The sequence below is a fragment of the Lissotriton helveticus genome, chromosome 4_1 (assembly GCF_964261635.1).
Source record: "Lissotriton helveticus chromosome 4_1, aLisHel1.1, whole genome shotgun sequence".
Taxonomy (NCBI): domain Eukaryota; kingdom Metazoa; phylum Chordata; class Amphibia; order Caudata; family Salamandridae; genus Lissotriton; species Lissotriton helveticus.
This window is the reverse complement of record NC_136063.1, coordinates 167,298,343-167,572,151: the sequence shown is the minus strand read 5'-3', so window position 1 is coordinate 167,572,151 and position 273,809 is coordinate 167,298,343. Positions and strand designations below refer to the sequence as shown.

The following is a 273,809-nucleotide window of genomic DNA, read 5'->3' as shown; positions in this document are numbered from 1 at the left end:
AGTGGCTGGAACATCAGGGCCTGACCCTGGTGGTTCAACACCTGGCAGGTTCCCAGAACGCCAGGGCGGACAAACTCAGCCGTCGTTGCATGATGGATCACGAATGGCATCTGAACTCGGACGTGACGCAAGGCCTCTTTCAGCAGTGGGGAGAGCCTTTGGTTAGATCTATTCGCCACAGAAGAGAACGCGCAATGTCATCAGTTCTGCGCGTTGGAATTTCCAAGGCGGCACTCGCTCGGAGACGCTTTTCGTCGCGAGTGGAGTTGCGGTCTATTGTACACCTTTCCGCATATACCACTTCTGCCCAGAGTGCTGAAGAAGATCAGGCGCGACCGGGCCCAAGGTATCCTTGTGGCTCCGGACTGGCCACGAAGATACTGGTATCTAGAGCTACTCAGCATGTCTGTCGATTCCCCTGATTCGTCTGCCTCTTCAGGAGGACCTTCTGTCGCAGCAGCAGGGGACTGTCCTCCACCCGAGCCTGTCCAGTCTCCACCACCATGCTTGGAGATTGAGCGGCGACAGTTGAGGCCATTTGACTTGCCTCCTGAAGTTTGTAATGTGATTCTGGCAGCTAGGCGTCCCTCCACAAAGTCGGTATACGCCTGCAGGTGGAACAAATTTGTGGCATGGTGCACAGCAAAGGCTGTGGATCCACTCTCTGCCCCCCTTTCTGAGGTTCTCCTCTTCCTTCTTTCTCTTGCCCAGCAGGGCTCTGCTCTGGGCACTATCGAGGGTTACCTTTCTGCCCTTTCCGCCTTCTTGAGGCTACCTGATCAGCCTTCTTTGTTCATGTCCCCGATTGTTAACAGATTCTTTAAGGGCATCACTCATAAGTTCCCCCTGTTCCTTTTGTGATGCCCCAGTGGGGCTTCAACCTGGTTCTAACTTACCTGATGTGCGCTCCCTTTGAGCCGCTACATAACTGTCCTCTCCGTCTTCTTACGCTTAGGACTGCTTTCCTGGTTGCCATCATCTCTGCCAAGAGAGTGAGTGAGCTCCAGGCTCTTTCCTCTAAACCTCCTTTCCTTTCTGTCTATCCGGACAAGGTTGTGTTGCGGACAAGACCCTCTTTCCTGCCCAAGGTAGTCACAGTCTTCCACATCGGGCAGTCCATCACCTTGCCCACCTTCTTTCCGCCTCCGCATCCCTCTAAAGAGGAAGAGTAGCTCCACCGCCTGGACCCAAAACGTGCGCTGTCATACTATCTGGATCGCACACGCCAGTTCCGGGTGGATGACCAACTCTTTGTTGGTTACATGGGCGCTAAGAAGGGGCGGGCGGTGCACAAACGGACCATCTCTTGATGGGTTGTGTTGTGCATCAAGGCATGCTATTCTTTTGACTAAGAAGGAGCCTCCTGTTGGGCTGAGGGCCCATTCCACTCGGGCCACGGCAGCTACTACTGCCCTGGGCCGGGGTTGTCCCCTTGCAGGACATCTGTCAGGCAGCTACATGGGCCTCGCTGCACACGTTCGCAAGACACTACTGCCTGGACAGCCAAGTCCGGAGGGATGGCTTCTTTGGCCGTTCCGTCCTCCAGGACTTTCTGGTGTGATTATTGGTTCGCAGACCCACCACCGGGGTTGGTATTGCTGGGGTATCTATTCTAAGGTGAGGAATCTAATACTAACCTGTTTCTTTCAGATGCACAAGTTACTTACCTTCGGTAACGATATATCTGTAAGAAACAGTAGTTAGTATTAGATTCCTTACCGCCCCACCCATCCTCCCCGTTCTGCGACCCGATATCTAGGGTTAAGGTCATCCCCTTTCAGGGCCCTAGTTTCGTGGCACCAGTGTTGGTTTTTATCATGGCTCTGCGTTTCTGGCGCTGAAAAGCTGTGTATAAGAACTGATGTCAGCACGCGAGGGCGGCGTCTAAGTACTCCGGCGACGTCATCCCGGCGCTGACGACGGACGCGGAAACGCAGACGACGCCTACCGACGTGCAAGTGTACTGCTACGCAAAAGTTTCCAGATCCAGTCTGACGTCTGGGGATAATCTAAGGTAAGGAATCTAATACTAACTACTGTTTCTTACAGATATATCGTTACCGAAGGTAAGTAACTTGTGCATCAACCTCAACAATTTTCCTTAAAGCAGCAGCTGTCTTCACCTCCCCTGACCACTTGTCACTTGTTGTGAGACGCTTATGTTTTTTGTCTCGGAAATAACCTTAGATCAGTGGATACTTTCACTCATCACAAAAGTTTATATCATTGAGTTCAACTATTTGCAAGAGAAGACCAACAAGGTGCATTTAACACTTCAGCTGGAGCAAGTGGCATCCTCGCAAGAGCCTTATTTAATTAATTTTAAAACCTCTAAGAAGGCAAGTAGTTGTGGCCAATCCTACACCTAAGATTTTTAAACATTTATGTTCCTAACAGTTCATTTTAAAAAGCCTTCTAGTTTGAGCTGGCAGGTAGGATCCTACCATTCTAAATCCTAATACTTCCAGCACCGGTATATGAGACCAAACATCTGGCAGTTGTAGTCCCACAACTGCATTGTCAATGCATTTCTAATGCTTCCTCAATTTGATGATTGATTGGCGAAAGGAAATAAGCTCAAGAGCAAACAGAACAAACTATTTGGTTGTTCCACAAGTTCTTTTTTTGCAGGTTAATATAGCACTAACATGGCCTGAGAACGTAATAGCTTTTTACAGCACAATCAGTTAACACCCTTTTTGGACATGGGTAGATTAATTGATTTGCCCAGAATCACACAATGTTGAGCCTATGCCAGGATTCGAACTTGGTTTCCTAGTTCCAGTGTCGGCAGCTTTAGTGGCTGGGCCAATTCTGGTTGCTCCACAAACTGGGACTCAAAATCACTGCCAAAAGAAAAAAAAACAACCTCATCTTCACCCATTTCTGGTGCTTAATTTCATGGAACTAATCCTCAGTTTGCTTTATAATAAGCGCATATCCAACAACAGATATGTTTCTTGAAATTAGTCACCCGTTACCAGATGTAGCTGTCTCTAATAATGAGGAACTTGATGATGCTATCATACACAATAGCTTCCTATATTGTATTTCTTCTCATTCTTAGATTGCAGACACCAGACATCGATCTGTTCGCAAAAAGTAACAAGCATCGGAAATGCAATAGGTCTCGCAATTGTTTGAGTTGGAGGTATTGGCGTTGTAGATGTTAATATATTTGGAATAAAATTATTGAAGGAAAAAGGTAATTTTATTTACCATTAAAAGGTTTTCCAAAACCAAATAAATATCTTACCCAAGAACAGCAAGTGACAGACAACTTACTTTGTAACTTAGTCGATGTTATTCATGTTTTTTAGTTCCCTGATTATTCGAAAATCCTTCTAGACCGAAATGCATAGATGACAATAGCAAGGCCTTTGTTTTTGTTATCAAAATGCATTAACAAGAGGCAACTTTATAAAACAGCTCATATATATTTTTGCACATCAGAAAAAACTGGTAAATCAAATTGCACAGAAGGTGTTTTGCAAATAAAAATAAATCCTTTGAGACAAAATTAGGTATTTCAATTAAAAAAGACACTGCTTTTTAGAAGTTAACAAAATATGTTTTAATTGCTACAGACATACATAGAAAAGGAAACGGAAGGAACGTTATTTCTTATATGGCAGTAAAACATTGTCATAGTAGAAGGAGGGGGTACTGGCGTCGGCCCTGGCCCGACGACTGGCAACACTGGTGCCCTCCCTGGTACACAGCGACCAGAACGGCTTCGTGCCCGCCAGATGCACCTCCCAGAACATTAGAAGGCTGTTTCGGGTACAGGAATATGCGGTGCAGGGATGGCCGAGATCGGGCTGCTTAATTTTAGAACTCGAAAAAGCGTTTGATTCGGTCGAGTGGCCCTATTTGCTGGCAGTGTTGCGTAAATTCGACCTAGGAGACGAATACATCGAATTGGTCGGGTTGCTGTACAGGAACCCCGAGGTACGAGTCCGCACGGGTAAGCTACTGTCCAACGCCATTAAGGTTCGACGTGGCACCAGGCAGGGCTGTCCGCTATCCCCACTACTCTTCTCGTTGGCAATAGAACCCCTCGCTGAGATATTGCGCAGCAGAGGTGCGCACTGGGGCATCCCACTGGCAGACGGCACGCACGTTGTCTCGCTATACGCGGATGACCTGCTCCTGTATATCAGAGACCTTGCCCGCTTGCCACCGGAGTTATCGGACATCTTCCGATCCTTCGAGACCATGTCGGGCCTCAAAGTAAACTGGGCCAAATCGGGGGCGTATTCATTCGCTCCCGACACTCCAGATCCCGGAATCAGAATCAATGGCGAGCAGCTGCCATGGCACCACACCACATTCAAATATCTAGGAATATACATATACAGGACACTCCCGGATATCCTAGATGGAAACCTGACGCGCGCTGTCACGTCCATTAGGTCACAGATCGCCTTTTGGAAGTCTCTCCCACTCAATGTGCCGAGTAGAGTGACATTAACGAAAATGATCGTTCTACCCAGACTCCTAAATTACTACGCCAACATCCCAGTGTACGTCCCGGCCCGCACTTTTAAAGAATTGGAAACAATGATCAGAGATCTGATCTGGAACACTGGAAGGCCTAGAGTGGCGCTGAAAAAATTATACACACCTGTCGGTGAAGGTGGCCTAGCAGTACCAAACTTAGAGCTTTATTACCTGGCGGCACAACTACAGTGGGTAGCGGCCTGGCTCTCAGGCAGGAACCTGGAGGACACAGCCACAACCGCGGACACACTGTCCCTCCTATAGATAAACTCACTATTCCACCCGCTGGCACACGCGAAGAAACGGTCACAACTACATGTAGACGAGGCCATTAAGTGCTACACCAGGAGCCTACGACTCACAAAAACTATCAAACCATATGCCCCAGCGCTCCCGCTCCTAGGCACCCCCAAGGCTACAACCGTCGTCACGGAAGCCACACTGGAGCACTGGACACGCTCGGGAGTAGACACCATGGCGGACTTGTACGCCGACGGAGCCCTGATCCCCTTTGCGACACTGGTTAGCGACACGGGCATCCCAGCGGGACAGTTCTTGCAACGCGCTTCCATAGTGACGGCATACACACGACGTGTGGGAAGCTCCTCAGTGATGTTTCCCCACCATCAACTGATACAATACCTGCACGTCATGGGGAATGGCTCGCACGTGGTACACTGGCTGACTCAAGCGCTATTGTCACACACACAACATGCTTTACAACCTCTGCGTGACAAGTGGGCGACTGACAGGGGGAGGAACTGGACGGACAAGGAATGGGCAATGGTGCTAGCAGGCCCCAAAAACATCCCCCGCAATGCACGCTTTAAACTGATTCAGTTTTACATATTGCATAGAGCGTACCTCTCACCAGACAAAATTAACCAGTACTTCCCAGGCGCCGCGGCAAGCTGCCCGAGATGTGCGCTGGATGGGGCGGACCTGCTGCATGTGCTGTGGCGATGCCCACGGATTCAAGCATACTGGCGGTCAGTGTTGCTGATACTCGAGCGCTGCACGACCATGCCGATACCGCACACATGGGAGTCGTGCCTACTGGGCCTATACAAGAGGACCAAACATAATAAAGTCCCCTCCCGTTTCTGGGACCTTGGCCTCCTCTCGGCCAAGAGACTGATCACCAAACACTGGAAACGAGCAACCCCGCCCCTAGCGGAACACTGGCGCGCCTCCTTGGACAACTGGGCAAGAGCAGAAAGCATTATCCTCCATAACGAGGAGACAGCAGGTTTGCGACAATCCCCAATTGCGACTTTATGGGACGACACGCTCAACTCCTTCCATAGAGAATGCCAGTCACTGGGAGACCCCTCACCCGACACTTCCCCTAGGAGAGACGGAGATGCAATAGAAGGAGCAGAAGCTATGGGCCACAGCCCTGACGTCCCTGACAGGGGTATACATGACCCACCGGATAGGGACATTGTTGCACCTACAGATGACACCTCACTCTGACCGACGAGGCGACACCCTCCAAGCCTTACCCACACTTCAAGCCTCCCGCTGGCGTTCCACTGCCCTCCCAGAACTGGACAAGCAGCAACAGGCATAATTTGATGACTTCCCTGAGACCCTCCTATATCGAGGCGCTCCCATCACGACACACGCACCATACCACCAAGTTTGATAACCACACCCCCCCCCTTTTTCATTCTCTTCACGGTGCCAATACGGCTGGAATGACAGTGGTGAGATCCTACTATGACACATTAAGTGATTTAGTATTGTATTAAGTGCTACGTCCCGCGACCATGACATACATCCTCGAGATGTAGAAACATGTATGATGTACTATTCACTTTTTCTTTCCTCCTGTGTACTCAATAAAAGATATATACAAACAAAGTGAACGGCACCACACTTACAACAGATCCAAACGACGACCTGCCCTTATGACACCCCACTGGGCACACACTTGCTGCACGCGATGAGCCACAACCACGTGACATGTACCATCGACTCAGTTACCAAGCGCCATCCCCATTCTAGCTGATGGTCCGTGGCTCTGTGGATACAGATACCACTCTTCAGTAGGAAGTACCACGAGGAACAGTTATTTGATTCATGTATTGTTTCCTTTTTCAGCAATGACAGCTAAGACATGAAAAGATAGTAATGTATAATACTGTTGCTGTACATGTTCATTGCTAAGCATCGCAAAGATAACCTTTACTTTACCCTCCTCAAACTACTGCTCTGTATTGTTACTATACGTTGAAATCTCAATAAAAATATTCAAACAAAAAAAAATAGTAGAAGGAGGGGTAGCAAGCAGATTGAATTAAATGCACACTTTTTTATTTTTAAAAAAATAGAGAAAATGGGGTGCCACAAAGTCTGGAGTGGCCTAACAGTTTTCAATGTTTCACAATCTGCTGTGAAAAGAAACAGCAATCCTATAATAAACTGAACTGAAGCTTTGCAGTTACAATCATTATCAGTGTTGCTGTGGCATATGGAACCTTTTCACTTCAATCTCTTTGAAAAACGTTCCCACCTTGTTCTCGAAGGAAGAGACAATGGTGCACGCGCCATGAAGTCGGGAGTGGTGTGAACTCTTTGAATAGTTTCTAGATGTGTTTAAATTGGAGACTGCAATGGTATAGTAAAGAGAACTGTAACCCAGTGCTTAAGATCGTTATCATTGTTGTAAGCTGTAGGAGTTTCTTTTAATACCATGTATGCACTGATGGATGTTATATAACAGGATGGGGACTTTTCAACTTAGACAGCAATGTTGATTTGAAGTTTACATAAATACAGCCAACAGTCCGGTCCATGATGGGGAGGTGTTTGCGATGTTAGAAATAAAGTTGCAAAGCAGAATGCTTTTGCATTTTGTATACGTTTGCAGGGGTAGTGTGGCACGCTATATAAACTTATTCGTGAAGTAGTGCACACGTGTACCTCTGCATCTGTGTGTGCATGTGAACATGTGTGCGTGTGAGTATGTGCTACGGGACATCTCTACATGACATGCGGCTTAAATAAAGTGTAACCATTTTAATTTATTCAAACAGAATCGCAAAACAAACAGAAACAAAACCCAACTGCAAAACAAATGGCAAGCAGCATATGAATGGTTTTGGAAGTATAAAAGGTGCTCTAAAAGGAAACACAGAAATGCTTTTTATAATAACTTTTGAAGCCCCGGAAAAAATAAAACGTGACCAGGAACGAACGTCGTTTGCAGGTTATATACATTACATTCTGCTGATGTAATAGGTACACTGGCATCTTCCAAGCCTGGCTTTGTAAAAGGCAGGGCTGGTCTGTGTGCTCTGCGGTGTGTGCAGGGGTAGTGGAAGAAAGTACCGCATACAAACCCTTATCTGTACCTTCCGGTGCCCGTGGTGTTTGTGTGGATTTTTAAAGGCTCCCGTAGGTGAACTGAACATTTACCCTGTCACAAAAGCAGCGCAGCCTCGTTGTGTAATTTTGTAAATGGTGAAAAATATAAAGTACAGCCTTTAACTAAACGCGTCAGCTAATATTGGGGCGCATTATAGAAGCAGCAGTTATATTACAGAAGGATTTTCTTTACTGTTAGTCAAGGGAAAATTGAATGAATGATATATATTTTTGGGGTACAAAGAGGGAGATTTAGTGATTTACTGTGTGGTGTGAGTGGGCATTGCAAAACAACTGTAAACAAAACAATCACAAAAAAAACAAAAGTTTAACTTCTAAACCGCGGCGCAAATTCCACCGCGGTGCAGGAGTTCTAAAGAGTGGGCGGGCTGCGTCGGCCAACAGACATGTGCAGCACTAGCCAGGTAGTGCTCGTGACGGCCGTTGGCCGATGCGCACATGGAACGGGTTAAATGCCTTTCCAAAGTCATCTTTTTTGCGTGGTCTAGAAATAAACACACATTTTAAAGGCTACAAAAAAGGACTCTAAATCAAAACTATTTAAAACACAAATAAAAACACGGTGCCACCACAAACATAAAGGATGGAATCATGCTTTTTTAAACCAAAATAACAAAAAAAGAAGTTCGGCAAACAGAGCCTATAAAACTAGCTGTGGGAGTGAGATTGTTCTCACTGCAAGCACACTGAGTGATTACAGCAGGTCTCGAAGAGACCGTGCAAGCACTGGCTAGCTCGACCTAAAAACACAGAATGCCAGCGCTTCACCTCCAGGTACCCGCATCACCTACCTCTATCTGTTGTATGGACAGATAGGGAAGGGACATTGGCTTAGGCCTTTTACCACTTCATATATAATTGCAAGATATGTCTGTATCCTCATTGTACCAGCATGGGCTCGTCACCAATGATTCTCACTTCTGTTGCAGGACTCTACATCCATTGAGCAAGCTGCCACATGCGTCAGATATAGTCAATGAGCAAGGAGGCAAACACTTGCATCCAAATTCACAGCCAGTGAACCTGGACATTTGATACTTTAGAGTTTGGTTACTTGCAGATGCAGCAAAAACATATGGACTTTCTTCAGCAGTCCTATAAGAAATTGGATTATTAGTTGATAGGGGGGAGAGCCCCACTCAACTAATAAACACAATCATTGTCAGGGTGAACCAAAAAAGCCACTAAATAAACTTGTGCTTAAGCCTCTGGTAACTTGTGCTTAAGCTTCTGGTAGCTTGGCACAAAATCACTCAGGCTTGACTTAGAGGCAAGGGGTAAAGTATTTATACAGCACACAGTTATAAGATAAACACAACACTCAAACAATGTTAAACCAACTTAGGAAAATAGATTAAATGAGTAGAACCACAGTTCTGAGTTTTAAAAGTTTCAGGTAGAAATAGCACCAAAAAGCACAAAGTATGAACTGAGGGTATCTGGTCGCGCTGGATAAGAACAAAGTCTCATGTACAGGCCGACTATGATGGAGCATGGGCCAGGTACAGGGCTGAGGTACTGGGTTTTTAAGAACCGGCACAGAACCGGTAACCCAGCGGTGTCAGGGAATCAACACCCAGAGACCTCGGGTTCTTCCTGATCCAGACCACAGAAACTCAGAGTCTTCTAGGTGAAGTCAAAGATTAGTTTATTGGCTGCAACCAAGGTAACAAGTGTCCTAGAAGTACAATACGGGTATGTTCTCAGGAGACTGCACACATTTACAAAATCAGGCTTCTCTCTTTATACAGAATATTCAGCTTCAGGCAAACATTCTTCAAATTCGTAGTATGTCATTTATAGTTACTGGTTACAAAAGAAAAGCAGAGTCATGATGACATGTACATATTTCACGTCGTGCTGCCCATAACAAATCATTTGGCAAGGCCCAGCATTTCAACAGATATCGCTGGACCCCTAATAAAAACGGGCACCTCCCCACCATAAAGTAAGTGAAGCAAAAGAGTGGAGATAGATATGAGTCGAGATATGGCAGGTGTGCGCGCTGAAATGGTTTTATGGCTTGTTGAGCCTAGATGCTATCTTGCTCGGCCACTGGGAGGGGAACTGACCTAACGAGTTCGGCCTGGGGCAATGGTTCCAACTTGTACAGGTCATGGAAAAGTCGATTAAGGAGTATGTGTCCTTGTGGAATCGAATTCAGCTGGATTAAGGCCTATGTAAAGGGCAACACATAAATGGGAGCCAAGGGTTTAGAAAAATTACGATTTCGAGGTGAAATCGTTACTCGAATATGCTGAAAATATAGGTACATGATGTGCTCGTCATTCTCGGTCTTTTGATACCAAATTCGTCATGTTTCGACGAAGTTTTAATTCTCGAGTCCAGAACTATTATATGAATCCAGATTTTCAGAACCACAAACCCTCCTTTTGCCCTTACATAGGCAATTAATCTATCCTCATGTTAGTCTGAGTCCAGATCTATATCCCTAAAGTCATTGAGATGTTGCTGTAGCATCATTCTAGTACTTAGTTCATTTCTTGACACAGGCTTCCTTACACATGATGTAACACAGAGGCCACATATTGCAGGAGCACACTGTATGCATAGACAGAACAGGAAAAGAATGGCTAAGACCATCCCAATGACCATTAGAATTTTCCATCCCCAGGCGGACATCAGTTCCCAAAACCATCCCATTAGCGACCAATCTCCTTTATCCACATGAATAGATTCGGAAATCTTGTGTAGTTTGGAGATGGCCTGGTACACTGTTGGAGCGTTATCAGGGATGAAAATGCAGCAACTAGATTGGATTAATCTGCATACCCCACCTCGGTCTGCAAGGATTACATCTAAAGCGGCCCTGTTTTGAAGGGTCATCAGTCGATCCGACTGGAGCTCAGCAGTCAGGTTACTAAGGGCACCAGCAGTTTCAATCACGGTGGACTCAACTACCCTTGTCAATTGCCTTATGTTCCTGCTGTTAGCCATGGCTCCCCAGAACGGCAGAAAACCCATTGCAAAGTCACCAAATTCTTGACCTGCAGTGTCCTCTTCACTAAGACACCTCTAACTATCCTTGTCCTGTGGTAGTCTGCCGCTGCTGTGTAGGTGGGAGGCAACAGGAATGAAACAAAACATGAGCCAGAGAAGTCAGGGGGCAACCATGTATAGGCTCTATCATGGCAGATGAAATAAGTACCCTTAGCGGCCAAAAACGCAGGGGAAGTCTGAGATCCAAAAACATACGTTTCTGTACAGATGCTTTTCCCTAGCTGAGCTCTGGGATTCCTGCCAATACCTTGCAGACATAGATGACCCTGATGGGGTACGATCCAGATTGGGGAGGATCTTTAAGCTTGCTGTTTCTCAGTTAAAGTAGTTCCATATCCGCTCACGTTCCAACCTACATATGCAAGTATCTCATCATCCGGAGTATCTTCATAAGAAGTTACTTCCCTAATCATGTCAACTATGCCTTTTACTAGGGCGCTAGTCTTGAGGTTGTCCTTTACAGAACGCAGGGGTTGGACTTCTCGTGCGTATATGAACATTGTTCTGTATGCCCACACAGAACCATTGCGGCTGAAAGGCAGAACCAGATAAGGGATACCTTTATCCGTAGTGTGAGGCATAAGGCCACACACCCAACAGTTAGTCGTGTTCATTACTAGTTGGTGTTGGTGCAAAAGCTGAACGAAGGAGTTATTAATGAACTCTAACCTTCTACTGGATTCGTGGTCAGGCAGAGGGTGGAAAGAATGAGAGGAAACAGTAGGAGGAGGTATGGGTGATGCAGTGGGTGCAAATGTTACATGGAAAGAGAATAAAACATAACTTATCAAAAAGATCATTACGCTGGATAGCATAAAAATACACAATATTATAAAACTTTTCTTTGTCATCGTGTTACACAGTCTCTGCTTAAAGTTCATGTGTTTGGCAGGTCTCTCCACATCAGGAAACTCCATCCTCTCTAAAGTGCTGCCCGCGGTGGGAGGTTGCCTCTGCTAAAGGATGCTTCCGTCAGTCTAGGGCAACTCCCTTGGACCAACCAGAACTACCGACCTAACGTCGTCAGCTGCACCCAAAAGACTTTAATCAACCGCGGCCCTAGCAGCGGAACCCGGATGGCGGTTCGTAAAACAAAAATAAGCAAGTTTCCTAAATGGGAGAGCTGCACTTTCAAAAAGAGTATTTGGGAGAAAAAATGTTATTTGTCCATGGGTCTTGGTAACTTATAAAAAGGAATCACTCTTATCAGTTCGTTTTCCTCGGTCTCAGATTGTAACGTCTTTTTCCTGGTACTGTCTGGTCCTGAAACAGGAGTTCAGGCTCCAAAGAGTTCAATCGTTCTGATGGTGGCACAGTCTCTTGAAAAATGTTCTCGCTTTCACATTCAGGGTTAGTTTCTTTTACACGGTCATCGCTGAAAGGTATGACACGTGGCACAGTTGTAAGTTCTGGGTCAGTGACACCCTTCTGGACCCACTGGTCATGTGGCGGAGGTGAAGGGATTCTTTTGCAATGGACCCCGTGGATCCAGTTGGCCTTCCCCTCCACACGAACGGCTGACCTCGTGGAAAGAAGGACGAGGTGTGGCCCGGTCCACCTGGGCTGGTCGTTCTTGGTTCTCTGGAAGTTCTTCACGAGTATCCAAGAGCCAGGGAGGATGGAATGGCCTGGAGTCTCAGAGACCGGAAGCAGGGTGTTGTGGACCTGTTGATGCAAAACACGCAATTTAGCCGTCAATTCATACAGGTAATCAAGTAAAATAGGGTGTTGCAGCTCACTGAACTTCATGGGCCTAGGCACTCCCCGTTGGCTGGCCGGCCAAAGACAATTTCGTAAGGGCTGAGTTTCACTCGCGAATGCACAGTCATTCTGGTGGATAGGAGTGCTAAGGGTAGAGCGTCAGGCCATTTAAGACCTGTGCTCGCTTGGATTTTGGCCAATTTAAGTTTTAACGTGCCATTGTAACATTCTACTAATCCAGCTGATTGGGGGTGATTTGCAGCGTGGAACTTCTGCCTAATGCCTAGCCCTTCACACACTCTTCATCACACGACCCACAAATTCACTTCCGTTGTCAGACAGACCATTCTAGGCATTCCGAACCTGGGGAAGTACTCTTTTACAAGGGCTTTTGCTGTGGACAAGGCAGTATTGTCTTTTAGGGGATAGGCTTCTATCCATCTTGAGAAGGCACAAACAACAACGAGCACGTATTTTAAGTTGTTGCATCTCTCCATGTGTATGAAATCTAGCTGCAAAACCTCGAACGGATACGTAGGAGGTGCAAAATGACCAGCTGGAGTTGGGGTTCCCCTACCAGGATTGTGTTTCAGACATACCATGCAATTCTTGACAACATTCTCTGCACACTTGGGAATCCCTGAATTCTTCCACACTGGGGCCAACAACTCGCAAATCCCTTTCACGCTGATCTGAGCCATTCCATGAGCCATTGTAACCACTGCAAGCACATATGCATCGGGTAACAACCATCTCTGATGCTCTGCCAATTCAATCCAACAACCATTTGCATCCATTCTACCTGCACTCTCTCTCCACGTGCTCAACTCTTCCTCTGTGGCCTCAGCTTGGATGGATTTCACACTCTCTATCGTGTCCTCACATATTCCAACATCACCATTCCATCTTTCAGGGCCTGCAACATACATTCGGCTCATCACATTCTTTGCCGTTTCTCTCGCAATCTCATCAGCAAATGCATTTCCACGACCTACATCATCAGTCACCTTCTTGTGAGCACTACATTTCACAATCGCCATTTGCAGAGGCAAGGTCAGTGATTCAAGAAGCTCATTCACCAACTGACCATGCTGAATCTTAGCTCCATGCAAAGTCAGGAACCCACGTTCTCTCCACAATCGTCCAAAACTGTGAGCCACGCCAAAAGCATACTGGCTGTCGGTGTAGACATTCACTCTCATTCCTTTAGACAATACACATGCTCTCGTGAGTGAGACTAGTTCTGCAGCTTGAGCTGAACCATGTGGTACTCGTGCAGTTTCGACAACTGTGTGCAAAGTTGTGACAGCATATGCTGCAGTCACGTTCCCATTTGGGAGCTTAAAGCATGCACCATCCACCCATAATGTACCATCACATTCAGCAAGAGGGGTGTCAAAAAGATCAACTCTCCCTTTCGTCTCTTCCTCTGTTCTAAGAAAACAATCGTGCTGTTCTGAAGCATCTGATTCCTCTGCAATTGGCAACAATGTAGCTAGATTTAAGGAACTGCACCTTTTTATGTGTACATGACTTGCTAACCGCGTTAATTCGTAACTTGACAGTCGAGCACTAGTTAAGTGCTGTGTCTTGGTTCTATTTAACAACGTGTCTACTGCATGTGGGACCATCACGATTAGTGTATTATTCATCACTAGACCAGCAGACTGTCGAATAGAAACAGCTGCTGCTGTAGCTCTTAAACAACTTGGCAATGCTTTAGCTACCAGATCCAAAGTGGACGAAAAATAGGCGCATGGCCGCTGTCTACCTCCAAATAACTGAGTCAACACAGACAATGCACAGCCCTCCTTCTCGTGGACATACAATGTGAAAGGCTTACTGTAGTTGGGGGTACCTAACACAGGAGCTGAACATAATGCTGTTCGTAATTCGAGAAAACTTTTCTGACACTCATCAGACCAAGGAATGGGATTGGGTGTACTCTTACACGTTAATGCCACCAAGGGTTTGGCCAATAACGAAAAATTTGGGATCCACTGTCTACAGTACGATGTAATGCCCAAGAAAGCACGCACTTCTCTCTGTGTTCTTGGCACATTCAATTTCGCTATTGCCTGAATTCTTTCTGGGGTCAGTTTCCTTCCCTCCTTCGATAAGAGGTGACCTAGGTAGGTCACTTCTTGTCGGCAATATTGAAGCTTGGAAAGTGACACCTTGTGATGTAAATCATACAGATGACGCAATAATGACAAAGTTCCCTTTTTACAAATTTCCTCAGTATCTGCAGCGATGAGCAAATCATCCACATACTGCACAAGAGTAGCACCTGTAGGTAAAATAATCGTATCAAGCTGTGTTTTTAGAGCTTGACTGTATATTGATGGACTTTCACAGTAGCCCCGAGGAGCGTGTTTAAAGCGGAAGCTTCGACCTCCTAAACTGAAGGAAAAAATATCCCTGCTTTCCTCAGCAATCGGGATACTGAAGAAAGCATTCTTCAGGTCAATCACCGAAAACCAGGAGGCAGAGGCTGGAATCATAGTTAACAATGTGGTAATGTCGGGGACAACTGGGAATTGTGGCACAACTATTTTATTCACCTCTCTAAGGTCAATCACGAATCTGTACACAGGTGGCTGAGAAGGGTCAGTTCGTTTTAAAGCAGGCAGAACAGGACTATTGCAAACATTGCCTCGTGTTTCTTCAATTACATCTTTTTTAATCAATTCGTAAACGATCGCTAGCAAAGCTTTTTCACCCTCATTAGATATTTTGTATTGGGGAATTCGTGGCATTTTGACATTGGACTTTAATGTTACAACATATGGTGGAATTTCTAGAAGACTTACATCATTAGGACCAGTGGCCCAAAGAATATCTGGGAGAAGTGACAATTCTGCTGGAAGTGCATCTCTCGACAAATACATGGGAGAAACTACTTTCTTACCTAAAGTAAGTTGTACTCCTGAAGGAGAACAGTACAAAGTCGCATACAATCTTTTTAGCAAATCCAAACCTAACAAATTTTCACTACAACCCGTTGTCAGAATAAGGGGTGCTTCGAATTCGCAGGGACCGACGGAAAGAGACAAAGGGTCAGAAATTGGATTTCTAACTGGGGCACCAGAAAAACCTACAGAAATGTTCATTTCGCCAGACAAAGGTGCGCCAGGGAGTTTGGAGTGCATAATAGAACTCTTTGTAGCACCAGTATCCAACAGAAAAGGCTCTGACACACCTGATGTAATCACCTCAACATAAGGTCCACTCTGATCTACTAGAACTGAAACAACTCCCTCTCTTTGTCTATGGCTGTCCTAGCAATCATTACCTTCCCAATGCTCATCTTCTGTGTAATAATCATCAACGTAGTATTGAGCTGTCCTATCAGATACGTTATTTTGCTGATCAAATCTGTTCATAGAGTTTTGTGGTGGAAGGGGACGTGCATTCTGAGGGGCGTTTCCACGCCCTCTACCTCTAGGTGCTTGCTGACTGCCACGACCTCTGACATCAGAAACTCCATTTGCACGTTGTAATAGAATAGGACAATTATACTTGTAATGACCTTCTTGTTTGCAATATAAACACTGGTTGGGGCCTACGGATACACAGGGTTGGGTATACTCGACTCTCTGCGAGTTCCTCTGATACTGTTTAGGCTGCTGAAAAGTATTTTGGTAGTGATTCTGACCATTATTATTTTGATTACCACCACCACGTGGCGGATAGGCTTGCTGTAGCAAAACCTTCGTTTTCAGTTCTTTAGTTTTCTTTTCTACTCTATCTTTCTCGTCTTTGTCTCTATTTTCATAATATTGGGCAGTAGCCAATATCTGGGCTGAAGATGAGACTGCCCAAGAACTTTCTGAATCTTTTAATTTTTTACACAATTCTGGAAGCAGATTGTGCACGAATTTATCGACAAACAACCTCTGACCACCTTCTGTGGTCATATCTTGACCGCTGTGGTCGACAAACGTTTCTTCAAATCTGGTGAAGAAATCTGAGACTGTTTCTTCTTTCTTCTGCTTACATGCAGACAACTTATCCCAATTTACGCGTATTGCAGGCATTATCGTTTTCATGTAATCTACTATTTTACCAGGGAGTTCTGCTATCAAAGGCTCAGGCTTGGCACCACCAACTTGTCGGGCATCTGCAGCAGTAATATTAGCCCATGTGTCCCCTAATTCCTGGTCATGATCTATATGACGAATTTTACCCCATAAAGGCTGTGGAACAACATTTCCAAATAACATATCGATGTCGGCTAAATTCATTATACAGGACCCAGCAGTTTGCGACAACTCTTTATAGTATCCTGCAGGATTTTTACGCGGATCGGGTAATGTTTGTTTGAGTGCTAAGACTTCAGCTCGCTTCCATGGGACATGTACCCATACACGTTGGAAATGTGGCAGAATAGGTGGGACAGCAGTTGTGTCACCCTCTCTCCATTGTGGGGGAACTTCTCTCATAGGGTATTGTCGCGCCTTTTTCCTACTGGATGTATTAGATTCAGATGGTGACCCAGAACTGCTTCCCTTACTCCGATATGATAACAACATTTCAACTGCTTTCTCCACATCTGGACCTACAATCATACCCTCTCCGAACTTAAACCGCACACGACACATCTCTTGTGGGATGCATTCCTGATCATTGTCTTCTAAATCCTCGCAAAGGAAAACACACATCTGTTCGAAAACATATCTCTGGGTCGCTGCTTCCCATTGATGGAAGACTTCCATGACAGACTCTACATCATATTTTACCGTGTCCATGACCCATTTCCGTGCTAAACTATTCAATGAATCTCTCTCTTGATAATCAGGCAGTCGACTTCGCAACTGTCTTCTTCCCATGTTAGGGGTCGTAGTAGGCGACCCGAAAAGAGGTAAAAGAAGGTTAGTAACAGTGCTGGCCATTTTCTGCCGAATGGAAGGTGAAACTGAAGGAAGAACGGATGGAAAAACGGGGTGAGATAAGGCAGGGGCAGAGATAGCAGAAGAGGTATCAGGGGAAATAGAGGGGGCGCCAGGCAAAATCGTAGAAGGAGCATTAGGCGACGTGGAAAATACAGTAGGCAAAATCGTAGAAAACACAGGTGAAACAGAGGTGGTCGGTGGGCCTGGAGAAGGCTGCACCGAAGAAGTAGGAGCCAGCTGGTGGGTGCTGTGGAGGAGCAGGAGGCGTAGTTTGCGCAACTAAAGGTTGCGGGGGTGCTGTGGCATTCTACGCATAGGGGGGTGGTGAATTTAGTAAATGCGACATTAATGGGTCTTTTTCACGCTCTTTTGCTGCCTCTTGCTGAAGAGACGGCAAAACTGGATAACACTTATCTATTAACATTTTACGTTGCCTGTGCAACTGCTCATTCATCTGCTCTTCTTCATTGTCTTTAAACTGCACAGCAGCTTGCATTACTGAAAGTCCCCCTTCTCTCTTATTTTTCTTAGCTAATTTGATTTCTTTTTGTTTGGCTTCTTTACGCCATAGGCGGAAAGAGTCAAACATCGCCGGCCGGGCTTTCTTTTTAAAGAGTTTTACTTCAAGGTTGTCTAAGATTTCGGAATCAAAGCTACCATATTGGGGCCATTTTAGAACACCATCTTTTCTGGTGTATTTAATCCATACTTCATTGTAGGTGATGGGGCCTACCCCGTGTTTTACATATAGCTCGTAAGTTGGAGTTCCAACTGGAGGAACCGGACATGAGTCCTCCAATCGGGAGTCCCTATTATTACCACCAAGACAAAACAAATTCCCAAGTCTAAGACCAGGCATCTTCGCTCTCTAGTCTAGTTCCAAACTTCAAAGGATTATCGATTACGATATTTCTCGTGAATACACGAGTCCTTCGGTTTTGGTGCTTGCAAGTACCAACACAAAACTTTTTTATCCCAAGGATACCAAAAGTAAGACCAACTAAGGTCTGGGAGACGCTCCACTTATACTTAACTGAAATATCGATGACGTCACCAGAAGACTCGTCTTAGTGTTTCGCTCTACCAAACTTCAAGGGTCCAAATCAGGGCGATAGCCAGGGCAGCAGTCCTTGTAGCCGTCGGGAAGCGGGAACCTCGCAGCAAAGACATTCGGACCACGTCGACATGCAGGGGTCGATGAGGTGGTTGGCCGTCCTCCGGAATTTTCACACGAAGCTCCTCACGATCTTCAGGCTGACTGGTACCACTGGAATCGCCCCAAACGTTGGGCGCCAGCTGAGGTACTGGGTTTTTAAGAACCGGCACAGAACCGGTAACCCAGCGGTGTTAGGGAATCAACACCCAGAGACCTCGGGTTCTTCCTGATCCAGACCACAGAAACTCAGAGTCTTCTAGGTGAAGTCAAAGATTAGTTTATTGGCTGCAACCAAGGTAACAAGTGTCCTAGAAGTACAATACGGGTATGTTCTCAGGAGACTGCACACATTTACAAAGTCAGGCTTCTCTCTTTATACAGAATATTCAGCTTCAGGCAAACATTCTTCGAATTCGTAGTATGTCATTTATAGTTACTGGTTACAAAAGAAAAGCAGAGTCATGATGACATGTACATATTTCACGTCGTGCTGCCCATAACAAATCATTTGGCAAGGCCCAGCATTTCATCAGATATCGCTGGACCCCTAATAAAAACGGGCACCTCCCCACCATAAAGTAAGTGAAGCAAAAGAGTGGAGATAGATATGAGTCGAGATATGGCAGGTGTGCGCGCTGAAATGGTTTTATGGCTTGTTGAGCCTAGATGCTATCTTGCTCGGCCACTGGGAGGGGAACTGACCTAACGAGTTCGGCCTGGGGCAATGGTTCCAACTTGTACAGGTCATGGAAAAGTCGATTAAGGAGTATGTGTCCTTGTGGAATCGAATTCAGCTGGATTAAGGCCTATGTAAAGGGCAACACATAAATGGGAGCCAAGGGTTTAGAGAAATGACGATTTCGAGGTGAAATCGTTACTCGAATATGCTGAAAATATAGGTACATGATGTGCTCGTCATTCTCGGTCTTTTGATACCAAATTCATCATTTCGACGAAGTTTTAATTCTCGAGTCCAGAACTATTATATGAATCCAGATTTTCAGAACCACAGGACAAAGTGCGGCCCGATGGGAGTTGTACCATTTTGTCCATGGAGCAGGAGCTGCATGATTCTGCGATGCAAAGCTCGATGTTGTCCTGCATTGGGTCCATCAATTCACCAATCAAAAGATATGTAGTGCTGCCTTGAAAAAGAAACTGCAAGAGGGAGATAAAGAGGCAAGGAGTCAGTGGCGCCCCACAGAAAAAATAAAATAATGTTATTTTATTTTTCACTATTGGCTGGTGTTGTGAAGGTGTGGGCGGGGCTGTGCTGGCCGCAGAATAGGGGGAGAAGCAGCGGCACTCTGTAAAGAGTGCATGCCGGTTTGGCCGGCAGTCTTGGGCCTGCCAAAAAGTCATGCGCACTTTGGATGGTATCCACCCATGCTGCATTACAGCCTGGGTGCAGAACATGCCCAGGTTCCCAGTCTGAGCGCCAAATCACGGCACTCAGACCAATCACAACGCTGCTGTAATCAAGCATTTTGGTTAGCGAGGGGAGCCTGGGTGCTTCCTGTTCCTGCATCGTGGACGAAGAAGACAGAGAGCCTGCCTCCGAGAAAGTAAGTGCATTTTTCTTTATTTCCCCTTTTGTTCTGCAAGGCTTCTTGTGTTTACTCCGTGTGGGTCTGACTCCTCCCACACGTAGGATTGGTTTTTGCGTGTCTTTGAAAAATGAAATGAAAAATTACAACTTTGGGAAGAAAATCTACGTACAGCCTCTAACAACATGCTAAGACAACTAATAGACACAGCGCAAGAAGAATTCGAAAAAAAATAAACTGGAAGTTGATACTCTATCCAAACAAATTGAGGAAGCAAATTGGGGCGACATCACGCCCTGGCGCTACTCGCCACATAGGGTGAAACACGTGTCGGCTGTTTGTTCCTTGTTCAATAAAAAAAGAAATTTCTTGGATAACCTCAACGAAAATTAAATGAATTTCTTACGAGTTAAACGGTCATTGTAACGGCGCTAGCCAAGATTAAACGAAGACAAGAAGGATTTATCTTTACCATGTGATTAATTCATCTACTTACAGAAAAGGAACGCATACTCATACCTAACCTTAACGTGTAACTTTGAAGCTCTTAAGGTCCAGAGCTTTGAGTATGGTTCCCTCGCTCCTTCAATAATCACAAAGAAAGATTTGGAGCCTGGGATCCCTGGACCTTCTACCCTTGTTGGAACTCTAATTTAAGGATCATCCAGGACCATATCACTTGATATCAAATACTTGCTAGCTATAATATATTGATACCTGTTAGAGAACACAGCACTAGTGCCTTGAAATATCATAACTGAAAATGTCCACTTATATTAGTCAACGAGAAAGAAGAAACAATCGATTAGAAGAAGCATTTGACCCCATGTGTGCTGCCATTAGTAAGACATCAAGTACAACTAATTTACCATCAGCAAAAAGTACATTCCAGGCTTTGGAGAAAGCTGCCAAAAAAGAAACCTCCAAATGGTGGCAAGGAGCATCACTCAAAAAATACCTGGAACACAACCATATCCCTCGTGGATTACGGATTCTGATTTTTTCTCCGATGGAGACCACGGCACCTGAAAAATTACAACTTTGGGAAGAAAATCTACATACGGCCTCTAACAACATGCTGAGACAACTAAAATATAGCGCAAGAAGAATTCGAAAAAAATAAACTGAACCTCAGCAAAAATTAAATGAATTTCTTACGAGTTGAACGGTCATTGAAACGGCTCCAGCCAAGATAAAACGAAGACAAGAAGGATTTATTCTTACCATGTGATTAATTCATCTACTTACAGAAAAGGAACGCATACTCATACCTAACCTTAACTTGTAACTTTGAAGCTCTTGGGGTCCAGAGCTTTGAGTATGGTTCCCTCGCTCCTTCAATAATCACGAAGAAAGATATAGGCCCGAGATCCCTGGACCTTCTACCTTTGTTGGAACGTTGATAGGAATCGTATTGATCTCGGGGTTTCCTTTCTTTGTATATGACTGCAGTGTTCGCCAGACGTTGTGTCTTGGGAAAACTCCCAAGCTCTACGCTTTCATCATACATTCGTATTAAATATGGAGCCAGAACCGTTGAGACCGTTTTGTAGAGCTCAATTAGAAGGCCACACGGCCCCATGGTCCTCTCAGAACGCAATGCCCCAATAGCTTTAGACCCCTCCTCCGAATCCAGAGGAGCGTCAAGATCTGCCACATCTAGTGGGTCTAACCTTGGTAGGGGGAGGGTAGAAGGTAGGTTGGCGGCCTCCTCCTGCGTAGAAGTAGACATAAGGACATAAAGACACTCAAAATGGTTGGCAAAGAACATGGGAACTGACTCCTCACTTCCTAGTGGACAGGGGCGTACGGCAGAAGTGTGTTCTGGCCCCCACACTGTTCTGTCTTTACATCAATGCTTTCATGGAACAACTAAATAAAGTCGCCAATATCGATGCCCCAAAGCTTGCCTGTGACATGGTGCCAGCAATGATGTTTGCGGACGACACCTTGTTACTTTCTAAATCGCCGATGGGCATCCAAAGGTCTCTTGACTCCTTCTCTCTATTCTGTAAAAACAGAGGGGTAGACATTAATACATCAAAAAACAAGTATATGGCATTTAATCCTAGCAAAACTTCTCGCCCTAATCCTACTCTAAATGGCGTCAAGTTGGAGCGGGTGGCAATCTTTGACTATTTGGTTGTTACCCTGACGGAAACTTTTGGCTGGGGCCCACAGCAAGAAAAGGCAGGCTTGAGGCTAGCACAGACGACTGGGGGCTTAGTAAAACTATATAGGAGCTTAACCTCTAGACAACCAGGCTCATTGATAGAGATCTATAGAGTTCAAATCAGGAGCTCCATAATGTATGGGGCTGAACTTTGGGGACACCGCCCTATAGGTGCACTGGTTAGCTCTGAGAACAAAGTCACGAGACTGCCTCTGCACGAGACAGCTCTTGGGCCTACCACCTAGTACCCCTCTTGTCCCCCTATGAATGGATCTGGGGTTTAGACCCATAAATGAGGAGATTGGACTACGACCCTTGACCTTTTGGCGCAGATTATGGGCAACTCCAGAACTAGCAGCTTTTCAGTTGGAAGTAAAGGCGATTCTTGGGCTCCCCGGGGTGGGAAAACTACCCTGGTTTGCACATATAAAGGGTCTGTGCTCTAGACTAGGATGGACAAATTTATGGACCCATCCCGAAGAAGCATCCTTGACAATCTCACGCCTTGACCTAGTTAATTCCTACAGATATTTTAGACTGCCAGATTTTGTGCCCACTTGGAGTTCAGCCAGTCTAATATCGGAGTTTTTTAATTTTAAAGACCAGTTTCTATTTGAGGCTTTTCTTGATGAGGTCTCCCCGCACATGGCAAGGAAACTTTATGCCCAGTTTAGGTGGGGCTGTTTGCCAGTACATACATCTACAAACAAATGGACTAAAGCCACCCCAATGGACGGTCCTGTTTGTGAGAGTCAGGAAGAAACCCTTATGCATGTCTTTTTTTTCTGCCCAGGCTACAACGCACCCAGGAGGTACTGGCTTTTACCACTATGCAGGAACATGGGGTTTAGAAAGATTCGGGTGGCCATTAGAGTTATGCGAACTGCAACTCACCCCTGATTGTTTTCGCTGTGTCCCGCTTCCTAAACTCTATGTGGCTTAGGTGTCGCAAATTTTTAAACTCACCAAGAACATGCTAAATATTCAGTCCGTTTTCCATTGCTCTGATCTTTTTAATAATGAATTCCATTTTTTAAATGTTTTTAAACCTTATTTAAAAAAAAAAAAATTATAAATTTGTATAACCTAAGGGTAATGGTAATATTTTGTAATGTCTAAAATTTTGTGATTGTATTTTATCTCGGGTTTTATGATCGAAATAAAGCTTCATAATGGAAATGGTTGGCGAAAATCTTTGCAATTCCGTCCCGATCACTTCGTCTCTCCCCGTCTGGAGCCCTAATTTCAGCAAGCCATCTATTAGCAGTTTCTCGTTTATCTGACCATGGCAATAGTTTACTGGCCTTCTCTGTGGGAAGAGTCTGGGGAGGCAGTCGCGATGAGATCGCATTCAAGATTGGCCACCTCAAGTTCAATATCATCTAGTCGCTTACATTTCTCCTTTCGATGACTTGCAACTACTGCCACTCCACACCCTCGAATCACCGTCTTATAAACCTCCCATAACGTTACATCCGAGTCGACAGAACCCTCATTTTCTGGAAAATAATCTGACGTGGCCTTTATCACCTTGTCCGGGACTCGGAGGTACCATGGGTTAAGGGCCATATCTCGATGAGAGCGGGCAGGAATACCACCATAATGGACCAGGATCGGGGAAAGGTCAGATATGCACCTGGGTAAAAAGGTTATGTCACTGATCACAGGAAGCTGAGCGGCTTGGCAGAAAAGATAATCAGTACGAGACAGGCTCCAATGAACTCCTGAAAGGAAGGTGTAGTGCCGATCTGAAGGGTGGAGTGTGCGCCACGTGTCAATCAGTCCCAGGGCCGTTAGAAAGTCGGACAATAATTTCCCCTGTGGTTCAGTTTGTCGGGATGGCCAACGGTCCAGTTCTCCGACCAGGGCGGCGTTACAGTCACCCCCCTAATAAAATGTCCCCATCTGGGAAATTCAGCATGTGTGGGCCTAGAGCGGTCAGAGTGGAGGAATGGAGTTTGGGGGGTATGTATAGTGAGGTCACATTGAGAGAGCGGCCTTCCCAATCCCCAGACACAGTGACAAATCGCCCATCTGGATCGTGTTTAATTGTCCTAACTTGAAAGGGAAGGGAGCATCGTGCAACGACACAAACCCCTCTGGACCTCCTGGACAGAGACAGAGTAGAAAGCAAAGAGATGTGAAATATTTGAAAAGTCAGAGGGCGAGTGGGTATATAAAGATTTAACACTAATGCAAGAAGCAGATTTTCTGTATAAGTGAAACTAATTCAAGTAATCAAAGCAGCCTACGTGCGTTCGTATTCCCAGATGCCGTGTCCATCAGAGAACGTGAAATGAGAGCCCAAGAGCAGAATTAGCAAGGGCTGAGAATGAGCTTAAAAAGAACAAGCGATGCGCGCACTGTGCTGGGGGAGGGCCATTAAAGGAAGAGGACGGAGAGGAACCTGTGAGAACTTGCGGCGGAGATAGAAGGAAGGGTGTGAGGGACATTGGCGAGCGAGGGGTGAGGGGGTGTGCAGCCTGGTGAGCTGAATGTGTGTAGCAGCAGAGGCGGAGCGCAGCACGCGCACGAAGTGTCTGGTGGCAAATGGAAGCTGTGCACAATGCGCGTGCTTGTGCTCACATGCACTGTACTCGATCCGCACTTTGGGTGCACTTTTGAAAGCCCTTACTTTAATCTCGCCAAAGCATCCCTAACAGGATGGCTTAAGCAAGACCTAAAAAGGCACGGGAGGCAGAAGCCACAAAGACTCGACTCAGAAGCCATACAGGAGTTCGGGTCGAGCCAGAGCCAGGCATCTGACTCAAGCCAGGCTTGAGCCTTTAGGAGCTTGCCCACCTCTAGAGCGCAGAGCCACGGTTCAAGCTTGTCACTAAGAGTCAAGCCAGGGGCCAAGCCACTGAAGGATTTGGTATGTAACATACACAACAAACGTCAAGTAAAACTATGTTTTTTTTAATATAAATCTTTTTATTAAAGTGAAAAACACAAAAACCAATTACAGGTACCTTACTTCATGGAACATAATACAATTATACCATCATAGAATAAATCAATGGGCGTTCCCCAGGGCAAAGATGATGTTATGAAAAGTTGCTGTTGTGCGGTCGCGTTAAAAACAGGAGAAACGTTCTTTTCAGTTCAGTCAGCAATGACCACAGACCCCACCACCCCTGGAGACCGAAGCGTTACAGACAGGATATTTCCAAGTGGCAGGAGTATGTAAGGCAGGAGAACTGAAAATGAAACTACGACCGCAACAATCATGCAAAAATAACACACGATACATTCTACAAGTCAATGCGAGCAATATCACCCCGGGGACCCATCCACCCATCGAGCAGGATAACACCAGAGGAAGGCACCCAAGTCAGGATATTATAGGAGATTGAACGCAAAGACAAACAAAACAATACAGAACCCCCCAACCCCCCACCCTGCACCCCTGCATATGGCTTCCGCCTAACCCCAACTAGCAGTGTGCCTGTCGCCCCATCTAACTAAGTTCTAAAAGTAGAAAAAAGGAAATGTGGAGGAGGATATCTTCATATAGGCTCCCAGTCTCCCCTCCCCTCCGCCAGAAACAAGCGACCCCCGTGAAGTAGCTAAAAATTTGTTTAAAGAACCTCAACAAAAAAGACAGGGGAAGCCGTAAACATCGCCCAGCTTTCCTTGATCATAATGATGGCTAATCCCGCATTTATTAATGCCACAGTCTTAAACAGAGTCCGTAGATCTCATCCCTGGCCCTTCCGATCCTTCATGCGAACCCCTTCCATACGAACCACCGCATTAACAGGAGAGGCAAGGAGCACCAAGAGTTCGGGAAAGTTCAGTCTGGAAAGAGTCAGAAGTATTAAGCCCCTGTGGGTTCCTCCATCCCTGACGATCATCCTCACCCAGTTTGATTCCCGACGTCGTTTCCTTCTCGACTCCAGTAAATCAGCCAGGGAGGGGAAAAATGGCGCTGTGATACGGAAAAAAGTATCAACTGTATTCAGGGACGGAGAACCAACAGGTCCTCCCTCGATCGGCAGCGATGTTAAAGATGACGATTTTCCCAATGCCACGGGCTCATTTTCAGTCATAGACACACTGACCAGGGACTTCATTATTTCATTCTGCACGGGGCCCATATTCGTTGGCAGGATGGTCACCGTGGAGATCATAGCTACGCTGTTGATCTCACAATGGGGTTAAGTCCGGTCTCTTACTTCTCGTCACTAATGGACTGGCAATCATTTTGTGGACTATAAGTTCCACTTGTTGATGTAGTGCCCCGATGGCGGCCAATACAGTCTTCAGCGACGGCTCGGACTCCGTCCGAATCCTCCCCTCTCGATCATCTTCGAACATGGTCACGTTCCCCAGAGAGCCGGGTCTCTCTGGGGGAACCGACAAGAACGAATCGGACGGCTACAGAGGGTGACTTGGCAGCACTCCGGTAGACAGCCACTGCGAGCGAGGATCCTAACCCAGCAGCGGCAGACCGGGACTCCGGGACAGAGACCCCCGCCCAGAGCCCCAGACGTGCTTTGTCACCACTCCCGCGGTGGTATATCTAGCAGGTGACCGCCATCGAAATCGGGCAAAAACAAGTTTCACAGCGAGAGACCGGACCCCACCAGTGTCCCACGGCCGATGTTTATCAACTGAGACCCAGCTGGGTCAGTACTCGAGGCCCCAGCTCACGAACTGGGTTAGGCCGCAAATTAGAGCACGACGTATCTCCGTCATTCAGGCCGGTAAAATTCTACAGAGTTCACCATCAGAGCCTGCACAGGTTCATACACACGAAAGGTGGGCGGAAATTCAGGATATTAGACAGGATCGTCCGGAGAAGGAGGTCGGCGGAGCCGGGAGCCTACGCGGCCATCTTGGTTGCTAGCGTAGCTCCTCCAAGTAAAACTATGTTAATGATTATGTGAAATTCTTCTGGTTGAGAAGGCTACTTCAACATGTGTGTTTATTTTATTTCATTCCATTATGTGTTTGTATTTACACAAATTGCCAGAAATAGTTTCTAAAGAAAACTAAGTAAGAGTGAAAGAGGCAATGCCTGGCCCATAAGACAAGAGCCGAACCAGATGTTTGGCCCAAGTCAAGTAAATCACCCTGTCACACGGAGTGACAGGACAGGGTGGGCCACCTGAATGCCAGGAGCAGCAGGGAGTAGCGTGGGCTGCCTTTGCACTGGTTTAAAGTGCGCATGTCTCTTTGGTGCTGCTTAGCGCCGATACAGGCCGCTCCCTCCAATCAGGGCACTGCTCTCGTGCTGGTTAACAGTAGAGCAGGCCAGGATTAGCTTGGGAGCCTGCCTCAAAGAGAGAAAGAAGACAATTGCTGATGCCACGCTTGCTGGAAGGATAAGTGTGTTTTATTAATTTAATGTATATATTTTTTTGTGTGTCATCCGCCTCACCACCCTCGGAACATGCCAGCCGCCACTGAATTATGACCGCTTCTTGAGGATAAGTCTGGAAATATGAATTCGCTGAGCCAGACAAGGCCATGTCCCACCGAGGACCTGCTTGAAAGGCTTGTCGCTTCTGGCTAGAACAGGAGTGGAGCTAAGAGGCCAGGCCCCAGAGATGCCGGCACGTGCGCTGTATGCCACATTGCACGCTCGCAACAACCTTAACGCCTTAACCTCGCCGGTTTTTCCGCCACGGTGCGGGCGTTCTAAAGGGTGGGCGGGGCCGCGTCGGCCGTTGGACGTGCGGAGCACCAGGGAGGTAGCTTGCGCAACGGCCGACGGTAGCAGGGAAGGGGTTAAGAGTTAATGCTACAGAAGCGCACTAATTAGAGATTGCCCGGAGTTCACGGCGAGTCTTTCAAATCTCGGTTAAGTTGCCTCGCGATGCTGTTGTGAGCTGCATGTAAAACCACTCGCGCTAATTAGTGTGTTTTAGTTTAATTAGGTATTCTCCAGATTCTACACACGTCATTGAAATGCCTCTGGGACTTGGTTTTAAAATTGAAAAGCCTGAAGTTTGATTTCACTCTCGGGAAACTGAACGAGACGAGTTCAACACGTGGCCCCTTTGTGTTTGATAAAAACCCTGCCCGCACCTCCACAAACAATAGGTCTCGCTTTTGGGACCTTATAAGTGAATAGCCATGCAACAATTGTTGTTGTTTAATGTAGGATATTGTGCTGGATAAGCAAACATTAATAATGTTCCAAAGGAGACACCTGTTGGATATGCATTGGTGGGCCTTATAAGTGTTAAGGTAGAGCTATTGACTTTGACAATGTGTCTAATGTGTTCTGTAGATAAGTGTGGCTGCTGTGCAGCATGCTGAGAAGTTGTAATTTAAAAGTGTAAGAAGCACTGAGTGATGCTGTGGTGTTGTTGAGTGATGTTGTGCTGCCCTGAGTTATGCTGTGGTGGCGTTGAGTGATGCTGTGCTGGCCCTGAGTGAAGGTGTGCTGGCCCTGAGTGATGCTGTAGTGGTGCCGTCTGATGCTGTTGTGATACTGGTTGATGCTGTTGCGCTGCAGAGTGATGCTGTGGTAGTGCTTTGTGATGCGGTTGTGGTACTGAGTGATGCTGTTGTGTTCCTGAGAGATGCTGTGGTAGTGCTGAGTGATGCTGTGGTAGTGCTGAGTGATGCTGTGGTGGTGCTGAGTGATGCTGTGGTAGTGCTGAGTGATGATGTGGTAGTGCGGAGTGATGATGTGGTAGTGCTGAGTGATGATGTGGTAGTGCTGACGTGATGCTGTGGTGGTGCTGACGTGATGCTGACGTGATGCTGTGGTGGTCCTGAGTGATGCTGTGGTGCTGCTGACGTGATGCCGTGGTGGCGGTGAGTGATCCTGTGCTTGCCCTGAGTGATGCTCTTGTGGCCCTGAGCGATATTGTTGTGTGTTTGAGTGACGCTATGGTGGTGCTGAGTGATGCTGTAATTGGGCTGAGTGATGTTGTGGTGCCCCTGAGCGATGTTGTCATGGTGCTTTCCCAATCAGCTGAAGAGCCTGTTAGCTTGGGCTTGTGGTTGACCAGTGTTATGAACTCTCCAGATCCCCAGCATAAAACATGTCCCAGTATTTATGCAGCAAGCATCCAGGATGAAGATAATTAATCTGTAACAAACAAAAAGTAGTTGAGAAATACGCAGATTTGTCGTCTTAGTAGTTAGCGTTTCACCTGAGCGGAGTTTTTGCTCGAGACAGGTGCATAACACCAGCTTCAAAGAAGCTCTAAATTTTTTGGCATTTTCATTTACAATACACCACTTCAAAAATACTTTTTTAGCGGTCATAAAAAGGGTTGCGGAAAAATCCGTCTTTATTTGCCCATATTGCAGTAAAGAGATTCACTATATAGAACGCGTATCTTTACAGTTGTAATCCCTTTACGTTTTGCATTCTGTCTAAAAGGTAACTTGTGTTGCGCTCATTTATGACAGATCCGGAACATGCGACCCCGTCTTACTGTATTTTTCGGGCATCTTGTTTTAAGTTGTTGCCCATTTACACTAAAAAGATTCTGGCAGTTGAAAGGGCACACTTTACTCTGAATATACGCCTAGCCTGAGTCTGAGTCTTCGTATGACTGACTTCTAGAGCTAAGTTGCAAAAACAGAAAAAAAAGCCATTCATATTCGCACTTGTTCCGAGCAGTCCATAAATTGAGGCAAAATATGATTTTGTGCTACCGGACTGTGCAGATTCTGGCTTTTTTTCTCACTGTTTTGTTAGTCCTTTATGGAGATCTTTAGAGTTGCAAGAACCACCCGGGTACATATAGGTGGGACTACATGCTTACTCCACGGTTTTATTACTCTTTAATTAACTTGATTTATGTAGCTAAATGAAATTATTTGCAGGATCCGATTTTACGAATGTTCGATTTTCTCGTCTCCAGTCAAATTAAATCTTTAATGCAGGACACAATTTACCCCCGGCTATCCTATTTGTTTTTCAAGTACATGCTGGTACTAGAACTGTGCATGGCTAAACAGGTGCTTATTGTCCCTGTTTTATAAAGTGTTCCCTCAAGGTGCACTGATTAAGAGGTGCCTTGTGCACAGCAGATACACTTTGAAAGGCCGGTTACCGATGCGGTAGATGGATTCACCTGCGGTAGATGGATTCACCTGCGGTAGATGGATTCACCTACGGTAGATGGATTCACCTACGGTAGATGGATTCACCTACTGCACAAAGAAGGGACTGCACCTCTTGGTAGATTAAGGAGGTGGCTGAAGAATAAGCTTTAAGGGTGCTTAGGGTATATCCGAATGTGCAGGGAAGCAAGAATGCACCCAGTCCTGCCACGGGATCCAAAATGGGACTGGACAACAGGTCAACCAGTGCCGCAGACATTTGGCGGGGAATAAGATTTGTCCAGGCAACAAACTTTGTATTCCGAGGCAGGGCACAGCCCACCTTGGCTGTTTTTTTTTTTTATCTTTATCTTTCTCCAAAATAACAAAAAGGAATAAAAAATGATGTATTGTTATGTTACATATTGTCACATAAGCAAGTCAGCAGAAGAAAGAGCATACGCATATAATAAAGCTCAAAATATCTTAGGGTGTTCAGGTGACCGAAACAATGCAATTATTACCAATAAGACACAAATTCCCAAATATATAAAAACACAATAAATAAAACTAAGAATAAACATAGGAAGAGAGAAAACTTCAAAAATAATACATCGATCACTTACATAAACATATCAAATGATATTCCCATCTATGCACTTATACCCAAATACTGAAACGATAAAAATTATTCATTACACCGATAAATAAGAATTCAAAGATGTTATATAATACACAAATCCTCAAACCACTACCACGGGTACTACGTGGTTTTCCAGCTGAGACTGGTGGTCGGCAGCGACCTTGGCAATGTATGTGCGATATGGGCCCCAAATGTCAATTGGACGGGATGGGCTGGGGACCAGAGATGAGTACTCCTCGCTATTGATATTACAAAAGGCCAGACTCCTAAGCCAGGACCCCAGTCGTGGAGGACGTTTGTCACTCCATAATAGCGCCACCTCACGTTTAGCCAACAAGAATCCCAGCGCTGCGAGTCTGCGAACAGTAAGTGGAAAGTTGGCAACGTAGCCCAGCAGAGCGATTTCAGGGGTGGGGACGAGGTCTAAATGTAGCATGTCGCTAAGTGTGCGGTGTATGTGGGACCAATATTCCTGCACAAGTGGGGACGACCAGGAGAGGTGGGCGAAATCAGCAGACGGGGCTTAGCACTTGGGGCAGTGATGGGGCCGATCAGGATCAATTTTGTGTGAACGCGCCGGGGTGTGATACAATCTATGTAAAAATTTAAAATGGATAAGCTTATGCCTGCTGTTTAGTGAAACTTCCCTAGTGGCTCCGCAGCACCACTCCCATTGTTCATCTGATATGGGATAACCCAGATCCTTTTCCCACACGTCACGTACCTTAGCATCAAGGGACGGAGTGAAGCGCATTGGGCAAAGGAAGGGCCAGAGAATACAATTGGTAGAGACCAATAAGTCTGCGCAATCTATCCCATGCCCAGCAGGTTGACGAAACGGTTTGAATATCACGTGGGTCTCGAGGGAAACCCTTAGGGAGGACAGAGGATAATAGTCCAGGAAGGACCAGGTCGGCTTCAGGCTTCAGATACAGAATGCAGGCATCCGGGTGGAACCAAGAGTAAGCATATGAACATTGAGCAATTAAAAAAATAAAGATAAAAATCTGGTACAACAAAGCCGCCATGCTCGTATGGAAGCGTCAATACCCCCCCCCCCCCCCCCCCAAGTCACGCACGGGTTTTTATCGCCCCACACCAATTGCAGGAGTAAGGCGCACAATTGAGAAAAGAATACTTTAGTGAGGGGGATAGGAATATTATTAAAAAGATACAAAAACCGCGGAACAACAATCATCTTGATTATGGCAATACGCCCGGCCATCGACAGGGGGAGGCAAATCCATCTCTCAATCTGGCTTACTAGGACAGCAACCGCACTACCGTAATTTAATCTAATGATGGAGGCTGTGTCTAAGTGAACATGAATCCCTAAATATTTAACTGAGTCCATTCAAGGGGAAAGGTGCAAGTCCATGCCGTAGTGCATGGGGTGAACGGGAAGATGACTGATTTGTGCCAGTTAATGCGTAGACCCGAGAACTTGCCAAAACGAATTATCTCTAAAATCAAAGGTTTAAGGTTAATGTGAGGCATCCTGACGTATAAGATGGTATCATCCGCGTAAAGCGATATTAAAAGCGGTCCAGTACGAAACTGGAGACCACAATGTAAATGTTTCTCCTGAAAATGACAGACCAAAGGGTCCATTGCTAGGATGTACAATAACGGGGATAAGGGACATCCCTGACGCATGCCGCGCGATAAAGAGAATTGCTCCGTGATGGTGCCGTTAAGCCGCAGTCTGGCAGTTGGTAAAGTGTATAATAGTGCCACTGTGGAGACAAAACATTCAGGCATACCCATGCGCCTCATGATGGACAAGAAGAAGGGCCACTCCAATGAGTCAAATGCCTTCTCAGCGTCAAGAAGGATCGCAGCGGCCGGAGTGGAAGAATCTATGCGGTGTAATACAGAGAAAAGAGTTCTGAGATTAAGTGAAGTCGAACGATGCGGAACAAAGCCAGACTGAGCCGGGGATATAATAGACTCCATCAACAACGACAGCAGGATGGCCATGACCTTTGCCATGATCTTATAATCAAGATTTAATAATGATAGAGGTCTGTATGAACTGCACAAGGTAACGTCTTTGCCCGGTTTTGGGAGTAGGACGATGACCGCCTCTCTGAATGTGGGGGGCAAACAACCCGTTTTGAGCGCCTCAGCATATACCTCCACCAATCGGGGGACCAAAACCTCTTTAGAGGCCTTGTAGAAGTCCGCAGAGAAGCAGTCAAGGCCAGGCGCCAAGGAACCTATCAAGGAATCAATAGCCTCTACTATGCTATCATGAGTGATGGGAGTAGCTAGGAAGTCTTGCATGTATTTTTCAAGGTACACCATAGCAATCTCGCTAAGGTAGTTACCCCGATCCTCCCGGTCGTTAGTCAGCGTGGATGTATATAGGGTTTTATAGAAGGATAGAAAAGCGCTACAAATCTCTGGTGTGGTACGAAGTGTGTCACCCATAGGCCCCACAATTTCCGTGATATAAGCCGAATTATTAGGGGGCGAAGCAATTGTGCCAAAAGTTTGATTGGCCTGTCACCCTCACCATACTGCCGTGCTGTGTGTTGCTTGGACAGAAATCTCAGCTCTCTTTCGGCCTCATCCCTAAATTCAACCATCAACTGCAGCCGCTTGCCTTCATCAAGGGCAGCAATGTCCCTTTCTATGCGGGACAGCGTAGATCGAACGTCCCTTAACACGCCAACATGCTTAGCAATGCAGACACCACGAATGGTAGCCTTGAAACCCTCCCAGAGAACTGCCCATGTATCCACTGTACCAGTGTTAGGTCAAAGTAGTCCACTATGGCCTGCCTAACATCTTCAGTGAAAATGGGGTCAGTCAGAGCTCTCCCAGGAAACCGCCATTGCCCCTCGTATCCACCCAATCTAGGGATTTTCAATCTAAGAACTATGGGAGAATGTCTGACAGCGTGCGTGGGAGAAGATCATCCACCCAACCAACAACCCCAGGGGAGAGGAGCCAATAAGCAATCCTAGTCCAGGTATTGTGATATCCGGAATAGTGGGTGTAAGCAGGCGACAACGAGTGTAGGATTGCTTCAATGTCAATCAGGGAGAAATGTGAATATATATGTCAAGCAGCACCGGGCGTGAACGAGCTTTAGCATCTGGGGAAGAGGACGTGATGTCCCTAGTGGGATTCAATAACAAATTAAAGTCCCCTCCGACAATTAACAAGCCTGGTTCAAGATGGAGAAGATGCACCTGCAAATCCTGGAAGAAGGGGAATCTACATTAAGGCCATAAATCCCAACTAATGTGACCTTGAGCCCCATAAGTGTCCCTGCGACTATGATATATCTGCCCTCCTTGTCCATGATGCTATTGGAAAGGGCAAACGGTACACGTTTGTGAATAAGTACGGCCACCCCTCTAGAGTACCTGCTGTAATGGGAGAAAAACCCCGAGAGCGCCCCAGCTCCTGGCAATATGTGAGGAGTCCATGGGGGACAAATGCGTCTCTTGCAGAAAAGCAATGTCTATTTTGTACCTAGTTACATAGTGGAGGACTTGTTTACTCTTTTTAGAATTATTCAGCCCCCGAACATTCCAGGACATCAACGAAAGCTCGGAGGGGCCGAGCTGAAGACCTAACTTGGCCATTTTGACGTCCATGACAAAAATAATCTGAACAGTGCGCAGCTCTCTTCCCGCACAACTACACGACAAATGATGCAACAATCAAGAGTGAAACACCGCAAAACAAAACCCACCCCCCACCTACCACCCATCCTCTTGTAAACCCCCAAGAGGCAAACCCATTGCAATCTTGTAGTGGAACGTGACAAGATACATGGCTTGGAAACGTTGCAAACACAATCCACTATATCAAAAAATCCTGTAAGAAACAAGAAAACGGAGGCATCCGCCATGGGGGGCAGCAACGCCTAGACAATCTGGTAAACCAATATGAATACACATGAATAAAGAAATACTGTACTAAATCCAGCAACACCACAGTAGAAACAGCATACGACATGTTGGTCCGTAAGCCAGTTCCCGGGTCCGTGAATAGTTCTACGCTGTTTTGTGAGTCACTCTGTTCCGGGGAAGGCAATCTGGAAACGGTGTTAGGAGAACCCTGCTTTTTATAGTTCGGGGGGGGGGCAAGGGGGGCTGGGGGTGTTTGGGGGGGGGGGTGGGTAAGAGTAAAAAATGTGGAACCTGCCGGCAACTTCAACCCTAAGACGTGCTGGGTGAAGCATACCGTATTTGAGGCCCAGGATCCTCAGGGTGGCCTTGACACCGTTATATTTACGTCGTGCCTCCTGGACCATGAGGGTGAAGTCAGGATAGAAGGACAATGCACTACCCTGCCACTGGACCTCTCCTTTTTCACGCGCAGCCCGAAGAGCAGCGTCGCCGAAGTTCATAAGCCTCGCAATTATGGGGCATGGAGGAAGGCCCGGCCAGAGACGGGGGCCCAAGGATCTATGGGCGCGCTCCACCACAAAACTCTGTGTGAATAGCTCTCTGCCGAATAGCTCAATGAGGAGATTTTCAACTAAAACATCCATGCGTCCAGTTTGTGTCGTCTCCACCACGCCTATAATACGGATGTTGTTGCGTCTACCAAGCACCTCAAGGTCCTCATTTTTGATGGCCACTTCTTTGAGGAATTATTCGGCACGCTCTAGACGTTTCAATGATTTGTCTGCGTTATCCTCTATGTCAGAAACTCGGGACTCCACAACGTCCAAACGCCGGTCGTGGGCCTGCACCTTAGACCCCATGTCGGCCAGTTTTTGCTCGAGACTATCAAATCGGCTGTCTAGCGATTTGAAGCCTGCCCTCATCTCACTCATCATGGCGGTAACCAGGGAGGTAGTATCTTCACGAACTGAGGACTCCATCGCTCCCGAGGAGGAAGCAGGTGGGGCATCAGTAGTCAGCAAGGAGGTCTTGTCAAAACTTAGCTTATGCTGATTCGGGTCTCTTTTCCCCATGGTAGCAGCTGGAAGGCAATGAGCAGCAGCACACCAGCGATGAAGCGAGGGACGACGATAGCTTACAGCAGAAGGAAGGTCGGGGCCAGAGAGGCATCCACTACTCCTATGATCGAGATGGCAGGGGCACGGGTGGAGGCGTATGCAAGCAGCACGGCGTCAAGGGGCAGCCGTGTCAGAGCGCGCCAAAGCTGCGCCAGAATCTGTGATCCCACCTCTATGTAGACTGGAAAGCTCTACGGCGTAGGGCCCAGGGTCAGAGGGCCAGGGGGGGCAGTCTATGCACGTGGCGGTACCAGCGGTGAAATAGCCCACCCCTTAACACATGGCACACCGGCGGGGAGAGGGGTACTTACACGACCCGACTCAAGCGCCACAGCCGAGCCAGAGGCCGAGCAGAGGCCCCGCAGCCGCAGCCGCAGCACTCACCAGCCGGCCGGGCGCAGTTAGGGATCACAATGAGGAGGGAGGCCCTCAATCCCCTCTGCCGATCTCTTCACTCGAGCCTTCCCCAAGCACAATTCGGGCAGCGGACTGCTGCAGCATGGAGGTGTGCTGGTCGCTGAAAAGTCGCGTTAGGTCATGGAGAAAGGATTTTCGGCCGCCCAATCGGTGGAGCGTCAACAGGAGGCAGCCATCGTGGTCGCCTCCGTGGCCAAGCCCCCCGCCCACCTTGGCTGTTAGTGGACACCTCAATTGTGGCGCTGAGCTCAGTTGGTCACAATAATGTTGCTCAAAAAAAGTAAGAGCAGCAACTGTTCACATAGATTCACAGTCCTTTGTCTGCACTATAAATCGTATCTGCATAAAATAAGAAGGCGTAAAGTGTTCCAGAGTAGTTGCACTGGTAGTATCGATTTTGAAATTGCATTACCGAGCCACTTGAAATGAAAAGTGAAGTGGTTGCTGAAAGACTGAAGTGCGGTCACACATTCTTCCCCAAAATATCAGGCGCCCCCACATTGCACACAGCTTAGTATTTACTGCACCCACTGGAAAGACATCTCCAAGACCAGGAGTTGGCGTAACCTAGAAAATTACACCTGCACCGTGAAAACTAATTAAATTTACAGATTATTTAGTGAATCTTTCAGCAATCGCAGTTTGTAACAAGCAACATCAACAAATATATGGAGGCAAGAACTACTAGAGCAAATACAGTGAACAGGTTAGGCTGACTAGACAGTCGCTCCTCGGGTGGTGCAGATGCTCCAAGCCATAAACTAATGCTCTTCTGTGATCACCGCCGTCTATTTGGAAAGTTTTGGGGTAATTAGTAAAGCGGGGGCTGGGAAAAAACGGAGGCCCCCCCCCCCAAAAACAAATTCTATAGGGGATTTAGATACTACTACAGCCCAAAATGGTGAACTGAAATAACCAAATTTGGCAGAAAGCTAGATCTTGATCCCAAAAGAGTGCTTTTAGTGATTTGGTGTATATTTGTTCAGTAGTTTTTGAGTAACAAAAATAAGATTTATGTGCATCTACGTGCCTATGACAATGCCACGATTGGCTGCTACCACTTCAACCAGGAAATGGTGGCAGCCATCTTGGACCTTGGCCCGAGCACTACGAAAAAACAAAACATAGCCACAAAGAGGCAGGGTAGGGTAGGAATACCCTGAGCCCCTAGCCCTGGTAGGGTACCACAGGGCTGCCTATGGCCCAAACAAATTTTTTTTTATGTTGCAGTAAATTTGCAGGGAATCCACTGCAAAATGTAAAAAAAAACAAAAAAATACAGTGCAGTCTCCCTTTCTTGTTTTTTTCATGACACCTTGGTGGGCCAGGTCCCATGGAGGAAACTGCTTGGGCCAAATTCAGCCCTGGGAACCCCATCCTTCGGGCCCGTCTGTAGTCAAAAAAGGAGAGGGGGCAAACAGCCCCCTCCCAGAGGGGATTTCAGCATGGGGGCCCTGGCTGCAATTACAAAAGGGGAAAGGGGTTCTGTGCCCCCCCTCCCTGAACCATTAATGTCCCCGGGGGCCCTATCCCAAAACTGTCTAAAGCTCAACTCGTGCAGAACTGAGGTCATCCTGTTGGGGAACGATGCCAACTTTTGCACCCCCAAGTTGGTGGCCAGATACTATGGGGTCCCTCCCGACACCCACTAGGAAAGCGAAAAATCTGGGAGTGTTAATAGACAGTCTCGATTTGGGCAGTCAAGTCAATGCAGTAGTTTCAGCCACAACATACACTCTTAAAACAATGAAGAAAAGTATACCTTTTTTGCCGAAAGATAGCCAGCGAACAGTGGTTACAGTTAACCATGTCAAGGCTGGACTATTGCAACAGTTTATACCTGAATATGCAGGAGCGTTTTCTTCATGTTGCAGAATGCGGCCGCTAGATTGCTGACGGCACATCTAAGTTTGCACCAATCTTAAGTGAAATCAAAAGATTTCACTGGTTGTCCATTAAGAAGCGGGTGCATACAGACCAGGAAGCAAGATGGAGGCCGCTTAGGAGGCCAGCAGAAGCACTAGTGATACATGGCTGTATAGTTTAGGCAAACCCCATATGAGTATAGGGAATTTCGCTTACCAATTCAGAGGTAATAAGATGGTAAATGACTGTGTGGAAACTCAACAGAGGATAGAAAATTTAGCTCATACACCAATATAGTGGCTGGGGGAAGTGACTTGAACTTGGTAACAGACCTGGTAGTAGCGGATAAAAATAAAGGAGAAATGGATAAAGAGCCAAGTGACTTTTTTCGGTTTCAGAGGGGGCAGAATGGTCGGAGGATAGGTTAAGCACATCATCGGGGGCAAGTAATTTAGACACTGATCTGGAGGATAGTGACAAAGCACAACCTACAACAGCGAAAAAAATTCATCAACGCCTTGGTACACAAAGACATGAAAGGAAGGATTTAAAGTGGGATTATTCATCTGTGACTCAGCTGTCTTGTTCTGTGCATGGCACAACCCCTATAGAGGCTAGCTTGGCTCCTCCTACATTGGAAGTAATACATCAGGCTATTCTATTGCATAGGGAAGAAACGCGCCAAGACAGCCGGAAAGCGCAGGCTGCTATGAGGAAAATGCAAGGAGTTGTCAGGAAGCTCTCCAAATCTTGTGTTAATATAGGGGAAAGGGTGACTAACCTCGAAGCAAGAATTGTTTCTACGGAATCAGAGGCGGCAGGTGCTTCGTCCCAGGCGGAAGCTCAAGGCTCACAAATCAAAGATATTCAATGGAAACTCGAGGAGTTTGAGATCAGACAGAGGAGGAATAATCTCAGGGTGCTGGGGATTCCAGAGGGGGTGGAAGGGTCAGACACCAGGACATACATAATCAAGTTATTCAAATCCTCGTTCCCCAAGCTATCAGACTGGAACTGGGCAGCAGAAGTCCAGAGAGCACACCGCACTCCTTTTAAACCAAGGATTCAAGTAAGAGAAGGGTCCATGCCACGCGCAATACTTGAGTTTTTTGGTAATTTCCTCCTTTGCCAGGCAATCTCAGATAAGGCAAGACCCAAGTCTAAGAGAATAAGCAGGGAGGTCTTGTTCTTTGTGCGCCCCAATTTCTGCCACACTACGGTGGAGAGACGTTGGAGGTCAAGGCAGCTTATAAAACCCTTTCAGGAGAAAAACATCCAGATCTATTTGATAAATCCAGCTCAGCTTTAAGTGATCCATGATGGGCAGACACGCTACTTCACGTCACAAATAAAAGCAAAGGAATATTTGGACTATGGACAAATGAAATAATGATGGGGAAAAAAAAAAGGAAATGAGAGGGGAGTAAATTTACGATACATTAGTTTTTCAAGTTGAAAGCGATATACGTTATTACTCAAAAGTGTAAGATGTCTAAAAAAAATAAATAATAATAATAATATATATGGCAAGAATGGAGTAGGGGAAATAAAGGGAAGAAGGGTAACTCCATGAATCAGTAGAAGTTGATGCTTGGTAGAGAGGCCAAAGGGCTTTTGCTCTATAAAACAGACAGGCGATATTATAAAAAAAATGCGGTATAAGGTAATGGCCAGCGCCTGGGAGGTTTGGAAGGAGCTACAAAGAACTCTGGTAATCCCCCAAAAAAATTACTATACTCCTCTGTGATAGTCAAGTGTATTCCCGCAATTGATATATGATAGGATGGGTAGAATCTGGGATCAACAAGGAATTAGAAAAATTGGGGATATATTTGAAGGGGATCAAATGTTGGGATTCAGCTCCATACAGTAGAAATTCGGAGTTCAGGTAAGTCAAGGCTTCAAATATGTACAAATTCATAACATTCTATCGGGTATTATTCCACTGTTTTCACCGGGGGGCAGAAGTAACTTGATTGAGTACTTAGTAGGGGGTGGAACTAAAATAAAAATTATATATAGCTCCTTACTACTGAGTGTACAAGATGATCGGGAAAAATTTGAGGCCTCTTGGGTAAATAAATTAAACGATCCTGATATAGATTTGTATAAGGCGCTGCATTTAGCAGAAAATCTATTTTGCTTTACCAATTTAAGAGCCCAACATTATAAAACCCTCTTCAATCTCTATTTTACTCCAGCCAAATTGTATGATGGCGAAGGACAGAGGATAATAAATGTCCAAGGTGTGTAGAAGGGCATGCCGATCTGATACATATGTTTCATCAATGTGAGAAATTGAGGGTAATTCAGGGAGAGACTGGGGTCTTTTGGGAGGGGTTGCTAGGAGTTAAGATCGATCTATCCCCTACCCTAATGTTAATGGGGCAGGATAGTAGTCTGGGCTTCAGCAAGGTTGAGGAAGCTTTTGTCTTTATATGTGTGGCAGTCCTCCGATTCTTTTAGCTGCAGGATGGAAGGACCCCATGACCTCCACCTTTCAAATGTGGCTTGCTCGCCTCCTAGGGATACACAACGTAGAATTCTCCTTATACACAAGGAGAGGTGGGAAGATGAGGGAGCTGGGGCGGAGTATTTGGGCCCCCATTAAGGGAAGGAGGGATGCTGCCCAGCGCCCTCTCACTATTGAAAATGCGGGAGTGGGGTAGGAGGCCGGCTAGATATGGTGCGATTGGCTTCAAAGTTAAGGGGGATAGGCCGAGCCTTTTAAAGTACCGAATGTCTAAGTGTGTATATGTCTCCGTTTGAAGGAAGCCTCCCCTTTGTTGACAGGCTGTTTTCATTGATGGAATTGCAAGACTAATTAACTGTTTTTATGGTCTCTCACTATGTCTTATCCCCTATTAATCATTTTTAACTGTCTGGAGAACTTTTTGTCTTTTATGTATTCGCTGGATTCTATACTTTATATCTTTTTTTTGTTTCTGGTCTTTTATAGAATGAATTGTAAAATGTATTCATAAATGTTATGCCGGATATTTAATAAAAAAATTAATTTAAAAATAAAAAGAACCAGGTGCAATTTGAATCCCTGTGTTTGGTCTTTAGGGCCCTACAAGGAACAGGTCCTGATTACTTTTAACAACAATTTCAGTGGTACGTGCCCAAAAGATCACTTCGCTCCCTAGGAGCAAAACTAGTGATAGTACCACCTATAAAAAAGCAATCTGGGGAGGCAGAAGTTTTGTGGCTGGTGCGGCAAAGCCTTGGAATAAACTCCCTTTTCATCTGAGGAATGCAACTGATTTATTGGCTTTCAGGAAGGCCCAAAAAACTTGGCTGTTTGATTTATAAACTGGTTGTAAGTTATGTATCAGTGGGAGGAAAGTAGCTAGCGCCAGGACACCCTAGGGTAACCGTTGCGCTTTACAAATTTCTCTAATCTAACATAGCATATCCCTGAGGGCTAGTTCATATGCTATGTCCCAGTGTGCCTCGTGCATTCACCATGCACTAATTACCTCACGTATTACATCAGTCATAACATCTTCTATAATATATTGATAGATCACTACAGCATTTGCAAACAAATAATTGATGAGAAAACAGTGCATGGCGGGGTGAAGGTTACAGTTACCTCAGGGCACAAGTTGTCGTTTGAGATAACTAACTGCTGAATTTCTATGGTTGTGTGTGTAAAATCTGAACACAACTAGAACGTCCATGTAACCTTTGTTGATCTATCTCTAGCTACATTATATATATATATATATATATATCCAAAACTAATGTATACATAGACTGTGCACAATAAGAAAGTAGTTCTTGGAAGCTCCAACTTGTATTCCAAAATTCCTTTATTTCATGCTCTTAAAACCTCTTCAGCCAACGCGTTTCATTCACATTGAACTTCGTCAGGGCTTTCAAATATCCAATTTTCGTAGTCCAGAGATATATGGGTCAATATGATAGTTGCCCACCATTCGAGAAAAATAAATGTATATACTCGATAATTTGATGAACAGGTCCCCACCGTGTGGTAGCGTTGGAACAGTCGGACCTAGTTCTTTGTGTATATATTTGTGTGTAGAAAGCTACAAGTCGATAGGGTAGTCTATCGACTTGTTTCTTTCTACACACGAATATATACACAAAGAACTAGGTCCGACTGTTCCAACGCTACCACACGGTGGGGACCTGTTCATCAAATTATCGAGTATATACATTTATTTTTCTCGAATGGTGGGCAACTATCATATTGACCCATATATCTCTGGACTACGAAAATTGGATATTTGAAAGCCCTGACGAAGTTCAATGTGGACGAAACGCGTTGGCTGAAGAGGTTTTAAGAGAATGAAATAAAGGAATTTTGGAATACAAGTTGGAGCTTCCAAGAACTACTTTCTTATTGTGCACCGTCTATGTATAAATGAATTTTTGGATCTGCTTGACAGAAGAGTATTAGTGCGGCATACTCTAGACGTACCGTGCACAACAGTTGTACTTAGACCTCATACTTAGAAATATTTGTGCATAACCTTGGTCAGCCGCTTTTTTCTTTTCTATTAGATTGAATATCCAAAACTAAGTTTGCCTGGAAGAAAGAGGGGCCCACGAGCAATGTAAAGGTTTCAGCTTTTAATTCTTTGTCAGGAGCGCAGCTTGCGAAATGGATGCAAAAACAGCAAATTCAATGAAAAGTCAGCCTGACGCATTTCGTATTGCTACTTCTTCAGAGGCACTGACTTGAGCTTCAAGGCAGGCATTATTTAGGCACAACCACGGCACAAGTACCCGCCCAGGTGGGCGTTGCCGGTCGCAGGGCTTCATGGTACCTGTAGTGTAATGTCCTGTCCTCCTTCAGCGGTTGGTCTGCCTTGGAGCACACTGTTGATGAAGAGGTGAGACCACAGTGGGGTATGCAGAGTCACATCACAACTCCGCAGCTGTCCATTATCCCCAACAAACGCTCCTTGCAACAGTTAACAGTTGAGGATCTGCTCAGGGTGAATTTTTTCCACTATGTAATATTTTGTTTTAATGCAATTTATTTTTTGAACTTTGTGTATTTCATTACATGCGTGTCGTTAAATAGAAATAAAGACAAAATACACAGATACGAGCATTTATCAAAAAGAAATGATGGAATATTTTTATATAATTAATAGGCAAATTAAAAAAATAAAAATGTTTAAAATAAAAGGTAATGGGCAGGTTGGAGGTTTTCTAAATTCAATTTAAGGCTACTCATCGTCCATATTCTAGTCTGTTTGATGCTCATGCACTGCTCCCACTAATCAATCTGATAATACCAACTTAATGTGTAACCTCCAAATTCAAACTTCTTCACATTTACAGAGTATTTTAAAATTAGGAATTAGTTTTTTTCTTCCTTATATACAGTTTACATTAATCTGTTACTATTTAATTGTCTAAACTGATGCAGATAACGTAGAAGGTGTTGTGGTCCCCAAGCTATAGGTTAAGAACAGCTTATTGGTGTCAGAAGGAACTGAATTAGATGTAGCCTAGAAGAGATGTTTATACTTCAGATTCTGGATGGACTTAATTCAGTCTTTAAAGTTGCATGCGCCCACGCCAATGATATGGCACGGGCGCAGAGGCGAAGGGATTCCCTCATTAGCATGGGGCATGCCCCCATGCAAATAAGATAACGCCCCCTTGAAGATAGCGCTGGCGCGTTGTGTGCCAGCGCTATTGGTATTACAGACGGGGCTGCTCAAGCGTCTGCAGCCCCTTCTGTAATACCAAAGTACCACGGGCGCACAAAGCGGATGCAAGCACCTGTTAGGGCCCCAGATCTCTTAATTTTCACTGCGTATTGAGCTACATCTTATAAGGGAGATAATGGCCAAACAGGGGGTATTAAACCCTTTCACGAATTATCCCCTGGGGTTAGTCCACATTTAGGTTTACCGGATAGGCAAATTAAACCAACAATAGGACTGAAGAAAGGTATGGATGTGATAATGGAAGCGTACCCCATTTTTCTGTAAATCTATAGCTCTAAATAATCTGAAAGATTAGTCTTCAGATTCTATTCTAAACTAGGATATGAGAAGCCAACATTTATTTAGGGCCTGGCTGAAGTAAGTAAAATATGGAAACTTCACAAATCTCATGGGATGATGCAATTTCTTGGAATAATGTTGCATTTTCAATAGTTAAGTTTAGGAGTTTGTTCTTTAGAAGAATCCATGATTCTTATATTGACTCCACTCAAGATTAAGGGAATATTCAAATGAAATGACAACCATTGTCCCAAGTGCGGCTTAATACAGGCCGACCAGCTATGCGTTTTTACAAAGTGCAACAATTTGAAATGAACTTTAAAAATTGTCAGATTCAACAGGATCATTGCAGAGAATTATATAGCCCTGCTATTTGGTGTGAATGTCTATCTCAATGACTATTCACTAGTTTTCTGCGTGTTCACAATGTTGGTGACCACCGTGTTCAAGCTCATTATTGCTAGACACTGGTGGTCAACCAATCTCAATACTTCATTGGGTTGCATTAATGAGATTAAACATTTAGTTTGGGCTCAGATGATATTAACTAAACCCTGTAACAGTCATGGTAAAATAACCTTGTGGCAGCATATTAAGCAACTACATGAATAGATGGTTAATTTTTTTAACCTATTAACACAATAAACTGGTTTTATGGAAACAAACGTGTGGTGCAGCTACCTGAAAATTTGAGGGAGTCTAGTAAGATGTCCCAACCGCCACACACATTTTATTTCAATTTTATTTACTCCTTTTGGAGACGGCAGAAATCTCACTATCCAATGCTCTAAATGTATGGGATTTTTTGTACCCTTACTTTTCCAAAAAAAGAATATTAAAATTGCACAACAGACAAATGTGTGTTATGGTGTAAGTCACAGGTGCAAATACTGTAGCTCTCACTTCCAGGTAAGCAAAGAGCAGACATTCTGTCTATGCCAAATGTTTGCTAGAAGTGCTAGGTGGTCTTAAAATGAAGTGAAAAACACAGATGTATCAAAACTGAATAGTTTATTCACAACAACTATTTAGTATTAATGTACAAGAACATAAAAAGTCACATTCAGAATAAAAGGTGCTATTAAAAAGTGCAAAGTGGAGAAACTGCTATAATCCAACATCATCAATGAACCACAAGTCACACCCTCCTCTGTACAACAGAGGTCACTTTCCTCAAGATAAGATCCACTTAGAAGTAAGAGCTTTAAAAAGTTCAGAAAGACCATAGCTTAGAAAAGGATAGCTTAAGTCCATGGCTCAAGAGACTGTGTGGTGAAGTAGGCACATGAAGCTCTACACCTTCAAGGAGAAGCATAGGACACCTGCCCTGATGCATGGACGTGGCAGAACACCTGCCCAGTGACTGCCTTCTTTCGACATGGCTGCCCTGCCTTAGTTGTTGACTGGCACAGTTGGCGCGGAGACATGGAAGAATGTGACCTGGATTAGAGGAAAAGGTACCAAAGTACAACTTAATTGAGCACTTTTCAACATCATCCCTACACAATGCAACACCCTCATGGATGCTGGCATGTTGGATTGGTAACTAAAAAGAAAATAAAAGGAACAAAAACTATTTAAAAAATAATAATTTAAGTGGGCAGGAGGAGTAGAAGCAATAGGGGCAGTAGCAACACAGGGGAGGATAAGTGGACGCAGAAGCTACAATGGGTAAGGTGCGGGGTAAGGAAGAAACACAGAAGCGTAAGCAACACAAGGGAGGGCAGGGGATGCGGAACATGGAGATGAGGAAAGCAAAATGGAGTGCGAAAGTGAGGAGGAAACAATAACAGGAATAGAGGGTACGGTTTGTGGGGAGCACTAGGGAGAGGCACTCTGGCGACATAGCAACAGTGAGTGCAGGTGGAGACAAGAACACGAGGGAGACAGCTCAAAAACACATGCACTCTGATGGACTGCTTTAACACAAGAAAAAAGTAGTGCTTGAAAAGCAAACAGTGGAAGCAGAGATGCCAGCTATTCATAGAGATGGTAAAGAGGAAATGCTTCATGGGAGGGAGAAACAAGACTGACAAGCTGGGACATGAATATGAAGCAGGCAAATGCATGTGACAGGAAAGTCAACCAAAGGGCTGTCTTCCAAGCTCCTCTGTTCTTGGAAAGCCTCAATATGTCTTGCAAAAGTGACAGCATGCAGCATCTAGTGGCCTCAACTTGAAAAGAAATGTGTTTAAGAGCATGCAACACTCCTATGGGTATACAACAGTGTCACTTCCTGATGACATCAGACCTCAGGAAGCAATGACATATCGCATGATGGTCTTAAGCCCAATAGGTTCATGTAAGCTCAAAGCACCAAATGCAGCAAAATTCCACACATGGCTCGCCCCACTGTGTGGTAGCTATGGGAACAATTTTATTCAGTGAGACCTTGCTTGAAGTTCGCTCGTGCTAACCAACCGGCTTCTTTGTTGAATACTTTGCTGCTCCTTGCTTTGGTAAGGAGAGCACCAGACCCTGCTCTAGACCAAACGGGAAGGGGTTGAGGAAGCCAACCACCACCTTGGGTGAGGCAAACTTGGGAGCACGTGTATGGGGGTGGAGAAGTAGCACAAGATGGAGCGAGCTGGAAAATATGCACACTCTCATGGAGTCTTATAGTCATGCAGTTCCCTAAAAGTGAGCAGTAGAAGGACACAAGTAAAGAGGTTATGCTCCAAGGGAGGGATAAACAAGATGGACAAGGCAACAAATAATAAGCAAGTAAATGGGAGTGAAAATAACGTCAACCAATGAGCATACTCAAAGGGCGTGTAAGTTCTTTGTAAGCCGGCAACAGGTCTTTTGCAACCAAACAGCTCACACTATCTGGTAGGGTCGACTGAAAAAGAGGAACTTAGCCAAGGTATTCCTATCTGGAGCGTTTGGAAAGCGCTGCATGGACAAACATATGGCTAGGCAGAGGCAGGCACCACAGTAGCGCTTCATACTTACATGTTGCTGGTGAGAGACATGTTGGACATGAAAGCTTTAGATTCTGAAAGAGCATCAAACACTGTGCCCAAGTGACGCGGAGTGACACCGAGTATTGCCTGCGATATGAAAACATGAAGTAAAAAGCAGTTTATATTTGTCCGGACATCTAACAAGGACACTATAAAAACAAATCTCAGTAATAGAGCCTACTATGGTTATCCCTTAAAATCATGTGCATGTCTTGGTACAGATTCTCTATAAAAGGAAGCATTCAACCCAAAGCTGTGGAAGAGTTTTCAACACCTCTACAGGAGCTCAGGAATTAAGTGACGACAACAGTAGACTTCTCTTCAAGGAGCACCAACAGTAATCAAAAAGAACCACGAAGCGCCTCGAGGATATAGTCTCCTCCTCTGCCTTCTCTACCTCCATCTGTGAGATAGATAGAGAGCATGCAATAGAAAGATTAACCTCACCCTTATTATACTTACCTGTTCAATTTGTAGACATCCCAAACAATGGGTATTCTAAATTTGTGTAAATCGGAATTTTGGGATCCAAAATAACAGTAGGGTGACATTGTATACTTGAATTTTTTTACTGTGCCCCAGCCTATGCACCCTAATGTTAGTAGGATCCAGACAGGCATTGTCATTCAGTGCTCACTCATTCTAAAACACCAAAGCACAAATCGCAAACCACGTCGAATGGCAAAGCGTGAACTCTACTCAGTGCGTTCTGGTGTTGGAATGTCAATTCTCAGAGGTAATTTTATTAAAGACAAGGAGGCTAGCATTATGCAAAAGCTTTTATTAACCACTTCTGAGCAGCACCTTAAAAGCTTTCTAGAACATACATGAAGTCACAATAACTAGAACTCCAAACACTATTTAAGTCAATAACATTCCAGGCTCATCCTCTTTTTTTTCTGTTTCTTCCTTGATGTCTTCTTTCTTCATTCCACTCCTACTGATCTTCTCTTAAACTCATTGTCCATCTAAATCAAAGATATATTATCAGATTTGAAACCAATAAACTAATCAAAGCACAAATGCTAGACTTATACACATGAATCGAGAGGAAGTCTTTGAATATTCAATCTTTTATTTCAATCTTATACTGGACAGCCAATACAGCCAACGAGTTTCACCCGTGGCGGGCTTCTTCAGGGCATCCAAAAGGAGAAGAGCTCCTCTAGAAAGTGTTTTCGGTTTTGGTTTAAATAGTGAGAAAAGAGAACCACAAGCTGTGTCTGTCAAATTTATTTTATATGCTCCAGGGGTAACAAAAGATTTTTAGAAAATATTCTTCCTCCAAAGCTTGAATGTTGTGCAGCACCAACTACAACTGTTTGGCAAGAGTAAGGCACAAACTGCGCTAGTGATGTGAAACAGTCACTACAGATACAATTGGAAAGCGTTGTTCCAAGTGTATCCAAAGATTTCCTCTCGACTCATGTGTACAAGTCTAGCATTTGTGCTTTCAGCACTTTAAGAGTTTATGTTGCCTCTCAGAGCTTTTTCTTTCGCATTCGCAAACTGTGTGGATCACAAAATTCGCTCATTTGTGGATGTATGAAAGGCTTTGTAGTTGCAATTTTAAGTAATAGCAAAAATTGCTATTACCTAACATTGGGACCACATATAGGGAATCGCAGCACATGTACCCAGCATTTTCTAAATGCAAATCGTGCATTTAGGAAATTGCTACTCCATCAACTTCAAGTCAATGGTAACCATGTGCAAATTTTGAAAACGCATTTTTCAAAGTGCCATGTAGCTCACGCATGCGCCTAGGGCATGTGTGCGCTTTATATGTACACATCATTTTTGTGGAGTGCTTTGGGGGGCTTAGGCCACAGGCACTCTTAGCTTTGCATTTGCTAATTTGCGATTACCAATTAGGTAATCGCAAATTAGCTATTGCAAAACCATTCGCACAAATGGGCCTTTATGCCCATAGGAACGAGTGAAGTAGTATTACCTAATCGCTATTACCTATTTAGTGAATCGCTATTTGGTAATATTAAGTAATTGCTAAATCTTTTATGATTCCTTACAGGCATTGCATTTTGCGATTATCAAATTGCAATATGGTAAAATTAGCTATTTGGTAATCGCAAAATGCTTTTTTGGGTTTCACCTTCACAGCGCTTGCGCTGTGCTTATAAAATCTATTGTTTGTAATATAAATTTAAAAGGGGCTTACATCTCGCCTCCTCGCTTTCCTGGCTTTTCATTGGTTCCTGTGCTTGCCACTTACTTTTCCATCATTCCTATTGGCTGTAGCATATTTCCCTGCATTTACCAATGCTTGTTCCTTCTGGGCTTCTCTTATCAGGTTCCTTTAGCTGAAATACTGTTAACATCCGCTCTGATGAAACTATTTTTTTTCCATAAAGTTTTGTCTCTTTCTCTTACAGCAGATTTATATAGCGCAACTTATCACCCGGAGAGATTAAGTGATTTGCCCAGAGTCACTGGTTGTTGCGGCGCAGAGACTTGAACCGGGATCCCCAACTTTCGAGTCAGGAGCTCTGGCCACTGCTCCACATTCTCTTCACTTCCGTGATACTTATTTATTGTTGTCAAACTGACAGACTTTAAATCTAGTAGTTATTTTGAACCGGCTAACAAATTTAATCCAACACAAACATTGACGTCAGGCGGAAAAATACTGCTATTTAGGTGAGTGTGCGAGGGCGCAAAGCTGCTTATCTCCTTCATTCCACAACACACAAAAGGAAAACTCCACTCTCGCTATGACGTCACTTTAATTGCGCATTGTATAAAGGACAGGTGTAACACGTGTTAGTTTCCACAGGTAAGACGGGCACAAAATAGGATCTTCTTTCTCCCAGTCGTCATAGGAAATATTAATTTTAAACAGTTGGTAGCATATCATCATCAGCAATTACATAGAAATGTTCTACCACACTCACATTTAGTGGCCCATGAAGTTAGAACGGAGGCCAATCGCGCAGAGTTCACTCATAGCTGAAATGCCAGTTTGGCTAGAACAAACTGCTCACCATGTGTTGTGGTTTAGCCACCAGAACAAGGTATCAAAGAAAAAAATCATAATTGATCTTTCATGAAATACCAGAACTAGATAACTTTAGTTATCTGTAACTGATTTGGAACAGCATAGAGTTCAGAAATTAAATAAAAGTTTTTAGCTCTTGCTTTACAATGCACCTGTCTACATTACCTTTTGGTACCAATTCTGTACAACATACATCTAGTGGGCTTGACTCAGCCCCCAAGAGCAGCATTTCGCTCTCAATCCATGCTTTGTCTGTTTGGTGCAGTTAGCTTGCGGACAACAGGGTCATGATTTGACTGGTGCAGTAGCACCGGGGCCAAAAGTTGTCATAACGCCACTAAACATTTTTTTGTTTGTTTTCAAAAACCTTTATTGAAAAAAATCAAGGCAGACAGTACATCGTGCAATATACAAACAGAAAGCAGGTCAAGCGCTCCATTATACATAAGTGTCTACTGTCAACACAGTAGATTAACATGAAGAGAATGTCACAACTCCATCACAGCAAGGACCCTCCCTCATGGGAAAACACAGATTGAGCGTTGTCAGTAATGAAGAGCGAAGGAGAAGGGGGCGGAAGAACACAGAGCAGGGGGGTGAGGCAGTCACTGACCTGCACTGGCGGCCGCAGCGGACCCAGGGCCGGCGGGGGGCGCAGGAGAGGCAGCGCCACTAGGGTGAGAACGGGAAAGGAGGTAGGCAATCAAAGGGCCCCAGATGTCAACAGGTCGGGACCTAGCAGGCATCAGATCCCAGAATTCCAACAAGAGAGTCTGACACCGAGATGCATCCTCCAGCCAACTCTCAACCTTGGGAGCCGGCCTACGACCCTAACACATGGCCACCCTACGCCTAGCAAGGACCAACAGCATCACGATCAGGTGGTGGGAGGCGTCAGGGCAGAACTTGACAAACCAGAGAAGGCACATAGGTGGATCGGGGTGCACTATCGCGCCAGTAATATCAGAAATGGTAGAACACACCGCCCTCCAAAAATCTGAGACCCTCAGGCAAAGCCAAGCAAGATGAGCAAAATCTGCCGCAGGAGCGGCACAACGCACACTATCTCCGGGAGTGAGCCAGAGCATATGAAGCTGCACCGGGGTGCGGTAGAGCCTATGCAAGTACTTGAAATGGATCAAACGAAGCCAGTAATTTGGTGACAACCTCTTCATCTGATTACAGCAATAGAGCCAGTCCGCTGGCGAGATGTCGGTGCCAAGGTCAGCAACCCATGCCTCCCGAGCACGATCAGAGGAGACGGAGCGGACGCCAGAGTGAGGGCATATAGTTTGGTGACTAATTTGTGTGGGGACGAGGAGTTATAAATGAGATACAGAGCCGGCATGTTGGCTGGGGGTTGAGGGAAAGTGGAGTGCAGCTTCCAGCACATAGCGTGCAGCTGGTAAAATAGGAGCGTGTCCTGTGGCCCCAATGCGTCAGGGAGTGTAAAGAAGATGTTCTCTGGATAGAGGTAAGCCACCCCCGTCAGGCACAAGTGCGCCGCACTCCTGGACATGCAGGAGGCCTGGAGTGAGTGAAAATCCGGGTGGTTAACTATGGGCACGGAGTTAGCAGAGAGCAAGGGGATGCCAGACAGCAGACGCAGGCTAGACCAGGCCAGGCCCATCGAAGCGTCCCAACCGTTTCGACCTCAGACCGAGGGCGTACTGCGGGCGCAAACAAAGCTGTGGACAGAGGCCAGTGCGCAGCTATATCCGTCTCAACGGCAACGTGATAAGGAGAGGGATGGATCCAAAAATGCAGGAAGCTGGCCTGAGCGCACAAAGCACACAGCTTGAAGTCAGGCGTGCCCATTCCGCCGGCAGACATGGGTAAAGTAAGGATATCGTAAGGTACTCTTGGTTGTTTACCGCCCAGACCAATGAAATAATTAGGGAGCGTAATTTGTGGGAAAAAATGAGGGGTGAGGGGGATAGGGATATTTAAAAACAAGTAGAGAAATGTTGGAAGGACAACCATTTTGGCGATTGCGACGCGGCCCGCCAATGACAGTGGGAGGCGGCTCCACGATGGGATCCTGGATTCCAGCCAGTCTACCGCACAGCCAAAATTTGATCTCCACAGTTCATCCAGATCCCTACTAAGCCAGATGCCCAAATAGCGCGTGGGGCAGGAAGCCCATACAAATGGAAAGTCGAGTGAGAATGGCACAGTGGCGTCAGTCAGTGGTAAAAGGACCGACTTACTCCAGTTTACTTGGATGCCCGACAGCCCACCAAACCGAATGATCTCGCGGACAAGAGGGCTAAGGTTCTCTTGGGGATGACAAACAAAGCATAATGTCATCCACACACATTGAGACGAGCAAGGAACGGGACGAGAAACCAATACCCCTGTGGGTATGGTGCTGTCGCAACCTGGCGGCCAGGGGCTCCATCACTATAGCAAAAAGCATAGGCAATAGCGGACACCCTTTACGCGTGCCACGAGTGACAGCGATCGGGTCTGAGACTTGGCCGTTGATATGGAGGCGTGTCGAGGGGTTGGTATAAAGCAGCCTGACGTTGCGCAGGAAGTGGTCACTGAAGCCCATACGAGGCAAGATGTAAAATAAGAAAGGCCACTCCAGCGTGTCAAACGCCTTTGTGGCGTCCAGCAGGGCAGCCACAGCCAGTAGGTCAGGATTAATTTGATGCAATACCGAGAAAATCGTGCGAAGGTTGTGGGAAGTCGCCCTTCCGGGGATAAAACCCGATTGATTGGGAAGGGCAATGGTGGGCATAAGTTAAAGAAGGCGGGAGGCGATCAACTTGGCAAAGATTTTGACAGGGGGCGGGAGGAGTTGCGACGGTCGAATGGCTTATCGGTTTAAGAAGAAGGGTTAACAGCGCCTCGAACAGGGAAGGCAGGAAGGAGCCGGTGTCAAACGAGTCGTTATACATTGCAGCTAGGTGTGGTTCCAGGAGATCGGCAAATGTTTTGTAGAAAGAGGCAGGCAGGCCATCCAATCAAGGGGCCTTGTCTCCGGGTAAACTATTAATGGCTGCCAATATTTCTTCTCTGGAGAAAGGTTCATCCAGGAATTTACAATGGTAGTCTTCCAACCAAACCAATGCGATGGAATCGAAATATTGATCAAAGTCCACCCGTGGCAGGGGAGTGCCAGCGGAGTAGAGCTGAGAGTAAAAGTCGAGAAAGCGGGACTGAATGCCATCCGGGGAGGTAGTCCTGTCCGGACCACCGTCACTCAAGCCTGTGACATAGGAAGCGGCGCGCGGCGGGTGAAGAAGGTTGGCGAGGGTGCGCCCGGGGCGGCCCCCCTCACCAAAATGGCGCGCCCAGCCCTCCCTGCCCAGAAAGGACAGTTTGTGGCCAGCCTCGTCGGAGACTTCATTGTGTTTCTAACGCAATTGCGCCAGTGTCTCTGGACTGGGATTCGCAGCCTGGGCAGCGTCTAGGTCCCTGATCTCCTCCTCCAGCTTCGCCAAAGTAGCCCGGATAGAGCGAGGGACGCCTGCCTGCTTAGAAATACACTCGCCACGAATGACTACCTTAAAACCCTCCCATAGGGTGGAGGCAGACTTCACCAAGCCCACATTGAGATCAAAGTAATTAGAGATCGCGGTCTGAATGTCGCACAGAAGACGGAGTCCCGGAGGGCGTTAGGGGGAAGGTGCCAAGTAAAGGCCCGCCGCGGGGCATGGGGAGGGCGAAGACGGATCTGGACAGGCGCATGGTCAGAAAAGGTGAGAGCCATGTGCCTCACTTCGGAAAGCCAGGACAGAACGTCCGGGGAGGTCAGCCAAAAATCTATCCACGACCAACAGCCCCGCGTGCAAGTGAAGCAGGGGCCCTTCCGCACATCAGGATAGGAATGGCGCCAAACGTCATATAGAGCATTATCGGTTAGAATAGATGAGAGCTGTGGCAGTGCGTGCATGGGACGAATGGGAACCTGACCGATCCAGAGTCGCAGATAGGGTAACATTGAAGTCCCCGCCCCAAATGATCGCCGCAAGAGGAGATGAGTTGCCAAACATAGTTGAAGTCAGCGTTGTCACAATTGGGGCCATAGACCGCTGCAATCATAACAGGTTGTGCCAGCAGTAAACCTTGAAGAATCACATCTGCCCTCAGGGTCGAGGATCACCCAGTCAGTCTGCCAGGGATGACCCCGCCTTATCAGAATAGAGACGCCCCTGGCATACGAGGAGTAAGTGGCACAATAAAACGTAACATACGGAGTTAAGTGCAAGTGACCATAGCAGCAAGCACGGTACAGTGTCAATGGTGAAACATTGAAGTACAGTATGAAGCAGCAACACTGCGGCAAAATGAAGCCACCACCTCAGTAGAGGAGGAAAACATCCCTCAACCCCCCCCCCCACCACCCCCACCCCATTCCTGCACAAAAACCACAGACCAAAAAACCCCAAGAAACCCATACACCCCACTCCAACCCCCCAATCAGGCTGAGAATACCACCCACCCCACCCCAGGGACCCAGAACTTGGAGTGGGTAACAAAACATCATAAGTGGGAATCATCCCAGTGGGTGCATGGCAGGACTCAGCGGACACCCCTGCAAGAAAGCAGGGTGGCCAAGCTCAGGTTAGATAGTGGCATCAAATACAGATAACATGCTGATCAAAAGACAGTCTGCACAGTCCGTCAGTGTCACTGAGGCGGCTAGCACCATCCTGTGGGGACTTAGAAGAGGGGGAACGAGATTCTCTACCATTCTCTTAGCAGAAGCCAGGGCCTCCCTTAGGTCGGGAAAGATGGAGATGCCAAGCTAGAATAGAATGGCGACGTCAACGACAGATCTCATGAGAAGCAAAAAAAAAAAACCCATGTTGGTCATTGTCACTTAAGCGGTCTGCAGGCTTGTGCGAAGACCGAAAGGGGGGTAAAAGAATAACAATAGTGTCTGCACAGTTAGTCGTCACTGAGGCGGCATCCCTGTCCAGCTGAGACGTAGAAGGTAAGGAGCGAGCGCCTTTGTCCAGTTTTTTGGCACATGCCAGGGCCTCTCTAGGATCGGGGAAGACCAGTGTTTTTGTGCCCTGCCGAACTCGGAGTTTCGCCGGGTAGGCCAGGGAGTAAGAGACCTCGTGCTTCTGAATAATGTGCTTTGCAGGGAGGAATTCTCGCCCGGCAGCTTGGACTGTAAGGGTGTAGTCCAGATAAAAGGAGCGTACGTTACCCTGATGGTTGATAGTGCCCCTGTCGTGAGCAGCTCAAAGAATAGCATCACGGTCCCGGTAATTTAAGATCTTGGCAATGATAGGGTGTGGAGGCAGCCCGGGGCCTGTGCGAGGACCAAGGGAACGATGGGCACAACCCACAATAAAGACAGGGGAAAGGACATCTCCGAAAAGTTCCCTGATCAGTTGCTCCACAAATTCCTCCATCTTTGAAATATTGGTGGATTCTGGAAGTCCTGTGATGCGGAGGTTACTTCGACGGGAGCGGGCCTCCAAGTCCTCATTCTTATCCCGTATAAGCGCCAAGACGTTGTCCATTTGGAGGAACTTATGCCGGTCCTGAGTGGCAGCATCTTCAACGCCCGACACTCTGGATTCGACGTGGAGAATCCAGTTGTCATGGGAATCGACGCGGGCCTTCACCGTGTCCAGACGCGCTGAGAGTTGGTCAAGCTGGGCAGCTATGCCCGTCACAGTAGATTTGATGTCCAACATGATAGCCTTGAGGTCGTCCTCACGGTTAGAGGGGGCATCCATGGTAGCGGCGGAGTCAGCACACTCGGGGCCCGCACCCTCCTGAAGCACGGATTTTCGGAGCTCAAAGGCTATCTTAGGCTGTTTCGAGTCGTTTTCCCCATGATGAGTCCTCGGCAGCGGGGGGGGGGGGGTGGGGGGGGGCTGGGAGCAGGGGGGGTGGACACGAGGCTTGCAGCGATCCAGAAGGAGGTAGGTTCACACAGACCCCAGCAGCTGGCAGCGAAGAGCAAGAAGAGGCAGGGGGTCCAACCAGTGGGACCACCAGGAGATGAGGGGGGGAGACCCCCCGGAGCGTGTGAGGAACTCGAAGCACCCAGAAGCTGGAGAGGGCGTGGAGCCACAGGGACACAATCAGAACAGGCTCCCTCCGCAGCACCCTGTTCCGGAGGAAGGCATGCAGGAGACAAGATGATGTCAGATTAGGTAAATGGAGGCAGGGGACCCATTTCGCTAGGCCCGCAGTCTATGTCCCCTTAGGAGGTGAAGGAGCAGCAGAGCAAGCCTATAGCACAGAGCAAGATGTAGCATGCGTAGTCAGATTAGCGAGAGTGATCGTGATCCAAAGACTAGGCTCCTGGGGAGGCGCGAAAGGTCAGGGCCGCCAAGACATTAATTATGACAGTCCAATGGAGCAGCGAGGCTGTGACCGCAGGCCCCCGCAGACACCGCCAGCAGTGTGATGAAGACAGCAGCCCAGATGGTGGCCTCAGTCGCCTCCGCAAGGCGCCAGGGATGAAGGAGGTCAAGACCAGGGGGGGGATAACACGAGTGGACAGCTGGAGACTAGGCACAGACGGGACGACCCCAGGAAGGCAGCTGACGGCAGCACCCACAGCTCCCCCACACCCACACCAGCACCAGCACCAGAAACAGTAGAAGAAGAGAGGACCAGCGGCGGACCCAGCGTGCCGCAGGAGTCGGGAGGAGACCGATGTAGAGCCCAACACAAGGCCGGCACCGGGACCCCACAAGGAAAAAAGGCCCCTGCAGGTGTGTACTCAGGGCTGCAAATAACAGTCGTAGAAGCCAGGCGCCAAGGCACAGAGGTAGGACCAGCTCGGGCCCCGGGTATAGGGAGTTCAACAGGAGAGTCCAGGTAGAAATCACGGCCCTGCAACGGAGGCAAAGCAAATCCCAGGTCCAGCCAGGTCCCTGCGGGAGACGAACAGGGGGATGGGGGGGCACTCAGCTTCCCAGGGGCAATGCAGGCAGGGAAGCACAGGGGACCGCTGCCCCGCCACCGGGACCAGGAGGAGACGGCCCAGGAAGTGATAGCTGGTAGAATCCACAACCAGCCGGGCACAAACAGGGGGGACAGTCAGTCAGGAGGCAAAGCACAGTTGGGTCCCCCCAAAGAGGAGGCGTCCGGGGGCACCCGCAGCCGCAAACACCTCATCAGGTGAAAGGAGGGACCACCACACCAGAGGGCCACAACAGAGGCCAGAATGACAAGCAGGAGCCAGACGGAGATGAGGTCAAACTCGAGGCCGGCGCTGGAAAGTCAGAAGGCCCCACAGCAGATGTCCACAAACGCCCCCCGCAGGCGCCAGGCGATGGGGCACGGTAGCAGCGGAGATCCAGGCCCAGACGGCAGGCAAGCCGCAAGCATGATCCAGATGGGCCAGCAGGGAGGCGCCGCAGCTCAACAGCAGGGGCAATGAGGGTCCAAGGCCCAGCCGGGCCGCAGCAGCAGACAGGCGGGGGGCACAGCACCCGGAGGGGGGTAAGGCAGGGGGGGGGGTAAGGCGGGTGGGGATGCACGGGGGGTCTGCGGCCCGTGTCACCGGGTCTTGACTCGATAGGCCGCCATTAACGACGGTCAGAGGGGGCAGAGTAACACAGCGGCAAGGCCGCAATACACCTGACCTGGCGGTACGGCCAGCGAGCCCCCAACCACGCCAGCACAAGCCCCCCTGATGCGGCGCCATTCACCCGGGACACCCTGCACAGGATCTCGGGCTTCAGGGCCACAGCAGGAGGCACCAAAGGATCGAACGTCCTCAGAGGGAGTCACCGCAGCCCACATAGGAGCCAGAGCAGAGACCGGCCGCCGCCTCAGCGCGATGTTTCTCATCCGCCAGGCCAAGCAGTAGGACAGAAACAGCACCAGTCGATCGCCCGTGTCGTGGAGAGTCAGATATCAGCGCAGAAAAGCAGGTAGGATATGAAAGCCTGCAGGATGATGCCGGATATTGAAGCTTGGCCGGCAGAGCCCACTAAAGTACAGCCATTTTGCAGCCGGCCAAGCCACGCCCCCACGCCACTAAACATTGATTATTTCTATATTTCACAACTAAACAGGCAGTCGCAAGTGTAGTTATCTTTCAGGCACTAGGGTCATGATTTGAATGGTGCAATAGGTGCAGTGGTACTGGGCACACAAGTTGTCAAAACTCCTCTAAATACCTAATATTCCTATAGTTTACTACTAAACAGGCAGTCACAATTGCAGTTATCTTGCCGTTAAAAGGGGCATAGTATGAATGGCGCAGCAGGTACAGTGGCACTGGGGCCAAAAGTTCTAGGGCCCCCACTAAACACAGATTATTGCTCAATTGTACTATTAAACAAGACAGTCACAAACACATTTATCTAGCAGGGACTATGGTCATTATTTAACTTGTGCAGCAGATGCAGTAGCACCAGGACCAAAAGCTCTATTCACCACCCCACTGAACACAGATTGCTGCTATATTTTACTACTAAAGAGGCAGCCACAAGTGCAGTTATTCAGCAGGCTTTTGGGGCATGATTTCAATGGTGCTGCATGTGCAGTGGCACAGGAGCCAAAGCTCTAAGCTTATCAGTAAACACTCATCATTGCTATATTTTACAACTACACAAGCAGACCAGTGCAGTTATCTTCCAGGCAACAGGGTCATTATTTGAGTGGTGCAGTGGCATCGGGCCCAAAAGTTGTCAGAATGCCTCTAATCACCTAATAGTGCTATATTGTACAACTAAATAGGCACTCAAATAGTGCAGTTACCTTGCAGTTAAAAAGGGCTGGATTTGAATGTTGCAGCAGGTGCAGTGGTCAAATTCTCTAGGGACCAACTTGGTGCAGAATATTGCTTAATATTACTACTAAACAGTGCAGTCACAAGTGCAGTACTTTAGCTGGGACTGGGGTTATGATTTCAATAGTGCAGCAGGTGCAGTGACACTGGGGCCCAAAGCTTTAGGAACCCCTCTAAATGCCAAATATTGCAATATTTCACTACTAAAAAGGCAATCACAAATGCAGTTATCTTGCAGACCCCAGGGCATGATTTGAATGGTGCAACAAGTGCAGTGGCAGAGAGTCCAAAAAATATCAGAGCTTCTCTAAACACAATATTGCATCAATTAATTCCATTATTTCCATCATATATATATATATATATATATTTTAATTTAGCTGTTACTTACCGGCACTATACCACTAGTAACAGCACAATATATTGTCTTTTTGTACATAAACAAATTAGAACACTGACAGACTTTCTGTAACTTACGTTGTAGAACGACTCCACAAGCCACAACTTATAATAAAAACAGCTTATTAACCATATAGGCGAAACCTAATGCATTTACCAATGCTTGTTTGATATATGTATCTGAAACAAGAGTTACCCTTCTCACATGGAACCAGGATACTATCATATAGCAGGGGACAGTGGTTTCTGTGGAGTATGTGTTTGATGCTTAATAAATGGAACGCCCAATGGCATATTCTTGTGTGGGAGGTGAATGTCAGGAAAAGAATCAAAACTATACACTGACGGGTCGATTCCAATCTCGGTCGGTCAGCCCTCCGAGACGTGTCAGTAGCCTTCCCTTACGGCCGAATCGTATCAGAAGCAGAACCGTCCAGGCGATGAAGTACGATGTGGAAATGTGCCAAATTCCCGACTGACACGTACGCTATGAATCCATTCACATTTTCCATCCGAGCTTGACCCGGAAACACAATTCGCGTTGCACGGCTCCACAAACACTGCTACTTCCGGCCGGTCAAGTACGATGCGTAGTTCCTACGTTCCGGACGGGTCGCCACGTCACAGCACCCGGAAGAGCTGTATATCAGCTACAAATAGCGCCAGTAACACAATCCACGGTTTCGAAACAGAGCAGCTAGCAACGGTTCGAGACGGAGCAACATGAATCCAATCATGCAGGTCATACCAGTCATGCACATATATGACCAGATCAGGAACAGACGCGGCCGTCGCAGACGGTAAGTCGGACACCCACCAAACAAACGACACGTACTCGCCAAATGTCACACATCCAGGGGGTCCAGACCCTGTCCACCAGCAACAGGCCTCCTTAGGGTACCCATGGCCACCACCACTGCCACCCCACCCATATGTGTCATGTTGTCTATCACTACTGCTACACCACCCATAGGGGTATGTTGCCTATCATTAATGCCACACCACCCATAGGGGCATGTTGTCCACCCATACTGCCACTCCCCCATATGTGTCATGTTGCCCATCACTAATGCCACCCCACCCATAGGGGCATGTTGTCCACCCATACTGCCACTCCCCCATATGTGTCATGTTGCCCATCACTAATGCCACCCCACCCATATGTGTCATGTTGCCCATCACTAATGCCACCCCACCCATATGTGTCATGTTGCCCATCACTAATGCCATACCAGCCATAGGGGCATGTTGCCCACCCATACTGCCACCCCACCCATATGTGTCATGTTTCCGATCACTAATGGCACCCCACACATAGGGGCATGTTGCCTATCACTAATGCCACCCCACCCATATGTGCCATGTTGCCTATCACTACTGCCACCCCACCCATAGGGGCATGGTGCCCACCCATACTGCCACCCCACCCATATGTGTCATAATCCCCATCACTAATGCCACCCCACCCATGTGTCATGTTGTCTATCACTACTGCCATCCCACCCATAGGGACATGTTGCCCACCACCACTGCCACTCCACCCATATGGGTCATGTTGCCTATCACTAATGCCACCCCACCCATATGGGCATGTTGACCACCCATACTGCCACCCCACCCATATGTGTCATGTTGCCCATCACTAAGGCCACCCTACCCATATGTGTCATGTTGCCCACCACCACTGCCACCCCACCCATATGTGTCATGTTGCCCACTACCACCCCACCCATATGTGTCATGTTGCCCACCACCACTGCCACCCCACCCATATGTGTCATGTTGCCCACTACCACCCCACCCATATGTGTCATGTTGCCTATCACTACTGCCACCCCACCCATAGGGGCATGGTGCCCACCCATACTGCCACCCCACCCATATGTGTCATAATCCCCATCACTAATGCCACCCCACCCATGTGTCATGTTGTCTATCACTACTGCCACCCCACCCATAGGGACATGTTGCCCACCACCACTGCCACTCCACCCATATGGGTCATGTTGCCTATCACTAATGCCACCCCACCCATATGGGCATGTTGACCACCCATACTGCCACCCCACCCATATGAGTCATGTTGCCCATCACTAAGGCCACCCTACCCATATGTGTCATGCTGCCCACCACCACTGCCACCCCACCCATATGTGTCATGTTGCCCACTACCACCCCACCCATATGTGTCATGTTGCCTATCACTAATGCCACCCCACCCATATGTGTCATGTTGCCTATCACTACTGTGATAGGCAACATGGGCATAGGGGCATGTTGCCCACCCATACTGCCACCCCGCCCATATGTGTCATGTTGCCTATCACTAATGCCACCCCATCCAAATGTGTCATGTTGCCTATCACTGTCACCCCACCCATATGTGTCATGTTGCCTATCACTACTGCCACCCCACCCATAGGGGCATGTTGCCTATCACTAATGCCACCCCACCCATAGGGGCATGTTGCCCACCACCACTGCCACCCCACCCATATGTGTCATGTTGCCCATCACTAATGCCACCCCACCCAAATGTGTCATGTTGCCCATCACTAATGCCACCCCACCCAAATGTGTCATGTTACCTATCACTAATGCCACCCCACCCATATGTGTCATGTTACCTATCACTAATGCCACCCCACCCATAGGGGCATGTTGCCCACCACCACTGCCACCCCACCCATGTGTGTCATGTTGCCTATCACCAATGCCACCCCACCCATGTGTGTCATGTTGCCTAATGCCACCCCACCCATATGTGTCATGTTGCCTATCACTAATGCCACCCCACCCATATGTGTCATGTTGCCCATCACTAATGCCACCCCACCCATATGTGTCATGTTGCCCATCACTAATGCCACCCCACCCATATGTGTCATGTTGCCCATCACTAATGCCACCCCACCCATAAGGGCATGTTGTCCACCCATACTGCCACCCAACCCATATGTGTCATGTTGCCTATCACTAATGCCACCCCACCCATAGGGGCATGTTGCCTATCACTAATGCCAACCCACCCATAGGGGCATGTTGCCCACCAACACTGCCACCCCACCCATATGTGTCATGTTGCCTATCACTAATGCCACCCCACCCATGTGTGTCATGTTGCCTATCACTAATGCCACCCCACCCATATGTGTCATGTTGCCCATCACTAATGCCACCCCACCCATAAGGGCATGTTGTCCACCCATACTGCCACCCAACCCATATGTGTCATGTTGCCTATCACTAATGCCACCCCACCCATAGGAACTAAACCGGGTCTTGGTTCCTCAGCAGTAAGGCTAAACCAAACTTATTTTAACAAACAAAACACCTGCCAGTACTGGAATCAGTTTTCTATTCAACTTTGGAGGAACTAAGAGTTAATCATAGCACTCTCTTCATATTTATGAACTCATTTTTTATTATATGTTTTTTCTTTAAAGTTCAGAAAGCTTTTTCATTTTTTTCAAAAGACATTTCTGTGCCTCATCACATTTAAATATACAAAATGTACAGCTTTATACAAAATCTACAAAGTCACATAAACAGACAAATTTACACTTTTAGAACACAGCCACAAACACCTTTCGTCCTACAATCATACAATTCAAACTTACAAAACACCAAAGAAAATAAATTAAACGTAAACGAAAACAATGAATACAATTATACACACAAAATATAGGTCAATGTCAACAAGAAATTATTTACATTTGAAGTATTTCTTTTGAAACACAAAAAAAATCGATCGAATCCTGATTTAACACAAGTTCAAATAATTAGAATATTTAAATTCCGTATTAATCCATTATTAGACCTCTAATATTTTGGTTGACATTTGGCCTTGAGTGATCTACGCGTTTCGAACTCCCTAACTTTTGGGGTTCTCCTCAGGATCAAAGCGGATTCTTGAGTAAAAAATCAGACAATCGTCATAAAGGACTGCTGCAATTCCAGACAGATAGACTCTCATCTGCTGTGCAGACAGATAGACTCTCATCTGCTGGCCAGACAGATAGACTCTCATCTGCTGGAACTAAACCGGGTCTTGGTTCCTCAGCAGTAAGGCTAAACCAAACTTATTTTAACAAACAAAACACCTGCCAGTACTGGAATCAGTTTTCTATTCAACTTTGGAGGAACTAAGAGTTAATCATAGCACTCTCTTCATATTTATGAACTCATTTTTTATTATACGTTTTTTCTTTAAAGTTCAGAAAGCTTTTTCATTTTTTTCAAAAGACATTTCTGTGCCTCATCACATTTAAATATACAAAATGTACAGCTTTATACAAAATCTACAAAGTCACATAAACAGACAAATTTACACTTATAGAACACAGCCACAAACACCTTTCGTTCTACAATCATACAATTCAAACTTACAAAACACCAAAGAAAATAAATTAAACGTAAACGAAAACAATGAATACAATTATACACACAAAATATAGGTCAATGTCAACAAGAAATTATTTACATTTGAAGTATTTCTTTTGAAGGGGCATGTTGCCTATCACTAATGCCAACCCACCCATAGGGGCATGTTGCCCACCACCACTGCCACCCCACCCATATGTGTCATGTTGCCTATCACTAATGCCACCCCACCCATGTGTGTCATGTTGCCTATCACTAATGCCACCCCACCCATATGTGTCATGTTGCCTATCACTAATGTCATCCCACCCATAGTGGCATGTTGCCCACCCATACTGCCACCCACCCACATGTGTCATGTTGCCCACCACCACTGCCACCCCACCCATATGTGTCATGTTGCCCATCACTAATGCCACCCCACCCAAATGTGTCATGTTGCCCATCACTAATGCCACCCCACCCATATGTGTCATGTTACCTATCACTAATGCCACCCCACCCATAGGGGCATGTTGCCCACCACCACTGCCACCCCACCCATGTGTGTCATGTTGCCTAATGCCACCCCACCCATATGTGTCATGTTGCCTAATGCCACCCCACCCATATGTGTCATGTTGCCTAATGCCACCCCACCCATATGTGTCATGTTGCCTAATGCCACCCCACCCATATGTGTCATGTTGCCTATCACTAATGCCACCCCACCCATATGTGTCATGTTGCCCATCACTAATGCCACCCCACCCATGTGTGTCATGTTGCCCATCACTAATGCCACCCCACCCATAAGGGCATTGTTGTGGTTACTATTCTTTTGTTACTGTCCCTTTAATGGAACTTTACTAGCTCTGCCTTCTTGACATCATTGACAGAATGTTATGTTTTCTCCTGAAGAATCAGTTGCTGTCTTTCCTGGTTGATGGTTACATCAATAAAGCTCTTCCTACAACTTTACCTGCTTCAGAGCTTTTATCACTGGCGACGAGGGTCAAGGCTTGATTGGGGACAAGCACTTGTAACCATCAACTCCCCTACTCTTGAAATTGGACTTGGACTTGTAAAATTTTCCCATTTTTTCGTTTTTTGAACATTGGACATTGGATTACATGGGACACTGGACAATTGTTCTGAACCTGCCTTCTAACATTGAGATTTTCACTCTCACTTTCATGTGTTTTTTGGATTGGATTCCCTAACTGTTTAGCTTCCTAACTACTTGGCTGAATGACAGTTGGATTCCCTTGTTGTTTTGGACCACGATTTATACTTCATGTACTACATTGAGAAGTCTGCTGTGCCTTCATGCTGACTTTGGATTCGGGAGAAAACTCAGGATTTCAGGATTACTCGACGGATATCTTTTAAGGTAGTTTCCTCTTCCTGAGGCTTACCGTTACTCTGTTATCATTTGAACAGCATCGCGGGTGTCCTCGAGTGTGACATCGCGTGCGCCATCGCGTGTCACTCCTGAGTTCCGTGGGTGCTTTCCTCGCCTGGCAACCAGCTTGTTCTTGCCTTGCGCGAGTGCACCCTGCGCAAATCTTCCCAGCAGCTTGACTCCTGACCCGGACGTCTAACATCTGACGTCCTACGCGTGACGACATCACGCAGTGGCCATTTTGGATTTTCCCCATGTGGGATTTTCCCCGTCAACCACGCCGATATGCACGGCAGTACATATTGTTTACCTTCACAACTGGGTTGACAACGCCGATGCGCACGGGAGCGCATCTCATTTTATCCTTCATTTATCTACGCTGATGCGCACAGCGGTGAATTTCTTCGGAAAGATCTACATTTTGCCTACTTTCTTCGTTGATGTGCACAACTACACGTTTCTTAGTCTGATTAAGAAGAAGAAGAACAAAACTTTCTTCCCTTCGTTGATGTGCACAACAATCTCTACTAATTGGTGATATTTTATTGTTTTCTTTCATATACAATTGTAGTTTTGACTGCTTTCACCAAAGGTTTGTACAAATATTACTAATTCTACATTAGTTTATTGATATTTATCAATCATCACTAATATTCTGGACGCTTTGAAAACTTACACATTTTCCTCACTCATTGTCATATTTTGTTTTACTTACATTCTTTCATTTTAGGTTTGTTTTTACAATGGCTACTACATCTAGCATGTCACAGCCACCTCCATTCCTTTCAGAGGAGGGTGAACCCATTCTCCCTTGGAAGAGATGGAGGAACTTGTTTGACTCGTATTTGGTTGCTATTGGGGGAGAGAAGTTTTCAGCTTTCAGAAAACAAGCTATCTTATTGCACAATTTGGGTGTTGAGGGTAGGCACACATATGATAGTATGGACACTAAACCTATAGGTGGAGCTGATGGTGAACCTACAGATGTCTTCGAAATGTCTATGACTATGTTGGAACAATATTTTGGTCCAAGGATTAACGTTGTTTTAGAGCGACATAGATTTTTTACTCGAGTTCAAGGTGCTCGTGAGCGTGTGGGAACATATGTTGCTGCCTTAAAAACTCTCTCACGCACTTGTGATTTTGGTGATCTTTCTGAATCTCTTGTCAGAGATCAACTAGTTCGATGCACGAACAGTTCTAGAGTGCAAGAAAAATGATTGGCAAGAAATCCTACACTAAAAGATGCACTGGACATTGTAGAAGGTATGGAGAACACCTCTACATGGGTCAAAGAAATAAGAAAAAATAAAGAGGATGAGAGCCAAACTGTTAGCGATCATAAGAAGAAAACTCCTGACTCTGTGCATATGCTAGGAGAAGATGAATTCACTGAATGTCATCAAGATGTTGCCAAAATTAGTGTTGGACCTAAGGGTAAATCTTTACAAAAAAGTTTTTCTGAAACACGCCCTTCTTCTTTTAGAGAATCCACTATTTCTAAGGAACAAGATTCTCGTCAACAACGTTCTTTCACCAATCAAAAAATGCGTTGTTTTAGATGTGGAAGTTTCTTTCACACTTCCAATTTTCCTCAATGTTTTGCTAAAGACAGCATTTGTAATAATTGTGGTATCAAAGGACATTATGCACGTGTGTGCAGGTCTGGTAAAAAGAAAGAGGGCAATGAACCAAGTTCTGATATTATACGTACAGTTGTGGTTTCTAGTGTTAGCAAAGGTATGGTTGATGTTGAACACATTCATGCCATTTTGTGATATTGCCATTGACAAATTTGTGTTCAAACTTATGGCTGACTCAGGTTCTCCTTTTACCTTAATCGGAAACAAGATTTGGGATGAGGCGGTTGGGTTAGAGAATGTTAAACTTTTGCCTTCTGATATCTCTCCTTTGAGTTACAACAAGTCAAGGATAGAGATACTGGGTTATACTATAGCTAACATTTCCTTCAGAGGAAGATGCATCTCTGGCGAGGTTTATGTTGCGGTCAGAGGTGATAATCTTCTGGGATGGCGACATCAGCATGATTTGGGGATAATCCTTGATCCAGGAGCGAAGAATCCAAAAAATCAGGTTATGTTGAAGGAAGATTTTCTTGCTGCACACTTTCATGTTGCTACTTCTCCCCAAGTAGATTATGTGTCTAGTTCTGAAACATGCTTTGCTGATTATCCAAAAGTCTTTACAGATACCTTGGGGTGTTTGAAAGGTTTTGTGCATAGAATTATTCTCAAGAAATCTGCCAAACCATGTGTATACAAGGTGAGAAAGGTCCCAACATGATGCTTGAGCCACTTAAGTGTGAGATTGAGAGATTGTTGAATGTAGGAGTGATCGAAGAAATAGAATCTTCTGAATGGTTAAGTCCAGTGGTTCTAGCACCCAAGGATGGTGGAAAGTCAATTAGGATGTGTGTGGATTTACGCGGATTGAATGAATGGATCTGGGTGGATCGACAACCATTACCCAATATAGCTGAGAGCATTAGTACCTTGAAAGGTGCGAAGGTATTTAGTGTACTTGATCTCTCTTCAGCTTACCATAAAGTTGTATTACATAAGGATTGCAGGCATCTTACATCTTTTGTCACACCATTAGGTGCTTACCAATTTTTACGAATGCCATTTGATTTAGCTTCAGCTGCTGCATGTTTTCAGAGAGTAATGAAAATGGTCTTGGGTTGTCTTCCAAATGTCATGTTCTTTCAGGACGATATCTTGTTGTATGGAGTAGATGAGGGTGAACATGACAAAGTATTGAGATCGGTTTTGAGCAAGTTGGAAGAAAGTGGACTTACTATAAAGAAAGAAAAGTGTCGTATTGGTTTAAAGTCGGTTACATATTTAGGACATGTCATTTCTGGGAATGGTATTCAACCTAAACTGGAGTTAGCTGAAAGCATTGTTGGAGCACCGACTCCCATAGACAAAGATCAGGTCAAGTCGTTTTTAGGGATGGCAGAATTTTATTCGAAGTTTGTCAAAGGTTTTGCCAGTCTTGTCGAACCTATTAGATCTCTTTTAAAGAAGGGTGTACATTTTTCTTGGTCTGCTGATTGTGAGAAGGCGTTTGAGTTGGTAAAAAAGGAAATTGGTAAAATGCCAACTTTGGGTCATTTTGACTCAAAACTCAAAATTATTCTCACAACTGACGCCAGTCTTAAGGGTTTGGGTGCTGTGCTTTCACAAGTGGTGAATGGTGAAGAAGTTGTTGTTGCTTTCGCTTCAAGGGCCTTGAGAGAGGCTGAACTAAATTATTCTTGTATCGAGAGAGAAGCGTTAGCGGTATATTGGTCAGTACTCCACTTCAAATTTTATTTGTGGGGAATTCCTTTTGTTGTAAAATCTGATCATCGTCCCCTGGTACAAATCTTTTCATGTCATCAAAGTGATCATATGACGCCTAGGTTGAAAAGATGGAGTGAGGGATTGCAAGAGTTCAACCTTAAGGTACAATACATTCCTGGATCGAACAATAAACCTGCCGATTGTCTTTCTCGTCTTCCTATAGTAAGAGATTGTATCACTGAGAATGTTTGTGTGAATTGGGTTTTGGAGTCTAGTATTTCCAAGGAAGAATGGTCACGGAGCGTGGCTGATGACGTTAGTTTTCAACTACTTAAGGGTGTGATTAGAGATGGTTGGCCTAATTATGATGCCCTTGAAGGTGTTTTGAAGCCTTTTTGGTCAGTGAGGGATGATTTAACTTTCATTAAGGACAACTTGATGAGGTGACAGGGTGGTACCTCCAGACAATTTGAGAGAGAGAATCATTAACATAGCTCATGAAGGGCATTTGGGTAGGAACCTCACAAAAGCTCCTACTAGGGAAAGATACTGGTGGCCCGGTATGGATAGCATGGTGGAGGCTGTTGTCAAGGATTGTCATTTGAGTGCTGTCAATGACAAATCACGCACCACTAGTCAATCTCCTTTATCACCAATTGAGGTTCCTGTTGCTGTGTGGACTAAATTGGGCCTGGACATTGCGGGTCCGTTTGAACTTATGCCTGCGCATTAAAGATTTGTTGTTTTGTTAGTTGATTTTACTTCTAAATGGGTTGTTTCTAAATGCATGAGTGTTGTCAACTCTAGAACAGTAATTGGGTTTCTGAAGGAAGTATTTGGGTCAGAGGGTATTCCTAAATTCCTGCTCACTGACAATGGGGTGCAGTTCACCCCCAGAGAGATGGATGAATTCTTGAAAGACCTTGGCATTATTCATCAGAAGACAGCTCTTTACTCTCCACAAGCTAATGGTCTCACGGAGAGAATGAATAGAGTTGTGAAGAGTTGTGCACAGAGGGCTTTGGAATCCAGAGCTTCTTTTAGCAGTGTCTTGAGGGAGACGTGGTGGGCACATCGCACGACTCCCAATGCTATCATGCAGAGATCCCCTTTTGAAGCCTTGAGGGGAAGGTTGGCTTGTTCCAAACTCAATCCTACCTGGCTTCCCGAGACAGGTCGGGGTGACAGTGTGGAAAGAGGTGAGAAGGAGGAAAGCGTTGACAAATTACCAGCAGAAATATAAACAACGTTATGATAATAACATGCATGTCAAACTCAGAAAATGGAATGTAGGTGATCGTGTTCTAGTGAAGAAATCCAAGTGTGGTCATAAGGGTGTTTCAAATTTCACTGGTCCTTTCACTATTGTTTCCATCAGGAAGAATGTTGTCACTTTAGACAATAATTGCACTTGGAACATGTCTAAATTGGCCAAATGTGATGCTGTTAAGTTCTATCCCAACAGCAGTTCCAGTTCTTCCTGTAATCCTAATGTTACTTCTTCTCCTCGTTATCAAAGAACTGTTTCTGGGAGGGCTTCTCACCTTCCTCGGAAATTCAATGATTATATAATGACCTAAGCTTTAATTTTTCCTGTTTTTATTCTTATGAAGATTTATACATTTTCTTTCCGGTTTCATTTATTGGAAAGGGGATGTGTTGTGGTTACTATTCTTTTGTTACTGTCCCTTTAATGAAACTTTACTAGCTCTGCCTTCTTGACATCATTGACAGAATGTTATGTTTTCTCCTGAAGAATCAGTTGCTGTCTTTCCTGGTTGATGGTTACATCAATAAAGCTCTTCCTACAACTTTACCTGCTTCAGAGCTTTTATCAGGCATGTTGTCCACCCATACTGCCACCCAACCCATATGTGTCATGTTGCCTATCACTAATGCCACCCCACCCATAGGGGCATGTTGCCTATCACTAATGCCAACCCACCCATAGGGGCATGTTGCCCACCAACACTGCCACCCCACCCATATGTGTCATGTTGCCTATCACTAATGCCACCCCACCCATGTGTGTCATGTTGCCTATCACTAATGCCACCCCACCCATGTGTGTCATGTTGCCTATCACTAATGCCACCCCACCCATATGTGTCATGTTGCCCATCACTAATGCCACCCCACCCATAAGGGCATGTTGTCCACCCATACTGCCACCCAACCCATATGTGTCATGTTGCCTATCACTAATGCCACCCCACCCATAGGGGCATGTTGCCTATCACTAATGCCAACCCACCCATAGGGGCATGTTGCCCACCAACACTGCCACCCCACCCATATGTGTCATGTTGCCTATCACTAATGCCACCCCACCCATGTGTGTCATGTTGCCTATCACTAATGCCACCCCACCCATGTGTGTCATGTTGCCTATCACTAATGCCACCCCACCCATATGTGTCATGTTGCCCATCACTAATGCCACCCCACCCATAAGGGCATGTTGTCCACCCATACTGCCACCCAACCCATATGTGTCATGTTGCCTATCACTAATGCCACCCCACCCATAGGGGCATGTTGCCTATCACTAATGCCAACCCACCCATAGGGGCATGTTGCCCATCACCACTGCCACCCCACCCATATGTGTCATGTTGCCTATCACTAATGCCAACCCACCCATAGGGGCATGTTGCCTATCACTAAAGCCACCCCACCCATAGGGGCATGTTGCCCATCACTAATGCCACCCCACCCATAGGGGCATGTTGCCCACCGCCACTGCCACCCCACCCATATGTGTCATGTTGCCTATCACTAAGGCCACCCCACCCATAGGGGCATGTTGCCTATCACTAAAGCCACCCCACCCATAGGGGCATGTTGCCCACCCATACTGCCACCCACCCACATGTGTCATGTTGCCCACCACCACTGCCACCCCACCCACATGTGTCATGTTGCGCATCACTAAGGCCACCCCACCCACATGTGTCATGTTGCGTATCACTAATGCCATCCCACCCATAGGGGCATGTTGCTCACCCATACTGCCACCCCACCCATATGTGTCATGTTGCCCATCACTAATGCCACCCCACCCATATGTGTCATGTTGCCCATCACTAATGCCACCCCACCCATATGTGGCATGTTGCCCATCACTAATGCCACCCCACCCATATGTGGCATGTTGTCTATCACTATGCCAGCCCACTCAGTGGCATGTTGCCCACCACCACTGCCACCCCACCCATATGTGTCATGGTGCCTATCACTACTGCCACCCCACCCATAGGGGCATGTTGCCCACTGCCACCCCACCTATATGTGCCATTTTGTGCATCACTACTGCCTCCTTCACCCATAAGGGTCTGTGTGTCTGACAATATTGACCCCCCCCCCCCCCCCAAAGGATGGGTGATGCGCAATAGATCAATCAAATATCAACCTCAGGTATGTCAGCCAAATACATTTCCCCACACCTTCATCACAACAGTGTGTAGTGTCTGACAAATACCCCCAACAGTGAATTTGATTTACGACACACAATGTAACTACCATCACATGTGTGACCAACACCAGAGTGTGGGCTACACAAGTCAAGCTTCGCAATAGCACTGTGCCAATGTGTTCAAAACCCCCATCAATGTGTTCATCCAATGTAGAATGTGTGGACACAAACTGCAGCAAAAGTTGAGCATTGTGGCAAAGGGTCTAAATCCCCCACCATCACAGTGACCTCAAGGTAAGTGTCATCATGGAAATAGCTACAACAAGGGGTGGTGAGGGACAGAGTCTCTGAATTAAGCAGAATACTCTCACCCTGTCAAGAGATCAGGGCTAGATTCAGAGACTCTGTCCATCACCACCCCTTGTTGTAAATAATTTTGTCCACCCTAAGCGTGGAAGGGTATACTCAGATGTGAGTCCCTTGCTCATTGCACCATCAGGATTCAAGCAAGCCGGGCCGAAGACGCCTGAAATGGCAGAAACCGGTCCCCGGAAGCTTGTTTCCTTCCCAGTGTAAGAATTGGCTTTTGTAGTCTGGTCTGCCCTGTTCCCATGATGCACTGGGCCAGGGACAGACTAATTTGCATACAGCCAGGTTCTGAAACTGGGATGGTGCAATGAGCTAAAAAACGGTGTTGGATCTAGCCCTGATCTCTTGACTGGGTGAGAGTACTCTGCTTAATTCAGAGACTCTGTCCATCACCACCCCTTGTTGTAAATAATCATGGAAATAGCAGCACATGCCAAACAGTATGTACGATTCCTGGTCATGTCAGCACAACACTTGTTCAGTCAACCATCATTTACCACCCAATGTAGGCACTGGTCACATCCGCCTGGGTACGGTAGTGTCCCTTAAGTCACCTGCACATACACAATACATATGTCTAGCAAGTGCACAGAGGACACAGTTGACTACACCAATGATGCCCACACCTACATGTACAGAGGAGATGGGCCAACAGTCAGGGAAAGTGACAAATTGTACAATGTGAAGCGAATCATGTGCGCATGGGTGCAAGCACAGATGTGGCCATGCAAATTAAATGTTATCATCCCTGTGCTAAATTAGTTAATCATGACACACCCAGTTAGCTGCAAAGGATGACATGGATACCAACCTGAACAGGATACATATCTCATGGACCACATGGAGTACATCACATCAACACCTCAGTATCAGACATTGAAAATCCTGCATCATCACAGCAAGGTCAGGGTAAACAGCATCAACATAATGTACAGCTAAATCAAATGCACAAGGATAACAAAAAATGCTTTATTCAGCAAATTCAAAGCTGAAAGGGAAAGTCCCAAACAAAATTAAGTCCAATGTCTTCTCAAAATACAAAGTCCAAATAGGGTGTGAGTGACACCTGTCACCTGTTGCTTGCCTGCACTGCTAAGGGCTGGGGAAATCCACTCTGAGGGGCACACATGAGGGCAGACCAGGCACCGCAGGGACAGGGTCAGGGCTCAACAGAAGGAGGCTGTGAAGGGGTGGTGGGTGCAGGAGAGTCACTGGCAACTGCAGTGGAGGTGTCTGACATGGTGTGTGCCGTCACAACTGTGGGGCCCAAGTCTGATGGGGTGGGTGCCGGAACAACTGCTTGGGCAGATCAGGTGTAGCGGACATGGTCCCCACTGCAGTGCCCATGTCATACTGGGTGGTTGTGGACTACACTGCAGTACCTAACCCCATGTGAGCAGAAAGAGGTGCAGGTGAGGTTGGCAGGATAGCCGGGGGGGGGGGCACGGTCCCCACACTAGTTGCACTTACAGACAGACTGGTGGTGGTGTCAGTGGAAGAGCAAGTGGGAGTTGAGGAGGGCCTGAGCATTTTGGGGATGATGTATCTGTGGGTAGGGGAACCAGGTACAAGGAGTGGCGGGGGAACCTGTGGTGTGCTGACCTGGGGGATGGAGGAAGGAGACTGTGCAGTGGAGCTGTGGGGAGGGGGTGGGGCCTTGCTCTTCCAGGTACGGGGTGACTTGCGGGTGGGGGCCTCAGTCTGCCTGCCCCTGGGGGACGGTGTCCAGGTGTGAGGGGCACTCGTCTGTGTGAGGCCTAGGTCACACAGGAAGAGATTCTTAGGAGATGGGGTTGCAGGTGAGGCAAGGGAAGGTATCTTGGAGGGAGAGGGATCGGGGGACTGTGGAGTGGTTGTGGATGCCTGTGTGTGTGTTTGCAACCCATCCTCTGTGTGTGTGTGGCATCAGTCCCCTGACTTTGCTTGCGTGCACGTTTTGACTTTGGTTTGGGTGATTGTGTGCGGTCTGTGTGTTTGGGTGACTGTGCTGGTGTGTGTGTGTGTGCTGGGGACAGGTAGGGTGCTAGGAATTGTTGATGGGGCAGAGGCTGAAGGGGTGAGGGACCGTTGGAGGAGGGATACTGCTGCCGTCAGGGAGGCGGCCATGGGCTGATTGGTCCTCTGTAGGGCAGCCATGCCCGATGAGATGCCCTCAATGAACGACAACAGTTGTGTCAACAGACTGGTGTGTGCATGGAGGACACTCAGCATTGATGTCTGCCCTACATTGATCTGTTTAAGCAAGTCCACAGACTCCACACTCAGGGCAGCAGGGGACACAGGGGCAGGGGGTGCGGTGCCTGGCATGAAGGAGACATGCTCCCGAACACAGGAGCTGCCACGGACCTCTGGGATGGGAGCCGAGGGGAGGGTGGTGGTGGTGGGACCAGCATCACTATCTGTGGTTTGCTGGCTGCTGACACCAGCCCCCACAAGGAAGCCATCCTCTGAGCTGCTGCGGTCCTCAGCTGAGGTGGTTGGTGCTGAGGACTCCTCGGTGTGGCTCCCGTCACCCTCTGTGCCACTGGGTCCCTCTGACTCCTCGGTCGCTGACCCAGGCTGGCTCTGCGTCTCCTCCAGTTCCGTGGCGCTGTCTCCTGTGCCTGTGGATGTATCTGCATAGAAGTAGGAAAACAAGGCCCACATTAGTCGCCTGCACTGACTGCACACAACACTGTAAATACAGCACATTACAGGCCATGCACTGGCATCCTCAGCTCATAATTGCTCAAAGTGCCCACACTGGTGTACATAGGGCAATAGCCAGTCTGAACATCAACCAAGGCACCCATCTCTCTCCTGGACCTGTACCCATATGTCTGTTGCATGCTGGCTGTTAATACCCCAAAGTGCACACATGTACCACCTACACAGTTATTGTACATGCAAATGACCATGTAGAAGTTCATTAATATACACACATCACATGCCAATCACTCAGTACAGGTGTCAGGATAAATTGATGCCCAGAGTCACATTTCACAATCTTGTGATGCCTAGCAGCACCACACACATGTCCTGAATGTCAATGACACAATGGGATGCATGGAGCACCTTTGACTCAAATGCAGGATCCCTCTTATCAAGTCAATGCCCTGGCACAGAAATGCATGATAAGTCAGTCTTCACTGCCACATGTCATGGGGCAATGCATTTGGACAACATCAGTCTGCACTGTGTCACAATCATAGGTCATGCCCATACCAAACTCTGCAGCTGACAGGTGCACTGGTCAGTCCCCTGCCAAACACTGCTCTTGGGCAATGATGAACCCACATCACTAAAATCAGACATATGAGTGACTGCAAACAACTACCTGAACATGAGCACCTCACAGTCTACTGCTAATGACACATCTGCGTGAAAGTCACTGTTGCATACAGCATTGTGCACAGTCAAGTGGACACCCCTATATTTTGCATAGTCACAACTCAGATGCCCTGCTGACACTAAAATCCTTGACACACCAGTTGTCACAAAAAGGAAGCCACACCACAATGACATTGTGTCAGACACCGGATGGCACATTTCAGGAAGCACAATCAGTAGGTCCATACACGTGAGTGTGAGTACAGAGTCTCCCAATGCCGTGGAGTGGGCATGACAGACCAGGTAAACCTGAAACGTGTATAGGCCTGGACAGTAGGCAGGTGTCTGGGCTAGTGTGACATACTGGATATACATACTCATGAGGACACTACATGGACTCACCTGCTGCATGGGTGCGTTTTAAAAACCCCACACACGTGAGCCAGGCCAGCAATTGGAACACATATGAAAGGCACACACAGAACACATGTCAGAGACCAGGCATAGTGCAAACAATAGACCCACACACAAAGCACACATCAGAGTCACAGTAACATATGCTGGACAGGACCTTCAGCATGACAGACTGCGGGGACACAGTGCCCAAGTGAAAAAAGTCAGACTGTAGGGGCCACAACTGTGGATCACATGAGGAGTGTGACTTACACGATTGAGGGACATGAGTCCATGACTTTTTGGTTCTGAAAAGCCGCTTCCGCTGCCTGGACAAGACCGGAGGGGCCCTCCCATATGAGCCTGCAAAGGTGTGCAAGATCGTCTGCTGCATGCTCCACAACATGGCAGTGCGGAAGAAGGTGCCTCTCATACAGGATGACGATGATCAACATTCACCACCTGTGGAGGATCCTGGCCTGGGCCACGAGGCCAATGATGATGAGGGTGACGTCCGGACACAGCTCATCAACAACTTCTTCAGCTGAATGTGAGTTCACAGGGTTGTCATGTCAATGTCCTGAGTTAGCCTGTGATGTGTTTGTGCAGCTCAGTTGCTGTTTGAGTTTCTCAGTGTGGTACTTGACTGGATGCATGCAGTGATGTGTCCTGTCAGATGGTCTGTAGTCCACAATAGTGTTGACATGCTATGTTGTTACTGTGTAGGTTTCTTGCGACATGTTTTGTACATGTGTATTGCATTTCCACCCTGTTCTGGTGTGCTTCTGACTGTCTCGCATGTCTGTCCTTCCCAAGGTACTTTGCCTGTTGCTTGGTCAAGTCTGACACGCAACAACCAGAATCCAATGCCTGGGTGGAACTTCTAGTATCCTATCATGTGATGTCCCACACACCCCTGAATCTCAATTTGAGGACACTTGGTGACTGTGTGCCTACTGTCATGTGGATTCACCTTGCTACTGTTGTGCAATAAACTTGTTTCTGATGTGTAATGAACCTGTGCTTCACTTAGTTATGTGCGTTGTCTGTCTTCACACATCTGACTGACATTTGGTTACCTCACCTGTGGGCTTGTTAGCAGTGACTGTGGAAAGGTGTGGTGTCTGTGCATTCCACCGTATATCTGGCAAACATCTTTGTAGGCAAAGTGTCATATGTCCATGGTGAGTATGTGTTGTGGTGCCCTATTGGTGAGTCTCCCTCATATGTGTCACATCAACATGAGTCACATAACGGTAATTACATTGCTGTAGTAGTTTGCATGCACTGTGTACTTCGGCATTTCATCAGCTCCATGACACATACCAAGTTTTAATCACAACATAGGCAAGTATAGTATAATAGTGAGTTTATTTACATACATGTGTGGAGATAGTGCTGTACATGAGGTTTAGAATCCAAAGTTCACAGATGAGTTTGAAGTATTGGTAGATGGAATGTCCAGAGTGAAGTCCATATTCATCTCCTACATTAGTACAACCTGGACCCTCCAAGTCATGTTGGGGAGTTGTGTCATGTGCAACAAGGTGAACGCTTTGCACACAAAGACCAATATCCAAAACAGGTTCTGGGTTCCTGGGGGATATGCATGGACAACTGTGGCTCACTTGTCCTTCTTCGGACGACCCCTCTTCTTCTGGGGGGATCCTCAGGTGCAGGAGTTGGTATTTCATCGGACTCTCCACCAGATTCATCCTCCCTCCCTGTGGCATTTGCAGATGTTGGAGCAACAGATGTTGTGGGCACACAGGCAGGTGGGGACATGTGTGTGCTGATCTGACGGAGACAAGTAAATATGTCGCTATGCACCGCAGTAAGTTTGTCCCACTTGGCCTCCATGCGTGCATGATGGCCAGCCTGCTCCTGTTGCATGTCCTTGAGGATCCCCACTACCTGGCTGAATCCTCCGGTGCTAACCTGGTACGCATCCATGATGCGTACCAGCTGGGGGTCATCATACAGTCCAGTCCCCTCTGCAGGCCGTGACCCCTGCCTAACACCACTCCCACCACCCCTAGACACACGGGCAGGACCTGTGGTTGCATGCGCAGTTAACCCTGGGCCCCCTTGGGTGTTGCTACTGGTGTCATTGTTCGTAGCTTGCTGGGTGGCTGGTGTCCCTGTGCTGTTTGAATTTGGTGTCCTAGGTCTGTCCGTGTTGGCGGGGGTGTTAGGTCTGTGGCCAGATGTTGGCATGGCTGCAGGGGGTGCAGATGTTTCTAATGGTAGGGCTGCATGATGACTCACTCCGGAGGTGCCAGGTAGTTCGTCATCCGAAGAGGACAGAGCCAGATCCACACCAGAGCTCATCCTCCACCAGAGTCTGGGACAGGGACTCCTCTTCACTTGCTGCGGTTTCCACTGTTCCACCTGTGTTTGGAAGAGACAGACATTGTCAGTTATATTACTACAGGCATCAATGGTTAACCTATGTATTTTGCAACAGGGAGGGAGGAAGAGGTACTGATACATTTATCTTGCAATGGGTAGTACTAACAATGAAGGAGGGGGGAATGGATCACTCAACCTGTGCAGCCATGGTATTTACATATTTTCATTCCTTACTAGATACCCTCATATGCGTAAACAGGAATGGGGCGGTGCATCTTGATTTGCCGCCTCAGTGTACTGTAGCAGCATTTATTTTGGGTCACCATTGTTGCAAATATGATGTGCCTCCACCTGGAGGTAGCCTGGCTGCTTTCACAGTAGTGTCCAGAGGAGAAATAAGCTGTAGGATCACACGGACTGCAACATGTTGCCCAACAGTGAACGACCCTGGTGCGATGGATCAGTAGCTGGATCCACACACGCAACACCTTTATAACTTCATACATCACAATGTTCACGATTTGTCCTTTGCCTTTGGGTGTTGTGAGTGATTTAGACTCACAGTACTTGAGCACAGACACTCAGTTTTAATCTCTGGGCACTACTGGGAAACCAGCCAGTTTACCTCCAGGGGGAGACACAGCATATTTGCAACAATGGGGAGCCAATGATGATGCTGCTACAGTACAACGATGCGGAAACGCAGGATATCACGCACTTCGCATGTGTACGTATGTGAGGTTATCACTGCTGGCAACACAATACGTAATGACCCAGGTCGCACAGGAAGAGTGAACCATTCCCCTCTCCTTGATTTGTTACAATGGTTCATATACATGACATTTGCAACGGGACATCAGTATGCATGTGTGAACACTGCATTGTCTTCAATCGTCAGAGACAAAGATTGATATTGTTGTAGCCAACATTAAGCCTTTCAATGTGCAGGTTGATGTGTGTGCATACCCAGCTCATGTATGGATTTCAATGGACATGGTCATTGGTACTCAAGGGCCATCAGGTGGCTGACATGAGTGTAATCCCGGTTAACATTTGACTCTGCTTCCCTTTGAGGGTGTGTGCCTGTGCTGACAAGATGTGTGACAGTGGAGTTCTGATGTTCGGTGGTGGCCAATTCCCAACAGGTACTCCCCACAACAGAGCCCAGTCCCAGAGTTCTTGCCAGCCCATTTCCAACCCCTCTGATGTGAGCATGGTGCAGTGTGGGCATGCTGGGCCATGTAGGTGTCTGAGGATTGTGAGTGACTGCAACTACCACCATGCTCTGGCCTACACCCCCCTTCCCAGCATGCCCTCACTTCCCTCCTTTGGGCTCTGCTTCCCTGTGAGGGTGTGTGCCTGTGCTGACAAGATGGCTGACAGTGGAGTTCTGGTGTTTGGTGGTGGCCAATTCCCAGCAGGGTCTTGTGCTCCCCACAACAGAGCCCAGTCCCAAAGTTCTTGCCAGCCCATTTCCAACCCCTCTGAGGTGAGCATTTTTCAGAGAGGTGTTGATGGTCCAATTGGGAGGGGGGCATTATCTGTGACAACAACCCCATCATGGTTTGTATACACTCACTTCACCAGCATACCCACTATTCCTTCCCGTCAGTCAGCTTCACTGTGAGATAGTGGTTGTGGTGGCAGGAATGTCTGACGGTGTTTACTTCGATTCATGCCAATGCCTTGCTGTATTTGCTGGTAGGTTTGTACTTGTCATGACAGTTACAAATCATTATAAGGGGCCATTATTGTGTTTGTCGGACTAGCATACACTTCTTGGGCTGATTAACTTTTGTTTACTTTGCCTTTGCTATTAGTGCATGGTTTTACTGTCTCCTTAATGGTGATGCGTGTGTATTGCGACACTATACGGAGTATACTGTTTGTGTACTCACCAGGCTCTGGTATGTCTGTTAGGCCATGTATGCTCTCTGGTGGTAGGATGTCCCGCACCTTCTCCTCCCAGGACCTGAAGTAGACTGGTTTGACAGGAGGGCCACCGCCAGTGCGCCGACTCATGACGTGATCCTTCTGGAGGAGCTTCTTGACCCTCCTGCACACGTCATACCACCTGTTCTGGATGTCGGTCTTTGTGCAATACATTGGTGCTTGTGCGTTCACCTGGTCCACGATCCTATCCCACATCTTGGTTTTCTGCGATATGAGGGTCCTTTGTACCAATGTGCCAAACAAATGTGGCTCAATTTTGAGGATCTCATCTACCAATATTTCTAACTCAATATCTGTGAACTGTGGATTATTCTTAGGCGGCATGGTGATGGGTGGTGGTGAGGAGTGATATGGGTGGGTGGGTGCGTGTCTGTTTTGGTAGGTGTATGTGTGAGAGCTTTTGGAGGGGTGCTGATAGTGTGTAGGTTGTGTGATGGGTGAGTTGTGTGTGTGTGTGTGTGTGTGTGTGTGTCTGTGGTTGGTGTCTCAAGTTGTTCTGTGCTGGCTGCTCGGTTGTATTAGCAAAGGATCATGGTAGTCAATTTTTGCCTTTTTATAGGTTGGGGGTGTGTCTGACTTATTTTTTTTATTTATTGACTGTCATTGCTTGTTTGGTCCTTTTTTTGTGTTTTCCCCATTGTTTTTTGTGGGCTTGTAGGAGACGTTCTTCTGACCAAGTCGGACGCTCATGTTGGCTTGTGCGGGCTGCTCCGTGTCTTTCATGCTGACTTTGTTTTGTGTTGCATGCGAGTCGGTCGCGGTGGTCTCTCTCGCTTCAGGTACGTTCTCTGGCCGTGTCGGTCTTGCGGCTTGGGCTCCATGCAAATCGGTCGGGTTTCATACGTATTGCATCGTACTGTGCGTGTCGGACGTCGCGGGTACGTATCGGTCGGGTTCATTCCTGGTTCGTGTCGGTCGGTGCGGGTCGTGTCCAATTTACGGACGAATTACTGATTTGTGTACGGCTCAGTCGTACAGCTTGTTTTCCGTACGGCTCGGTTGTAGGTCACAGGCTTTACATCGTACTGCACGGGTCGTACGTGCCTGTAGGTGTTGGTCAGACTCCTTTCCCGGTACGAGTCGGTCGGGCCGATTTCCGACCAGAATCGGACCCTTAGTAAAATTGTCAAAATACACTTTTACTGAATTGATGACACTTAACAGAAAATGCGAACAAAAAAGTGCTTGGTGTACCAAGTGAAAGAGAACCTTAAAAAAGAGGGGGGAGTGCTAGTGAGTGGTAAAAAAGGTTTCTTTATAGATCAAATGACCACAATTCAATATGTTATATGGGGAATTTGGCCCCAAGTACAATGCTGAAAGGCTGAAAAGGTGGTTCATTTGTAGTATGTGGCGACGATGTTTTGACCCCCCGGGGAATGGGAGGGGTTCTCATCAGGACCTTATGATGTGGAAAACCTGAAATAAAGTGATAAGGAAAAATGGCTTGAATGCCAAAACAGAAAAAAGGACTTTTACATGGCTGAGTTGGTGCCTGATTGAAAAATACCTCGATAGGGTCAATGGGCTGCCAATGTGGCTCAAGACTGGGTTAAGAAAAAGAAAAGGTACTCCCAGTAGGGCCCAGCCAGGCACTATTAGTGAGAGAGAAAAAAAGGGGGACTTGTCAGATGAAATGTTTTATCTCAACTGCTTCACATAGATTATTGTGGTCTCAAAAGGTACTCATCCGACGATGAGGTGGAAGCAAAACTGGACCTTCGTATGTGGTATAATCATGCGGTCCCATTCAGTCGTGGTAAGGGATCAGTTACTTCCCATCTGGTTGCAATAAAACAATTGTTAGTGAGGCAGGCTGGGGTACTTGGATCTACACAGAAAGAACACCAGGATCTTTAAATTACTCACCCAAAGAAGTCAAGTTGAAACCTCGGTCTAGTGGCACGAGAAAGGATCGAAGATCACAGGCAGAAGTCGGGGGAGCCTGATCCACCGCGGTTTAACTCCTCAGTTGCAATTTAAGTGGCCCCACGAGGTTGCTACACATTAGTGGCGCATGTAGAGGTTGGCACTTAATTTCCACCATACCTCTAATATAACTTAGGTTTTTGCAGCCTCATGTTATTAAGTACTTGTGTAATTGTACACGCCACATGGGGGAGCCTGACTAACTCTTCTGAACGAAATTGAGGGGCCCAACGTACGAGTTACTTACCTTCGGTAATGATGCATCTAGTAGAGACGATTTTAGCCGCAGAGTCCTTAACGTAGAATTATTCACAGGCGTGAGACTGGATCCAGAAACTTTTTGCCACAGCATCCCTGCGCGCCGGGGGGGGGGGGGGGGGGGGGGGGGGGGGACAGCATCACGCGACTCTGCCCAGGCGTCGTCTGCGTACGTGATGTCAGCGAGGTCACATAAGTCCCACCCCGGCACTCCTACGTCAGTTTTCTTCAGAGAACTTTTCCGCGCCACAACGCGGAGCCACCAGACAAACTGTGGGACATAGGAACAGTGTGCGAATAGCAGAACATTGGGAAAAAGGGATGGTGAGGAACAACACCACCAGGAGCAGTGTGGGACACTGCAGTACCCAAAGGCAGGGAAAGAATAAAGAATGAAACTAAGCACAGCCCTGAACCGCCACCCTGCCACCATATAAACAGTCCCCCCCCCCCCTTAAACAGGGAACATAGGCTAAATGTCATGACAACCTGTAGTAGGATGATAACCCAAACCAAGAACAGCGAAGGGGAACCAGTTACAAGACAAACAGGGAACGACAACCCCCCAAGGCAACCCTAACAGGGTACAAAAATCCCCCTAGGAATGAAGGCAAGGCACAGCCAGGTAACCCCAACCCAAGTGCAGCAGAGGGGCCAGGACCTCAGAACAAAGAGGGAGGGAGGGGAGGAATGAGGGGAAGGCAAGCCCCAATCCCAGAACAACCAGGGCAGAGGGGCATAGGAATACCCTAAGACCCATCCTCTAATATCAAAGAGGGGGAAAGGAACAGGGCAATCAACCTGTCAAAATAGTAAAGAATGCATCCACAGAAGAAATAGCTACCCCCTGGGAGGCAAGTGCAGAAGACCAAGCCAAAGGTCCTCACAGAACGGGGAGGAAGGGCGGGCCGTGAAGGAATCTGCGGCTAGATTCGTCTCTACCAGATACATGTTATGTTATGTTAAAACGGGTCTTTTATAGCGCACGGCTACTTCTAGGAGTGTCCCGGCGCTTTGGCAAAAACCCGAAAAAGAAAGGAAAGCGGGGCAGATGCAGGGCAAATCAGAAGAAATCAGTGGGTAAAAAGCCAAGTCTTCAGCTCCTTCCTAAAAACCAGTAAATTAGTGATTTTCCTGAGGGAGACGGGCAGTGCATTCCAGCAGCGAGGCGCCAAACATCGGAAGGAACGTCCTCCAATTTTAGCACGCCTGATGGAAGGAACAGAGGCTATAGCCAAAGAGGCTGATCTCAGAGTTCTAGAAGGCACGTAAAAAGTTATGCGCCTCCTAATATATCTGGCTCCTACATGGTGTAGTGCCTTAAAGGCAAGAGTCAGTGCTTTAAAAATAATCCTTTTAGAGACAGGAAGCCAGTGGAGCTTTTTAAGCAGCTCTACGGCACTCACTCTTCGCTGAAGGCCATAAATGGCCCTTGCGGCGGAATTCTGCACCACCTGGAGGCGCGCCAGGAGAAACTTTGGCAGACCCAGGTAGAGCACAATCGCATAGTCTAAGCGAGAGCCTATCAATGCCTGCACTGTAATCTTTCTATGCTCCAGAGATAAAATTGGGAAGAATTTCCTTAGCATTTTCAAAATGCCAAAGCATTTCCCTGAGAGTTCCCGAATCTGAGGCCCAAAAGAAAGGCCATCATCGATCTGGAAGCCGAGGTTCTTTGCTTTGGATGAAGCGTCAGCTGGAGGATACATGTCCGGAGGCCACCAGGCCTTCCATCTAGGATCAGGAGAGCAGCCAAAGAAAAGCAGTTCCGATTTATCGGAATTACATTTCAGACTGTGCTGTTTAAACCAGTCAAAGACCGCCCCCAGACAGCTTCTGATCTGCATACCATCAAAGTCAGAATCCTTTGCGCAGGTGAAAAGAAGCTGGGTGTCATCAGCATAGGATACGATCTGGGCACCAAACGACTCCGCCACCGCCGCCAGAGGGGCCATATAGATATTAAAAAGGGTGAGGCTCAAAATAGAGCCCTGCGGCACCCCCACCTCCAATGGCGGCACAGCGGCGGAGAAAGGTGGCGCCCAGACCGTTTGTCGGCGGTCGGCCAGAAATGACTCAAACCACTTCAACACCGTTCCACGTAGTCCGATCTCCCAGAGCCTTAAAAGGAGGCTGTCATGTGGAACGGTGTCGAAAGCCGCCGACAAGTCCAGCATAACTAATATGGCCTTTCCTCCAGTGTCCAATACTTCCCTGATGGCATCGGTAACTTCAAGAAGAGGGGTCTCTGTGCTCATATTGGCACGAAAACCCGACTGAGTGTCGTGTAGAATATTATTACTCTCGATGAAGTTAGATAGGGAGATATGAACATGCTTCTCCACCACTTTTGCCAGAGCCGGGAGAAGGGAGATCGGCCTATAGTTTACATGGACCAAAGGGTCCAGATTGGGCTTCTTGATGAGCGGCAAGATCAAGGCGTGTTTCCAAGCCAGGGGAACTACTCCCGTGCTTAGGGTCATATTAAGCACCGGGTTGAGCAAGGAGTTTATGGCAGGGGCTACTCTTCCAAGACATTTGGCAGGACAAGGATCCTGCGGAGAACCAGATTTCAGCTGAATAAAAAAGTCCAAGGAGGCAGAGAGAGACATAGCTGGAAACTCGGAGAGAAAAGGGCCTTCCACGCCTAAGGGAAGACACAGAGAGCCTGATCTCAGGAGCAGGTACTAAACTCGGGGACATGAAAGTGCCTTGAATAGTTTTAATTTTTGTGGCGAAAAAGAGGGCGAGTTGACAGACCCAGGCTTCAGAATGGGAATGAACAGGTAGAGTCGAGGAGGGGAAAATGAAATCTTTAACAATCCGGAATATTTCTTTACTCCTATTCGCCGCATCCTCTATTCTTTTATCAAAGTAGGCTTTTTTCCCCAGCCATTATATGGCGGTGGTAGAGCCTAGTTAATTCCCTATATTTGTGTTTGTCACTGGGATCATACAGACGACGCCAGGCCCTTTCGGCTTTCTTACACTCTCTCCGCAACTCACCAAGAGAGGGAGTAAACCACGGGGCAGAAGCACGCCTGCTAGCTTTACTGGAAATTACCGTGGGAGCCAGCTCCTCAAATCGGTCAATGAGCCACCTATGTAATAAGTCCAAATCCTCCTCTAAACTGCCCGAAAGTTGACAAGGGTGTAAGGAGAGTGCAGATACCAGCATTTCTGAAGATACCCATTGAAATGCCCGCGCCGTCCCTCTAGAGCCTTCCAACAATCTAGAAGAGGAAGTGGCGACTAGGGGGATAACAAAATTTATTAAGTAATGGTCAGACCATAAGATAGGAAACGGGGGGGACGTGCTGATCAAGACTATAGATAAAACTTGATCGAGAAACATAGGGTACCAGCCCTAAAGGAGCTGTAATGTCCCACAACTTAACAACATCCGTATCGCTTTCTACATCCATGTGTAAGTTAAAGTCTCCCAACAATATACAGTATTCTGATTTTAGACATAATACCAAAAGTACAGCCTGTAGTTCCTCAAAAATAGAGGCCTATGGGTCCCGGAGGCCTATATATTAAAAGCCCCACACAAGTTTGATGGGGAGACAGAGAAAGGTTAAAACCCAAGGACTCACATCCTGCAATCTTATCAGTGGGAAGAGTGGCGCAAGAGAAGCGCTTGTCGACTACCAGAGCAACCCCACCTACTCTTCCTGTGGCCCTATCCTTCCTAATGATAACATAGTCCTCAGGAATGGCATTCGCTAAATCAGGGCCCAAGCTTTCCCCCAGCCAGGTCTCAGTTAAAAAAAGGCATACCGGCTTAGACTCCGTCAACAGATTGTAAATATCCAGTGAATGCCTACTGAGAGATCTGGTATTGAGCAGGGAACAGGAATTGCAAGTCGGCAGAATTGCGGGGGGCGCGACATGGGAGCCAACCGGGCGCCAACCGCAGCCAGGGCAACCCATTTTCCAAAAACGCCTACCCGGAAATACGCAGCGGCAAGTCGCCTCCATGCCCAGACAGGACAGGAGCTCAGCAGAAGTATAAGAGCGCATAATAGCAGGAAGATGGACAGAAACCGCCAAAGGGAGAACAAAAAGCCCACGTCCGCACCCGTCCGGATCCGGGACGCTGACGGGCGCAGACGGGCTTACCTTAGGCACTCCTTTGGCACGGGATAGGCGCGCCTGCAAAGCGCGTCCGCTGCGCGGAGAGAAACGCCTCTAAACTTATGGACGCGCAGGGGGGAGTGGAGGAGAGTTACCGAAGGTAAGTAACTCTTACATCTGATAGAGTCTACTAGCCGCAGATTCCTTAACGTAGAATAGATACCCTAGCACTACCCATGGGGAAGGAGGGTCTGCGAAGTATTCCACCAGCCTGGACATAGCAGAGGGTCCAACAGGGGACTATTCCAATGGACAGGGCGAAGAGCCCCGACCTCCCAGGCAAGGGGGGGTCCCCACAAGCAGAACACCGACCCCAAGATGGGTGTGGGAAAAAAGAAAGAAGAAGAAAGCCTGTTCACTCTCAGAGGAACCAAGGGCCAGGCCAGGGCAGTCAAAGCACCCCACGCTCCTACAAGGCAACAGAGCTTCCATCCCATGCCAAGCAGGGAAGAAGAAAGCCTAGAGGACCCTAGGAAACGAGGGAAGAGAAGGCAAGACCAGCATACACTGAAGACAACAGACCAGGCAGAGCGGCGCCGGCAGCAATAAGCCGCTGGAAGCAGGATGAACAGCCCTGGGCCCCAGGAAGACCAGGCAGGCTACTCCTGACAAAGGGAGAAACACAGAACCAGCCCAGCCTCCAGGACAGGTGCATGAAAGCGAGGAAACACCCGGACACACCACTACGAGAGGTCCGCGCACACGATCTAAAGAAGCACCAGCAACATACATAAACACCATGGAGAGGAGAGGCCTGAAGGCGACCAGATCTCCCTAGTAGAGCGTAAGCTATATGACGGCTACCACTACCCCACATAGGGTACGTTAAGTCCCAAGACCTGGGTATTGAAGCATACCAAGCGACCTAGCCATCTCTGTATCCTTTTTAATTTCTTGAAGGGTATAATCTATGTGTTTTCCAAACAATGCCTCTTCATCGAAAGGAAGGTCCAAGATTTTGTTCTGGACCTCGGCCTGAACCAAGTCGCTCTGAGCCATCCTTGGCGACTGGCGACAAAGAACCACTGCCCCAGCAAGTGAGCGAAAAGCTGTTGTGGCAATGTCCATGGCACAATCGATTACCTCCGCCGATGTTGCTTCCCCTTCCTGTAGTATCTTCTTCGCGTCACTCTTCGCTTCTTGGGGAAGTTGATCTAAATAAGGTGAAAGGTCACACAATAACTGGCGATCATACCTGCCCAGTATCGCCAAAGCATCAGCTGCCCGCACCAGAAGACTAGCCATTGAAGAGAATCTTTTTCAAGCGTTATCTAGTCGCCTACCCTCTTTATCAGGGGGAGTAGTCAGGGGTACCGAAGGGTTGCAGGACTTTCTCTGTGCCGCCTGCGAAATCACTAAGTCTGGTTTTGGGTGCCCAGTCAGAGACGCCGGACCATCCTCAGGCGCCTTATTTTTCTTTTCTCGGCTGGGTAGGACAGGGACCACCGTAGCCAGATTTTTCATAGCCTTGAGACCTTCATTCCGTACATGTTGTACAATAGGTATAGATCTGATCACCTTTTTATATGGCTCTTTAAAGTCATAGAGAAAACACTCAGTGGTAACGGCAGGCATAGGCAGTTGGAATCTGCTAGATGCTCTCTTCATTAACTTATGGAACCCCCCTGATATCAGCCGAAGGGGAATCCACCAGGTCTGGACATGGTGACGCCCGGTCTGGGATTACGTCCTCATCCCACTCTAAGCCCTGATTAAGCCGGTCATCGAAATTCTGGTCCTCGTCCGAGGAATCATCCTGTACGTCCGGTAGTGTTGAAGGTACATGCGAAGCAGGTGTTTGTGGCTGAGAGACCACCTGAGTTGGCAATTCTGGAGAGACCATCACTGGAGTTGTAGGGACAGGCAAGGCTTGAGCAGCCGGAATAGAAGCAGGCTGAGAGAACCTGGTTTTATAATCCTGCAGCATGCTATGGAGATCTTGCAAGAAAGAAGGAACAGACACCATCTCCTGGCCTGTGAACCCCTGTGGTTGAGAAGAATGTTGATATGAACACTCCTGAAGAAACTCTCCCTCCGAATCTGTCTCCTGACATTTTACAAGCAGTTGGGATGGACTGTGCACATACCCAAATGAGTCCTGATCATCATTATCAGAATCCTCATCTTCCTCTTCTAACAAAGCGTGAGGCAAGGGGGTAACCCTCCTTGGAGACGTCATGTCCGGAGTAATTTAAAAAAAAAAAAAAAGTTATTTTCTCCGTCGACGACTATCGTCGACGGTACTGTTGACGATGGAGAAGATAAAGGCAAACCTGTCGTCGATGGAAAAGCCACCGTCGACGGACAAACTGTCGACGTCAAGATGAGCGTCGACAACGAGACCGTCGACAATCCTGCCGTGGTCATGGTTGCCTTTGAAGCATTAGTCGACGACACCGTCCTCGTCACCTTCGACGTCGCGGTCGTCGTCAATGTTCCCATCGACGTCGCTGTCACCATAGTCGACGACCCCGTTGACACTCCCGTCGACGAGCCCATCGACGGTACCACTTTAACCTTGGACTTCAACGCCTTCGTCGACGGAGCTTTCTGCTGCGTCGTTGATGACTTGGAACTTTTGTCTGACTTCCCAGATGACAGAGATGATGGCTTTTTGAAGGCTGTAGCAGTCTTCATCACAGTTGAAGGCGTAGATGGGTCCCTCCCTCTCCTTTACACTGTGGTGAGGAGATTTCACAGGACTTTGACTCTCAGACTCACGGGGGGCTCTTTTTTGACGCCTTAACTGGACGCTCCACAGTAGGTGAAGGGGGGGCCTACCCCTTTTGACTGACCTTCTAGAAGATGAAGCTGAAGAAGAGTCCTCACTGTCGATTGACAGTCTCTTTTCTGGACTTCAATTTCTGGAGCCAAGTGAGGAGGCGACCCTCATGGTCCCGGAGGGTCTTAGTAAAGAAGGTGCGGCAGATCTTGCAGTCTGCAGCCTTATGATCTGGGTACAGGCAATATATACAGTCCTTATGCCTGTCCTCTACATACAGCCTTTCCTTGCCACAGGTGGAACATGACTTGAAAAGGGCCTTCTTCTCCTTCTCAGACATCTTAGAAGGAACAGCCAACAATCCTGAAGAAAAATCTGAAGAAAAACCTCAAAAGAGTAAAAGATTGAGCAGAGCTCAAAGGAGACTCCCTAAGCACAACATGCAGTAGAAAATCTGAGGCTCTGAGGTTCCTTCAGGAGGGTTCGAAGGTCTGAGGCTCTTCTGATTGGCTGATGCTTAGTTTGTTCTCTTTTACAAAAAGAGGCTGATATGCTACAAAAAGGAATGAGGCCTAGGCCTTTGTCTTTCTCTTTTGTACCTACTGCTATGTTATTTTTGCTATTGGGAACTTCGGTGTAGGACACTATTATGATTCGGAACAGTCTCTCAAAAGGGGTCTGATTGTCATTTCTCCGCACAATGATACGAGTTTCACTTTTATGTGCATTTGCGGTCTTTCTCATTGCCTGGAGCCCGGTATCCACTGCCGAGTGCTCGTGCTTCGCCGCACACATCTGGCTGCTATGGTGATCTGGTCACGTCTTCCAACTTCAGTGTTTGTCTAAGTGAAACTCGTGCCATTCTGCGGAGAAATGACATTCGGACCCCTTTTGAGAGACCGTTCCGAATCACAATAGTGTCCTACATCGAAGTTCCCAGCCCTGAGGAACTCTCCTTCATACCTACAATCCCACCCATGCTCCGCTTAATCCCTCAGAACTCTAGGAGGAAGAAGAAGTGGCTGACACCCTCAGAGGTTACGACTCAGCCCTAACCACCCCCCCATGCCCATCAGACCTGAGGGAAGTACTCCCTATCAACACAGTTGTATCTAATCCTAATAGATCTGCTACCCACTGTACTAGAGGGGTGGTAAAAAGCAACCTTGCTAGAGTTCCCGTCTCTGATCCTACCCTGGACACTCACTCCGGCACGTCCCTAGCCGGCCTCCTAATAAATTGCGGGTCAGCTGTAAAACATGCATCTGATGTAGCCGACCTCATCCTGAGACAAATCAGACCTAGCAATCCTGACTGAATCTTGGCTAAAGGAATCCTCATCGCCATACCTAGACCTCCTTGTCCCACCCAATTATAACATAGTAAGGATGGACAGGCATTCAAAGAAAAAAAAAAAAAAAAAAAAAAAAAAAAAAGGAGGTGGCATTGCCTGCATCTACCGCTCCAACCTCCTGGTTACGGAACCGACGGTGGACCCTACAGACTCCAGCGAATACCTCGCACTCGCTATATCCAAAACCACCTCACAGCTGTGCAAACTACACATCTTTTACCACCCCCCAGGCAAGAACGATACCTTTACAGACCTCCTCATGGAAATAATCACATCCAAGATTTCCCCAAACTCCATCTTCTTTGGCGACTTGAACTTGCATTGGAGCGACCCTAAGGATCCTCGGGCCATTGCCATTAGAGACTTCTTGGTCGATCAAGCCCTTATCCAAGCCTGCTCCCTCCCACATATTCTAAAGGTGCCACCCTAGACTGGATCATTGCTAAAGAAGCAGTGATCATACTTATCTCTATTGACCCTTGTGAATGATCTGACCACCACGCAATCACCTGCCTCCTGCCCAGCACCCATAAGACATGACACCCCAGCCCGTGATTCCTAAACGATGGGTTAGAGACACCAAGAACCTTGATCACGAGAAACTGGCAGCGCGTTGCGAGTCCGACCTCCCCCCCACCCCCCCAATGCACTTCGGTCGACAACCTAGCAGATCATTACTCTTCTACCATATCCAACATTCTTGAAGACCTGGCACCACTAAAACTAAAAAGAACCCAGAACTCAGCGGATCCCTCAACAAGGAGAGGAGATCTCTTCGACAGACTGAACTTAACTGGAAACAACATCCTTCAGCAGCCCATCTAAAACTTCTCCGCCAGGCCAGAAATGCCTACAATAAGAAAATCCTTAACTCAAAAAATTAATTCTTCAGAACAGAACTGGAGAACGCCAAAAATCGACTTCGCAAGCTGTTCGACTTGGTCAAACACCAATCCAACAAACTAGCGAAAACCTCCAAAGAAATACCTATACCCCTAATAACAAGTGAGGAATTCTCTTCCTTCTTCTGCGACAAAATATCTGCCCTAGATATCGAACTCAAATCCGCAACTCAACGCCAAAATCAAATCTGCCAGATCTACCTCCTCTCCCCGCGTTGTCCTCCCACACCTCACCCAAAAACCTAGCGCACTGGTCCAATTTTATCACCTATGACAAACACTCTATCTCGAAAATTCTTGCCTCTTTAAACCCAAACAATCACTTCAACGATCCTCTCCCATCTAACTGCCTAGCTGCAGCCTCTCAAGCCATCACTCCTTCCTGGACTGCGATAATCAACGCCTCCCTCCTCCGAGGCTTAATTCCGGACTCGTTCAAGGCAGGCTAAGTTGTACCCATCCTAAAAAAAACACTCTGGACCCTGCTTCCGCCGAGAACTATAGACCATTTCTAACATCCCACTCCTAGCCAAAGTTCTGGAAAAATGTGTAGAACAGCAACTGAGCCTACACATCAACAAATATCACTGGTTAGATGACTTCCAATCCAGGTTCAGATCAGGCCACAGCACGGAAACCACCCTCCTCCACATTGTAGATGACGCTCTCCAAGCCCTCGACCAAGGCAAAACCTGTCTCCTAATCCTCCTAGACCTCTCCTCTGCCTTCGACACGGTAAACCAACAATTTCTCCTGGAACGCCTCAAACTCAGGATGTGGTTGGAGGGCACCGTCCTTGAATGGTATAGAACCTTCCTCCAATACCGCACACAGAGTCCTCATCAACAGTATCTATCCACCCCATCTCCGGTCACAGTTGGAGTTCCCCAAGGATCAACCCTCTCACCTACCCTCTTCAACCTTTACCTGGAACCTCTCACCCAGGTTCTACGTGCCGCTAACATCTTCTACCATATGTATGCAGACGATACTCAAATCTACATAAAAATCTCTTCCCCATAGGATATTTTCTCCCTGAATGAGGCCTTGAAGCTAACAGTCCACTGGCTCACCGCCAACCAGCTTAAACTCAATGCAAATAAAACTGAATTCCTCCTGATCTCTCCACACAAACCCAAACCAGACATCCATGGTTGGAACGAGACCATCTCAGCACTAAACTGCCCTCCTACCATTGTTAACTCGGCGAATTCCCTTGGAATAACCCTGGGCGGCAGCCTGAACATGCGTGGCCATATAAACTCGATGGCCAAAACGGCTAGATTCCACCTGAACTACTTAAGAAACCTGAAACCCTTCCTCGAGGTGTCTGACCTTAAAACGGCAGAACAGGCACTAGTCATCTCTAGATTAGAATATGTATGCTCTACCCTTGCAGGGCTTCCCAAAATATCTCTGGCCCCCACCAGCAGTCCGGTGGCAGTGGGCTTGCTGGCAGGGACTGGATGGTTGCTCCTTTATTTTAAACGTGCGCTTTCTGTCACGCTGATTGCGAGCGGTGACACGCTTTGTTAATTGTTTGAATTTGAATGTTTTTAACTGTGCACTAACCTGCCCTGAAAATCAACAGGTTACTAACCTTATCTTGGATCCTAGGGGCTGTACGTGGCTGTCTGTGAGCCGATTGACATCGCGGGCTTACAGCGGCCGCGGCCACCATCTTGGCTTGGGCTGGTTCGCCTAACCCCACCCACGCCACTCCCCCCACGCTACTCCTCCATTTAGGAGCGTTTCTGATGCCTCCCCAGCGATTGCAAGCAGCCCGGTGGCAGTGGGCTTGCTGGCAGGGACTAGATGGTTGCTCCTTTATTTTAAACGTGCGCTTTCTGTCACGCTGATTGCGAGCAGTGACACGTTTTGTTAATTGTTTGAATTTGAATGTTTTTAACTGTGCACTAACCTGCCCTGAAAATCAACAGGTTACTAACCTTATCTTGGATCCTAGGGGCTGTACGTGGCTGTCTGTGAGCCGATTGACATCGCGGGCTTACAGCGGCTGCGGTAACCATCTTGGCTTGGGCTGGTTCGCCTATCCCCACTCACGCCACTCCCCCCACGCTACTCCTCCATTTAAACGGCCCTCATGTGTCAGCGCAGTGGACGAGCGCAGCGGGCGCGAAATAGGCGCGCCGGAGTCACGCCAGAGTCGAGCCCGTCTGCGCCCGTCCGCGGCAGGCCGGGGCATGGGGCATCTCATCATGTCCCCTCGCTCACATATTCTTCGTCCCATCTATGCTCATTCTGGAATCCTGGCTCGATCGGCCCCACTGTCACTGGCCTTCTGACCCATCTTGGTCTACTCTCCTCCCCTTCCCGCACTCCACCCGCTATTATATCACGGCTAACCTCCTTGCCTACCTTTCCTCCACCCACCCTTTCCCCACCCTCTGTCCTCCATACTCCGGTATTTAATACCGCGGCCACGCTTCTGAACACCAGGTCGTCGGTTAATCATCAGTACGAGCTATTTGATTACATCGATACATATGAACCGGATCTCCTGTTCTTAACCGAGACCTGGTTCAAGGTCGACTCCCTGCCTAACGTTCTAGCCACACTGCCCCCCTCATACTCTGCCATCCGAGCGGACCGACCGGAAGGCAGAAGAGGCGGCGGAGTGGCCTTGATAGCTCGTACTGACCTTCATTTCCAGATCCTTCCCTCCACTCCTATTCCTGAAGTGGACTATTTGGTAACTCGGTCGAGCTCTCACCAAACTCCTTTGACCTCTGTTCTTATTTATCGTCCCCCTCACTCCACCCCTTCTTTTGTCTCCAGCCTCCAAGATCTTCTGGCCACACTAATATTAAACAACTCCTCAGTGTTAGTCTTGGGGGATTTTAATTTTTGGCCGAACGACCCTGCTGAAAGCTCCCTTTCCAAGGAGTTTACCGACCTTATGATCAGCCTCAATTTCACATCCAGCATTCACAGTCCTACTCATACTCAGGGCCATACGTTGGACCAAGTTTGGACCCTGAATATTCCCACCTCACTCCCTCTTATCTCCCCTTGCTCCTGGTCTGACCATTCCCTAATTTCCTTTTCCCTTGCCCTAGCCCCAGAGACTAAGCCCCCGCACCCCAAGAACACCTGGGTCAGGAAATGGGGCAAAGCAGACATGCCATCCTTCTGCTCGTCTCTGGCCAAATCCAGCCCTGACCTCTCCGGACTTGCAGCCCCTACCCAGCTGGCTATCATTAACAAATGGCTGACCCAAGCGGGCGATGAATTCGCCCCTCTGAGGCGAATCACGGTTAAGCGAGCTCACGCTGCTAACCGTTGGTTCACCTCAGACCTTAAGGAGAAGAAGCTTGCCGCACGCAGAGCTGAGCGAGCATGGAGAAGAGCGTATTGTCCTGCTTTAAAAAACACTTATTTATCTGTTCTCAAGATATATAAACAGGGCATTCTTCACGCCAAAACTGAGTTCTATTCTAATAGGATATTGGCGGCGGAGTCCCAATCAAAAGAAATTTTTGCTACCGTGCATGAATTGGCCTCATCTGACAGAACTGCGGCTGTGATTCCCCCCTCCCAATCTCTCTGCGAGCAACTCAACGATTTTTTGTTGATAAGGTCGCAAAGATCAAAGCCAATATTTCCCCTCCATCCTCTGCATTCATCAATCCTTCCCCTCCTCCTACCACCTCCAAATTAACTACCATTCCCCTCTTGACCAAAGCTACTCTTCTTCCCCTGCTTCAAAGGGTGAAGTCGGGCTCTCCTCTGGACTTTGCCCCCGCCTGTATCCTTAGAGAAATCTTCCTAGCTTGTCCTACCCCGCCACTCACACTCCTCAATGACTCACTTGGTAATGGGGTTGTTCCTATCCCTCACAAATCCGCGGTTGTCATCCCCATCCTGAAAAAGGCCGGCGCCGATCCATCATCCCCTTCGAATTACCGTCCCATTTCTCTCTTGCCTTACCTCGGCAAGGTTTTAGAAACTTGTGACCAGCACCTTGAGTACCCATGTGGAGATTAATCACTGCCTCTCCCCCTGCCAGGCGGGCTTCCGGCCCCTCCACTCTACGGAGAAGGTGGTGATCTCGGTGATGGACGGGCTACGCGAAGGCATTGATACCAACCTCCCGCAAGCCCTCATTCTCTTAGATCTGTCCGCCGCTTTTGACACGGTGGACCATTCCATCCTTCTCACCCGTGTCAGGGCGGCGGGCATAGAGGGCTTAGCCTTCGCGTGGCTCGAGTCCTTCCTGAGCGAGAGGGCTCAGGCGGTCCATCTTGCTGGTTTCGCTGCCACCCCCCGTAAGGTGGTGTGTGGCGTTCCCCAGGGCTCTTCACTTTCCCCTCTTCTGTTTAATTTATACATCTACCCCCTCATCTTTATGTTACAGCAGCTCGAGGTCACGGTGTTCAATTACGCCGATGACCTCCAGCTAATTTTTAACCTTTCCCATTCTTCCTCATCCGCCTTGAATGTCCAAACTGTTATGCTGTTCATTCAGGACTGGATGAACTGCAACCACCTCAAACTTAATCCGGACAAGACGGAGTTGGTCCTGACCGGAGGTGGTTGCAGTCCTTGGTCTCCTTCTCACTGGCCCCCTTCACTTGGTGCTCCCCCACTTCCTGTCCCTAAAGTCAAAACTCTTGGCATTTTCCTCAATTCCCAACTTTCCGTTAATTCTCAGGTTAGTTCTGTTGTGTCCTCTTGTTTTTTCTCCCTTAGGACAATCAGGAAGATTTCCCGCTTTTTCTCCCTCCCGGCACTAAAAATCATCGTAATGGCAATGGTGCTCTCACGCCTTGATTATGGCAACATAATCTATAATTATATTGAGCCTATGCTATTCATCATCTGCAACTAGTGCAGAACCAGGCTGCCCGCCTGATTCATGGCCTGCCCAAATTTCATCGTGCCACCCCCTTACTGCAGACATTACACTGGCTGCCTGTGAAAGAGAGCCTTATTCAAACTTGGCTGCCTCACTTTCCAGGCCAAAATGGGCACCGCTCCGGAGTTCATATGTTCTGCTATCAAGCCTTACATGCCGGGTAGAGAACTTCGCTCCACCCACATGGCACTCCTGACCACTCCACGATTCAAAAAGAAGAAGGCTGGTGGAACCAAATTCTCTGTTCTCGCCCCAGCTTTCTGGAACTCCCTCCCTGTGGGACTCCGCACTTCACCTTCCTATATACAGTTCCGGAAAAGCCTTAAAACTTTTCTTTTCTCCCGAGCTTTCCCCGCCTAATTTCCCCCTGCCACTGCCGCTGTTTGTAATCTGTAAAGCGCCATGAAACCGCTGGGTAAAAGTGCGCTCAACAAATGTTTTTAAATTCAAATTAAATTCAAATTGAAAGCCTGCCTCAACACCGCTGCCAGACTACTAACCAATACAAAAGGGGATGATGGACGGAGCGTTTGAACAAATCAAACACTCACCCCCCAGTCAACTGATCTGGGTTAAATCCATCACCATTCTTTAGTTCACTCAGCCACCCCAGTTCAGACATGGCTATATGCAAATCAGTCTGACCCTGTGCCTCATGGGAACAGTCCAGCCCGAACTGCCAAGCCATGTCTTCCCTGGACCGGAAACAAGCATCCTGGGACCGGTTTCGGATTCATAATCCTCATCAGCCAGGCTATCTTGAATCCAGTGGCCAAGTGAACAAGGGACTCACGTCTGAGCATACCCTGCCACACTGTCAGGGGCTAGTGGTGGACAGAGAATGAGACCAGAGCACGGTTTGTCTATAGTTCAGTTTTTATTAAGTTTTGCTCTTAAGTAGGGATTTGACAACAGTCCTTCCTTCTTGGGGTTGTTTCTGATCGCAGGGAACGTCAGGGTTTGGTCCGATGTCCCGGTTCTTGTGGCCTCAGGGAAAAGAGAAAACAAACGGGTTTTTGCTGATCTGTTCTCAGTATTAAGTGTAGTCCTACCGTCACCAAATTAAAGAAAAAAAGGTTGTGTTTTAGTGCAAGGGTCACCGCGGGGCCTCCCGGCTCCCCGACCTTGCTACCTCCCACCTCCCCAAACACCCCACCAGAATGCCCCTTTTAACAGCACTTGCCTTGGGCTGTGGCCCGACTCTCGGACCACAGCAGCTGGACCCGTGGCGTCTTCTCCCTTCAGCCCACCGGGTATGGTAGCAGTGTCGGGAACGTCGCTCAGTAGCACTCGCCGTGCACCCTCTTCTCTCCGAGTCTCCTCTGCCTCCGGGTGTTCCGTAGCCGCCTCCGCTCTCACGCTCTCCGCTCTTCGGATCTCCTCTGCCTCCGCTCTCACGCTCTCCGCTCTTCGGATCTCCTCTGCCTCCGCTCTCACGCTCTCCGCTCTTCGGATCTCCTCTGCCTCCGGGTGCTCCTCTGCCTCCTCTCCGACCTCGCACACAGTCAGTTCCACGCCTCTCCCTCTTATCCTTCCTGGTTCCGCCGGCTGACGGGACTCCTCCCCCTTCCGCTGTGCAACTGCTAGACCGCGGCTGTTGGCTTCCTGGTTCTGTGTTCTTGGCAACCAGGAAGTGGTGTTTCTTTCTTCCTCGTCTGCTTCGGAGTGCTCCAGCCGCTCCTCCTCCCCACACACACTTAGGGCGAAAAAGCCAGAAACCGGTCCTCGGAAGCTTGTTTCCGGTCTAGGGAAGACATGGCTTGGCAGTTCGGGCTGGACTGTTCCCATGAGGCACAGGGTCAGACTGATTTGCATATAGCCATGTCTGAACTGGGGTGGCAGAGTGGGCTAAAGAACGGTGATGGATTAAACCCAGATCTTTTGACTGGGTGTGAGTGTTTGATTGATTCAGATGCTCCGTCCATCACCACCCCCTTTTGTACCGCTGTTGGCCGCCATAAGTGTGGCAGGGTATGCTCAGACGTGAGTCCCTTGCTCACTTTGTTATGATTTTATTTATATAGCGCACGGCTACTCAACAAGAGTGTCCCGGCGCTTTCAGAGGGCGGCTCAGCAGTTAAAAAAACATAACAGAGGACAAAAAAAAAAAAAATAAATAAATGAGGTGAAAAGAAAAATAGCCTAAAGATTAAAAAGCCAGGTCTTCAGGTTTTTCCTGAACAGGAGCAGGCTCGGAATGCTGCGTAGATCAAGGGGCAAAGAGTTCCACAACTGGGGGGCCTTAAAGCTGAAAGAACGACCCCCGATGCGAGCCTTCCTCACACGGGGCACCACGGCAAGGAACAAAGATTCCGACCGCAAGGAGCGGGCCGGACGGTAGAAGGCCAGTCTGCGCTGCAGATACTTAGCACCGGAGCCAGAAAGTGCCTTATGCACCAACGTCAGCGTTTTGAACATTATCCGCTTTCGGATAGGGAGCCAGTGGAGTGACTGTAGCACCCCCGATGTTCTTGCCCGCCTAGGAAGGCCGCAGATGGCGCGAGCCGCAGAGTTCTGCGCCACCTGCAGCCTTTGGATCAGATACTCCGGAAGCCCTAAATAGAGAGCATTAGCGTAGTCCAGTCTAGATCCTATAAGAGCTTGGACAATGATCTTCCTATGCTCCTCTGTGAGCAGGGGTAGGAACTTCCGGAGCATCTTAAGGATGCCAAAGCAGGTGCCAGTCAGACCAAGAATGTGCGATCTGAACGTGAGGTCATTATCGACCTTGACACCAAGATTTTTGGCAGCCACAGACGGCTGGGCGGGGGGGCACATGTCAGCCGGCCACCAGTCACGCCATTCCGGTTCCGACGCGCACCCAAAAAGCAGAACCTCTGATTTACTAGAGTTGGCCTTAAGACCATTCTGCTGAAACCAGCCAAAGACCCTCTTCAGACAACCCTGAATGCTCTCACCGTCGAATGATTGATCTTTCCTGCAGGTGAAGAGAAGCTGCGTGTCGTCCGCGTAGGACACGATCTGGGCCCCCGAGGCCTCCACGAGTTCCGCCAGAGGGGTCATAAAGATGTTAAAAAGGGTCGGGCTCAACACAGAGCCCTGTGGGACCCCGACTCCCAGTGGCGGCATCTCAGCGGAGCTCGAAGTAGCCCAGACCGTTTGTCGACGGTCCTCCAAAAATGAGGTGAACCATTGGAACACCGTCCCCCTCAGACTTTGCCACTGGATTCAAGCAAGCCGGGCTGAAGACGGCTGGAATGCCAGAAACCGGTCCTCGGAAGCTTGTTTCCGGTCCAGGGAAGACATGGCTTGGCAGTTCGGGCTGGACTGTTCCCATGAGGCACAGGGTCAGACTGATTTGCATATAGCCATGTCTGAACTGGGGTGGCAGAGTGGGCTAAAGAACGGTGATGGATTAAACCCAGATCTTTTGACTGGGTGTGAGTGTTTGATTGTTTCAGATGCTTCGTCCATCACCACCCCCTTTTGTACCGCTAGACTACTACCGGCTCAAAGAAATTCGACCATATCTCTCCCCACATCAAAGCGCTGAACTGGCTTCCCCTAGAAGCCAGAATCCAATTTGAACTGGCCTGCATTACTCACAAAGCTCTGTATAACAACTCCCCCCCCCATTTCTAGCACAAAAACCCGTGGTATCAGGTGGACCCAGAAACTCCCGCTCTGCCAAAGACCTACTGCTGCAACCTGCACGTTTCGGAAAAAGAAAACCTACAACAGGGCCTTTACTGGGGCTGCGCCAAGGATTTGTAACTCTCTCCCACCCACCATCAGAAGACTTCCGTCCTTGGCAAATTTTAAGGAGGAGACAAAAACCTTCTTAATTGGTAAATACCTCGCCTAACGAACACATTTCATGATTATCCCTCCATTAACATTGAGCAAGAGTTGAGACTAGGTACTTTCCTATACAATGTATCTACCTGTGGAGAAGTGTGGCTCACTGGTTAGAAGAGGCAGACCCGGACGCTGAGACCAGACCCGGAACCAGGGTTCAATTCCCGACGCGGCAGGGTCTTGAGCCCAAAATGTCCACGGACTCTGTAATTCTCGCTTCGGTGCCTACTCGAATCACAGGTTCACACTCTGCAACTCTGGGCAATAGCTTGCTTAATCTCCACTACGGCCCCCTGCGGCGGGATGCCTGGCTTTCACCTTGGGGATACCCAGTAGGGGCTTTCTCACAGGGAAAAACCAGGACGGGTTCCCAATGCAAAGCGCTTTGAGACCTGGTGGTGATATTGCGCTATATAAAAACCTATCCATCCATCCATACCTGTTGCAATTTCCTTCCCACATGTAGCTGGCACGTTTACTACCCGTTTTCCTGCATTATGTATCCTTTTTTTACCCAATGTTCCTTCCCACATGTAGCTGGCACGTTGACTACTTTTTACCTTGCAATATGTATCCCCTTCTTTTTTTTACCCAATGATCCCTCCCTTCCCTGCGCTCTGGACACCTCCCTTAATACTGTAAAGTGCTCTGATACCCTCACGGGTCTGGTTTGCGCTCTATAAAACTTTAAAATAAATAAATTCACGAGGCCAAGAGTATCACCGTACCAAATTGCAAAAAGACCATGGATTTTTAAGTTTAGCCAACAGATTGTGGTTTAAAATGTACTAAGGCGCTCTCTGACCTCCTCACTATCTGGACCGCCTAATGTCTGAGTATCGAGGATAAGTAGGGTATAATATCCTGATACACGATTACAATAAAGTAAGACCTTTCTGATTTATGACACTGTTCATGAATACTTGTAAAGATTTGTATTTTGTCTCCCATGCACTATATATATATATATATATATATATATATATATATATATATATATATATATATATATATATATATATATATATATATATATATATATATATATAGAGAGAGAGAGAGAGAGAGTATTTATTGTATCACAATCATGCACTAATATGTAAATCAGTATCAGAATGAAAACGTGTTCCAATGTTGAAACTAAAAAAGAAAAAAACAAAAGTATGAAATAAACTCGAAGTAAATTAGAATTGATGAAATATCAAACATTGTCTATCGAGTATTTTGAATGATTCATCTTTGCTTGTTTACCCATGAGTTCAAGTTGAAACGAGAACCGTAGTTCATTTATTGAACAGATACGGAGGTAAAGAGTTTAAACCTACGTATTAAATAGGATTAGCGAATTTATGGTCCAAGAGGCATCATTTCATTTCACAGCTTTTATTATTTCAGCACAACATCCTTTCCATACAATAATATTTATGTGATAAAAAGTTAAAGCAAAGAGGGGCAAGCAGTGCTGAGGGGGCGCGGCGGCTCAAGCAGTGAAGTGGGAGGGTGCTGGGAGACCGGCAAGCACCACGGGGAAATCTTCTCACTTTGAAGTCAAAGAAAGTAAAGAGGTGCCCTCGAAAACATCGTCTGACATTTTACCTCAGTCTTTGAATGGACAGCAAATGTGACAACATAAGAACAAGATTTACAGGCCTGTTTAAATAGAGCTCGAAAGGAGTGAAAACACGAATGCTCGAGTAAAGTGTTCTTTAACAAAGAAAAATATAGTTCCTAAAATTGATGCAGTGACTGGATAGTATTAATTGGTCCATTCGCTCAGGGAGGGCTAAACGCAGGAAGAGGCATGATGCATGCATACTATGGACAAGGGGGAGAAATAATATGAGAGCAACGATGGAGCCAGCAGATGGGAAGCCTATGGGTGGGTTGAAGGCCACATATTGAATCAGTCTCTTCAAGACAGCACATGCTCTGCCTAGCCAAGACCTAAAAAGGGTAAAACGAGCATATGGGCTGTGTGACAAGTGCGGTTGCACTCATGTAAACTCAAACAGTTTCTGAAACCTATTTCACTTTTCCTCCAGTAAGGCTTTATGTAGAAATCTAATTCTTGCTGCATGTAACTAAAAAGGGGTACTAAAAATCATTAGTAAAAGTGGATGATTATAGATATTTATTTTTATATATGTTGCAAAGGAGACTTTCATAAACTAACATTAACAACAAGTCTATTATGGTCACACTAATTTCTCTTGAACAATTAGCCATCCTGTGTTCACCAGATAATTTGTTTCATTAACACTTCATCACCGTTATGGTATTTCTAGTATTCTCTGTCCATCTGTTTTTATGATATGTTTTGGAAGAAAAGACACCCATATAGTCCCTTCCCTCATAGTCAGGGACAGCCCAGGACTCTGCACACGCTCATATTAGTGTGACAACAGTTGGGAAATCAGGGAAGGGAAACACACCTGTATATCATGCAGGGGACATTACCACCCCAACAAATATATGTTCACAGCAGGTGGACCTGTGTTAGGGAGGCCTGTTAATTTGGCACGCAAAAAGAGGTTGAAGGTTGTCCACTTCGGCCTATCTCCTAGAAGAAGTGGATCATGGTGTTACCAGTGTTGAAAGACTGTGGAAAGGAAGACCCAGGCTGAAGCCTGGTGAGTGGGTGCTACGATGATGTGCTGCTTGATATCCAGCCTCTTAATGAGTGAGTTGGGGGGATTCTTTCATGTTTTGATGCTGAAGTCACAGGTGAGGTTGATGTTTGATGATGTGAGTGCTGAATGGAGGGAGGGGTGATGGAGTCAGGGTTACTCTGGTGAAGCTTTGTTGAATCCTCTTGTGCTTGATGCCCATAGTGGTAAATACCAGGCAAGGAGCTAGAAATTCCTTGGGTGTTGCTTGATCAGTGCATACACAGCTAGGGCAATTTGCAGATGGTGACCAGTCCTACTCCGGTCTTGCACACAGCCAGACATCCTCTTCTCTATAAGCAGCAACATTCAACACAATCATTTGGTGGATGAGGATGTAAGCCATGTTTCTGTGATAAAGCGTGCATCTGGGTTATGCTGTATGCTCTTACATATGCACAAAGCATGGATGGCTGCACAGTGTGTGAATGAGAAAACAAAAAATATTTATAAAAGATGACAATCCTGCAATTTCTTTCCTATTAAAGAAAACCCATTCCAAACTGGCCGTCGATGCACACACTTGTGTTGTAACAAGTGCACGCGTTGTTGAACATGGAAACCATTTTTAATGTACCCTTCCAACATGGTAGACGACCACGTTAGTTAAAAAGTGCATGCAAAGCCTGAAAAAGGAAGCACGTGGCCAGCAGCCCTTTGCAACTTCAGTGCCCTCATTAAAAAATTACAGATTGGGAGCATGGGTGATGGGGTAGACCAAAATCATCCAATCAGAAAACTGAAACCAAAATGCTCCAGTGTAGGACTATCTGAAGAAAAAGGAAAGCCATCAACAGATGAGCAGACAACTGAGATACACAACAATGACATCCAATCATGAGCAAGGGGCGGACCCAGTGTCTGCTCTCACTATACATTATGTATTGGAAACAATGTGTCAGCTATAGACCACTTTACTAGTCTCTGGGCAGTGACCTAAAAAAGTAGCTCTTCATTTTTCTAGTAATTTAGCATCATCTACTAATGGTGCCATAAGAGTCCTGCCTTGCTCCTTTTTATGGAGGTTCTTGTCCTGTACAGCACTTAACAAGCAATAGTAATACTACGGCAGCCTTACATGACACAAGTACCGCTTTTCACACGCACCTGTTTTTCTAACACCTCGTGGCTGGTAGAATAGATATGTCTTAATTTCACAATTGGTGTAAAGTGGCCAGGTGTTCGCGTAGTGTTGTTAAGCGGCTTACAGACAGATGGGGGAGCATCCAGAAGGAAATCACACTTAATCAAGGAGTCATTCTCCAGGTGGGACTCTAGAAACAAAATAGAATAGAGGAGAAAAAAGTTGTTTCACTTTCATGGAACTTCAGGCGTCAGTGCGTCAGTGCTCTGCTGGTGGACCTCAATAAGACCAAAAGCTACTCAAGCAGCAATAATAGTATGCCATGAAGCTCTGCCATTGAACATTAACCCCGCTCACAATACCTCCTGTAGAACTCACCTGCTGCCCAATGCAATGCTACAGAAGATTCTATAGTAACCCCTCAGTACACATAGATTTGCACAGCTCTACATCCAGATACAGCGATAAAGCACTAACCAAATGTAAACTATGCACCCATCAAAAGATGGCTATGTAGGCCCAATGGGAGGAAGCCTTGCCTTTGAAGAAGTGAACCTCAATTTCCTCCTTTTAGGGTGACATAAGTCTTTGTGCATCTCTAGCCACGCCAGACCTTCTCTTGTGGTTCACAACTTCTGAAGCACAGGGAATGTCTAGCTTCCTTTTGAAGCTTCTCATGCTAACCAGGGCAAAATTGAGGTGGGAGGGCTGAGGCTGCTTAGCTATGCTGAAGGTCATGGAAAGCTTGCATCTATCTCAATGGTCTTAATCTGATCTGTTGACACAAGAGTGGGTCAGAGTAGTACAGCTGCAGTGAGGAGTCTGAGCATCTAGTGCATGCCACTGGTAGGCCCATACAAGGAATGAAAGAGGTAGCACTCATTCTGGAGCCTCACGTAACACCAGTTATCAGAGCATGCAGAAGGGACAAAACTCCACAGTTGTATGAGGCAGCTTTCTCATCCCCTGGATTTATGGTACTCCCTAGAGTCCAAGGGTGCTGCTGGGACAAGAACGCCAAAAGCAAACTTGTAACCTAGGTCTACCAGGGGACATTCTTCTTACTCTACTGGTGATAATAAATTGATGGATTGCGGGGGATACCCCATGGTGGATCCACAGGGGGGTTGATTAGAAAACTCCTTAAATGATACTCAGTAGCACCCTGTAACTGGTACCCATTTCCCTGCAGCCTCGAATGTGGAAGCATCAAGAACGAGAGTTCCAGTGTTCACTGTGAGAAAGGCTCACTTAGAACAATAGTCTTATCTACACACTTATAGCCCCTACATCTAGAAGATCCGGGAAAACACAAGTCCTTATCTGCATTTCCAGCAGCAAATATCAGTACCTCAACATTATGTATGTGGATAGGCAAGAATGTACCAGATTGGTGGACTCTGTGGACAGCATCATCATGGTGGTCCTGCAGTTTCTTAACCTTGATAGTTAAAAGAACTACTAAGCATATGCAAAGCAGCAAAGGGCCACATATATATCAGTATCATCTGGTCATAGTGCCCAAATCTAAAAGGGAAAACTGAATGCAAGAGAAGATCTTTCAACAAATAACCTTTGGCAAATGACCTCAGGACTTTAGGAAGGTGCTCACCAGATCTCAAGCGATCCACCAAGAGCATTTCAGGGGGAACACCCCTGGGACAGAGGCTTCACAAGAAAGCCAGTTTGATGCACAGGGTGGTCCTACTACTGCTGGCTGTCTAAGGGCCCTACAGAATTGCTTATTCCATCAAGGTAGAAAACTACAAAGATGACAGAGAGAACAGTGTCTGATTTTCAAAACCTCACTGGGTGGAAAGAATTGGCCTTGTTGGTCCCACTCTGGAGTAACTGCAATTCTAAACATACGCACAATTTGAAGAAAAAACACCTGAGAACTTCAGTGTTTACAGGGAAAACAGGGCCTTGTACAGCGACTAAGATGAATAAAGGTCTTACTGTGGGATCCAGTTGGTGTGGAGAAATTGAAATCTTAAAAACCCATTGACAGTCTGACGGAAAAACAGCAGAGACCTTTAGTGTCTACAAGAAAAACAGGATCTTGTACAGCAGGAAAGACAAGAGTGTTGTACTGCATTTTTACTAGCTAAGCACAAGAGAAAATATTGAGCATATGGCCGTAAGGAGAGACAGCTAAAAAGGTTTCATCAGAAATCTGGAACAAAATGGATAGCATGCCACCATTGACCAATATCACCCAACTACTTGAATCTTTACCGTATGAACTTCTTGAGTGTTCAAGCTTACTCTCATCCTCTTCCAAGTCTGCCATTTCTGGTGCTCTACTGGGTGAAACAGAAAGAAGAGTGTAAATCTGACATGATTCAGCTGTAGCAGTGTTTTGGTTGGAAGAGGTTGTAAATGTGTCCATCTAAACGGATTCGCCATTCATTCTATGCAGTAAGCCAGTTATCAGTAATCGGTCTTGTGGATGTGGATTCAGTCTCCATCTTATTGATCTGGGTCATATTCATAGAAACATGTTGCTGTAAGTTTAATAGTTTCTTGCATTTTTTTAGCCCACCAAAGATCACACTATAAGGCATTACATTTTTGTTACTCTGGAGCAAGATTATGTCATTATTGAAAATGTGGTGTTTTGAGGTTTGTGTGTGACTAGCAGAACTTTTGCTTAGAGGTGTTTGTTGGTCCGTCTATGAAGCACTGATATTTTGCTGCGGATTTCAAAAGCCCAGTCTTTTTAATGTCTATTTAAGGCTAAGAGGGTTATTGAGAGGTTAAGACAGATGTCAGCTATGATGGTTTCAGGATGATGCTTTAGAGTAGTACATCTGAAACTCTTATTAATATCTATTGAATTGATGTAGGACGGATATTGGCTTTGGAAGTTCACTAGGGCTGTCCTCAAAAGGTGGCTTCCATAGTATCTATTTAGAGTAAGACCCAACCACGATGTATCGGGTAGAGTCTTTGTTATGATAAAAAAAGGGAGTTGGTGGTATTTTCAGTAACGTGTCACAGGAGATAGCTTGGATGTGAAGCCAATGAGTTGTGAGGGCCAGTGTTGCTCTGTAGCATGATGCTATTTGGTTGTGCTGGGACTGTGCTACTAGACTATACAAGATCATAAACTACTTTGAGCCAGTTTTATAGATAGTTTATTGAAAATAGATCCACATCATGGTGAATAATGGGGTTACTTCCTCGTATGGCCCTTGATAATGAACGAAAATTTCAGATTACAAACCCTCTTCAATTGGCATGTAACCAGCTATTGGGTGACGCAGGGCTACAAGACCGTAACCGTGAGATTCGGAGTAGCATCACACAGTTTCCCAGAGATTACTTACTTCTTTGGAGTAGAGGAGCGTATATAACTACATGGAACTTCTTGTGGAGCGACGATGGCTGGAACTCGCTCATGACACACAGATTTTTGTCTCCTTACTCCCATGATACCGTGAATTAGGCAGACCAGCATCCAGTTCCCTAATAAATAAAACACATTTTGACCAGAAATTACATTAAGTGAAGGACACAAGCCCCTCACACTGCTCTATTTCTAATTCCTATCTAAAATAAAAATGTATCAAGTTAGCAAAGTTGAATGTTTGATTTGTTCGAACACTGCAATTCAGTAGTTAAAGCTAAAACAAGAATAAAAACACTTAGCAACATTTGACAATTAAGGAAACTTTAGGAAAAGGAAGATTAATCAATATATTGTAGGTATAGTAGGTGGCTACCACAAAGGCAGAATCTGACTCAACGACAAGAATTCTACCACCGATACATATTGTCACTTGCTCATTCTCACAATCTTTTAAAATAGTATCACAAGGACAAGCTACTTAATCACTCCTAGGTTTTGCAAATATGATTTTACTGATCTCTGTATACCCAGTAACATACACATATGCACTCTTCAATTCCAGACTTTGAAATCATTAATAGGCCTGGTAAAACATGCCAAGTATTAGGATTTCTATCTGGCTTGCTTTTTACTCTACCTGGAAAGATTTAGTTTAGTTCAGATGCCACAGTTACATGTAGAGATCACAAGCACGTCAGAGATTAATTTAGCGTACAAATCTTTCTAAGTTACTTCAGAAAACAAACCAACTTAAACAAATGTTCAAAGATAGTGTGTATTGTTAAAGTATATCTAAAATCATCACTTCATATACAGTAAGTTGTTGTGTTCAGTCATTTACGTGTACCACCACCATAAATGTGTGCCTATGGGGGTATTTTTTTTTTTTTCACAACAGATTTTATTGAGTGAATCAAGCAGAGCAATCAATGTGGCACCCCACAGTCAGGAGAAACCACCAAACATGTTGATACAAGGTATATCTCAGGCTCTGAGTCCAGACTAGGACCATGGCAAAACATGTATATTGAAAACTACCCCCCCTCCACCCCTACCCCAACTCCCACCACCCACAGCCCATCCCTCCCCGGTGTCCCTCCCTAACCCCGTGCACGTGTGTAAAGGAACAACTGTGTGCGAGCATGGTGCGGCGGGCATGGTGCAAGTCACAGGCCCATGCACAAGTGGATGCCTAGAGCTCTTCCTCAGGTTCGACTGGGGGATCCAGCGTCAAATCTCTATAGTCAGCCCACCTCTTCCATATCTTAAAGTGTTTGCGGGGGCACCCTCGTGCTTCGAATATCGGTCGCTCCAGCCCCATACAAAAATCCAATCCTGCTTTCCATGCACACAGAGGAGGGGCCCTTACGTCTTTCCAAGCTCGTGCCAGGTCTCTTTTGGCTAGAACAAGCCCCAGTAGTAATAAATGACGTTTGTAAACATTTCCCCCCGGGGGTATTTTTTTTTTATTTTTAATAATTTCAATTATTTAAAATAGTCTTTGTTGACTCTTAAATGTAAAAAAACACTGAATTAATATCAACTTGTCTTGTGGTGACCTTTCTAGTTTTAAAGACAGAAGGGGTGAGTTAGGGCACCTGAATAATCCGTATTAAATCCATTTGTAATGGACCTAGTTTTGCGGTTCCATAATATCTGCAGAAAGCGGGGTAACGCCAGTTGCTTTCTCGTTGTCAGCTCCTGATCGGCGCCGTGCTCGGCCCGCAGGCCACGCCCCCTGGGAGGCCACGCCCCCCGCCCTGACTACTTAAGAGACGCTGATCCACGAGCGCCATCTTTCTGATGCAGCACTCCTGAGGCGGAAGCCGGGAGTTAGGCTATCTTTTAAATATTGTTGATACTGTGTTTTTAACTCACACCTACCTTTAAGAAACTGCAGAAAGCGGGGTAACGCCAGTTGCTTTCTCGTTATCAGCTCCTGATCGGCGCCGTGCTCGGCCCGCAGGCCACGCCCCCTTGGAGGCCACGCCCCCCGCCCTGACTACTTAAGAGACGCTGATCCACGAGCGCCATCTTTCTGATGCAGCACTCCTGAGGCGGAAGCCGGGAGTTAGGCTATCTTTTAAATATTGTTGATACTGTGTTTTTAACTCACACCTACCTTTAAGAAACTGCAGAAAGCGGGGTAACGCCAGTTGCTTTCTCGTTGTCAGCTCCTGATCGGCGCCGTGCTTGGCCCGCAGGCCACGCCCCCTGGGAGGCCACGCCCCCCGCCCTGACTACTTAAGAGACGCTGATCCACGAGCGCCATCTTTCTGATGCAGCACTCCTGAGGCGGAAGCCGGGAGTTAGGCTATCTTTTAAATATTGTTGATACTGTGTTTTTAACTCACACCTACCTTTAAGAAACTGCAGAAAGCGGGGTAACGCCAGTTGCTTTCTCGTTATCAGCTCCTGATCGGCGCCGTGCTCGGCCCGCAGGCCACGCCCCCTTGGAGGCCACGCCCCCCGCCCTGACTACTTAAGAGACGCTGATCCACGAGCGCCATCTTTCTGATGCAGCACTCCTGAGGCGGAAGCCGGGAGTTAGGCTATCTTTTAAATATTGTTGATACTGTGTTTTTAACTCACACCTACCTTTAAGAAACTGCAGAAAGCGGGGTAACGCCAGTTGCTTTCTCGTTATCAGCTCCTGATCGGCGCCGTGCTCGGCCCGCAGGCCACGCCCCCTTGGAGGCCACGCCCCCCGCCCTGACTACTTAAGAGACGCTGATCCACGAGCGCCATCTTTCTGATGCAGCACTCCTGAGGCGGAAGCCGGGAGTTAGGCTATCTTTTAAATATTGTTGATACTGTGTTTTTAACTCACACCTACCTTTAAGAAACTGCAGAAAGCGGGGTAACGCCAGTTGCTTTCTCGTTATCAGCTCCTGATCGGCGCCGTGCTCGGCCCGCAGGCCACGCCCCCTTGGAGGCCACGCCCCCCACCCTGACTTACATGTGTATATATCATGTGCTTCCCTAGGAAGCGCAGCGGACGAGCGCAGCGGGCGCGACGATTGCGCGCCGAAGGCGCGCATAAGGCAAGCTCGTCTGCGCTCGTCCGCGCCGAGACCGGGCACAGGGCCACCCCCCCTGATCCATCACTCTCCTACCCCGGCATCAGTTCTTCATCAATAATGTATACTTCGGACCAACTGCTCAGCATCAAGCAAACAAGTAGGTTGTCCCACTCCTTACCTAAATTCTACTACAACAATCCCAGGATCGGACCTCTTAAGTGTCCTACCTGTACTGAGACGCCATCTACCCCTCACCCTACACCTTCGCCACTAGTGTCAGCAGCACTTATAAATGTAAGATCACTGCCGAAACACAAATTTGAAATCGCAGATTTCATAGAATCGCAACATTTAGATATTTTATTCATCACCGAGACGTGGGGAGACGAAGCCTCTGGCCCGGACTTCAGAGACGCCACGCCTAACAATTACTGCGTGTGTAAGTTAGACAGACCGATAAGGAAGGGTGGAGGAGTCGCAATAATTTACAAAAATCACTTTACGATAACTACAGCAGACACAACATACCCTGAATGCGAAGCCCTTCTCTTTTCAATAGGCTTATCCAGTAAAGCCACTTTCAAAGGTATGTTGATCTACCGCCCCCCAGGATTCAGAGCCAAATTTCTAGCACGCTTGGATCATATAATCGAGATATCAATTGGATCACCACAGTTTACCATCTTAGGTGATCTAAACTTTCATCTCGAAGTTTTAGATGACCCAGACACCATAACGCTCCTGGGAGATTTAGAGACAGCCGGACTCACACAAATTGTTAATAAACCCACGCACAAAGTAGGACATACGTTGGATGGATTATTCACCAACCACCCTGAAATCTCCATCACCGAGGTCTTCCCTTTAATTTGGACAGACCACTCAGCAATATGCTTCTCTATTCCCACTAAACCCACTTCCCCGTGCTTGCCTCTTCCCCCTCCCACCAAATTCAGAGACTGGAAAAATTTAAATCTTGAACGTCTCACTCAGATGATACAGGACAGCCCATTACCTAATGAGCATGATCCCATAGCAGCATCAGATACTTACATGGACAATCTGATTGAAGCCTGCGATAAATTAGCACCTGTCAAATCATCCCATCGGAGTAGAAAACTTCCTTCAGCCCCTTGGTTCTCTGAATCACTCAGACTCCAGCGCCAGCACTGCAGAAACCTCGAACGGCAGTGGCGCCGTAACTTTAATACGTCTGATAAGATCACTTACAAAAGCGCTCTCTCTAACTATAAAAAAATCATTAAAACAGAGAAAACCACGTATTACACAAACCAAATTAATCAGGCAAAAAATTCCTCAGGGAAATTATTCCAAGTAGTAACTTACCTGTCTAGCCCACCTGCCCCCCAGTCAGAGGGATCCCAAGCCCTCTCTGATTTATTGGCAAAATTCTTTGAGGACAAGGTCAGAGCCATTTTTAATACGTTTACACCTGACGCAGTGCGCTCTCCCCCTCAATCGATCGCCGATACTGGCCCCATATTCGCAGCTTTTGAACCTACCACCTGCGAAATCACCCTTCCCCTGATCGCTCGAACCAAATCTGGTTCACCTCTGGACCCTTGCCCTCCAAGTATCCTTAACCTCATCCCGGAAGTCATTGCTCCACCTTTAACCATCATATGCAATGCAATGTTTGCATCAGGTGTCTACCCCTCAATATGGAAAAAAGCAATAATCAAACCCCTACTCAAAAAACCCAGCTTAGACCCTCTCCTGCCTGCCAGCTACAGGCCCATTGCCTGCCTCCCATTCCCTGCAAAAATCTTTGAAAAGATTATGAACACTCAGCTGTCACACTATATTCACCATAACAATCTACTAGATGACACCCAATTTGGGTTTCGACAAGGCCACGGAACGGAGACGGCTTTACTAAAAGCTGCAGATGAGATTAGGGTTACGATGGATAACGGAGGAGCCGCAGTACTGATACTCCTCGATCTATCCGCGGCCTTTGACACGGTCGACCATGTCACCTTGATCGACCGTGTCGAGGCCATAGGAATCACAGACAAAGCCAAAAACCTCCTGGCCTCATTTCTGGCAAACCGTCCGCAAACTGTAAAGCTAGGCAATTTTACATCCCAGACCTTCTCCCTGCCATGTGGAGTACCGCAGGGATCCTCGCTAAGTCCGACACTATTCAACATCTATGTGTCGGACCTGGCGAGGGTCATAAAATCCTGCGGAATCTCCCTGACTACTTATGCCGACGACACCCAATTGGTGTTGTCAATACATAACGATGGAATCTCGGTGGCAGCCAACTTCCAAATGGGAATGATGGCAATAAGCTCCTGGATGTCATCCAACTGTCTTAAACTCAATTCTGATAAGACAGAAGTGATGACATTCGGGAGGCTTCAACCCACCTGGTCCCCACAATGGTGGCCTCACCAGATGGGACAACCACCAGAACCTGTAACGAAGGTACGCAACCTGGGCGTTATCTTCGATAACAAGCTGTCATTTCAGCAACATGCTAATGCAGTGGTTTCTTCTTCCTTTTACACACTAAAAAGGATAAAAAAATTAATCCCATACCTTCCTCCTCATGCAGGCAAAACCCTGGTCAGTACTTTGGTATTCTCCAAAACTGACTACTGCAACGCACTGTTTCTCAATGCACAACAAAAGGTCCTCAATAAACTGCAAACAGTGCAGAATGCAGCAGCCAGGACACTGCTATCCATCCCTAAGTTTGCATCGGTCTCCCCCTACATCCGACAGCTGCACTGGCTGCCGGTGAGGAGCCGTATCAAATTTAAAGCATTATGCATAGCATATAAGGCTATCCATGATCACGGACCCCTATTCTTAAGAAGAGCCTTTCGACCGCTTGAACACACAAGAACCTTGCGGTCATCCTCAGCACATTTACTTATGGTCCCCCGTACAAGAAGGGCCAACTGGGGCGACAAACGCTTCTCAGTGGCAACAGCCATTTTGTGGAACACACTCCCTCTACACATCAAGTGTGCTCCGACCCTTCTTAAATTCAGAAAGAAACTAAAAACCTGGCTGTTCCCTGCCTAAACCTCCCTACCCCCTCCCCATGAGAGTTCTGCATCTACAGCGCCGAGACACCCAAGGGTATTTGCGCGCTCTAAAAATTGCCAAAATAAATAAATAAATAAATAAATATCAGCCAACAAGTTTCAACCACTAACTCAGTTTCCTCTGGACTGGGACTTCTGGTCTTCATTGGTTCACAAAATATTGCCATCAATAAATAATGTTGTGCCTACAATTGTGCTTTAAAATGTGCCGTATGGTATGAAGAATAAGCAAGCATGAAAGAAAAAGTAACATCTAATTGTGTGACTTGGTACAAAGCGCTATCGGTTTCTAAATACAGCCATCACAGGGTGGGAGCATTCTCATTCCAGTCCCTATATTGCAATATAAAAGATGCATCTACAATTAAGATGTGCTCCATTGTATTTTTAGCAAGTTTATTCCCTTGGCTTCCAAGGTGTGTCAGCACTCCTTTGGTAGATAAGTCCTCCAATGTTTGTACAACATATGTACAATGTTATTACAAATGCTGAATAAACACTGAAGGAGCTTTGATCTTACCAAATGTCCATTAGGTATGTGTATCTAGCCAGCTTTCCCAGTGCCCTGTTCACTATTGCGGAGAGGGCACTGGATCACCCAACAGCTTCCCCAGCCTTTCATGGCACACAGGTCTGCAAATTAAAGAGGATCAGGGCAGGTGGCCCTGCCTAGCCCACCACTTTAGTCAGGCTAAGCACGACTGGGGCAGATAAGTGATACCCCAGTGACGTCCTCATATTTGTATCACACGTCATTCCATAGGTCTGCTGTCGCAGTGCTCCTTGCATGCAAAATGGTATTTGATAAAGAGGAAGAGCCGGGTCTGGTGGCTCAGTGGGCTAAAGCAGCCACTGCAGGGGCCTGTGTTTGACCTCATGGTCACCGGTTCAAATCCCGGCTGGTCCACTCAGCCTTTCATCCATTTGAGGTCGATAAAATGAGTACCATTGAGTTGGGTAACAAACATCTGTTATTCAGCACCAGGACACCTTCGGGTAATCGCGCGCTTTACAAATACACCCGTTATGTTATGCATTACCTGCAAAGTGCCAGGTTCGCAGTTACAAACAGGGCAACGACGCAGCCGCCAGCCGTCCTGTTCCTTCATGACACTCACAATTTTGCATGTCAAGGAGGATTAAGCAGTTGTGTGTGGGGGGAGGGGTCGGGCAGCAATAAAACAATCCCCAACCCTTGGTGACTGGTTGGGTTGCAAATGCTCAAAATGACCCCCTCATAAAGTTGACAAACAAATGATTTTTTTGTAAAAGCACCCCATGACGAGGTTTCACTTTAATAGCTGCCACTGACCTTTCTTTAGCGGTGGCTCGTATAAAGAAAAGGGTGCGGCCCCCATTAACGTGAAAGCACGGCATGGGGCGTTTATAAACAAAACAAAAAAGTGAATAGGAAAAAAAACATGCGTCTGGATCGCAAATAAAACAAAGGCGTGCCCGCCACTGTGGTGTGCCGTGCTGTTAAAAAATAATAATAAAGCGTTAGGAGAGTGTGTATCATGCCTGCAACAGCAAGCAGGTGAAAACCATTTAAAGAAATAGTGCTTGTAGGCTGTAATTTAAGCTCACTGAGCAACAATACAAGTAAGAGGGCAAGTCCTTTAAGGAGGTTCCAAGAGGAGACCAGGCAGTACTAAGGAGGGACTACTAAGCCTATAGAGCAATGAAAAGCCACGGTTTACAAAGGACAATGACAAGACAATGAGAATTATGGGCGGAGCTTCATGTCCATACCTGAATATAGCATGATTCAGAGAGCAGTGCATGCACTGCCCAGGCTCGATATGAAAAGGAGGGTGAATGAGACCAAGAACAGTTTACAGAAGCCCTAGCACTCCGTTTACGATAGCAAACCTGGCACATGTGCAGCTGTTATCTGTCCCCTCTATTCGTGTGCTGCACCACTTTGCAAAAAGAGGAAGCCTGGAAGAGGTGTCAGCTGCCATAAGACCCTGTTGCTTTACAAGACACTAGACCTTTTGCTAGCTGACCTATGCCACGATCACCTTTTAAAACAAGCATTTGCAATGCAATAGTTCTCGCATTCACGCGAGTTTGAGCTATTGGCACTGTAAATGACAATGCCTTTTATTTATGTTGTGGGTTTTAAATCACAAATGAAAGGCATTGTCATTTACAATACTAATAGATTAAACTTTAGCAAATCAGAGACTTATTGCATTGCAACAAACTGCCTTGTCGACCGCTTGTTGGATTGTAAATATCAGAGGAAGAGACCGGCCAGCGATGTCTTCAAAGTAGTGATAAATAGTGCAGCAAAGAAGATGGGTAAGTGTTGTAAATTACACAGACACAAAGTGTGAAGTGAGAGTTACATATGATCCGAGCTATAAACACTAACAAAGCGCTCAAACACCTTTCCCTCTGCGATTACACGGTCATGACTCAGGAGGAAGAGCGGGAGGGGCGGGTGGGGGACTATTTCCTGCCCTCTACGTGATTTGAGTGTGCAGTGTGGCATTGCGTAATGTCATTGCTATCTTTGGCCTAATAAAAAACACTCCAGGTGTAGCAGGGCCCTGGATTCACCTAATAGTGCAGGGCGGGCTGTGCTTTATACCAGGCATGGAGGGATGATTTGGCTGCTGCTCCGGCCTCGAGTAGTGCCCCTGCTATTACTAGTGAGCGAGAGGCGCGGAGGTGGTGTTGATGTATTGGTGGTGGTGGTATTAGTGTGGTATTGATGGTGGTGGTGGTGGTATTGGTGGCATTGGTGGTGATGGCATTGCTGGTGGTGGCATTGCTGGCGGTGGCGTTATTGGTGGTGGTGTTATTCGTATTGGCGGCAGTGGTATTGGTGGCAGGGGTATTGTTGGTGGTATTGGTGAAGATATTGGTGATGATATTGGCAATGGTGGTATTGGTGGTGGACATGGCAATCATATTTGTATTGGTTGTGGCGGTATTGGTGGTGGTGGTTTTAATAAAACATGCTTTTGAACACAACCAGTCAAGTGACTTGGTGCAGATGGCATGGAACACAGATGTGCTGTTGTCAGCTTCAGCCCATTAGCACAGAATTATCTGCTACCTTGAATTCACATGAATTAATTCACTAATCATTCCTAAATTCATTTTACTTGGGAGTTTGAAACAAACACAAGATAATACAGGTTAGTGATTGAAAGAGGACGCTTGTGTTATGGGGGCGGCCGTGCTACCTAAAAAAAAGACACAAGCGGTTTCACCTGAAGTAGCGCATGTCCAGCCTGCAGTAAGAGAAACTCAATAAAGTAAATGGTGCTTACAGACTAAATAACCGTTCCCGTGTAACAACTGAAGTTAAAGGGACCAGTCGTCATGGGAGGGTACAAATGAATTTATCAACAAGGGACCTCACCTAAATTACACTTCGTCTTGACAAAAATTGACAAGCCCAGGGATTTCAATTTCTTTTCTCAATTCCCTCGAGTGTGAGCCATTCAACCACTCTAATTTGTCGCAATGTATCGATGACTGTCCTGACCATAAACAGCTACCATCCAGGCGCCCCACCTTCTACAAATGAAAAAAAGTGAGGGAAGAGAGAGAACCTCACGGTAGAACCGCCAACGGGGTTGCTGACTAACATTCTTCAGTTTACCCACTTATCATCGGCAACTTTCTCTCTGTGCATGTAAGGGAAAGGGAAAAGTAAAAGAAAGAAAACTAAAGTTGTTCTCTACGAGAACCACAACAAAAAGATGTGGTAACACACGATAGTAAGAAAAAATAACTGTGCTTATTATTGTGTATGCGTGCCAAGTGAACCCCTCTGAGAAATAATGATCATTCTCACCATTAAAAACTGGTAAGGCTTGCTGGCCAACCAACCTTTATTCTGAGCTGCAACCCCTCCAAATTTAAAAATGGTTCCCATCAAACCATATTTAATTTCACAGTGCCAACATGTTTCGTTGCTCCACTATCGCAACTTCATCAGGACAATTGGGGGTTCACCTTCTCAATCTCTACTGCGTATTAGCTAAAACCTGTGATGGTAGACAATAACAAAACAACAAATAGAGCCAGTTCTAAAAATCCATCTGCCTTCCGAAATGACATATCCCGAAATGGGATAGTAGACATGATAGCATGGGGATTTTACGCACCATCATAGAGTTGCCTCTATTCATCTGGGCATCACCAGGTTGTAATTCATTTCGGCTGGTCTATACCATTCCTCCTGTGGAGCATCTATGATGTTTGGGTCCTGTTACAAATTATGGCCACTTATGCATGTCCGAGTGGCCAGGACTAGAAGTTGTCTCAGTGCTGAATTATTTTTTTACCTATGTACCCATAATAGGGCCGGGATATTGTGCGTTGTATTTTATCTGAATTCTATTGGAATTTTATTTGAAACCCTTGATATACAGAATTATACATGTTCATACACCAAGTGATGTGTTATGGTCTGTGCACTCGTAGATAAATAGCCCGTTGTACTGATCGGTATTTGAACATTAAAAAATGATTTAGTCTTTATCCCGACTCAAGATGGCCGCCGCGGTGGTTTCTGAAAGAGGGGCACGATGATATATGTCAGGACAGTCTCATTTGAGTGATTTATTTAATCAAATGGCAGAGAACGCTGGAGATTGCAGCGCCGTTTTTGATGTGCCATATTGTAACATCGGATCGGTGGTTGAATTTAAACGTGGTTCACGATATTGATATGAGGCAAAACAATATCTGGCACGATATATAATGCGTTGGGCAAGAGGTTAATGCTATGAGGAATGAGTTTCACTACAGGTATAGTTTGATACCGTAGCATTGTGTACTGCAATACATATTGGGCAGTATGAAACCATTTAAAAGATGTCTGCCACGATTCTAACTAACCGACGATAACTGAACGATTACGTCACCGCGCATGTAAAAACATACGGCGGTTGAATCTCGCAGCTGGAGCTTCTATTACGCAGGAGGGACGGGTAAGGTGATGTGAGCCGAGCGGGAATTTGGCACTTTGAATGGGTTTGTAATGCAGTAGATATGAGCGTGCTGCTTTAAAAGACAACGTGAGGAGATTGCATGACTCGGAGGTTCTGTGCAGCCCGGGTGAAAACATTTTGTGTGGGTTGCTGCCCTTTTCCTAAACTACACGAGAGGCAGGGGCATTATTTGAGGATCAATACAGTGGATGTTGAATCAGAAGATTATGCCACGGCCACATAATCAGAATGTATGTCATGAAAGAAAGGGCACATGAAAAACGGTTTACCGATGACCATCTATGTTAATTTTGTTTATATACCATTGCAGAGGGCCAGACATTGGACGGTCTTCCACTGGACGCGTGATCAATCGACATGCTGGTCCCAGTGAGGAGGGTTGTAGGTATGCAGTAATTCCACAATCTGCAGGTAATGATTCATAATAATGTTGTAAGTGATCTATGTGCCATGAAAACTTACATCCACCATGTCATTTCGGAAGGCAGATGATTTTTATAACTGGCTCTATGTGTTGTTTTGTTATTGTCTACCATCACAGGTTTTAGCTAATACGTAATAGAGATTGAGAAGGTGAACCCCAATTGCCCTGATGAAGTTGCGATAGAGTGGAGCAACAAAACATGTTGGCACTGTGAAATTAAATATGGTTTGATGGGAACCATTTTTAAATTCGGAGGGGTTGCAGCTCAGAATATAGGTTGGTTGGCCAGCAAGCCTTACCAGTCTTTAATGGTGAGAATGATGTTCATTATTTCTCACAGGGGTTCACTTGGCACGCACACACAATAATAAGCACAGTTATTTTTACTTACTATCATGTGTGTTACCACATCTTTTTGTTGTAGTTCTCGTAGAGGAGAATACATTTTGTTTTCTTTCTTTTCCCTTACATGCACAGAGAGAGAGTTGCCGATGATGAGAAGTGGGTTAACTGATGAATGTTAGTCAGCAACCTCGTTGGCGGTTCTACCGTGAGGTACTCTCTTCCCTCACTTTTTTCATTTGTAGAAGGTGGGGAGCCTGGATGGTAGCTGTTGTTTATGGTCAGGACAGTCATCGATACATTGCGACAAATTAGAGTGGTTGAATGGCTCACACTCGAGGGAATTGAGAAAAGAAATTGAAATCGCTGGGCTTGTCAATTTGTCAAGTCTAAGTGTATTTTAGGTGAGGCCCTTGTGGTTGATAATGTTGTGAGTGGGGTGCGGCCTCTCCTTTTCTTCCCCCTTGACTCTGAGTAGATTGAGGGTACAAATGAAGACAAGGCCGAACCAAGGAGGGACTAACAAGCCTATTAACAAATCCGAAGGCAGCATTTACAAAAGACAATGACACAAGTCAATGAAAAATATGGGAGGAGCGTGGGCACGGCTTCTCTCCCATACTCTACTACAGCGAGTACCTAAAACAATGGCGGGTGAAGAGGGCCAACATCAGGTGTCGGTTATCCAAGCACCATGTAAGCCCACACCATTTTCTGCCCAAAAAGAGGCAATTCCATAATTTCAAACAGGGTGATGGGCTGCTCTCAGCTGACCCCGCCTTCCATCACCCAAGCACAGCTCACAAACAGAGGCAAAGAAGTAAAGGATTCCATCTCGCTCACCAACCAACAAGAAAGCTTGTCACTATTCTGCAATATACATTACAATAGTGATTCTATTAATAGTTACTTTACACTATCCAGAGAAATTACTTTCTTTTTTTGTTCAAAGTTCAGTAACTTTGGTCTGCTTGATAAAACTGCCCAAAACTTTCCAAAGTTAGAGTCATTCACACTGACCCCCTTACAGAGTTTTGATAAAATGCATCAAAGCTGTTGGAGGCGAGGCATGTTTAGAAGTTCATACGGATTAGTAGTCTGATGAATATTTTTTCATGTGGTTTGGTCATGCTCGATTTTGACCCCCGTAGTGGCGGTGGATATAGCAAGCGCTATACTCTCTCTTTGATCAGGCGTTACTGCCCTTGGATCTCTCCCCAAAAGGTGCCCTACTGGGCTTGCTTGAGGACTGAAGGGGACCGAGGCTGGAACGTGCATTTTTGGCAGTAGCCACACTGGTCGCTAAGAGGGACGTCGCCCAAGGAAGGAAATTCAAGACCTCCCTCGCTTTCCCCCCACCCACCCTAATGGGCATGCTGGAGTGGTTGGGGCATTAAACAAGAAAAGTCCATTTATACGGCAAGGGGATGTCCACTGAAGCATGGGAAGATTTGGGAAAATTGTGGAAATTTCATGGTTTGGGTCTACACGACTGATATAACTATGCAACTGCATTGTGGGTCTGACTGAGGTGGTTGGTTCGACTCAGATAGTTGTTTTATAGGATATGAATCAAATTGGTTATTTAAAAAAAAGTTGCAAAGCATGTTCCAAAAGTGCTGAACCCCATGTTCTACGGGGAGACTTCCACTGAATCAAGAGCAAAAACGCTGCCCAGATTTTCACCAGACTCAGAGGAAGAGAAGTTGTCTGGGGATAATTATTCCCCCAAGGAACAAATCAGATCTGCAAAATTTGAAAATGTACGCAGAACTCAAGCAATCTATTTGACAGATTGCAACTAAAATACTTTTGTTGTGGTATCCATAGTGCAATACATTATGTGTATCCAAGATGCGGAAAAAATGTGTGGGTGCTATACGGAGTCAAGGTGCGGAACCTGTCCCACCATGAAGGGTGAGGGGATTGAGGGGTGCCAGATACAGATTTGGACATCAAAAGTAAAAAGTATCCACCTCAAACAATGTTACAGAAGATAAGTAACATGTTCTTCTGTTGGATATTTTAGCCAAAGCTTCCTCACCTTTGAATAGATACCCAAGTAGCACCTCTCAAATTGTGGAGGGCCTGAATAGTGGACTCAAACCAAAACGTCCTACAGAAACTAATGTTCCTTCTCTGCAGACTGGACTGTTGATGTAATAGTGCTTGCTGAATGTATACTCAGATGCATATGTACTGCCGGCAGGCGTTTAACAGGAACACCCCTTGCCAACTCTGTTGAAGCCGCCCCGATGAAATGAGTTCATAGGCCCTCAGATTGCTTCTACTTGGCCGGGGCGCTGGACTATTCTAGACATTTTCCATTTTTCACTGCCTTCCTCTTATTACCATGAAAGACTGGCCTCCTTCGCTTATGGCATGATCTGGGTTTGGAATTAACCCGATGACTTAAAGTGAGAGCAGGAATTCGCGAAGGAGCAGTGCTGCTATTAGGAGTGAGAGCCGCCCTGGGACTAGTAGCAAAATTGTTGCTTTGAGTATAACGGTTTGTGTTCTGCAACAGTTTTGCTTCCCGAACGCCTTCGGGTGCATCAGGAAGCATTTGTCGCATGACTGAGGTATGGCCGAACCCTAAGGACAAAAGGCAAGTGTCATACGGCTCCATAAGGACACCTGCTTCCTGCAGTCATTGCACAGTAAAGCCTGTGATCACGGGGGTTATTTCTTTGGCACATTGTTGAATTCTGTGGATGTCTGGCATTGGCACAACCAACAAAGTTTGGAGCGGCGCTCAGGATTCATACTGAAAGGATTGGACGTCAGTGCATATGGTTGGCTCCTTTATGCAGCTCTACAGTGTCATTTCTGGAGCACCGGAAGGCCATCGCCAAGTCAGATGGCACCTTCTAACAGTGCACGAATTGTAAAAGGTGAGGAATTGAAAAAGGCGAGGAATTGAAAAAGGCGAGGAATTGAAAAAGGCGAGGAATTGAAAAAGGCGAGGAATCTGCAGTTAGAAGTAGACATCAGATAACTCATCAAATCAACACACATCTAAAACAAACCAATGTAAAGTCAACACTCACTGTACAGTCTACGTTTCCCCAAACATCCAAACTATATAAAGAAAGAGGCAAGCTCTGCATATACATGTCAAAAACCACCACAGTAGTACCAGATTAACATGCTTGATGTACAGTAACTCTAATTCCTAAACTTGCTTCCTTCCCCAATGCACATACATTGAAGAAAGTAAAGTAGGTACCAAGGTACACGTCTAAAGGTTAGGAAAGATGGCTGCTACGCATCATCTACTACTGGCACCCTCAGTTTTTTTTGTGCAGTGCCACTGCGGATCAGCACCAAGGTGGAAAAGACGCAAGACTCACCCAACACTGTAGCCATCAGGAGGACTGTGAGGGACCTGAAGCCCAAAGAGACCCCATGGTTGAGTTCCGACAAGGCATTGATGACCACCAGGCAGAGCAGCACCATGCGGGGCAGGCCGGCGGTCTGCAGGAAGGTCATGAGCAGAGCCAGGAGCAGGAAGTACGCCACGTGCAGGACACAGGTGTAGACTGCACTGAGGTTCATGCCTAGGAATAATTAAAAAATATATATGTGCAAGGTTAGTTTAATGGATTAACAAATTGGTGCAGAGCGTATTTTTAGTAAGCCTTTTGACAATTTTCACTCCAACAAAAATAATTATAAAATGGATAAAAATCAGGCTAGCAATTGTGATAAAATATTAGCAGTGTTGCTTTCGGTCTAATCAAACCTATAATCATTTTATGAAACGTTGTAATAGAACATTTTTAGTTCATCATGTTTGAGAAAAATAAATACGTGACGAGTACTAAAATGGGAAGATGCTGAAAGAAAAATCGGGTGAAAAGGTTGGTGAGGGGTGAAAAAACTGGGGGCAGATTCGATAGGTGTTTACAGGTCCATCTGTAGGTAAGATCCATCTAAACTTCCACAACCTTGGGGAAACAAAGTGGCAAGCGTCGGTTTTAACAAACTTCCCATCCTAAATGAGAAAGACACAGAGAGTGCAACCCACGCAGCTTCCACAAATGAAGCTAGACCCAAAGCATATCGGGTAATAACCACCCCTGCCAGAGACGGTCACAATATATTCATTCATATATTGGGTACTGGAATGCATTTCCTCGAAGATGCACACCGCAGAAACCCCCACTACAACGTAACACGTTTTATTGACCTATTAAGGCCCTATCCCAGTTTAGAGAATACGGATAGGTTATTTGTAGATATCAAAATTATAGAGTAAATGCAGCTGTTAATTAGTAAAACCGGCAACAGAACAGCTACTAATATTTTTCTGTCATCAATCTACAATGGAATCTCTTCTTTCCTAGTCACCATCTAATGTCTAAATTAGCACACAAATGACGTTAATACAAGTTTGCTAAATGGCCTGGCACACACCTATTTGTTTAGAATTCCAATGTTGCTTCAGCCTATTTGGAAAACGAGGACAACCTTTGTTGTGTTGTGGCACAGTTCCCTCGACAAGTGGACAACTACTCAGGCCATCAAGGGAGAGCCACCCCCCCCCACCCCCCCAGTGCACAATTTGTAAAAAAAACAAATGTCAGGACCCTCGTCAAGAGGCCTCGGCAGGTGCTGTGTGTGCTGCAAGCTGCAAACACGGTCAATGACGGTACCTACACAACTACTGGCCATCACACTCCTACAAGTGTGACAAGTATGACTGTTTCAAGCCCCCTAAAGCTATAAGAATGGCCTGGGTGGCAGAAATGAATCATTGTTACCGTATTTTGAATGAATAAACAACTGTTGTGCTCATCAACCAAATTAGGCATACAGCGCCACCATGCGGCAGACAAGTGCCGGTGTTGACAAGTGCTGGTACCGAATTGGATGCTCCGTTCAAAGTTCTGAAGCTTCACTTTCTCAAACAGACTTTTGCGTGGATCTACATTGTGTTTCTCAAGGTCACGAGAAACAGGGGCCTTTTGGTTTGTAAGGTATGGCAAGAAAAGAAAGGCGCGAATTATCTCACATATTTGTCTAAGACGATTGCATGTTTTACTAAGTATCATACTGTGTTAACATGTCATTAACTAGTGATGCCCTGTCAACTTATGATAAATCATACTGGTAATACACGTAAATGAAACAGCAAACAAAATCATGCCCCTTAAGAATGTGCAGACAAGTAAACGAATGGATTTCTGGTTCAAAAGCAGGAAACGGGGCAAAGCGTGTGACAGATTGTGTCTGGAGGCGCTGGGACAGAAATGGCCCCTGCATGGCATACAGTTTACTGCCCCTGCCCTGAGTGCCTATCAGCATATTTCTAGTATTTGGGTTTTTGGTTTTGGCACTAGCCTCACAACAATCTTCTAATGTGTGCACAACAACTAGGCTTGTCTATAGTTCCTGGGCATGTCCTGCGATCTGAAGCAGCGAATCAAATTGTGACCTTACTATACGGACAGTGGACTGATGTCAGTGTCACGGCTTTAGTACATGCTATGCTTTGCTATTCTATCACTGTGGCCAGACCTATTTATCTGTATCACTAGAGTGAGGCCTACATGCACACTTGTGTAAAGTTATTTCTATGTGCTAACCCAGATTCTATTGCCAACATCCCTAAGTGTTATTCTGTATCTGTAATGGATGCAGCATTCTTGGTACATGTAAGGTAATGAGTAATTGAGGCTTGTGGTATGCATTGTGGATGCCCCAAAGCCTGGTACTATGCCCCAAGATGGAGGGCAGGGTGTTTTCACAGGCAGAGAAAGTGTGTTGCTGACATTCCTGAAGCTGGAGGGAGGAGAGTAAGACAATGAGATGGGGAGACAGGAGACACCCTTTTGTCTTTCCCCTAATCACCCTACAGTTGTGACCACATCAATGTGCAGAGAGCTCACAATTTCTCCTGCTTCTGTTATGAGTGAGCCAGGCTGAAGACTACCCTGCTGGGAAGGGCATCACTACACAACATCTGCGTTTGGAGAGCAGATTGAATAAATACTTGAATGCAGACCAATCCAGCAGTGAAAGTGTAGACAATGGATCCACATCTCCTGTCTGTTTCGACTATATAAACGTGGCATCAACGAACCCACTTATTATGGCTTTGACTATATAAAAGGGGGAGACATTGATCAACAAGTTTTTCTAGTTCGACACTCTCTACGATCATGGAGAGGTAGGTGTATTCAGATGTTTTAAGGCATGGACAAAGTGGGCTCCGGTCCAGGGCCCCAGCCTTTCAGCCCCCCATGCACCCCCACCTGATAGAACGAGCTCTTTTCTGAAGAGTTTTGCCCTGATGACCGTGAATAATTCTTAAACAAATTGGTACAATATTCAAAACAGATCACTAGCCCTGAAATAGTTGAAATTGGATCATAAATTCAAAGCTATTCTGAAAAGTGGCCCCTAATATACTTTTGACCCAGGGCCCTCAAAATCCCTAAAATGTCCCTGAGAAGGCTGCTCTCCAAACCAGAGCTGGTTTCTGGTTGACAGCCAGCTCCCTAGAAGCTAGGACATACCACCTGAATCCACCCCTTGCTGCAAGAGCAGATTACCTGTCTTGAATCACCTAGAAGCCATCTTGCTGCTGAGCCTGCCATCCTTGCAGAGGGAGTGACAGTCCAGGAGGAGCAAAGTGCAGCCTGACTCCAGTGTGTTTGGCCTGCAGCAGTTGACGACTCTGGAGAGTGATCTTCAGGCCCTAGTGTCAGAGGGCCCCAGACTCCTGTGCATTTCTTTGCAGGAATCTTGAACATTGAAGCATAGCCTGAGCTGCTGTGCTTGGTGTAAGAAGTGCAGTGCATCCGAGCCACTGTGCTGATCTCATAGGTGCAGTATAATCTGTGCTTCTGAGAAAGAGCTGTGAACACTGTGGCATGCACTGAGCTTCAGCGCCCAAATCATGAATCTGCAATATGGCTCCAGCCACTGCATATGCCGGAGTGTGACCCAGAGCTGCTGGGTACCCGAGGCCACAGTGTGCCTCAAATCATGTCCCACCACTGGACCTGAGGGTTCTGTGCAAGGCCTCCACCTCGTCGAGTCCAGACATGGTAGGCTGCACCACTACAGACCCAGTCTGAATGAGGCTGAAAGAACCAAGTGCCAGTCCAGCCGAGACAAGGATCCAGTTTACCTCTTCACAGGCCTCTCTGACCACAGCTGGATCGCAGATGTGAATGCTAAGGAGGCAGAGGACGACTATAGGCTCACGCATCTCAGAAGCAGATGAAGACACAAGTACTCGAGGAGTTGGCGGGCAGCTGGAGAGGTGGCAACCCATCACAGACTGAACAACTTGTGCGTGGGAATGAGAAATGTTGAGACTGTGGAGGAATTTAAGAAGTACGGGAATAATCTGTACCCGAGCCCAACCATGCTAAGAGCCCGACCTGGAAATATAAGGGGGATTCATGGTCAATAGCCCCAGGAAGCGCTAACCCAATTAAGTATTAGGACACTAAATTTAATTGTACATATATCTTTGTGTGTAGTAGTAAGTTCTAATGTGCCTTAAAAGTACTTTTCTTAAAAAAAAAAAAACAAGAACTGGGTTGGCAATCAGTTGTTATACAGATTTGTCTTTGTTTCGTTGCGGAGCTCGAACACCTCCACACTACCTCCCTGAGAATCGTGTGATGTTTGCCATCGTCAACGTTGAGTCAAGTGCTGAAGGAGCCGGTGTCAGAGTCATATTAGGATGGACCACAGGAGGACATCAAGGGCAAACTACTTCAACCCTCCATGGTTGAGGGCCAGTAGCCCGACTTGCCTCCCGAATAGGGGGAAAGACAGGGATGAAGAAAAGAGGAGTTCAAGGAGGGTAGGGAGTCAAGGGAACTTAGTCTGGAGGTGGAGATAAAGCGATCATGTTAGCTGGTTGAGCAGGGTTTGCTTTAGGTTCCACATAAAGCTGGTGATGTTCTCATTCAGAGGAGCATGGGGAGATTCCATAGTTTTGCTCCAGCCACTCATCGCTGCGACTCCAAGCGAGGATCTCTGCTACTTCAGAACGATCAGTTTGAAGTTGGTGATGGAAAGAAGAGGATCAGTCAGTTTACAGAATTGGAAGAGGCTGGATAGGTAGTTAGTAACCTTTGTTCTGCTTTTAAAATAAGACAGAGGACTTGGAATTATAGCTGGTATTCTATGGTTAGTGAAGCAAGCCCGCATCAAAACACTGATACCTGGCCATTCTCGCTCAGTCCAAAGATGATGCTGACAACAACAGTTACTGACTTGCTGGAGCTTCTGGGTTGCTTTAATTTGGGGCCGGAGTTTTCCCATCATGGTCTACAGGCCTGTTCCCCTGCTACGAGTGCCCAACAGTATGTATCCTTACATTTACTTTGGCCTTGGCATCCTGCTAGCCTATGCGTATGCCAAGAGGCCAAGGCCTGTCCCTGACAATGTAAGGTCCTTGATCTGTCCTGTGAACTGGAGGGTCGCACCAAACATGCTCTCACTCTTGTCCCCATCTTTCGTTTGGTGCATAATGCAGTGGTGGCAGCATACTCCGCTTCATAAGGATCAATAGTGTGAATCGTGCGTATGCCTCCTGAATGTGTGTAGTACAAGTAGCATAAGTGTGTGCGGGATTGAGCAGCAGAACAGAAGCCAGTAGGATCCATTTTGGATGCCTCTGACCTACAACTGCTGGGATAGTTGGCCCCATCACGATGAAACTGGCTTTGGCCCGGATGGGTCCACACCCATCATGAGCCTTGCGTTTGCCTGAACAGCCATGCTTACCGTGAGACTCACGTCAGCCCTGCTAGGCTGTTTACCCTTGGTGACCCAATCGGGTCCATGTCATTCCCGCTGCCCAAGGAGAGCACTCCAGATTGGGCCAGACTTATGACAGGTGCCACCTCACAAGAGCGAGCCGAACAAGTGAGCAGAATGGGGTCTGACACTGCTTGGCAGGCTAGGTTTAAATAGACATATAGTTTTAAGGTCAGGCTAATGATAGTTATTTGAGCGAGTCCAATGTTGGACTTTAATTAGGGAACAGTTTCTAATAAGGTATAGGAGTGGAATTGGATAGTGGGCTGATTCTGTGCAATAAAATGTAGCTGTGATTCAAAAAGGACCCATAGATTTCAAACCTCTTCTGCAGGGTCTAGGGGTTGTTTAATTTGGCAGGCCATTAGTCAGCTAAAGGAAAATTAGGCTCATTATTTGATAAAAAAGATTTCAGTTTTATTACTGTTTAGACAGACCCCACTGATGGTCAGTGTTTGACTGCGCATAGGCAGTTGAGTAGTTGCCTTTTATAGGACTTGTTACTTAGGTCAATTAGGATTTTGGTGTAACCGGCATATACCGGCAAGTGAAATCCCTTCACTGTCCTCAGTTGAGCTGGGGCCAACATGTAGAGGTTGAGTAGGAGAACTCCACACTTTAGGTGGGGTTTCTGAGGAGTGTTCATCAGTTTTCTTTCCACTAACCTAGGAAGGAGCCAGTCCCAAACTTTGCAGGAGATTTACCCTAAGCTTGTAGGTGTAGTAGAAGCGCACTGTGGTCAACAGTGTCACAGGTCACAGAGAGGTCTATCCAAAAGGGAGCCGCCTTTACAGTGAATTTCATGACCCGCTCCTGCTTGCTTTGCTGTGTCTCAATGGTTCTCATAATACAATAAAAAGCAAGAAAAACAGCCATAGCTGAATACAAGGGCTCTATTAGAAAACTGGGTCATTATTGGCACATGTTTTGGGATCTGATTCTGCTGAATTTGTTAAGAGTTGTTGCAAGAGCATTTAATACCCAATCACAGCATTTTCACATGTTCTGAACTTTCAACAACAGTGGGTTGTTACAGAATTGAACTTGAGTTTCTAAGGCCCTCATAATTGTTAGGACGCCCGCTGATTGGTTGGGGATCTGTCCAATCAACTGCAAGGGGGGCAGAGCCTGTTAAAGCTCCGAGCCTATAAATGTGTTAGGCATTGCGGCCACGCAGCAGATCTGCCAATGGTGGGCCGAACACAAGTCTGCGCCCATCTGGATCATGGTCAGCGCCAGTACCCCTGCTGTGACAAGGTAATTTACTGTCCTCGGAATATCTGCAATCTTGTAAACATTAAGTCCCTTATTTTGGCCAGGTGTGGGATCCATCCTCCATTGAGGGCCCCCTATGTTGCACAGGGTGCAAGTTTGGTCTCTTAATAGAGCTGTCCTTCGCTAGTAACCAGGCCCATAGCTCCCAAAACAAGTCACAATTCAGGTGGGCTCGTAAATGCCCACTATTAGTAAACATGCACAGGAGGTATATGACTTAATTGAGGAACTACAGTTAGTTGTGACCCAACTGTTGTCTTTCCTTTACTTTATCTACTTCTTACCTACTGCTCAGCCAGGATGAGTGTTGGAGTGCTTGGTGAGGTCATGGAATGCACGAGTGCCTGGTGATGTGCCGAGTATCAGTTGGAGTGTGTAGGCTGAGCAGCAGGGAGGCAGCTCCTGTTGCGGCTATCACTTATCTTACTTACCATCTTAACCTGTAATTGTACTTCATAAACCATTGTGCTAAAACCGACTACTTGGCTACATCTGGACTTCATTTGGTCTGCAACACATGGCTTAAAGAATGGTGCATCCCAGATATTGTCTCTGCCCTCCCCACAGGCTACACCATTCTAAAACAAGATAAGGAAGATATGCACGCAGTGGTCTTGCTATCATCTTCCGCAATATATTTCAATGCCGCACTTTCCATTTACAACTTTTAAAAGGTGCCGAAAGCCTAAGCTTGTGCTTTAAGATTGGCCCCTCTGAATCCTTCGCTGGCAGCCTAATATACCGGCCACAAGATCTTCCTTTCTAGCTTCCCTGATAGAAGCATTGGCACCTCTTTTACTGCGATTTGCTAATTTCACCATTCTTGGAGATCTTAACTATCACCTTGATACCAGCAGCAATTCTGATGTGTCGAATTTCTTCGAAACCTTAAACATCATTGGTCTGAATCAATTAGTCAGATCTCTGACGCATGCCGCAGGTCACACCTTGGATGGCATTTGTTTTAACCATCCTAATCTGGCAGTTGAAGCTTCCATACTACAGTCTTGGTTGAACCATTTCGTGATCCCCTTTAATATCACCATTAGCCCAGACAATTCCCCTGTCCATTTTAACCACGCACTCGTACACACGTTGTAAATGGGGCAAGATGAGTTTCCAGAATTCAGTCCCGTGTCTTACTTCCTCTGCTTCTATACGGAAATTTACTGAAAACCTTATTTCTTTTAGTAATTGGATTAGGAACACAGCCACTCATTTAGACCGGTTATATCTGCTAAGAATTACAGATCCACTCCCTCAGCCCCATTGTTCTCCCTAATGGTAGCAGAGCAACGACTGATCTGTAAACAGGATGAACGTAAACAGCAGCGAGCCTATAATCCTAAGGATCTGGATCATTTTAAAATCATGTAAAAAGCATATCACACTCAGATTAAGGCAGCAAAGAAAGTATTTCACCACACAGGGGCGGATCCTCCATTAGGGCGGGGGATCGCCGACCCACTGCTTTCTCGCAGTGCAAGAAGCAGAAACATAAAATTGTATTTTAAATACCATTTTATGTTTTTGCTTCTGGCGCTGCAAGACAGAAGAAGACCGGGGTATGCTTGGTTGGGGGCGGGCGGGAGGGTATCCCTGGGTGAGGGTTGGCGTGTGGTGCAAGTCGGGGGGGGAAGTGGCTTGCACCACTGTGTACCCTGACTGTCTGGTCAGCCCTGGGGCCATTGCAGCATTGCAATTGGCTTACAGGAGGAGCGGGAGCATGCCTGTTCCTGTTCAGCAGCAGGAAAGCGCCGGACCCGACCCCTTCAGGCACACTAAAATTGAGCATGTCATTGGCTATATTCTGACAATGGACACATGCAATCCATGTGAGTATTTCTGGGATCGCCTGACCACCAGAGTATTGCGAGCCGCAACTGTCACCACATAGTTCAAAGATGCACAATTTGATTCAAAACAATTTTAAAAATCTCAAAATATTTCCTACAACCAAATGGCTTTGGTCACAGACATCCCTCCATCTCAAATCCTGTGTGATCAGATTTCCTCTTTTTCTGGAGAGAAAACACAAGCCATTCAACTGGTGTTTTCAACCACTACACCATCTTCGGTCAGGGTTTCACCAGATATCCCTTCAAAGGAAGGAATCGGAGACTTGGCATCCTTTCAGGAGAGAACACTGTCGCACCCATGACAGGTTATCCTATCCTGCAAATCGGGCTCCACTTTGATCCCTGTCCCCCAACAATCTTCATAAAGAGGCGTACACTGTGAATTATTTTATTAATAACTTCTTAAACACCTCTTGGTCAATGGCTGAGGACCCCTCTGATTGAAAGCTAGCAACGTTTAAACCTTTACAAAAAAATAAAAATCTTTAGCAGACCGTACCACATTGTCCAACCTACGCCCTATTCACTGCTTCCTGCCCCAACAAAAAAATTTGAAAAACTGGTGAAAGGCCAATTATCTTCCTTCCGGGAATATTTCAATCTTCTTCATCCTCAGCAATCCAGTCTCCATCCTAAACATTCCATGGAATCAGCTTTGTTAGAAGTCTCAGACACTACAAAACTCACTCTGGATGCAGGTAGGAGTGCGGAATTTATCTTTCTTGATTTACCTGCCACAATCGACACCATCTCACATGCCATACTCTTTGATGAATCAAGAATTATGGCATTTTCCACAAAGCTTTGGCCTGGATAAAAGCTTTAATTGGCTGCAGGAAAGCAGTCACTTTGGGACCTTGTACTTCAACAGAAAAACTATTACCATCTGGAGTTAACCAGGGATCATCTCTTGCCCCTGTACTTTTCAACATTTACATGGCCCCTCTAGTTTCTCTGTTAACCGCTTTTGGAATTGCCACTACATCATATGCCGATGACACGCAGTTGATCATTTCGATAGATAAAGGTTCATAAGGCTCAGTACTGAATTTTCAAAACTGTCTGAGCAAAGTTATCTTGTGGATGCAAGCAACCCATCTAAAATGCAACACAGATATAAAACAGAGGATCTTCTATTCGGAAATTCCAATCTTTTTTCACCAAAAAAGATTGGTGGGCTAACTATGTGCCTCCACCTCCTGCCACAGTAGAAGTTGCTTGAAACCTGGGAGTTAAATATGACCCTACTCTGTCCTTCCATCGATAAGTCAAGACAGCAGCAGGCATATGTTTCAACCTTATCAAGTCTCTTAAAAAGTTGTTCTACTTTCTTCCTTTAGCTGCCAGGAAATGGGTTGCATTTGCTCTTATCACCTCCTGGCTTGACTACTGTAATAGTCTTAACACTGGAGCCTCAAAATATATTTTTCATAGATTGCAGATGGTGCAACATGCAGTCACCAGCCTTGTACTAAAACTCCCCAGACGAAGTTCTGCCTCCACCACCTTGGAAACTCTACGCTAGCTACCAGTACATAAAAGGATCATTTTTAAGATCCTCCTACTGGTGTTCAGATCAGTTGAAGCTACTGGACCCAAATAACTTACCGCTAGATTTCAGCACTATGTCCCTCCAAGAACTGATACTCTCACGCCAATCTTCGTAATCCCCCTTCTTTCAGACTAAAAACTAGGAGCAGTAAATCCTTTTCAGTTTTGGAGCCAAGGCATGGAATTTACTTTCTAGCCATCTGAAGCCCTTTTCAAAAAACGTCTGAAGACCCGGATTTTCCTAGCCCTGGACACGCACTTCTATTCCCATATCCTATGGCTGTTTTCCATTTCTTCTCCTCTCTACTTAATTTATTCAGTTGCAACCCTAGCACTAGGAGCGGTAGAGCGCTTTACAAATGTTATATTAATTCATAATATTTTTAAGTTGCTATGGCTGTGCGCATGTATGGAATGCAAAAACTGGGTTAAAAGGTTTTAAAATCTAAATGTGCATAGTTACCACCTAGTTTCAAAGAAAGTCTCCTTTTCCAAGATCAAACCATGTGCCCAGGTCTAGACTTTTCTTTAACAAACCACTGCTTTCAATAGGTCAAGACCACAACTTCACAAACACATGCTCATACAGCCTTAGCTAACTGAACTAGAACAATTTCATCTTCCACAAACGTTTGCCTGCCACACCACTATATCTTTCTTTTTCTCTCCTCAATCCATACAACCTCGAGCTAAACCCCAACTCCTCTCTTCAGCTTTTCAAGCAGCATACCGCGTTACCAGCTACAAACAATTGCTACCAATCTACTGCTGCCTTGCTGTACCAGCCTCGTAAGAGATGCACTTCTACTCTAAACGTTTGCCTGGCCTGCATTCCGTCTCCCAACCAAGATCCATTCTCACCGTCAAACATTTATTACCACCCAGTCATTACCTTTCTACTATTCTGTTGCTAGGTACAACATCACTGGTTGAAAAGCTATGTTACCAGGTCTTAAATAAAGGTCCAAGATGTGGAGCATTGCAGTAATGAAGCTGGGCGGCTTCCCTTTCCCCACACCCCACCAGCCAGTCAATCATGGTGCAAGAGTGGTAAAGGCACTAGATGACAAAGGATGCTCCCAGTCGCACGGGGCCCTCAGAATAAGGACGGCAAGAAGATTGGTTGGCATGACAGAGCACCTGCCATGCCCAATGACGCCAACATGTAGTCTGCATTACCTGCCCAGCCAATGAAGCCTTGGATGTGGCCAAGCCGGAGCTCCACACTGCTCTGCATGTGGTCCATGGCATAGAGCACCATCCCCAGTGTCTCGTTCATCCTCTGAAGCTTCCCCATCAGCACGTCGTAGTACTGGGCAGTCTGACTCTGGTGGGCCAAGAAGGTAGCAAGGTTGGACTCTGCAGCAAAGACAATGTATGCAGCCATGCAGTTATTTTAATAAAAATATTTTTGAAAAAGTGAGAAGATTCATTGTTTACGGTGTGCCTGTTGTTGACCATATGTTGCACTAAAGGAAGGGGATGGTTTTACACCCACGTTATACCTGGTCGGAACGGTACATCCACTATCAATCCCACCTTTCCCGATTTGCACATTTAAATTTCTTGCAAACTACTAATCTTACTGCTCCTCAATTACCAAATCCGACAAAATTCAAAGAACGAACAAATGAGCCTATTGCCAGAATTAAGCAAGATTAATTCAGAAAATATATTAAAAATGTATGAACGTGTTCTTTAGCAGTTAGGACTTGTTCCACAAATGGCACAGGTGACGAGGGCTCTACAGTAGGCAAGGCAAGGATTGCAAATCACTGCCTCACAAATCTTTTTCTTCATCACATCAATCAGGTACTTCTTACTAACAAGGACATGTTAAGTTTGACTGATTTTATACTAATCTCTCAGACTCCAGTACTTAGCTGCTGTTCCATTGCGTGGGATTTTAATGAAAAGTCCTTCCATAATGCTGAAAACATTAGAAAATTGAATGATAAAAGGTCATCATGGTTTATGAACAGTCTATAAATCGGAATAAAGCAGCAACTCTGCTACTTTTTGCTTTCAATAAATTAAATTTTCCACCATGTGCCGTCAAAAATAATGCCTTCACTTTAAAACTGGTGAACGCCAAAAATGGTCAATTGTAAAAGCTTAGGATTTAGTACGGCAGAGCAGTGGAAAGGTTTGTTCAGAAAATGGTATCCTGCAGATGGAAAATCCCCAACCAATGCAAACCATGTTTTAACACATGTAGCTAAAATGCGTCACTCCTCAAAAACAGACAACCAGTCTCCCCCACCAAACCACTCTTCCAATTCCTCTTAAACATTCATCTAACATGAGTGATGGAATTGTTGGAAGAATTGGCACCAGATTTGGAACAACCGCCTGTAAAATATAGTAAATTGGTACACTGTGTGCATCGGCACATGCAGTTTTAGTGAAAATTTGAACTGAAAAAGATGATCAATTGGGTGAAGAACCATGTTTAGAAGAGGATACAAGAGAGAATATATCAGTGAGGATAATATAAAAAGGAGGTCTGTTTCAACAGGTTGAATATGATGAACTGTATCAAACAGTACTGTGCATATTAGGGAGTTGGGTAAAGATGTAATTCTAGAACATGGGAGGTTTTGTTGTGGACAGTATATAAAAATGACAAGATGAAGGTTCAATATGTGTCTAATAGCGATACCGATCTTGTCGTAGACTTCCTGAGAGCGGCTTCGGACTTCCAACAAATCAGCCAAAATGAGTTTGTGTCCCTCCTGCAGCTCCACATCTTGGCTAACGAGCTGGGAACTCACGTTCTCTAAAGTGGAGAAATAACAGAGAAGTACAATTCAATACTACGAGCCACTCGGCGGATAGCTCGGGTCTAAATATCTAGGATGGTTGTTTCTGGTTATAATAATATCCTAATGTCTAAACATTTGGCTTTCATACTCCAAATGTAGTGTAGGACTTGTATTAAAGTATGAGGCAAGTTGTAAGAAGACAGTACCACATATCTGTCCCACAAGACCCCCCTGCATTGCATCTCCTCAACACTTTACATTACTAAAGCCTTCAAAGTCAGTGCACCAATCACTGTTTTTATCAAATTATTTGCCCTAGTATTGAGCTGAAGTTTTTCGACTTTGTTTTATGTGAAGTAGGAATGTGCAGTCCAAGTATATACATGAAATAAAGCTCTGTTGTGAATTAAAGTCCACGTGTAATTAAATCACTAGACTAAATACTAGTACATAATCAGCAAGCAAAAAATGTATTTCAATCTGGCAAGTATAACTGAATATGTGACGATACTACGTGATCATTTAGATCGCGGTACGTTACATCGTGGTTATTACAACGCAAGTCATTACAACGCCTTGCGCTAGAGGCACTGGATTTAGGAAAAGTAGGATTTACTATTCCAACTCCAGTGTGTGTAACAGTAGGGAAGGTGTTGGAATAGTAAATAATACTATTTCTTAGCGTAGAGCGCCATCCAGTGCAAGTCGTAACGACTTGCGTTGTAATGACCGCGAAGTAAATGTATTGCGGTGTAACAACCGCAGTATAATTTATTGTAAATAAGTAAATTAAATAATCTTAATCCACTTTTGAGAATGATCATTTTTATTGTTTGACTTGTTAATAAAGTTTTCATCCAAAGGTGAATGTCTAAAGATTGGTTGCTATGTATTTATTCACAGTCCAACTTCGATACAGTCCATCTGCAAATAACAATGTAAGTGAGAAAGTTCAATTAAGATGGAGGATCTGACCCAGTGGAATACTGACCCAAAATGGATCCCAAAATAGCACTTTATTAGGTCATAAAGGAGGTGAAAGTGGGCAGCAGCCACAATATATTTGCCACTTTTTTAATCTCTCATCACATTGTAGGCAAAAATGCAGCTGCAAAGAACATCCTTATAAGCAGCCATGGGGAATTGCTTCGGTCTCTCAACACAGACAACACAATTATAGTGCTATGTAGGAAGCATGGGAGGGGACAATCAGGCAGAAGAAATAGCTGCAAAGCTCCTTAGCAGCACACACCGCGAACGTCCCTTCAGGACAGCTCCAGCGGCCTGTGTCTTATCACAACCTAGCACCTGACACAGGTATTTTCCCCAAAGATTTATATCAGTATTTTCCAAAATGAATTAGCCACTCTTTCTTGAAAGTAACTCAGGCCAGCTGCATCTGCCCTGCCCTAAAAATAAAACATTTGTGTTAAAAGAAACTGCTACAAAATAAATGGACAAGTTAGGTTTCACACAAATGCACAAAAATTCCATAATGGGATGCAAAAGTGAAGAAGACATACTTAAAAGCCCATTTCTACGCAGCAGGCGGAAAGGCCCACTTAAAAAAAAAAAAGTAAATTCATGACTTCAGTTAGAAAAAAGAAATCTACCAACTTCATATTTGCTGCACATAAATAAATATGATACAATCAATGGCTCACTTCAGGATTTTGGCTGCGACTTTTGAAACAACAGAAAGGCCATGAAAAATAAGTATCTGGTCTTGTAGATATCGGTCCAAATGCAGCTACAACTGGACATACCCAATGCACACATGGGTTCCCCTTTTTTGTTTCTTAAAGTGTAATACTTAAATTCATCTCAGTGTGGCAGGTATGGCCAATCAAAAACCATTTCTGCCCCAAAACTCCACCCATCCATGAACTCTAAAAATCTTTTTTTTTTTTTATAAATATCTTTTATTACATTTTTCTTTTTCAAGCACTTAGACATACAATTGTACATGTGTTACATATGTCAAAAAAGATGCTGTTTTGGTTCTATACATATGTGGTCGAACATTTCCATCTTGCATACACAGCAATATATACAGCTTCTAACATGTGCACTTACATGCATGTATAGGATATTATTAACTCCTGTTACATGCAGGTACTGTTACCTCCATTGACAAAACAATGTTTGCATAATATGAGCGCGTGTACCTGCCAGCAATTGTCTGCCCTCAAATCTACCCAATCATTTACCAATACTCTCTGCACATATCAGAACATAGCGGATATTGACACATAAGCGGCCTTCATGTGCATCTTTGTGGGTAGTAGATATTATTTTAATGTGAAAACTACAACTAAGAAAAATAAAGAGAAAAAGCTAAATCAAATAGGATATCAATGGTGAATAAAACATTATATGAGGCGACGTCTAGGGTGTGCTGTAGCTGAGCCCAGTTGTTTATAGGTGGTGTGGACTGCATATCATGTTTCGTTCATGGCCAAATGTAGATCAGGGCGGTGTATGGCAAAGTTTGCGGTCATGGAATGTTTCTCAGACATACAAGTTCAGAACTCATCCCGACAGATGCTCCCTGTTTCAGCAACACATGCAGTATGACAAATTCACTGAGCGCTATTTCCAACATTATCTCCTGACTGTTGCGGTGAAGGTGGGTGTGTTACAGCGTTAGGATGTAGAAGTGCTTCGAGGATGTCATCCCGGGATTGCGTTATTGGATACTTACACAGCCCGCCGTTTCCTCCCTGTGGAGGACGGTGCTTTCCGTCAGTGCCCACACCTCTAGGGATTTCAGCTAGCCAGCGCAGGGAGATCCTTATGTTTCCATCGCTTGGAAATCAGCCTTTTCGCAGCGATTAGGCCCAAGTCACGGAATCTAGCGCTCAACCTATTATCTTTGGTACGAGCAAATAACCCAGGATCCAAACCTCCCATGTATTGGGCATTTGATCGCTGATGCACATCGCGAGCATCTCTGTAATCGTGTACCAATATGTTTGGAGTAAGGGACAGGACCACAGCATATATATATAGGAAGTCAGCTCCAAGACACACCAGGTCTCTTCAGTATGTATGGTTGTATATCGCCCACCTCAATCTATGCAGTCATTTCCCCAAGAATTCGGGGATCTGGCCGCACAACTCGTGATCAACCACACTAGGGTGTTGATAGTCGGCGACATCAATTACTGGCCGGAGAATAGCAGGGAAGACCCTAGATCTAGGGAATTTATGGATATTTTGATAGTTTAAACTGCACTCAGCATATACATTCAGCCACGCATAACAAGGGACACATCTTAGATCAAGTATGGACCCAGAATTTACCTATCTCATCCATAACAATTACTCCTTGCGTGTGGTCTGACCACTATTTGATCACATTCACGATCCCGGATACCATCATAGCTGTCACTTCCAGGCCTGGCAGTACAGCCAGGAACTGGAACCAAGCAAATATCGAGAAACTTCACACTATATTGGCCAACACAGACCCTCAGACTCAAGACCTTTCTACCTCCAGCCAATCTGCAAATCTCACCATATGGCTGGAGAACGCATGCGACATAGTCGCCCCTCATAAAAACATTAAAACATGTAGACCCCATGATGCTCAAAAGTGGTTTTCCCCAGAACTTAAAGAAACCAAACTTAAACTTCGACAAGCTGAACGGAAGTGGAGAAGACACTACAACCCGGCACTTAAACTAACATACCTACTTCTCTTAAGAGAATACAAATCTTCTATTCTCTTATGTAAAACGGAGTACTTTTCCGCAAAAATAGCGAACTCAGCCAACAAATCTAAAGAGATCTTCTCAATTGTAGAGGAACTCACAGGTCCGGCGAGAGTGACTGCACCATCTGAGCACTCTCAGCAGCTCTATGACTCATTAAACCACTACTTTTTCGATAAAATTACTACAATAAAAACGAGCATTCCTCAACCGACTACCCTCACTATACCCGTCCGGCTTGTCAGACGTCTGTGTCTCTTAACCAATTTTCCCCCATCACCTTGGACTCTTTCTCTGAATTAATGATCAAAGTCAAGTCAGGCTCTCCCCTTGACAGTGCCCCCCCATATCTTGCGTGAAGTCTTCACAGTATGCCCGGCACCCCCTATATCCCTTCTCAATTCGTCACTCAGTATCGGCTTGGTCCCAGAATCCTTTAAGGTGGCAGAGATTCTTGCTATCTTCAATCAATCAATCATAGGCATTTATAGAGCGCTCTACTTACCCGGAGGGTCTCAAGGCGCTAAACCTGAAGAAACCTGCCGTCAACTCTCATGTCATGAGCAATTATCGTCCAATCTCCCTCCTACCCTATCTCAGCAAGATCTTGGAGGCCCATGTTGCTGGCTGTTTGAGCTCCTTTGTCGAAGCTTCTTCTCATCTAGATCCCAACCAGGCTGGCTTTAGACCTGCTCACTCGACCGAAACAGTCATTCTTTCGGTCATGGACGAACTTCGCAATGGAGCAGATCAAAACTCCTCCCAGGCTCTAATCCTTCTCGATCTATCGGCTGCATTTGACACGGTCGACCACAACATCTTGGTCGACCGTGTCTGCAGTGGGGGGGTCGAGCATTTAAATGGCTCCAGTCGTTCCTGTCAGACAGGTTTCAATCCGTCCGTCTGGGCCAATATTGCTCTATGAAAGGCAGACTTCCCTGCGGAGTTCCGCAGGGTTCTTCCTTATCCCCTCCTCCTGTTCAATCTTTATATGCAACCTCTGATCATGGCTTTGAGGGAGATGAATGTTTTGGGGTTTATTTATGCAGATCTGCAATTAATTTTTAATTTACATCCTACCTGCTGATCTGAAAGCCACCTGCGTGATATAATGACCTTCATCAGCAATTGGATGAACCTGAACCAGCTTAAATTAAACCCAAACAAAACGGAGCTGATCCTGACAGGTGGGAACGCCAACCCTTGGAACTCTAACTTTTGGCCGACTTCTTTGGGATCTCCCCCTGTTCCTGCCGCAACGGCGAAGAGCTTGGGTATTACGATAAGCAAGGACTTATCCATGAACCTAAGGGTCTAAATAAAGCTCAAAATGTCAATTCACTCCCAAGTAATGTTTGAAGAGCTAAGCAAAGTGTTCAGAAAAGGAAAGGAGTAGAAAAGTATAGAAATATACCCATCAGCCCAACCGTTGGCGGAATCTCATCATCTGGGTTTTTTTTGTTGGAAACTGGCATCTACTAGATCCTTCACTTGTTTGGATTGTGAAGAATACTAGTGTAAGATCCACCAGTGAGAGATCAAATGGTGGTGCTGGTGATAACAAAAAAAGTTGCAGTGCCCAGAAAATGTGAAAAATTAAAGAGGTGATTTAAAATTGCCTGTTATGATGTCAGAGGTACAACTTTGAGAGAATCAACATAACGGCAAGGTTAAAAGCAGAGTGATGATAGTATGTCAACAAATACTACTATCAAAAGATGAAGATTATGTGGTCGACATGTTTCAGCCTCACAAGGCTTTCTTCAGGACCTATATAAATTTCACTACTGCAACAGTGAGAACAAATGAAAGTGAACCATGTATTAAATGACCTACCATTTGTAGGATAGGATCATGGTAGAGGAAAATCTCTTCTGAAACACAGAGAACAGACATCCACAAGTAGATATCATCAGTTCAAAAAATCTCAATATAAAAATTTGAACATATATATATACACATAAACCATTTGTATGTTTATTATTTGCATATTTTTGACAAAAAACTCACCCACAAAGTTGTGTGGAACAAGCCCCACCTCGTCTGGCACTCGCTCAGGTATTTGGAGGCCCCGCTCTAAAAAGAATAGGGAAAGAGAAAGCAGACGATTCTGCCTATATCATATTTTCTTACTTATTGAAGGTAACTCTGCTATGGGGTGAACACAAGAGAAGGAAGACTCCAAATGCCCAAAACTTCAACTTCAATGAGCATGAGGACCCAAAGATTGTGCCATATTTTATGTGACTAAATCCATTAGTGGGACTCAGCCTAGAACACGTCAATGCTCCCATGCTTGATAAAGTAACTGAGTGAGAACAAGGTAGAGTGTGGACACCCTGCTCATAACACCCATGAGAATCACACAACAGGCATAATTATTGTAACAGGAACCGCTAAAGTAGACCTCAAGTTAGAAGAGGATATCTAGACGAACCATCCGTAATCAAAACGCAAGTATACAAAGTAAGGATTCAACTTTAGCATACCCGAGCCACCCACCTGTCTGTCGTTGCCTCAGGTAGTGGACTAGGTGGCCCGGATGGTTTTGAATGTCATGTGCGGACCAGAGAGGAGACTATGAACGAACTCCTCCTCTGTCCGCTGATTGGTTATACTAAAGCCGGAAAACGGAAGACAAATGGTGTGTTCCATGCGCTCAATAGGGCATAATATACTAGCTGATTGGTTGCGCTGTCATGTGCAGGGCTGGTTAGACACGCCCGTTAATTTTGCGGACCAAAGAGGAAGCCCGTAAAAACCGCCGGAAAATACCACGTGAGAGACTACCACGTAGGTATAGGCGTGTACCGGCATGATTGTCTGTTTACAAAGGGAATGCTACACTCGCCGATTGGTTGCTTTTCCAAGGGCAGGACTGGATGAACCTGTCCGTTGTTTATGCGGACCAAAGGGAAGCCGGCGAACAAACGCCGTGAAATACCACGTGATAAACTACCACGTAGGTATGGGCGTGTCCCGGCATGGTCATCTATTTACAAATCATGCGATATGCGCAGCCGTAGTGACCAGCCCAAATCGGAATAAAATACAAGAAAAGTGCTGATCGTAAAGGAACATACTCTAAAGTGCCCGACTCGGCATGACAGAGTACAACACAGGAAACTAAAAACATAATTCTAGGTACTCAGAAAGTGCTCAGAGACACCCGCATACATAAAATATGTCTGCCGATAAAGTTGAAGCCATAGTCGAGATCTCAACAAGAAATCACAACAAAGAAGTTTTGTCAGGAAACACGTAAATTGTGTGCTCATAAGTCTGTTATGCTATTTAAAACGGAAAGTGGTGGAGCCCATATTAAAGGGACCCTTGAAACACAAAACACAGCGCACAGCTCAAATCACCTGATGAATGCCCCATGTTGATTAAGAGGTGTAGGCCACATGCTCAGTAATAAACCCGGTCTCTCCAGTGAGGGGACATGTTGGCAATAGACCATACCAAAAACATTGCTAGAGAACCAGCCCAATTAAGTCAAAAGTTGAAAAACCCTGCACTGTATCATTATCAGTGTGTCTCCCTCCATGATATTAAGTAAGGGGCATGCACTCCACTTGGTTCTGGAATGGCCTAAGCACCCCAGCATGGTCTGTCCTAGATGTACAGAAAATGGGCACATGGCCATGGTGGTAGAAAACCATTTAGGATCAAAACCTGGTTGAGGGTGCAGCATGAATTCCAGAAGTCTATTTACAAATTAGGCATTCGTATCCAGACCTCCAGTATTGGCATCCACATTGTCTTAGTTACCTGGTGTGTGCATGTGTTGTCTGTACACATCACCAATAACAAAAACAAAAAGGATTCCGAACATTTCAATATCTGGTTGAATATCCAGGAATGTGGGATTCATTAGACCTGGATCCAAGGAATTTCGTCATTTAGCCCTGTTGTATCACTTTTTAATCTGAAAATCCATTTTTGTTCTTTAATGAACAAGTATCGAGATAGGTCACTGATATGTTGGGGAATATAAGGTTGTTCAAGGACCAACCATCTCATGTCGTCAGCAGTGTGTCGTTTAGTTAAAAAGTGGTTGGTCATACATGTAGCCTGTCTGTTGAGCCTGATGGTACTTTTGTGTTCTTGGATTCTAAGTTTCACTTTTCTGGTTGTCATGCCAACATAGCGGAGGGAACAGGGGCATGTTATTAAATAGATCACCTTCTCACTATTACAGTTGGTATGTCGTCTAAGAATCCAAGGGCGTGTAGTACCAATGTCGACTGTCAGTGTTTTCTCAGTCTGCGGACACACAGAGCAAGTGCCACAAGGGTAGTGTCCTTGAATAGGCAAGGAGTTCCACAAGGTAGTAGTGGATTCCTGTGGAATTGACCGGGGTCTGGTATGAACTAAGTCATCTCGTAGACTGGAACTCCTCTTGAAAGAAAACAACGGGGGTGGCATGCTTACACCAGCAGTGTTAAGAATGCGCCAATTCTTTCGTATTATTTTTTGCACTTGTGTGGAAGCTGTGCAGAAAGTGGTGACAAAAGTCATCTTCTCCAGGGGAGGTTTGATGATAGGTGGAGCTAATAAGGCATCCCGGTGGTTGTTGGCAGCCCTTTTGCGTGCTCTTTTAACCAGAGTGTTTGGGTATAACCGTTTTATTAGGTTGGTAGATAGGTCCTTAGACTGGTTCTCAAAGTCATTCCTGTCGGAACAGTTTCTACGGACCCTCAAAAATTGTCCAAACGGTAAATTTTCCCTTAGGGAGCGAGGATGGTGGCTGTCAAACCGAAGCAGCGAGTTCCTGAACATGGGCTTTCTGTACAATTTGCTTGCTAGGTGGCCATCTTTGGGAATAATGAGGAGATCTAAGAATGGTAGTTCTGTCTCACTATATTCCACCGTGAATCTAAGAAATCGATTCTGTGTATTCAACCAGTTTTGGAAGGCTATAATGGAAGCAATGTCCCCACGCCACATAACCAGGACGTCATCAAAGTATCTCTTCCACAACACCATTTGATGTAAATATGGGTTGTTGTGGTCGAGTACATGTTATGTCTCAAAGAGATGCACATAAAGATTTGCCGAACTAGGGGCAAAAATGCTCCCCATTGAAGTACCCGATATTTGGAGGTACAAAGAGTCTTCAAATTGGAAAAAATTCTCTGTCATGGCCAACCTTGCCAGCTCCATAATGAAGTGGATGGGTGTAATACTGTCATGAGTTTCTGCCTCAAGTAGACCTCTCACCGCTTGCAGTGTTTCTTCCTGTGGGATACATGTATAAAGTGATTCCACATTGAAACTGACAAGAATGTCAGTCCCGCAGTTGAAATCCACTTCAGGTAACAAACGGAGGACATCCTTCGTGTCCTGAAGGTAGGTGGGCATGTTCCGCACTAGTGGTCTCAAGAAGAAGTCAACAAAAGACGAAAGGGGTTCCAAAAGAGACCAGATCCCTGAGATGATGGGGCGTAATGGGGGTGGCCTAGCTGTTTTGTCAAATACATGCAAATACATGCAAAACCTGAACACGACGGGCCACCAAACGGCAAAGCTATACAAGCTCCTCAGCCCAACCACATCTGCACTAAACAAGAAAACAACAAACACATGGGAACAGCTCCTGGGAAGGCAGCTAAACGACGACGAAAAGTGCAAATTGTGGCGCTCGGCGTCAACAAATAAGATAACCCCACAACTAGCCCAGACAAAATTCTGGCTCCTCCACAGAGCCTATTGGACCCCGGCAAAACTACACAAAGCTGGTATAAGAGACACAGACAGCTGCTGGAACTGCGGGAAAGAGGAAGGCACCCTAGAACACCTGATCTTCAACTGCCCCAAAGTCAGGAAGTTCTGGTCGAGGGTGAACAGCTTCATAAATGACATCTTCAACAAAGACCTAACAATCAGCTTTGTAAGCCTAGCCACAGAATACATGACAGCAGACCTAAACAGTAAAGCAGAAAGAGACCTATTGGACATACTGCTTACAGCTGCCCTAAAAATAATCCTGACGAACTGGAAAAACACTGCCAAAGCAAACTTTAAGACCTGGATGAACTGGGTTACCTTTCTCAGAGGAGCAGACAATATAACCGGGAAGTTCTCAAAGGAACACAACCCAAAGGAGGAGATGTGGGAACTACTCGACGCACACCTGACGCAACCCCCGGACATGCGGCAAAGGTGGAGGCATAGACCCCCCCCCTTCTTTCTTCTTTCCTCTCTCCTTTTCTCTTCTCTGAAGACAAGGCGCCGCGTTTCATTATGTACTTTATATATAACGTTTGATTTGTACACTTTATATTTTAATAAAAACACGAACTAAAAAAAAAAAAAATTTTTAAATCCTGCGTCAATTGTAGTACCTAAAACCACACCGATGGGAAGATGAAAATACATTTCACGTGGGTGAAACAGTCTGCCAACGATTTGTTGAATAAAAAACACATACAGTATCAGTCATTAAACACTCAATTTATATTCTTACGTTATATCTCGTCTATGCAAGTGGCACAATAACACACAAATATTTTTAAAAGGAAAGTTTTAGCTCTTTTCGTGTCAAAATACGGACGATCGGATCCTTAAATTGGGCAGCCTTTATGCAGCTCGGTTATATAGAGATTAATTAGTGGTTAAAATGCTGATAAATATCGCAAACAAAATATGGAACGCTTCACGAATTTGCGTGTCATCCTTGCGCAGGGGCCATGCTAATCTTCTCTGTATCGTTCCAATTTTAGTATATGTGCTGCCGAAGCGAGCACAGTTCAACAGGTGTACACAGCGGTATATAAAGTCTTATTTTAAAATAATTACTAACTAATGGTGCCCATATTTGAATACAAACGGAATATTACACTTGTAGTACCTTCCGTTCAGATTTAATTTATGCCTCCCCCCAATAGAAATTTGAACGTGGGGTGGGGGAACCTGCATTACATACATTACAGCGCCGGTGCATTGTGGGTATGCAAATTAAAAAAATACGTCACCACCCAGGCTGGTTGTACTGTACAGCAGGCAAAACACGTGTAACTGCAAGAGCTAGAAAATAACTATGAAGATCGTGAACAATGTTAATTTGACATATCTAGCAGCTACAACTATTCAGGAAATACAATGGGTTTGAAACTCTACCCCGGGTGTCTCATGACGGAGCAAGGACACCGAGGGCACCCATGACACCCGCTTCCGGCAGGAAACAACTCGGGAGCTCGTCACGTGACGGGACAGGAACCAGCAACACAATCTGCTTTAAAAATCCAAGCATGCGGAGTACTGCTGGGGAGTGGGGAGACATCCAAAAGTGAGGAAGGAACATACAGGGCACAGGGCCACGTGCGAGGCACGTACAAATAATGTCCAGGACTGTAGTGCAACAATACACAGCCAGCCACACACTAGAGCTGCAACCTCTCAGGAACATATACCGGCCATTTGTGCACATTTAGTGATTCCATAAACATCCGAGTATTGGCAGGTGATAATTTATGTACAATTGTCAAGATTCTTTTGTTATATGACATTGACGCCTCTGTTTGTCCTAATAATCATCATGAAAGTATTTAAAAAGCTCTCAAATACGCTTTAGCTGTTTTCTTGTGGGTTTGATGTTCAATGTAGTTTTTCACCAGGATGTCTGTTATTTTAATGCCCCCACCGGTACAAAAATGAGTTAAATAACTTAAAACTGGTATTTTAGCCCCTTTATCTGTACAAATATACAGCAGCAAATTTAAGAAAGCACATTAAAATATGTTCTACGGCTGTGTTAAGGAAAAGTAACGTTACAAACAATTTCCTGTACAATCCTATTTATGTAGTGCATCCAGCCCTTTGCATACGCTTCAAACACGAACAAATGGGCTGTATTTTACTCTGGGAAAGGTGGCAACCCTATTCTAAGTTTATATTTTAGCAGGAAAAAATATGTTTGCATTTAACCATATTTTATCCAGCAACTTAATTTGGTGCCGTCAGTATTGACAGCTCTGTACCAGCTTCACACTCCTTCACATAAAATGATAATTACGGTTGGCATATGCAGGACTATGCGCAGTCCAGGCAGATAAAAAAATAAAAAAGCCAGCCATGTGGCAACCTTCTTCACATCAATCAATCAGCATTTGTAAAGCGCAACACTGTCACCCCTAGGGGCATCTGGGCGCGGATCTCCATCGAAGAGCCAGGTTTTGAGTCGCTTTATGAAGTCTGCCAGCGTGGAGGCTGTATGGAGCTGGAGGGGAAGGTTGTTCCAGCACTTGAAAGCAATGTAGGAAAAAGAGCGGACGCCGCTGTGACCGACGGATGGGGGTTGTGCGTGAGGGACAGTGAAGAGGAGCATAGGTGTTTAGAGGGTTGGTGGAAGGTCAGTCGATGACTGATGTAGGGAGGTCCTAGGTTGTGGAGGAAAGTGTAGGCGTGTGTGAGGATTTTGAACTGGCATCTCTTCTGGATGGGGAGTCAGTGGAGGTCTCTCAGGTGGGGGGTGATGTGGGTTCATTAAGGGAGGTCTAGGATGAGTCTGTCTGCTGCGTTCTGTATGGTCTGGAGTCTTTTGAGGAGCTGGGTGGAGATGCAGGCATAGAGGGTGTTGCTGTAGTCAAGGCAGCTGGTGACGAGGGCCTGAGTGACTGTCTTTCTGGTGTTGGTTGAGATCAGTCTGTAGATTCTGCGGAGCATGCAAAGTGTGTAGAAGCAGGAGGAGGCGACTGCGTGGACTTGTCGTTTCATGGTCAGTTGGCTGTCAAGGAGGATGCTAAGATTGCATGCATGCATGGTCGTTCGGAGTTCTGCAGGCCACCAGCTGTGGTCCCATGCGGAGGCGCTCTTCTCAAAGATCAGTACTTCAGTTCTGTCAGGGTTGAGTTGGAGGCAGTTGTCTCTCGTACATTTGTCATGGCGTTGCAGAAGTTGCTTTTGGCCTGGGGGTGGGGGTCTCCGGCGAGCGAGAGGATAAGTTGAGGGTTGTCGGAGTGGGAGATTATGTTGAGTCTGTGGATCGGACGACGTCTGCGGGGGGGGGGGGGTCATGTAGATGTTGAACAGGGCGAGGCTGAGGGATGATCTTTGTGGTACGCTGCATTGAATGTCTTTGGGGCAGAGGTGAAGGGAGGCAGTCGGATGCTGTGTGTGTGTCCTGTAAGGAAAGAGGTGATCCACTTGAGGGTATCTTGCTCTATGCCTGTATTGTTGAGTCTGTTGATGAGGTGTTGTGGGAGACTGTGTCTAACACCGTGGAGAGTTCAAGGTGGATCATGGCCACAGTTTCTCCGCGGTCAAGGAGTGTTGGGATGTCATCTGTGGCAGCAATCAGTGCTGTCTCAGTTGAGCATGGCACAAAATACTGATTGAGAGGTAGGTGTGTTATGCCCTGCATAGTTGTTCTATTTTCCACACTTCATCCTTTCTTCCTGCTGCTCAGCCAGTGTGAATGTTTACCGTAGAATGTTGGGAATGCAGTAATGCATGGAATGTTGGGTGTCTGTGTGAGTGAGGAATGACACAGAGAGAGGGGCTGAGCAGTAGGCAGGATGCTTCTGGTGAGGTTTGCTACAAGGGGGTTGCTACTACCTGTAACTATTAGCTTGATTACTACAAGGGGTTTGCTACTACCTGGAACGAATGGCTTGACTACTGGTTAATCTACTTATACTTCACCTGTTACCTGGACTACCAGTCTGTTGTACTTATCAACCATCTGGATGTACTTGAACCGACTACAGATTCAAGGTACATGTTAAATCAACTTGGCTACCAGTGTCTACTTCTACCACAGAGTACAACATATTTTGGCGACGAGTGAGAGTTGGAGACTTTCCCACTAGCAGAAGATGACATCTTTAACCGTTCCAGAGGGTGAGAAGGAGCCACAAGTCTTACTAGCGCAGACAAGTAAGAAACAAAGCTACTTCAATCATATCAGAGGTAACACAACAAGCAACACAAGACAGAAGAAAGAAGACTTACAAGAGTACATACAACTGTGTAACTCAAAAGACATGAAGCTACAAAGAACACATTTGAAACAAGTACAGCAACAACACGCACTTCAACCCACCGGTGTCCATCACATCGGGCAGCCCCCACACAGGCGTGCTGTACACCGTCTAAATAAGCTACTACTACAAGTCACAGAATGGATGGTGCACAGAGGGACCTTGAAAGTACAGTAAGCTGTTTTTGTCATTTCATGGACGCTGCCCATTGTGCGTTAACCATTAACATTTTGACACCAGCTCAAGCATGCTGCACTTTGTTCAACTCGCAGATATTAACAAGAAGTGTGCATTCAAGGGAAGATTTAATTCAAGATAAACAGAGTATTCTGTCTGCAAGGATTGTTTGTGCCAATTTGTTGTACGAACTTAGCAAGATTGTCAACAGCTCTTCAAGCCTGTCATCCACCATTGTCATCTCACTGTGTGCCCAAGAAGGCAGTTCCCAGTATTACACAGGTTTGAGGTCTACTACTTTATTTGTAGTCTGTGTTGGAGCGCAGATTTCTACACAGTGGGTTTGTTTGGTGAGGCCGTCTGCTCATTTGTCTCCCTTGCATGAACACAGGTGACACTGTTTTGCTCAAGTCTATTTTCAAGTTGGGCTCATTTGTTTGGGATCTGTTATCTGCGTATTGCCTGCTTGTTGGATTAGTGCAGATTTAAAGTGTTGCTTGGCAGAGCAGACACTTTTCCTAGTTTTTGAATGATTACGGTGACTTGCTTTGTTAGGAATATTTGTAGTTTAACCGCAGGACGGCTGTTTGAAAAATGGAGCGCATGCCGTGCCCTGCTAACGCCCTTACCTTCACGAGGACTGCATTCTCTACTCTGCTCACGGTACTGCCACAGTATGTTCCTCACTTTCAATGCGTCTTGAGCCATCGGCATTAGCGTAAAAAAACGTGCTGCCATTTGTGCTTCCACCGGAACTCTGCACTGCTTCAACTCTGTCTCCGGCATTTCATCTTTCAGCATTCTTCTGCCAACCACGTTTTTGGCACTTGAAACGTTTTCAATTAGGTTAATTGAAGATTTAGCCTGTCTGAACGCCGTAGTGGGAGCAAGATTTACGCGTTTTTGTCTGTTTGCCTGCAGCATGTCACCGGTTGTTTCAAAAGGTACTTTTCCTTTTTTTTCACAATGTAGACGCTCTACAGCATTACAATCTACGCTCTCCTGTACAAATACTCGTTTGCATTATCCATCGCCTGGTTCATGTCCCCTGCCGTTATCAGTAGTTCTCCCAGTGGGATCTTGCTATGTTCGCTTTCTACCTCCTCCCAGAACTTTTTGTTTGTGGCGTTCGGACCGTAGATGTTTGCTATGTGCATTGTTTCCTCTCCTCTCTTGATGCTTGTGACTAGTCTCCTGCCTTCCGTATCTGCTACGCTGCCCAGAATCTTGAATTTCCCTTTCTTGCTTATAATGGTGATCACCCCTCCTTTTTTGTTGACTGCTGGTGAGCATGCCATCTCGCTTATCCAGTTTGCCTGAAGTTTGTTTGCATCCTCTGTGGTCACTCTAGTTTCTTGGAGGACGTATACATCTGCTTTGAGCCTATTCAGGTAGTCTAGTGTTTTTCGTCGCTTGACGGGGTGGTTGAGGCCTTTGACGTTAAGTGACACAATCTTGATGTCCGTTGTTAGGATGAGTAAATCTTTGGAGGTTTCTCATATGCTCATAACATGGGCAGGGACTCATTTTTCGAGGTGGCATTCTTTTCACGAGTGCAGCTTAGATTTGTTCTAATTTGTGGAATCTTCTTTTCAGGCATTTCTGTATTCACTGCCATGTGTTGTGCTGCCATCTACTGTCATCTACTGCCAAGATGAAATGACGTTTATGCATTTGAAATGAATTTTGTTTAATCCACGTTCTCTTTCCTACATCAAGCATGTTCCGGGTGTGAGATTTCTACAGTAGTGTCTTTGCCTTGCTAGTACTATGTATGTAATGTTTAGTATCCATTCTTGATGGATCTACGCTTAAAATGTATGTGCCAGCTTCCACAGTTTAGGTTTTGTTTCTCTATGGACGTCTTTGTCTAGTTTATTAGTGGATAGCTGTTCTATATTATCCCTTACATTAGGGATGGGCATGGATTTGGGTACGAGTCACTTAAAGCATTACACGCAGCCCCTACGCAGGGGTGGGTATCACGAGCTCTTTTCACATCGTGTTAAATGTAGCACACAGCCTCTACATTGGGGTAGGTTCATGAGTGTATTTCACTTTTACAGTTCCGTACTATTTAGTAAACCTGACACGGGGTATGTGTATCGGGCCTCCGTCGAATAGCATAACAGGTAACCCTTACACTGGGTTGGTTTTGTTCTTGGGTGCGATTCCCATTTACAGTTGTTTATTAGGTAACCCCTACGCGGGGTATGTTTTGGGGATTTCTCCAATCTACATTTCATGTAACCCTTACATTGAGTGGGTTTTGGGTTTATGGGTTTGGTTCCCCTACACAGGGTGTATTTATGCATGAAAATGGGACCTTAAACTATGTAAAGTCTTACTGGACTTAATAGGTCACAGTCCTCATATGAGGGGTGGAAGTTTGTTTTTTAGCTCCTCTTTCACAGCAAATGTTAGTTTCCTTTCATGAGGAATCTTGTCTATTGATTTGTTCCCTTTCAGAAGGAATTGTAGTTGCAGGTTTGTTTTTACCCTCTGCAATTTACTAGGAACTTTGTTCATTATATTTACTGGGAGAGGATGGGTTATTTTACTCCATTGATGTTTGTAAGACATCCATTCTCTCTGTTAAAAATAGCTCTGACCCTCCCGTGGTGAATACTTTATTTCACATCCTTGGGTTTTGAACTATTTATTGCATTTGTACATTTCTATGTATAGTTATTCTTTTGCAGTATTGTTACTTTTTGTTTTCTTTTAAAAGGAAAGGGATGTGTTATGCCCTGCATAGTTATTCTATTTTACACACTTCATCCTTTCTTTCTGCTGCTCAGCCAATGTGCCGGTTTACCGTAGAATGTTGGGAATGCAGTGATGCATGGAATGTTGGGTGTCTGTGTGAGTGAGTAATGACAGAGAGAGGGGCTGAGCAGCAGGCAGGCTGCTCCTGGTGGGGTTTGCTACTACAAGGGGGTTGCTACTACCTGTAACTATTACCTTGATTACTGGTTAATCTACTTATACTTCACCTATTACCTGGACTACCTGTCTGTTGTACTTACCAACCATCTGGATGTACTTGAACAGACTACAGATTAAAAGTACATGTTAAATCTACTTGGCTACCACTGTCTACTTCTACCACAGAGTACAACAAGGTGGTTATGTTCCTGGAATTCAGTGAGCTGCTGGTTGATGGTTTTCTCAAGTGCTTTGGCCGAGTAGGTGAGCAGGGAGGTTGGCCGATAATTTTTTAGATCGCTGGGATCGGCGGAGACTTTCTTTAGGAGGCATCTGACGTATGTGTGTTGCCATCTGTCCGGGAAGGTTGCTGTGGAGATGGAGATGTTGGACATATGTTGAAGTGGAAATGGCTACAGACTGGTTAAGGAGTGCCCCTCTATTAGTTTAGTATGACGTTAGCTCCTTGAGAAGCGGGCTAAGGGCCTGATGTAACAAAGGGTTTTACTCATTCTGTGTCTATCGGAAAATGTGTTCGTACAAATGACCCTAACTTGCCTACCTTAAAAAGGTACTCAAAACTCATACCTCTCAACTCGCCCTCATTTGAGCATAGCCGCCAACTTTTCAGTTTGCTTATGTGTGACATTCTATGGTTTCAGTTGGCGTATGAGAAACATTCTACTTTTAAACGTATGACACTTTCTCGCAAGCAAATCAAAGCAATGACCAGTATTGGAGTATCTCCCGGTGAGTTTTCTGTTACCGGATTCAGACATATCACACAACAAGGAACACACACCTAACAAGCTAAACCTATTGGCGCCCAGCGCCTTGAAACCTTATGGGGTATGGTGCGCTTGACAAATATGGATTATTATTATTATGACTGATGCTCTGCTGCCAAACGCCCAGTACCCACATGTTCTACACCCACAATTCCTCTATCCACTGCCACATTATATGGAAATTTCAAGCGTCTACAGCTAGTGCACTAATACTACACACTCATGTTCTGCACAAACCTAAAACATCTAGGGCACATTGTTTGAATTAATAGTTACATTTCTGAGCCGCATGAACAAACAGTGGTTTGGGATCTGCTTCAGTGTACATTCAGGCAACTTCCGCTTACCTTGATGCAAGTCTCTAGAGTCAGTGTTCTTCAATCTGTGGGGCGCGCCCCCTTGGGGGGGCACGACACCTTCCCAGGGGGGCGCGCACTCTACTTCAATCTCACCTTTGTTCCCTGTGTCACTCCGTCCCTGCAAGTCTTCTTGGAGGATTTTGGTATGTGGAAGGGGGAGGGAGGGGGATCGATGGGGCACGACGTGCACTTTTTGTTAGGTTTCGCTGGAGGGCGGAGCTCTTAGCTCCGCCTCCAGAGAAATCTGTTGATTTCAGTAAGGAAAATGGAATACGCCCCCCTGTCCCATTGGCTAGCTCCATAAATGGAGGCTAGCCATTGGAACAGAGATCTGTCCGTCAAGGCCGGACCAGATTCGGGGGCGTTCCCGAGATTTTTTCCCAGGGCGGAGTTACGTTTTTTCCCGTTCCCTCCCCTTTCACTGAAAGTCTGTCCATTCCCGCCCCCTCCGTGTGCCTTTCCGCCCCCCCCTCGCTGTCCTGTGCACGTTTCCCGCCGTCCGTGTCCACTCCCGCCCCCTCCCGCCGTCCGTGTCCACTCCCGCCCCCTCCCGCCATCCGTGTCCACTCCCGCCCCCTCCCGCCGTCCGTGTCCTCTCCCGCCCCCTCCCGCCGTCCGTGTCCTCTCCCGCCCCCTCCCACCGTCCGTGTCCTCTCCTGCCCCCTCCCGCCGTCCGTGTCCACTCCCGCCCCCTCCCGCCGTCCGTGTCCTCTCCCGCCCCCTCCCGCCGTCCGTGTCCTCTCCCACCCCCTGTGTCCTCGTAGGTGCTTGTTATCTTTGATGGCTTGTAGGCTTACTAACAACGAAATTAGAAAACACTCTCCCTAGGAGCAAATAACATGACCAAAATGCTGGTCAGCCAATAACTGCGTGCCTTTCTGCAGGTTTATCCCGTTGATTGTATAGTGTACATGTCACTCTAACGTGGTGGGCTGGTTTCTGCAATTGATTTGTTGATTTTGCATAACAAGTTAGATTGATCTATGTAGGAAAAGTGGCTATTGGCTAGCGATTGGCCGGCCCCTCTAGGAAACAAAGTTCACTGGCAAGCGGCAAGTGATTTCGACTTCCTGATTGGCTAGCTCTGATGTCAGTTAAGTTTCACTGTACAGCGGCAGGGGCAGCACTAGCAGGAAGCACAAACCCTTCTCTAGCCTGTGCTGAATCAAGAGCCTCAATGAGCGGAAAGGAGAGCATGGGGGAACCCGAGGAGATGACCGACCAGGTGTTTGCGCAAGTAAGACAAGGGCTGTGTGGAGGAAAAAAGCAGTGCGTGTGCATAGATTGAACCCCCCTTCTTGTTAGCTCAGATCGTGTCACGTTCAACCTGTGTGGATACGTATGTCCGGGGTGGAGTAATGTATGCGTGCATATTCAAACGCTGCACGCATGCTGTGGTACTGTGTGTTTGTAAGAACTCTCATTGTGATTGAGACAGTGTGCGGAACCTCCTGTCTAACTGCGATCTCGTGCTTGAGGTATCCCTGCGTAAAAGGATCCCTGTGTATGGTTGTGCGCTTAGGGGGATTTCTGTAATTGTCCCAGGGTCAGTTCTTAAAATGGGAAAGCACTCAGTACCTTCACTTATTTCATTTGAAAGGGAGTGTGCCTGCTTCTCCCAGCAGCACATAGGTAGGTACTCTGGGATAGTGAGTACCTACACCTTTACATTTCAAGCTCTGACAGTGGTGTATGGTTTTGGTAACCCATAGTTCTCACTAACTTTAGCATATTTGATAACATCAAGGGAAGTGACATCAGATGACTTTTGGCCCACTGACTTCCCATTGAGTGATGTCACAGGCAGAGAAATTAGCGACATTGCAGGATGTAATCTTGCAAATGGTGCATTCTTAACCACCCTTTGACTCATTAGATCCTCTTCTGAAATGCTGTCAAAGCTAAATAATAAATACTTTGGATTATTATTTGGGGTGGATGCCCATTTCAAAGAATAAGCACATCCCTTCACAGGGTGAAGCCACAAACTTACTAAATTAACCCGATCTTAGACCCCTGGTAGGTGTGGCACAAAGCAGACATGCATAATTTAGGGCAATGTGTACACTATTTATTTAGTAACAAAACCGTAATAAAGTCAATATGCAAAACAATAAAAATCCCGAACCGAATTAGAAAAATAATGTAACATTTAACAAACTCTTTACGTTTTTTTAACTCTGGCTGTGGCAGCAGCACTGGTTATGCGTTGATCCTCATGCTTTCTGTTTCATCCTGCTTGAAAGTGTAATCTTGCTCCTTATCTGCGTTTCTGAGTAGGCAGAGGGTTCATGCCCTCTCCCAGTATTCCAGTAGGGATCTCCGGCCAGCTGTTGCACAAATACTTGATCTCAAAATTGTGCAGCCCAGGATCTCTTTTGAAACCTACTAGTGACTAGTGTGCTTGATTCCCTGCCCCCTGGCTGTGCTTGCTTCCCTGCCCGTGCTTGCTTCCCCGCCCCCTGGCTGTGCTTGCTCCCCGCCCCCTGGTTCCCCTGCCCCTGGCTGTGCTTGCTCCCCTGCAACCTGCCTGTGCTTGCTTGCTTCCCTGCCCCCTGGTTTGCTTCCCTGCCCCCTGGTTTGCTTCCCTGCCCCCTCGCTGTGCTTGCTTCCCTGCCCCCTCGCTGTGCTTGCTTCCCTGCCCCCTCGCTGTGCTTGCTCTCCTGGGTGGGTGTGTGTGGCTCTGGGTGGGTGTGTGTGGCTCTGGGTGGGTGTGTGTGGCTCTGGGTGGGTGTGTGTGGGTGTGTGTGGCTCTGGGTTAGTGTGTGTGGCTCTGGGTTAGTGTGTGTGGCACTGGGTGTGTGTGTGTGTGTGTGTGTGTGTGTGGCTCTGTGTGTGGCTCTGGGTGTGTGTGTGTGTGTGGCTCTGGGTGTGTGTGTGTGTGGCTCTGGGTGTGTGTGTGTGTGTGTGTGTGGCTCTGGGTGTGTGTGTGTGTGTGTGTGTGGCTCTGGGTGTGTGTGTGGCTCTGGGTGTGGGTGTGTGTGTGGCTCTGGGTGTGTGTGTGGCTCTGGGTGTGTGTGTGGCTCTGGATGTGTGTGTGTGTGTGTGTGGCTTTGGGGGTGTGTGTGTGTGTGGCTTTGGGTGTGTGTGTGTGGCTTTGGGTGTGCGTGTGTGTGGCTCTGTGTGTGTGTGTGTGTTTGGCTCTGGGTGTGTGTGGCTGGCTGTGTGTGGCTCTGGGTGTCTGTGGCTCTGGGTGTCTGTGGCTCTGGGTGTGTGTGTGTGGTAGTAATTGCTGTCTGCTGAGCTCGTCCAGTAGGGTACAATAGGTCTCACATTTGCGAGAGATTAAGCTATTGGCAATGTAAATGACAATGTCATTTATTTATCTGTTTTCAAAACCAACACATAAATAAAAATGTTGTAATTTACAATGCCAATATCTCTAACTTTTGCCAAGGCGAAACCGTTGCATTGTAAATGCTTGTCTTGTTAAGTCTCCCTGGAGGGGGTTAGTTCACCAAGCTGAAATGCTTCAGCTGCAGTGGGAGGCGAGGGGTCTCCTCTGCTAAAACCGAAAGCGTGTCTGTTGGTTTGCTTTCGGTTTTAGCAGAGGAGACCCCTCGCCTCCCACTGCAGCTGAAGCATTTCAGCTTGGTGAATTAACCCCCTCCTGGGAGAGTTAGCTCTTCCCAGAACGACAAAGTTTCCAGAGTTCGACTCTCGGCAAAGAAGCTGAACATCCTGTGATTCTGGCCAAATCACTTAATCTCCCCGTGCCTAACAAAACAACACATGAGGGAACGCAGCAATATCATTAAAAAAATTAAACTTTAGATGTTCTTTTTTTTGTTGTTCTTGCTAGATTTGGGAAGTGCGGAAACTAAAGTGTTAGTCTGACGAAGGCATCCAGGAGGGTTTCCAAAAATGAAGACAATGCACTGGTGCGATTATTGCTATCTGGCCATAAATACGTGTAATGTGTACATCACAAATAATAAAACCATCAAATAAAAAACAAATCAACAGCCCGTTTGTGGCAAAACAGCAAAGTGAGCACATTTCGTTCGTAGGGGCTTTGAATTCATATTTATTTAAGTGCTAAGACTGTCAGTAAATTCATCTGGATGCTAAAGCTGGGGACTGGGAAGAATATACACAGTGGTTAAGGTGGTTTAAGTGCTTGACAGAAGAGCCCAATGGAAGGACACGGGTCAAGCAAAACATGCCAGGATCTCCAGTCCTGAAGTAGAGCCAACATTTAGGAACCCGTTTTTGGTCTTCCTACCAACTAGTGACACTTTCGACATGACACACAGGATTCGAGGCATTTAGAAACAAGCATTGGGTAGCATCATTATGCTGTCATTAGAGGGGGCAGGTTTGGATATATAAAACATCAAAGTAGGACTTACTGGCCTAGTCAGTACAAGCAATAAACGTAAAAGTTTACTTCTTTGTTTGTTGTTAATGTTTTGTGGACGATAGACAAGCCAACACACTGATCCAATAGACTCGCGTGTGAATGTGACTACACGTTCGTGTTCACAGGTGTACGTCCTCCACACCGGGCAGTGTAAGAGGAGTTTCAGTGACGGCTCAGTGATATTTTTTATTATCCTGCACACCTCAAGTACGACTTGGCCATTATACAAGAAATGGGGCACAGAAGTGATTGTATCGGGCATCAGTCGGCACGGCAGGCTAGAAATTATACGTTCGGGCGAGGACGTTCCAGGGCTGCCTGAGAGCATTCCAGTCGCACAACAGCAAAACAAGGTCATTGTGTGATTTTCAAAATCAGCCAAAATACCGGTCTGCCATACTGCCCTCGTTTCTCAATTTCCTGCATAATCAGTGCACGGCTCCTTACATCGAAATCAGACATTGCGGTTTGTTTTTAGCGTTGCATCATTTGTGAAACAATACACGCTCATTGCGTATGCAACGTCGACACTGTTTTGCAGACTGTTGCGAGCTGTAAGTAAGCTGTACATTGGCCTTATTATGAACACATTTTATGTTGGAAAGTGGTGTTTTGAGCTGTGTAATAAGCCTCTGTCATATTTCACCACACCCTCCCACTCACAAACCTGCAGTTTACTAAACACTCTTATTGTATTGAATGTTATTCGCTGAATATGCCCGGAATGTGCGCGTGGCGGTCGAGTCCAGAAATTTCTGTCAGGTGGTGTGGGGGCCCAACATCTAAAATAATTCAGCTGGAGGGGGCTCAACCTACAAAAGTTTGAAGACCTCGCCTCTAGATCTTAGTTTAAAGATCTATTAAATGACCGCAAGTGGAGGGCATTAAACATGGTCCTAGAATGCTTGGCTCAGAGCTCATACTCCAATGACCGACACCTCTGATAACCCCCTCCTTTGTTCGCAGTTTGTGATTGGATCACAGATTGGGCCTCAGATTGCCTCAGTAACAGCACATGATGTTTTAGGATGAAGGAGGATGTCCTGGGGTGACATCCCTTAACCTCTCTTCCTAATGGCCGACACAAGAAACAGATATGCTGTGGGTGAGGGAGGGGGATTTTATTTGTACCTGGGGTGTTGTCCTAGTGAGATACTCTTGTAAGCTCAGCCAATCACAGGCCTCTCCCCAGCATACAGCACATAGCTACTCAAGTGAGCCCCTAAAAGGTTGGGAACTAGTTGAGCTGTGGTCGGCTAGCCAGAAGCAATCTTCCTACTATACACCACAAGTTTAGAGTGAAAGTAATACTACATTTGAAAACGATTGTCCAAAGAGTGCACCTGTGTGTGCGCAGCATAATACTTGCTCCAGAAAAGGTGCAAGCTAAACATGTAATGAATAAATAGCATTTTGGCCTGGAGATGCGGTTGTCCATAAATGTAAAGTTTGTGTTCGTTAGTACGTTGTCGTTTCTTACGGACCTCCGTTTTTTAATGTCACTGTACATATTTGTTATATTACCTGGTGTGTTCCCTTTCAATCTGCTGCGACAGCAGTTATGTCCTATCCTTGCTTGATGTTGGTCACTGTGGGAACCTGTGCTTAGACTGAGGAGGTGTTAAACATAGGACAACAAACGGCCCAGAGCACAGGGTCATTCAATATGTAATGTTTAAGTGCAGTCCTCTGGCCTGCTTCCTACACATCAAGGGAGAGGGGTATTTTTGACACAAAGGTACTCAGAGAGCGACCTCCTGCAGAAGGCCTGCCCCTGGTGGCCACCGACACGAGTTCAGTCTGCGGCAGTGCCTACAAATGAGGTTTGTTGCTGGTGTGTGCTGTTCTCTTGAATGCTCCCTGCACTTGGGTCCGTCTCTGGTTCACCCAGCACACTGGGACATCCCTGCACGATGCAGCCGGGGAGGCAGACCTAAACCTGCAGCACTTATCAATGACATGGGAGAACGTAAATCAGCGCTTCCACATGAATATGCCACGGTATTTCACATGCCTTTAGTTCGTATGCCATTACAATGCGGAAGAAATGTGTACATTTTAAAGGGACTAATTCACTACTAATCCTTTTCTGGTTCCGGAGCAGCGTGCTACTCGCCGAACAGCACTTCAACCCCTCATCAGGGGTAGCGAGCGCTATATAAATGCAGATCTTTTGCTCTTCTATCCCTTCACTATCCTCCTCAATCCAAATAATAGACTAACATATCCACCTCTCAAATTAATCTCATATTTCACTGTATAATTCAACACTAATCCTTTATGGGTTCTGAAGTAGCGTGCTTCTCACAGAAAAAGCGCTTTAACACCTCATTTGGGGTAATAAGAGCTATATAAAGGCAATTACAATGCATACAATATTCCATCACATATGCTTGTATATTTTACGCATTAGATTTTCCATGGAAACAGTTCCCTAAAGATCTATTGTGCAGAAACGTGAACATTTTACACAACTTGGTCTTTTACATCCCCTCCTTGTTCTTCGCTCTCCTTCCAAACTCTTCATTTTGTTTTCACTGCAATGACGACACAGTTTGAAGCCCACCCCTTTACCGACTCATCGCAGGGCTTTGTGGGATGGTTGAGGCTCTCTCATCCAAACGCGCCCTGTGACGAAGTAGGAAAGGTTTACACTCGCTGATTGACACAGCCTCGGGAAGCAGTTGCTGTAGCCAGAACCAGGGCGAATGCTACTGGATTCTATTACAGGACCGGAGGCTTCGGATTATGCTTCTCTTTCTTATATTTGCTACTCACAGCAGCCAATGAAAAACGTTTTGTATGCAAATAAAACTACATTTCCCATGATGCTTGTACATACATCACATCCTGTATAGCCCCATAAGAGCTGCTGTACCCTGTGTCTCCTCCTCTTTCTTTGCTGCTCACGCAGGAAGTTAAGTGCTCAAGATCTTTAATATGATGATGATGCATGTGTCTACTATTGCACGTTGATTGTTAATTATTGAGATTGTCATTGTTGTGCTTATGGTTGCACGTAGATCGTGCTATGTTTTTAATTTGCTGTTTGGCACTTGTATGCGCATATCGCACCGTGGGTTGTGACTTCCCCCACCCCCCTGCCCCCCTCCATTCTTATTTAAGGCTGCGCGTTCATCGCACTGTTTACCGAGTAATCTTCTTTTTCAGGTTCGCGCTCCCGCTGGGAGCAGTGAATAAATTAACACGACTGATCCTCTCTTACACCAAAGGTCATTGTAATGTTTAATCGCTCAAAAGGCCCCTGCTAGGAGCAGTTTAGCAAAGCAGTGCGCTCCCCGCCGGGAGCGGTGAAACACTTTAACGCGAGTGACCTAACCAGGCTTACTTTCACTTCTTGCCGGTCTCAAAGTACCGCGCTGTCCTCGGCAGCTTAGATTTGCAGGTTTATAGGCCACAGGCTCCCCTCATGTTTATGTGCTTAATAACGTCATTGAGTCAATGTGGCCTAGGGGCGAGGTCTTGGACTCCTATCCTGAAGGCTCAGGGTTCGAACCCTGGTTACCCTGGTTGTGTTTTTGGATGTTACAAATTTGTAGTTTAATTCCACTTTATTTTTAATTTGAAATCATAAAATTTAGGCTTCGGAATTTTTATTTATTTATTTATTCTCAATATTAATGCTGCACTGGCTTGTGTGTGCGTGATAACGCTATTTGATTATGCCACTCTGGCCCAAAATAAGGTCGCTCCCACGGGGGCGGAGATGTCGTGCTGTTGTTGGCAGCAGAAAAAGAGAGTCACTGTGAGACAGTGGTTAAGGTATACATTATTACTCAAAAATGTAGGTGTTCAAATCATGGATTTCGGCGATTTAGGTTTTCTGAATCAACGTTACTCCGGTTACTTCCATAGGGTTTTGCTGATCACTGCGCGGCCTCGCGCTTCCTCGCCAAAGGCTTTCCCTAGTAGCCGAGTGCGGTTATGGAGTCATAACGCTCCGGTGTGCGTATCCCAAATTGGGCTACATTTGGGCGATTTGGCCTACGCACGTCGCACACGTCCCCAGTTTGTTTTGTTTCGAGGTCTCAGTGCCTCCTGCTTTACCTGAGCAGATTTCCTGGTAGCCTCCAGGCTTTAACAATAGGCTGGCCCTCGGAGTGCGCACACACTCCTTGTATTTTACAATGACTCCGACGCCCTTTGGGCTGGTATTGTGACTACAGCTTTGCTGAGGAGCCGCTACATTACTCATTTCTCTGTTATTAGTGTGCACAGGGTTGGCTCCCCCTTTACTCCTCCATTGAGCTGTGCTTTGCACTACTATGTATATTGAATACGGATATCCCTTGAGGGTGATGATGGGATATATATGTGTATGTATATATATATATATATATATATATATATATATATATATATATATATATATATATATATATGTATATTGGAGGATGACAACTAACCGATAGGAGCGCAAGAGCCTCCTGACCTAATTATGTTGACACCCAGGTTCTTCCCGTTCTTGTGTGGTCAACAGGGCCTCGAGTATGACGGTACCTAACTCAGGGTGACAGGGCTTGATTGACGCCCATTTTCGTTCTGCTACCACAAATCCTTGAGCATGATTTTGTTTTTGTCTATGTACTTATTATCTTTATTATTTTTATTTATTATTTTTATTTATTATTTTTATTTCATATTTTTATTTCGTATTTCCTTTTCGCCAACACGTAAGGCAGCCGCGCGCGTGTGTCGGGATTTAGCCTAGGGCGTTGCGACCCCCCTTTTTGGGTATAGCTGAGGAATTGCCTGACGGCGTCGCCAGGCTTCTTTTTTCTAGTAGTCTCAGAAAGGGATTCCCAGATTTGACAGGCTGCAAATCAATGTCGTAGTCAGCCACGATCGGCGATAGGCGTCGGTATGACGCCATTTGCGCCAGATCGTCCGAGAGGCGCAAAGCCTTTCATAAGATTGGACACCAGGACGCCAGATCCAGGTAGGCCTTTTGCGACAGGCCCCTATGGGACAGATTTATTATCGTTGAGTGTATACAGGGTAGACGTTTTTTGCTTGTGGTCACATTCATACTAGCTGGTCGGTTCTTTTTCCATCGTTTTTCCGCAGCTTCTGGTGCCCTCCTCCTTCCCTACAATGGCAGTTGTTCCGGTGGCGGTTCTAATGGTTGATGCGAGGTATAGGTTATCCCAAGCTCTCAGCTCTCTAGAACCCTCTGAGTACCGAGTTATTTTACCTTTCAAGTTAATTGGATACATATATGTATGGATAGGTCTAGCTTAACAGGCCTTGGCCTCATATTCCAGACATCGGATTGATATGCTGGAATAGCCCGGTTATAACCTTCATTCATTTGTGGCTCTTAGTTTAGGTTTCCAGGTTTATCTCAATCATACGCGACTCAGTGGTTGTACGACCCAATCTACAATGCGAGGATGACTTTCCGATGGTATCAGTGCAAGAGTTTCCCTTCATGTGAGTGCCACGGTAGCGGTGTGTTGGGCACCGTCATTCAAACAGTTTTTTCCGATCCTTCAGTTATTCGGGCTCTTTATCGTGCACGCCTCTGGAGGCTTACTGTTCAGCATGCACAATATCTCGACTGCGAGAACGATCAGCGGATATGGGCATATAGGTCATCTTCTTAGAGGAGTAGTTCCAGGACTCAGGCCATTCTGCCGAAACTTTCATATTTAGGTTGTTGCGGTATACCTCCTTAGCCTACATGACAGTAAAGGATTGTTCCATCCGGTTTCCTTGTATTTCCGGCGACTGGGTCGCAACTCGTGCAGGGCGGACTCCATTTTGAAATTCCAATGCCCCTTGGGTCGGCGGAGGCCGGCTCGGTTTACCGCCTTACCTTACAATTTTCCCTTTTCTCATGTAGCAGCACTCATGTAGATCAAGGCAGATGCCTTTATGGTTCACCAGGGAGCTACGGCCCGCAGATTCATCGTTGCCGTTTAGTAAGCACGGGTCTGGGTTTGACACATGGCAATGTGGTAAGTACAGTTTTCCCTAGGTGTATGTATTCAGACTTTGCTTTATTTACGATCAAGTTTCTGGTATCTACAATACTTTCCTGGTTTTCGAACGCGTTCATTTCGTATTTCTGGGTCCTTCCATTCCCGACTTACGTTTCGGCGATAGAGGGTCGCTTTGTTGATATGTACGCCATTTGGCAGCTTTGTGAGGACTGATTTCTCTTCTTGTGAATTATTTACCAAATAATGTACGGGGACTTCAGTAACGTTCACCTTATAGCGTCCATTTTGGCCGTTTTTCTGCGGCTCATTCTCGGTTCAGGGCAGGTTGCTGAACTTGCGTCGGGTTTTTCTTTCGAATTCTTTTTGGTGGCGTAAATATTCCAAACTGGACTAATTCTCGTGATTTCCTTTTTATTACCAGACATATAATAGTATGTCAACTGGACATTAAATATTGTCAGGCTGTGTTACGAAGCATTCCACCTTCGGGTGTTCCTATGGCAAGGCAAGCCCGCGTTTTACAGGTATAGTATATACTATAGGAAGTTGCTCTGTCAGCGAGGTCTGAACTGCATGTGGTCAGGGCCTTGTCACACGAATTTGAGATAATGCACTTTATGGGTGTTTCTTCACATGCCTCATGGCTTACAACGATGATTCTCAGATTTACTATCTGAGGTTTTCGCGTATATGTTCATATGATTGTTGATGATTATTGACATTTTATATGTGAGTACGAGGCTATTACAGCCGATGGTTGAGGGCCTTTGGCCGGAATGGGTGTTAGAACCAATTGTGAGACGCAGTTTGCTCAAGTACAATACTTATCATTCTTGTTTTGATAATTCCCATTGTTGTGCAAGTTTTAATTCTTCTGATGGAGTTTCTCAGACTCTATTTAAACAGTGTATTATGTACCGGTGGGAGATTTAAGACTGTAGTTGTGTTTATAAGCGTTAAACTAGCATAATCCGAAGCCTCCGGTCCTGTAATAGAATCAAAAATTAGCTAGCATTCGCGCCAAGAATTTTCAATTCTATTAAGGACACGGAGGCGAGGATTATCCCACCCGGTTTATTACAGTATTGGTAATAATTACCCACCCGCATGTACTTGATATTCTGTATCAGCAGAAGTTACGGGTTTTTCCTGTCTCATTCCTTTCAGCTTCGAGTAAAGAAGAAGGAGCAGGTGTTCTTCTGGCTTAGAAGACGTAATCTTTCCAGTTTGACGATGGTTCTCCATGTTGAAGGATGTTTATTGAGACTCATATTCCGTGAAATGGACTGGATTTATTAATGTGTGGACTGTATATGTTCGAGCAAAGAAAGAGGAGGAGACACAGGGTACAGCAGCTCTTATGGGGCTATACAGGATGTGATGTATGTACAAGCATCATGGGAAATGTAGTTTTATTTGCATACAAAACGTTTTTCATTGGCTGCTGTGAGTAGCAAATATAAGAAAGAGAAGCATAATCCTCGCCTCCGTGTCCTTAATAGAATTGAAAATTCTTGGCGCGAATGCTAGCTAATTTTTGACTCCTGGAGTACTTTGCGTCGAGCAGAGTTCATCTCGTCACTATGACAAAAAGCTCCAGCTAGGTTGCTCGTTGCAGTGAGTTAGCTGTATGGGAGTTGTAGTCCACACACCTGTTCCTCTTTTTGGAGGCCTACCTGTGTAGAACCCCAACCCCCAGAAGGCCTCCAATGGCTTCCTCGTCTCACTAGAGATACATCAAAAGGAAGTCCGAGACCGCTTTCTCGGTCTCGGTCTGCATTGCTGACATCATTGCTGTTTTGACCAATCGGTGCAGGCTGGAAGTAGGAGCAAACAGCCATGCTGGAGTTTCGAAGATGCATTAGTGTTCTGTTATCTTATCACATTTGCTGTAGATTTAGAGACAGGTGGGTCAAATGTCAGGCCGTCCCTGGAGAGAATTTGATGTTTATTATTTGTAAGGTGCAGCTTGGCATTTACTTCTTTTTAAAAAAGTGAATTTTTTGACAATTGTACTGGCGTGAAATGAAAGCCTGTTGGGTATCATTTTCATTTCCAAACACTCAACATTTAAAAACCTATAGAAGAACTGTACATCTATTTCCGAATGTTTTATAAGTTAACAAATCCCAAATAAGTGTTTTAATTTAATTGTTGTTGTTGTTGTATCAACTTTATTTCGGCTAATATAGCCATAAAAGCAGGGAGTACAAAAAGAAAAAAACATTTGCAACAATTATCTACAATGTGTTATAGCAGCAATTAGTAGCAGCAATTAGTCACAGATTCAGATTACAATAGATGAAAAGGGGAACAGTCAACAATTAATTCATAACAGGATTTTACAATACCATATTAAAAACACGATCTCATTCAATAATTTATATAAAACAAAGTTATTTTACTAAAAGCCAGATTTAAAACACATTAAAACACATTAAGAGTATAAACCCAGTCCTATCTATGCTGAATTGCGTAGAGAAGAGGAAGCTACGGTCCCCAATGTTACATTACAGCTTGTAACCAAGCCGTTTTCTAGTTAAGTACACATTGAATAGAAACCTACTTATGCAAAACACTATCAGTTGAGAGGAGTTGGACTTAATTATACGTTCTGCTTCTTCATAGGATCTAACCCCCATGTTTTTACAGAGGGGTCTGATCCAACGGTCTCTGGGTAACTTATAGACCGGGCAAAAGAACATTAGATGGACATCATCTTCCTTTGCATTTTGAGAGCACAGAGTACAAAAGCCACTATCATTTTTGCCCCCCCCACCCACAAGTATTTGCATTTGTCTGGAGCACCCCATATCTGAATTGCAAATATAGTGTTTTCGCTATTGGGGGTCCTATCTCGTCCATAAAAGATTCAAATCCAGCATTGTCCTTTACATTCAGGAATTTCTGAGTTAGTGTACCAATGGATGAACTATGAAGTAGCTCACCATTCACATACGACCAACAAGCGGACTTTAGAAGTTTTTTGCATGGGGGTGTCAAATTATGAGGCTCTTCCCAATAGTGGGATAGCCCCAACCTAGTGCACCAAAGAAAAATATGTTTTAACTATGCAATTTTCTTGTACTCATCAATCTGAATGACTTCTAACAGGCCACTTTTGTAATTACGTTGAGAAGTGAGACTAGAAGTACTCTAGAATCATCCCTTTGCGGGCACACATTTTGTTGTCTTCACTTGAAAAAGACTTCCACTCCATTAATTGAATTGTTTGCGTGTTTTTTTTATTTCATTAACACTTTGACTTGTTGATTTCAAGCATAGTTTGTTATACTTTTACATTTTTCAAACATTTTGTCCTTCAGGCAATGTCATTATTATGTTTCCAATGCATTTCGGGCATTTGGGTCATGCCCTTCATCAGGGAATCGACACTGCAAAACGTAATAGGGTACCATTTATGACATAAATAATATCATTACAACGTACCATCTTAAAAAGTAAACTTTACAATATAAGCAAAAACGTAAACAGAAATATGAACAGGGTTCTGGTAATGTTCTGTTAAGGAGTGTGATGATGGTATACACACGGGGTAATCAAGGTAATGAGAACGGAGCATCACTTACATGCCTTTCTCTGTTTTGCTGCTACGATCTGTGAAGAGTAAACGGTGGGATTCAGTTAAGATGTGGTTGTTAAAGGCTAGAGCGTGACGCTTAGCAAATGTTGGCCTGACCTCTATAGCGAACTAACCTGGAAAGGAAGTTTGAACGTGCTCGGGGCCGTTCCTCGTCTTCGGTAGCGACGGCACGGAGATAACCGGCCGCGCTATGATATTTTGAAATGGTTCCGGTCGTGTGATATGTCACGTGACAATTGACAAAGGAAAAAGACTATGGCGAGTCTATGATCATCGACGGGGGAATCAGAATCACCTGTTGGGTGAAATGGTTTTACGCATGAAACATAGTTTGCGGTGTGGTGGAATAGAATATAAATCTATAGGTAGGCATGAGTTCAAGAGAGTGAAAAAATAGAATAAAAAAATAGAAGAAAAGTGGAAAAAGTGTTATGAACCCGTCGGGGCTCGAACGCATGTTATGTTGATGTGCAAGTGGTCTAGTTTTACGGGTAGGGCCACTAACAAGTGATAGGAACTACAATAAAATGTAGAGGTACAATAGACATGGTACAATGCGTGTCTGATATAATAATTAACGAACACAGTTTTCACAAGGTGCGGTCTGTGGAGCAATTAATCACAAGTAGCAGGAAAATTCAATTCTTTCATTCAAACCCATCGGTTTTTGGGTGGAAAGTTTTTGAATCCAATGGTTCTCTCTTCTGAGAAGATGTTTAGAATTGTCTCTCCCCTCAGTTTTCTGTACAATTTCTAGAATAATAAACTTGATTTGGGAAACATTGTGGAGTTCTTCTACGAAGTGCGATGATAGGGCTGATTTTGTATTCTTCAATCGAATATTAGATTTATGTTCTGTTAGTCGCACCTTGATGCGACGTTCTGTCTTTCCCACATACATCTTTCCACATGGGCATCTTATCCCGTAGATTAAATTACTGGATTCACAAGTGGCATTTACCTTTAGTTTGATAGGATGACCTTGTGAGGGGTGGCATATGGTGTTTCCTCTGATTATACTGTTACAATTACCACAGTTAAGGCAAGGTTTGGTTCCTGAGTATGTTATGTTATCTGAAGGTTTGTTCTGAAGAATTTCACCCAAGTTCTTTGCTCTGGTGAAAGCAAATATTGGTGGTTGGCTAAATGACTGTTTGAAGTCTGGTTCAATGTTCAGAATTGACCAGTGTTTCAAAATGATTTGTTTATACTTCTTACTGACTGTAGAATATTTTGATACCACCACAGTACGTGTTTGGTCTGTTTTCACTTTGGGAGGTAAGAGTTTTGATCTGTCCATTTTATCAATTCTCCCTTTGGATTCTTCCACGAAGGTTGGTGGGTAGCCTCTGGCAATAAATGTATTGGTCATTTCTTTGAGTCTAGTATTGAGGGTCATTTCATCAGAGGTGATTCTTTTCACTCTTGCCATTTGTGAGAATGGTAAATTCCTGATTAAGTTAGGTTCATGGAAACTTGAGTATAGTAACATGTTGTTCCTATCCGTGGGTTTAACATATAGGTCAGTTGTGAATCCATCTGGGGTTATTGATACTTTTACATCCAGAAAGTTGACCATGGTATCTGATATGTCCCATGTCAATTGAATTCGTTGGTCTATATCATTGAATTTGATCAATTCCATTCGTAATTTCTCTTCTGTGTTTGTCCAGATGATGAAGAGATCATCAATGTATCTAATTATCATTTTGAGGTTGTCTGTCCATTCCTTCTTAGAGAGAATATGTTGATTTTCATACCACTGCATAAATATGTTAGCATACACGGGTGCTGCTGAATTGCCCATGGCCATGCCAGTGAGCTGTTGGTACCAGGATTCATTGACTTTAAAGTAACTGTGATACAGTATGAAGTGCATCAGCTCCATAAGAAAAGTCTGGAAATCTAGATCGAATTCTGTGTTGAGCAGAGCGGATTCCATTGCTTCTATACCCATGTCGTGAGGTATACTGGTGTACAGGCTTCGTACATCAGCTGTACATAAGATCACTTTTCAGTTGGATTCAGAGGTATCTGTTGTAATTTCCGTAAGAATTGTGAGGTATCTTTGACATAAGTTTGCATGGATTGCACTGTAGGTTGCATGTATTTGTCTATAATTTGACCAATTGGTTCGTGTAGGCTCCCTCGTGTAGATACGATTGGCCGCATTGGTGGGTCATAGGTGTTTTTGTGAATCTTCGGTACCATTCGTAGTGTTGGACTTTTCGGGTTCACTGTTATGAGGAAGTTCTTCGTTCTCTCTGTGATAATGCCTTGTTTCTGTGCTCCATCAATGATAGTTTTTAGGATTTTGGAATATTCCAATGTTGGATTGTGGTCCAGTTTGCTGTAGGTGTTAATATCTGTGATGTGCTCCATCACTTTGGTGTTGTACATGTCAGCATTCATGATCACGATGGCTCCACCTTTATCGGCTTTGGTGAATATAATTTTGTCATCATTGGCCAGTTTGTTCAGTGTGTCAAGATCCTTTTGTGTAGTGTTCTTTCTTTTGGGTTTAGTGTGTTTGATCCTGTGAAGATCCTGTTTGACTAAATTTTCAAATAAATCCAATGTCTTGTGGCTTACCGGAGCCTGAAAGGTACTTTGGGGTCGTAGTCCTAACACTTGGTCTTTCTCAGGTTGTGGGTGATCCGGTAGTGTGTTGTCAAAAAAATGTCTCAATCTAAGCTTGCGCATCAGCTTGAAAAAGCTTACTTCCAGTTCCAAGTTGTCCGTTGAAGTAGTGGGTACAAAAGATGTTCCCTTTTGTAGTAACTCTAGTTCGTAGGAGTTAAGGTTTTGGTCACTTATATTGATGACTAATTGTTCTGCGGTTGGTTCTTTTTGGTTCTTTTCTCTTTCTCTTTTTCCTTGATTGTAGCTGACGTGCTCCGAGTAGTCGGTGGTTCTCTTTCTTTGTCCTTTTCTTGTCCCTCTCCTGGGTCTCCTTTTTGGGCTTGGCCCTGGTCTTATTCTATTTTTTCACTCTCTTGAACTCATGCCTACCTATAGATTTATATTATATTCCACCACACCGCAAACTATGTTTCATGCGTAAAACCATTTCACCCAACAGGTGATTCTGATTCCCCCGTCGATGATCATAGACTCGCCATAGTCTTTTTCCTTTGTCAATTGTCACGTGACATATCACACGACCGGAACCATTTCAAAATATCATAGCGCGGCCGGTTATCTCCGTGCCGTCGCTACCGAAGACGAGGAATGGCCCCGAGCACGTTCAAACTTCCTTTCCAGGTTAGTTCGCTATAGAGGTCAGGCCAACATTTGCTAAGCGTCACGCTCTAGCCTTTAACAACCACATCTTAACTGAATCCCACCGTTTACTATTCACAGATCGTAGCAGCAAAACAGAGAAAGGCATGTAAGTGATGCTCCGTTCTCATTACCTTGATTACCCCGTGTGTATACCATCATCACACTCCTTAACAGAACATTACCAGAACCCTGTTCATATTTCTGTTTACGTTTTTGCTTATATTGTAAAGTTTACTTTTTAAGATGGTACGTTGTAATGATATTATTTATGTCATAAATTGTTTCACTCCACAGTAATGGTACCCTATTACGTTTTGCAGTGTCGATTCCCTGATGAAGGGCATGGCCCAAATGCCCGAAATGCATTGGAAACATAATAATGACATTGCCTGAAGGACAAAATGTTTGAAAAATGTAAAAGGCTAACAAACTATGCTTGAAATCAACAAGTCAAAGTGTTAATGAAATTTAAAAAACACGCAAACAATTCAATTAATGGAGTGGAAGTCTTTTTCAAGTGAAGACAACAAAATGTGTGCCCGCAAAGGGATGATTCTAGAGTACTTCTAGTCTCACTTCTCAACGTATGTTTAAGACGCCGTTGGACCCTCGACGTCACCTTTCGGTGCACCAGTAAACTCAACAAAACCAAACCCAATCGCAGTATAACCAATCTGCTGTGCATCTATCCAATTTCAATTACACTTTTGTAATTACTCAGCTCCGGAGTAATCCAAAGCCTTACCCAGTACACAAGGGCCTTAAGATAGCATGATAATCTGTCCGTTTAAGGTCAATATCCAGAAACACTGGAACCAAAGGAGTTCTAGTTGGAATTTTTAACAACCTGCGTATAAAGTGATTCTCTTCCCGTTCAAAATTGCTTTTGCAACAATGCCCCCAAACCTCAGCACCATAGAGTGCCGCTGATTGGGCCTTTGCCTTAAATACTTCAAGTGCCGGCGTAACTGCTTTGGAATGACTTACGGCGTGTACTTTTAGTATAGGCATCGAATTTTGTTTAAAGGACAATCTACTTTTTACAAGATGTTCCTTCCACGAAAGGGCACTGTCCAACATAATACCCAGGTAATTAAAACTCTCCACATACTCCAATTTTTGATTATTTAAGGCCAAATTTTTCCTGAAGGACTTTTGTGGGTTTATGGACATATATTTAGTTGTTGACGAGTTTATTTCTAACCCCTTCTCTACACAGTATCCATACAATTTATTCACGAGATTTTGGAGACCCTTTGGGCTCTGGGAGATGAGGATTGTATCGTCGGCAAAGAGAAGTGCCGTAATTGCCTCGTCTCCCAGCTTCGGGGAGTCGTGAACACAGTCTCTCAAATATGCAGGTATGTCATTGACATATAATGAGAAGAGTGTGGGCGCCAACACACAGCCTTGGCGTACGCCACATTTCACAGGGATGGGCTTGGATACTTCACCTCCCATCCCCCATCTGACTTTGGCGTAGTTCCCTGTGTGTAGTTTAATAAGTTCTTTGAGTAGCTCGCCGGGGACCCCAATATTTTTTAATGTGCACCACAAAAGGTTACGAGGGACGAGGTCGAAAGCGGCCCTCAAGTCTATAAATGCCACATACAGACTCCCCTTTCTTATGTTAACATATTTCCAACAAAGGCACGTGAATCTGAATACTTGATCCACCGTGCTGATTTTTGACCTAAACCCTGCTTGGTATTTGGTCAATGTCTGGGTCTCCTCAATCCAATTTAAAAGTCTGTTTAAAATGTGTCTGGCAAAGACCTTCTGTAAAAGATCAATTAAACTAATTGGGCGATAATTGCCCGGATCATAACGATCCCCTTTTTTAAAAATGGTAACAATTTCTGCCCCTTTCCAGCTATCAGGGATCGGTGTACCAGCCACAATGGAATTACATAAAAAAATTAATATAAGGACCCCATACTTCCACGTCATGCTTTAGTAAGTCACCGGGGATCTTATCAGGTCCTGGGGCTTTACCTGCTTTAATTGCCTGTAATGCCTGCATAGTCTCCTCTAAACTAAAACATAAAGGGACACTGCTCAATGCTAGGTTGCTCTCTTGAACTTGTGGGGGCAACTCTTCACCATATGAATAGAGCTTAGTAAAATGGTCGCACCAAGTTTTCTCGTCTAAGTAAATATCCTTTGGTGATCTACCCTTTCTATTCCCCTTCGATATTATACTCCAAAAGGTACTCTGATCTCTCAATTTAGCTGCAGTTAAGAGATCATCCCATAGTGCATCATCCCACGCTTTTTTTGCCTGAGACAGGGTTTTGTTAGGAGCATACCTACTTTCTCTTATGCAATATGGTCTTTTAGTTTTAACAGCCTCAATCAAGTGGGTCTTCGCTAAACGGCATTCTTTGTTGTACTAGGGATTAACTAGCACTAAATGATTATCATTTAGGTTCTTATCCCTTTTACAGATTTTACTCAAAAAGGGAGTTAAAGCATCTACCAGTTGATAATGTAAATCTAATACACCATGAGTGCCTAATAAGGGCTTCTGGTAAGATGCAATGGTATCAGAAAAGGCATTGTAAATATTTAGCATCGTAGAGTGCTTAGCCAGGATATAAGGCCATCTCAAGGCGCGTCTATTTGATACTTGCAGTTCCCCGGGAGAGTCATTCAATACGATCTCTTCAGCAAATTTAGATTTAAAAAGTTGGGGGTTTAACCATAGTTGAAGTGGTAAATGGTCGCTCTCTGTCCTGGTATCTATTTTAAAATCAATAACTAGGTACCAGAGACTCAGAGAGACCAATATAAAATCTATGTGTGACTTACAATTACCTTTTGAAAAGGTTGGGGCTGCTGGTCTATCAGACTGAAAGCGGCCATTGCATGCCCTTAAGTCATGCCCCACAGTCAGCTGTAAAATTTGTGTTGCTGCTACAGTGCATTTAGCTAACCCTATGGCATCCAAAATAGGGATATCATTTGCTATATCCTGATCGTCAAGTAGGTTATCAAGGCCCAACATTGGTTCATATTTACAGTTGAAGTCCCCCCCCTACTACCACTAATGGATTTGGTCCTAGTGTGTCTAGAAAGGAATCCAGTAGCTCCACTACCTTTGATTCCTTGTTATGTGGATGTGGTCTATTATATATGTTTATTAAATATACAGATTCCTTTTTTCTTGTCACTATCTTAATTCCCAATAAATCCGGGGAAGGAATGGACAATTGAGTTACTTCTATTTCTAAATTAACTCTTATCCAGATCAACAGCCCCGCTGACGCTCTCCCTCTTACTGACGGGATTGCATCACAGTAAAAAGTTTTGTACCCAAGCCTGTGCGGGATATCTAAAGCCCAAGTCTCCTGGAGCAGAATCACATCATAATCCTCTGTGTAGGTACACCAGTCCAAGTCCCGTATATTTCTCACTAACCCTGCTACATTCCATGATATTAATCTCACAGGTTTATTTCGTTTAGGGCTGAGTGGGACTGCATTTAACAATGTGTCTTGTATAGATATACTATCTGAAGGGAAGGATACAACACTTATTCCTTGCATTGGGATGTTACCATCAGTAGTACCCTCAGACACAGTGCTACTGGTACAGCATAATCCTACATCTGTTGGGCTGCCATTATTATCCCCAGCACATTTAGAAATCTGATTGCTCACCACAACCTCAGCCATTAAAACAGGAACTAGTCTTGGGCTATCGTTATTTATAGAAGTAGACACCGCTATCTGTGATAGTTCAGGCTCTGGGTTATTTATATATAACTTCCCCCCATGAAATTTGGAGGACTCCCCCAAACCTTTACTACCAGCTGACGACAGTCAATCATTCTGATCCAAACTACTTAATGCATGGTATCTATTTTGTGTTGGGATCTCAATTTTGACAATTGTACTGGCGTGAAACGAAAGCCTGTTGGGTATCATTTTCATTTCCAAACACTCAACAACTTTTAAAAACCTATAGAAGAACTGTACATCTATTTCCGAATGTTTTATAAGTTAACAAATCCCAAATAAGTGTTTTAAATTTTAATTGAAAGTGTGATGGAAACAGATTTTAACAGGATCAACACAAATCAATTACTTGATGCTGCGTAAATGACAAATATTTACCGAAAACCAATTTCCACACATCATTTCTGCACTATATAGTTTTATGAGTGAAATGTCTGTACGAATAAGTGTCCGTTTCAATGGTGAATGTGCGGACTTCCCCCGAGTCAGGAGGGTCACCATGGAAGACTGCCTTGGGATCAGGGCCAAAAAACATGCACCACCGCAGTGGTGTATGGGTAGCTAGTAGGGGACGCTTTGATAAATTACATTGTGCGGTAAGGGGCGAAGCCTTGTGCGGAAGTGGCAAACCTGAATGCTAGGAGGGGCTCCCGGGAATAATTGTGCTGTGTGAACCAAGTGGAAGCTCATCATCAACTGTGAGCATCTGAATCACTCCTGCACCCCCCTACTTTAAGAGTGTGGAAACTTAGTCTGCAGGAGAAGCGTGGAACACCTCCGATTACTCCCGGAGCACGACTACGTAGGCTAAGGAGAGAGCCCGCGCTTGCTGGGTGCTGCCATTAAGCCTGCTTGCAGATGATCAAACTGGCCAGAGCTGCCGAGCTCCTGCAGACGAGGGAACCAGCTAATACGCTACACGCTTCCTCCCTGCCGGAGCGGGTTGTTACGGGCCTACCGGGCACTTGCTGCTGAAGTGCTACTTTTGACTGTACACGAAAAGTCAGATTGGACTCTTGAGATCAGGCCTGCTAGTGAGCATTCCGTGGATGCAGCCACCAGTGAATGGGGAATAATCCTGATCACATTGTGAGGAACGGGTGGGACAGGTACTTGCCAAAGAAACACTAGAGCCCCGACATCAAGGGGGACATGGGTTGTGGTCTGGGAATGAGGTAACCTTCCTTTGAATGAGTAGAGTTAGAAATAAAGTACTTCTTTTGGTTATAAAAGTAGTATTTGGATGGCCACTGATTTATTGCTACTGCATGTTTTTTGAGTTATAAGCTGTGTTCATTAAACTGTATCCACACCTCCCACCCCGAGGGAACCTTAGAGAGCTCATTCACGTCTACCACTGAGGATCAAGCGCAGAAGAGGTACTTGGCCCAGTTGGTCAGGGTCCATAGTAGGTCGGGCCCAGCGACATCAGGAGTAAAAGGCCTCAACTCCCACAGTGACCCCTGCGTACCTCATGACCCTCTGAAAGGGGTTCTGACGAAGACCATAATTCAGAAAAAAAGCTGTCTGGCAGATTTAAAAAAGCAGCTTTAGACAGCGACTGCAGATATACATTAAAGAAAAAAAAGTAAGTAAGTAAAGAGGAAGACTTACTAAACCCTCATAGTGAGCTGCTCAGATGGTGTCTCTGGGAATGGAATCCCGCCCCAGGCCATTACAAGTTTTCCAGTGTCTCCAAACCAGGAGTTAGTGTGTTAATTCTGGGCCTCACCAACTGTTCTGCTTCAGCATGGGAGGAGAGCAGAGAAAAGCTCCCCCAAGTTGAAGTGAAAGATGATTTAAGCCTATTATTCCTCTCAAAAGGAGGAAAAGCAAGCAGAGTTGAACCCAGTATTTCCTGGTATGCAGGTTACTCCTCAGTCTGCAATTATTTTCTCCGGAATGGGAAATAACCCGCATTAATTCTGGCCCAGATATGTCCCCACAGTGGCAACTAGGAACTCATAAGTAGAGTTAAAGAAAAAAGCTAAAAAAAAAAAAAAAGTTGGTTATCAGTTAAATAACTGCTTGAATCAGCACACCTCTAAAATCTAGTTAGTAAATCAGTCAGGTTGTAACGCATCCAAGTGTATGTAAACAAGGAAAACGCTTGGCAGAGGCTCAAGCGAATAAGCAGCAGGATTGTCACTGTTCACCTGTGTTAAAAAATGACCACGTGGGCCAAAAGGGAAGAGTTTAATACAAAACCAATAAAATGTAAAAAAAATAAAATAAAAAAATAAAAAAATTAAGGGCAAATTGTACAAAACACATACAACCAATGTATGCTATAATTGTAGGGATGAAATAAAGTGTTCTGGAAGATATTGGAGAGAGAATGTCCCTTTCAAGTTATCCAGGTGTATACACCTGAACCAAAGGGCATGAGAATCTGGTAGCCTGACTTTGTTTGGCCCACTTAGAGCGCTAATCCAGAGCGTATGTTGTGGTAGAGGCCAACCAATGATACTGTGATAGATTAGAGAGCACCAAGTGAACTTTCTGTGGTGACATGGGACGACTTTCCATGTCTTTGATTGCGGATATAGAGCAGATGTACAAGTTAAATGTGCCATGTATGTTTACCTGTTAAGCTGTGAAAGAGTTTCTTAATGGAGTTAAACCAATCAAAAGACTAGAAGCTTGACGAGTCTGCACATGGTGCGACCTGGAGGCGACAGAGTGTGTATTGCCAACTATCGCTGAAGGTTATGGTACTTTCTGTTCGTAGTTTTTCAGTCGGTGGAAGATGCTCAGGAAGTCTATTGTCCAAGCTGATCATGCAGTCTGCAGGATGGGTGCAGACAAATGAAATAGTTCTGGGCAAAGCTTTTTTTTGTCTGAATCAGAGGAGTGCCATCCACTGTTTAACGTTCCACCGGAATGTAACAATCCGTCTCTTGTGCTGGTATGTTGTGTGTGTAGAGTGCATATGCGCATAGTGAATGTATGGCATGTGTTACTGGGAGACGTGTGTAGTGACAGTAGAATTGCTGTGACCAATGGATACATTTTGGTGGCCCTTGGTTTTAATATGGCAAATGGAGGGTGGATACAGCATCCCCAGAGTGGAAGAATATTACCAGCATTCTTGTGAATGGGAGGTGGAAAAACAGACAGTGAAAGGATGTATACTAGGCCTTCTTTAGAAATGTCAAGAGGTCCTTTAACACCTTCCCTGCACGGCTAATTCCCCCGCTGTGCTGGGGGGAGGGGAGGCGCGCGCAGCGCCGCGGTGCTCATGACAAGCTCAGCTCGTCACGCAGCACAGTGGCGCTGTGCTCCCACGCCCGTTTCTATAGAACGCTCAGCACAGCGGGGGAATTAGCCCCACGTGTGAGCGCCTCGCCTGTCATGACAAGCTGAGCTTGTCAGGAGCACATCGGCACCGTGACTCATGACGAGCTGAGCTCGTCATAAGCACGGAAAGGGTTAAGCAAAGGTTTACTGCTTAGATTCCCCGAGTAGTGTCATGTGGTGGTGGATGGCGGAGGAAAGGGGCGAGTCAGCTGATTCTGTTGATCAAGGTGAGGATGTTAAGGTTAAGGCTTTCACTTTTGGCTGACCACGGGGTGCAGAGAGCACACATGTTGTGCCCTTTTTGAATACACCCAAGTAGAGCCACTCTGATAACTACCTGCTGCAATGGCCATCGCTTCGCACAAAGGCTGTGTCTGTACTATATCCAGAAAGGTACATTTGCAAGGTAAATACTCTAAATCAGTTCCAGAACTGGAAAAGGACTGTAAAAGTGTGAATCAAACTACCCAACTTTGTTCCAGTTTCTTCGTGACCAAATACGGGATTGCTCCTCAGAGTCCACTAAGACATGCTGTGCAGCTAGGGCTGGGGGGTGTCCGAAGGTTAGTCTTCCAGAGGTGAGGGGACATCACCTGAAGTCCGAAAAACTGGTTAGGGCAGCTGTGGTCTGCCTAGTGCCTAAAACCTGGTCTGTCTGAATGTCCAGGTTCTCGGTGCAAAGAAAATACAGAAGAAGCAGATGTGTGTGCGGGAGTGCATCCAGTGACCAGTTGAGAGAGGACTCCCTACATGGTTGATTTGGTTAACTAACTGAAGCAACATCCATTGTGCCCATCAGTGAGACATCCAGCATCTCCGTCCTGACCTCAGGAGCCTGCTGCCACTGCACGGTGTGACCACTACATAACCTTCAACAACCTGAAGGCCACAACTGCTTAGAAGAAGAGCACCACACTTACCGCACTGCAACTGTGACATGACCCAAGGGGCGGGTATTCTTCGCAACCCTGCTCACAGTACTAAAGGGCTCGCATGCGACCGCAAAGGCAGACAAAGCCCACATGCTGAACAGTGCTTTGAAAGCCAGGTAACAAGGAGCCAAGGGGAGAGGGGTGTCACAGCAGCCAGAGCGCTGACACCATGGCCCACACCGGTGCCAGTTCAGCACCATGTGACTCTGGGCAAATGCTCACTTAATCTCCCCAATGGACCCCTGCGCCTTGAAACCTTAAGCGGTTATATGTTTGCGCTTTATAAATATGGATTATTATTATGCCTGAAATATAGAGTCTTGCACATAGAACTGCATAGTTTCAACCAGACAAGTGGGCAGCCAGAACTCTCGATAAAATACAAAACTGAACAGATCTATTGGTCCCTCACACTGGGCCAGTGATTCTATAGCTATATATTAAAATACTGCCCCTCGTACAATTCTCGCCTGCTATTTCCCTTATGCATTTGTTCTGCCGAGACAGGTGAGAGCTACAGCCACAGCGGGCACAGATGCACTGGTTATCGCCTCTAGCGAGTAAATGAGACAGATACCTGAACTCCATTACCATGTGTAGCAATACAAGCAGGTCCATGCCTCCAATGTTTGAACATGTAAATTGCCCTCATGTGTTAATATGGCAATCCCTCCACCAAACATAGCAGTTTTCCCAAAAGGCCCATTTCCTTATGACAACAACTAATACCTTTCCTTACTGGCGGCGCACACCTCTGTGACCGTGGGCAATACCCCTTTCCATCATCTCAATGTAAGCCTTCAACATTTGTAGCATCAAGCAAGCACATTTTAATCTCTTCTCTTGCCAGAGAGTGAGTTCGACCTCCTCCATTATCCAGACATGAATTCCACTCTCCATCCTATCTAACAAGTAGACACACACACTGATCATACCAACAAACACTGGACTCTAATGCTCCAGGCACATTTCGGCCAAGCTCTAAATAATATTTGCCAGTTTGGAAGCAATCAACAAATAAACAGTGCGCTGAACCTCTAGCTACAGCCACCATCCCCAGATCTTCTGTCATCTCACCCAAAGAAGCTCTGTGTACAGATTTCATCAAATGCACAGGACTAATACAATCCATTATAATAACTAGATTGATGGGGTCTATGTTCTCACTTCCTAATGTCTCAAAGCTTGATCTACAATAAGGTGTCATTAGTTTAATTTGCGCTCACCCATCTTCTTGGTGATTCCCTCGATGAGCTGGGCGACGAGCTGGTGGCCACTGGCTATTAGCGCCTTCTCCTGAGCCAGCTGCTCTAAATTGCCATTGATAGAGGTCTCCATCTTCTTCTGGCTACCCTGCAGCTTCTCCTGCTGAGATAAGAGGTCCTCCTGGCTGCTCACCACCTTCTGCAGAGACTCTGATGTCAGTTCCTTCAGCTCTTGTTGGCCCTCCTGTTAAGACACAAGAGTCCATTCACATGGCAGCTGTATGCAGAGGTTTTTAGTGCCTTCAGTAAAGCAAATATCCAAAGGCACGGCTCTTGCCTTAGCAATATAGACGAGATCTAACTGGTATGCAAAATGCTTAACCAAGGAATGTTGGGGGAGGGACGGGGAGGACGGTTAGTTCCATCCTTAATCACCACGATGAAACGCACTCTATAAAACCATAGAACTCCTTCCGATAGTGTACTAGAATATTACTTAATTACCAATAGGGACATAACTAGCTAACAATTACTAAACGTCTCATGTTACCATATCATTCAGTGTCAAGAAATGAGGCCACCACAAATAAAATATAGACCTAGTCAGTACCCACAAAGTTCAGAGAAAAGAAAAGGGAAATAATCACCTGAAACACTTACAATGGCCAACAAATACCTTAAGTAGCTTCATGGCCTCCAGTTGGTTCACAGCGGTGGACACCAGCGTGTTGACCGTGAGCTCGGTTCGACGTCTGAAGTGCAGCTGCCGAGCCGCGTAGCACACTGCACGAGCCCGGTTACTGACAATGTGGTAGGCATTCCAGGTGTTTGGGTCCATCCCCTGGGTACATTCTGCTAGGGTCTGTTTGGAGAAAGGAAGATTTGTTGGACCACAGAAACAGATAAGTGCCAGGCCAGTGGGGACTAAAGTAAGTGTAAGAAAGTTACAACGTTATTTAATGGTAGTGGGTAAGAAATATTGGATTTACCACGGACCAGGTCACGGACGTGTGGAAACGCACACAAGAACAGTAAGCAAGAACAATATAATGGATGCAAGGATATATGAACTCAGCACACAGACCGACTTGTACTCCCGCGGATTAGCGACAACGTTGCAAGGCCAAACTGCTTTATACATCCATTACCCTCCTGTAGAGGACACTGAAGAAAAATGACATTCCAATACAATCCACTCCTACATGGGTCATACCTTAAGACCCATCTCTCACCAGCTTGCAGAATCCTCTGCTTGGGAAAAACCATAATCTGCAGAGTATAGTTTCAATCTCTCAGAGGTCACAAATAGGACAACTGGTGTGCTAAGCAAACAAAATGCATGCAATTTACAGGGAATCAATACTTACACATCAGGTAACTTTAGTAGCAAAGCCTATGGGTTTCAAGGTGTTCACCCCCAGGAAAAGAAACTATGGCTCGAATATCAGCAGGTATCCCATTAAATGTACATGTATTTTTGATCATGCGGATCCCAAATACTGCATTGTTGTCCCTGGAAGACGCAGGAAGCACGAGCAGCACATGGCGGCACAAATCAGATACTGTTACAGTCAAGGTTAAAAGTAGTATCTGTTCACTAGAGTTTGGGAGTCTGACACTGTAGAACAGGATCAAGCTGATGAGTTATCTGCTGTTACTAAGGCTCTTTTTGACAAGGGTGCCAGGGGCATGGTGCTTTCTGAATGCAAGTAATTCGAAGGCTCCAAAACCTGGAGTTAGGAACAAAAATGTGTGGGGAAGGGTGCGATGTATAGTAATGGGGTGGTGTTAAAGAGTCGTTTGGGATAAGTAACAGGTGATGGAATGGACTCTGCTAGGATGAGAAATTTAAGGCCTCGGTTACCTGAAAGCTCTTGAGAAAACCCTATGCAGGATTACCCTGAATTGCTCACAGCTTGCAGTAAAGTATTCTGTGGAGGATGAGGATGGTCATGAAGTGATTAGTTGTGTGGAAGGTGAGAAGGGAAACGTTTTGAGTGTTTAAAAATGATAATATGCAGAGATTGCTCAAATGGTAACTGATGTTGTAGCACTTCACATTTCAGCATCACCATGGAGAGGGTGAGCGGACAGGTGAAGCACAGGGTCTCCATTTTAAATAGGGGGAGAATCAGGCAGCATTCTCCACATAGGACTGAAATCACTTCCCAAATTTCCCTGTGGCTCGAGCGACAAGGCAAAAACATCGACATCTGTGATATAGCTGGGATAGACTTTAAATATGGCACTGAGATACCCACTAGAAGGACAGGCAGGAGGTGGCTTTGGGTACCACTCAATATTTACCCCAAATCCTAGGTTTAGCTATACAGAGTCTGAAGGAAATATGTCTCAATACATCAGGAGCATAAAGTGAAATAGGTGCACGACATTTAGCACAGGGAGGGTGCACAATGCATGAGATCAAAATAAAACAAACATGTTTAATAGCTACGTTTCTGTATAGTGCTTCATATCACACTTCTGGTGTGTCTAAACACAGTGTTTAACTGACATTTATCTTACCCAAGAGACCACTGTAATTATTGGATTCTGCAGCAATTCCCATATACTTATTCCTTTCTAGCTGCATACTTTCGGCAAACCTGCCACACACTTTGGCCTTCTATTGCCAGATAATCCCAGTGGCCCTAAAACTGTTTGCAGACATTTCACCGCAGGGCAAACACTGATGCACTCTTCATTCCGGTGATTGCCTCCATTCCCCTCCTCACAGGCATTTCACCAACTGCTGCAGCGCTATATAATTAGGTGCTATTTATTACACAAGAAAGGTTTGTCGGATTCACTTTGGTTACTTGGAAAAAGCAAGTAAATGCTTCCCTCTCACACACACAAATTACACACGCTCACGAGAGAAAATGAAAAAGTTGCAGTTTATGACAAATTAAAACTCATTAAGTTGTTCATATCAGTGTAGATGTTATAGAAAAGGGTTCTCTATGATAAGTTCAAAGGTGCTCGTGCAGTGCGTCAAGGGGTGTAGAAACAAAAAAGTATAACTTTTTTTTACAAAGCATAAGCACTAGTTGAGCAAAAAAGCCGGGTCAAGAGTAAAGTTCCTTAAAGTATCAGCAATTGGGACTTTGCGCTACTTTCCAAAATTTGTCATCATCAACATAATATCTTTGAGATCCAGACGTACAAAAGAATGCTGTTGACCTTTCGACCCGCCAGAAGAAAGTTTCAGTAATGTATCAGAAAGGGGTCTTCATCGGGGCAAATAATGGGGATAGACACCCTGTGCCTCATAAAAAACTTGTTTCAACATCTACTGTGTGAGCAAAGAATTTACTCCCAAAAGGTATATTTAAAAGTTAATCACCGGATCAGGTTTATGAAATCAGCAAAGAATTACTGTGGTAACGATTGAGTGGGAATACATTCCTTATGCCACTAAATGGCAAGGATATTTCAACAATGCCCAGTGTCAACAACAATCAGGCAAACTCCTAAAAGGAAAAAAAAATAAAAAAGATAAAGGTAAACTCAACCCTCCTAGTAGATATCAGAAAATGGAGTATGTATATATGGGAGAAAACTGCACTCGCCATGGAGATGCATAAGAAAATTAGTGATTTCTCAGTAACTCTGCATCCTGAGTGAGAACTAAAGAAAAATATGTAAGTAATAAAAAATGATGACCAAAAGGTCCTGAAGGATGCCAAAAGATAGTTCTGTATGAAATTGCCAAAAAGCCCATCGATAACTACCTGCATCAAGCTGGTGGCTTCTTCAACCTGGCTCTGGCATTAGAAAACACCCGCTGATGCGCCACGTATAGATAAAGGAGATGTTGTGTCTCCACATAGACATGCACGTGGAGGCCGGGGAAGTGAGAACCCTACTCCCAAAATGGCCAACATGTATTAGTGTTGTAGGCCTCAGAATGGGACCGCCTACATGTATCATCCTGTCAGGACTCAGCAGGGCATATATTTGCTGAGCCATAAAAACTTAGATTGTAGATGTAAATCAGCCATAATGTAACAGGCGGATTTACAGAATGGCTACTTATGTACAGCATGACTACTTATGTGTGCCTTAAGGACATTACAAATAAGAATGAATAAGGGATAAATGCAGTGAAGATGAAACCAAAATAGTTGTATAATCTAAAAATATCACAAACAAGACTGAAATCATACAATGCGGGTGGAAACCAAATAATGATGGAATTGAACAAAAGAGACATGGAATGTAAGTATTCCTGCAACGTTAGGCAAATATCGAACACAGAGGACATGCTTATCCGTTATTGAAAGTAACCATTTGTAGATTGATTTCCTCAAGTTCATTAGGGCCATTGTGACCAGTGTTCAATTTACACTCTCTGTTAAATGTAGCGGTGATATCACCGCCTCTTGGGTCTTTAACATTTTTTTCAAGTACGAACCACCTTAACTCATCAGCCTTGTGGTTGCTGCTGGAAAAATGTTCCAATGGCAGTGCTCCCAGAGTTGCGCATCAGCCACGACTGCAATGTTGCAAGATCTTGGCTTTTACTTTTTGTCTGGTTTGCCCCACATGAGAAAGATCACACGGACATTTGATGATGTAAATGACATTTGTTCTATTACAAGGGTAAATCTCTTGCTGTTGAATTCAAATTCCTTACATTCCATAGTCAAATCACAAGCTTTACAAGCCCCACATGTATAATGACCATGAACCAGGGGGAAGTTCCAATGGGCACGCAAATCAATAGGTACTGATGAGGATAACAATGCTCCGACTACATGGTTTCATTTCATTTCATTCTTTATTTCCATCGAATAGATCATAAAAGAGTACATCCAAGGTTTAGGAAAATGCGCTTGGTTAATACAAGTTCATTCTACAGTGGTTAAAAAAAAAGAAAAAAACATTGCAGATTTCATCCAATTATACAGAATCAGGCAGTTACAGTGGTTTGCCTATCGTAAATCACAAGTCCGAATTAAAAGTATCATATATTGAATGCACTGTGAATCAGTTAGATGTCAACAAAGCATGAAATTGTTTTAACATTTATACCGAATCTATATCAGAGTGCATGCTACGAGTACGTATATTGCACATCGCAGTTAAGAATTTGGCTATTGCAAACACAATCGGAGGTGAAACGTCCGTCTTTACTACTCTATAAGCGGGCAAGTAATGCCTGAACCCCAGGTTTTTAAGAAGGGGAACAAGCCAGTACTTTCTGGTTTTCTGGTAAGCATTACAGAAAAATAAAACATGCAAATCGTTTTCCTGATGGTACTTGCATGCTGGACAAAGCTCTGGGGTAGGGGGGTGCGACCAGGTGCTGCTGAATGCTCTAAGAGGGAGTGTGCCATACCTCCACTGTAAAAATAATTTTCTTGTGAGGGCAGGGCTGATTGAATCAAGGACGAGTTCCCGATGGTATGAGTCTTTGGATTTAATGAATAATTGAGTTAAAGACCCCATGCGAGGATTGTGTAGTAAAGATGCTATTTTGAAATCATAGTAGTCCTGTGATAAAGATTTGCGCGAAACCTTGCTACAAGCATTTAATGGGTCCAACCACAGTTCGGACCTGCCCAGGCTCTCGCATGTCTTTTTTATATATTTTAGCCAGGGAATGTTAATTATGTTTGGTAGAGATAAGATCTCTTGTAACTCCATCCGGTAGCTCAAGAGCTCTGGGGTACTCCAGATTCGTCGCCAGAAAGTTAGTGGTTTTAGTCCCAACTCTTCCTCAATTGATCTTAGGCCCAGATCTAGTCTGAGCGGGAAGAGTGGGGTGCTTGCTGGTAAGGCCACCATCTGCCTGATAAATGTATTCTCAGTGGTTGTCGGGTTTTGGGCAGGTATATGCCCCCCCCCGTGTGTAACTGTCCCCCGGGCCTGCATTTTATAAATTTGGAGCACTGGGCCGAGGGGTTTGTGAGTTGATATGTTTGCCATCCTGGAGATACCACCCGTTAACTGTGCTAATTTAATGTTAGCCTTTGTCCGATGTGTATCCCAGGTCAGATTTTGATTGATGGTCACACCCAGATACTCAAGTGTATGAACCCTCTCTAATCTCAGTGTGCCTATGGTGGGATTGGGGCGTGTTGAAGGTGGGGGACTGAGAATCATGTATTTAGTTTTCAGGGCGTTGATCTCCAGTCCCCGCTCAGCACAAAAGGTTTCGAACCCATCCAAGACCCGTTGTATTCCCATTGGGGATTTTGACAACAGCAGGGTGTCGTCCGCAAACATAATAGCGGGCACCCTGCTGCCGTTGAGCTTTGGAGCATCGATGTCTGCTATCCCATTCAGGTGGTCGATTACCCCGTTAACAAAGAGGCAGAACAGGGTCGGTGCAAGCACACAACCCTGTCTCACCCCCCGGTCAACGGGGAATCTTCCTGAAAGCATCCCGTTTCTACCGCACCTGACCCGTGCAAAGTTGTCATGGTGGAGTCTTATCAGGATGTTCAGGATGTCAGGAGGGATAGCCATCTCCGCCAACACAGTCCACAGTCTAGATCTTGGGACCAAATCAAAGGCGGCGCGCAGGTCTACAAAGACCGTGTAGAGGCTGCCTCCCTCGATTGTTGCAGTTTTCCAGAACAGATGATTCAGTCGGAAAATCTGGTCCGTTGTTGAGATCTTCCTTTGGAAAGCCACCTGATAGGGGCTAAGAATGGAGAACTCCTCAATCCAGTTTTGGAGGCGGTCAAGTATCAGCCTGCCGAATAGTTTTTGGGACACATCGATAAGGCTGATGGGCCTGTAGTTGGCTGGAAGCAGAGGCGATCCCTTCTTGAATATAGGGACAATCTCTGCTCCCAGCCAAGTACAGGGCACCTCCATGCCCCTCAGAACAGCGTTAAAAATTGACAACAAATAGGGAGCCCAAATATCCGGTTCTTGTTTGAAGATGTCGCCCGGAAGGCCATCTAGGCCAGGCGCCTTTCCTGAGGCCAGTCCTGAAATGGCCACCCGTACCCCTGCCTCTGTGAAAAGATACCCCTCTAGCAATGTGTCAGTAGTGGGCATTGCATCGGTTGAGGCCCTATCTCCAGCCGTATACAAGGTCTGGAAATGATCTTGCCAGACCTCGGCTGAGATGTTAGGCTCAATTGCGGGAGACAGTTCCTCAGACCCTGCATTCACTAATCGCCAAAACTTCCGGGAGTCCCTCACAGCTAGTGCGGTGGTCAGATTCTCCCAATTGTCATAGACCCATTCGGCCTTGGCATGGGTGATCATTCGCTTATAATCCTTTCTCCTTTCCTGTATAAGAGATCTGTTTTTGCCTCCCTTGAGGGTAGTCAGTAGGTCAGATTTAGCTTTTCGTCAAGCCGCATTGTACCAAGTAGGACGATGAGGCCTTCCTCCCCCTGACTTACCCATAGAGAAAAGAACTTCAGCCATGGACTTGATAAGGTCCTCATGTGCCACCCAGAGTTTTGTGTGCGCATCACCGCAGTTAGGTTGGTCCATTAATGCGCTCACCCTTTCAAAAATAGAGATGACACGGGCATACAGCCCGGAGACCTTCTCTGGGTTGGCAGCTAACTTTTCCCACCTCACTCTCCGTCTATTGCTGGCCAGGGACAGTCCCATTTCAGGCACATCTGCCCCGCCCCCATTTGGAATAACAGTGCCAGGGAGGGAGTATTCTAGTTCTAGCGCGTTGTGAACGCTATCCTCCCTGGGTATCACCCTGAAGTCCTCGATACGTGACCAGGAGGACAGTGGAACAAAAATGTAATCCAGTCTTGACTCCCTTCCCACTTTATTAAATGTGCATTTTGGGGGAATGTCAGACTTTGTGCGTCCGTTACAAGCCCTGATGCCATGATTAAGAGAAAGTGGTGATCTGTACCGCGAGGGGTGTCCAAGCTCTAGGTGGGGGGGGGGGGGGGTGACTAGGCACATCGCATCTTCCTCCAGTGGTATCTCATCAGATAATCCTGCGAGAGGCTCGAAAAGGGAATTCAGGTCTCCTCCCACCAGGAATGGAATTCCCTGTGGGAGATCACTAAGGAAGGCGGAACGTTCCTCTATGGTACTCGATTCCCTGGTTACATTCATCGGCCTTGAAAAAACGTTTACCAGTGCCAGTTTACTGGAATTTGACCATTCCAGGATGACACATTGAATGTCATCCGAAGCTGTGGGATAAGGTGCAGCTTTACAACCTAGGTGTGTAGCCACCCAAATCGCAAGGCCGCCAGAAGGCCTCCCCTTGCCCCCCCCATCTCGCAGGGGTAGAGAATACCGCGAAGCCAGAACGGGAGTATTCCTCCCATGCCCAGGTTTCTTGGAATAGACAAATGTCTTTGCTGCCCACAAAGGTGCTCCACTCTGGGCAGTCAAGCTTATTTCCCAAGCCAGCCAAGTTCCATGAGAGCATCTTTAACGGAATCGGTCTGGGATTGGGAACGGAACTTGGGGCAATCCTCATGTCAGGTTGCCAACAGGTGGTGGTGGTGTGGTTTCGACCGAATCCCCTTGATTACCTGCCGGTTCCCCATGAGTGAGCAACATCCCCAATTGGGGGGGGGGGGGTTTGCCATCCTAGTCCTAGTGCTGTTCGGCGCGGACCATAGTCCCTATAAAACGATCAGTGTGACTGTTAGATCGACTATTGTTTCCCTCCTCGTCACCCCTGATTCGCTGTTGGCCCACCCGCCCCCACTTCTGGAAGTGTCAATCAATCATGTCCAGGCAGCTGAACCTATTGTACGTGTTAAAGTAGGCAGGCTGCCTGGCTATGTGCCGGTGGGAGTCTCCCCCCTTCCAGCCTCCCCACCCATCCCCTCGTCTAGGGACTGTTTCCCATCCCTCCTCATCAGGTACATACTTCGAGGGTGAGTAAAAAAAGAAAGAGGTAAGGATTGAATAGAAGTCCCCAGGTCACGATAAGGCCAACCACAGATGTGGGAAACAGTCCTGTGATCCCTGAAGTTGATCACGGCACAGTCCCCTTTGATTGATTTCCTTGAGTTGCCAACCCAGGGGACTCTTCTTGCCGTGAGAACCTCGCTCACTATTCCTTTGGGGAGAGGTCGATTTAAGGAGAGCCAGCTGGCCACCTTGTTCTTAAGAGAAGTGGCTGATTCTATGGTCTCCGGTTTCAACTCCGGTATGCCAGCTAGGATGACTACATATGGTCCCGCCTCTGGGGGAAGATTTAGAGGCCTAATTTTGTGTGTCCTAACCGGGTCTCCTTGATTGACTATGGTGTTAGACCCTGGGCGAGTCAGTTGGCGTGCTCCTTTAGTTGGCTGGGAAGATAAAAAGTGGGTGGTGATCGGCACAGGTTGTACGGTTTTAGTGGGCTGTCTAACCTCCTTCACTGATGGAACTAGTGTAACCCTCTTATTCTTAGGCTCAGCACCACCCCTATCGGCCTGGTTATCCACTTTGAGGGCATCTGTTAATCTGACCGTTGATTTTTCTATGATCGTTAGCCTGGCCTCGATTTTTGTTAGGCGGGCTTCTAAAGGGCTAAGGAGAGACTTCAGGAGAGCGGCGATGTTAGGGATGGTAATGTCACCTCCTTCCGTCAGACTAGGGTTGGAATTCACCTGCTCCGTTGCCCCCAGGGGTGCGTTTACTTGGAATGTTGGTCTGGTTTTCTCAGGCAATGTCTGTGCAGATTTGCCATTTTCTACAGAGTCGGCTTCCAGTACGGGATTAAGCATGGCAGTTTTTGCCTTACGACCGCCTGGGTTTTGGGGGACTCTTTTCCTTTTTGGTATAGCTCCTTCCCTAGCTCCCTGTTTTGAGCGACTATCTCTGGGATTGGGGCTAGCATTGTTGGCAACAGGGAGGGGGGGGGGGGGGAGGGAAACCAGATGGTGTGTAGATCTGTGGTGGGGTTAGTGGGTGGGGTAGATCATTAAAAGAGATTGAAATATCTACATCAGACATAGCCACTATCCCACTATTCCCATTGTCCCCTGTAGCAAGCGGGATGCAATCAAGTTCTTTCTCGGGGGTCCTTGCTTGTGCTATAGTTCCCATAGAAGATCTTCTTACCCACTCGATTTCCTGGGATATGCGCCGTTCCAGTACTGTAATTTCATCGATCAGGAGAGCGCCTGCTTTAACAAAGTAATTGTCCAGAGTGCCAGTTAGAGATCCACCTGCCAGAGCACTTTTGCTCCTTGTTTCTCTGGTAGACATGGTCCTTTCCCTACTCCCAATATCTGACTAGGGCTTGCGGGTGAAGAGCCAAGGGGGGTGGCCCGGTCCGGTCTCGCCCGTGCTCGAACGGGCTACAACGGGCCCGCCCTTGGCCCGGGCCCGCCCTTGGCCCGGGCCCGCCCTTGGCCCGGGCCCGCCCTTGGCCCGGGCCCGCCCTTGGCCCGGGCCCGCCCGGGCCCGCCCTTGGCCCGGGCCCGCCCTTGGCCCGGGCCCGCCCTTGGCCCGGGCCCGCCCTTGGCCCGGGCCCGCCCTTGGCCCGGGCCCGCCCTTGGCCCGGGCCCGCCCTTGGCCCGGGCCCGCCCTTGGCCCGGGCCCGCCCTTGGCCCGGGCCCGCCCTTGGCCCGGGCCCGCCCTTGGCCCGGGCCCGGCGCGCGCATCCCACGACTCGGGTATGGGAGACGCCTATGTACCTGGGCAGGCGTGGGCGTGGTCCGGGAAGAGGAGACCGCTGATGGAAGCGTAGGTTGCCGGTCCTCGCAGTCCCTACCGTTCCCAAATGGCCAGAGCAACAGAAACCTTCACCAAAGTCCAACCGCTGTGAGCGGCTCCCGCGAAGCGGGGGCCGCGAGCGGTAATGAGGCTGCAGGCGGGGGCGTGGTCCGGGAAGAGGAGACAGCTGATGGAAGCGTAGGCTGCCGGTCCTCGCAGTCCCTACCGTTCCCAAATGGCCAGAGCAACAGAAACCTTCACCAAAGTCCAACCGCTGCGAGCAGCACTACATGGTTTCATATATTTTTCCCTCTTTTAATTGCAAATAAAGGTTTGTCTGTGGTGTCAATATCATCTTGGATCAGACTCCAATGCTTATTGATAACTCTCTTTATCTCACTGCAACGGAAGCAAATGTTTGTCTGCCCTATTGGTGACCTTATTGGGTTTAGGTTCCAGAAGATACTCTCTAGGAAAATACGAGGCTTCTCTTCTGGCTCACTTCACGAAAACCAAAGCCGCTCAAGTAACGTGGAGATCAGGACAACGGATTCTGAAAAAAAATCCTGAGATGTATTCAATAGCTTTCTCCACGTATAAAAAGTTAATCCAACAGAACCATTTCTTGTGTAATATCATATGTTGCCCAGGTTCTGAGGAACACAGGGTTATCCCATAGTTGATAAAAATGTAATAAGGTGCTGCAGTGCAAGTGGCGAAATGTCAATAGACCCAAAAATAAAAAAGTACGACACAAAATCGACAAACCCCTGAAAATACCCCTTTTAGTACAACTCAAAGCACTGATGAAGGACAGTAGGCTGTTGGCCTTTCCACCTCAGACAGTAGACTTCAGTCAACAGTAAGGATTTAATTCACTAAGCCATCAAATGTAGTGCATAATGCAATAAAAGAAGTGACATGTGAAAGGAAGATTAGAGTTTATCATACAATAGTAAAGCAATATTATGCAGTGGCAGAGGACTCCCAGGTAGGTAATGACCAGGGTGCAGTCAGGCAGTTCCAGGGTGAAGCAGAATGCTCCACCTCACCCTGGTTATACCCACCAGGGAGTGCTGTCCCTCCGTAGATAATATTGCCATCATAAATCAGACCCTTAACATTTGGCTGAAATTCACAGAATGAATTGTTATAGAGTGCTCCGGAAGCGAGATATGGGAGAAATGGAGGACATGAGTGAGAAGCCACATTGATGCACCCCAGGGAAGTGGCTATCAACTTGACTGCATTTAATTCAGGTCTAACTCCTGCCTAGGGTGTAATATAATAATACAGATTGCACAATACAGGTAAAGCGGCAACTCAGGCTTGTCTTTGATGTCATGCGGCAAAGGGAGACTTTTTACACAATATGGTGATGCTCCCACATTCAGGGTAATCGACATTGCTCTCCAGACGAACCCCAATTACATTCTGTTGGGAACCCTGAATGATGTAGAGTCTCCAAGTTTTCAACTCTTATTTAGTGCCCTTGGTTTGATGGTGGCTTAGAGACGTGGCTAAGCGATGGGGCGAAACTGAGGTGTCCACTATCGAAGAATGTAAGAGGGGCATGGACCTCTACATGGCGGCATTGAAGGTCACCTTTCACAGTAGGGGTTGCCCTCCTTAAACTTCTCAGAGTCTGGGGCCGTTGGATGGATTACTATGGACTGGAGCTGATGGATGGGGCTGAAGGGCCCATAGAGAGCGTAAAACCTTACACAACACAATGAGGAGATGGTCATTTGAAGCATCTAAGATACACAGCGTGCCGGGATATGATGTTGGTTCAACGTATACTGTGGAAAATTGTCGAGGATATAGTATATTTTTTCGATACATTTGCCACCGCTTGGGAAACTACATACTGTGTAATTGTTCTCCTTCCAACTGTTTCAATGTAATAAATACCTACATGGTTGTTACGAAATAAAATAAATATATTAAAAAATAATATAAAGTTGGAAAACAAAAAACACTCCCCATCCCCCAACCAACACAAAGGGCAGGAGGGGGCAAGCAACACGAAGGACAGCAAGTACGGGAGAGAGCTAAGAACACAGGATAAGCAATAATGTGGGAGAGGGGTGAGAGTGAGGGAGCAACAACACATGAGGGAGTAAGGCGAGCAGCAAGCAAAGAGGACAGGGTAAACAAGTAAAAGGGAAAAAAAGTAAATCTGAAACCGCAAACAGTGAAAAGACACAGTGAAACAAGGAAGCAGTGTTGCATGGATTCTGCTGGTAAAGTAGGACTGTACAGGATGACAGTCTCTCTCTCTTCAACGTCTGTACCCATTGGCCCAAATCTTAGCTAGCTCCCAGTGCCTCACCTCAACTCCTAGCCTACCTTGAGTAGCAGGTGGTGTCGGTGGCCTCAAACATGAAACTAGTCCCAAGTGAACCATGGAAACAAATTCTATACCTTCCATTGCTCACCCAATCATTCATACACACAAGAAAGGACACAAAGAAAGTTTAACATACATTTATTGAAACTATTGTAGTCTATTATGTAGCAATGGTGCTGTGTTCTTTAGGTAGATGCAAATAACCAAAGTTATTAGCATTACTAACAGAATATATTTTACAAACATCCCAACCATGGAAAATGTTCTATCTGGCTAATCTATCCTTGGTGTACGATCACAGGGATTTATATTTGATATCTGGGATTAGCCTCTGACCCCATACCTGGAGTATGTAGGTAAGTGGTCCAAATGGCGAGTGTAAACTCAGTTTATGCTGAGCTGCGCGTTAGGCACCGTTTTCATTCCAGAACAGTCATCTCCACCGGAATGCTCCTCTCTGCCCCCTAAGTGGACGAGACTCATTTTTTATGATAACAACCACGAGTTGGAAGATGCAACTGTGCAACCGTGTTACTTCTAAAAGCTAGGAGCTGTTGCTGAGCAAGCAAAGAAAACAGTACACTAGGTTATGTAATCCGAGCAATACGACATATGCAGATCGAATCCCAAGAAGAGTCCCTGAATAAAAAGAAACATGTACAGCGTATTCCCAGAACAATGTTGCGAAAACAAAAAGTATTATATGTGGCTATGCAGAGCGGAGTCAGCCTAAAACATGTAAAGCACTAACCTAAGTAGGCCCAGAAGGGAAATCACTACAGCAGAACTTGGGTCAAGCTCCAGGGGAGGGACAAACACAGGAAGAAACGAGAGTACCAATTAGGCCAACCAACAGTAAGTTCCAGTCCCCTGTATGCTAATAAAATGTCTCACAAATGACAGCACATGGCCTGTGTCAGTCGAGACCAATAAGGCTTGCTGTAAAAAGCTGTAGTAATGACACCTGAAATGTGTAGTTTGCAGGCCCGATAAAAAAGCAATAGACTAGCACTTACACCAGTAGGGTTGGCGAGCATGGCTCCTTGTCATCTGTCAAGCTGGTAGCTCACAGATATGTCTGCTGTTCCTTTACCTAGACTAGGACGTCTGCACGACCGGTATTCCTGTGCAGGTAAATAAGCAATGCCATACAAACCAACCTCTCATTCGCAGTCTGTCAGGATTAAGGAGTTGCCATCAGCTGGAACCACAAAGTACCCAAAATTCTCAGACTCCAATGCACGCCCCTCCTCGTGGATACAGGGAAGGTAGTCTGTCCAGTAGCCGGCTTCCTGCTGCAGCAGCAACTTTTAGAGTGACGAACTGTCATTATTTTGGCAGGATTGGCCTGCAATTCTGACATCTAGCCATAAAACGCTGAACTCCTCCAGGACCAAACAAGTCTTGATTTTTGCTTGGGGTGTTGAAAGGGACATGCTGAGCTCAGAGTAGCCGATTTATTCATTGCATATGAATAACCAGTCCATCCCCTCCCCCACAAATACTAAAAGTGTTTAGTCTTATCCCAAGTCCTCAGAATCTTTGGGAAAAAAATTAGCAGAGTTATTGTCCTAATGCACACAATTTCGTTGTATGGGGAGGTCAAGATTATATACTAGGCCTTCTAGTCATTCTTTTTACAATTTTCCTGGGACGAGAACAATTCTGATGGAAAGGTCCAGGTTCTGTCCTGCACAACGAATGGCACGGTGTTGGCCTGCTGCCCAGATCTTTGATCTAGTGTTTAACATTAGCATCTTTTGGTACAGTAATAAAGCCAGGAATAGATACAAAGACTCCTAATTCCACAGCTTAAATCTACTCACTAAACCAGATGTAGTGTTTACTCACCATCATAATAGAGCGGGTTTCAAAGTAAGCCTAATGTTTGCGGATACAGTCCACAGGTAGAAGGATATTACAAAGCCTTTTTTCCATGTTGTGGGGCAGCAGGTGGTTTCTGGTCAGTATCCACTATTGTTTGCCATCACAGCCCCAGGGTCTAAGATACTATTGAAATTCAACCAAGCTATTCTCTCAGTATACTCGACTCCCCAATGGTAGCGTCAGTGAGCAGTTAAGGCCAACTTCTGAGTGTTGTAAAGGGAATGCAACTAAGATACATTATGTCATACTAACCACACTTCAGCTTCATGTCCAGTTAGATCTATATCCTTTAAATAAATTAGTGGCTTAATTTAGAGCGGAGCATGATGGAATTAACCTCACCTACACAAAGTCTCCATGTTTCATCTAAAGACAAAATATGCACATTGCATATCAACATAGGCTTCAATATCTAGGGTTACCCCATCAGAAGTTGGATCCCGTTGCATTTCTTCAGCCTACTGACTGCAATTTGACTGTTCTCAACACAGCACTAAAACACCAGGCACTTTACTCTTTAAAATAAGCTGCGCCTTAATGGGATAAAGAGAATCATCATGGCAGATACTCGGATGACATCAACAGCCTCTGTGAAGTAGTCACAGTGGGATAAAATCCTTCATCAGAAGCAAATACCCATCTGCCTTTTCTTGTATTGGTATTTATAGAATATATCCTACTAATTGCAAGGCCCACAACACTCTGGAATATCGAGTAAGCCGCTGTGTATTAATTGTTCGGCACTTCACAGCCCTGACAAGATCATGATGCACATGGATTTGCAACAGTTCCTTCAGGTGAATGGCTGAAAGGGTGTTGCTTGTTGTATGCTCTAAACTGCAACTATTCGATGCAGTGTATGAGGTTTTTAGGTATGGTAGTACATTAGAACATAAACAAATACTGATGGCAAAGGATAGATCAATGCAGTGACCTGCCAACACAGACTTCTGGTGAGTCGAGTAAATTGTATTGTTATTGTTCTGATATTCATGTGGTTGAAGCTTATCCTTATTTTCACAGGGAAGTGGTTTCATAGTTTACAGGTTTGGACAGAGCAGGAGAACTTACCTATGTAGGTTCTTCTGAAGGGAAGGCATGATTGGGAGTGGTGCTGTTAAAGATCTAATTTTCCTCCTCGGACTGTAGAAATAAATGGTTCAGCACTATAGTTTACCCCATGAGTGAAGCAGAGTCTTTTGAAAGATATTAGTCTTTGATCAGGTAAACCGTGCACGGCCTTAAGGACAGGAGTGATATGGCTGCATGAGTTCAGGATAAGAACTTGTCTGGCTGCAGCTTCCCATTTGTGGAAGTTGATTAAACACATTCTAAGTCCAATATAGAGGCCACTGGCATAGACAAGGCACAGCAGAGTCGGTGCCTTAGAATGTGCTACGTGACACTGTTGATTTTAAATTGGATGAAAGTTAAGAGTCCAGAATAACCTCCAATTTATTTCTGTTAATCTGGTGGTGGGGGGCATTCACTCTCCTTAGACTAGGTCTAGACCATGTAGAATAGATGCGATACAGTTGTGTATGCCCGACAATATTTGCAAGCTGTAAATTAGGCAGTTTTAAATAGGATCCTTTCAGATATATACACCATGGTCAATCAAACCATCAGAGAAGGGATCCTTTCAGGAGAGCGTGCAAAGCAGAAAGAAAATGAAATATATTTAGCACAACCCCCTGTGAGCATCCCATGCACTCATTTATCATGTTGTTCTGGAGTACAAGAATCATCCTTCCAGCCGACACTGGATATTCATTACATCGTTGCAGCTCATGGGCTCTCCACGTGCCATGCATGTCAAGCAAGGGTATGCCTGGGGCAGGGCCACTTTTCTCTCAGTCTGTGAGACAGCGAAGGCAGCAGTCCCAGGCTGAAAGTGGCTTCACATGGCTCTGTCTTGGGAAGCTCTCCACTCAGAACAAGTAACCCTGACCCACTGGCCCTTCCACTGTGGACGGCATCCAACTACTACCCCTTACTCTCCGTATCCTCGGTTGAGGTGGGCAGCCACCCACACCGGTTAATAATCAAATTTCTTGATATTCATTTTCCCACAATACAGCGATGGTCCCCTATATCCATTACAAAGAACGGAGTCCTCGGAGCACCTTGCATCAACGATTCCGAACATCCCCATCAGTGTACAGCATGACCTCAGGTCCCATCATCCATTAGAGATGACTCTTACAGGGTCTACAAAACGTGGCTCTCCCAATCCCCCATACACCACCTACTATTTCCTCCACCTGACATTTATCACATGAATTTGTTTTAATCATTCTTGTTTGTTTATTCTTTTTGGTCATTGTTTTAAATTTGAGTTGTGTGTCCTGTCATATTATAAATGTGTCCTTTTATAGGTACCTTGAAGAGTTATAGGTTTCTGCCATTGTTTCCTGGCTTTGCAAATGAAATAAGTACAACTACAATTTCTTAAACCCTGAATCCACCTCACGCTGCTGGACAGCACAACCTCAAACCCACCTCATTAACTCACACATGGCATCCTGAAAGGACTTCATCTTACACAAACTGATAGCTTGTCCTTACAAGATACTTCCTGAAGTTCCACTAATTTACGCCTTTGCTTACCATCTCCTCAGTGCATGGGTAGGTTGGACGCCCCTCCACCGATGCTTGACAGTTGAACAGTGCCACCCCCAGCTTGGCCAATTCTTCCTCCGACAGGTCTGTACAGGAGGCCTGCAGCTGACTCACAACCTATTAAGTCAACAACAAAACAGCAGCAAATAAATATCTGCAACTCATCTCCAGCACAGACAAGACTGCTAACAGCTGATCAGTGATGTTACGATGGGTAAAACAAAATCAGTCCAAAATAAGAAAATAGTCAGTGCTTTGTAAAATCCCCCTCACTATACTTTACGCATTGGTAGTAGATTGGGGCGCCCCCACCACTTGCCCGCCCTTCTGAGATGTTCCCCAATGAACAAGACCTTTTAGTCACCTTCAATTCTCCACTCGCTATCACCACTCGAGATCTTACGATTGGTCTTTTACTGGTTTGAACAAGAGACAACAGAGAGGAAGTTATCACAGGAGAAGAGCTAAGTATTATCAAGGCCAATACCATGGACTGATCTGCTCTCGGAGTCGACCACACAGACTTCATATCCGCAGAAGCCTTGGCTTCAAAAACTTGGTCTCCAGGATGTATGGCTCCACTTCCCCCCAACAACCCTGGATTACTTTCCCCTCTGAACACCGTAACTGCATGACGCTTACCCACATTCTGCCTGATACAACAATTGTGACCAAGGCACATCTCCCTCTCTGACCACACACGACACTTGAATAACAGACACAGGGAGGAAATTAGAGAGATAGGTGATGTGGCTTAAAGATACCCTGCTTCATAACAACGTGATGATATGAGCGTTCCAAGAGTATAATAGCTTTCTTGGCATAGAACAATGGGGTTGTAGTAGACGATGGGACGCCCTTAAAGCAGCAGGGCAGGGACGCTTCCTGTCAGTCAGCTAGACTCAACTGCAGGGCAAAAGGGAGCAGCGGGGAACACAATTAAAAAAATGGGAGTCATCACAAACACATGGGGTCAAGGACGATTTTTTGTATACAAACCACTGATAAAGTGCAAAAAATACTAGCCAAATACAGAGCTCAGTATACCCTTGTGCCAATCACGCAGAGATAGAATGATGGAGAAACAGGGAAGAAGGCAGCTTACATTAACTCGGAGAGCCACAATCGCTTCTAAGCAAGTGACCTAAATTGGAAATTCAAGCAAGCAGATCTAAAGGAAGATTGCAGATATAAATTATGCATTTAGGTTGTTTAACCAGACACCATACTCTACTGAAGAAACAGACGAATTAAATAACCTCAAAGAGATGAGGCACTAATAAAAGCATCATTGAAGGACAAAGCCTGCAACTGGAAAAAGTTATGACTGACAAAATGCATTATGGAGATTTCCAAAGTGAAGTTCAATTAGGGCATCAAGCACAAGTAGCATCTATGCTCTTTTCTACAAAACTTAATATAGAGAGTTCAACTCCTTGCTAAAACAGCACTTTAATTCCATTGCAGGGACCAGAGGAATCAAAGTCAATGCGCGAATAAGGATGTGGATCATTACGAAACCATGGAAAGAAAATCACTATGCAGCTCATCAAGTTGATCCCATTAAATGCAGATGTCAAGTTATTCATAGATATTTTAGAGAGTAAACGGAGTATGATTCTGCCAGGAATGGTGCAGCTCACCATTCAGGCTTTATACTGGGCCAAAGTTGTGGGGATAATACAAAAAAGTTGTTACATCTGATCTGCAATGCTGAGAAAACACCAAAAGGAAGCAGTGTTGACTTCACTAGAGGCCAAAAAGGTGTTCGACCTGACGCATTGGAGGGTCCTAGAGCCGACCTCTGGATTGGGCCGACATTTAGACTGTGGGTACTCTGCGGCTGACGCATTGGAGGGTCCTAGAGCCGACCTCTGGATTGGGCCGACATTTAGACTGTGGGTACTCTGCGGCTGTAAGAGCTTCAGTGCATCGATACGGGTCAGCTACTGCTTCTCTGGACAGATAGCGATAGAAAGGGGAAAGCGTGCAGGGATGTCTGGTGTCCCCAATGCTCTCTCCACAGATAGTAAAATTCCGATCAGAGAAAAACGTCAAAACAATGTAATAGAAGGCTTATCAGAAGGGCGGAGATGTGCATAAACTAGAAGTCTATGATGGGACTGCGACTACCATGGAATGGGCCAATTCTGTTACAGCTCCTAAGCATGAACTGTGCAGATATGGAATGGAATGGAATGGCATCATGGTTCAAAACAAACTGTACCAAAATACAGAAAATAGGTTTGATTCTGCCGGCATTCTAGATAGCAGAGCGACAAGGAAAAGGCCTATTCCAGTAGACTGACATACCTGGGGGGTACAGCTAGCTCCAATACATGTCAATTACAGCCCTTGAGGACAACCCCAAAGGAGCCCCAGTTGTCACATGAAAGGGTTGTGGTAGCAGAAGTAGCAGAAGATCACAGCGGTTAAGCTAGTGCTTCTTCCTAGATAGCAGTCTCTCCATCCTGTCCATTGCCAGTCCCCATTCCAAGGCATCAAAGGCTGAAGAAACTGATTGGACTTTCTTTACTGCCAATATTAAATGATCAGCTAGCCAGTGGAATATGAAGAAACCACCAGAGAAAGGGGCCTGGCCTGCCAGAAGTAATGACGCATCACCAAGCGGCTCAGATGTGCGTTTGTAGTGGTCTGTAATACTGTGATAAATCTGAGAAACACTGGTGGTTTGTACACCAAACAGTCGCAGGATGTACATAACAGCAGCTCCCTGGCTACCCAAAAACATATGGCCTGGGAGCTATATTCTTTGCCAGTCACCAGAGAAACTTTCGGTCTGGGACACGGAGCGAGGACTAGGACTCTGATACAGGGGAACCAGAATTTCACCCCACACTGGCACATTGAATGTGATGCAGGTGGGAGGATGGTGAGCTCTTGGATGTAAAGGACTTTCTGCAGTTTGAGGCCTTAAAGTGTCCATCTGGATTGCCAGAAGCAGAACACTTTCGACTCGTCGTGAAAGACGCTGACAAAAGAAGATCTCAGAACTGTACAAGTTACTGAATGAATCATGGTCAGCCTTAAAAACGCTGGGCCAAAGGAGGCGAGAAGAAGAGAGCGGCAGGCCAATCTCCGTAGCAGAGTGGCTCGAAGCACACACCTCTGCATGATAGAGATATCTCTAATCACTAGTATTTGCAGTAGACGGTTGTACTCTCTACCATTCCTATGTGACTCTTAGAGCATATCCATTTGTATCTCTTCCTTGAGTGACTTTACTACTTGTACATTTGCAATTTTTCTTTCTGTTTGCATCTCCTCCTTGTGTGACTTTACATCTTGTACATTTGCAATTTTTCTGTTTGTATTTTTTATGTAACGCATGTAATCCTAAATCCTTATGTTTTGCAACTGGTCCTTATTTAAAGCGCTCTGACACCTTTGGGTAAAGTTCGCGCTATATAAAATCACATTAAATAAAAAAATGTAATGGCCATGCAGCATCGCCCAGGAGGCCATGATCAAGCTGCCTATATATTGATACACCCCAGAAAGCAGCACTCTTGGACAGAGGAAGGTAAATGTAAATGTTTTTGTACTTGTATAGCGCACAGCTACCCGCAGTGGGTTTCCCGGCGCTTGTACGAATAACGCAAGGGAACCCTTCCTGGCTTTCCCTGTGAAGTGTCCACTCCTGGGCACCCCCATGGTGCAGACCAGGCATCCCTCGCGTTGTGGGGGCCGTTGTGGAGACTAAGCAAGCTATTGCCCAGAGTTGCAGCGCGGGACCCATGATCAGAATAGGCGCTGAGGCGAGAATATCCAGTCAGGGGAATTAATGAGCCAGAGACCCGCCGAGGCGGGAATCGAACCCTGGTCCCTGGCCAGAGCTCTGCATCGAGGTCTGCCTGCTCTAACCATTGAGCCACACTTCTCCACTCCAAGGTGGGATAGGAGCTAGAGAGGACGACACGGGTACACCACCTATGGCTTTGCCCTAAACTTCAGGCAGACTGGCAAGAGGTTCTTGATGAGATAGATGACATTTTATGAAATTCTGAGGACTCGGTATAGGTCCTACTGGGCGTAGCCAACAGGCAGAACTTTTGCCTACATTCTTGAACAGGCGCAAAAAAGAAACTAGCACTAAGAGACCAACCTCGAATGGAGAAGATGGCAGACGCTATACCAGGCACAGCACAAGACTACAAAGCAGTCTAGACACCCTTTCTAGTGCATTTCAGCATCAAGTGTACGGTGGTGGCATTTCCCAGATTCTTAAGTGTGCTTAGGATATTACCAACAGTATGATCTGAAGGGAGAAACAGGATAATGCAAGTGTTCTCTAATGGGACGGGAGCTAGACAATAGTATAAAAAGAGACCGAGAATGGCGGAGTCTGTTTTCCTACGCACACTGGTGTAAGAAAGAGAATAGTTATCTACAGACAATTGCTTATAAATGGCAAAGACACCAATTTAGATATTATTCATGCTCTTGTTGAGGCGCAGATCAACTGAAGAATAAAGACAACTAGCATGCTTAGGAGGTTTTTTCTTTCAGAGAAAGTGGATTATTTTTAATTACAACTAGAGGCTAAATAGGTTTTATACTAGGATATAAATATGCATTGCATGGAAAGTAATTTGAATACACGTGCAAGCAAAACAATGTTATACTTTCAGTGAACTGAAAGCACTGAGAAAATAAAGCATTGCCTTTGCATTGATTAAATTACTTCAGCAGTTTGCAGAGCTTTTTATAGCAAATGTTAATTTCATGTTTTTTTATTTAGGGCTTAAAGTAGTGACGGTATCTATTATTAAATAAACTTTTCAACACCAACGCATCCATTTCTATTTATGGTTAGTAGTATAAAAACAAGGGTTATAACATTGTAATTGCATTTATATAGCGCTTACTACCCCGGACGAGGAGTCAAAACACTTTTTCGGCAAGTGTCTTGCTACTCCGGATCCCAAAAAGGATTAGTGGTGAATTAGTATAGGGAGATATGAAATTCATTTGAGCGGTTGACGTGTGAGTTTGTTATTTGGATGGAAAAAGGATAGAGGAGTGATAGAGGAGGGAAATTACACTATGAATAAATTTATTGCTGCTGGATACAGGCTTTGAGTTAATTTCTTATCAAAGTATGCTATGGTTGGAAAGACAGCGGAAAAATATAGACCAATTGAGTGGAGATGGATGCGTTTTACAGGCAGCAATGACACTGTGTATAAGTTACTCTTCAGTATTGTGGTTCTTACCCTACAAAGGCTCATTTTGACTTGGCCTCGAGAGGTCACAAAAGTGAGACCCATCTCCAGTTAAGGCATAGGTCTAGCGCCAAATACAGAACAAAGTAGAAGTGCATGTGGAGAGAAAAGAGGAAAGGTGATAAGTGGGCGCTGCAGCAATATTATTGAAGATGATACCTATACCATCCTTGCCCTGTCTCCTTTTGTGTCTCTTCTCCATCTTTTTTCAATCCACCAATGCCGATGAGATCCCACTCAGAAGTGTGCAAGCCAAAGACTTATGGAGAAAAGTCAATTCAGAATTTGCTGTAAGAAATGTGTCCCCCCCCCCTTAATAGAAATTTGATACACACAATTAGTCTGCTAAGAAAGAACATTTGTAGTGTAATACAATAAAGCCTGCTCACTGCTTGGATCTTTAGAGCTTTTGGAAAGCACTAAAGATAGAAAATAGCTGAAAGTAAGGAAGAGAAGATGATCATTTGTGGAAACAGGACAAGTAATGGCCACAGTGAAAAACAGTCTCTGCAACACCCCCGAGGAGAAGCAGAAGTTTCATAGAGAATGAGGAGAGTACGCACCAGCAGTGGTCTTGGCTGGGTTGTAGAGGCACCAGTCTTGGGCCTCTGAACATTTACTATAAAGTCTGTTTTATTCTATCTTGGGGAATGAAACACTGGTGTGCAAAAGTAGGTGCATCTTCAAACCCTTCTGGAACCTCAGAAAGGCTTTCGGGCGTACGCAGAGCATTTTTTTTTAAAATAATAAAGTAAAGCACTAGAGTGAGTAAGAATCAAATCGTATTTCAGTGGAACGAATTACAATACTTTTTTTTTTTAATGCTTCTGATGAAGCAAAGCTTCGCATTTGCGACTTGCTTTTGTCATGAACCTCGTCCATGTATAACCAAGTAATAATTTGTACGTCTTACTAACGTTTATTTCATGTTTGAAACGAAATCAATGAAGCTTCCCTATGTGTATTCCTAATACAATTAATTTGAGTCTTAAAAATGGCCGCTGCTTTGAAATAGCTCCTGCGCATGCGTCAGTCACACTCACGTGTCCTGACGTGTTTGGAGGGAAATAGTTGCGCATGCGTAATACATAGCTTTGGCAGTAACGTGGTACTGCTCGTGCCATTGCTCTTGTGCCTGTGTATATGTAGCTAACATTTAGACTGCATAAGTATAAATCTTAGTGATAAGTTGAAAGTACAAAACCTATGATGTGTTTTCATAACGTTATTTCTATGTATTAATTTGTTCTCGCTTACTTTTCATGTACCGCGGGGAATGGGGGTCTGACTGAGCCGAAAGCCATCTTGGAGGTCTTTAATGCGCATGACCATCCGCCTGGGGAGAAGTCAACCTTGGCTGGTGGAACTCAGCCAGCTGGCAGGGATGGGCAAGATGCTCCTGAGAACTGACCTGCGAACTCAGCAGGACGGAGTCATGTGTCCCCATTCTGAAACAATGTAAACTGGTCACTGTATTTCCCTGGAATTTCTCACGAGAACCCCAATCTCGCTAGGCGGTACCCAGAGATGTAAATAAGGCCTCCAAATAGACTGTTCTGATTGGTGTGTTACCCAAATCCTATCTTAGGACCAATCCAAATTGAGGGATTCTGACACTTTGCAACATTGGGGGGTGGTACACCGTCCCCAAACTGAATATCTACCCTGGGTTCACCTAGGGAAATTGTCCGACTTGTCTGGTTTAGCTGACCTGTCACTGACCCATCGCACTCAATAGGTGACTGAAGATACAGAGCACTGCGGAGTACTCTGTCCGAAATTGACCATAGACTAAGGTTCTACTGAACCTTAAAGTGCTGGCGAAGCACTTTGCTGGGAGTTCGCTGACCCAATCGGGGTCTTGATCGATAGCTGCAGAGAGGGTGGAGCGCAGGCGTTGCTTCCAAACTGCGGGTGCGGTCCTGTCCTGAGCGGTCCTGTCCTGAGGGTTTCCTGTCCTGTCCTGAGGTCCTGTCCTGATTCCTAATCTGAGGGTTTCCTGTCCTGTCTTGGGTGTCCATTCTGCACCTGCTGTCCATTGAGGGGTATCCTTCCTTGAGGGTTTCCTGTCCTTAACTGACCCGTGGCCAGGGTTTGGTTTCCACACCAGTCTAGGTAAATATTGCTCTAAATTCTTTGAACTTGCACCTTTCTAATTTTCTGTCTTTTGCTTCAATAAAGACACACCTTTGCACATGTTGATTTTTCCATGCTTTGCCGCAAACTATAAAGTCATTTGCATATTTTCATAACGTGTTCCCATGTTGCCCTATCTGTTAGAAATCATATTTTGCATTGCAGTTTGTCATTTTCTGATATGGTCTAGAACGTCCTTACTTAAACTGTCTAAACAACTTTTGCCCTAAATGCATAGCGTTTCCTGTTGCATCCCATATTAGCATTTCCATGATTACCCTAACTTTATTTCTCTATAGTTATGTACTTTTCATTATCTTGATTATCGATTGCCTTATTCTTGTAAATCTCATGCTTTCAGAAAACGAACTTTAGATAAAGATTTTAAAACTTCCAGTTGTCCGTGGTCATTTTACAAAGGTATTGAATGTCATTTTGAGTTGTAATTTTCTGCCTTTCCTTTTACAGCTAGCTCCCTGATCCATTGTGGTCATAGGTACCCGTGTCGGTGGATGGTAAGTCGGGTACACTGAGTAATTACAGTAGGGAATTCACACAAATTGGTAGCAGCCCGTGAAGTCACCCGGTCAATGTATATGGTGAATTGAAATATATGGGCCGGAAGCGGCGAAATTATTGGTTGGGTGACCTCGCGCGCTCTATCAGTTTTTCTGGCTAGCAGAGGATGGTTAGGGACTAGTTAAAGGCTAGGCAGGATTAGTTAGTCAAGTCGGTAGCTGCTAGTATATTGATGCTGCTATAAGAGTAGCCGTTCCGAGGGACCTGATCATTCTCTTGTGAATACGCTGCTTTGAAATTCATGAATTGTTTTATCATTGTTATTCTTGTTCTTATATTGTTATATGTATTAATCCATGCATTTGTAAACCGTCTCGTTCAGTGTTGTCCGAACTCCCCGGGGAATTGAATGGCAAAGTGGTGAATAGAATCCATTTGCCTTGAGGTCGCAGGCTCAAGGAAAGTTAGGTGCAGGTTAGGATAACCGGGAAGCACTAACTAGGGTTTTTTCTGAATACGTGTGTGAATAAATGTCAGTAACGAGGTTCATTGGCAAAATTCCCATAGTGGCGTAACCTAGTAAGGGTCACATCGGAAGAGTAGCAGGTTCATCGGAGCTTGGGTGAAAGCAGAGGAGTCCGCTGGGAAACCTTAGACTCGGATATATCCCGGAGAAGTGGATGAGTTTAGGGGAATAACAGGTTCACCGATGCTAGAGTGAAGGGTAGGCGGAAGAGATCTACCCGCAGCGTGTGAAAAGGTAAATGGAAGTAGTTTACTTGCAGTAAAATAACACTTTCTCTGTCTAGACACTTGAGCACTGTGGCGAATGTGTATTCGTTGTAAAATAACCAAGCACTAGCACTTTAGAAAGAAAGAAAGTTTCCGTTACCTTGTGAAGGGAGGGAGTCAGCCGCGAAGCGTCTCTGACGTCACTCCGTGCAGCGCTGGGATTGGTAGAAACAGCAGGCGGGTAGCGGGGCTGGAATTGTAAAGGAGGGGTGAAGCGCCGAAGAGTGAGAACTGTCTCACGAAGGGGCCGCGCACCCATTGGTCGAAACTATTTGAACGCGTGCACCCCATTGGTCGCACGGAATTGTAAGGCGCATTCGGATTGGAGGTAACTTGGTAAACAAAGTTAAGCGCAGAAATCGTATGTGGCACTCGTATTGTCCAGAGACTAGACCCGATCCAAGAAGCCAAGGGTTTGAAAGGGATCAGTGGAAAGCCAATAGATACGATATTATGTACGGAACTAAGAGAAAAATGTCTCTTGTAAATAAGGTAAAGAATTACTTCAAAACGGACAAACCGATTAAGTCCAGAGAGGGCGTTATTGTCCCACCACCCAATACTCCCGCCTCATTCATGATGTTTGATCGAGGGTACAATACCTGTGTGTGGTTGGAAAATTGGGTAAAGTACACAAAAGATGACGGAATATTGGCTTTTCCGTTAGACGGTACTTTCAATGGTAGGATTTTATTTAATTTGAGGACTCGAATGAATGAATTGCATCCCAGACCGAGACTAACGCAGTATGAGGCATTAGAGGAATGGGAGATTGAGGCTTTCGAAAGGGAGAAACCCCGAATGGACAAAGGTCTGACCAAGTGGTACCCGAGGCTGAAACAAGAGACCAGGGATAAAAAGATGAAACAGTGGAGACAGAGCATGATTGTTGAGGGTCTGTTTCCCATGATGCCAGCATGTACCCCTTCGGGGGAAGAGAAAAAGACAGAAAAGTGCAAGCATTGGGGAGCTCTTGGGGGGTCAGACGATGAATTATTAGATGACATCTTTACGAGAAGTCCGCCCCCTTATAATGAGGGAGCCCGACTTTCCAGTACAGGAGGGAATCCCCAGCGTCCATCTATTAAGGAAGAGGACAGATCCCCAAGTAGGGGGGGAGGTGGTCAGGTACTGCCCTATTTTGAGAATCCCGGACCCGCGGAGGTACGAGATATATATCCTAGAGTGCCCGTGAGCCCGGAGGAAAAATATTTCCGTGAAAGAGCCTTTTTCCCCGGACCTCTTTATGAAAACGAAGAGAAACCATTAAGTCCAGGAATGCCCTTTTTACAGCCTCCCTATGGGGAAGAGCGCAGGTCATTTGGCACAGGAACTTTGTTCCCAAAACCAAATTATGGGGGAGGACCAAGTGAAACGCATCCTACTACCCAGAGTCTTACCCCTCACCTGACCCCACAGATGATACCTGACCGGATATTAGGAAGAGTACTAGATGAAAGGGAGCAAGAGGCCCTAGCTAGACAGAGAACAGAAATAATTCAGAAAATATCCCAGTAAATTACAGTCCTGAGGCTTTGACTATTCCGGTAACAATCGGACCAGTGGTTCCGTTGTATGGGAATAATCAGGGAAGTCCAAACCCTCCAGTTATTAACCCAATCATGGCCCCACCAAGGCAGGAACCCCTACTGATAGACGATCAGTCCAGTGAGTGCGAGTCCGAGGTTGTATTCTTGGACCTGCCAAACAAACAGACCAGGAAGGGAGTGCAGAAGAGGCAAAATCCTTTTAATGCGAAAGAAATTAAATTAGAATCAACGACAGGTACTAGGAGTGTCTCTCTGGTAACTCCGGAAGAAATTGAAAATTGGAGTCGTGAATTCGAAAAACAGACTCCTCAAACGAAACCTTTAGACCTCTACAAACTGAGGGTAGAAATAGAGGAATTAATGGCAGGAAATGTGGGATTGGACAGATTAAATACCTACTCTGAAGAAGAGTTGCTGTTCATGTGTAAAAGCCTTACCAGAAGTACCAGAGTGCTCCACGAAAAGCTGACAGACACTGCAGCTAGTATGGGGATAGATATTTCAAGATCCAAGCCCTTGCAAAAACCTTACAGAGCTGAATTCTCAGACAAAGATATAGAGAACTTGAATGTGTCCGGGAAAAAGTTGCAGATTAAAGAGTTGCTAGCAATTTTGCAAAAATGGGGAGACGTGGAAAAATGGAAAAGCAGGTGGGCACGAAAGAAAGATGAGGCTCGATCCAGACAAACGACCCCTGAGTTCGCTCTGAGAGAAGTAGACAAGCCCGAACAGTTATGCCCCATGCGCGAAGTACCAGGTGGGAGGTATGTGCACGTTCCATGGTCCAGACAGGATATTGTGTCCTTTACTAACGATTTCCAGAAATTGCACGAAAAGCCAGTTGACTGGTACCGGCAGGTGGAAAGGTTCGTAAAGGTGCAAAAATGCCTGTGGAAAGACCTGGATGGATTTTTCGATATCGTGGTCCCGGTAGATCTATGGACCGAATGTAAAATAGCCATAGCATGGCCTAGTGAGGAGTACCCGAGGGACTCTAACACAGGGGAGCCGTCGATTGAAGTGATGAAAAAATATGAACAAGTAATTCAACATTTGAAAAATAAGGTGCCCGCAAAGGAAACTGATTGGACCAGGATAGATAGAACAACGCAGGAGAGAGACGAGACAGTGCACTCCTATTATGAAAGGCTGTTGCAGGTGTTTAAAACATACAGTGGTATAGATAACATCGAGATGAAGGATATGACGCATTTCATTTACAGGTTTGTAAACGGTTTAAGACCCGAAATTTGCCAGTGGATAAAGGATAATAAGATCTGTTGGCATACCAAAAAGGTAGACGAGGTCCTGCGGTACGCAAAGTACTGCGAGGACGAAATGGCAGAAAAGAAAAAGGCTCTCAAAGAGAAGGTCATGTGGGCTCAAGTGAAGCTCGCAGAACAGCAGGAAAAACAGTTGAGTAATATGGCCAAAAACACTCAGAACCAAGGTCCTGGGGGTGGGTGAGGAGGTAAGCCCCGGCCCAAAATGAGCAGAGAAGAGGCTATGAAGAAATTTCCCTGTCACCAGTGCGGAGAAATTGGACACTGGCAAAACGAGTGTCCTTATTTGCCTGACGATAACCCCAAAACACCTGATTTAACTCCACAGACGCAGAAAGAAAGACCAAGAAAGACTCAACCACAGGTAAAAACGATTCAGGTGCCCCGAGCTCCAAAGCAAGCACATAAGGGAAGAGTCACAGAGGGTGATGAGATAGAAGTCTGGGAAAGCAATGAGAACAGAAATGCAGCAACTTCGCAGTATTTGTTAAACGATACCTTCCTTTGTGATGACCAGTACTGACGGGGCCTGAGAGGGGAGGACGAGGAGTGCGTACTTGGCGCCTCCTTGCCGGTAGACCAGTCCGGACCATACATTGAAGGAAAGGTTGATGGAAATGATGTCACTTTTCTGTTGGACACTGGTGCTACCCGTTCTACTGTGAGAACAGTGGACGTTCCAAACCTACCCCTCTCGGGAGAAGCCATCCAAGTAGTAGGTGTATCTAATCAATTGATTAGTACTCCTGTTACCAAGCCCATGGAGATCTCTAATTGGAAACTTTAAGGAAATGCATAGATTTGTCGTTTGTGACACCAGTCCAGTGAACTTACTGGGACGTGATTTGCTGTGCAAAATGAACTGTACCATCTTTTGCACACCAAAGGGAGTTGAAATTCAGACCCCAGATGAAGATGGCATCTATAAATTAATGTTAATCAGACCGGACTCAGAAATTAAACTAATGACTATGCAGGATTTACCCAAAGAACTCCAAGAAGCAGTGAAGCCAGAAGTATGGGACTTTACTGGGAAGGATGTAGGGTTAATGAAAAACATGGACCCCATACAGATAGCAATAAAGGACAATGCTGTATACCCAAATACTAAACCCTACATAATGAATGCAGAAGTGAGAGCAGGTGTTACCCTGGAAATACAGAAATTGCTAGAAGGAAACATCATACAGGAAGTATTGAGTAGTCCATGTAACTCGCCGATTATGGGCATCAAGAAGCCTAGTGGCAAGTACAGAGTAGTGCAGGACCTACGAAAAGTCAACAAGATAGTGGTCCCCTGCTGCCCTATTGTCCCGAACCCAGCAGTGATTCTGTATCAGATTCCCTGGGATGCTGAGTGGTTCACTGTGATAGACCTGTGTCATGCATTCTTTTCCATTCCCTTGCATCCAGATAGCAAATTTCTTTTCTCATTTGCCTTCAATGGTCACGTGTATGTCTGGAACAGGGTCCCCCAAGGGTACACAGAGAGCCCCTCTATCTTTAATCAGATCTTGAAACAATGTTTGGAAACTTTGGTCTTACCTGGGAACTCGGTCCTAGTGCAATACATAGACGACCTCTTGGTGGCGTCTAAAAGTCATAGGGATTGTGTGATTGACACCATTGCCCTACTGAATCACCTGAGTGAGAAGGGACATAAAGTGGCCCCTGACAAATTACAGTTCTGTACAAAATCAGTGAAATATCTGGGGCACCAGATAGAGAAAGGTGTCAGGAAAGTAACATCAGAAAGGGTGAGAATAATTCAAAAGATGCAGTTACCCCGTACTCAGAAAGAGATCAGAATGTTCCTGGGAGTGATAGGATACTGCAGGCAATGGATTCTGGGATTTGCAGTCCTAGCTAGGCCTTTGATAAAAATGACCAAGAGAGGAACACCAGATATTGTAGAATGGGATGATGAAAGCTTAACAGCCTTCACAAAATTGCGAGATTGTCTGTGTACAGCCCCTGCGTTGGGAATGCCAGACTATTCCAAGGAATTTGCCCTATTCTGTGACACTCGCGATAATTGCGCGTTGTCAGTCCTAACACAAGAACATGGCACAACCAGAAGGCCTGTGGCATACTTCTCTGCCACCCTGGATCCAGTGGCTGCTGGATTACCAGGATGTCTGAAAACAGTAGCAGCTACCTGCGCAAGTTTAGAGCAGAGTGGGTCCATTGTCATGGGACATCCTGTAACTGTGTATGTTCCACATGGAGTGGTAATTTTACTGACCAGAACGAAAACTCAGTATCTCACCCCTAGTCGGCTGACTAAATACGAGAGGATCCTTGTGGGTGCTGCAAATGTAAACATTGTTAGGTGCAGTATTCTGAACCCCGCCACTTTGCTCCCCGACCCAATGGATATGGAAGGTGGGGTGGATGATGAGCATGATTGCATTGATTTAACAGAATTCAACACCAAGCCACGCCCAGACATTAAAGAAACACCATTGCCTGAGCATGACAAGGAATTATTTGTGGATGGTTCATGTCTAAGACATGAACAAGGAGGCCTGAGTGCTGCCTATGCGGTAGTCTCCTTAACCAAAATTGAAGAAGCAGGTTATCTATTTGACGTAAAGTCTGCACAAGTAGCCGAATTGATAGGTATGATAAAAGCTTGCAAAATTGGGAAAAACCTATGCATAACAGTGTATACTGACAGTCAGTACTGTTATGGGGTTGTGCATGACTTTGGCCAGTTGCGGCTACAGAGGGAGTTCCTGACTTCATCAGGTACCCCTATTCGAAATGGAAAAGTTGTTCAAGACCTTTTAGAGGCAATCCAGTTACCAAAGGAACTTGCAGTGGTAAAGTGTGTCGCTCATAAAAAAGACATGGACACTGTATCACTGGGAAATGATTTTGCTGATCGAGTGGCCCAATGGTGCGCCAGAGATCGGTATATCATAAATCCAAAACGAGGGGGGCCAGGAACCAGCTGCCAACTTCAAGTGTTTGAAGAAGTGCCTACATGGGATGAAGTGAAAGAGTGGCAGCAGGCGGCACCTTGGCAAGAGAGAGAGAAGTGGAAGGAAGATGGGTGTAGACCAAGACGTGTGGATGGTGTCATCTTGGGCCCAACTGGTATGCCTGTGTTACCTAGACACTTACTTAGCACAATGGCGAGATTGATACATGAAGGATCACACATTGGTAGGGACGCCATGATTCTAGTGTTCCAACAGACTTGGTACAGTAAAAAGTTCAGGAAGGTAGCAGAGTCCCTCTGCCAGAGGTGCCTGCCATGTCAAAGGATGAACGCTGGCAAAAGAACTTCGGTGGAACTGGGGAAAATTGGGAGGTCAGGGGGTCCCTTTGTGAGAATACAAGTTGATTTCATCACCATGCCACGTTGTGAAGGGAAGCGATATGTCCTTGTCATGGTCTGCCTATTTTCAAAGTGGGTGGAAGCTTTCCCTACTCCCCAAAATGACGCAATGACAGTAGCTAAGTGTTTACTAAAAGAACTGATACCTAGGTTCGGGGTTCCAGTCACTATTGAATCAGATAGAGGCCGACATTTTCAGAATGAGGCGATCGACGAACTCTGTAAGGCCTTTGGAATCACACAAAAGCTTCACTGTGCGTACCGTCCAGAGGCTTCTGGAATAGTGGAACAAGTAAACGGAACTATCAAAAACAGATTAGCAAAACTGTGTGATGCATCTGGCATGACCTGGGTGAAGGCCCTGCCCTTGGTCCTGATGGGACTCCGAAGTGTTCCTGACCGCAAGACAGGCCTAAGTCCCCATGAAATCTTGATGGGAAGAGTGATGAGACAAGCATGGGTACCAGGAAGCAAACTGTTGAGTATTACTGATGATTTGGTGCTTGAATACTGCAAGAGATTAGGTGACCAAGTGCGTTCTATCTCTCGCCAGATCGGAGAAGACGCCATCCTCAATCCAACGACTCCTCTACACAAACTGGTTCCCGGAGACTGGGTAAAAATAAAGAAGCATACTCGGAAGAGCTGTCTGGAGCCAAGGTGGGGAGAGAAGCGTCAGGTGATCCTGGTAACAACCACAGCAGTAAAGTGTGCAGGGGTTCCACATTGGATACACGCCAGCCACACCCAGAAGGTATTACCCGACGGAGAGCCTGTAGAAGAAGGGCGTCCAGCAGAGGACTCTGCAGGAGCCAGACCAGAAGTAGCTGACGACGTACAGCCCAGTACCAGTCGAGCTGCAGAATCAGCAGACGTTGGCCCAGGAGTAGTTGATGACAAACTGCCAAGAGTCCAGCCTGCTGAAGGGGTCCGAGAAGCTGAGCCAGAAGTAGCTGAAGACGAGCTGCCAAGCATATGGCCAGAGGAGTGGATACCATTGATTGATCTAACCGAAGACCCCATCAGAACAAGCGAACGACTTTGGGAAGGTAGAGAGTGGACTAGAGAGGAAAAGCAAGGCACAGGCGAAGAACCTCAGGATCTTGAGATTCACATCAAAACTGAGGAAGGAGAAGGTCAGACAGGGACAGAACAAGTGATTGATACAGAACAAGTGATTGATACAGAACAAGTGATTGATACTCCTCCACTGACTCCTGATGTCGGGAAGGGACAGACTAGACATAGCGTAATAGTTCGAGCAGAAGAAAGTCCAGAGATCGAAGTGCTTGAACAGGATCAGATAGGATTAGAAGAACGTGTTCAGGAAACAGAAACAGAGACACTTGAAAAACAAACACAAGACTGTCCTGAACAAAGCCAGATTAGTAACCAGGCAGAAGAAATAGATGCTAGCCCTGGAAATAGTCAGATAGAAGAGGAAGAAACTGAAACAGAATTGCCACAAACTAATGAAAACAAGAGGGCAAGAGAAGAGAACGAGGTCTCAGTACCAACAAAAAGACTTAAGAAAAGAAAGCATATTGAGCCTGGATACATAAAGAAATTGAGACTGAGAATAAAAACAGTAGAAGAAAAACGTGCAGAAGAAAGAAGAAGTGCTCGCATAGCAGAACAACCAGAAGATACCTCCAAAAGAAGGAGTGATCGAATAAAGAGACAAAACAAAAAGTACAAGTCTCCTGAATGGACGCTTGTTTTGGAAGAATTTGAAGATCTTGATATAACTGACGAAAGCGACGGAGAACCCGTCCCTGAGTACTCTGCTGAAGAAGAAGACGAGCCACCGTGAATTTGCACAAAGTAAGCTACTGGTGTAAAGACACAAAGAGGGGTCGAGAAACTTCTTCTGAGCCAAAATGTCTGATTCAAACGTGAATGGTAGACCTAGTTGCAGTCGTTGCAAAACATGCTGCAAGGTATGTGTATGTAGTATAGTTATACTGATATTGCTCTGGATAGGACTAACAATTTTCATTCCTTTTGCAGTGAGCAAAAATACTAATATTGTCCCTACTGAAATTGTAAATACTGACAGTGAGGAGCTGACAACACAGAGTGTAGCAAGACATGAGAGAGCACTTAGACAAACAAATCGAGACTTAGAAGCATCAGATGAGGGAGGACTACATTATCATGGAGTAAAGAATAGAACGCATTTAAATGTTTTCGCAAACTTGTTAATACACTATGTAGAGACTATGGAAATTGAAGATTGCTATGTCTGCATGAAGCTACCTACCTCTGTAGCTGAAGGCGTGACATACCATCACTTGCCTCTGACATGTGGAATTTCCTGTAGCATTTTAGCTAGTTTATTTTACAAAAGAGGACCGTTACAGTACTATTACTCAAACAGTGACGTGATCTTTTCTGAACTTCCTATACGTGGGAACTTGAATCCTGTACATACCAAAAGTGACGTTACTCGCTATATGGGCGAATACTTTTTGACTATAGGTAATATAGACCTAGGTGATGCACACAGAGATAACTTGACATGTTCTTTGCATGAGCAGGAAAAGATGTTCCTGAACATGGCAGAGAAAAGGAGAATTAAAATAAAAAGAAAGGCAGATGACAAAACACAGAAAAGGCCAAAATGGGCTGAGAACATGGAAGGCACCTCAAATGGTGGAGCGGGTCCTGCTCTGTTGCTGGATTTTGAAAAGAAAGGCAAGCTATGTCTTCACCGCGAGAAGACTAGCTATTATAATAACATTTTCATTGGTTCCAGTGAATGCGAACATAATTACAAGGTAATTGGAGGTTGGGTTTTCAAAAATGGGTCAGAGCCTGTGTTTCCTGGAATTTATTATATTTGTGGGGACAGGGCTTATTTCAAATTGCCGGATCACTGGTATGGAAGCTGCTATTTTGGCATTGTCTTCCCGAAAATATACCATGTGAACAAAGTTACTGGAAGCAGTGAAAATACTAATGGCTTAGAGCGTAGTAAAAGAGAAAGCATAGGTGAAATAATGGGTAGTATTTTCAGTGCACTGATACCTGGAGTGGGAGTGGTTCTGACAACTCACAGAATTTGCAAATTGTCCACTATAGTGGATGTGTTGTCTACTGACACAGCTCATGGATTTCTGCTGGTCAATACCGAAATGGTTGCGATCAGATCAATGGTTTTGCAGAACAGACTTGCTCTTGATACCTTATTAGCAAAAGAGGGCGGAGTCTGCCGGATGTTGAAGGCGCAACATTGTTGCACTTATATTCCGGACAAAAGTGTGCAGCTCAAAAGATATGTGAAAAACATTACTAATTTGGAAAGGGAACTCAAACCACTCGAGGTTGACAGTGCCTGGAAGAGACTGGTAGATGGTCTCTCAAATGTAGGTCATTGGTTTGCTAGCTTAGGTAAAAGCTTATTGTTTAAGATACTGATGCCAATTGGAATTATAGGTCTTATCCTATTCTTCATATTTGTCTGTTGCAAATGTCGCAAGCACACCGGAAAGCATCAAGTGAATGCGAGAGGAGTGAAACGAAGTGTGGATGAACTTGAATTAGAGGAAATGAATAATCAGATATACAAAAGGGTGAAGAATTCTCACCCTACCAAAAATGAGAGAGAAAAGCTGAATAGCTTGCTGGAAGAGATAGAGATGTATAAGGTGTGAGAAGTTGGCATCTGGTTCCATTTATTTTGTGATGATAGTAAATATCATCAAAGAGGGGATTGATGAAGCAAAGCTTCGCATTTGCGACTTGCTTTTGTCATGAACCTCGTCCATGTATAACCAAGTAATAATTTGTACGTCTTACTAACGTTTATTTCATGTTTGAAACGAAATCAATGAAGCTTGCCTATGTGTATTCCTAATACAATTAATTTGAGTCTTAAAAATGGCCGCTGCTTTGAAATAGCTCCTGCGCATGCGTCAGTCACACTCACGTGTCCTGACGTGTTTGCAGGTTTGGAGGGAAATAGTTGCGCATGCGTAATACATAGCTTTGGCAGTAACGTGGTACTGCTCGTGCCATTGCTCTTGTGCCTGTGTATATGTAGCTAACATTTAGACTGCATAAGTATAAATCTTAGTGATAAGTTGAAAGTAAAAAACCTATGATGTGTTTTCATAACGTTATTTCTATGTATTAATTTGTTCTCGCTTACTTTTCATGTACCGCGGGGAATGGGGGTCTGACTGAGCCGAAAGCCATCTTGGAGGTCTTTAATGCGCATGACCATCCGCCTGGGGAGAAGTCAACCTTGGCTGGTGGAACTCAGCCAGCTGGCAGGGATGGGCAAGATGCTCCTGAGAACTGACCTGCGAACTCAGCAGGACAGAGTCATGTGTCCCCATTCTGAAACAATGTAAACTGGTCACTGTATTTCCCTGGAATTTCTCACAAGAACCCCAATCTCGCTAGGCGGTACCCAGAGATGTAAATAAGGCCTCCAAATAGACTGTTCTGATTGGTGTGTTACCCAAATCCTATCTTAGGACCAATCCAAATTGAGGGATTCTGACACTTTGCAACATTGGGGGGTGGTACACCGTCCCCAAACTGTATATCTACCCTGGGTTCACCTAGGGAAATTGTCCGACTTGTCTGGTTTAGCTGACCTGTCACTGACCCATCGCACTCAATAGGTGACTGAAGATACAGAGCACTGCGGAGTACTCTGTCCGAAATTGACCATAGACTAAGGTTCTACTGAACCTTAAAGTGCTGGCGAAGCACTTTGCTGGGAGTTCGCTGACCCAATCGGGGTCTTGATCGATAGCTGCAGAGAGGGTGGAGCGCAGGCGTTGCTTCCAAACTGCGGGTGCGGTCCTGTCCTGAGCGGTCCTGTCCTGAGGGTTTCCTGTCCTGTCCTGAGGTCCTGTCCTGATTCCTAATCTGAGGGTTTCCTGTCCTGTCTTGGGTGTCCATTCTGCACCTGCTGTCCATTGAGGGGTATCCTTCCTTGAGGGTTTCCTGTCCTTAACTGACCCGTGGCCAGGGTTTGGTTTCCACACCAGTCTAGGTAAATATTGCTCTAAATTCTTTGAACTTGCACCTTTCTAATTTTCTGTCTTTTGCTTCAATAAAGACACACCTTTGCACATGTTGATTTTTCCATGCTTTGCCGCAAACTATTGAATCATAAAGTCATTTGCATATTTTCATAACGTGTTCCCATGTTGCCCTATCTGTTAGAAATCATATTTTGCATTGCAGTTTGTCATTTTCTGATATGGTCTAGAACGTCCTTACTTAAACTGTCTAAACAACTTTTGCCCTAAATGCATAGCGTTTCCTGTTGCATCCCATATTAGCATTTCCATGATTACCCTAACTTTATTTCTCTATAGTTATGTACTTTTCATTATCTTGATTATCGATTGCCTTATTCTTGTAAATCTCATGCTTTCAGAAAACGAACTTTAGATAAAGATTTTAAAACTTCCAGTTGTCCGTGGTCATTTTACAAAGGTATTGAATGTCATTTTGAGTTGTAATTTTCTGCCTTTCCTTTTACAGCTAGCTCCCTGATCCATTGTGGTCATAGGTACCCGTGTCGGTGGATGGTAAGTCGGGTACACTGAGTAATTACAGTAGGGAATTCACACAAATTGGTAGCAGCCCGTGAAGTCACCCGGTCAATGTATATGGTGAATTGAAATATATGGGCCGGAAGCGGCGAAATTATTGGTTGGGTGACCTCGCGCGCTCTATCACTTCCATTGCATAATTAACCATGATGTATCCCTGCATTGGCTCATACCATCAATTTAGATCCACCCACAAATCTCCTAAAAATGTCTGCTTTTTTAATCTGAGCTTTGTTTACTTATCACCTAGATGCCAGTGCATGGTGAACTTCTGCACTCTACAAATAAGTCTTCATTTCTCACATCTACCCAATTGAGACAATTTCCCTTCAGCCCACATGATACTTATAATCTCGCCTCTAAAATCAAATTAAACTTTGCAGCTCACTTGCCTTTACCAAAAATATTGAAACCTGAAGTAGCTTCAATATTCTTCCAAACACCTGGCAGTATTGGAGTCTCCAAATTACACTCCTCCAATATTCTGCAGTGCCTGATCATCACATTACTTACTCATTACCTCTACTTACATAATTTCCTTCATCGTCTTCAATTTGTATTCCACAACAGCTCACGCACATTTTTCCAACAAGATCAAGGCTCGACACCACAATCAATTTAAATCCTCCTCAACTTGTCTGCTACATTCGACAACTTTGACCTAATTGAATCAAAGCCGTCAAGTAGCTTTCTTCACAAGTCTCTCAACGCACCTCATATCCCTAGCACTCATTCATTTCTTGTCCATCCTCCTTTTCCGGTTGCCTCCTCTCCACGCTCTGCCCTGAACCCTCTCCAACACTTCCTTGAGTTGCGTTATTCCCTCCCTCTCAGTTCCACGCTCCAGTCTCCACTTGTCCGACTACTGACCACCACTTTAGGGTGACCAACTGGCATTGGTGCAAATTCAGGACAGTGAGTGTAAAAATTCAGGACAAAGGGTCAAAATTCAGGACACAAATTCAGGACAGGAGGTCAAAATTCAGGACAAAACTTCGCGACAATAGGTAAGTTTTACAGACACATCAGAGGTCGCGCAATAGTATATAAGTAAGCCCAGCCATTTCCAAACATATTCAACCATTTGTAAACATATCCATCATGTATCCTTCCATCTATCATTTCACTCATCCATCCCTTCATCCATCCATCCTTTCACTCATCCTCCATTATCCATTCATCCATCCACCCTTTCACCCTATCCATCTGTACACTTATCCATCCACTCTTCATCCCATCCATCCACTCATCCATCCAGCCATTTACCCTTTCACCAATCCAGCCATCCTTTCACTTACTAATCCTTCCACCCATCCACTCTTTTAGTCATCCATCCATCCTCCCGTTCGCTCTCCATCGACCCTTTCACTTAGCCATCCTTCCTTCCATCCATCCAACCACCCACCCATCCATCCATCTACTCATCCACTCATGAATCCATTCATTGACCCTATCACTCATCCATCTATCATTTCACTCCTTCACACATCTATTCATCCTTTTGTCCATCTACCCTCCCTTTCACTCACTCATCCATCCTTATATCCACCCTTTCACTCATACGTCCATTCATTCACCCTTGCACTTATCAATCCATCCATCATTTCACTCATCCACCCACCCACCCACCCATCATCCACCCATCCATCCATCCACCTACCCACTCATCCATCCTTTCACCCACCCTCCAATCCACTCATCCATCCTTTTACCCACCCACCATCCACCCACCCATCATCCATCCATCGATCCACCCACCCATCATCCATCCATCCTTCCCCCCATCATCCATCCTTCCTTCCCCTCATCATCCATCCTTTCCCTCATCATCCATCCATCCATCCATCCATCCTTTCACCCATCCCCTCATCATCCATCCATTCCCTCATCATCCATCCATCCATTCCCTCATCATCCATCCATCCATTCCCTCATCATCCATCCATCCATCCCCTCATCATCCATCCATCCATCCCCTCATCATCCATCCATCCATCCATCCTTTCACCCATCCATCCATCCATCCATCCATCCCCTCATCCATCATTCCCCTCATCCATCCATCCATCCTTCCCCTCATCCATCCTTCCCCTCATCCATCCTTCCCCTCATCCATCCATCCTCCCCCTCGTCCATCCATCCATCCTCCCCCTCGTCCATCCATCCATCCTCCCCCTCGTCCATCCATCCATCCTCCCCCTCATCCATCCATCCATCCTTCCCCTCATCCATCCATCCATCCTTCCCCTCATCCATCCCCTCATCCATCCATCATTCCCCTCATCATCCATCCATCTATCTATCCTTCCCCTCATCATCCATCCATCCTTTCATCCATTAATTCTTTCACCCACCCATCCCCTCATCCATCCATCCTTCCCCTCATCCATCCTTCCCCTCATTCATCCTTCCCCTCATTCATCCTTCCCCTCATTCATCCTTCCATCCATTCATTCATCCATCCATCCATCCATCCATTCATTCATCCATCCATCCTTCCCCTCATCCATCCATCCATCCTTCCTCATCCATCCCCTCATCCATCCATCCTTCCCCTCATCCATCCATCCTTACCCTCATCCATCCATCCTTACCCTCATCCATCCATCCCCTCACCCATCCATCCCCTCATCCATCCATCCCCTCATCCATCCATCCCCTCATCCATCATCCAGGTACCCTTCCACCCATACATCCAGAGATTTCAATTTCTCTCATCCATCCTTCCCCTCACTCAGCAATCCATCCATCCATCCTCTCTCATTATCCATTTATTCAATCTGTCATTCATCCATTCACCCTTTCACTAATTCATCCAGCCATTCACCCATCCCTTCACTTACTCACTCGCCCACCTTTTCATATTAATTTTGAGCTGAGCCCTTTTGAGAAGAGCTTGCTGCAGGAGCCGTTCCAGGACTAGGACAGAAGCCACCCAGGGCGGAGACAGGATCCACCACAAGGGGGGAAGGGGGGGGGGGGGGGACAAGAGTCATCACAGGCGGGGGGTGGACTGGAGCCAACACATGAGGGACAGGAGCCATCACTGAGGGGAGAGCAGGAGCCATCACAGGAGAAGGAACAGGATCCACCAGGGTGGGCACAGGGGTGGGCATGCAGTATTCTAGTATCATCTTGGGCTCCTCGCCCCCTCCTGCACAAGACAACGAGAAGACAGGGTCTCTGTCCAAAATGCCACCCCCCACTGTGATGTACAGTACTTACAGGAGATACTCCCAGAGAACTGATTTAACTGATTGTCCTCCACACTTTGTTAATCAGTGTGGGTGCGATTGTGCCATTTCTTTATTTTATTACATTATAGACTGCATGTTTGAAGAACCAAGGTTTGCTTACAATTTAGTGACAGTATTTAAGCTCTGTGACCAGTGTAATCAGGGCCGATTCTAGGATGTTTGGGGCCCTGGGTAGAAATGGAATGTGTGAGCCCCCCTCTAAATTGCAGAGACCGACGCATTCAGGGCTGTCTGCATGTGAATAGATGCCCCTGCTCCTGAAACTGCAGCCCCTCCCTCTCCGTCACCTTCGAAGCACCTCTTAACAGCTCATCAAGGGCTGGAGGTGTGAGGGTTGCCATCCCGCTGTGCCTCTCCAATGCTGCGGGGTATCTGAGGAGCTTTGGTACAGCATCGTAGTCCAGAAGGGAGGTGCAAGCTGTGCTGGCGTTAGGGTGGTGGGACCTATGCCCGGTTAAAATTACGGACAAATGGCGTCCGTTAAAGAATCCTTCACGGACAACGGACAGACGGCCGAAATTACGGACTGTCCGTGAAATTTACGGACGGTTGGTCACCCTAACTTCATACCCATACATTAACGCTGGCTCAAATAATCTACTTACAACACTGTTTATCACCACTCGCGTGCTATGGTAACGTCCTAATGACTTCTTCCCCTTCAGAAAGAAACCTTGGAATGTCACTTGATTCAAGGATGGGCTTAGAATTATTCAGCTCCATCATGACCAAAACATTCAGATGTCATTTGCTCGGCAGTCAAAAGACTCACAAACAGCAGACTGTAGACAGAGTCATAATAACACTTGGGCCTAAAGATTTAAATCACTGTATCTTTCAATCTTTACTTATTTGCTAAAACTTGGAACTTGTGCACACGCACGAAAGCTCTATAATGAAAAACGAGGACTCCACAATAAAACAAAAGGACGCAACATCGCTTCCTCCATTTTTATGAAAGATTATTAAATATCGTTTTTTGGACTTAGAAATATTCAATGCACACAATAACCATAAAGAGAGCTATTCACCAATACCATGAGCTAAGGAGAGAAGATGGAGAAGCCACAAGCACACAACCAACTGTATAAGACCGTTGTTCCCCCTACCGAGGACAGGATTACAACCCAAGTTGACCATGCCTTACCTTAAGGTGGCAGCTGTCCAATGGAGACAGACTCAAATGTCTGGTCTCTGCCAGGAATTTCTCATCAACGGTGGTCATCTCGAAGGGAGCATTAGGGAGGGCCTTCGGATCTGTAATGCTGTCAGCGGACTCAGGAGCAGGCACTTTCTTGGCAGAATCCTTACGAAATAACCAGCCAAAAAGCCCAAAAGACGGCCCAATGAAAGAAAGTAACATGGGCAGGAGGAAGATGGTCCAGCGGCTGGGCAGCATTGTTTTTCTTCAGAAGATGGGGGTCCACGGAGCTGTTAGTGGCAGAAACACCAATATGATTACCCAAACAAGCAATACATTGCTAAAGCATGGAGGTTCTTCCCTCAAGCACACTTCTCATTATCTTTGACCATGTGCAAAAAGTCTCAGGGTTAGATCAAGAAGCATTAAAATGGGGACTCATGGCTTGTACCAATTTGTAGTCAATATTTACAATAATCATTATGTGCTTTGCTTTTTTTTACATTTTATATAAATAATAACAACAACAATAATATTTCGGATTGGCAAAAGAAGTAGACTACTTTTATGCTTCTGTAGTTCATACCAATGCAGTTTGTCGGGTCTATAGACATTCTACCACAGAAGACTTCCATACTTAATTACAAAAGATGACCAGGCAAAACACAAACTTGGGACCCTTTCCATGTTTTCCAACGGAGGAGAAAAAACAGAATACAAAAACCTGTAACTCAATTGGTCATCACAATGACTAATCCATAGCATCAAATTCCAAAGCGAGAGGTGTCTAATACTGTTAGCTTTAGAAGTACAATAATGCTAGGTTTGTCGCTTGCCAGTTGGATTGCAATTCCTGGAGAGCCTCCGACTGTTTACGCCAGGGATTCCTTTTCGGCCAACTGGGTTCATGGCTGTTTAGATGTGGACTTTGAGGGGCGCAATTCTGTCTTTTTTAAATGCCTGTAAGCGAGGATGGAATCTATAGACTGTAAATGTCTGCATCTTCCAACACCACCCTAAATGTTTATTCAGAGACCCAGGATATTCAGAGACCCATGATATTGAGGAAGGGAGCTACCAACTGCCTCTAGAATGGGATCACTGAACACAGAGTCAAGCTGAGCACCCTGACATGGAGGTATATCCACTGTCTTCACATCGAGCCGAGATCCTACCCAGGTGGAACATTTACCACAACAAATACTAGTTCAGTTTACATTAAACACATTAACTAACGAATCCATCCTCACCTAGTAAACACACAAGCCTTTGTACATGGGACTGCAGAGGCGTCACCAGAACAGAGATGGGAGGCAATGCGCTTCCAAGGGGTGCAGGTAACCCGGAGTATAGATTAATGCTGCCGCCATTCTAGCTTGGATAGATAGGGCGGTGGCAACTTTCTGAATAAGAGGGGTGCACTCTGCTTGCCCCATTAATCACACAGCCAAGCTCCAAATAGGGAGGAAACCCCACAGTGGATACATCTTTTTAATATTATTGGTGGCAAAATTATATATTTAAACCTACAGCAACTTTCTAGTGAGTTTACTGGAGATCAGCATAAGGCAGAGAAGAACACTCTCCAGAACCACGCAGAAGATTGTGCATCCCAAATGGTGGAAAATTCATAGCTAGTAGAAGGCTGCAGCAGTCATGAAATACTGTGGAAGACGAGGATTGGCAGGATACCTATTCTCCAGTGTGGCCCTAAATGTCATTTGGCGCATGGACAATACCTTAAACTGCCCCTTAGGGGTCATCCAAGGCCGAGTATTCCAAGACTGATCAGGTCTCTTGGTAGCGGATTCAAGATGAAGTCTGCCAAGGCAGACATTTTCCTTATGCTGGACTCAAGATTGTTTAGTTAATGAACAATCATCCCCTATGGTGTTTTCAGAAAACTGATCACCGTACATTAAAATGGAGCAGGTACTTGATAGGCTATTTGGATGCAAATAAGACATTCAAGTGTGCTCATAAAATTCTGGTGTTAACTAGATGCTGCTGTGATCATGTATGCGACTGTTCTGGTGATGGAAGCAATCTTCTTGACCGCTTTCAACCCGTGCAAAATGATATGGTGCATTGGTTTTGGGGGTTAGAGAGATGCAAGTATGTCTTGGCTTGAGGAGCACTGAACTGTAGATCAGTGATAGAAAGTGTTTTTACAGTGCCATACTTAATCTTCACACACTTTCACGCATTAAGTCCAGGCAACTTAAAAAATATTGTAATACAGAGAAATCCGGGTCACTCGATGACCCTATCAATCCGGATCTTTTCATTCAACTCCAGGAGTTTCTTCTATTGCTGTACCTAGGGATTGTGAACCTCTCTCTGTCTTCTGCCGTTGTGCCCACTCTCTGCAAGCACGCTAAAGTAATACCCATCTTGAAGAAACCAGTTCTGGATGTTTCCAAGCCAGAAAATTCCGTCCAACCTTACTTTTACCTTTCCTTGCCAAAGTTACAGAGAGAATGTTAACGGTATCCTAACTAAGTTTTTGGAAGAGAATCATATCCTTGAGATCTCCCAAAATGGCCTCAGGCCGGCATAGTACGGAATACGCTCTTCTTTCGGTCACCGAGACACTCCGCATCGCCTTGATCAGGGTATCTCTTCTGCCCTAATCCGGCTTGATTTGAGTGCCACTTATGATACAGTGCCTCATAAAATTCTTCAGTGCCTACAAAACATCGGCATTGGAGGATCAGCTCTGTCTGTTATGACACTTTTCTATCGGGGTGTCCGTTCCAAGTCATCTCTCCTCCTCACAGCCCCCATCCACACACGCCCTACACTATTGCGTCCCTCAGGGCTCATCGCGGAGCCCTACTCTTTTCAATTTATATGTCCAACCATTGGCTCAGGTAATCAAATCCTCAGGACTCACGCTAGTGTCGTATGCGGACGACACCCAGCTTCTGCTTTCACTCTCTGAAGATACCATGCAGGCTATGGCCATTTTTCCAAAAAGTCATTCTTGGGGTGGTAGAGGGGATGAATAATATCTGTCTCCGTCTGAACACTAATAAAACTGAAATTCTGCTATAGGATAAACATGTTCAGTTCTGGGACAACCCAGTGACGTAGCTAGACCTACTGCCACCCAGGGCAGCCCCCCAAGTTTGCCGCTGGGTGCAGGTAAGAGTGGGGCAGGGAGGTTGGCGCTCCAACTACTTGTTCTCGGGGGTGTGGGGGTAGTTGACAGACAACTTGTTCACCTCCGCCACCCCCAAAAAGAGTGCTGCCCAGGACGGACCGCTCACCCCTAGCTACGCCACTGGAGCATCCACTGGTGGCCTTCTTCCCTTGGCCCTCCTCCTAAGCCCAAGTCTCTGTAAAAAACGTGGGAGTCTGGATGGACAACTCTTTGGTGTTCGAGACCCAAGCTGAAACTATAGCAGGCACTCGCTTTGGGCTCTCGAGAAGCCTCAAGTCCATCTTGGGCGTCTTTGATTTCTCCACTCGGCAATCCCTAATTCAGGTGGTAACTATGTCTCGCTTGGATTACTGCCATGTCCTGTATTTGGAAGACAACAAGTCAGTCATCAGAAGCCTGCAGTTGACCCAAAAAGCTGCTGCCAGACTGCTTTTTTCACTCCCCAAATTTTCTGGCGTATCTGCCCTTCTTTGTAAGCTGTATTGGCTCCCTGAGGATAAACGCACCCATTGCAAGACTCTGTGCATTGCTCCTAAGACCATGTCCTCCCAGGGGGCCCCATCCTGTCTTCTCTTTCCCTACCGGCCTTCTCATCCTCCACGCGCCGCTGACCTCTATTTAGCTACTGTTCCTCGAGTCAGAAGAGCAAGAGTCGGTGGAAGGACCTTCCGTGCCTTGGCCCCAGCTCTTTGGAATTCCCTCCCAGTCTCTCTCAGAAAAATCCAGAACCACCTTCTTTTCAGAAAATCTCTCAAGACCGGTCTTTCCTCCATCTAGCCGTCTCTTTCTCATTTCCTTTTAGTCATTTGCAGCGTATGCTTAGTAAAGCCTTTAACACAGCATAACTTCCAACGTGTGTTCCCTTCAGTTCGCCTCCAAAAGTCAACGCCTTTCTGTACAGGGGCTTCAAATATAGACCTTTATGCCTCTTTGGCAACGCCCATCTACAGCCTCCTTCCCAGCACCTGTTCTAGAGGTGAACATTCATCATTTGAGACACACGAACAGTGCTTCGAATCAGCCAAATCTGTTGAGCGCGCTATCGTGGTATTTTAACTCACCCAGAAGACAAGGAGTTGGAGAGGATGGAATGGCCGCTATGATGCTAAAGTATCTTTTTAACTCGTTTTTCATAATACACATCTGCCATGTCTAAGCACTGTAAACAACAGTGGTGTTAACCAAATTTAACAGCAGTCAGAGTGCCAAATATCACGTGTTGTGTCTGATGGCTATGGGGGTGGGAGAGGAACATGCAAAAGCGAGTTTGTTGCAAGCGCTATATAATTTTTTAATATGATTAAATAGGGCATTTTAGAGCCCCGTTACGGGAGGGAGAGGACTTTGCCAAAAAAAACACACATAACAAGGGAGAGGGTTTATAACAAAACAGGAGCCAGAAGCCATAGGATACAACATAATAATGCAGCAAGACAGTCTAGTGTGAGGGAGTACGCAAGGCAGGGAGGAGGAACACCAGCAAAATCAATAAACAAAAGTGATAGCCTGGTCCAGGGACCCCCGGGGGACGGGTTCTATTCCAGGAATAGTAATGGTATGCATGTCAACACTGGAGTCACGAGGTCACATTTCCAGGTACCAGAGGTCGGCTGCGCCTCGGAGTAGGAACCCATATATTCAAGTGGATTCGTAAGACATCTGAATATCAGTTTGTGCCCATTCAATGATCCTGGCTTTCCTACCTCAAGTGTTTTGGGCCTCAGACTGTGCCTGGTTTACATGAAAAATATGCATCTGCTTTAAAGCACTCCCACGGTTCTGGTACTTCAGCCAGGGAGAAGACAGCGATGGGTCCTTAAAGGAGAGGCAGGTTAATTCGTGGGCTGACTGGCCCGATGTGTTTTATTTTATTTTTTATTTTACTGCTAGTGGTACCTTATGCTGCTAGTGATACCTTATGAAGCTCCACAAGATGCCCAGTGGTCATTCTCAATTCGTGCCAAGCCTCAAATATGCCCACAGTAGTGCTTTAAGGGGGCGGGTCCACTCCTGCAGTGCTCATGTCCGGCAGCAAATAAAAATAGACTTTGAAACGGGTCCCTACAGAGCAATATATTAAATACCCTCAATTTTACAGGGCAAAAACACTGCTTCTTTATTACCAATGACTAACATTCCTTAAAGTAATCTAGGTCAGCCCTGTAATCCCGGTTTGCTTTTCACATTGTTACATAATTTTGCATTCCCCAAGAGTATTCTCTTTTTCCTGGTGTTCCTTTCTGTAGTTTTTGTCTTATGAAACGTAGGAGTCTTGCTGCGTGATACTATGCAGGCAGTCATGCCTAGGCGAGTTCACGGCGTGAATGGGGGTTCAGGACTGAGCAGAATTCAGAGCTCTCCAGTCGAGTCTGAAGACACTGCCAGCTTCTCACACTGCCGTCAATGGCTCATAAATGTTTTCAGATTATATGCTCATACAATCCTTGGCCTCTCGACAGAGTTTATAGAGTGATGATCACGTGTGTCAATTGTAATTGACATGTTATTTTAAAGCGTGAGACGGAGGCATGAAAAGCTGTTGAAATATTGACAATGCCAAAGGAAAAGAAAAATACAGTCTCAAGAAAGAAAAGGTCGTGCGAGACATGCAGAATTTCAGAAAAATCGGGTTAAGTGTCCAACAGAGAAATTGACTGCAGGGGAAAGTGGTGTGCAAGGGAGAAAACAAGTGATTATTACACACTGAAGACCACTAACACTTCCACAGAGATTAGTGTTTTTTAATTCGCAATTTCATATTTACAGAATGTAAACATTTTAATTCTCATTATTGGCATCATCATTGCTGTCACCCATCCGATACTGCCACCATAGGTCTGGCTTGCTTTAGGCCGATGCTCGCTCGTTGTTCTGAGGGAAGTCTGGATGAAGTAACCATAAGCTCACACAAACAACCAAAGGCTGTACAGATGGTATGCTGTGTGAAGCAAAGGGTTCTAGATCACACGTTTAACCCACACCTTTAAGTACATAGGCCATGCATCTCAGAGAGGCCTCCTAGGTACGCTTCTCACCACCACCTTCTTCATCCCACTTAAAGCCCTGGTGGTACACCTGACATCTCTGCACATCAAAGCCCCCCCCCTTGCCATCAGGGAGACTCCAATTCAGGAATGTTTTTCAGCCCATAACACTAGGCTTCCAGAGGCCTCCACATACCTGCCATGTTTCCCAGGTTCACGCTTGCTGTACTGCTCCGCTCCTGAATTCTGGAAGTTGTAGTCCTGTTAGCTCTTGGAAAGGGGGAACAAGACTACAAGTCCCATAATTCAAAGTTAATACCTGGAATGGAGCCGCACATCATGCATGGATCTAAGGAACTTGGCAGGGCTGCCTCCAGGTAACCCCGGCTTCTCACCCAAACACACTTGCATGAAGGAAAATGACGGATCATCATTGGAAGGGCCCATGGGATCATACAACTGTCACGATATAAATTGATGAGTCTAGCACAAGATTCCAGTTTAGAGGGTAGCGATGCGTTTTCTAGATGGCTTTAGGTCAATGACGCAATGCTCCAGTCTCTGGCTTTTATTTTGGTGCAAGTTCAATTAATTCAACTAAATGAAGGGAAGCAGTACTACAAAACCCAAAATGCAGTAGTGGTTAAAACACAAATACAAGATAACTACGACCATTACGATATTTGTTAACCCCAGACATCATCCGCTCCTATACTGTTTGATGGGAAATATGCGGCAGTGGAAGGTACATTATAGTTTTCATCCTAAGACTCAGCCAGAGTAGTGCAGCTAAGCCAATCAGGACCAACGTCCTATCCCCCGTCCCAGTGGATACTATAATACACATTCCATTGAAGGATTCAATAAAAGTAAAATCACATGGTCTATCAAAACCAGCAATATTCTTGCCTACCTTCTCCACTCAACCTTACCCTGTTCTCAGATTAATTTATTGGCATTATAAAACTATGATATTACACCCGCCTGAGTATTCACTTCATCCCCCGCCACCGTACCTGATCAAGCAAGGTAAAGGTCCCGTGCATCCGCTGCCTGCACCCAACAACACCCGTTCCCTGCATGCAATGGCCTCAGACACGCCCATGAAACAAAATGGCAGCCACCGCAGCAGGTGAGCAAGACAGGTGAAACTGAGGAATGCTAACGAGCGTGATGATGTCACTCGGCGGAGGCGGGGCGAGCGCGCGCTTCTTTTGCAAGGCTTCAAAGACAGCCTCTGCGGCCCTCAGCTGCAATTAGTAGTTAAACCGGACGTAACGTAGCGCATATGGAGTGAGGCTTGATTTACGAGGCGCCTGTTCATTCTGAGACCAACGAAATCAGCATTACTTAGAAATGTAAATGTGCCCCGATGAAGGCTCACGAGGCGCTTTGCTGGTGAAACCATATCGAGCTGTTCCATTAAAGTGCAAGCAACAAATCCCTTTCTGTTTCTATTGGGTACTTGTAGGAATGTAGTTAATAAACAAGACACCCGAACAGGTCTGGTCTATCCAGGGGCATAGCTTCCACTGGTGCAACGGGTGCAGTGGCACCGGGACCCAGAGCTGTCAGGCGTCCAGTAAATACTGATTATTGATTCATTCAAACAGCAGCCAGTGGGTCAATATCCTTCCCTTTACTAAGGCCCATAATGACACACTGGCTGCACCACTGGAGCTATTGTAGGTGAAAGGGTTCTTTGTTGTAGTAGCTGAAGGAGGGAAGAACGGATCCTATCGTTATATAGTTGAGATGGGAAAAAAATGCAAAAGGCCTGTTAGCCACAAAGAACAATGTCAAGACTAAGTAATTGCAACTGGGTCGTGTTACATGTAGGGTTTAAGTTAATTAAATAATTGGTAAGTGACTTTAAAGTCAAAAAGCAGCTTTATTCGACTGTTGTACAATACAATCATAAAAGGGTATACACCTGTTACAACGCATTTTTTACTCCGCACTACCACTACAACGCGACCATTACTCCGCATACTATTACAACGCATTGCGCTGGGGGGCGCTCTAGGATAGGGAATAAGTTTAATTTTCTATCCAACACCTTCCCTAGTGTCCACGGGGACTGGAGTTGGAATAGAAAATTATACTTACCACTATCCAGCACCTCTAAGCGCTATGCGTTGTAACGGTATTCGTTGTAAATACCGCGTTGTAATGGTATGCGGAGTAAAAGTATGCGTTGTAACGTCATACATCCTCATAAAAGCAGTACATAAAAAACATAATTACGATAGACATCTCATACTTACAAATTTAATTCATCGTTATGCCCGAATTTAAGATAAGTTGTTAATGTCTATCAGAATTAAAAATTAAATTAAAACAGAATAGAATCATGGCACTTGAGGCGCAATAAAAACATGCCAATGGAAAAAAAATGCAGCGTGAATCGATGAAATGACGATAGATTTCCTGAGACTAACGACTTTTTTTTAAAACATTGCTACTCTCCACATTTCATGCACGTTAGCCAAAGTTTGTAAAGCAATGAACGCTGGACGGCACTGTCTAATCCCATTAGATTTCAGGATAGGGAGAATCCACACTTTCCTTATGTGACAATAAAATCTACAAAAAAGAACGACATGGTGGATTGTTTGAAAGAGTTGTCACAGGGACACAGAGTCATTGTTTGTGATCAATCATTCATAGTGGGAAAACTTACCATTCGATACAATATTCCCAACCTGAATCTTGTTATTAAAAATCTATCATATCCTCCAGGAACAATTGCTAAATATGGCTGGATACTAAAAACACTTAAAATAAGTTGATTTTCTAAAACGGTGGGTTTCAGAATCTCTGTAGTCAATCGTGAAATGCCCAACATCATCAAACCTTCCTTTTTTAGATCTTTTCTGCGAACCTCTTGCATGGTAGTTGGTTCAGTAAAGTACTCTAGGTGGCCTAAATTCTGCATAAAGTCACAGACATATCTGACCCAGGGATTCGTTAAAACTTTTTCCATCTTCAAAATGTCAGTTAAAATTTCTCTATTTAATTTAGTCTCCTCCTTGGTCCATACCCAATGCCATAGAAGACCCGGCTCAAGTTGTATAACATCTAACAAGTGTGACACACCAAGTTCAGCGTGACAAACAAATGACAAGGTACTTCTAGGTGCAGATAGAATGTACCTTAGGAAATAGTTTTCCACGATCTGGAGTGATTGAGTATTTGCCAGACCCCACACCCCTGCTCCATACATTGCCGTTGGAATACTTTTTGCCTGATATATCTGCAAAAGCTCCGCCGGGGGTTTTCTCCCTAGTTTCTTCGAGAACTGGGCGAGTGCGATGATAATTCGTAGGAAGGCTAACTTTTTTGATAAAATGGCCTGGGTCCACAAGTCATCCTCGTGGAATAATATTCCTAAATACGAGAATGTCTTAGTTGCCTCTATTTTTTTGCCATTCATGAACATATCCCGTTAAGTGACTTAAAACCATTGCAATACAATTTGACTGGCTATAGTTACATGATTCCATGTTGTTACAGGTAGGGGAATATATAGACCTGGTGATCTTTTTCACACAAGTCTTTAAATCTACATATACAAAACTGTCCAACCATCAAAGGATGGCATGTAGGCCGTTATTGAGATTCGGTGGAAGCTTTGCAATCAATGAATCACACTGGAAGCACTCACCGAGGTCTTATTAACAGGTTCATAAGGTACGAATGCAGTTCCTTGTGTGCACGTGTAAGCTGTATGTATGCACACGGAGATGAATAAACCCAGTTAAGCGAGTTAAAGACTTTCTCTCGTTAAACACCAACTTCTGGGGTCCTGTCTAGCCTCAGCCGGGGTTAGAATCATAACAGCAGCATAATATTAGGTCCACAATAAGACCTAACAGGCAGTAAAGGAGGAACACATCACCTGCTTTGCAGATGTTTGATGAAATGAGGCCAAAGCAGTTCATATCTTCACTGCACCTTTCAAAAGATGAACATTGAAATATATCCTTCACTCTTGCCCTAGCCACGCTCCTCCTTATATGAGAATACATCATGGTTGTGAACATCTTATGCCAGGTGAGTTGCAAAGATTGCACTAAAGATGCAGTTATTGTAGCTTCTCAGTGTGTGAGTGAAGCTCGCCCTTGTACCTATTTTGTGTAATGGTGTAACAGAAGCTTGCTCTGCTGTCGTTGCTGTGCATGTTCTGCATGTGAACCAAGGGGAGATTTATTTGCAAATGTTTGTACCTTATCTTCTCTGTGTAAGGGAAGCTTGCACTGCTGCGGCCAATGTTCTTTAGTCTGAGAACTTTAAGTTTAGCCATCAATACCTGCCATTTTCTATCAGTAGGGGGACGAGACAGGGGTGTCCTTTATCGCCACTCCTATTTAATCTATACATAGAGCCACTGGCTAGGAAAATCAGGGAAGATCAAGAGATTATTCCTTTTTGCTTTGGTGGGTGGAGTAAAAAATTGGGCCTATATGCTGACGACATCCTTATCTACAGTACCAACCTTCAAAACACCATGAATCGTATAGCATTTCTAACATTGGATTTTGGGACAATCTTGGGTTACGAGATAAATAGGAGTAAGACAGAGGTTATGTCCTGGAATATGGAAACAGGGGACGATACCAACAAGGAGGTTATGAGATACCTGGGGGTTATGATTCCACAAGACATTTCTAAATTAACCAAAGTCAAATGGGCTCTTGAGGGGCGTGGCTAGCAGCCGAAGATGGCGGCAGCATAAAGGAAAGGCTCCGTGGTTGAGGCGGCCTCTCCTAAGATCCGACATACGATCCGCAACACTTTTTCATCCCTGCAGGAGGGAACCAGAGCCCAGGACCGGGCGGTGTAAGCGGCTGTAAGCGACGTGAAAATCCGACGCCTGGGAGCCGAATTCTGGTGGAGCTACGGAGCGGCCCACAAGGCGCGAGCAAGCCGGGGACTGTCCTACTAGTCCTGCCCAGCAGGAAGTGCAGCTGCTCCGGGAAGTCCCGCACCGGAAGTTCCCGCCGAGTACCCGTCCTGCGGGGGGTGCGCCGCGACTCGGTGTGTGTGCCGGCCGCACTGGACCCAGCCCACGACCGGCAGTGCAGAGGCGGCGACTGGCTGACGCATCCCTGCTCCGTGGTGACTAGATCGTGCACTACGGCCCGTTGTGGGGAATGGGGATGCAGAGGTGAGCCGCCATTTTGTGGGGAGCGGAGGACACTGCTACCGGGGCCCGGCCTGCCTACAGACTACCGACGCCGCGCCCAGGCTCCAGGGAGGCAGCGGTTGCGAGCGGCGGATACTAATGGCACTGATCTGCTGGAGGTGTGCACCCAGGGCGAAAGGAGAGCGCACCTAGCCTAATTGATTGGAGGACGCATCGGAAGACTGTGGCAACCGCCCGCACCACATTGCAACCCCCACCGGTGGAACTGGCATCACGGGGCACGTGGCGCTCAGGGGGCAGCGGGTCACTCTCGAGTGGATTGGATGGGTGTGAACCAACTCCACAATACAGCGGGCGGCTGCCCCTAATGCGACCAGGGAAGCGGAATACAGGGGCCTCACGCTATATGGCTGAGTCCCACAAGTAGGCCTGACCGACCGTGTCCGGGGCAGTCCCTGGTCAATGCAAGCATCGGGGGAAGCCTAATACCCCTACACAGAGCTGGGCTACGGCACTCGCCGACACTCGGTCCCTGGTCTGAAACTGACTGGCGGCATATCCCATAAACGCAGGGACCGGGAAACATCCACCATTACTCCTCCTACAGCACCTGCCAGGCATAACGGGGCAATTACACGGTCCCCTCATCGCAGGCGATCCAGGGCAGGTACAACGCCCCCTGCCCGGCCACCGACACAGACTGACACGTCGGCGAACAAAATCAACCGCAAAAGGGGTAGACGCGGTCCTCCGTCGCAGGAGTGCCCGGGGACCGCGGAAAACGCCAGCATGGCGGGGAAGGGCCTGAAGAGTGGCACCACGCAGACTCGAATAGATCGATATGCCTGCGATAGGCCCGCTGGGTCCCCGACGACCGGAAAGGAGGCAGCTGGTAAATCCGTGGAGGTACCAGGGAGCAAAAAGGCGACACTGGACGATGTAATGCAGGCCCTGGCGCATCTGCAAACGACGGTTGGATCGATCTCGACTGACATTACATTGATCAGAGCTGATTTCCACAAAATTACGGAAAAGGTCAACGCCATGGAAGTGGTAACGAAATCTCTAGTGGAGGATGTGTCTGAACTTCAATTGGCGATGGAGAAGTTGGCAACAGACAATAAGGTACTGCGTGAGAAGCTCGACGAGCAGTAAGGGCGCTCCAGACGGAATAACATCCGCATAATTGGTGTACCAGAGTCGGAAGGCGTGAGAGCCATGGACTTATACGTGGAAAACTTGATCACGAATGAACTGCGACCAAAAGGACTATCCACATTCTTTTCAGTAGAGAGGGCGCACCGCGTGCCGGGAGGCCAACCGAAGCCAGGAGCGGCCCCACGGCCCATTGTTGCCCGACTATTCAATTTCAGGGATAGGGATGCCACCCTGCAAGCTGCCCGGACATCCCCTCCTGTCAAGATCCAAAACTCAACGGTGGCATTCTTCCCTGACTACACGGCAGAGGTGGCACGCAGGCGACGAACGTTTTTCGAGGTGAAAAAAGAACTCAGAGCGAGAGAGATCCCGTATTCCATGCTCTTCCCGGCCAGATTGCGGGTGGTTGCAGAAAATAAAACCTGGTTCTTTGACAACCCAGACTCCGCGCGGGACTGGTTGGAGGGGTGGAGAACGAACGCCCGCCCTCGGCGACCTCACCGGCAGCAGAAAGATCGTATCGCAGGACATCACCCGGAATCCCAAGCATCGGAAGGGGGGGGAATGGACGATGGCTCACCCTTGAGAAACAATGCGGGCGAGGAAGATAACGAAGAGCAATGACTTCCAGGTTTAACTGTTATTGGACTTACTGTGCTGCACGCCTAAGACCCGCCACTGGACACTGGGCGATGGGCCTCCGGGGAGAAGAATGGGAGGCCGCCGACCTCGGGGAATCCTTCACCCCAGCGCGCAAGTACACTGGTTGGGGATTGGGACATGCACTCTGCTAAGTTGGGGAAGCGGGCGGGTTTGAGTCCGTGTAGCAGGGGGGCAGGGAGGGGGGCAGTTGTGGGAAAGGGGATGTTTATTTTCTTGGATCACTTGGTCCTAAAAGTTAGTGGTTTGTCTCAACACAACACAATGCAACACGACATGAACATTGCACAGCGTTACGAGGCACACTACAGTACACGCGAAGGTACGTTTCTTGATGTTCCATATGTCTCGCCTCTGGTCGGACGCACTGCCCCGCACGAGAGGCGGTGGGCCCGCCCCCGGGAGAGACTCACTCACGGAGAGCGGTATGGTTCGAGTCCGAAGATCCTGGGTTGGCCCCGACGCAAGCCACTGCCATGGCCAGACTAGATCGAACCACCCCGAGGGCCCCGTTGCAAATAATGTCATGGAACGTCAGAGGGCTAGGCGATAAGATCAAACGAGGTCTGGTTTTTCAGGGAATTAAGAGAGTGGGTCCCGCCCTGGTCCTTTTACAGGAGACACATCTGGTGGGCGCTACTACACAGGCGATGGATAGACGGGGATACCACATGGTTGCGCATGCGGAGTTCACCTCAGGGTCACGGGGCACAGGCATTCTAATACGAAAATCTTCCCACTACATCCTAAAATCCACCAAGATAGACGATCAGGGCCGCTTCGCGGCGGTTCATGGCCAATGGGAGGGCAAGCCGTTATCCGTGGTCTCGGTTTATATCCCGCCAGCACTACATGCCGTGGCACTGCCAGACCTCGGCAAGTTCCTCCTAGAACTCCCGGAAGGAGATTTAATAATTGGGGGAGATTTTAATGCAGTACTACACAACACTCGTGATAGATTTCCCATACGAGCACATGTAGATGGCCCTAACAAACTCAGCGGGTTCCTGGAAGCGCAGGGGTTAGTTGATGTGTGGCGCGTTCTGCACCCAGAGGAAATACAATACACCTACTACTCAGCTACACACAACAGTCTGTCCAGGATTGATTACTTCCTCACATTAGGGAACGGTCGCCTCACCATAGATGAAGCACAAATAAAGCCACGGGGTATTTCAGACCATTCGCCAATTACCTTAACTATCTCCAGTCTTGAAATGACCCGTAGAAGAATTACCCGATCTATCCAGGGTACCTTAAAGTTCCGTCCATTCGTAAGGACCTGCAGAAAGCTACCCAACATTATTTTGAGGAAAATCGAGCCTCGGTGGACTCACCTTCAATGCTTTGGGAAGCTTATAAAGCAGTATTCAGGGGACAAGACATAGCAGCGATAGCACACCACAAGAAACTACAGGGGGAGGAAGCTTCAGAGCTGGAACAGAAACTCGACAAAGCCAACACCGCCCATATGGCACACCCGTCCAACGCTACTTTACATTCCCTGCAGATCAGTCAACGCCTCCTTGCTGACCATATGAAGCGACTGACCGTGGCGGATATTGCGGCCACCAAACACAGGGTGTATGACATTGGGGACAAAGCCAGCAAGCTCTTGGCATGGCTAGATAGGAAGCAGGGGGGCAACAGGAACATACTACAAATCACAGACACACATGGGAGGGTGCACACGCGGCCGGAAGAAATAGTGAACACACTGGCCGGCCACTTCAGTGAGGTATACACCCCAGCGGTGACTGTGACAGAGGAGGAGGCTCGAGCCGCCCTCGGTCATGTGTCCCTGCCAACGTTGACGGAAGAGGCGGCACAAGACCTTGACTCCGACTTAACAACTGCCGAAATTCAATTAGCTATTAATGCGATCCATCCGGGAAAGGCCCTGGGTCCGAACGGGGTGCCCATTGAATGGTTCAAAACAATGTCAGAGTCCCTGAGTGAACCCCTTTTACAGATGTACGTGGATAGTAGAGAGAACGGCACGCTGCCTCCGGACCAACGGATGGCGACTATAGTGGCCATTCCGAAACCGGGCAAACCGCCTAATGAGTGCACGTCTTATAGACCTATCTCATTGTTGAACCCTGAAGTAAAAATTCTGGCGAAACTATTGGCAAACAGGCTCATGCCCTACTTGGATCAGTTGATCCACCCTGACCAGTCTGGCTTTATGCCGCATAGGAGTACGGCCTTGAACCTTCGTAGAGTGCAGGGAGTGTTGGCGAGAACCCCACAGTTGACGGAGCCGGCAGCGATACTATCATTGGATGTCAAAATGGCATTCGACATGGTGGAGTGGAGCTACCTCTTTGCAGTCCTCACCTCCATGGGGTTCGGACCCAATTTTATCGCTTGGATCCGATTGCTGTACAAAGACCCAGTAGCGCGGGTGGTGGCAAACGGCCACATATCGCGTGACATACAATTGGCACGGGGGACCAGGCAGGGATGCCCACTCTCGCCCATTCTTTTCGCATTGGTTTTAGAACCTCTTGCTATTACTATTCGTACCACGCCACTGCTGAAGGGGATTAGATGGGACATTAGCTGGGAGGACAGAGTGTCATTATACGCTGATGATATGTTGATCTACCTCACGGATCTGGGCAGCAGCCTCCCAAACCTCCTATCTATATGCAACTCACATGGGCGGGTGTCTGGCTACACTATTAATTGGTCGAAATCGACAATTTACGAACTCAAGGGTCCCCTCCCGGCCCTCCCGGATTCGTGCACACTGGAAGTGGCTACTACGTCCTTCAAATACCTAGGAATATATGTAACCCGAGATGCTGCAGAGTTCTCTAATCGTAATTTACAACCCCCCCTCATCAGACTGCGTAATGACGTACAACACTGGCAGGGACTTCCATTGACGCTGTTGGGCAGAGCAGCATTGTTCAAAATGATGGCACTGCCACGTTTTCTGTACATGCTCGAAAATACCCCAAACACAACAATGATGGACAGAATGTGGATCAATGTCACACATTCACCCCAGTCAAAAGATCTGGGCCCAAATCCATAGTTTTTCCACTCCACACCACCCTGGGTTAGACAATGGCGATATGCAAATCAGCGCTGACCCTGTTGCCCCATGGGAACAGTCCAGTCCGAACTACAAAAGCCATGTCCTTCCCAGAACGGAAACAAGCATCCGAGGACCGGACCGGTTTCGAGGTAACACCTCTCATCAGCCCGGCTAGCTTGATTCCAGTGGTGTGGAGTGTCTGGGACTCACGTCTGAGCATCCCCAGTACACTTAGAGCGGTAACTGCAAACACAACAATGATGGACAGAATGTGGATCAATGTCACACATTCACCCCAGTCAAAAGATCTGGGCCCAAATCCATCGTTTTTCCACTCCACACCACCCTGGGTTAGACAATGGCGATATGCAAATCAGCGCTGACCCTGTTGCCCCATGGGAACAGTCCAGTCCGAACTACAAAAGCCATGTCCTTCCCAGAACGGAAACAAGCATCCGAGGACCGGCCCGGTTTCGAGGTAACACCTCTCATCAGCCCGGCTAGCTTGATTCCAGTGGTGTGGAGTGTCTGGGACTCACGTCTGAGCATCCCCAGTACACTTAGAGCGGTAACTGCAAACACAACAATGATGGACAGAATGTGGATCAATGTCACACATTCACCCCAGTCAAAAGATCTGGGCCCAAATCCATCGTTTTTCCACTCCACACCACCCTGGGTTAGACAATGGCGATATGCAAATCAGCACTGACCCTGTTGCCCCATGGGAACAGTCCAGTCCGAACTACAAAAGCCATGTCCTTCCCAGAACGGAAACAAGCATCCGAGGACCGGCCCGGTTTCGAGGTAACACCTCTCATCAGCCCGGCTAGCTTGATTCCAGTGGTGTGGAGTGTCTGGGACTCACGTCTGAGCATCCCCAGTACACTTAGAGCGGTAACTGCAAACACAACAATGATGGACAGAATGTTGATCAATGTCACACATTCACCCCAGTCAAAAGATCTGGGCCCAAATCCATCGTTTTTCCACTCCACACCACCCTGGGTTAGACAATGGCGATATGCAAATCAGCGCTGACCCTGTTGCCCCATGGGAACAGTCCAGTCCGAACTACAAAAGCCATGTCCTTCCCAGAACGGAAACAAGCATCCGAGGACCGGCCCGGTTTCGAGGTACCACCTCTCATCAGCCCGGCTAGCTTGATTCCAGTGGTGTGGAGTGTCTGGGACTCACGTCTGAGCATCCCCAGTACACTTAGAGCGGTAACTGCAAACACAACAATGATGGACAGAATGTGGATCAATGTCACACATTCACCCCAGTCAAAAGATCTGGGCCCTAATCCATCGTTTTTCCACTCCACACCACCCTGGGTTAGACAATGGCGATATGCAAATCAGCGCTGACCCTGTTGCCCCATGGGAACAGTCCAGTCCGAACTACAAAAGCCATGTCCTTCCCAGAACGGAAACAAGCATCCGAGGACCAGCCCGGTTTCGAGGAAACACCTCTCATCAGCCCGGCTAGCTTGATTCCAGTGGTGTGGAGTGTCTGGGACTCACGTCTGAGCATCCCCAGTACACTTAGAGCGGTAACTGCAAACACAACAATGATGGACAGAATGTGGATCAATGTCACACATTCACCCCAGTCAAAAGATCTGGGCCCAATTCCATCGTTTTTCCACTCCACACCACCCTGGGTTAGACAATGGCGATATGCAAATCAGCGCTGACCCTGTTGCCCCATGGGAACAGTCCAGTCCGAACTACAAAAGCCATGTCCTTCCCAGAACGGAAACAAGCATCCGAGGACCGGACCGGTTTCGAGGTAACACCTCTCATCAGCCCGGCTAGCTTGATTCCAGTGGTGTGGAGTGTCTGGGACTCACGTCTGAGCATCCCCAGTACACTTGGAGCGGTAACTGCAAACACAACAATGATGGACAGAATGTGGATCAATGTCACACATTCACCCCAGTCAAAAGATCTGGGCCCAATTCCATCGTTTTTGCACTCCACACCACCCTGGGTTAGACAATGGCGATATGCAAATCAGCGCTGACCCTGTTGCCCCATGGGAACAGTCCAGTCCGAACTACAAAAGCCATGTCCTTCCCAGAACGGAAACAAGCATCCGAGGACCGGCCCGGTTTCGAGGTAACACCTCCCATCAGCCCGGCTAGCTTGATTCCAGTGGTGTGGAGTGTCTGGGACTCACGTCTGAGCATCCCCAGTACACTTGGAGCGGTAACTGCAAACACAACAATGATGGACAGAATGTGGATCAATGTCACACATTCACCCCAGTCAAAAGATCTGGGCCCAAATCCATCGTTTTTCCACTCCACACCACCCTGGGTTAGACAATGGCGATATGCAAATCAGCGCTGACCCTGTTGCCCCATGGGAACAGTCCAGTCCGAACTACAAAAGCCATGTCCTTCCCAGAACGGAAACAAGCATCCGAGGACCGGCCCGGTTTCGAGGTAACACCTCTCATCAGCCCGGCTAGCTTGATTCCAGTGGTGTGGAGTGTCTGGGACTCACGTCTGAGCATCCCCAGTACACTTAGAGCGGTAACTGCAAACACAACAATGATGGACAGAATGTGGATCAATGTCACACATTCACCCCAGTCAAAAGATCTGGGCCCAATTCCATCGTTTTTCCACTCCACACCACCCTGGGTTAGACAACGGCGATATGCAAATCAGCGCTGACCCTGTTGCCCCATGGGAACAGTCCAGTCCGAACTACAAAAGCCATGTCCTTCCCAGAACGGAAACAAGCATCCGAGGACCGGCCCGGTTTCGAGGTAACACCTCTCATCAGCCCGGCTAGCTTGATTCCAGTGGTGTGGAGTGTCTGGGACTCACGTCTGAGCATCCCCAGTACACTTAGAGCGGTAACTGCAAACACAACAATGATGGACAGAATGTGGATCAATGTCACACATTCACCCCAGTCAAAAGATCTGGGCCCAAATCCATCGTTTTTCCACTCCACACCACCCTGGGTTAGACAATGGCGATATGCAAATCAGCGCTGACCCTGTTGCCCCATGGGAACAGTCCAGTCCGAACTACAAAAGCCATGTCCTTCCCAGAACGGAAACAAGCATCCGAGGACCGGCCCGGTTTTGAGGTAACACCTCTCATCAGCCCGGCTAGCGTGATTCCAGTGGTGTGGAGTGTCTGGGACTCACGTCTGAGCATCCCCAGTACACTTAGAGCGGTAACTGCAAACACAACAATGATGGACAGAATGTGGATCAATGTCACACATTCACCCCAGTCAAAAGATCTGGGCCCAAATCCATCGTTTTTCCACTCCACACCACCCTGGGTTAGACAATGGCGATATGCAAATCAGCGCTGACCCTGTTGCCCCATGGGAACAGTCCAGTTCGAACTACAAAAGCCATGTCCTTCCCAGAACGGAAACAAGCATCCGAGGACCGGACCGGTTTCGAGGTAACACCTCTCATCAGCCCGGCTAGCTTGATTCCAGTGGTGTGGAGTGTCTGGGACTCACGTCTGAGCATCCCCAGTACACTTAGAGCGGTAACTGCAAACACAACAATGATGGACAGAATGTGGATCAATGTCACACATTCACCCCAGTCAAAAGATCTGGGCCAAAATCCATCGTTTTTCCACTCCACACCACCCTGGGTTAGACAATGGCGATATGCAAATCAGCGCTGACCCTGTTGCCCCATGGGAACAGTCCAGTCCGAACTACAAAAGCCATGTCCTTCCCAGAACGGAAACAAGCATCCGAGGACCGGCCCGGTTTCGAGGTAACACCTCTCATCAGCCCGGCTAGCTTGATTCCAGTGGTGTGGAGTGTCTGGGACTCACGTCTGAGCATCCCCAGTACACTTAGAGCGGTAACTGCAAACACAACAATGATGGACAGAATGTGGATCAATGTCACACATTCACCCCAGTCAAAAGATCTGGGCCCTAATCCATCGTTTTTCCACTCCACACCACCCTGGGTTAGACAATGGCGATATGCAAATCAGCGCTGACCCTGTTGCCCCATGGGAACAGTCCAGTCCGAACTACAAAAGCCATGTCCTTCCCAGAACGGAAACAAGCATCCGAGGACCAGCCCGGTTTCGAGGAAACACCTCTCATCAGCCCGGCTAGCTTGATTCCAGTGGTGTGGAGTGTCTGGGACTCACGTCTGAGCATCCCCAGTACACTTAGAGCGGTAACTGCAAACACAACAATGATGGACAGAATGTGGATCAATGTCACACATTCACCCCAGTCAAAAGATCTGGGCCAAAATCCATCGTTTTTCCACTCCACACCACCCTGGGTTAGACAATGGCGATATGCAAATCAGCGCTGACCCTGTTGCCCCATGGGAACAGTCCAGTCTGAACTACAAAAGCCATGTCCTTCCCAGAACGGAAACAAGCATCCGAGGACCGGCCCGGTTTCGAGGTAACACCTCTCATCAGCCCGGCTAGCTTGATTCCAGTGGTGTGGAGTGTCTGGGACTCACGTCTGAGCATCCCCAGTACACTTAGAGCGGTAACTGCAAACACAACAATGATGGACAGAATGTGGATCAATGTCACACATTCACCCCAGTCAAAAGATCTGGGCCCTAATCCATCGTTTTTCCACTCCACACCACCCTGGGTTAGACAATGGCGATATGCAAATCAGCGCTGACCCTGTTGCCCCATGGGAACAGTCCAGTCCGAACTACAAAAGCCATGTCCTTCCCAGAACGGAAACAAGCATCCGAGGACCAGCCCGGTTTCGAGGAAACACCTCTCATCAGCCCGGCTAGCTTGATTCCAGTGGTGTGGAGTGTCTGGGACTCACGTCTGAGCATCCCGAGTACACTTAGAGCGGTAACTGCAAACACAACAATGATGGACAGAATGTGGATCAATGTCACACATTCACCCCAGTCAAAAGATCTGGGCCCAATTCCATCGTTTTTCCACTCCACACCACCCTGGGTTAGACAATGGCGATATGCAAATCAGCGCTGACCCTGTTGCCCCATGGGAACAGTCCAGTCCGAACTACAAAAGCCATGTCCTTCCCAGAACGGAAACAAGCATCCGAGGACCGGCCCGGTTTCGAGGTAACACCTCTCATCAGCCCGGCTAGCTTGATTCCAGTGGTGTGGAGTGTCTGGGACTCACGTCTGAGCATCCCCAGTACACTTGGAGCGGTAACTGCAAACACAACAATGATGGACAGAATGTGGATCAATGTCACACATTCACCCCAGTCAAAAGATCTGGGCCCAAATCCATCGTTTTTCCACTCCACACCACCCTGGGTTAGACAATGGCGATATGCAAATCAGCGCTGACCCTGTTGCCCCATGGGAACAGTCCAGTCCGAACTACAAAAGCCATGTCCTTCCCAGAACGGAAACAAGCATCCGAGGACCGGCCCGGTTTCGAGGTAACACCTCTCATCAGCCCGGCTAGCTTGATTCCAGTGGTGTGGAGTGTCTGGGACTCACGTCTGAGCATCCCCAGTACACTTAGAGCGGTAACTGCAAACACAACAATGATGGACAGAATGTGGATCAATGTCACACATTCACCCCAGTCAAAAGATCTGGGCCCAATTCCATCGTTTTTCCACTCCACACCACCCTGGGTTAGACAATGGCGATATGCAAATCAGCGCTGACCCTGTTGCCCCATGGGAACAGTCCAGTCCGAACTACAAAAGCCATGTCCTTCCCAGAACGGAAACAAGCATCCGAGGACCGGCCCGGTTTCGAGGTAACACCTCTCATCAGCCCGGCTAGCTTGATTCCAGTGGTGTGGAGTGTCTGGGACTCACGTCTGAGCATCCCCAGTACACTTAGAGCGGTAACTGCAAACACAACAATGATGGACAGAATGTGGATCAATGTCACACATTCACCCCAGTCAAAAGATCTGGGCCCAAATCCATCGTTTTTCCACTCCACACCACCCTGGGTTAGACAATGGCGATATGCAAATCAGCGCTGACCCTGTTGCCCCATGGGAACAGTCCAGTCCGAACTACAAAAGCCATGTCCTTCCCAGAACGGAAACAAGCATCCGAGGACCGGCCCGGTTTTGAGGTAACACCTCTCATCAGCCCGGCTAGCGTGATTCCAGTGGTGTGGAGTGTCTGGGACTCACGTCTGAGCATCCCCAGTACACTTAGAGCGGTAACTGCAAACACAACAATGATGGACAGAATGTGGATCAATGTCACACATTCACCCCAGTCAAAAGATCTGGGCCCAAATCCATCGTTTTTCCACTCCACACCACCCTGGGTTAGACAATGGCGATATGCAAATCAGCGCTGACCCTGTTGCCCCATGGGAACAGTCCAGTCCGAACTACAAAAGCCATGTCCTTCCCAGAACGGAAACAAGCATCCGAGGACCGGACCGGTTTCGAGGTAACACCTCTCATCAGCCCGGCTAGCTTGATTCCAGTGGTGTGGAGTGTCTGGGACTCACGTCTGAGCATCCCCAGTACACTTAGAGCGGTAACTGCAAACACAACAATGATGGACAGAATGTGGATCAATGTCACACATTCACCCCAGTCAAAAGATCTGGGCCCAAATCCATCGTTTTTCCACTCCACACCACCCTGGGTTAGACAATGGCGATATGCAAATCAGCGCTGACCCTGTTGCCCCATTGGGAACAGTCCAGTCCGAACTACAAAAGCCATGTCCTTCCCAGAACGGAAACAAGCATCCGAGGACCGGCCCGGTTTCGAGGTAACACCTCTCATCAGCCCGGCTAGCTTGATTCCAGTGGTGTGGAGTGTCTGGGACTCACGTCTGAGCATCCCCAGTACACTTAGAGCGGTAACTGCAAACACAACAATGATGGACAGAATGTGGATCAATGTCACACATTCACCCCAGTCAAAAGATCTGGGCCCAATTCCATCGTTTTTCCACTCCACACCACCCTGGGTTAGACAATGGCGATATGCAAATCAGCGCTGACCCTGTTGCCCCATGGGAACAGTCCAGTCCGAACTACAAAAGCCATGTCCTTCCCAGAACGGAAACAAGCATCCGAGGACCGGCCCGACATTAATACCTTCCAGTTACTTTCAGAAGGTGACTGCACTGATATCGGGTCTACTGTGGGGGAACCGGCCAGCGAGAATCGCACACGCGAAACTCAACAGGAGCTGGTACGACGGTGGTATCGCATTACCCAATATGCAGTTGTACTACTGGGCGGCACAGCTCAAGATTCTCAACAAATGGATCCACGCTCCACAGGACGACCCGGCGTTTAAGGCAGATAGGGCCCAACTGGGTACTAGCAGCATGTTGGCGCCTCTGTATCATAAGGGTGTTGCGACGAAACTGATAGGACCCACCAAACACACAGTACAGTTATGGTATAAGGCGCAATCGAAACTACATTGGGACGGGATCATCACAAAACTCACCCCGCTGTGGGACACTAAGGCTTTAGGTCATTTGAGGCGTACTAAGGGCTTCACCCAGTGGGACAACATTGGGATATCAACAGTGGGTGACATGTGGTCAAGGGAGGGAGTGGTCCCATTCGCCTCCCTTCAACAAACATATGAGTTGGGGAACACAGAACAGTTTAGGTACCTACAAATCAGACATGCCCTTCTGGCGGTGATCCCGCCGGGCACTACACCCCCGGAGTCCTCCCCGCTGGAAGACCGTCTGCTTACGGACTGTATGCAGGAGGGTGCGACTTCCCTAACGTACCGTAAACTACTCAATAATCTACCTGACCCACAGGGAAAGCTAAAAGATAAGTGGGTGGAGGACGTCGGGGATTTTGACGACTCGGACTGGAACGCAGCTCTTGCATCCCCACGTGAAGCTGGCATTTCAGCTAGGTTCCGCCTGGTACAACTGAAAATCCTACACAGGATTTACTACACAAGAATGACTCTACATAGACTGCAGAGGGCGGATCATCCTTATTGTCTTAGGGGATGCGGTGAGGAGGGCACTTTCTTACATACACTTTGGAGCTGCGCATGCCTCGTGGGGTATTGGCAGCGAGTGCTCCGTACCATCGCACAGACACTAAATACCACTCTAACTCGGGACCCGCGTGTGTGCCTGTTGCACGTCTGGGGGCCTACTGATTTGACATATTATAGTAAGCTGTGGGCCACGATAGGTTTCATGACGGCCAAACGGGACATTGCGCAAAAATGGGGGACGGCGGAGCTCCCTACACTGGCGCAATGGAACAGAAACATGGACACACTCATGATAACAGAGAGGGCAGTCTACAAGATGAGAGACAACCCGCGCAAATGGAATGGGGTCTGGTTACAATGGAACTCCTACAGAGGGGACATGTGCGAGCCATTGCCGGAGAACGATAGCGATAGTTCTGAGGATGAGACAGAAAATGTTTTATTGTTACGGAGGGTGAAGTGACTTACACGAGGGCCTTATGCCATATATGACACAGGGAGTATAGTAGGGAGGGATTGGACACAAGGGGAGGTGGACTCGAATGAAGCCTACAGAGGCGATACTCAACAGAATTGAACAGGTACCGTGAAGCAAGAGTACTATTGTGTCAGTTAATATTGAGTCATGTATTTAGTTCTCTTCTTTATTGTTTTACATAAAATACAAAATGCAAGCGGTTGTACTGTCCGTATACTAAATGCTTCTGGAGTTCCAACATGTTTTCTGATCCAGGAAAGGCTCACAGCCAGTGAAGGCATGCGCAATTGCTTTTATATCGAACGTATGACACCCTGTCAGCCGGCCTCCGGGTTGTAGGCGCATGCATGTAATGTTGTTGGAATCACGAATAAAGTCTTGCTTTAAAAAAAAAAAAAAAAGTCAATTGGGCTCTTAAAAATCTGGGATCATCTTCAGCTCACATTATTAGGTCGGGTAAATCTAGTAAAAATGATGGTCCTCCCAAAACGTACCTTTTTGTTCGAGTCCATTCCCCTGCCTTTCGATAGTAAAGCGCTTAAAAAGTTACAAGGTCAGATTAGCAGTTTCATTTGGGCCAGTAAAGGCCCTAGAATTGCTTGGAAGAAATTAAGAAGAAGGGTGGAGAAAGGGGGCCTGTCCCTTCCCTATCTATTATTTAATTCTTGGGCCTTTCTATTAAAAAACTGAAAAATGCTGTTTAGTACTCCTACACCATCGGAGGTAGGGAGGCTACTGGGAGTAATGGCATACCAGGAGACAGGGGGCAGTTTTGGTTTTATTTGTAAATATGCGGACCCCAAATACTGTAAGAAGGTCCGGCTTAAGATCTTGAGAGGCCTGGCTGAGACCTGATATAGGGTCAGGAGAGCTTTGAAAATATCCTATTTTAGCCAAATGGCCCCTATTTGGGACTCACCAGGATCTCCAATCTAGACTAAGGATGCTTTAGCTCGATCATTAAGGGAGGCAGGTCTGAGAAGGTGGAATGACATCACAGATGAGGGGTTTTTAATAGGCTGGGAACAACAATTGTCTAGATTCAAATTTTTGCAAATGCAAAGCTGGTTTAAAGATCCCGGCATAGTGATAGGTAAATCAAATGAACTGGAAGACAGTCTTTTGGAGGAAGGAGTATCCAAAAAGGAGCTTGCAACTATATATTGGCTAATATTGGAACTCGAGGATGGGACCTTTACACTACCAACAGATCTGTGGGGAAGATGCTTGCAGAGTCTTCGCTGGAATATAAGTGGCAAGTATCAATGTCTATGTTGTTTAACATAGTAAAACCCGCACACTTAAGAAGAAACTACCTTTTCTCAATTCATAGGGCCTATTGGACACCGCGGAGACAGTCAAAATTTGGGAGAAGAGGAGACGTAGCTTGCCCTAAGTGTTGCAGTTTAAAAGAGGACGATGTGCACATGTTTGTGGAATGCCCCGAGATTCAGTCTTTTTGGAGTGACGTGAATGGGGCCCTTTCTGCTATGTTGGGTATTGGTATTAAGGTAAGCACTCTATCTGTGATTTTTGGATGTATAGATTCTCCTGAAAGTTTAACAGAGAATAAGGCAAGGCTATTTTTTCATGCAATGCTATTGGCACGAAGAGAAATTTGCAAACAGTGGATTGCTAAGTCCCCGCCCAAGTTCATTGATTGGCTAAATTCCATAAAGTATGTTGCTAGTTTGGATACGAAGGCCTCCCAAAAGCCTGGTTTTTGGTCTCCCTTAATTGAGTGGTGTGAGCAACCTTCGAACAATGTAGTCCAATGATTATGCCTATCTGCCTCGTTTGATTGTCTGGTTTCTTTTTGCCTCCCCCCCATGCTCCCTATTCTGTGCTTTGGCACATGGGGGTGAGCTGGGGAGTGATGGCTAGGGAATGTAAGTTTGAAGACGATGCTTCAAATTCGAACTAGGGCGGTCAAGGACGAAGCTGATGTCTAATTCCTTCTTTTCTCTCTCCCCTTATATTTCCAGCACAAAAGGGCACGATATTACTTCATTCACAGGAGCAAATGGAATGGGGTTTGATGAGGCTAATGAGGATATAAACAAAAAAATACCTGCCATTTGTGTGAGGGAAGCTTGCACTCCAAAAGGTAATATGGGAGGTACCCTTAATTTGGAAAAGGGATGGGTATAGGCATTTACACAAAAAAAACTTCCCTTTTCCTTTTGTTATAGATGGAAAAGATCGGTATCTTCCAACCCAATTGTCTATCCATCTAGGGCTGGATCAACATACGTTTTTTAGAATCAAACTTTTACAAGGTCTAATCTTGGCAGGTTACCAAATTTACGTATAGATTTATACAAAGTGCCCCATAGTTAGGAACAATACAAGTTCAAAGGAATGTTCTATTTGCCTATTTTATTAGTCAGCATATTATTTTATCAAAATATTTAACACAATCCATTAAAAACAATTAATCGTCAATTTTTATTTAAAACATACATTATACATAATAAAATAAAGAAAAAACTGTCGACGCGGCTTGTCGGTGTTCAAAATGATCGTCACCTTCATCAGGACAATGATTTCAAGATTTAAAAATAATCTAAATAAAATATAAACACTGTGTTATCAACCGATCTATAGATACATTCCTTTGCTTACTCAACTATGAGGTATCTTTTTATCCGTCACTGCATTTCAGAAATTATCCCAGTTACTTTGGATACATTCTTGTTATACTTATATCATCACAATCTTTATAATTCAGAAAAAAACATTTTACTGGTCAGCAATTCATTTAGGAATCATTTTTTCAATCATACATTTCTCCTTAGAAACAGTAATGTTTTCACCTATTCTTGTTGTTTCTTTTATACTAAAAACATCTGTATGATTGGACCGGAGTATCATCAGCAAAGTGCTGTTTATATTACATTTACCATTGTTGTATTTGGTAACCTGTAGACAAGCCCCTGAAACATATTCTTTGGGTGGTTATTTTTAAAATGTAATAATCAATTCACTTTTTATTCCAATGGTGTATAATCATATCAATTGTCAGTGAATACCATAACATACCTGAATTAGTACTATATAAGCCTTTCTTAATTGGCTTCAATAGTTGAATAAATCCTTCAGTGAACTCAATTACAAAAATACAATTCAGTACTGAAATGAAAAGAAACCATTTTTAATTTTTCTTGAATGTTCCTATTATTTTTGTCCCTTTCAATGGCATTGTTCTACTTGAAAATAATTTGTGGTACCCATGCATGATACCTGATTTTATATCCAAGGTTATCAATTAGTAACTAAACCTTTTTAGAAGGATATTTTTAATTTATTCCAAAGGGTATTTTTGGTCTGTTTATTTATTCTAAACAGTAATCTGTTACTTTTAATAATTCGTCTTTTGTAAAAAGAATATGTTTCAGGGGCTTGTCTACAGGTTACCAAATACAACAACGGTAAATGTAAATGTTTATTGACTCACCACTGTCTATGATAAAAGGTATGGAGCACCCATTCAGTTTCAGTGTCCAAATGAATTTGACCTATCTTCAACCGGCATTTTTCCTTTCAAGAAGGTAATCCTGCATGCGCATGTCGTCCAATGGTCAACATTGACATCGCACACCCATCTTCTTCACTGTCACTTGACAATGACTGTGATGAACATTTAGACCAGGAATTTTACAACAATTGATGTCGTTCAGTTTCTATTTGCCTCAACTGATTTTGCCGCTTGCCCTTGTGGACTTGGTTGGAACATCTTTGGAACTTTCTGGCATCCATTTTGTTTTCTCAATGTGGCACACTTGATCTTTCCTCCATTTTGTTTTCTCGATGTGATGCACCTAATCTTTTCCTAGCTTTGAAAACCTTTACAAACTGGTTCTCTTTCCCGCAGCTTTTACATATCTGTCCAATGGAGGCACCTTTACCTTCACGTGCAAAGGAAAATCCACATCGGTTTATGGTCTTTCACCTTGTGCTTCGCCTTACTTTTCACACTCAGTGCTGATTAGTTTTGGGCCGTTCCATCTGAGCGTCTCTTTCAGTATTCGTCATCTGAAGCAATCGGAGAGACAACCATCTATCATTCTGAGACGCATAGCCTATTCATCATTGAACTTGCAATGACTGATGAGAAAATCAATTCTTTCCACAAACTCGTCCATTGTTTCACCAGCTTTCTGCCTTTCTTGGTTGAAAATGTACCTTTCACAGTCAGCATTTGGCACTGGATTGAACTTGGTGTTTAGTACCTCTTTGATCTGATGGTACATCACTTCACCACTGTGTGTTGTTTTCTTTATCACTTCTTTTACTCCTCCACCCGACAAATTCTTTAGATATTTAATTATCTTTTTTGTCATTTACTACTTCCAGTGCATCAATGAAATCATTGAGGGTTCCGATCCAGGAAGTCCATCTGTCTTTTTTTTGTGCTTTTTGGTGATAGTGAAGGGAGGTGGTGGTTTCAAGAAGGCGGTGGTGCTGTATTTGATGCTCTTTACAGCAGCCGCTGGAAAAGAAAATAGCACCATTCGAACGCCACTAATGACTTTTCAGTAAGTCCGACGTGATTCACCAGTCTCGTAAGCACAACCCAGTGCTTCTGCTTGGGTTGCGGCACTTGGTGCTGAGGTCGGATGGGCTCTCTTTACTCAGGTTCTGTTAACCGTGATCATATTCTCTATATCTGGTTATCGCCGCCTCTAATGCTTCTCTTCATTTATCTGCTTCTGCTCACAGCATTCTCTTTCATCTGGCCTTACATAGTTTTCACAGCTATTCTTTGTGTTAGAAATGTTTCCCGCTTTTAGCGCTTCCTTGCACCCAGAGATCACTGTCTTTGACACTTCTCTGTACCTGGTTGTAGCTGCCTTTAGCATTGTCGTACTGTATGAATGACGGCTCTGTGTTAGGCTGTGGTGCAGTATCTCTTGCCTCGACTTTACTAGCAAATTTCTAGCCAACGACAGACAAACTTTCTGTAAGGCCTTCACTTTCTTCACAGGCCTTGCACTGACTGGAGTGGGGGTATGACTCCACATATGCCAACCGTCGATTTTCACTTTGACTGATGCACATGTGGCACACGAGAGAAGTTTACGGGACCACAGCAAACTCTCCGGGAGAGCAATCTTGGTTCTTCAGGTTGCAAGGTTTACGTAATTCCCCCATCTCATCGCCAGTTGTAGCATCCTCTCCAGCTTGGATGCATGCAAAAGATTAAAAACTGAGATTATGGGGAGGAGCCAAGATGGCGATCGGAACAGTCGCATGAACGCTTGGCTCCGTGGGCCCTTCCTCCCCGCACGTCTATCCTGCTGATAATCCTGAGCGAGGCTTGTCGATCTAAGTTGTTGAAGAGGAGCGATCACTTACCATCTATTTCTGGGGCTCCACCGGGCAGTAGATCCGAAGACCTGTCCCCGTCTGCTTGCCGGACTTCGCGGCGCTGCCGCCGGGGCCTCGATTGCAGAGCTCGCCCGGCAGTGTTCGTAGTGCTGGTTTGGATGAGACGCCGGTCGGTGGGAGCCTGAGAGCCGCGAGCCGGGAGAGTTGGTGCCAACCCACTCCCAATAGTGGGTTGCCCCATGAACCCGAGATATCGCCGAGCCGGAGAGAGGTCGTGTCGCCCGGTTCCCCCTGGGTGTGACGCCGGCCATGTTAGTAATCCCGTCCGGGAACCAGTGGCTGGCCCCCGGCGAGCTGCGGGGAGCGCACCCGGCCTTTTGTTGACTCTCCTTTCTGCACCAAGTGTCGCCTGTCGAATTTCAGCCGTGAGACCTGTTGACTCTGATAGCCGGACTGGACTCGGAGGTGGAGGGGAAGTGACGGAGAACGAAATGACTGCAATGGCGGATGGCGTCTTGGAACGCACCCCTCCCGGGAACGGAAAAATCGCTGGATTTGAGACCCCTGGAATTGGGCTACATGGGGCGCCGCTTCCACGTAGCCGTGTATTGGCTGCGCTGATAACCCTGCGGACTGCTCTGCTCCGGAGATCCCGGGACTTGGAGGGACGGATCGTCGCCATTGCTGACCCGCCATTTTGTAGCGTAGTGGTGTGCCCCCGAGTCGGTGCCGATGAGTATCCTTCTGCCGCGGTGCCATGTTCCCCGGCTGAGTCTACAGTCTTGGGGGCGAGAATGGATGTGGTTCCTGAGCTAGTTGTTGCCACTCCTGTTCCGCAGGTGGTTGTCTCATCGGGCCCCCTTTTTCTGACCAGCAGGTGGAGGGGCTCCAACGATCCATGGCGCATGGGGCCCGGGCTGTGCTGCGATGCTTCCCGCATCCCATGCTTTCCTTTCCGTGCTTGGCGGACCTGTTTTTGGATTTGGAACTGTTGGTGGTCTGTGTATTGTTGCATTCTGGCCTCCGCCATACATCATCAGTTGTTTCTCGATGGCTGGGACGATGTTGGGCGGCGGCACTACCGGCTTTGCTTGGGACGATTGAATCTTTTGCATCGAGTTGTCTCCCGACTGCAAGGCTGTTTAACATTTCTACTATTCACAGAAGTGGCCAGGGGTGACCTCGTTTGGGACTTGGAGGGGCTTCTTGCTGGTTAATGGTGATTCAAGGACACGTCTTTTGGGACTGTAATTGATTGCGTTTTATGTGCTTGCTGATATTTGTACTTTCTATGGCTTCTGTTGATACGATTTTAGTATGCGGGGGTGGGAGGGACCGGGTATCTGAATCGCCGGCCCTTCTCCTCAGAATTTTCTTTATTGTTTTCCTCTATTTCTTATCTTTATTTCTTTTCTTTAGGGTAATTCTGGGGTGACAGGCACGCTGTTAGTGGGGTAGGCCATAGCCATTACGGTGATGTAGGGTGGCGGGTGTTGGGGGGGTTTTGTTATTTTAGTTTGTTTTGTTCTATGGTCCCTTTCTCTCTTCCTTCTTTGTGGGGTTGGCTGTATCTCCCTCTTTCGTTCCTTTTCTGTCGGGCATTTGCGCTTGCCTCTATTTTCTTGTCTTGGACGGGTGGGTTTTCCATATGATGTTCTCGCTAACTTGCTCGCCATTGTTTGATCTTAACTCCTGGCCTGCCTTCGGCGGGCGTAGTGTGTTTTTGGCTTTATTGCTCACCATTGATTTCCGATTGCTTGGAGGGATGCGCCCCTCCCGTCTCTTTTTGTATATTGTGTAGTGTGATGCCTAGGATGATATCGCCTCCGCTTCTTTTTCAATATTATAAAAATGGACCTCTCTTATCCTTGTGCTTTGTTGTGCTACAACCACGTATTCTGACTAAAACGTGATTTATTCCTGAACCGTAGACATTTGCACTGCTCCTGTTCCTATCTCCTGAGTTTGCGGCCGGCCCCTGTGGTTGTAGGCCTGCGCCTGTACTGATTTGATTGCACCAATAAAGGTTTAAAAAAAAAAAAAAAAAACTGAGATTATCTCAAAAAGTAAGGTGGACTTTTGGACCCCCTCATTTTGGCACAGATAGATGGGTCCCCCTCCATCCCCTAAAAAGGCGGTAAAAAGCCTCAGGGTCATCATCGGCGAGGAATTATCATTTAAGCAGCAGGTAGGAGCAGTGACCTCGGCAAGCTTCTGCCAATTACGGCGCATACAAAATAAAAAAAATCCTCATTAGGGAGGCTCTGACCCAAGTAATAATAGCCCTTGTCATGTCTAGAATTGACAATGCCAATTCTCTTTACCTGGGTCTTCCTAAAGTCCTGCTCCGAAGACTCCAGTTAATCCAGAATAAGTCTGCTCAGTTGAGATATTATCTGCTCAAATATGGCCACATCACCCAAATGATGAAGGACATTCACTGGCTGCTAGTCACACAGAGAACAATGTTTAAGGTGTGCGTATGGTCTTTAAGGCCTTATACCTGAATTGCCCTGCCTTCGTAAGAGCACAGATCATCAAACATTGCCCACCAGAGGTTTGAGATCCAGCCACCTATATTATTTGGTGGTGCCTGCCAGCAAAAAACGTAGGCCCCTCGGACATGGAATACTCTGCTGTTGGAGCTTAGGTCTACTTCTAATTACACAATATTTTGTCAACTCTTGAAGACATGGCTATTCAAACAGACTTACCAGTGATATGGAACAAGGCTGTATCAGCTACCTAGCGCCAAGAGACCGTCTGGTAAACGTGCACTCTAGAAATTGCCCTTAACATAACGTAACATAACATGCCACTCATTGAGCTTGGTATTACATGTCTTTATTCCTTACCATGCACCCGTTAACTGAACATTCTACATCATGAATTCTATCACCCACATCCGCACACTTATGTCACTGTTCTACGGAGTTCATCAGGAACCAAAAGGGTCCCGTCATCTCTAACTCACAAGACACTGCATAATTATTCATGAAAAGTGTAAGGATGAGCCACCCCGCCCCCTCTTAAGAATCCCCCGGCCCCATCCCAGCACCAGTAACCCATTCAGACTTACCTTTCCATCTCCAGACCGACGACCTATCCCGTGGACCCGGTGTCTATGAAGAAAAGAAAAAAAAAGTCAAGGCATACAACAGAGAGGCGTGGACAAAGAAGGAAGGCAGAGCCAGGAACATAGAAGACCAATCAGCAACGAGCACGGATCTGAAGAGATGGACGCTCAGACCTGGGGCAGAAGGTGGAGGAAGGCAGAATCCGGAAGACTCCAGAATGGAAAGGAGGAGTCTAGACTCAAAGGTTTAAAGGGGAGGAGAATGAGGACGCCGAGGTAGAGGAAGAAGACGGATGTCCAGGTTTAGAAGCCGAAAACTGGAGAACAGCGCAAGAGGACGACGAGGCTCCAGAAGAGTGGAGCAAAGAGTGGTGGTCACCCTTCCTGCCGAAACTCAGGGGAGAGTTGCGGCTTTACCCAGTACGTGAAAAGGAGGGGGTGGGGGGTGACAGCTGCCTTGGGGTTGTACGGGGGTGGAGAAGGGAAACGAAGGGAGAGCAGCTTAGAGAGACTCATGACTAGTGGTGTGTAAGGATCAGAAAGAGAGTCCCTGACTCAACACCAATGTTAATAATTGAACTCAAAAGAAACAGGCAGACTTAAAGGAATAAAAGGAATAAAAGCAAAAGACAAACGTATATACAAAGAGTATGAGAAGAAAGGATTAAGGCAGTAGCTTAAGGGAAGTCATAGAAAAGATTCAAGAAGACCGAAAGAAAAGTCCATGTAATTATTTGGAAAAACAAGAGAATAAAGCGACAGAGATTTAGTTATACGCATGTGTTTATTTTCTCTTACTCTTCTTTTTGCACAATATCTTCCCATTTTTCCCCACCCCTTTATTAGAGGGTTAAATGCTATAAATACTTAAGGGGTAATAACTCAAGAAAAGCGTTTTTTTTAATGAACACCTGGGTGTGGTAATGGTCTCCGTTAATATTGAACTTAATAGACAGACCATTTTACTTACCTCGACTTCCTTGTGTTCTTTCCTGGTACAAAGGTACGACGCATCACCGGAGACCGGACCTGGGATCTAAGGAATGAAGAAGTCCTGACAAACCAAGAACAATTATCAGAACCAAGACATATTTTTGTTTGTGTTTTACTCAAATTCCTCTTGATACATTGAGTTCTCAAAATAAAAACGCCAAGATTAAAAAAAAATACAGCCTGCCAGATTTATTTTCCGCCCATCCCTCACACCAAGTCATTATGGTTTTTATTAATTGATCTGATACGGATTTTCAACAACAATAGGTTTGGCTTGTTTTAGGTGTGTTCATGTGTGATATGTCTGACTACTGTAACAGAAAACTCACAGGGAGGTACTCAAATTCTGGTCATTGTCACTCGAATGTCACACTTTTGACAGCAGAATGTCACTCATAGGCCAACTAAAACTATAGAAATGTCACACACAAGCAATTGCGTCTGTGTGCAAATGAATACGTTGAGAGGTATGAGTTTTGAGTACCATTTGTAGGTCAGCAAGTTAGGGCCATTCATTCATACAAACACATTTTCTCATAGACAGAGAATGAGTAAAACCCTTTGATACATCTGGCCCTAAGCCCTCTACTCGGGCAGCTAACGACATGCTCCACTAATAAAAGACACACACCTTAACCATTTAATAGCCATGTGACTAAGGTTGCCACCTGGCTGTTTTTTTAACGGCGTGGACAAATAATCAGACTTCTGCCCTTTCTCTCTGAACCCGCAGAGATCAGCTGTGGAGTACCCCAAGGATCCTCACTCAGTCCCACACTCTTCAACATCTACATGGCTCCTCTCGCCACCATCGTCAGAAAACACAGACTCAGCATAATATCCTACGTCAACGACACCAAGCTCATCCTCTCCCTCACCAACCTGACCTGAACCTGACATCACCAGACACAGCTTCCAAGGAGGTATGAAAACATTGCCTCCTGGATGAGCAACAGCTGCCTAAAGCTCAACTCAGAGAAAACGGAAGTCCTCGTCCTCGGATCCACCCCCTCCACATGGGACAACACCTGGTGGTCCACCACCCTTGGCAAACCTACCACACCCACAGACCACGTTCGCAACCTCTGCATCATACTTGACTTCTCTCACCATGAACCGACAGATCAATGCTGTATCTTCCACATGCTTCAACACCATCCGCCAGATCTTCAAATGGATCCCCCCTAATCCAGAAAGATTCTAACCCACGCACTCATTACCAGCAGACTGGACTACGTGAATGCCCTCTGCGCCGGAATAAACAAATCTCTACTCCTCAAACTCCAGACAATCCCGAACGCTGCAGCTAGACTTGTCCTCGGCATCCCACGACAACACCAGATCACCCAGCACCTACGAGAACTCCACTGCCTCCCAGTCGCAAAGAGAGTGACCTTCAAACTCCTCACTCACGCCTACAAATCCCTCCACAACATCCCAGTACCTCAACGCAACAATTTTCTACGCACCCAAGAGAAGCCTCCGATCCGCCGATCTTGCTCTGGTGAAATCTCACACATCCACATAGCCAGAGCTGGGGGCGATCCTTCTCCTACATCGCAGCCAAGGCTGGCGTATGTCAAAACAAGACAAAGAAATAAAGACCTACACTGAACTTATCAACTGACCATTCTGAACTCATTAATGTTATTTGATGCTTCTCTTTGTCTATAACCATCGTATCACATGATACAGCTCTACCATACGTGTGCACAGTACCTGTGTGTAGTTTGTACAAGTGTCCAGGCATCTTTATGAGAGGCTTTCAGGTTTCCCTCTATACTGTCTGCACCGTTCAAACCTTCTTTAATTCTATCCATCATCACCACTCCGGCCAGCACTGTGAGAGCGCCGCATATTGTATAACCGAAACCTATAGCTGAACTCCCACAAGACCTGGAACGAACTCCCACTCAGCATCCGACAAACCCCCAATCTGCAACAATTCAGGAATAGCCACAAGACCTGGCCTTCGGATGAGGCAAAGCTGCGCAAACTCCCCCGCCACAGTGCCTTGAGACCCTCACGGGTGAGTAGTGCGCTTCACAAGTCATTGATTGATTGATTGGACTGTATTTTTACATGCACACCGGATAAAATATTGTTAAAAGCAAAAGTATTTTTTCCCTTCTGAAACAAACCTAGAGTGAGATTGCCACTTTGCCAGGAGGAAATGACCGGCCATTTGTTTGTGTTTTAAAGAGTATGCAAAGGCCGCATGTAATACTTAAATAGGATTTTATATCAAATCCTTTGTAATGTTACTTTTCATTAACGCAGCAGTAGACCATATTTTTTATGTGCTTTCTCATATTTGCTGCTGTATATTTGTACCGATGTGGAGAAAAATGCCAGCGTTAGGTTATTTTACAAATGTTCTACCGGCCGGGACATTAATATACCAGGTATACTGGTAAAAAAAACTGGCCAGGTGGCACCCTAATTTTCAACTGCAAACACACAAAAAATAATCTAAATAGTATTAGAGAGAGCTCTTTAAATCATTTTAGAATGAGTGTACACTGTTAGTGCAGAGGCGTGACTGTCATATAACAAAAGAATATTGACACTTTCACATACATTATTTTTGGTATATTTTCCTGAGAGTTTGCAGCTCTAGGTTGTAGCTGCATCACTTTACAGTCCTGGACATTCTTTTTTCGTGCCTTGCGCGTGGCCCTGTACCCTGCGTGTCCCTTCGTCACTTTAGGATGTTTCCCCAGCAGACCTTGACCTGCTTGGGTTTTTAAAGCAGATTATGTTGCTGGTTCCTATCAGAGGAGGGGCGTGAGGAGCCCCCGAGTTGTTTCCTGCCGGAAGCAGCAGTTGTCCTTGAGATCCCCGGGCAGAGTTTCACGCCCATTGTATTTCCCGAATATTTGCAGCCGAATTAACATGACTCTGAAGGGAATTCGACGTTTCTATTCCTAATAACACTGAATGTCACCGCCTCCGTCTCAATAATTATTTCCCTAGTTCTTGTGGTCCCACGTGTTTTGCCATCATCACTACAGTACAACCAGCGTGGGCGGTGACGTATTTCTCAACATTTGCATACCCATAATGCACCTTCGGAGCAATTGATGTAAAGCAGGGGTTGTTTCCACGTCCAAATGTGAACAATCTGAATTCATTTTGATAGAAAGAGTACCCTAAGCGTAATACTTATTTTTTCCATAAAAAAAAGCGCTCTTAGTATAAAATAATTTGAAAATGAGACTTTATATACTGGTGCGCATACCTTGAGATTTGTGCTCGCTTCGGCAGCACATATACTAAAATTGGAACGATACAGAGAAGATTAGCATGGCCCCTGCGCAAGAATGACACGCAAATTCGTGAAGCGTTCCATATTTTGTTTACGATATTTATCAGCAATTATCACTATGACTGACGTGCAATATAATTTCCATTTCGTCCGTATTTTGACACAAATAGAGGAGCTACAACTTTCCTTTAAAAATATTTGTGTGTTATTGTGAAACTTGCATAGACGAGATATAACGTGACTAAAATGACTAGTTATTTTATGCCTTTATAGTGTTTTTTTTTTTCATTCAAAAAAAAGTTGGCCTACAATGTCACCATCGTAAAATGTATTTTCATAATTCCCATCTTTGCCATGTACAGTGTGTGTGCGCCCCTGGGGCCCACAGATTCCTTCTCTCGGCTTTACCTTCGAAGCCAGCGTCACTTTCTACCCTGGGATTTTAAGCCCTTCTTATAATACAAATCACAGGAATCCAGGACTGGCTGAAGGTGCGAGGACAAAAGGCAAGGTATATTTGGCATTTATGAATATACAATGAATAATACGAAATAAGCTACGTTATACTCATGCACAGCTGAGCTACACTTTGTTTCCACACACAAACACTTCTCAAATAGGCCACAAAGAAGTCAAAACGAATCCAGGCTAAAGAAAGATGCAAATTGGTCCCGAAAGTTGGTAAGTCCTTCCGTTTTTCGGGGTCCTTTAGTACTTTATTAGCCGGTCGGCCCCATGTAAATAGGTATAGTTTTAGCTTTTTTTAGTTCAAATCTTTTTTTATTAAGAAGGCAGATTTTACAAAAAGGAAAAAAACAAAAACAAAAAGGAGACAGAATAAGGCAGAGTAATACACTGAGGTACATTCATGAAGATAATGCAACTTAAGATACAAATCGTGGGAGAAATATGGCAAGTCAATAAACAGAGAGCTCTCAATCAAACGGTAAGCAATGAACATATTATCCATACATATGAAGTTTGATCATGGAGGACGGTTGCCGTATGAGATAGGGAGAGAAAGGAGAAGGAACGAGTAAAACGAGGGGAAAAGAAAGAGAGAAAGGCCGGGCTAAAGGAAGAGGAAAAGAAAAGAGAAGAAACTAGAACAGCAGCAACATATGTTGTGAAACCTAGGTCAAGACAGAGGGGTCACAGCACCGACATCTGGGTCTATATGGGTGACAGAAACGAGGTATGTATCAAGGAAAAATGACAACTAGTCAAGCTTAAGGCGGGTCGTAGCAAAGCTCCAGTGAATCAAGTGAACTCCAGAGTTTGGTGTGTGATTTTCGCCACGGTGAGGAGTGGAGGACGTCATTATCTGCGCCCCTCAGTGAAGCCAGCCATTCCTGCCAAATTTTGAAGGAAACATCAGAGGCACTTCTCCATTTACTCAAGATGACTTTACACGCAAGTGTAAGCATAAGATCCAGTAGGTGTCGATCGTGTTCATTTGTTAATCTCGGGTCTGTTGCCCCCAATAAGACATATGCGAAGTCCCTAGCAGGACGGTAGTGGAAGAGTCGCTGTATATAGTTATAAATCTTGTCGCAGAAAGTTTGGAGCAACGGACATTGAAAGAGCATATGGGCCAGGTCACCGACGTGGGATTTGCAACTCCAGCATAGGGGACTATCAAGAAGTTTGAGCTTAAAAACTTTGTCTGGGGTCCAATACGATCTATTTATCAGCATGAATTTGATCTGAGAGAGTATCGGAGATATTTTGTTAGAAAAAAGGGGTAAGGTGTATCTTACCCCAGTCGAATATCATGTTGGAGGGGTTATTTTCATTTTCCCAAGCTATTTCGCACTTCCTATGTGCTTTCTGAGGGTTAGGGGAGAGGAGTTTGTAAACTTTTGAAACCGTATGGCCCAGTGACATGAGTTGAAGTAATTTACTGCAAAGTGTAGGTTAGTGCGGTGAGACGGCTCTGGCAGAGACAAGGGCTTTAAGACGTAAGAACCTATAGAAGTCAAGAGGTTGGAGATCAAACCAGGATTGTAAGGTGGCGAAAGACAGGGGCGAGGACCCCTCATAGAGATCTTTCAATAATCTTAGACCAATTTTCCCCAAAAAGATATTTGCCTTCATCTTTGAAGGCCGGATTAAACCATAATGAGGTTAAATTGGATTTGATTATTTTGGTTTTAACTTTACAGTGTCTTTCTAGATTAATAAGAGCCCTTTTAGTGTTAATAAATATGTACTTGGAATGAGGAAAGACTGTGACATCCATCGACATTATGGCGGATAGCGGTAAGTTGTTGATGATAGTCTTCTTGATGTGGACCCATACAGGAGTGTAGTCCTGATGAGCTTGGAACCAGTTTGCAACTTGCTTACATAGGTATGCCGTCTGATAGCACCTAAAGTTTGGTAAACCTATGCCCCCGTTATCCTTTGGGAGTTGGAGTTTCCGCAAGGAGATTCTTGGTTTCTTGCACTGCCACAGAAAAGCATTAAAATGTTTGTATATCTTGGCGAGGAATTCATCAGAGAGCAGCACATGTAGCATACTTACTAGATAATTGACAAGGGGTGTGATCATCATTTTCAGAGTTTCCACTCTGCCCCACCAGGACAAAAATTTCGGGGACCAACCGTCCAAAAGGGAGGATATCTTTTTATGAAGGGAATGTTCATTAATTTTAAGAGTGCTAATTAAATCTTTTTCAAACTCTATTCCTAGATATTTAAAGCTTTTAGGTTGCCAGAACAAGCCCGATCCCCCCATAATGCTTTTGTCGCCTATGATATTAAGCAGTTTCACCTCCGTCTTATCTTTATTAAGCTTGTAGCCTAAGACTTCCGCAAAGTCTGCAATAGAGGACATCAGGGCAGGGATTGCCAAATCTGCATTTTCGGATACTATCAAAACGTCGTCCGCATAGGCCGAAATTTTTACTGTGAAACCTTCAAAGCAAATTCCTTTAATCTGGTCATTATTCCGGAGAGAGTAGAGGAAGGGCTCAATGGCAAGTAGAGGGAGGGAGAAAGGGGGAAGCCCTGTCTTGTGCCTTGTTCCAGGTTGAATGAAGACGAGAGGCATCCACCAGCTCGTACTCTCGCTGAGGGGTTAGAGTATAAGGCCATTATCATACGAATGAAATCTGACCCTAACTTAAATTTATGTAGAGTGGTTTCCAAGTAAGACCAGTCGACCTTATCGAAGGCCTTCTCGGCGTCTAGAGTCACGGCCACAGTGGGGGAGGTAGTTAACTTTGCTCTTTCTAAAATGTGTGCAAGGGTTCGTGTGTTATCGCTGGATAGTCTGTTTTTGAGAAACCCTACCTGTGACGGGTGAACAAGTTGCGGCAAAACCTTTTGAATCCACTTGGCCAGTATCATGGCGTAAATTTTACAGTCAAGGTTGATCAACGATATTGGCCTGTAATTCTTCGGGGATGTCGGGTCCTTCCCATCTTTTGGGAGAACCGCAATAATAGCCTCCGCAGGTGTACCTTGGACTTGACCACTCATGGTGAAGTGTCCATATAGGTCCTTGAGAGGCTCCACCAGGGCTGAAGAGAAACTCTTATAGAACATAGCACTGAACCCGTCAGTGCCCGGAGCTTTCCCGGTTTTGAGGGATTTAATGGCGTGAACGATGTCAGCAGAGGAGATGGGAAGGTTGAGTTCGATCTGGTCTTGCGTCGAAAGAGAAGGAAGATTGCAATTGTTTAGGTACTTCCCTAATTTGGAGCCATCAAGCTCTTTGTTTTTACTATATAGGTCGTTATAGAAGTCTTTAAAGATGTCAGCAATTTTGGTGGGGTCTGAGTGTGGAGTCCCTAATTTGACAACTATGCTCTTGATAGCTGTTTGTTGTAACTTGAATTTCAGATAAGATGCAAGGCTCTTACCTGCCTTATTAGTGTGACAGAGCTTGAAATTCTTGTGGTTCTTAAGCCAGATTCCAGCCCTTTCACTGACTATTTTGTTATACTCGTACTTTTTGTTCATCATGTCATTTAGGACCAGAGAATCTTTAGACACTATGTGTCGTTTTTCTAGTGCTGAGATCTCCTCCTCTAGACGCGTTGGAGTGCTGTTGGCGTCCTTATTCATGGCTGCACGAATTTTGATTAATACCCCTCTGACTGTGGTCTTAAGAGCCTCCCATTTTGTAAGATCCGTAGTGTCCCCTTTTTTATTGTGAGCAAGATATTCATTTATGGCTGCCTCGATAGCCAATCTATTTGCATCCTTCTTCAAGACCGCATTGTTGAATCTCCAAAGAGTTGATGTTTTAACCACATTGTGCACTGCCAGAGTCATCGTGATGCATGAGTGATCAGAAATTACACACGGTTCAATGGAGGTTTCCTCAATGTCGGCAGAGGAGTGACCAGAGGCGAGGAGGTAATCTATGCGTGAATATGAATTATGAGGTGGAGAGTAAAAGGTATAGTCTCTACCTGTTGGATTCACCAATCTCCAGGAGTCAATCAAATTAAATCGGGAGCAGAGATTGAGGAATGCTTTGTGTGAGCTGTTCGGTCGCAAGGGACAGCGAGAGTCTCTATCTAGAAGAGGTTCCATAGGAAGATTGAGGTCACCACCAAAGACATGTGTTGCATTATCTGGTATCGTGTCGATGTGGTCACAGAGCTCCCTCCAGAAACCTGGGTCATCCTTATTGGGGGCATAGACGTTAGTTACATAAAATTCTTTATTGTCCTTCGACAATTTTGTAGAGACCCATCTACCTTTGGTGTCAGCAGTACTTTGCAGAACGTCAATGTTGGATCTTTTCGCAATTAAAGTTAGAACCCCGTTTCTTTTCCCCAAGGCATCAGAACCAATTGCCTCGCTATACCATTTATTCTTCATAGAGTTAAATTGTGGCGAGTCAATTTTAGTTTCCTGAAATAATATTATGTCACCCTTTTGTTTGTGTAATAGTCGAGAATTTTCCTCTTCTTGATTGGGTGATTGATGCCCTGGACGTTGAGTGACACTATTTTCATAGACTGTCTATTTAGGGCCATGAGAAGGGAGGAAGTGTGATATGTAGTGCGCCACGTTATTCGTAACGTATGGCGGGCTAATCGTTATGCGCCTATCTAAAGTGAGGCTAAAGGGCCACAGGGAGGACGAACAATTGAAGAAGGTGTACACAAGTTGGGCACTGTCACTGAGATATAGAGCGCTGCTGCATAAGTACAAAGTCAGACGAAGAAATAAGAACAAAGAAAAAATAAATAGCAATGTAACCAAGAACCCCCCACAACCCAATCCCACCCTACCCACCCCAAAAGTACACTAAGGACATGGCGACCAGGGAGAAAAGCAACCACACCAGCTGCCCCCCCCCGTGGCGGCTGCAGGATATTCCTGCTTACATTTTTGCAGAAATTTGAACAGGTAACGTTAACAGGCATTATGAACACATCTTGGGTACACCGCTTCAAATAGGCGGACATAACTAAGAATCGAACACAAAGAATGCAAAAGGCAGTTGACTCAACGAACACAATCACCTTGTCCCTCAAAAATATATCCTGAGGCAATGTGTGATGGTAAACAACCTTTACCACGAAGTTTTTACCACGCGGTACCTTTACCACGCGGCCGTTACAACACAAGTCGTTAGCACGACTTGCGCTGGAGGGCGCTGTGAGATAAGGAATTTTATAAATTTATATTCCAACACCTTCCCTACTGTTACGGGGACTGGTGTTGGAATATAAAATTATAAAAATCCTAAATCCGCGCCCTCCAATGCAAGTCATGGTAACGACTTGCATTGTAGCGGCCGCGTGGTAAAGGTATGCGTTGTTACAACCTGCGTTGTAACAACGTACATCCATGTGTGATGACTGCCTAAGCTAGCCGTGAGATCACGAGTGGATCATTGGATCTAACATATTTGGTGAACGAGCAGTGCTAAAGCTAGAGTTTCAACATACCTCAAAGAATGCAAGAGACAACCAAAACAATCAGAGTATGCCAAAAGCTTGTCATGCGGCATTGTGGAACACCTCAGCGAGCAGTGTGCGGCTACAGCACAAAACCCTCATAGGCTCCAAGTGTGAAGCACTGATATATGCAGCACTCACCTCGTTGAATAAACAAGTGAAAATCAAGTGGATAACAAACCAAGCATCTAACTATCGTGCTAGCACGCAGTGTTGAGTAGCGTAACAGTAGATTAGTCATATAGTAATGAAAAGTGTGTCCTACCACACTGCAAACCACCTCCTGTGACATAGGACAATTAAGACGTACAATCGTCATAGATCCATGTGCGAGACAGCGTTCATCCCATGACACCTTAGACCTAAAACATAGGGACAAAAATAGCACCGTGAAGTGACTATCAATCCAAGTGGAATGTCAGTGGGCTCGCAGGCGGATTATTATATGAACAACATGGGCCAAGTGATCTAGGTGCCATCGCCAGGGGCATTCGATGCAGCTGTGTCCATTGAAGATTCGTCCGGGCCGTCAAGAAATTTCTTCAGATGTGTTGGGTCTGTGAATATTTGTGGCACCCCTTGAATCAGGACTCGGAATCTTACAGGGCCTACAAAGCCATATTGGTAGTTGAGCGTGCGGAGCCGTGGTCGGAGGGCCAGGAAGTTCTTCCTCAAGTTGACAGTCTCTTTGCAGTAATCCTGGGAAATGTATACTTTGTTAGTCTTCCACAATATGTGATTATGTTTGCGCATGAACGACAAGATTTGCTCCACATGCTGGTACCGGAGAGGTTTACAGACAATTGGTCTAGGGCCCCTTTGGCCTGGCGTGATAAGAGCAGGAACTCTGTGAGCTCGATCGAACTCCAACGGATTGATGAAGGAGAGGTTGTGGCCTGCGGAAACCAGGACTCCAGGAAAGGTATGCACAAACCATCTTTATCTTCTGCACCTTTCCGGAATACCAAAAATACGTAGGTTCCCCCTGCGAGTTCTATCTTCCAATTCAGAGAGGCGCCGTGACTTGGAGGTTGTAGATAGTGAGAGCTCTTTGAGGGGTTTGCTCACCTTCACCTCCAAATCCTCAAGTTGACTGATTCTACATTCTGTTTCTGAGAGCCTGACATTTGAGTCTTTGATGTCTTGCCTAACCGCAGCAATCTCTTCTCTGGTTGACTTCGCGATATCGTAAACTTCAGCAAGTTTGAGTAGTATCGTGTCCAGCGTCGCGTTAATGTCACGCGTTCCTTTGGTCGGTGATACTGGGTTCGGCGGATCAGCTTTCAGCCTTTTAAGATTTTTGGGTTCTTTTTCTCCCATGGTGCAGGAGTTGAAATCTGCAATAGCTATAGGTTTCACCAGGTCTGGTTCAAAAGTAGTGGTAGCACAGCGATAGATCCTGGTGCGACGTGTGGTTAGTTGGACTCAGTCACTTAGAAGCATGCTGAGGGGCGTAGGCTATGGATTGTCTGTAAATTAAAGGCCTGGAGGGTGAAGCAAGGCCGAGGCTCACCAGTGGTTGCTTAAATTGTGCTTATCCAATTAAATGTTCAAGTGAAACCAGCCTCAGATCCAACATCAGTCAATGGCTATCAAGAATGTCCCAAACGTCGGCCATCTTAGGGTCAGGCAAGGCTGAAAAAGGAGAGGTACCTGCCCCTCATCACTGAGAAGGCCAGGTAAACAGATCACCTCATGGGTACCAGGTAAGTAAGGCAGCATTAGACATGGCACAGGCTGAGGGCAGATGTGGCGTGTTGCATGAGAGATTAAGTAAGTAGCCGAAAAATGCACTGAGACCAGAGCATGGCATACAATAGCGAGGCACCAACGGGTTAAATGCACAGTTAAAGGCAGCAGCCGGGAGCATACATTCGTGGAGAGTCGGCCGTCGTATCGCTATGCAAGCGTATCAAGCAGGCTGAGGCAAAAGGGATGGTTGCGTTGCAAAAACAGGCCGATGCAAGCTCGGGCGGCCGCCATCTTGTGTGTGACTGCGAGAAGAGGCAGGTCAGCCCAACTTTGTTGAGCGATTCGGAACCGCAGGCATTAAGCAGCCTGTGCAGATCCTCCTACTCTTGTGTTCCACCACTTCACCGCACCATCAGGAGTAGCCGGCAGTAGCAGGAAATCACCAAAATATTCCCCAAACTCGGCGCCACGGGAGGAGAGAAGGGCTCAAGCCGCCATCTTATCTGGCGTCCAAACCACGCCCCTAGTTTTAAATTTTAGGTTATTCCTGCCCCTTGTTGCTCTCTCCCTGTCTCGCTCGTTTGTTTCTCCTCCCAGCCTATGCTCCACGTTGGTCTCTGCCACATGTGCTGCTTTAAGCCCCTTCTCCCCCAACCGGCTTTTATCTTATCCTCACACCCCCTCCTCCATTGACCCCCCCCTGCCCTTCCTCATGGGCATCTCAATTATTTTGGGCACTTTTTTGGATGGCCATGCAACAGCAAACGACCCACTGTAATGTTGCTACTTAACCCCACTGTAATGATGCTACTTAACCCCTCCACACAACAGATCTGGAGCCGGTGGTAGTGTATAACTTTCTTTATTTATATATTCTATGCAGGAGAGCGCTGGGACGTCCGATGCCCTCAAGGGTTTTCTCCTGACTCGCGCTGTGCAGCGCGATCGGGAAAATGGCCGCCTCGCACGCTACGTCATCATGTAGCGTGCAACACTAGAGCGCGACTCTACATATCTCCCCCTTTTTTTACCCCAACATAATTCACAGAGTCTCTACATGTGTTGAGCTATTTTTCTTCCTCCAGTTCATAGTCTCGAAACCTTTCAGGCCTCACAACTGCTCTGCCCACGCGTGTGCGTCTTACCGGAGTGGAGATCACTTCTCCGGAACAGTTCTCGGCCGGGCTCACCGCCTTCCCCTCCGATGTACTCGGCCATTCTCTCCGCAGGGTCTCTCTTTCTTCTCCTAGGTGTTCTTCTGTTCCAGAGACCTCACCGTCCCTCAGCTCTTCACTCTGTACTCCCGCTTCCATGCTACCTTCTCCTTCCATGCTGCCGGGTTCGTTTCCCAGTGACCTCGGTTCCATTGCTGTTCTTTCTCTTTGTTCGGGTGCCCATTCCAGAATCTTACTGCATCGGGACATGCGATCTTGGGACCACACATTCCCGTCGCTGAGCAACGCTGCTCTGTCGTAGACTTCCTTCACTTGTAGTGGTTGGCTGTATTTGCTGTCTCCTTTTTTTCTAAGTACTGCCAGTTTAACTCTGACCCATTTCCCTTTTTCCAGGGTTGTTTCCTTCACGTTCCTTCTCCTGTTGTAGTGTTCCGTATATATCCGCTGAGCCTTTTCTAGATTGTGCTGCACCACCGCCGGAGACCATTTACTTGTCACGGTCTTTTCCTGCCAGATTGTCCTTAGTGAAAGGGTCCCTACCCCTCAAGATCTGGAAGGGGCTGTACCCCGTGCTCCTAGGAGTGATGCGGTAGGCCCATATCATGCTTTGTATTTCTTTCTCCCAGTCTTTTCCCATCATGATGGCGGCTTGAATGGAACCCATTAGAACTCTGTTAAAACATTCCACTTGTCCATTTCCAGCGGGGTGGTATATGGATGTGTGCTTGGTTTTGATGCCATTCCTCTCCATGTATTTGTACCATTTCTCGGAGGTGAACTGTGGACCGTTGTCACTTAGGATGGATCTTGGTATGCCCTCCCTGAGGAAAATAGAAGTGAGGAATCGAAGTACCGTGTCCATTTCTTCCTGCCCATATACTTCTGGCCATTTCGAGTATCTGTGAATGACAACACATAGGTATTTCGGGGTGCCCTGGGTATCTTATATGGGTCCCAGATTATCTATTGAAATCTCCTCCCAGGGGTTTGTCGGATTTACAAACTTCCTTAAGGCAGGTCTCGGGGGTGTCATAGTCTTGTCTGCTCGTTGACACTGGTCGCATTCCCTCACATGTCTCTCTATTTGGATGTCCATTCCTGGCCACCAGTACATCTGCTTTGTCCTCTTTTTGGTCTTTACGATTCCTAGATGTCCTTCATATAGTATTGCCAACAGGTGTGGTACCAGCGTGGTTGGGGGAACAACTTTGTCTCCTCTGTACATGAATGTGCCTTTGAAATCCAGGGACAATTCTTCTCGTACTTCATAAAACTTCTTGAGCGGTGTCTTTAGGTGTTTCTTTTCAGGCCATCCCCGAAGGATGCATTCCTTTACGTCCTGGATATCTTGGTCTTCTTCATATGTTTCCAACCACTCCTGGTTGCTAATTACCTTCTCCGGGTCTTCTGTCAAAGCCACCATCTCCTCGCTCTCTTCTACACCTTCAGGTGCTCTCTCCATTGCAGCAGCTCTACTGAGCTACCCTGTTCCTGTTTCCCGGGATGTATTCCACGTCATATCTGTATTCTAGTAGTTTTAGTGTCATCTTGGCTATTCGAGGGGTGGCGCTCGCATGCCCACTCGACGTAAGTACCTTGACGAGGGGTTTATGGTCAGTTCTGAGTTGGAACCTCGTGCCCCACAGGAACTGGCGGAATTTCCCCATGGCCCATACCACTGCCAGCATCTCTTTCTCTATGACGCTGAATTTTTGCTCTGTGGGTGAGAGGGCCCTGGACGCGAAGCTGAGAGTTTCCATAATTCCGTTTCTTCCTTCTTGCATGAGGACTGCTCCCAGTCCCTTATCGCTAGCATCCGTCGTCAGCACTGACAGTCCTTGGGGATCATATCCCTGCAGTGGTATGGCTCGGCTGATATCGTTCTTCAGGCCGTTGAATTCTTTCTGTGTCTCTTCCGTCCATGTGAACGCTGTCTTGTCCCTTATGAGTTGCCTTAGGTGGTGCGTCTTCGTAGCAAAATGTTGCACGGATTTGCTGTAGTATTCAGCCATCCCTAAAAAGGATCTCACTTCTTCCTTGCTAGACAGTGGTGGCGCGTCACAAATGGCTTTGACATTCGTTCTTTTTGGAGTGATGCCAAGTTCTCCTATCTCGTGTCCCAGGTAGGTGACTGAGGTCATTCCCAGTCGGCACCTCTCCCACTCCGCAGTTAAGCCCTTTTCTTCTAGGACTCGCAGTACCAGGTCTAGTTTCTTATCATGATCTTTTCGGTCTTTCCCCATCACCAATATATCGTCCTGAAAGTACTGCACTCCTTCGATGTCCTTGAAGAGGCGGTGCATTAGTTTCTGAAACACCGCCGCTGCCGATGCAAGTCCGAACGGCATTCTGCGGAATTGGTAACACCCAAAAGGTGTTATGAACGACGTTAGTTCAATGGTGGAGAACCATTTTACTTCCTTTGTCTTCGCCAACATTTCTTCAATGCGGGGTAGTGGGAATTTCTCTACGACAATGCACTTGTTTAGCTCTCTCAAGTCTACGCAGAGCCGGACCTTTCCGTTGGGTTTCATCGTTACCACTAGGGGTGCCAACCATTCTGCGCAGTTTATGGGTTTGATGATTCCATTTTCCTCCAATCTGCGTAGCTCTTGTTGTACTGCCTCTCGTACGGCAATGGGAACATTCCGCACCTTGTGGGAAACCGGTCGGGAGTCTTCTTTGAGTTCTATTCTATGTGTGAATTTCTCCAATTTGCCAACCTTTCCTCCAAACACCCTGGGGAAGTCTCTCTTCATTTTCTCGAAATCCGGCCAATGCTCGGGTGCTGTCATCAGTACTTGCGTGTCTCCTCCTGGATCCAGCTGTATGCCCAGGTCTCCTTGGTCCATCCACCCTAAGACCAATGGCCCCTTTTCTGCCACATACAACTTGCACTCTGCACTCCGTCCATTGAATTCAAAGATTAGCGCTCTGTAGCTCACCATGGGGATCGGTTCTCCCGTGTACGTGACTGGTCTTATGTCCGGAGGTTCTAACCGTGGGCCTAGACTGGGTCTGAACTTCTCAATCCACACTGCTCTTTGGACGATGGTATACGGGGACCCAGTGTCAGGTTTTAGAGAGCGCGCCTGCCTAAGACTACGATTCCCAGCATCCTCTAGCGCAGAACTACTTTTCCCAGACTACCTCGGGAGTAGCAGGATGTCTCCGGGTGGAGCCCGACGATCGGCGCTAGTGATTCCTGGTCTATCGTGGGATACAGTCGCTTGCCTGCACCTTTGGGCTTCGTTGGTTAAACTTCCATTTGGAACCAGTGGGGAAGTTGAAGCCGACATTTGGTAACGTTGGAACGCGCTGGCTAGCGCGTTCATCCGGATGTACTTTGTTGATTGTTTGTTTTGCGCGACGGAAACAAGCGTTGTGTGTTTCCTTTTGCCTAGCGGCTGCGAGGGTTCTGTGCCATCAAAAAGGACTGTCTGTACATTTGCTTTTCCACACGTCTTGGACGTGTAACTTTATTGTTCTGGCATTAGTGGCGGAGTGCAGGGGGAAGGGTTTTCGTTTGCCTCCGCACTACCGTCACGAAGGCTTGGTGTAGATTGAATACCTACACGAGTGGTATGGACTTAAAGCACCAAAGCGGAGGGTAGTGGTGGTGAACATAACCACGCTCTGCCGTGTTTGGTTTCAATCCCATTGCTTACCAAGGAAGTAGCTCACCAAAGCGGAGGGCAGTAGTGACAGGAACTACGCTCTACCGTATTTGGTTATATTCATGTGTGTACTGGAACTAAGTTACCTTGGTGCTACTTTCTCAAAGGAGCGGATTCCATTGCATCATTCTAGCACGGTTGTGCTCTATCTGTTGTTTATCTACAAATTATCAGAAACCAACTATAAGCTCCTTGTTCGTATTTTGGGGTATGTGGATGTTAGCAAGGCTGGTTCTCAGTATTAAGATGAGGAGTGCCCGGCTTCATGCTAATCCCTTGTTTGTTTTGTGCAGGATGGAAGGAAGACGGGGGATCCAGCAATAGGGTGTTTAGTGCTTATATACTACAGGTGATTACCGGGGTTATTGTTTAGTAAGAATTTATGAGAGTAGGGTTGTATATTGTATTAACCTTTGCACTTTTGTCTTTCAGTTTCTTTTTCCCTGCTGCCCCTTCCTTTCTCCCCTTTTTATTCTTTGTTGGGTTTTTTCCCCTTTATGGGGTTTTTCCCTCGCCGTATCGTCTGAACACCCTGTGTTTACTATTCAGGGTGTTTGGAGGGTCCGGAGGTGGAGCATTGTTGCTGCATGCGGATCCTGCGGAGTGTCGACCTGACACCCAGAGTCTGCTACAATTCTGATCTGCACTCCTCTGATCGTCATGTCACATTGCGGCTTGCAGGACCGTTGGCCGTCTATGCCAAGTACTTGGCCACCCACGCACAGTACTGTGTCGTCTTCCTCTTGCTCTTTGCCTTTTGCTTCTTCCAGATCTTGTTCTACATATTTCACAGTGTTGCGACCAGTCTTCCGGCGACACACTTTCTCGTAGTGTCCTACTATGCCGCAGAACATACACTTCGCCCGGAACGCCGGGCATCTTTTGTCATAGGCCTCGTGGGCCTGACTGCCGCATCGGTAGCACGCATTCTTGCCTCCTCTGTTCTGCTTCCCTTGCTGCACCGGTTTCCCAGGCCATCTGTTGGGTCCTGTATTACTTGCCGTCAGGGTTTTGCTCCTTTCTGCTGGTTCTTCATCGTCTACCTTGTTCACCATGGGTCTCCGAACCGGTTCCGTCTTTGCTGCGTCGGCGCACCTTTTTGTCAGTTCAGCCTTTTTCACCATGGCGATCACCTCCTTTAGCGTGGCGCCTCCACTTGCCCACAATTTGTCTTGCACAGTTTTGTTGGTGGTGTGCATGACTATCTGGTCTTTTATGAACTCATCATGCAGCGCGCCGAACTTGCATGTTGTCGCCAGTTTCTTTAACGCAGCGACATATTCGTCGATTGACTCGCCCGTTTCTTGCTTCCTCTGCTGGAAATTGTATCGGTCGATAGACGTGCACACTGCAGGTCGGTAGTGATTGTTCAGCTCTTCTATGGCATGTCCGAACACATCATTGTCATCGGCTTGTCTGGGCATAGGTACTAGGTTCTGAAATGCTCTAATCCCTTCGGGGCCCAAGTTGTGTAGGAGTATCCTCTTCTTCCTTTTACTTGAAAAAGCTTCTCCTTGCTCCTCTTCTAGGGCTTCAATGTAGTTCATGATATACTCTCTCCAGTCCTCCCACTTCATCAGGGGCTCTCCAGGTTTGGGTAGGAACGGTATCGGCGTCGTCAGTGATGATGCCTGCGCACTCATTTCGGTGAGTCTAGCTGGTTCTATCTCCTGGCCTCTCGGACTGCCCGGCGCGCTTGCTTCCTCACCCTGCACTGGTTGCAGTTGGGGACCCTCTGCGCCCCTTACACTGTGTCTCACCGGCTCCGCTAGGGCCACCTCCTGGTTAGTGTCTTCCCGGTTTGGCCTCCACCCTGGTGTTTCCACCAGCTCTTCTTCCCCCTTCTGTGTTGCAGGGGTCACTGTGGGGCTTGTTCCTGTCTCCCTTTTTCCCCGCCCCTCTGTGTCTTTTGTACCTGGTTGTTGT

The 273,809-nt window shown here is 46.1% G+C and overlaps 1 protein-coding gene and 2 non-coding genes across 3 annotated transcripts; 1 reads left to right on the top strand and 2 right to left on the bottom strand.

Annotated features, from left to right (window-relative positions):
- Nucleotides 1-45,351: 45,351 nt before the first annotated feature.
- On the bottom strand, nucleotides 45,352-229,489 carry LOC144827087 (protein brambleberry-like). The gene is made up of 13 exons (XM_078685531.1): nucleotides 229,323-229,489; nucleotides 222,163-222,446; nucleotides 197,296-197,424; nucleotides 180,514-180,699; nucleotides 179,859-180,081; nucleotides 135,386-135,502; nucleotides 133,903-134,082; nucleotides 122,602-122,808; nucleotides 107,375-107,513; nucleotides 106,281-106,348; nucleotides 104,066-104,232; nucleotides 47,270-47,367; nucleotides 45,352-45,754 (listed from the first exon to the last, which is right to left on the bottom strand). The coding sequence occupies exons 2-13, from the start codon at nucleotides 222,412-222,414 to the stop codon at nucleotides 45,616-45,618; spliced, it is 1,905 nt and encodes a 634-aa protein (XP_078541657.1). The 5' UTR covers nucleotides 222,415-222,446; nucleotides 229,323-229,489; the 3' UTR covers nucleotides 45,352-45,615.
- On the bottom strand, nucleotides 145,850-145,956 carry LOC144829862 (U6 spliceosomal RNA). Its single transcript, XR_013610854.1, has one exon. It is a non-coding gene; the product is annotated as a U6 spliceosomal RNA (small nuclear RNA).
- Nucleotides 229,490-259,395: 29,906 nt separating the features above from the next.
- Nucleotides 259,396-259,502, top strand: LOC144829866 (U6 spliceosomal RNA). Its single transcript, XR_013610857.1, has one exon. It is a non-coding gene; the product is annotated as a U6 spliceosomal RNA (small nuclear RNA).
- Nucleotides 259,503-273,809: the final 14,307 nt, after the last annotated feature.

Coding starts and splice junctions, on each gene's coding strand:
- LOC144827087 (XM_078685531.1), bottom strand. CDS start 222,414: ATGCTGCCCAGCCGCTGGACCATCTTCCTCCTGCCCATGTTACTTTCT. Junction 134,083..135,385: donor GGAAGTCTACGACAAGATCG/GTATCGCTATTA, acceptor TCTTTGCTGCAG/AGTCCAACCTTGCTACCTTC. Junction 107,514..122,601: donor CCTGATGGCTACAGTGTTGG/GTGAGTCTTGCG, acceptor TTTATTTATTAG/GGAACTGGATGCTGGTCTGC.